The sequence below is a fragment of the Pipistrellus hanaki genome (genome assembly GCF_964339955.1).
Source record: "Pipistrellus hanaki genome assembly, chromosome: X".
In the NCBI taxonomy this organism is placed as follows: domain Eukaryota; kingdom Metazoa; phylum Chordata; class Mammalia; order Chiroptera; family Vespertilionidae; genus Pipistrellus; species Pipistrellus hanaki.
This window is the reverse complement of record NC_140524.1, coordinates 76,773,320-77,061,677: the sequence shown is the minus strand read 5'-3', so window position 1 is coordinate 77,061,677 and position 288,358 is coordinate 76,773,320. Positions and strand designations below refer to the sequence as shown.

Genomic DNA, 288,358 nt, shown 5'->3' with positions numbered 1-288,358 from the left:
TTCCCCGAGAAACGTCAGTTCACTCCTCTTCCATACCTATGATTCTATTATATTCACCAGTTAATATTGTTCATCAGGTTTTTTTAATTCCCTTGGCTTTTAGTTTCATTTGTTGATAGTTATGTATTTGTTGATCATAATTTTTATCTATATCTTCTTCCTTTTCCTAAAGAACCCTTTTCAGCAATTCATATAATTCTGGTTTGGCAGTGATGAACTCCTTTAGCTTTTTTTTATTTGTGAAGCTCTTTATCTGGCCTTCGATTCTGAGTGATAGCTTTGCTGGGTAGAGTATTTTTGGCTGTAGGTTCTTGCTATTCATCACCTTGAATATTTCTTGCCATTCCAGTCTGGCATGCATGGTTTCTGTTGAGAAAGCAGCTGACAATTGTATGGGTGTTCCTTTATAGGTAACTACCTGCTTTTCTCTTGCTGCTTTTAATATTCTCTCTTTGTCTTTTGCTCTTGGAATTTTATTTTTTTTTAAATATATATTTTATTGATTTTGTACAGAGAGAAAGGGAGAGAGATAGAGTGTTAGAAACATCGTTGAGAGAGAGTCATCGATCAGCTGCCTCTTGCACACCCCCTACCGGGGATGTGCCCGCAACCAAGGTACATGCCCTTGACCAGAATTGAACCCAGGACCCTTCAGTCCCCAAGCCGACGCTCTATCCATTGAGCCAAACCGGTTTTGGCTGCTCTTGGAATTTTAATTATGATGTGTCTTGGTGTGTTCCTCTTTGGATTCCTTTTGTTTGGGGTTCTGGACTTGTAAGTCTTTCTTTCCCCAGTTGGGGGAAGTTTTCTGTCACTATTTCTTTCAGTATGTTTTCGGTATCTTGCTCTCTCTCTTCTTCTGGGACCCCCATAATTCTGATGTTGGTTCACTTGAAGTTGTCCCAGAGGTTTCTTACACTATCTTCAACTTTCTGGATTCTCTTATCTTCTTGCTTCTGTGGAGGAGTGTCCTCTGACTCTTAGTGTTCCAAATCTTTGACTTGATTCTTGCCATCTTCCATTCTCTTTTTAGGACTCTGTATGATATTTTTTATTTCAAACAATGTATTCTTTATTTCTAGTTGATCCCTTTTCATATCCTCATAGGTCTTATTTATTTTATCGGCCTTTTCTAGGAAACTCTTGAAAAACCTTATAAGCGTGGTTTTGAACTCTATATATCCAGTCTCTTCTTTTCCTCCATTTCTTTTGTTTGTGATCTGTTTCCTTGTCTCAGCATTTTCACAGCTTCCCTAAGTTGGGAGGGTGGCTTTGTGTGTTAAGGTGTCCTATATGGTTCAGTGGGTCAGCCTCCCAGTTACCTGAGGTGGACAGTCTTGGTGTAGCCCTTTGTGGGCTGTGTTTGCAGTCTTGTTGTTAAGCCTTGCTTGTTGTTGGTATCACTGGGAAGTGTTGATCTGCAAGCCAACTGGTTATAACGATCAGAAGTGTCTCAGCTAGGAGGGCTTCCGTGCTCCACTTGGATGGGGTAGAGTCTCGGGGTGGCACAGCCAAGCTTTGGTGAATCCCGAAGATTGGTTGCAGGCGCGAGCACCTCTTTGGTATAGGCACAAACAAACTTTGGATTCCTGTCTGCCCTCCCTAGGAGATTCCTATTCGCGGCAAACGAGAACACTAGCCACTGGAAGGGCTTCTGTGTTCCGCTTGGATGGGGCGGAGTCTCGAGGTAGTTCAAATAAGCTTTATTCAGCCCCTCCCTACAAGGGTCTGGTTTCTGAGTCCCGCAGTAATGGCTGCTGGCTTCACACACCTCCGAGAGATCTCTGCCCACTGCCTGACAGTCTGGCCTCTTTCTGTCTGGGGTCGTCTATCAGAGCAATAGGGTGATTCTGTTTTCCTCCGGAACAAGAAAGCTAGCCCACATTAGCTGTCTGCCCTCTCCGCGCACAAGTAGTAAGCCAGTAGCGAACTCAGCCTGCCCTCTGTGTACTCCGCAAGCAAGCCAGCAGCGAAGTCTGGCAGCCCCCTTTTCACGCACATAGTTCTCCGCACCTTCACAGTTCCTGAGGTTCAATGTGTCTTCTCTCTCCTTACCAGATGGTAGAGCCTCCTCTCAGCCAGCCGTCTTGTGCTTCAGGATGATGTTTCCCTTGTTTTCCAGTTCTAAATTCAAATTTGTTGTGATAGGCTGCATTCAGGTGTCTACCCTATGCCTCCATCTTGGTTTCTCTTCAGGAATCATGTCTTTTCCCTCTCTAACCACTTCAAATCTAATTTATAGGGCTTATTTTTTTCCATATTTACTGTCATGAAATTATTATACCTAACAAAATTAACAGTAATTCCTTAACACCATCCAATACCCAGGCTACATTAATTTCTTCCTGATTACCTTCAAGGTGTATTTTACAACCATTTATTTTTCTTTTATCACCATACAAATAAGATCTATGTGTTATATTTGACTGTTTGTTTTATTCTATATCCTTCTGTTTCCCCTCTATTATGTATATGCATTTAATGTGTAGACAGAGGAGAACCAGAAGAGTCGCAGTGGCACTCTTTAAAACTAGCTTTAGAGCCTCCTCAAAATTTTTCAAGAAAGAAATAGGATTTAAGCAAATAACATTTAGTTTTGCCCAGCATATTTAGTTTTATCAAGACATTTGATTCATAAAAAGTAATTTGCTTTTGATAAATCCAAACTTTACTAAATTAATGTAGAATTTTTCAAATAGTTCCTGTGAGCATACTTACCAGTTCTCATTTTATATATTTATTGTAGTATTTGAAAAAATTTCAGTAATGTATCATAATTTGGGTACAGAATGCACAATGGCCTTGAAGCAGTGTGACCAGACTGTTATGAGCAGACTGTTTGAGTGACTTGAGATGAGGTGCAGAGAAAGAGGCTGATGTCAAACAATGCAAGGCTTTCTAGGGCCATAAGGATTTTGGTTTTTATCCTGAGAACAATAGAAAATCATTCAAAAGTTTTAAAGTTTTATACCTTCAACTCAGGAATGTTCTGAATACTTCTATGTTGATTAATTATCTCATATAAAAATACATGAGGAAATGCAAACTGTTTAGTTTTCATCTACCAACATGAAAGTTAAAACTGAGTAAATTATTTTGTCAAGCTTGGAAATATGCCATTATGTTTCAGTTAACATTTCTACCAACTCCTGAAGTTTATGCAGAACTAGAACTGACCTTCTATCTGACATATAAGAATTTAATGTTCAAAAGTTTATACTTGTAAAGAAAATAAATTATATTTGTGTAAAAAAAAATACCTTTTCAGCTATTACTTTATTGCCATTGATTTTTCTTTCCATTTGCCTAACTGTACGGGTGGGTTTTTTCCCTCTGTAATGAAAGCTGTAATTTCATCACTATTGGTTGGCCATATATAAAATCGTATTCTTTTTCATTTTTTGTTGATGGCTTCTTTTACTGTGCAGAAGCTTTTCAGTTTGATGTAGTCCCATTTGTTTATTTTCTCCTTAGTTTCCATTGTCCTAGGAGATACATCGGTAAACTTACCTGTCCTATGGCTTCTGGGAGCAGCTATCTCCTCTCAAGAAAAATAGCCATTTTGGTTTGGGCACTTATGAAAAAACAAATACTCCTGCCTGTTGCTTTTCCATGTCTCCCTGCAATGTTCCCACCCCAGCTTCTCCTTAAGCACCTCAAATCCAGGCCTCTCTGCCCCAAAGTCTCAGGTGAATAGCTGCAAATGAAAACTCCTGCATTCTGGTTTTAGAATAAAAAAAACAACAACAAATTGCCAATTTTTTTCCAATCAGCTCTGGGCTATAGGATCCAGCCTCCACTGCAGCCAACAGCCCTGCCACCTTTCACTGCCAGATGTTACATAGGCTGCTAGTCTTGGCTCTGGTGTTCCAGGCTCTGGGTACCAGCCTGGGTTCTGGGCCTCTATCTTCTGATGGAACAGGCCCTGGTCTCTCAAACTGCCAGCCTGCTGCCCCTCGGCCCTAGAAGTTGGGTCAGCATATCTCAAGACCTCCCCCTTTGGACAAATATCCAGGTATTTTCTCTTTCCTTTATATAAATTTCCTTCTCAGCTGGACTTCAGTTGTTAATTCCAGGTGAATATTCTTTAATTTATTTGTATTTCCAATTTGACCCTGAGATGAGTTATACGGCAGGTCTGCCTATTTGGCTGCCATTTACTTCCCCTGGTGATGGTTTCTTTTGTTGTGCAAAAGCTTTTCATTTTTATATAGTCTCATTTGTTTATTTTCTGTTTTAACATCATTAAAATGTCCATACTGCCCAAAGCAATCTACAGATTCAATGCAATCTCTATTGAAATACTAACATCATATTTCACAGATCTAAAACAAATATTTCAAAAATTTATATGGAACCAAAAATACCATGAGAAGCTGCAGCAATCTTGAGAAAGAAGAACAAAGTTAGAGGGATCATAATACCGGATATGAAGTTATACTACAAAATCACTGTAATCAAAACAGCCTCGTATTGTCATAAGAACAAGCATATAGACCAATGGAATAGAACAAAGAACCCAGAAATTGCCCCAAGCCATTACACTCAATTAATATTTGATAAAGGAAGCAAAAGCATACAATGGAGTCAAGACAGTCTCTTCAATAAATGATGTTGGGAAATTTGGACAGGTACTTGCAAAAAAAAAATGAAACTAGATCACCAACTTAACATGATACATAAGCATAAACTCAAAATGGATAAAAGACTTAAATGTAAGCCATCCTACATAATAAAAAGGTAATATGCAAATTGACCTTAATGGCAGAACAACCAGTTGCTATGATGTGCATTGATTACCAGGGAGCAGATGTTCAACGCTGTAGCTTCCCCCTGGTGGTCAGGGTACTTCCACAGGGGGAGCACCACTTAGCAGAAACTGGCTCATGGCTGGCCAACACAGTGGTGGTGGCAGGAGCCTCTCCTGACTCCATGACAGTGCTAAGGATGTCCAACAAATGGCTTAGGCCTGCCCCTATTAGTCAGACATACCCTGAGGGCTCCCAGGCTACCAGAGGGATGTCTGACTGCCAGCTTAGGCCCAATCCCCCAGGGAGCGGGCCTAAGTCATCAGTCAGACATCCCCCAAGGGGTCCAGGACTGCAAGAGGGTGCAGGCTGGGCTGAGGGATTCCTCTACACCCCATCCCCGAGTCAAATTTTCATGCACCAGGCCTCTAGTGACACTATAAAAAGCCTAGAAGAAAGCATAGGCTGCAAAATTTTAGACATCTCTCATAGCAATGTGCTTGCTGATATATCTCTTAGGACAAGGGAAACAATAAAAAAATATTTAATACACTCTTAATGATAAATTTTGGCTATTTGAGATTTATTAGCTTTTCTCAGTATCTCTCACTCATAACTAATCCATTTTATCATTGATATCTTTTTATTAATTTTTGAAATATCATTTAATTCATTATTTATGCCTGTAGTGCATCCATGTATAAATTAGGCCATTAACATTACCAGAAAAACTGATTTTACCTCATTTTGCTTTATTTTCTTAATATACTAGTACAGGGTTGGGCAAAAGTAGGTTTACAATTGTTCATGTGGAGAATAATACAATAATTAATAACTAATAATACAAGAATAAACTGTTTGATATAATCACAACTGTGAACCTACTTTTGTCCCCACCCTGTACTCAGTTTTTCTGTTATACATTTATTTTCTTACTAGAAATGTAATATAATCATAAATGACTTTCGTTTCTCAGTCCACATTATCATGGATGTAAAATAGATTTATTCCGACAAATAGTTTCTATGACCTGGATTTACTTACTTTAAAAAATGTAGTGCCTTCTCTACCTCACCTTACTCGTGGTCTTAGTGAAACACAAATAGTTTTGAGAGTCCTTAGGGTATATCTCTCAGATGCTGTGTGAATCAGTCAGTCCTTTGACTGCTACTTAATGCCTCCCATTTCCTTACTCTTTGCTGTAGTAATGCCTCATCCTTGTCCATTAAAAAAAAAAAAAAAAAAAAAAGCTATGGAATCCATTGCCTCTTAAGATACCACTCATTACGAATGGCTTTTGAAGGTTCTTGCTGCTGATGGTACTCTTGGAAAATTTTGCACTAAGGTTGCTGATACCTACTGCCTTTGCCTGAGAGGGATATGTGGACTGAGATTGCCATCTCTCATCTAATGTTGCTCACATTAATGCTCCTGATACCTCACTGTAAGGATTTAAAAATATATTATGAAAAATGGCATAGCTATAGTAAAACAGTTGTATAATTTTATATAATAGGCAAAATAGCTTGTGACATTTTTCATTCTTTTTCTGTTTGGGTACTGCTCTAGAACTGAAATGTGAATGCCTGTGAGTGACCTAAGTCAGTGACTAATCCAACTGAATGACATATACCTGTGCTGTAATTAAATCAGTGTTTCTAATAGGGCTGGCACATCTTGAATTCTGTCACTTTTTGTTCTCTGAGGATGTTATTTTCCAATAGGTTCTTTGGGCCCTCAGGTAACTAGGTTCTTGGCACTGCTTTTCCACAAGTTCTCCAAGTATATGTAGACATGTCAAAACCTAAATGGAACAAAGCTTGGGTGCATTCTGAGACTTCCTACAACAAGCAAGTCAAACTCAAAGGCTAATATGGACCCAATAAACAAGATTTAAGTTTATGTGAGCCGCAAAAAAAACAAAAGCTTTTCATAGAAATGCAGGTTTATTTCGATAGAGACACTTTTCATAGAAATGCAGGTTTATTTTGATAGAGACATGCTGAATACATAGGGCTGAAATAAATGAGTAATTGTTAACATAAAATAATAAAACATTTTAATAACAATTAATATTTTTTTTCTTGGACATTAACTTACCAGACACTGAATAATTGCACAAATCAATAAGCATAACACAAATAAACTTATTTTCTTGTTCTCTGAAAGCGAAATATTTCCTATTGCACACACAAAACAAGTCAGTCCAAGACTAATGACATGGCAATCAGCTGCTAAAATATTCACTGCTAGTATTAGTGGAGAGAAATGGTGCAACTGCACATAAGGCACGTAAGGGAAATGAATGCAACATGATTATAGTAATCAGTCATTAGCGAACTTTGTAGTTCATTATTAATAATATGTATAACAGGATATTGTAAAAATTAAATTACAAAATTTTTATTAAAACATTTCTTACATGCCATTATATTGCCTGCGCCACGAAAATACTTGTGGGCTGCATGTGGGCCACAGGATGCGAGTTTGACATGCTTGACCTACAACTTCCTCTTCCTAGTCAAAACTTTGTAGTACAAGTTACCAGTATGAATCTTTATGCAAGAATTAACAAATCTTGCAAAAAAAAAAAAAAAAGGGAAAATAAGCAATCTTTTATCTTGACACTCAAAGATTGGTTCACATGCCCAGGCTTCCACATACCAAACAACCTTGGGGTTTTTTTGTAATAATTTCCCTTGGCACAACCAGAGTGATAGAATAAAGCTGGCCTATAATCCAGATTTCAAATTACCTCCGCTGTGAATTAATACTTGAATTAATACTTTTACAAGATGAGCATTTTCCTTTCTGATTCTGATCCCTTTTCCCCTAGAGAAGTAAGGCTCCAGGCCCTTTGTGTTTTCTAGAACTTCGTGAGGCCTCTCTGAAGGAGCCTTATGTTAAAAAAAGAAAGAAAGAAAGAAAGAAAGAAAGAAAGAAAGAAAGAAAGAAAGAAAGAAAGAAAGAAAGAAAGAAAGAAAGAAAGAAAGAAAGAAAGAAAGAAAGAAAATCACCGTCCATTAGAAAGTCTATGGGTATCGATAGGCAGACTCTTTAGTTTATGATGACAACCACTCCACACTCAACCTCGCATTCACTCTCTACCTCTCTTTCTCATGGAAGTCAAACACAAACTTTTAGTTTAAGTGAACTATAAACTTTTCTTAAGCCAAGGACAGATAATTCATCTTCCTGCCTTGGTTCCCAAGTGCTGGGCATACTAATATAGGAAAAGTATATTTCCCTAATTCATATTCAGGTGATCGATAATGTTTATAGATTCCCCCTTTTTGGATCCACCCCATTTTATGCCAGCTCTTTTTACACAGGGCTCAAAATTTAATCCCACTAGATTGGGTGTAATGTTCACCTGTTATTCAATTTATACTGGACAGGGGTACCCAAAGTCTATAACAGCACTCATTGCCTAACTTTGTATCTCTGGCACCAAACTTGAGCATTAACACCATTGCTATGAGCCACAGTGATTTTCCATCTGGGAATGTCCAGTTGTTCTTCATTTTATCTAGCCACATAATAGTGCAGGCTTATTCAATTACCATTCTGAACACCCACTACAAGTTAGGGGTTTGGGAAAAGGCAGGATTCTCTATAAATATATATTTTTTAAAAAGGAAAGGCAAAGAAAGTGGCTTTTTAAAGAGTCTTTATAGTCAACAGCTAAGAATGTCATATGTCAACCCTTTTTGCTCTGTTCACACTCCCTGTTTCCTGGCAAGTTCAGCAACGTCCAATCAAATATTTTAGTTTGTGAATTTCCTTGAGAATCATGATATTGTGGTTCTGGATTTTTATGTGCCCATCACTGGACTACTTTGCATAATAGCCTAGAGCAGTGGTCATCAAATTCATTAGTCAACAGAGCCAAATATCAACAATACAATGATTGAAATTTCTTTTGAGAGCCAAATTTTTTAAACTTAAACTTCTTCTAAGGTCACTTCCTCAAAATAGACTCACCCAGGCTGTGGTCTTTTGTGGAAGAGCCACACTCAGGGGGCCAAAGAGCAGAATGTGGCTCGTGAGCCGCAATTTGCCGACCACTGGCCTAGAGAGAGAGAAAAGCATTTCTTCCACAAAACCTAAGCAACTATAATTAGATCCCTTTAATTTGGGGCATGATGGGTAAAAAATATATATATTTTCCAAGAGTTTGCTGCTCCCACAATTTTGCTATCTGGTTTAAAAACAAGATATCTTTATTCATTAACACTATGAGTTTGTCATTATGGATTGTTTCCAGAGAGGCTGCCAAATTTGGACATATTTTGCCTCGTGCAGCAGTTACATAGTGTATGTACTTAATGTCTTCAATCACTCTTGGCAAACAAAACAAATAAAAATTCAGTTCCAAACAGTTTTAGGGTCTTTTCTGTTTTAATGGCACAGTAATTGATAATAATATTATAAATATATGCTGATATCCTTTGAGGAAAACCAAATGTGTAAAATTAATCAAACATTTCTATTTCCCTTGCACATACCAGTGCAAAAGTTGGTATAATACCTGATTGACTACTTCCAAATTATGTAATTCTTAAAGTAAAATATTAGTCACCCTAGAAAAATATTTTTCAAACTGCAGATCATAGCCCATTAAGTAGTGAAGTCAAGTCAGTGGGTTGCTAACAACATTTTTATAAAGTGAATTATAATAGGACAGAGTAAGAACTAAGAATGTATGGCATTTCAAAAAAATATTTTGTGAAACTTTTATTTCTGTTAAATATTTATGTGAATCTATACATATATGTTTATAGATAGAGACATAAAATTTAATACTGTGGATAGTAGTTGGAAAAAATTGAAATGTAATCTTTTACCACATAAATTGAGACAGCTACTACAGATTTTGTCTGGAGGCAGATATAAATTATCAGACATGTTTGCTAAAAAAGAGTGCCATATACTTTGGGAATTCCAAATAGACCCAATTTCCTTCTTGGGAATAGTTTCTATTTCCTATAGGTTGAGTACCTAAAATGGCATATCTTTTCTGCTAAACCTATCCCTATAGCATAGGTTAAAGCCTTTAAATTTTAAGCTGGAAAATCCACCCCTCACATATGCCTTGTCACATCTAATTTGAAAATGTTATTCAATACCTTCTGCAATACAAGCAAGATGTCAGGGACAGTGGAGACCAAGGCATAATATGGCATCCTAGGAATTTGTTCCAGCAATAATACAGAAATGATTATTGGGATCTTGTTGCTCATGCAACTGGTTGGTTGAGGCCAAAAATGTATAAGCCTTTGCTTCAACTTACCTGAGGTTCTTTGTGTGATTCCCTCTTTAATAGTATCTTGACATAATATTTTATAGAGGTCTATTCAAATTGGCTGTAGTCAGGGGGCTTGGGACATTAAGTAGCCAACATCTGTGTCCTTTTAGTGTCCTGCTAATGGCAATGCTGTCATTTGGAACTCCCAATACTTCTAGATAGTTTATGTAATCCATTACCTTTCAATTTGGTGTTGTGAGGTGGCAAAAACTATTGTTTTTCTCTAAAGTAGCCTCTTAAACTGATCTATACTAATAAAAGAGTAAGATGCAAATTGACCATAGCTTCGCTATGCCCACCAGCCAATCAGGAGTGAGTATGAAAATTAACCAAACAAAGATGGCTGGTTAATTGCATACGCAGGTGCTGAGTGGTGGAGGCAGGGCCTCTGGGCAGCATGGGAAGGAGGAAAGGTGGTCAAAAGGTGCAGCCAGGGGAAGGAAGGCCCATTCTTGCACGAATCTTTGTGTATCAGGACTCTAGTAAAGATATATTTTCTCTGCATCAATTATTAAAATTTTATCTTTCATACAAATATAATTGAGTAATTTTATTAGCTTCCTAATAAGCCATTCTATACATCTTGTATCTTGTCATATTGCCTGTGAGTATTATAATCATGCCCATTCAAAAATGTTCAGGTTTTGTCTCATTACCACAACAGGTAAGGTGTATGTATAGAATGCATTGGTAATGAAGTTCTTTATTATGATTTCTCAGGTTATTAACCTCTAGTAAAGCAATCTTCTTAGATCAATGGCTATAAAACTGGGGCAATTTTTGCTATCCGGGTTATTTCACAACACCTGAGGACATTTTGGTTGTCAAAACTTTGGGGGAAGTGTGCTAGGCATACAGCTAAACATAACACAATGCACAAGGCAGCCCTCTCACCAGAATGCACACACAGAATTATTTGATCCAAAACGTCCATAGTGCTGATGCTGATGTTAAAAACTTCTGTCCTGACCCTGAAGTTTAACCCTAATATTTCCTTGAATCATTCAAAGATAAGTAGACCTATTCCCTTAAGCACCTATCATTTATATAGAGACTATACCATGTCCCTAACCCTGCTACTCCTTCTCAACCTCTTATTCTATGTCTCAAAACTGGACTATATCTCAAACTCAAAATTAAATTAGCTCATATCTTAAACAATGAATGTTCTAGGATTTTAACCAGGAGGAATAAATAGAGATTGAAAGTTGGTTTTGTTTTCATTTATCTCTAATTCTGGTGAACTAGTGTATATAAAGTAAGTAAAGGGAGTTATGGATATATTATCTGCCACTGGAAATAATATTTTAGGACTTAAAAAGGCTAAAATTAGGCTCAATCAATGTCATTTACACTACAGAAGGTTTGATTTAACTCATCTTAATGGGAGAAGATAATGAATTCAATTTGGAATATGATGAGATTGAGATGCCTGTAAGTAATTCAAGTGGAGTTGTAAAGCAGGTAATTGAACATATGAAATTGTTGGTAAAAATTAAAATGTGGGCATCATCAGCTATATATGGCAATTGAAGTATTGGGAGTGGATGATAACAGCTGAGAAAATAATATAGATTTAGAAGAGAAAGTAGACCACAACTGAACTCTTATGTAACTCCAACATTTTTAAAAATATATATTTTATTTATTTTTTACAGAGAGGAAGAGAGAGGGATAGAGAGTTAGAAACATCGATGAGAGAGAATCATCCATCAGCTGCCTCTTGCACACCCCCTACTGGGGATGTGCCCGCAACCAAGGTACATGCCCTTGATAGGAATCGAACCCAGGACCTTTCAGTCTGCAGGCTGATGCTCTATCCACTGAGCCAAACCGGTTTTGGCGGTAACTCCAACATTTGATGTCAAATAAAGGATCAATTCAGATTCAATATCTTTCTACTATATCAGTCTGTCTCCTAGACAGAAGGGGAATTGCATTTAATCATTCAATAAAATTTTATATTTATGACCTATTATATGCCAGAAACTATTGTAAGTACTTGGATATATTAGTAAACCAAACTGACAAAAACACCAGACCTTAGGTAAGCTTATGCATAGCAAGCTCCTTTATAATAAAACAGGGCTTTCAGAGGTGTTCCCTGTTCTAAATCCTCTGGTTTTCTGAAAACCTCAATTCCCACCTTCAATATTAAAGAGAAATTTTCATGCAATTCTATTCACCCTTTCTCCCCACTTCAGTATCTTTGTTCAATATTACATGTGACTTTATAGGTTTCTTACAAATTTGCTAGTTGCTTTAAATAAGTTACATGGATAATACAGCGATACAGAAATTAGAGAAAAGCAAAGAGAAAAAAAGTTACATAAAAAGAATGAGAGGCCTTCATAATGAAATAAATTACATTATAAATACAAGTTAAGAAATGTAGACAAAGAAATCTCAATTTCAAGTGTGAGAAAATATAACAAAGATGGGACAACATAGCTACACAGTATTGGAGGGAGTTAGGGTAAAAGGGTGGGCCTGGATTGAAAATGCATTAGGAAAAGAATATTTAGAGAAAACAGAGATAAACTCAAACAATCATCTTTCTGATTTTGTATCTTTGCTCTTGTTTATCTCAGACTGAGTTTTACTCCCGTTAAGCAACAAATGGATGAGTCAGACCACATAATGAATGCATTAAACTACAATTTTATGATAATACTTTAGACTTTCTCGGCACTTTTGAAATAGTCCTGTTATTGTAGGGGAGGGGAATCACTCACTGATAGAAAAAAAACAAAACAGTTATTATTATTTTTTTTTCATTTAAGGCTTGTATGTTTATTTGACTGTGAAATTATACTTTAGAAACACATTTATTTTATTTTATTTTATTTTATTTTGTTTTATTTTATTTTATATCACCTATCATCTCCCCTACATCCTCTTTCACATCCACCCCTCACCCCTCCTACAATCACCACACTTGTTGTCCTTGATCATGAGTTCTTCCTCTTTTTTTTTTCATTTTTGATCAATCCTTCCATCCTCCCCAATAGCTTTCCCCCTCCCCCGATCACCAGAACTGTCTTCCTGCTCTCCATGAATCTGTCTCTATTTTGCTTGTTATTTCCATTTGTTCATTAAATTCTACATATGAGTTAGATCATATGGTACTTGTATTTCTCTGACTGGCTTATTTCACTTAGCATACTGTTCTCCAGGTCCATCCATGCTGTCACAAAGGGTAAAATTTTCTTCCTTTTTCAGCCAAGTGTATTCCATTAATACCATATCTATTTTATCCACTTATCTACTGATGGACACTCACAGCCCAGTACTTAATGACAGCTTTTCTACTTCACCTTTAAATAACCTTATTACTACTGTGAGTCCCCTTTCTACTTTTGTGTACCCCTGAAATTATATATCAATGAAAGGGCCATGCTTAGAAAAATATTAAACTTCAGAGTCTTATGTTGCAACTCAAAGACACTTTTAAAATTTTTTATTGATTTCAGAGAGAGAGAGAAAAAAAGAGTGATTTGTTGTTCACCCACTTATGCATTCATTGGTTTCTTCTTGTATGTGCCTTAACTGGGTATCAAAACCAAAACCCTGGTGTAATAGGGCAATACTTTAACCAACAGAGATACCTGGCCAAGGCAACTCAAGGACACTTGTAAAATAATTTCAGTTCCTAATGATTCCCTTTGTCTTTTTCAATGCCTCCGGCTGCTGAGAAATTGACAATTGCTAATATTCCCCTGAGACCTACCCATTATCTTGTCTCAGGTCTCAGGACATAAATATTAGTGTATCAATCATAGAAGCTCAAATGGAGAAAACATAAGAATTTCCAGGGTTTAGGGGCTTTGTTGCACTACATATTTCCTCTTATTACCCCCTATAGATTATAATATATACTTCCTATCCTTATACTTAAATACCACTGTTTTAGTGAAACACTGTTACTTATGAGAATGGGATTCATTCTTTATGTGTGTTACGAGATTAGAAAGGTTAGTGGACTGACCAGTTTGATATATTTAATATATTCCACAGATATATCTCTCATACAAACTCCTAATCCAGCCAAAACCGGTTTGGCTCAGTGGATAGAGCATCAGCCTGAGGACTAAAAGGTCCCAGGTTTGATTCCTGTCAAGGGCATGTACCTTGGTTGTGGGCACATCCCCTATATTAAAAAAAAATAATAATAATCTAAGCAAAAATAAGTTTTCTGTACTATTCAGGTTAAATTTTTAAAAATGCAGGTTCAGCCTTAGTCACTTTAGCTCAGTGGATAAAGTGTAGGCCTGAGGACTGAAGGGTCCCAGGTTTGATTCCATTCAAGGGCAGATTTTTCCCCGGCCTGAGCCCTGATCTGGGCGCATGCAAGAGGCAACCAATTGATCTGTCTCTCTCACAACAATATTTCTCTCTGTCATTATCTCTCTCTTCCATTGTCTCTAAAAATCAATGGAAAAATATCCTCAGATGAGTATATATATCTTATCTAATGAAAGAGTAATATGCAAATTGACCATACCTCCGCTACACCCACAAGCCATGCCCACCAGCCAATCAGAGCAAGTATACAAATAAACTTAACCAAGATGGCTACGGCCACAGAGAGCAGGAGGGAGGCATGGGTTTCCCCGGCAACAGAGGAAGCCAAGCTTTCTGTCTGCCCTTGTAGGACTATGCCTCCACTCAATGCTCAAAGTTTCAATTATAGAAGGTAAACAAATTCAAACAGAAATGGCTGCAGCCATGGAGCAAGCAGGAGGCTTGGCTCCGCTCCAGGCTACAAAGTTTTAATTGTAGAAGATACATAAATTCTAGATACCAGGGACCTCTGCTTGGGTCAATAGGGGGTGTGGCCTGCCTGCAAACCACCACAGGCCCCTCACCCAGGCCACCCCACACCCCAAGGGAATGCCCACCCTGATCCGGGATACCCTTCAGGACAAACCAGCTGGCCCCCACCCATGCACTAGGCCTCTATCCTATCTAATAAAAGAGTAATATGCAGATTGACCATCACTCTAACACGCAAGATGGCTGCCCCCATGTGGTCAAAGATCTTGCCCCCATGTGGACACAAGATGGCTACCACAAGATGGCCAGCAGGGGAGGGCAGTTGAGAGGGACCAGGTCTGCAAAGGAGGGCAGTTGTGGGCAATCAGGCCAGCAGGGGAGAGCAGTTGGGAAGGACCAAGCCTGCAGTGGAGAACAGTTGGGGGCAATCAAGCCTGCAGGGGAGGGCAGTTAGGGGTGACCAGGCTGGCAGAGGAGGAAAGTTGGGGGTGACTGGGCCTGCAGGGAAGGGCAGTTGGGCGGGACCCCGGCCTACAGGGGAGAGCAGTTGGAGGGGGACCAGGCCTGCAGAGGATGGCAGTTAGGGGTGACCAGGCCTGTAAGGGAGGGCAGTTAGGGGCAAACAGGCCAGCAGGGGAGCAGTTAGACATCAATCAGGCTGGCATGGGAGTGGTTAGGGGGTGATCAGGCTGGCAGGCAGAAGTGGTTAGGGGCAATCAGAAAGGCAGGAAGAAGAGCAGTTGGGAGCCAGCAGTCCTGGATTGTGAGAGGGATGTCCTACTGCCTATTTAGGCCCAATCCTACCAGGATCGGGCCTAAATGGACAGTCGGACATCCCTTGAGGTGTCCCAGATTGGAGAGGGTGTAGTCTGGGCTGAGGGACACCCCCATTCCGAGCATGAATTTTGTGCACCGGGCCTAGTATATATACATACTAGAGGCCCAGTGCATGAAACAAGAAATTTGTGCATGGGCGAGGAGGATCCCCTCAGCCCAGCCTGCACCCTCTCCAATCTGGGACCCCTTGGAGGATATCCGACTGCCGGTTTAGGCCCAATCCCCAGACCACCCTCTCACAATCTTGGGTTGCTGGCTTCTAATTGCTCAGTTCCCTGCCTGCCTGGTCACCCCTACTAGCCTGGTCACCTCTTACTGCCCCCCCTCTGCCAGCCTGGTCACCCCTAACTGCCCCCCCCTACTGGCCTGATCACCCCCAACTGCCCCCCCCTGCTTGCCTGGTCATCTCCAACTGCCCTCATGCCAAACTGGTCACTCCTCACGGCTCCCCTGCCAGCCTAGTCACCCCATTCAGCTGCTGTTCAGTTGTTTGATCGTCCCTCACTAACCCCCCTGCCAGCCTGGTCGCCCCATGCAGCCTGCTTGTTTAGTCATTTGTTCATCCCTCACTAACCCCCCTGCCAGCCTGGTCATAGGCAGCCATCTTGTGAGGGTGTGAGAGTTAATTTACATATTACCTCTTTATTATGTAGGATATATATATAAAAGGGTAATATGCTAATTATACCAGATTCCTTCCAGACAAAGCAACGGTGGGCAGGGGCCAAGGCAGAGGCAGTTAAGGGTGACCAGGCCAGCAGGGGAGGGCAGTTAGGGGCCACCTGGCCAGCAGCAGAGGGTGGTTAGGGGCAATCAGGCCTGCAGGGGAGGGTAGTTAAGGGTGATCAGGCCAGCAAGGGAGCAGTTAGGGGTGATCAGGCTGGCAGGCAGTTGAGTGGTTAGGGGCCAGTGGTCCCAGATTGTGAGAGAGATGTCTAACTGCCATCCCCTGAGGAGTCCCAAATTGGAAAGGGTGCAGGCTTGGCTGAGAGACCCCCCCCCCCACCTTGCATGAATTTATATATATATATTAGAAGCCTGGTGCACAACATTGTGCACTGGGTTGGGGGGGGGGGGGGCACAGGTTCCCTTAGCCTGGCCTGCTCCTTCTCACAGTCTGAGAGCCCTTAGAAGATTTTCAACTAATGGTTTAGGCCTGCTCCCTGCCAGGCCTAAGCTATCAGTCAGACATCCTTAGTACTGCTGCAGAGGCTGGAGAGGCTCCCACCACACCACTGTGCTCACCAGCTGTGAGCCTGGCTTCTGTATGAGTGATGCTCCTCCTGTGATAGTGCAATGGCCAACAGGGGACAGCTCCTGTGTTAAACACCTACCCCCCAGTGGTCAATGAGTGTCATAGCAACTGGTCATTCTGCCGTTCAGTCTATTTGCATATTTATTATATAGGATAATGGGTTACAGCCTTTAATTATATAAAATAATGGGTTACAGTTACTTGGAAAATTTGGGGAGGGTTATTATAAGAATTTGAATCTGAGGGGAGAAACCAAGATGGCGGCATAGGTAAACGCCTAACTGCAGCCTCACACAACAATTTCAAAAAATACAACTAAAATATAAAGTGGACATCATCCAGAACTATAGGAAAGTTGACTGACTGGAAATTCTACAACTAGAAGGAAAGAGAAAACCAGAAGGAAAATAAGAGGAGCTGTAAAAGCCTAAGGTACAGAGACACGGTGCACACGTGGGGAGAGGATGGAGCCAGAGAGGAGGGGGAGGCTGAGTGCCGGCGTTCCCTAGAGGGAAGGAGATAAAAGCTCTGGACTGTGCTGAACTCCAGTTCTGACTACACTGAACCCCAGTTCTAGACCTGACCCTGGGGACCCAAGCTCATATGGAGGGAGGACGGACTGTTGACTGCGCTGCTGGATTGCCCTGGCAGGAAGTTGACAAAAGCTCCAGACTGCACTGAACCCCAGTTCCAACTGCACTGAACCCCAGTTCCGGGCTCATTGGGGAAGAGACTAGACTGTCTGGTAGTGGGCAAAACTCGAGGGCATCTTTCTTTCAGAGTATGTTGTTCATTATAATCTACAAATGAGTGAGATCATGTGATATTTATCCTTCTCTGAGGGGCTTATTTTGCTTAGCATAACACTCTCCAGGTCCATCCATGCTATTGCAAACGATAAAAGTTCTTTCTTTCTTACAGTAGTATAGCATTCCACCCTGTAGATGTACCACAGTTTTCTAACCCATTAGCTAATGGGTATTTTGCTCAATTGATATTTATAGAGTGAATATGCTTGCAAATCTTAGAAATTGTAAATTGTACTGCTATGAAAATAGGAATGCATATATATATTTTTTTCTGATTGGTGGTTCTTATTTCTTGTGATATATTCCTAAGAGTGGAATACTGGGTCAGATGGGAGTTCCATTTTTAGTTTTTTGAGGGAACTCCATACTGTTTCCCACAGAGGCTTCACCAGTCTGCATTCCCACCAGCAGTGTATGAGAGTTCCCTTTTCTTCACATCCTCACCAGCACTTGTCCTTTGTTGATTTGTTGATGATAGCCATTCTGACAGTTGTGAGATGGTATCTAATTTTTTATTTTTATTTTTTAATTTAAATATTGAAGAGAATTCACAACAAAAACAAAATCAAATTTATTAAATTAAAAATATAATAGTTTTAATTTTTCATCTGTCAGTCCAATTATAAGGTATACATGTCATATGTTTGCTAGCCTTGTCAAGTTCACATCTTATACAAGGAGGCTGACCTTTTCCACAAATCAGTGGGCTGTTCCACACCAGCTCCTGTTTCCTAAAGTGGCAACCGGTCAATATAAAATTTTCTGTTTTGTCTGTGCACAATCATATTTCTCCTCAATTCCAGCACAGTTCTTTGTGAGGGTTTACCTGTCTCTATTCAAGGCAGAGTTCTACTTTTATCTAGTGAAGCAAGAAAAAAGAAATGTTACCTATTCAGCACTGCCTGAGAAATACCAGATGCTCATTGAAATGTCTAATTATATTTAAAAAATCAGGCAGTTGCACTGAGTCCTGGGAACATTGCCAGTACCTCTAATAAAAGGATGCTTCTCAAAGTGTGAACATACAACCACAGGTGCTCCACAAGATAATTTGAGGAGGGGGGGATAAATGGATAAATTGGCAAGTGTTCTGATACATATGTATTTGTTATTATGTCTATTACAACAATAAGTAACTAGCATAAGTTGGTATTTTAACAACTATTATTTCTTTAGAATGAATAAAAGTGTCTATAATTATTTTTTACTTGAAATGCCCATTTCTCTTCTTTTGTTTTTTTATCTTCAGTAAAATCTTTCCTGACCTCCTCACTTTCAGACAGTGTTAGTTGCTCCTTACTCTGATTCCTATACTTTTTGCACATATATTGGTTACATCACATCTCAGATTTCACTGTAATTTTATTAGGCCCTCCTACCTCTGTACTAGATTATGAGTTCCTTAAAAACCAGAGTCATATATTTGTATTCTCAGTGCCTAATGCAATAGCTAGGCTACCCTGGGAAATGCTTGATAATATTTATGGGGTGAATAAATGTGAATTATAATTTTGGCAACAATAATTATATTTATAAGCATAGATCTAGTATTACAGTTGGAGGGTTGGAGGCAAGATGACATCTTGTCTGTCCAAGGAGAACTGAAAATATAAAACTGCAAGACAGGAAATCAAACATAATTCTCTAATTAATTACATTAGCACTTTCAATTTTTTTTACTTGTAATAATAGATTTTTGAACTAAAATTCAAAAGCAAAATTACTGGATAAAATAAAAACGTATTTTTATGCTCATTACATGTTGGAAGAACTGAAATGTAATTTTAAAAGTCCAGTTGCCTTATCTTACTCCCATTCTCACCTCAATCCTTTTCATGATAACATTGTGATCATTACTTTTCAAATTATGCCAAGCTCCAGTCTAAAACACAGCAGGTCTCTCTCCCTGAAGTTTCTGGTATAGATGTTCCAATATAAGGAAATAAATCATTTTTTAATTCACACTTTCCTGGTAGCAAACAGATAATTGTTTATAATTAAAAAGTTTTTTTCATTCAATTTCTACTGTGTTAGACTAAATCACAGATTGTCAAGCCAGGAAAGTACTTAATTAAACAGAGAAGGTCACAATGAATCGGTGCAATTTGCTAGAAAAGGTTGAAGTAGAAAACCTGATTTCTATTCTCAACTCGACTAATAGCTTATTTAGAAATACTAATATTAGATGAGTTGTTTCATTTCTCTAGGCCTCAACTTCACCACTTATATATGATTAGATTTATCAGAGACAACTGACTCATTCTTAGAAAAAGATTAAAGCTACATATTCTCTTGTGCCTTAAAGAAATAAAGCCCAGAGGACTTAAAAATATTTAACTATAAAAAGTAAACTATATAATTTCTAAACAGAAGTATGGATGGTTATTTTTATAATTTTTTAATATTATATTTCTTTTTAATATATTTTATTGATTTTTTTATAGAGAGGAATAGAGTTAGAAACATCGATCAGCTTTTTCCTGCACACCCCCTACTGGATATGTGCCCACACCTATGGCACATGCTCTTGACCAGAATTGAACCTGGGACCCTTCAGTCTGCAGGCCAACACTCTATCCACTAAGCCAAACCAGTTAGGGCTATTTTTATAATTTTGAAATGGGCAAATTCTTCTAAAAGAAACAGAATCAAGATATCAAAGAAAGATGACTGCGGGCAGGACGGAGGTGAAGGAGAGGGTGTGAGTGAGTGAGTGAGTGAGTGAGTGAAAGAAAGGTGTGGATGTGTGGTGTGTGTGTGAGAGAGAATGAGGGACAGTTAAATCTGGCAGGAGTAGCAGGAGCTGTCAGACCAGGCTCTCCTGGACAGGGATCATCTACCACCTCTGCGGGGACTCCCTGGGCTGTGGGGCTAGGCACAGAGTCCACGCCATCTTGAAGGGGAGAGAGGCCTTTTCTAGGAACTCATCAACACCACCACCCAGACAGGCCTTGGACACTGCCTGTGACACTGTAGCTACTCCAGCCAAAATCCTGCTGCCCCACCCGCAGACCTGCAGACCCTGGGACCTCCACCTCCAAGGGTGCATGCTCCCGCAGCAGGAAGTACAACTCCCCCTTCCCCAGCAGCTGACCTCTGGACACCACAGCCGTGCTTTTCCAGTGCCACAGTCTTGCTTTTCAAACACACAGGCCTCCTGAGCTCACCACCCCACAGGCCACTTTGGGTGCCGCCACTGGGCACGCTCCTATCCAAACAAGGTATCACTGCTCCTGTAGTAGAAATTCTGAATTCCCTCTTCCTGGATACCTGCCCACAGACACCTGGGTCACTTGGCTTCTGTGCCAGGGCCTCTCTGAATGCATGAGCTTGCCAGCACAGGGCTCCAGAGAACCCAACCAAGGGCACAAGGCCCCAGGCAGTAGAAATTCGGACTTTCCCACCTCCTGGTTACCTGCCCACAGACACCTCAGTCATTCAGCTTCAAAATGCAAGGGCCACGCTGAGTGCACCACCCTAGCAAATGGCTCCCTGGTACTCTGTGAGCCACCATTGGGCACACGCAAATCCAACCCAGGACACAAGGCCCCAGCAGCAAAAACTGAGTTTTCCCACTCCACAGCTGCCAACCTCTGAACACCGTAAGTCACACCTTTCTGGAGCGTAGACCTCCTGAGACCCACCACGCTGAGAGATGGCTCCTGGGTGCCTCCTTGAGCCCTGGCTGGGCATGCTCATATCAAAACAAGGGCACATGGCCCAGACAGTAGAAATCTGGACTTCCACCCTCCCAGCTGCCTACCCAAAGACACCACAGTCTTGTGGTTTGAGCACACAGGCCCCCAGAGGACACCACCCCAGCAGGCAACTCCCCAGTGCGTCTGTGAGCTGCCCCTAGGCTCACTCATTTCCAGCCAAGGGTGCAAGGCCCTGGCAGCAAAAACTCGGACTTCCTTGTCATCAACTGCCGAACTCCAGTCACTGCAGTCGCACTGATTCAGTGCGCAAGCCCCCTGAGCCTGCTGCCCTGGCAGGTGGCCCCTGGGTGCTTCTCTGAATTACCGCAAGGCACAACCCCGTCCACTGGCATCTAGTCACTGCTGTAGTACTGCTCTGGCACAAGAGCCCTCTAAGCCCACTGCTCCAGCAGAGGGCTTCAGGGTGCCTCTGTAAGCAGCCATTGGGCATGCATAGCCAACCAAGGGGGCACATCTTCTGAAGCAGAAACTTCTCCCTCCACAGGGCAGTGGCACACCACAATTGCTCTGATCCAGCCTGTGGGCCCTATGAGCACACACTCCATGCAGACAGCTCCTGGGCCCCTCTGTGTGCTGCCACTGGGCGTGTGCCTCTCCAACCAAGGGCTAATGGCTGCCCCAGCAGGATCTACAGCATCCTTCTCCCAGTTGCCTACCTCTGGACAGCCTGGTGAGTTACTGACGACTTGCCTCCCTGGACAAGGTCACATTGTTTCAGCCACAGACCCCGAGATTCCCACATCCCAACTGCTGGATCCTGAACACCCTCGTGATTCAGAGAAAAATCACTTTGGCCAAAGTCCCACTGCCTCAACCAAGGACTATGAGACACCCACCCCCTACTGTCATGGGCTCTGGGCACCTCATAGTGAGTTGCAGAGCATCACGAATCCAGCAGGAGTCACACCACACTGGCCAAAGTCACAGTACCTGAGCCTCAAGCGCCAAGACTCCTTCCTCCCAGACTGTAAATTCTGGGAACCCACAGTGATAACATACCAGCAAGACCTCAAACAACCTTTGCCACAAGAGCCAGAACCACAATGAAATCCAAAACAGTTTGCACAATGAAGCCGGGGATGAGTCACATTGCCAACCCGAGATGAGAATTCATCTGTGAATAAGAAACTAACATTCAAGCCAAAACCGGTTTGGCTCAATGGATAGAGCGTCGGCTTGGGGGCTGAAAGGTCCCGGGTTCGATTCCGGTCAAGGGCATGTACCTTGGTTGTGGACATATCCCCAGTAGGGGGTGTGCAAGAGGCAGCTGATCGATGACTCTCTCTCATCGATGTTTCTAACTATCTCTCTCCCTTCCTCTCTGTACAAAATCAATAAAATATTTAAAAAAAAAAAAGAAAGAAAAAAGAAACTAACATTCAAGATCCAACTACATTAAGAGAACCCAAATAGCTCAAGTAGGGAACTCCGCTGGATCACCAAGCCCAGGAGACCTGAGAGACCCCACCTCCAGCACCCCACTCCCCAAAAGAACTTGGGTAGCAAAGCAGTTGGATCTAAGAAACAGAAACAAAACTTTACAGCAAAGAATGGGAGAAAGAAAAAAAAATCCCCAAAGGATAGAAAAGGAGGAAGTAAAACAAATCCTTCTCAGACATTTCCAAAAAATTCAAGAGGAAGGCACACTTCCAAACTCTTTCTATGAAGCCAGCATAGCCCTAATCACAAAACCATATAAAGATACCACAAACAAAGAGAATATAGATGCTAAAATCCTCAAAAAAATTCTAGCAAATAAAATTCAGCATTACATTAGAAAGATCATACACCATGAAACAAGTGGGATTTTTTCCAGGAATAAAAAGGCTGGTACAATATCTGCAAATCAATAAACGTGATACATCACATAAGCAAATTGAGAGACAAAAATCACACTATCATATCAATTGATGCAGAAAAGACATTTGACAAAGTCCAACACCATTTTCTGCTAAAAACGTTCAGCAAAGTGGAAATGGAGGGATCATACTTCAACATAATAAAATTCTTTATAACAAACCTACAGCTGAAATCATACTCAATGGACAAAAATTAAGATTAATTCCCGTAAGTACAGGAACAAGACAGGGCTGCCTGCTTTTACACTGGAAGTGCTAACCACACCTATCAGACAAGAAGAAAAATTAAAAGGCATCCAAATTGGAAAAGAAGAAATAAAGTTGTGATTATCCACAGATGACATGATACTGTACATAGAAAAACCTAAAGACTCCATAAAAATTATTTGGCTTAATGAATGAATTCGGCAATGTAGCAGGATACAAAATTATCACCAAGAAATATATGGCATATTTATACACCGATAGTGAACTTAAAGAAAGAGAGATTAAAGAAACAATCCCATTTACCATTGCACCAAAAAAATTAAGATACCTAGGAATAAACTTAAGTAATGATGTAAAAGACATGTTCTCGCAAAACTATAAGACACTGAAAAAAGAGATAGAGGAAGACATAAACAAATGGATTTGTAGGATCAACATCATTAAAATGTTTATACCACCCAGAACAATCTATAGATTCAATGCACTCCCCATTAAAATACCAATGGCAAATTTCACAACCTAGAACCAACTCTCCAAAAATTCATTTGGAATAAAAAAAGACCCCGAATAGCTGCAGCGAACCTGAGAATGAGGGACAAAGTAGGAGGGATCTCAATCCAAGATATCTAGCTGTATTACAAAGCCACTGTTCTCAAAACTGCCTGGTACTGGCACAAGAACAGACATATAGACCAATGGAATAGAATAGAGAACCCAGAAATCGCCCCAAATCACCATGCACAATTATTATTTGACAAAAAAGGCAAGAGCATACAATGGAGTCAAGACAGTCTCTTCAATAAATGGTGTTGGGAAAATTGGACAGATACATGCAAAAAAATGAAACTAACACCACAAACTTACAACATACACAAAAAGAATCTCAAAATGGAAAAAGGACTTAAACATAAGATGGGAAATCATAAAAATATTAGAGGGATCCAAAGGCAGCAAAATCTCATGCATATGTCAAAACAATATCTTCACAGATACAGCTCCTAGGGCAATGGAAACTAAAGAGAAAATAAACAAATGGGACTACATCAAAATAAAAAGCTTCTGCACAGCAAAAGAAACCATCTACAAAACAACAAGAAAGCCCACTGCATGGGAGAACATATTTGCCAATGTTATCTTCGATAAGCATTTAATCTCCAACATTTACAGGGAACTCTTACAACTTAACAAAAGGAAGGTAAACAACCCAATCCAAAAAAATGGAAAAGGACTTAAATAGATACTTTTTGAAAGAGGACATAAGAAAGGTCAAGAGACCTATGAAAACATGCTCAGAGTCCCTAATCATCTAAGAGATGCAAATCAAAACAGCAATGAGGTACCATCTCACACCTTTCAGAATAGCTATCATCAACAAATCCACAAATGACAAGTGCTGGCCAGGATGTGGAGAAAAAGGAACCCTCGTACACTGCTGGTGAGAATGCAGACTGGTGGGTGCAGCCACTGTGGAGAACTATATGGAGTTTCCTCGAAAAATTAAAAATGGAACTCCCATTTGACCCAGTGATCCCAATTCTAGGAATATATCCCAAGAAATCAGAAACACCAATCAGAAAGAATGTATGCAGCCCTATGTTCATAGCAGCATAATTTACCATAGCTAATATTTGCAAACAGCCTATGTGCCTATCAGCAGATGAGTGGATTAGAAAACCGTGGTACATCTATACAATGGAATACTATGCTGCTGTGAAAAGGAGGGAACTACTACCATTTTCAACAGCATAATGGAGCATTATGCTAAGTGAAATAAGTCAGTTTGAGAAAGATAAAGATCACAAGATCTCACCCATTTGTGGATTATAATGAACAACATAAACTGATGAACAAAAACAGATCCAGAGACAGAGAAGCATATATCAGATTTTCAAACCTCAGAGGGAAGGTAGGGGAGTAAGGAGTAGAGGTCAACCAAAAGATTTGTATGCATGAATGTAAACAAAACCAATGGACATAGACACTATGGGGGAAAGGGCATTAATTGGAGAGCAGTGGGGGGTAATCAAGGGATAAAGACACATATGCAATACTTTAATCAATAAAGTAATTATCAATAAGACAAATAAAAACTTTGAAAACGTTTTTAAAAAAAAGATGTCATAAAGAGAAAATGATGAGATTACTTAAAACTTAAAACTTCTGTCTGAAAAAATATACCAGTAAAAAAAAAAAAACCTCAAAAGATGAAAGAGAACATCAAGTAGGAAAGTAAAAAATACAGTCAAATAACTAACAGGAAATAAAAGCAAAACAAAAACAAATGGCCATCATTATAAAAAGACATGAGGCCCGGTGCACGAAATTTATGCACAGGGGTGTGTGTCCCTCAGCCCAGCCTGTACCCACTTCAATCTGGGACCCCTTGAGGGATGTCCGACTGCCTGTTTAGGCTCGATCCTGGTAGGATCTGGCCTAAACGGGCAGTCGGACATCGCTCTCACAATCCAGGACTGCTGGCTCCCAACTGCTCGCCTGCCTGCCTTCCTGATGGCCCCTAACCGCTTCTGTCTGCCAACATGATCACCCCCTAACCACTCCCCTGCCAGCCTGATTACCCCTAACTGCCCTCCCTTGCAGGCCTGGTCACCGCTAACTGCCCTCCCCTGATGGCCTGATCATCTACAACTTCCCTCCTTTGCAGGCCTGGTCCCTCCCAACTGCCCTCCCCTGCTGGTTTTCTTGTGGCAGCCATCTTGTGTCCACATGGGGGCAGCCATCTTGTGTGTTGGAGTGACGGTCAATTTGCATATCACTATTTTATTAGGATATTCAACTTCACTCATAGTTAAAGACAAATCAAAAGGAGATGTTTTAACCTATCCAATAAGCAAAATTTAAAATTTTGTCATATTAATGCTGGCCAAGGTAAGCCAGTGGGCATATTTATGTGTTGGTGGGAGTTTAAAGTGATATTGCACTCCAGTGCTGATTCATTTTTTTCCTATTTTTGATTTTTTAATTAAAAACTTTTTGGTGACAATGGTTAATAAGATAATATGGGTTTCAAGTGTACAATTCTATGAGACATCTGTCTATTGCATTGTGTGCCCACCACTCAAAGTCAAATCTTCTTCCACCACCACTGCTGCACTTGTCAGATGTGAGCCCAGCTTCTGGCACAGAGGTACTCCCTCTGTGGGGATGCACTGACCACCAGGAGGCAGCTCCTGCATTGAGCATCTGCCCCCTGGTGGTCAGTGTGCATCATAGCAACTGGTCATCCATTGTTCGGTCAATTTGCATATTTTACCTTTATTATATAGGATATGAGTGAAATCATATGTTATGATTCTTAACCTTTCCTATATGACTTATTTTGCTTAACATAATATTCTTAAAGCCATCCATGTTGTAGCAAATGTCAGTATTTTTTCTTTTTCTATGTCTGAGTAGTATTCATTGCATATATGTACCACACCTTTTTAAAATATATTTTTATTGATTTAAGAAATGAAAGAAGGGTGGAAAGATAGAAACATCAATGAAGAGAGAGTCTCATTGATTGGCTGCCTCCTGCACACCCCCAACTGGGGATTGAGCCCGCAACCTGGGCATGTGCCCTGACCGGGAATTGAACCTTGACCTCCTGGTTCATAGATAGATGTTTAACCACTGAGACACATTCAATTGGAAGGGATGTACCACATATTCTTTATCCAGTCATCTATCAAAGCACACTTGGGTTGTTTCCATGTCTTGCCCACTACGAATAATGCTGCTATGAACAATGGAGTGGATATATATTTTCCAATATACATTTTCAAAATTTTGGGGTAAATCCCCAGGAGAGTGGTTGCTGGGTCATATGGTAACTCTATTCTTAATTTGTTGAGGCCTCTCCATACAGTTTTCCATAGTGGCTGTACCAGTGTACATTCCCACCAGCAGTGAATGAGGGCTCCTTTTTCTCCACAACCTCTCCAACACTAATTATTATTTGTCTTATTAATAACTAGAGGCTCAGTTCACAAATTTGTGCATGGTTGGAGTCCGGCCAGACTGGCTCCAATCGGGGCAGATCAAGGCTGGGCCTGTCAGAAGGAGGAGACAGAGGGAGGTTGGTGGCTGGCCTGCCCCATTTGGAACCAACCAGGGCTGGGCTAGCTGTGGGGAAGGGCTGTGGGCTATTGGCCAGCAGGCCCCAGCCCCAATTGGGGTAGGGAGGCCGATCAGCAACAGGGAGAGGAGCCATGGGAGGCTTGCCAGCCAGCCCCACCCCTGATTGGTGTGGGGAGGCAATTGGGGGCAGAGCTGGCTGGGGGGGCTATGGGCTGATTGGGATGTTGGGGGCCCATCAGGGATGGGGACAGTTCTGGGGAGGAGCTACAGAAGGTTGACTGGCTGACCATGCCCCCTATTGGGGTAAGGGTGTGATTAGGGGTAAGGCTAGCAGGAGGGGCTATGGACTGATCAGGATGGTGGGGGCCCATTGGAGAGGGGCTGGCCAGGGAGAGGGGCTTCAGGCAGTTGGCCGGGCAGCCCTGTCCCTGATCAGGGTGTAGGGGGGCTATCTGGGGTGGGGCCAGGTGGGGGAGAGGCTGCAGGAGGTTGGCCTGCCGGCCCTGACCCCTATTGGAATACGGGGTCAATCAGGGATGGGGCCGGCTGAGGGTAGGGGCTGCGGGACGATTGAGGTGGGGGCCCATTGCAGGTGGAGTATCTGGGGGGAGGGGTTGTGGGAGGTTGGCTGGCCGGCCCCACCCCCAGATTGGGCCAGTTTGGTGGCCTCAATGGGAGTCATAGCAATCGATCGTTCTGGTCGTTACAGCGTGCCTGTCTCTGGCTTTTTATATATATAGATAGTCATTTTAACAGGTGTAAAGTGATATGTTGTTATAGTTTTGATTTGCATTTCCCTAATAGCTAGTGAAGTTGAGGATTTTTTTCATAGATCTGTTGGCCATTCTTGAGAGAAATGTCTATTCAGATCCTCTGCTCATTTTTCAATTGAATCATTTGTTTGGTATTGAGTTGGAGGAGTTCTTTATATATTTTAGATATTAATCCCGTCAGAGTTGTTGTTTAAAATCCCAATGACATTTTCTAAAGAAATAGAACAAAAAAATCATCAGATCTGCATGGAATCTAAAAGACCCCGAATGGACAAAGCAATCCTGAATGCATGAATGAACACAGAGGCATCACATCCACACAGTTCAATTTATACTACAAAGTTATAATAATTAAAATAGCATGGTGTTGGCAGAAAAACAGACATACAGACCAATAGGACAGAAATGAGAGTCCAGAAATAAAACCACATGTATATGGGGAAATAATTTTTTATAAAGGATCCAAAAGCATACAATGGAGAAAAGGAAACCTATTTAATACATGGTGTTGGGAAAATTGGAAAGCCACATGCAAAAGAATGAAACTAGACTAATTATATATACACTAGAGGCCCGGTGCATGGATTCTTGCACTTGTGGGGGGTGGCCTACGGGGATTGACCTGCTCTGTGAGCGTTGCTCATCCCAATCAGCCAACTGGCTGTGGATCAGTCCTCTGAGTGGCTGTTGAATGAAGAAATTAGTCTGAGCTGATATTTCAGGGTAATTTCTTGGGTAAAGGCATGTTCTGTGTCCTGGAGGAACCTGTTGGAGAGCTTTTCACCCCAAAGCCGCTCGGTAAATGTCCTTGATGTGTGATGCCAGGTTGGTGTCACCATCAGGGATGTTCAGAGAGCTGTGAACAGCAGCTCCAGAATCCAGTACAGCCTCCCCATGGGGTCCACAGTCACGTCCCCTCTTGCCATACACCTATGCCAGCTCCCTACACTCTTTCTTTCTAGAACATACCTTAAAGGGCCTGCATCAGCTGTTGAGTCAGACCAGAGTATGGATTATCTTAGGTTTAGATAGGTGCAGAGACTCGACCTCACCCTGGGCCTGCTAATGGCTTCTCCTTTTGTAGGAGAAGCCACTCATCCCAATCAGCCCAGTGGCACTCCAACTATGGAAACATACTGACCACCAGAGGCCAGCTCCTCCGTTAAGCATCTGCCCCCTGGTGGTCAGTGTGCATCATAGTGACTGGTCAACTGGTTGTTCTGGTCATTTTGCTATTTGGTTTCTGGGCTTTTATATAAATGCTAGAGGCCTGATGCACATGTGCACTGGGGAGTGTCCCTCAGCCCAGCCTGTACCCTCTCCAATCTGGGAACCCTCTGGGGATCAGGCCTAAACCGGCAGTCTGACATCCCTCTCACAATCCGGGAACACTGGCTCCTAAGCACTTGCCTGCCTAATTGCCCCTAACTGCTTCTTCCTGCCAGCCTGATTGCCCCCTAACTGCTCCCCTGCAGGCCTGATTGATGCCTAACTGCTCACCTGCTGGCCCAATCACCACCAACTGCCCTCTCCTGCCAGCCTGATTGCCCCCAACTGCCCTCCCCTACTGGTCTGATCTTGCCCCCAACTGCTCTTCCCTGAGAACCTGATCTCACTTTGGCCTGGTCACCCCCAACTGTCCTCCCCTGCAGGCCTGGTTTCCCCCAACTGTCCTCCCCTGATGGACCAATCACTCCCAACTGCCCTCCCCTGCTGGCCTGTTCACCTTAAACTGCCCTCCCCTGCTGGCCATCTTGTGATGGCCATCTTGTGATTTTGTGGTAGCCAACTTGTGTCAGCCAACTTGTGATGACATGGGGGTGGCCATCTTCTGACGACATGGGTTGGCCATCTTGTGATGACGTGAGGGCATCATGCAAGGGTGCAAGGGCCACCTAGACTTTTATTAGTATAAATAGATGTGAACCTCTGAGAAATTTTAGGAAGGTTTGCAGCATGGGACAGAGCTGCCTGGCCAATTGGGAAGATTAGCTCCTGAAAGAGGTTTGGTCTTGTGTGGGTTTTGTGTGGCAGGGTTCAGAGAATTACCAGGGGTAGGTGAAAGGTGTTAGGTTGGTGGAGACTCAGATACAGTGCCCAACTGTGCCTACAGGAGGAGGGTGAAGCAAAGGAACCATGGCACCTCCTGAAGAAAGCTGCCCTGCTGCCCGCAGCCCTTGCCCTAAAGCCAGACAATGCAGTTTCTCCCAGTATGTCCTTGGTGATTTTAAGCTGATGTCCCTTTACTGGATCTTGAAGCGAATGTTTTAAGAGCCCTTTAAGATGACACCTGGGATTCCAGACTTGTGCTCTGGACTGAGGAGCCAGGTGTGTGACTGGAACCTCTCACTCCTCAGGGGGATCATCCACAGCCAATATATACTTCCTGTTTCTTAACTGCCACACGTGGGTGAAGGACCAGCAAATTCTGCTCCTTCTACTAGTTTCAATGTGGCTTCTTTTTATCCTTAGTTATAGGTCTTCTTGTTCAACTAGTCCTCAGGTGGCTCTCAAGAATAATTTTTCTATAATTCAGTTGTAATTTTGATGTGGTCATAGGAGGAGGCGAGCATAACATTTACCTACTCAACTATCTCCTAAATATGACCCTTAAGTGATAATTTATTAATGACTAGAGGCCCGGTGCATGGGGTGAGGGGGTGTCCCTCAGCCCAGCCTGCACCCTCTCCAATCTGGGACCCCTTGAGGGATGTTAAACTGCCCACTGGTATTGGGTCTAAATGGGCAGTCGGACATCCCTCTCCCTATCCAGGACTGCTGGCTCCCAACTGCTCGCCTGCCTGCCTTCCTGATTGCCCCTAACAGCTTCTGCCTGCCAGCCTGATCACCTCCTAACCACTCCCATGCCAGCTGGATTGATGTCTAACTGCTCCCCTACCAGCATGTTTGCCCCCAACTTCCCTCCTCTGCTGGCCTAGTCACCCCTAACTGCCTTCCCCTGAAGGGTTGATCACCTCCAACTGCCCTTCCTTGCAGGCCTGGTGCCTCCAACTGCCCTCCCCTGCTGGCCATCTTGTGGTGACCATCTTGTGTCCATATGGGGGCAGGATCTTGGCCACATGGGGGCAGCCATCTTGTGTGTTAGAGTGATGGTCAATCTGTATATTACTCTTTTATTAGATAGGATAGAGGCCTGGTGAATGGGTGGGGGCCAGCTGGTTTGCCCTGAAGGGTGTCCCAGATCAGGGTGGGGGTTCACTTGGGACATGGGACTGCCTGAGCAAGGGGCCTGTGATGGTTAGCAGGCCAGCCACACCCCCTGGCAACCCAAGTGGAGGCCCTGGTATCTGGAATTTATTTACCTTCTACAATTGAAACTTTGTAGCCTTGAGTGGAGCCTAGGCCGGCTAGGGCAGGCAGAAAGCTTGGCTTCTTCTGTTGCCTGGGAAACCCAAGTCTCCCTCCTGCTCTCTGTGGCTGTAGCCATCTTGGTTGGGTTTATTTGCATATTTGCTCTGACTGGCTGGTGAGCGTGGCTTGTGGGTATAGTGGAGTGATAGTTAATTTGCATATTACTCTTTTATTAGGTAGGATGATTACTTTAAGAGTAGGTAAAAATTTTCCAGTTAAAAACGTAAAATTGTATTATATTCCTTTTCCCCCTTAAAAACATACTTTCCAGATCCTTCATATCAGGGGCCACTCATTAATTCAATATTTTATTAGTCTCAGGCCCGCTATGAATAAACAGAATATGGGAGGCTTTGAGTCCCAGGGTTATATTTTTCCCAGAGTTTCAGCTAAGTGCTGTCATCAATCTAAGCAAATTCCTCAAACAAATTTTAAACAAAGCTCAAAAATAAGTACATTGATAAAAAATAATTACAAAAATAAGTACATTGATATATTTGGCTCATTATACTGAACCAGTATTGATACATTTATTTTGCCTGCTAAAACCAACAACTAACAATACAGGGTATGCAAAGTTTGAATAATTATAAAAATAGTGTTCATTAAAATACATTTCATTTTCATAATGTAATAGAACAGCTGTTGGAGTATACAACATTTTTTGGGACACTCTACATATTTAAAATACAGTATTTTAATTATATGTTAGAAGTCTTACATTATTATTTCCTAACAATAGTAAATAGATTTTTTTTATATTTTCCATTTTTTGTTAATATAATAAGGATAATAATGGTAATGAATGAGGTCAAAATTAAAGCTAATTTAATAAGGAAAAGAAAATATTTATTATTATCAATCAGTATTTTTGAGATCCCATTTCATGCAAAGTAGTTTTAAATATTAAAAACTTTTAATATGCATTATTAATATATTTTAAACTATGATTACACAGAAAATTTGAAGATCTCATTTATCTTTACTATCTAGCATCTTTTTATTAATAAACACATTTTCTTTTGGACTTTCTGTCTCAAGCATGATAATGTTAATGGTGTCTTTCCTCTATAATATTTTAAATCATCCCATGTCACTTCTCAATGGTTAGTAAAATAGACATGCTCCTATAAGTTTTCAGTGTGGAAGTAGGCATACTTAATGCCCAGTGAAAATTAGAGGGTCCTGCAGAGAAGTGTCTGGCAATGAACTTTCATAGTCATTAAAAAATATTCTAAAAAGATAAACAAGCCGACGTAATTTTAGGGAGAAAACGAACCAATAAAAAGGCTCACTTCAACAATTGTACAAAAGTAAAAAAACTTTACTAAGAAATAATTTATAAATTTTAGAAAAATAGTTTTTAAAGTTAGTGAATTCTATAGGATGTATATAGTGTGATGTACTGAGAAAATATTCAAACAAGAGAAAGTAAGTATATAAAATTTCAACTAAATGTCAAGTAGGACTGAGTTGTAGGGGAGGTAGTGGAAAATATCAAGTTTTCTTGTGTCATATGAGTGGTACAATCTAAATTCTATAGTATAACAATAAGGTAGGATCTTTTAGTGCTAAGATTATTGGAGAAGGCTTTTTTTTTCCCTCAGGGGTAATATTTGACTGGGGTCTGCACAGTTTGGTAGACATTTGATATAAGAGAATGGGACTTCAGTGGATAGTAATAATATAGCAAAAAGCAAAGAGCTTAGGGCAGGTTGAGTTGTACAAAAGACCACCTGGTTAATGGTAGAAAAGAAGAACATGGAGGGTGGAGGTCAAGAATTAAAGAAATGCTTCACACAGAAAAATTTCTTATGCATGCATGACTATTTTTGTATTCTGATAAGACATAAATCACAGTTGCAACAGGTAGACTGCATGGAAGAAAAACTGACTAAAAAAGAAAATTGCTGACAAACTTAAGAGGAATCTTGAGCTCAGTGACCTGAAACATTTTGCTTTGCCTCCAAACTGTCTTATCTCCCAAAGCTCCTCATAATCATTTGTTTCAACTCACTTTGGGCAAGGCATTCTGTTCTCCGAATAAGAACAAACTTTTCCTACCTCTGCATTTGATATAATATAACAATCTACTCAACAATTCAGAGCAAATTGTACTTACATTGCACAACTTACAAGCAACCTCAATTTATAAATATGTATGCATCTGTTTGCTCTATCCTACAAACATAAAAAGCATTGAAGAAACCACGCAATGCAAGTTTTCATGCCCCAGGGTTTTATGTTTTCTTAGACTAGCCTACAAAATCAAAATCCAACTCACAAAATAATGCTAAATACATATTTGTTGAATAAATGTGTTTCAATATTGATACTTTTTTCACTCCCTTCATGTTCTTTATATTTCTCTTTATCCTTATGAGGCAATCCTTATATTGAACCCAACTTTTATCTTTACCTTCTAGCTCTTAGAAAATAAAATGATTAAAACATAGCTAGTCTCATCCATTAATGCTTTCACCATAAAGGTAAAAAGAAGCATCTAGGGTATCTAGATATGAGCCTAATAATGATGGGCAAAGGAAAGAATTTCAAATGTCTTTCTGATTTACCTACTGGAATTAGAATGCAATATGAAGTTGGAGGAGGGAAATTGAGCTGCACTCAAATAGTGTTATACTACCTTATCTGTTTAATTACACACTGTAGGTGCTGCAGAATAATGAGTAAAAATAAAAATAATGTTTCTTTTTTTTGGTAGGCTGTATTTTATTTTATTTTTAAAATATATTTTTATTGATTTCAGAGAGGGAGAGGAAGAGAGAGAGAAACATCAATGATGAGATAGAATCATTGATTGGCTGACTCCTGCACTCCCCACAATGGGGATCAAGCCCACAACCTGGGTATAAGCCCTGACTGGGAATCAAAACATGACCTCCTGATTCATAGGTCAACTCTCAACCACTGAGCCACACTGGCTGGGCAGTTAGACTGTATTTTAATTTGAAGGGAGAGTTTGGTATTCTGTAACAGCTGTGAATATTTGTTTTTATACTCACAATTCCAATTTTATTGAATCCACCTGAATAGAATGAAATTTTTCTCTTAAATAATGTTCAAAAGGTTTATTTCCTTTAAACACACACACACACACACACACACACACACACACAGCAAAAAACAAACAAAAAAAACCTTCCAGAAAAGGGATTTGAGCTGTTATTGGAGCACTTTTAAGTCCAATTAGCTGTTACAACAACCAAAGCAAGGCGCTGTGACAAAGAGCTTCAAAGACTTGTATTCTATGTTTTACTCATAATTATATTCAAGTACCTTATTTGCCAATTCCCTCCCCCACTCCAATGACCTTTAGGTCTCAGAAAATAACTTTGAAAGGCAGATAGAAGCCTCCTTTAGAAATCCACTTAAATGGCTAGGACTAGGCAGATGAGACGAGGGCAGCCCTCTCCTTAGGCACAAACTATAAAGGGTTCCCCAAAACTCAATAATGAAGATAAATTTTAATACACTAGTTTAAAGATGTAAATTAATGTAGAGTCCATGATGGACAAAATATCAAAATTTAAAAAATGACAGGATCCTACCCTGCACTTGCATGGCTTACCTCGGTGGTCGGCAAACTGTGGCTCGCGAGCCACATGCGGCTCTTTGGCTCTTTGAGTGTGGCTCTTCCACAAAATACCACGGTCTGGGCAAGTCTATTTTGAAGAAGTGGCGTTAGGAGAAGTTTAAGTTTAAAAAAATGTGGCTCTCAAAAATAATTTCAATCGTTGTACTGTTGATATTTGGCTCTTGACTAATGAGTTTGCCGACCACTGGCATACCTCAATCACTTCACTTTCATCTCCTGCGTTTGGGGGCATCCTTAATTTTGCGCCAGAGGTGAGTGCCTTATACACTTAATCCTAGTCCAGAATTGAGTCCTAAACACTTTCATATGTGGGCCTTCCTTTGGATTCAAAATACATTGCATCAGCACTTTTCCTTTGGATAGACCTCTGTTATTACAAACCTCACGCGGGATCCTGTTGAATTCTCGGCGGACTCCCACCAAGTGGGATAATAGTACTTTTCAGGTGTCCCTGCCTTCAGGCACCTCCTGCTCTTCCAGCTCCCAGTTTTGTTGCTCCTCTCCACTGGCAGAAGATAGGCCATTTGGGCGCTTTCCTAGCATCGGGGCCACAATTCTGCTTTGGCGGAAAGTACTCACCACCAGAGAAACAACTTCACTCTTTTCTACTTTCTGAAGGAGCACTCAGTTCATCTCAGCAAAGGTAGAATACAAAGACTGGAGCCTACACTCAACCAGTTGTCAAAAGCACCTCCCAAGCCCCGCCCCCGGGAAGAAGTAAAAGTGGAGGTTTTGGAGAAGGTGGAGAAAACTGCAGTGACTTCCGCCTGTCATTACAACATAAAAGGCGGGGGGGGGGGGTATATGATCAAGGCAGCTCCAGCTTTCCCACTGGTTTTATGCTTTAGCACTTTGCGTCTTCCAAGTCCACGCGCTCCTCTCCCCCACCGGCGGGCCAAGCTGGTAGCACAGGAGTGCTCAGGGCGAGTCCGTGGACCACGCCTCCTGGGCTGGTCACCTCCCCTCATTGGCCTGACGACCTGTCACTCCAACTGGCTCCCACTCCAGCTAACCATTCAGGTAGTTCGGTTTTCGTCTTGGTGTGTTTAATGTTGCCAATAACGAGAGATTTTTTTTTTTTTTTTTTTGGAGGAGGGGGGAGGAGGGGAAGGGGGAAGGAGGCGAGGCGAGTACAGGTCGTGCTGCAATTAGTTCATTGAAAACTCAGTTGCTCTCGGAGCGGTCGAGCGGAGAGTGCTTTCAGCTTTTTTTTTCTGCCGACTGTTAAAATCTCCTGTAGAGAGCTGCAACAATGCCCAAAAGAAAGGTAAGTTAAAAGGAAAGATAGAAGGTGGATTAGCTACTAAAATACATATTTCCTAATTGGCAAATATTTTTTAAAAAAACAAACACATTCGGCTTCTAGTTCAATTTTGTGATGTACTGAATGGAAGGGGAGGGAAGGGCAGAGAATGGTCGGTGTAACGTTTAGGCTCGTCTCACCTGTAACTAGTAGTTCACTTTTGGCTTGTTTTGTTCAAGGGAAAGAATTGCTTAAGAAGTGTCTCCATGCTGAATTACAAACAGCCATAGCGCTGTGCTGTCGCTTCCTACCCCACCCCCCTTCCTCCGCTTACCCTATTGGAGAACGCTTCTCCCAACCATTCTTCCCGGCACCCGTGTCCTCCTCAGCCTCCAGTTTTTCTCAGGGAACCGTCCTGTGGGGGAGTAAGAAAGCCGTGGCTTTCTCCCATATTTGTCTTTGTTCTTCCCGTTTTCTTTTTCCATTTTTCCCCTTCCCTCCTCCACTTCTTGTCATGCCAGATGGCTATGCAATGTTAATCCTGTGCCATTAGGCGGCGCAGACTTCAAACTGTCCGAGAGGAGGGAGAGATTCGCCGCTGTAATTAGCAACTTCAGGGCTGAGAGATCTGGAGCTCTCCAAGTTCTCTCTCTCTCTCTGAAGGTAGAAAGATAAAAGAGAACTGCATCAGATAAACAGCTGTAGATGTTGAGATAGCATCGATTTGTTCACATAAGTCATGCAGGATTGATCTGAGCTACTCAAGGGCTACAGGTCTCCTGAAAACCCTCACTTCAAAATCCGTGGCTCCTCTCTTGGACAGGAAAAAAATTATGCTTGGTGTTTGTTCCTTTTAGGAGGAGGGGTCCCTTAGAAGTGAAATCGAACGCAGTTTCATGCTTGGTAAAATTGTAAAACACTGTCCTAACACAAGGCATTGTGATTTTTTAAATATTATTTCTACTTATCCATCTGCTTTCCGTTTCTATTATATAACCTAGGAATAAAATCGAAATCCCCCTGGGCTCTGGGACTGTGGTGTGAATCTTGCAATAGCTTGACAATTCCCAGGCTAGAGCGCTGCTCAGGCACAGGAAGCAATGGTTTGTAATCACCACCCCCCTTTCTGAGATCCCCGCCGCTGCACTTTCCTAGGCCTGTGCAATGGGTCTTGCTATTTTACAGAGCTGACAGCAACCTTGTCCAGCAGGTAGTGGCGGGAAGTTTTAAAAATGCGGCTGGCTCCTCAGAAAAACGCATTGACGTGGTAACAAAGAGCCCCCCCGCTCCAAAGCATTGTGGGGGTTGTAGTTCTTGTATGCAGAACTTGGAGGGGAGGATAATCCAGCCTTTCGAGAGGTTCAGATAAGTAATTATATCTCAAATATAAGGCAAAACAGGGAAATTGTATGAAGCTTCATCTTCATTCTGACTGCCCCCACACTTTTTTGGTTTTAACACTGGCTACAGCAGGTGGATATTAAAATTTAAAATATTTGTTTCTTAGGAAATAAAATATACACAAAAAGATGAAATTGATTATCATTTGTGTAAACTTAAGTCTTGTGAATGCATTCGCATCTTGGTGCACATTTGCACATTAATGCACAGAAGTATGTAGCATGTTACTAGGAAATAACATGCAGCTACTTGAGCAGAAATCCAGGAAAAAATCATAAACAGTTATGTTACAATTGTAATCCATAAGTAATGTTTTCTCATCTACATGTTTATATCGATGACCTTATTTCTGTATGGTTTTCTCCTCCCTTTAGGCTGGAGGTCAAGGTGATATGAGGCAGGAGGTAAGTTTCTTTAGTTTTGGAATCTATGAAAAAATACACTCGTTTTGAAACTTGAGGCTCATAAGCAGCTAACCAAATAGATGCTGGTTAGTATATTTTACCATAAGAGTACATATGGAATGTCAGTGAGCTCCCTCAAAAATATAATAGATATTGAAAACTCCAAACTTCTTGGGATTTACAACATTATTATGCTTGTCAATATCTGGAGGGAGCTTCTTCCTTTTAAGCAAAACAATTGCTTTGTCAGTTTACAAAAAGGGACTATATTGTCATTTCTAAATATGCTCCTTGTTACTAGTGATTGTGTTCATTTAGCCTAGCAATTGAAGTTTAGTTTGGGATTCCCCCCCCCTTAGCTATATGAAGAGTCTACAGGAGGGAGAAATCAAAACATATATATTTCTACTATCACATTTTATAATCAACTTCATAACTGCTTCTGTAATGACAATATAATTTATGTATTTTCTCTGCAATATAAATAATTCTAATTTTATGTATCCATAATTCTCTAAACTGATATTTTTTTTCACTCATAGCCAAAGAGAAGATCAGCCAGACTGTCTGCTGTAAGTAGTCTTTTTAAAAAGCTGCCCACATATTATAAAATGTAATTTTAAAATTAAGGCAATCCTGAACAATATTATATTTAATACAAGATTTATTTTTAATGTTTTAATAAAAAACTCTCACACTAAGGAATTTTCCCTGGTGCTCATTTTGAACTCTCCCATTTTTTTAAAATTAAGAAATTGGATTTTATTGTTAGTGATCATTCTTTAATTCTGATTTCTTCCATCCCGCCCCTCGCCCCAGTCCGTGACTTGTGTTTTTTGTGTTGTGTTTTTCCCCCTGCAGTTGCCTGTGCCCATTGTACCAGAGTTGAAGCCAAAAAGAACACCAACTCCAAGGGTAACTATTCAACATGCAATGTTGAGGAAAAATTGCTTTTCTTCAGAAATAAATTTTTGGAAAAGCATACAGCTGATCATTTTGTTTTCTTTGTTTTCTGCCCATTTAATAATATATTACTTTATACCCATATGGTATTTGTTCATGTTCTGTAAATGTGGTTGTCCACTGTGTTTTGGCAGTTTCATTAGGAAAAAAACAAAACAAAATTTTAGTTTGGTAGACTCATAATATGTATATGCCTTTGACTTCATATAGTTACAATTCCTTTATTCCTGGAAAAACAAAAGGTGTAAACTATAGTAACCAAAGTAATGCTTTTTTAATTGTTGTAGTAACTAATATTTGATAGTAATTTTCAGTTTTCAAAGTGCTTTCAGGTACTTTATTTTTAAATGGGCACAGTTGATTTAATATAGGCTTCTATACCCTGATGTTGTGGCTAAAGACACTGGAAAAGGAATAACCTCAATATTAAGTTCACTTTCGTCCCTTTTATTTATATTTGTTTAGCTGAAAGTGTGTGAATATAATTCAATTTTATTTATTTTGTTAACTGTTTTTATTGAGATCATTGATTAAAGATTAGTTGAATTGTTAAAGTAATATGAGAATATTAGTTATGTAATCCCATTGTTTTGTAGTTGAAGAAAGTGTGTTGTAGTCATATTTGTAAAATGCTTTGATATTGTTGATTTAAAAATATTGTTAAAACTAAAGCAAGTGAAGTTTTAATATTAATAGTGACAACAGAAGAGAAATTTTCTTTTATTTTTTTCTATTTCACATTTGAAGGTGAAATAGAAAAAAATAAATCTAATCTTACTTTATAGATTATAAAAATAGCTAACACTATATATTTCCTTTAAAAATATAAGATATTTCTAGAATAAAACAAGTTCCATTTAATCGTGGACTTTAAAATACACTTCTTGGCCCTCGATTTCAATGTTAAAATCCTGTCTATATTGTATTTTATAGTTTCTAAAACAATTTCACATACATTTTGTCATTTTCTCCTTATAACATTTCTATGAGGTGTCATGACTTTATTTTACATAGGAATGAATAAGCTCAGAAATCTATGCTTTTGCCCAAGGTCACATCAATTAAGTAGCAGATCCAGAATTTAAACAGATTTTTCTGGCCCCTTTACCCAGTGCTTTTTCTACTACATACATACTTAGGCAAAGAGCTTTCTTGGTAAAGCAATCATGATTCAAGCTATTCTAAAAACTTGTAGACACAAAAATGGAATCCACTTTGTCCCCAGATGATCTCTTTCAAATATATCTAAATTGATAATCTCACTAGTATTTCTACGTCTAACCTGATGCTGTCAGTTGGTCTTGAGTGTTCATCATTTAACTTGTTGTTTCACCTTGAAAAGAAAATTTATTTGATTTGTACCAGAAGAACATTGTGCATTTTTAATATATATAAATGGACTTATTTATTTATTTTTAATTTTAATTTTTCAGTTATAGTTGACATTCTATATTATATTAGTTTCATGTATATAGCTTAGTAGTTACACATTTATATAATTTATGAAGTGATTTCCCCCTTAAGTTTAGTACCGATCTGATGCATACATAGTAATTTTAATATTATTGACTATATTCTCTATGTTGTACTTTACATTCCCATTAATGTTTTGTACTTCTTAATCCCTTCACCTTTTTCACCCAGCCCCCCAATCCCTCTTTTTTGATACTGCATCAGTTTACAATGAAAGTGAATGTATCTAGTGATAATTATATTGATAAAAAGTTTGTATGGGTATTTTAAACATTTTTCACAAATTATTACAACAACTGATAGAATAACTTGGGCCATTTAATCAATATACCAGGTAAATTTTATATTTATTTTTAATATTGTGTGTTACTGGACAGAAAATGAAAAAAGATGATATGATGGAAAATAACGCAGATACAAGTGCCCAAACAATAGCTGAAACCAAACAAGAAGTTATTAAAGAAGAATACAAGGAAAATGCTGAAAATGGAGAAGGCAAAATTATAAAGGTATCTTACAATATTAACAGATTTGTCTGTTTAAAAGTTTAATAATTGGTATGACTGAAAGAAATCTTATTTGTGTTGTAGTTTAAAAGGAAAATTTGAGACACGTTAATTGAGTAGTGGTTCTATAGAGTCATAATCCATTCAGGTTGCTATAACAAAATACCACAAACTGGGTGATTTATAAACAACAGAAATTTGTTTTTCACTGTCTGGAAGCTGGGAAGTTCAAGATCAAGGCTACAGCATTTTTGGTGTCTGGTGAGGACCTCCTTCCTGATTTTTAGGTGGCAGTCTTTTCTCTATGTCCCGACATGATAGAAGAGATCATCAGATAGCTCTCTAGGGACTCTTTTATATAGACACTGATTCCATTCATGAGGGCTCTTCCCTTATAACCTAATCACCTCTCATAAGACCTACCTCCAATACCATCAAATGGGGAATTAGATTTTTATCATATGAATTTTGGGGGATACAAACATTCACTCTATAGCAAGTAGTATAATGGTATCTAAAGGGAAAATAAAGAAAATGAATTTAAATGTGAGATTTACAGGCATGGATAGTAGGAGCAGTGGCTTAGCATGATCATGATTCAGTAATATAACAACTCTCTTATTAAATTCAAGCTAATTTTCTATTCCTTTTGTCAGCACATGTATTATTTGTAAATCATTTTCCCAGATCAGGATTCTTTGCTCCCCTGTAGATTGCAAGACAAATTATTGTGTAAATGTTTCTAATAGCTCGTGTTGCATATTTAATGCATACCATATTTTTAGATATTAGTAAAACATTGAAAATGGAATAAAGTGCCAAATTTACAAACCAAACCTAGGCATAGAGGGAACGTATTTTTATAAGTGATCCTATGATATAAGGTAAAAAAATCTATATCTATTATAGAAACAAAACATACTATTTCTTTAAGGAATGTATTTTACTTACAGGTATGCTACTTATTGAGAACAGCTGATAAAAATATGCCATTTTTAAAATATGTATTTTTTGTTCATATTTTAATGAAATTATTTATTTGAATATTTTTTTCCCGAAGTTATATGCCAAATGTCTGTTTGTATATGTTTGTGTGGAGATATTTTAGTTAATCCTGTTTCTTAGAAAGTTTTCCTTGTGTGATATTTAGGAGGCCTTTCCTCAGGAAAATTACCTTTTTGTAAATGAAGTAATTTTTATAAAATATATATAATTTTATCTAAATATTTAGGGAAAACAATTCTAAATTTATAAATATAATCGTGATTTTTTTCTCTTACACATATAGGCACCAGCTCCTGAAAAAGAACCTGAGGAAATAAAAGAAAAAAAAATGGAAGATGTTGGAAAAGAAGGATTAGAAAAGAAAGAAGCAGTGCCATCAGAAGAAAATAAAAATGAGAAAAAAGATAAGGAAGGAGATGGAAAAGACCAAAACAAGGAAGAAGAGAAAAAAGAAGGTGGAAAAGAGGATGAAAATGGAAAAGTGGAAGAAGACCAGAAAGACAAAGGAGATGAAAAAGTGGGTGAAGATGGAAAAGGGAAAGAAAATGGCAAAGAGGAAGAAGATGAAAAAGAGGGTAAAAATGGGAAGGGGAAAGTAGAAGATGGCAAAGAATGTGAAAATGAAAAAGATAAAGGTAAAGATGAAAAACAAAAAGACAGAAAAGAGGAAGAAGATAAAAAATATGATGAAGATGAGAAAGGTGATAAAGTTGGAATAGAGGATAAAGATGGAAAAGAGGGTGAAGATGGGAATGAGGATGAAGGCGGAAATGATGAGAAAGATGGAAAAAAGAAAGGAGAAGCTGAGAAAGAGGATGGAGAAAAAGAGGAGGAAAATGGAAACGGAAATGGGAAAGATGGAAAGGAAAAGGAAAATAAGGCTGAAGTTGAAAAAGAAATAGCTGAAAAGGAAGATGTCAAAAAAGAAGCGTCTCAGAGTATTGTTTAAAGCTGCCCTATGTAGTTTCATAATTTGGTAATATGTACCTTCATGTTGTAATGTTAATAGAGATAAATATTTTTATCAAATATTTTATAAATGTGGTTTTTCTTTAGTATTTTCTGAATTTCAGAATATATTCATATTGATCATTAGCCACAAATTTCCTAACATGAAAACTTTATAAATCTTGTGATTGTAATAGGGAAATATATAAAAAAAAAAATGCTTGAAACTTTGTCAGTAAATTTCCTTTTGGGTAAGTTATATGTTAAATCTTTGAATTTTACTTCTGTATGTGATAATTTCATAAAGTGTAGAGATCTCAAAAGAAAAATGGTATGTGGTTCTCTAAGTTGCTTTTATGAAGAAGGTGACCTATTTTCATGTAATGATGAGGAGTTAGAATTATCTTTTCCCAAAGTGACTTTAGTTTTAGTTTGGGAAAAAATAAAATTGTAATTTCATTTTAAAAGAAATGAAAATGTTTCTTTCAGAGGGCAGTTCTGATTATATGTGTATACACAAAAATTTACTGGATTTATCAATAAAAACTTTTTTCAAAGATTACTGTAGTTTGTTATATATACAAAATAATAGTTAATGAAATATAATGCTTGACTTTTTTTCTATTGCTATATTCATAAAATCATTAACCTGTTAACCGGGGAGTTCCCTTTTTAATTATGCAATCTGTAACGGGCGCGTACTCTTTCACTAGGACGTATCAGTACATCACACCTGGAGGACGTATTTTCATATTATTATTATTTTTTATTTATATTAATACTTAATTAAAATAAATGAAATATATTTTTTCCATTTATTTATATATAAAGCACAAAGGAAAATATAAAATTACAAACAAATAGAAAAGAATACCAACAAAAAAAGGAGCCATTGAATTAAAAAATTATAAATTTTACAAACAATTATAAAGATTACAAAAAATATATACCGTCCCTCTCAGGGCGCAACATATATTTCAAGGACGTATGCATATGTCCTACCCGTTCCCGATATTGTTTACGTTTGACGTATTTATAGGTCCCACTCAGTTAACTGGTTAAAATTTTTTTTCACTTAGATAAAATTAACAACATAAAAGTCAACACTTTAATTTTTTCAAAGTGTACAATTCAGTGGTTTTTAGTATATTCACACTGTTGTACAACCATTACCACAACTCCACACCCACTATTCCTTGGCAACCACTAATTTATTTTCCATCTCTATAGATTTGCCTATTCTAGATATTTCATATAAATGGAATCACGTAATATATGCCAATTTGTGAATATTGTACAATCTGCATTCCTGGGATAAATCCTACTTGGTCATGGTGTATGGCCTTTCTCATGTACTACTGGATCCTCAACAAAATTGCTAGAATTTTCTTGAGGATTTCAGCATCTTGAGGAAATAGGACTGTAATTCTCTTTCACTGTGTTGTCTTTATCTGGTTTTGTTATTAGGGTGAAGCTGGCTTCATAAAAGGAGCTTGGAAGTGTTCCTTTCTCTTGAATTGTTTGGAACAGTCTGAGGAGGATAGGTTTTATTTATTCACTGAATGTTTGGTAAAGCTCCTCTGTGAAGCGGTATGGTCCTAGGCTTTTGTTTACTGGAAGCTTTTTAATGATTGCTTTCATTTTCCTCATAGTTGGCCTATTGAGCTGTTTGGATTCTTCCTGATTGAGTTTTGGAAGGTTATATTTTTCTCAGAATATATCCATTTCCTCCAGGTTGTCCAGTTTGTTGGAATAGAGTTATTCATAGTATTTTTAACAATCCTCTGTATTTTGATGAGGGCTGTTGTTATTTCACCACTTTCATTTCTGATTTTGTTTATTTGGGTCCTCTCTATTTGCTTCTCCGTGAGCCTGGCTAGAGGTTCATCAATCTTGTTTATCATTTCAAAGAACCAGCTCTTGGTTTTGTTAATTTTTTTCTATTGTTTCTTTGGTCTCTATGTTGTTTATCTCTCCTCTGATCTTTATTATTTCCTTCCTTCTGCTTACACTTGGCTTTTATTGTTGCTCTCTTTCTAACTCTTTGAATTGTAGGGATAGGTAATTTATTACCATTGTTTCTTGTTTGTTTGTTTGTTTGTTTGCATTAGGCTTGTAGAGCTATGAAATTCCCTCTCAGGACTGCTTTCGCTGTGTCCCATAGATTTTGGATTGTTGTGTTTTCATTATCATTTGTTGCCAAGATGTTTTTTATTTCTTCCTTAATCTCTCTGGTAAACCAGTCATTAGCATGCTGTTTAGTCTCCATATGTTTGATTCTTTTGGATTATTTTTATTGTACTTGATTTCCAGTTTTATACCACTGTGATCTGAGAAGATTCTTAATATGATTTCTATCTTCTTGAATTTGAAGAGACTTTGCCTATGACCCCAACATCTGGTCTATCTTTAAAAATGACCCATGTGCATTTGAGAAGTATGTATATTCTGTGGCTTTGGGGTGAAATGATATGAAGATGTCAATTAATTCCATCTGGTCTAGTGAGTCATTTAGGATTGATGTTTCTTTGCTTATTTTTTGTTTAGAGGATTTGTCCAATGATGATAGTGGGGTATTAAAGTCTCCTACTATTAAAGTCTCCTACTATGATCAATCTCTCCCTTGATATCATCCAGGTTTTTTTGTGTTTTTTTGTTTTTGTTTTTGTTTTTGTTTTATGTATTTGGGTGCTCCTATATTTGGGTGTGTATATGTTTACCATAGTTATTTCTTCTTGTTAGATTGTTCCCTTTAGTATTATGATGTGGCCTTCCTTATCTCTTATTATATCCTTCACTTTGCGATATAATTAGTCAGATGTACGTATTGCTAGCCCAGCTTTTCTTTTTCATTTCATTTCACCTGAAAAACCTTTTTCCATACTTTCATCTTCAGTCTCTGTGTGTGCTTTTTTCTGAGGTGGGTTTCTTATAGACAGCAGATATATGGGTCATGTTTTCTTATCCAATCCTATGTCTTTTGATTGCGGCATTTAATCCATTTACATTTAAAGTTATTATTGACAGGTACTTATTTGTCACCATTTTTATTCTTTACCCCTGTTTTCCTTCTTTGTTTCCTATTTCTTTTTTTCATTTTTTTACAGCAGACCCTTTAGCATTTCTTGCATTTTTGATTTGGTAGTAATAAAATCCCTTAGTCCTTTTTTGTCTGTGAAGCTCCTGATTTCACTTTCAATTCTGATTAATAGCCTTGCTGGGTACAGTATTCTTGAATTCAGATATTCCTTTGCATGACTTTGTATATTTCATTCCATTCCCTTCTGGCCTGATTAGTTTTTGTTGAGAAATCAGTTGCTAATTTGATGGGGGTTCCTTTGTATGTAACTTTCTGTCTCATTCTGGCCACTTTTAAGATTCTTACTTTGTCGTTGATGTTTGCAAATTTAATTATAATGTGCATTTGATTTGTTTTTTGGGGGTTCATTTTGCTTGGGACTCTGTGAGTTTCTTGGATTTGTGTGGTCTTTTTTTTCTTTCCTATATCAGGGAAGTTTTCTGCCATTATTTCTTCAAAGAGGATTTCTCTTCCTTCCTCAGTTTCATCTCCTTCTGGAATCCCTATTATGTGGATGTTGTTTTGTTTCGTGTTGTCCCAAAGTTCCCTTATGCTCTCCTCCTGCTTTTTAATTTTTTTCTGGAAGATGCTCTACTTGGGTATTTTTTTCTACCTTGACTTCTAGCTCACTGATGCAGTCCTCTGCTTCTTCTAGTCTATGCTTGATGCTTTCTATTGTGTTCTTTACAGCAGTGATGTCATTTTTCATTTCTTTTTAATTCTTCTTCATTTCCTCTTAGTTCTTACTCATATTGTTCAAATTTCTATTTCATTCTTTTTAGAGACCTTATGACCATTTATCTGAATTCTTTTTTTGACAGTTTTCTTGCCTCCATTTTGTTAACTTCTTTTTCTGGTTATGCCTGTTTTTCTTTCATTTATGGGCTGTTCCTTTGTCTCCCCATGTTTTCTCTTCTCCTGGTATATGGTTATGTAGTTCTTTCTCTCCTGCATTGATTTAAAGGCACAGAATACAACACAACCAAGTACAACACACAAGGCACTAAACACTAATGTATACATGATATTAATAACCCCAAATAAAAGTCATCACCAGAGAAAGCAAAATTAGGGGATAGAAGAGAAAGAAGAGAGAGAGAGGAGAAAAAGTAAGGAGTGCCAAGATGAAATTGAGAAAAAGAAAAAAAAGTAAGAGACAGCCGGGACCGGTTTGGCTCAATGGATAGAGCGTCAGCTTGGGGACTGAAGGGTCCCGGGTTCGATTCCTGTCAAGGGCACGTACCTTGGTTGTGGGCATATCTCCAGTAGGGGGTGTGCAAGAGGCAGCTGATCAATGACTCTCTCTCATCAATGTTTCTAACTCTCTATCCCTCTCCCTTCCTCTCTGTATAAAATCAATAAAAAATATATTAAAAAAAAAAAAAAGAAAAAAAAGTAAGAGACAAAGAAAGAGAATAAGAAAGAAAAGGGGAACAAATTATATATATATATATATATATATATATATATATATATATATATATGGAGAAAACTCTAATAGAACAGCCACTAATCCCAAAAAATGCCAGCATAAAGTACCTGGATATTAATATAAACTACAAACAACAACTAATATCAAGCAAGGCAAGGGAAAACAGAAGCAAAGAAACAAACAAAAACAAAGCAAACAAAAAAAAGTATAAGCAAAACAATCTCACAAAAAAAGCATAAAAATTGATATAATCAACATTCAAGCAAACAACAACAAAAGGACAGAGAGAAAAACAATTTTTTGGATAGTGAAGACAGAGAAGAAAGAGGTGTGTATGGACTTGGAGCATGGGATTGGAAATTAGATATATAAGTAGGGTAAAATTTTAACAGCGGAAAAAAAAGAAAGAATAGGGAAAATCTAAAGCAGGAAAAGAGTAAGAGAAACAGGACAACAAAATGGGGAAAATTAGGAAGAGAGTGATGGCATAAAGGTAGAATTGAGATAGAATAAAAAGATGCTAAAGAAAAGATGAAAATAGAATGTAGAACACTAATCCCCAAAGTAAAATAAAGTGAAAATAAAATGACACTTTATTTTTATAAAAAAGGTACAATAGTAGTAGTAATAATACTGATTGAAAATTAAAATGTAATAATTAAAAGGGTAAAATCAAGTGAGGAAAAAATAAAACAATTAGTTTCTTAAGAAAACAATGAAAGAAATTAAAAAATAAAGTAAAAAAATAAAATGTGCAGTAGTGAAGGTCATTCACTTCCTTTATTGTTCTGTTTGGCATGCCTGTTTCCCAGTGAGGACAGTATTGCACTTCCCTGCATTCCACTGCTCCTCAGTGTTGTAAGCCATTCCTGATTTTTAAGCAGGCATTGTGTCTTAATTTCTTATATTCCTTTATTTGTGATTACACAAGAGTCAATTTGTGATTTAATCCCCGGGTGGCAGTGTTTCTGAATTGACCTCGGGTCTATAGGTGCTCTCTAGCCTGTGCTTAGATCCTGCTTTCCCTGTGGCACTCAATACCGGTTTGTGGGAGTGGGCTGCCCCAGAGTTGGTTCTCCGATGGTCACTCCCTGTTCTGATCCCCAGGTTCCAGAAAAACAACTTTCCCCTGCAATCTCCTAAGGTGTCCCCAACTGGGTGATCCTATGTATTGGGCTTAGTAATCAGAAGCAAGGATTTGAAGAGGAAAAAGCACAAGTGTGTAAACTCTAGTGCTGCACCCAAGTTTGCACAGTCCCTTTTCCCTCTTGGGTCTATGCAGTTGGCACACTTTTAAAATTTTTAGGCTGTTCTTTTGCATAAGATCAAAATGGGTTGCTTTTTAGATATCCCTTCTGTTATCAGCTCTGAGAAACATTCACGGATCACACTAGCCCCAACAGCCATGAATTTTTCTAGGCGCATAATTCCCTCGGTCCTCCAGCTCCCACAATGTGCACGTTTGTCTCTCCTGCTGGGAGCAGAGACCTCACCTTATCCCAGGCGAAAGCTGACCTTTCCATGGTGTAGTGTAGAGCCCCTCTGAGTCTCCCTGTTTACGCCAATTGGGACCAGTGTTCTGGGGTTTGCAGATGTTTGATGAGTGCTGCAGTTGTAGATTTTCAGTCTTCCAATAACATCCACTTTCCCCTTCAAGATGGTGCAGTCTCTGCGTACAAGCCGGTGACTCTGGGAGGGATTCCAGAAGCAGTGAGGGCTGCCCAGTCAGGGGACCCCCATCAGCAGTCCTTCACATTCTCCTAGAGTATAGCTATCTCTTAACTCGCCAACAAACACTCCCCGTGCAACTCTAAGCTATTCTTTATATCTGCTCCGGGACAAGGCTTGGGACACTGTTTATTCTGCCACCATTTTTTTCTCTCCTCCCCATGCCACAATATTTTGAATTTAATTTAAAAAAAATAATTTTGCAATGAATATTATAAAAATACATATATTACAATTCAGATATTCTTGAAAATTTTTAGTTGAAAATTATCACGAAAAAATTACTTTAAAGCACCTATAGATGTTTTTGGTGTGTAAAGTGTTAAGGAAGCATCCAACTTTTGATTTATAATATGGTAAATATTAGCAGTTATATTCCTCGGAGTCCCCAATACATTTGAAAAACATAAAAATTTTGGAGACATAGACAAGACAAAAGAAACAAAAACCCTCTGAGATATACTTCTTTATAATAAAACAACTCTTGGCTTTGAGAAACAAATGGAAGCCCAAATTTCTGTTTATCTGAAGCTATTTCTCTGAAGAACAGTTTCAAAAATTTATAGTAACTATAATTTTTAACCAAAGTAATTTTTGTTTCACAAGTATAACTGAAGGGTAGTTAATTGAAATTGTCTGTCACACCAGCATTTAGCAGACTAGCAGAACTCATGAATACACATAATCAAGTGCTTACAATCATACAATCTCTCAAAGTGGCAAAAAATGAATATTTTTCCATAATCCAGAGCTATAACTTTGTAAATAAAAATCAGAAGCAGAATCCTGAGGGGCAGCAAAGGGTGGCAGAGTCTCCTGTTGTCAGAGTGCAGAATATTATTACATGACAAAAATAAAGAATGTTGGGGAAGACAAAATGGCGGTCAAATAAGCAGATGTGTTCTGAGACTCTTCCCAGAGCATATAGAATGAGCATCTAAATAGAATAACATCCACCCAAAATTGATGAGGTAGACACAGCTGGTGAGACAATTTGCAGCCCAGAAGGGCAGAGGTCACCTGGAGAATGATAGGATGGGGGATCTGAGCTGGAAAGAGTTGTGAGATCTCTGAGCCAAGACTGTCAGAAGGAAGCTGCATGGCACCAAGTCTGCCTCCCTTGGAAACAGGCATAACATCTAACTGTGGAAAGGAGGTCCACAGAGCTGCTGGCAGCAGGGGATTCTAGATCTAAGTACACAGCTGTGAGAGGCTAAACCCAGAGGGGGTGGCCTGAAGAACTGCCCAAGCCATGCAGTGCCTGGGGAAGAGAAACTCACAGGGGTGCAATTGTTTCCTCTCTTTTTGGTCTTTGTTTTATTTGTTAAACCCAGTTCATAGGATCTTAATTATACAAACACTCACCTGTGGCTGATGTGCAGGTGGAGGTTCTGACTTCTGAGTCTGGAGAGAGACTGTGGGGAAGAGCAGGTCAGGGAAAAGTGACTGGGAGTTCAGCACTGGGACATTCCTGACACTCCAGACCTAACCAGCCATTTTCTCCTAAAGAGTTAGCTCCTCCAAGCAGCTTCAAGACAACTAATAGAGCCAAACACAGACTGCACCCTGAGTGGTACAAAGAACACAAAAAATTTCAATAGCCTCCAAGAGCCCTCAGGGAGTGGGTTGAAGAGAGGTTGTGGAGTCCCAGAAAGCAATACAGCAACCTCCGTAAGTATAAGCCTGTCAGAAACAGCTGCTTGAAAGAATAAGATTGACAATGGGCAGACAGGCTAAGTGGGCAGATTGGTCCTGCCTGCTGGCATTCAAGGTGGTGAAGATAGACATAGACAGGAGCAGTGGATCACATGGAACTCAACATGGTGCTGACAGGAGACTGAGAAATGGAAGACAGTACTGAAGAGTGGGATCTTAAACCAGCCTCCATGGGGCATTAGAACTCAGCTGAAACAAACACTTCACTTTTTTATTTTATTTTTTTATCTTTTATTTAATATTTTTATTTTCTTTGTGTGTTTTTTTGTTTGTTTTTTGTTTTTGTTTTTTCACATTATTTTTTTCTTTATTCTATTTTTATTTTTTATTATTATTTTATCTTATTTTTATTTTTTAATTTTTAAATATTTTTGTCTTTATCTTTTCTTATTATCCACCCATCCTCTTCATACCTCCTCTATACTGAGCCAAGGCCTCTCCATATTCATTCAATTCCTTAACCTTATTTTCTGTCTATAAACTCTGCTGATACAGATTCTGCCCTCATGCTCCCTTCTGGGTGTTTGTTGTCCTCCCACTCTCCTCTTTTTTGTTTTGTTTTGTTTATCTGTTCTGTGATGTATTCTCCATATATATTTCTTTTTTCTTCCTTTTCATTCTTTTGATTTTCTCTCTTACCATTTTTTTCTGTCCTTGATATCATTTTTGCTCTCTTTTCTCTCTCCTAATTCTCTTTTCTATGGTGGTCACTTCTATTGGGGTTATTGGTATCATGAGTACATTTGTGTTTTGTTTTCTTTGTGCCATGCCTTATCAAGTTGTATTTGGTTCTGATTGGTCAACGTTGTAGAGGGCAAGCCACAAAACCAGACGCCCTGAAAGGAGACTCTATCTACAAATGGGGCAATAATACTCAAGACCCTACTATACCAAGAGAACACACACATCCCAAGTAGGGAGCATCCCTAGATTGCCCAGCCCAGAATACCAGAGAGATTGCACCACTGGGTCCCATAAAACATTTACTATATAACACAAACTCAAGAAATTTGGGTGGCAAATCATTTGATCTAATATGTAGACACAATCACAAATGAACAGCAAAAATGGAAAGACAAAGAAACAAACCTCATTCAAAAGAAAAGGAGGAATCACCAGAAAAGATAATAAATGAAATGGAGACAAACCATTTGTCAGGGAAGGCATTCAGAGGAATGGTTATAAGGACACTGAAAAAGATGGAAGACAAATTCAACAACATGTGTAAGAATCAAGAGGAAATGCTGGGGAGGGAGGGCATGTATGGGGCAGCAATGGTAAGATATGTACACATATAATACCTTAATAAAAAAATACCAAAAAAAAATAGGAAATGAAGAAGAGTCAAGTGGAAGGGAAAAAATGACATAGCTACAATAAAGAATACAATGAAAGTTTCAATAGTACACTAGGAGAAGCTGAGGACCACATGAGTGAGTTAGAACACAAAGTAGGAAAAAAACCAACCAAGCACAGCAGCAACTGGAAAGAAAGCATAAAAAGCATGAGGGGACCCTAAGGGAGCTTTTGGACACAGGAAACGAAGCAACATCCACATAATAGGGGTTAAAGAAGGAGAATGTGTGTAACAAGGAATAGAAAACATGTTTGAAGAAATAATGACAGAAAACTTCCCTGAAGTTGGGAAGTAAAAAGCTACACAAGACCAAGAAGCACATAGTTCCAAACAAGATGAATCCAAAAATACTGACACCAAGACATATCATAATTAAATAGGCAAATAGCAACAGCATGTAATAATCTTAAAGGCTGCCACAGAGAGACAGAAAGTTACCTAGGGAGATCAAAGATGGCACCCGACAAGATGGCAGTCAGCAAGATAGTATGAGTGAGTGAGAGAGCAAAAGGAGAGTGTGTGGATGTGTGAGGAGTGTGTGTATTTGTAACTGAGGGACAGTCATGTTCCACAGGTGTGGCAGGGACTGGCAGACCAGGCTCCCGTGGCCAGGTAGCCTTTACTACTGCTGAAATCTATCCTGGAGCAGCCGGCTCTGCCATAGAGATCACACCAACTTGAAGGGGAGAGTGGCTGTGATGGGAAGCCCAGACTTATCTTCACCTAAGGAGACCTCAGGTACCTTCTGGGACCCTATACCCACATTGCCCAAGGACCAGCTGCCTCGGATATGAACCCACAAACACCAAGACTTCAGCCTCCCCAGCCATGGGTGCCTAAAAAGTTTGTCCAGGGGGAGACAAAGTGACGGCTGAATAGATGGACCAGTCCTGTGCCTTCTCACAGAGCAGATAGAAGAAACAGCTGAATAAAATAAAATCCACCTGGAACTGGCAAATGAAACACAGATGGTGAGGCAGTCAATGGACAGAAAGGTCAGATTGCCTGGAGAGGGGTGGGATTGGGGATCTGGGCTGGAGGGAGAAATGCATACAGTGGGGACTAGAGTCTCAGAGGGAGACTGTGCTGTACCAAATCCATGGCCCTTGGGGTTAGTGTAGTCCTCAAATGTGAAAGGGGGCCAAAAGGGCTGCTGGCAGTAGGGTACTCTAGATCTAAGCCCACAGCCATGGGGGACTGCACCCAGAAAGGCAGTCTGAAGTTATATACCAGCCACTCAGTGCCGAGGGAATAAAGAAGTGAGGTGTCGTTATTGCTTTGTCTTTAAAACTTCCTTGCTTTTACTTGCCAAACCCAGTGCATAGAATCAATTAAAAACACTCACCGAGACTGCAGGGGAAGGTGGTTTTTGTGGAAACTGGGGAGCAGACTAGGGAGAGACAAGCAGGAAGCCAGCTCTGGGACAGTCTGTCCCTCCAACCCTTAACAGACTTTTTTCTCCTGAAGATGAGGCTTCTCGTAGCAGCACAGCCACAGCCAGTCTTGAGCATGGCAGGGAAAGGAAGATTCTAAATAGAAGCCCTGGGGGCCTGGCTTGAGGGTCCATTTGGTCCCAGAAACTAATACAGAAACACCACCACCTAGGGGCCATGTCAGAAATAGATGCTAATGTAAATACAACTGAAAGCAGGCTCCTACCTGCTTGAAACCAAGGTTGTGGCTCATGAGACAGAGGAGTGGTGGATTGCTGAGAACTTCAACACTGTGCTGACTACCTGACAGGAAACTGAAATGTGCCAGGCAGAACAGTGAAGGGTCTTAAACCAGCACCCATGGGTCACTGAAGCTCTGCTGAAGTGAACTAACTTCACTACATTTTTTAATTTTTTATCTTTTACTTAAGAAAATAAATTCTTTTCTCACTTTATTTTATTTATTATTATTTCTTAACCACTTTTTAAAGTTTTATTTTATTTTTATTTTTTGGATTAGTGTTCTACATTCTATTTTTATTTTTTATCATTATTTTACGCTATCTCCATTTTTCCTTTATGCCAACATTTTCTTCCCCACTTTTCCCCATTTTTATCCTATTTCTCTTCCCCTGTTCCTGCTTTAGTTTTTTCCTCTATCCTTTCTTTTTACTTCTTATTAAAAATTGATCTTACTCATATATCTAATTTCCTCTTCCCTGCTGCAAGTCCATGCACACTTTTCTTTTCTCTTTCTTCACTAGCCAAATATTTTTTTTTCTTTCTTTCTTATTGTTCTTTGTTTGTTTGTCAGGATTTTTCTAGTTTTGTTTTTTTCTTTTATACTTCTGTTTTTCCTCTCCTTGCTTGTTCTTCTTCTACTACCGTGTTTCCCCAAAAATAAGACATCCTCCAAAAATAAGACCTAGCACAACTTTGGGAGAAAAAATTAATATAAGACACTGTCTTACTTTCGGGGAAACAGGATAATAGCTTAATTCATTTCAATCACCAACTCAGGGCTTTCGGCTCTATATTCTAATTTTTTAAAAATAGATGAATATATAGGTAAATAGGTTTTTAAAGGAAATTTTCATATATATATATATATATATATATATATATATTTAAATTTTCACTTATATATATTTTAAAACTATTTTTTTTTTTAGTATTTTTGCTTTTTTTTGTATTCTTTTTATTATACACTCATTCTCCTTCTACCTCCTCTATACTTAATCATGGCCATTTGAACATTCATTCAATTCCTTGACCTTACCTTCTGGAAATAAGCACTGCCTCTTTAGAATCAGCTTCTCTACTTCTTTTCTGGGTGATTGTTGTTTGCATTTTTTTGGATTAGTTGTTGGTTTTTTGGAGTTTTCTCCAGATATACAAATATTTTTCCCTTTATTTTTTTATTTTTTGTCTTTCTATTTTTTCATTTTCTCAATATCATTTTTTTTTGCTCTTTTATCTCCCCTAATTTTCTTTTCTCTGGTGGTCACCTTTATTTGGAGTTATTGTTATTGTGAATACATTCATGTTTGGTGCCCTCTGTGTTGTTTCTTGTGGTTTCATTTTGTGCCCTTAAGTCAATGTGGTAGAGAGTGAACTACATAACCAGACACCCTGAGAGGAGCAAAAATGGGGAGACAAAAAAACTGCCCCCATTCAAAAGAAAAGGAGGAATCACCAGAAAGAAAGCAAATGAAGTGGAGGCAAGAAATTTGTCAGAAAAAGATTTCAGAGCAATGGTTATAAGGATGTTGAAAAGGATGGAAGACAAATTCAACAACATGTGTATAAACCAAGAGGAAATTAAGAACCAAGAAGAAATGAAGAATGACATAGATGCAATAAAGAACACAATAGAAAGCATCAATAGTAGACTAGAAGAAACTGAAGGCAGCATCAGTGAGCTAGAAGACAAGGTAGGAAAAATTCCCACGCAGAGCAGCTACTAGAAAAAAAACTACCCCAGCTTTCTTGTGGTGGCCATCTTGTGTCCACATGGGGGCAGGATCTTTGACCACATGGGGGCAGCCATCTTATGTGTTAGAATGATGGTCAATCTGCATATTACTCTTTTATTAGATAGGATAGAGGCCTGGTGCAAGGGTGGGGGCCAATTGGTTTGCCCTGAAGGGTGTCCTGGATCAGAGTGGGGGTTCCCTTGGGGAATGGGGCATCTTGGGCGAGGGGCTTGGTGTGGTTTGCAGACCAGCCACGCCCCCTGGAGAATCAAGCAGAGGCCCTGGTATCTAGAATTTTTTTATCTTCTACAATTGAAACTTTGTAGCCTGGAGCAGAGCCAAGCCTCCATCTCGCTCCATGAAGGCAGCCATTTCTGTTGGAATTTATGTATCTTCTATAATTGAAACTTTGTACCCTTGAGTGGAGGCCTGGGCCTGCCAGGGTATGTGGAAAGCTTGGCTTCCTCCATTGCCAGGGAAATCCAAGCCTCCCTCTGGGTCTCTGTGGCTGCAGCCATCTTGGTTGGTGTTAATTTGCATACTCACTCTGATTGGATGGTGGGCGTGGCTTGTGGGTGTAGCAGAGTGATGGTTAATTTGCATATTACTCTTTTATTAGATAGGAGATATATATATATAGAGAGAGAGAGAAAGAGAGAGAGAGAGATTTTACAGAGAGGAAGGGATAGGGATAGAGTATTAGAAACATTGATGAGAAACATCAATCAATCAACTGCCTCCTGCCATTGCTGTTTGCTCCACCCTGAGACTCCACCCCACCCAAGCTTTGCACACAGGCTTTTGCATATGAATGGCCTGGTACCTTGAATTCTAAACTTACCTATCAAACTGCAGCTGAATCAGAGAGACCCAGAACCTCCAAGAGAAGGCCCAAGGCTCCACAGTAGCTTGCATTGCTTCACACTGGGGCCTCATCTGGGCACCTCCAAAACCCATACAAAGAAAAGGAATCTGAAGATTTCTCTATAGCTTCTGCTGGGTGGCCTCAGGCAGAGGCTAAATTAGCACCTCTCTGGAGATCGAAGAGCCAGTGTACCCAGGGGTCAAATCAGGACCATCCAGATTACAACTCCTCAGATCCATAAAAGACACACTCAGGGGGCAGACTCAGTGAGCACCAGAGACCCACTGAAACAAGTCTTACATTAGGGAGTAATGAAAGGGTGTCTCCAGCACAGAAGTTCTCCCATCATAGACACAGCAGATTCTCACAGCCAATTGGCCTGGAAATCAATTCCTCCCAGTGATACCAAAAACAATAAAGACTTAACTACAACAAGACTGCACAAAGCCCACAAAGGGGTGCAGCAAAAGTTTTCACCACAGGTAAATGGGGAGGCTGAGTCGCTGGTCCCTATAGAACACCTAGTACACAAAGCCACTCTATCAACTAAGAGAAGAAGCAAAAATGCGAAGACAAAGAAACATATCACAAATGAAAGAAATGGAGGAAAGCAAATGACTGGATATAGAGTTCAAAACCACAGTTATAAGGTTTTTCAAGAATTTTCTAGAAAGGAAAGGTAAATTTAGTGAGACCCCCAAGGATATGAAAAAGGACCAACTATAAATTAAGCATACACTGACTGAAATAAAGAATAATATACAGAGTGAGAAACCAATATGGCAGGTAAACACCTAAACTGCTGCTTCACACAATTTCAAAACTACAACTAAAAGACAAAATGAACATCATCCAGAACCACAAGAAAGCAGGCTGAGTAGAAATTCTACAACTAGAAGGAAAGAGGAAAGCACACGGAGAATCAGAGGAGCTGCAAAAGCTTGAGGTACAGAGACACGTGCGTGGGTGCCTGGCTGGCGTTCTCTAGCAGGAAGGAGACAAGAGTTCCAAAATGCACTGAACCCCAGTTCTGACTGCACTGAACCCCAGTTCTGAATGAAACCCTGGGGACCATGGGTTATACAAGGTTGGGGGAAATCTGGACTGTCAGGCAGAAACTTCGTGGAGCCACAAAAGGCTGAGGTCTGGAGATCCCACAAGTGTGCGAAGAGAGGACTAACTGGAGAATGTGCTGCTGGCTTTCTCTAATGGGTGGGAAATGAAAGCTCCCACTGCACTGAACTACAGTTCTGGGCAAGAATCTGGGAATCCAGATTCATTGAGGGAGAAACTGGACTGTCTTGCAGTGGGTGAAACTTGAGGGATGCTTACTCTTAGAGGTGCTTGCAGTGATCACCAAGGGACACTGAGATCCAGGGATCTATTAAGGTAGAGCTGACAGGGAGCCTAGGTTGTCTGCTCAGCCCTTAGACTCTGCTCCATCCAACATGAGCACAGAGGCTTTTGTAATTTTGCAAGACTTGTCTCATAAGGGTGTCTCCAGCACAGAAGTTCTCCTGGTGTAGACACAGCTGATCCTCACAGCCAATTGACCTGGAGGTCAATTCCTCCCAGTGATACCAAAAAAAACCAAGACTTAACTACAACAAGACTGTACACACAGTCCACAAAGGGTGCACCAAGAGTGTCCACCTCAGGTAACTGGGGAGGCTGAGCCACTGGGGCATATAGGACACCTAGCACACAAAGCTACCCTACGAACTCAGGGAAGCAGCAAAAATTTGGAGACAAAGAAACAGATAAAAAATGGAAAAAAAAATGGAGGAAAACAAACAATTGGATATATAGTTCAAAACTACAGTTATAAGGTTTTTCAAGAATTTCCTAGGAAAGGCTGATAAATTTAGTGAGATTCTCAAGGATATGAAAAAGGACTAACTAGAAATTAAACATACACTTACTGAAATAAAAAATATTATACAGAGACCCAACAGCAGACTAGAGGACCACAAGAATCAAGTCAAAGTTTTGAAATACAAAGAAGCAAAAAACACTCAACTATAAAAGCAAAAAGAAAAGAGAATCCAAAAATTTGAAGATAGTGTAAGAAGTCTCTGGGACAATTGCAAGCGTACCAACATCAGAATAATAAGGGTGCCAGAAGAAGAGAGAGAAGGAGATACTGAAAACCTATTTGAAGATATAATGACTGAAAACTTCCCCCACTAGTGAAAGAAATAGACTTACAAGTCCAGGAAGTGCAGAGAACAACCCCCCCCCCCCAAAAAAAAAAAAAAATCCAACGAGGACCACACCAAGACATATCATAATTAAAATGCCAATAGCAAAATACAAAGAGAATATTAAAAGCAGCAAGATAAAAACAGTTAATTACCTACAAGGGAGCACTATACAATTGTCAGCTGATTTCTCAAGAGAAACTATGCAGACCAGACAGGAGTGGCAAGAAATAGTCAAAGTGATGAATACCAATAATCTACAACCAAGATTATTCTACCCAGCAAAGCTATCATTCAGAATTGAAGGGCAGATAAAGAGCTTCACAGATTAGAAAAAGCTAAAGGAGTTCATCAACACCAAACCAATATTATATGAAATGCTGAAAGAAGAGGAAGAAGAAAAAGGTAAAGATAAAAATTATGAACAACAAATACATATCTATCAACAAGTGAATATGAAAATCAAGTGAATAAAAAATTTGATGAACAGAATAATCTGGTTAATATAATAGAATCAGGGCCATAGAAAAGGAGTGGACTGACAATCCTCAGTGGGAAAGGAGTTTGGGGGGTGCGGGGAGTAAGGGCATGGGGTGGGGTGGGAACTGGGTGGAGGGGAGCTATGGGGGGAGGGTAAGTGGAACAACTGTAAAAATCTAAACAATAAAGATTTTTAAAATAGGAATTTGAATAAATAAACAAGTTTGTAAAAAAGAAAAAGAAGCCCTCCTTTACTGCTGGTGGGAATGGAGGCTGGTGCAGCCACTGTGGAAAACAATATGGAGCTTCCAAAAAAAAAAAAATAGCTTTTTAAGAAAGAAAATAGAAGAGGTAAGATGGCGGAAGAATAGATGGGCGGATTCTGAGCCCTCTCCCGAAGCAGAAAGAGAGAGCAACTGAGGGTCTTGTGCTGTGAGTGTTTATTGGCAAGCTGGGAGACAGCGAACACTAGAAGAAACTGCTGGGGGGCTGCTGACAGAGGTGCCCCTCACAGAGAAGCACCCACGCGGGCTGTGTCCCTGCCCGGAGCTACCTACCGGCTTGGACGGGGAAACCTCGCCATCTTGAGAGGAAGATTGGATCGTGTCAGAGGCCTGAATATCCACAGCCGCAGCGACCACCAAGCATCTGTGACCCCCAGAACGCGGATCCCAAGCGGCGCGAACACTTGCCCTCACAGGATTGCCCCACTGCTCAGCGAAAAGGTCAGATTTCGCGGGGAGAGGGTGGAGAGCGCTCGCGGCGAAAACAAAAAGCCTGTGCGCACAGAGCGCGCTCCCGGAAGCTGGAGGACAGGGGTGGTGATTACAAGTAGAAGCCCCCGCTGTTGGGCGGTTGTCACCCTTGAAAGTGGACGGGGCTCCTAACAGGGGAGATATCTAAAGAGCAACACATTTGGATCCGGCTCGGAGGGATATCGGAGAGTTGCGGGAGATTGCAGTTGCTCGGACCTGCCCCCTCCCCCCCTCCATAGTTCCAGCTTCAGAGAGGACGGAAAAAAAAAAAAGCTGGAGAGGCTTAAGAGTCTGGGAAGTCAACCTAGAAACACTGCCCCCAGAGGCTAAGTCACAAATTGACTCTAGTGTAATAAAAACAAAGCAAAACCTGCCTAAAAATCAGGACTGGATCATAACAATAGAGGAAGCGAATGACCTTCATTACTGCTAATTTTAATTAAATTTTTAAAATTTTATTATTATTTTTTTTTAATTTTTAAATTTTTGTTTTTTACTTTTGTTTTCATTATTTGCAACGTTTACTCAAGAAACTATTTTTTTTCTTTTTCCTCACTTGATTTTATCTTGATAATTATTACATTGTATATGTAATCAACATTATTACTACTACTAATTTACCTTTTTCATCTTATTTTCTTTTGTTTATTTTTATTATTTTTATTCCATTTGATTATATATATATATATATATATATATATATATATATATATATTTTTTTTTTTTTTAATTTCAGGATTACTGTTCTACAGTCTTTATCTATCCTTCTTTCTCCAACGCTTTATTCTATCTCAACCCTACCTTTATGCCCTCACCCTCTTTCCAATCTTTTCCTTTGATACCCTGTTTATCTTAACCCTTTCCTGCTCTAGATTTCCCCCATTCCAAAAAAAAAAAAATAAATAAAAAAATAAAAATGGAATTGCCATTTGACCCAGTAAAATCACTTCTAGGAATATATCCCATGAAAACAGACACACCTATCAGAAAGGATATATGTAACCCTATGTTCATAGTAGCACAATTTACAATAACTAAGATCTAAAAATAGCCTAAATGCCCATCAGTAGATGAGTGGATTAGAAAACTGTGGTACATCTACACAGTGGAACACTATGCTGCTATGAATAAGAAGGAATTTTTACCATTTGCAACAACATGGATGGAACTGGAGAGCATTATGCTAAGTTAAATGAGCCAGTCAATGACAGATAAATACCACATGATCTCACTCATTTGTGGAATATAAAGAACATTATAAACTTTTGAACAAAAATAGATACAGAGGCAAAGAAGCATCAAACAGACTGCCAAACTACAGCAGAAAGACAGCGAAGGGTTGGGAGAGGGTAAGAGATTAACTGGAGTACTTGTATGCATGCATATAAGCACAACCAATGGATGGAAGATACTGAGGGGAGGGGGAGAGCAAGTACTAAGAGGTAGAGGAGTCTGGAGGGGGGAGAGGGTAATGGGGGGGGAGATTTATGTACATCTCTTTGTAATACCTTAAACAATAAAATAAAAAAATATATAAAATTAAAAAAATATATCGTCCTTTAAAAAAAAATACTGTTGTTGAAAGAATTACATATGTCCCCTTTTTTTCTCCCACCAACCCCTTATAGCCCGCCCCCATCCCAGACCTCCACCACTCTATTATCTGTTTCCATGGATTATGCATATTAGTATATACATACAAGTACTTTGGTTGATCTCTTCTCACCCAACCACCCAATTACCACACTTTCCCTCCGAGATTCCATAGTCTGTTTTATGCTTCTATGTCTCTGGATCAAAACACAATTGTAGTTGGAAACCTTAATAGTTCATTGACAGCTCTTGACAGAACAACCAAAAAGAAAACCAATAAAGATATATCAGCCTTGCCGAAACCGGTTTGGCTCAGTGGATAGACGCATTGGCCTGCAGACTGAAGGGTCCCGGGTTTGATTCCAGTCAAGGGCATGTACCTTGGTTGCGGGCACATCCCCAGTAGGGGGTGTGCAAGAGGCAGCTTATCGATGATTCTCTCTCATCAATGTTTCTAACTCTCTATCCCTCTCTCTTACTCTCTAAAAAAATCAATAAAATATATATTTTTTAAAGATATATCAGCCTTAAATGAAACACTAGAACAAATGGACATAACTGACATTACAGAACCTTTTCATCCCAGAACATACAATTGTACTGGTACATTCTTCCCCAGTACACATTGTTCTGGACTGCAAACATTGTACAGCTCTTCTGTTGCCTGAAGGCAGGATGCCTTGGGACAGAGGGAGGTAGAGTAGGTCACTGAACAATGGGTTGGTTGGAGTTTAGAGGGAGATGGAGGTTCAAGCTCCAGCCAAGCGTGCCCAGGCATTGCACCTGTGCCCTGAGTTTCTTGGAAACGGCTGAAACCACTTTTGTAACCTTTGGGTTGTCATTGTAACTGTCCTAACTCCCTCTTGTGGATTCTGAGTATAAATTTGCTGTAACACCTGTGGTCTGCACTGCAGTTCGGCCTTTACCTCGGTGAAGTGCTACAACTGTAGTCGCTAGCCAGCTTAATGAAGGCCTGTAAATTTTGATCTCTGTCCCTGGTGGTCATCTCTTGCGGGTTGCCCCATAACAAAATGGAACGTTTTCAAGGATAGATAATACATTGGGTCACAAAACCAACATCAACAAATTCAAGAAGATTGAAATTATACCAAGCATATTTTCCAACCATGATGCCTTGACATTAGAAATCAAAAAGGAAGTAAAGGAAGCCACAAATACATGGAGATTAAGCAACATACTACTTTAAAATAACTGGGTCAAAGAATAAATAAAATATGAAATCAAAAGATATAGAGAGAAATGAGAATGACAATATATCAACATTTCTGAGAAGCAGCAAAAACAGTAGTAAGAGGGAAGCTTATCATCACAGGGCTATCTCAAGAAACAAGAGAAATCCCAAGTAAACTACCTAACATCACATCATAAAGTAGAAAAAAATAAGAACAAAATCAACCCAAAGTCAACAGAAGAAAGGAAACAAACAAAAAAATTAGAGCTGAATTTAATGAAATAGAGAACAAGAATACTATACAAAAAAATTAATAAGGAGAGACAAAATGGTGTCAGAATAGATGGTCGTGTCCCAAGCCTTGTCCCAGAGCAAATAGAATGAGCAGCTGAAATGAATAACATCCAACCCGAATTGGTGAAGGAAACTTAGCTGGTGAGACAGTTTGCAGTCAGAAAGGGCAGAGAACCCTCACAGCCTGCAGGGGAGCAGAGTTTGCCAGACCTCTGAGCCCAGTAGGTCAGAGGGAATCCACACAGCACCGAACCCTGTCCCTGGGGACAAACACAGTGTCTGACTGTGGAAAGAAGGTCCACAGGGCTGCTGGAGGCAGGGGATTCTAGATCTAGGTACACAGTCACGAAAAACTTAGCCCAGAGGGGGCAGCCTTAAGGGATGACCAGATCTCACAGTGCAGGCAGGAGAGGAGCTCAAAAAGGTGCAGTCTTTCCCCTCTCTATGGCCTGTGATTTTCCTCAGGGAACCTATTTCATAGGACCTTTTGGATATAGACACTTACCCATGGCTGAGGTGAGGGAGAAGGTGAGGACTTGTGGAATCTGGGGAGAGAAGGGGATTCAGGAGAAGTGGCAGTGAATCTGGTGCTGAGTCATACCTGAGGCCAGGACCTGGATAGCCATTTTGTCCTGAAAAGAGAGCCCCTCCCTTCAGTCTCCAGGCAACCAATACAGCCACACCCAAATTCCACCCTGAATGGTACAAAGGATTAAAAAACTCTGAATAGTCTTGGAGAGTCCAAAGGGACTAGCCCAACGAGAGCTCTTCAGTACCAGCAACAGAAAACTGAGAAACAGTACAGTACAGAAGACTGGGATCTTAAGCCAGCCAAAGAAATGACACTTCACTTTTTCATTTTTGTTTTTATTATTATTTTGTTATCTATTTCTTTCTTCTTTTTTCTTTGTTTCCATTTTTGTTTGTTGCTTTAATTTCTATTTCTTTTCGCATTATTTTTCCATCACTCTATTTTATTTTTATACAATTTTTAAATCAATTTTTGTAAATTTATTATTATTAATATTATTATTATTATTATTATTATTATTATTATTTTCTTATTGTTCTCTTTCTTCTTATCCACCCATCCCCTTTCTACTTCCTCTATACTGAATGGAGGTTTTCATAATATTCATCCAATTCTTAACCTTATTTTCTGTTTATAAGCTCAGCCTCTACAGATTCTGCCCCCACCCTCGTTGCTGGGTGTTTGGTGTTTGTATTTTTTATTTATTTATCTATTGGTTCTGTAGTGTTCTCCATATATATATATATATATATATATATATATATATATATATATATATATTTCTCCTGTTGATTCTTTTTTCTTTTTGTGCTCTCTTTTCTCCCCCTTAATTCTCTAATCTCAGGTGGTCACTTATATTGGGGTTATTGGTATCATAAGTACATTTGTGCTTTGTTCTTTTTGTGTTGTGTCTTGTCAAGGTGAATTTTATCCTGTCTAGACAAAGTGCTAGAGAGTGAGCCACATAACCAGATACCAGGAGAGGAAACTCCATCCAAAAATGGTCAATGACACCTCAGACCCAACTACAGAGACAGGAAGAAGGCAGAAGTGAGAGAGAGAGCATGAGTGAGGGAGGGAGCAAAAGAGGAGTGTGTGGTTGGGTGGGGTGTGTGCGTTTGTGAGTGAGGCACAGTTAGATCCCACAGGACTTTCAGGGGCAGGCTAACTGAGCTTGCCTAACTAGGCAGCCTCTGCTACTATTGCAAAGAGTTCCAGGAGGCCGGCTCTTCCTCAGAGGCCTCAACTTTTTGAAGAGGAGAGCTGCTGGAACTGGGAGCCCAGCCTCACCTACACCTCAGAGAATACCTAGGACTCTATAGCCACCCCTGTCAGGGACCTGATACCTCGGCTGTGGTCTCACAGTCAATGAGTCTCCAGCCACCCTGGGCACAGGATGCTGTGAGTTCTAAAGCACACTCCCCTCTGACCTGTCCAATACTGTAGCCCAGGGTACTGCAAACATGTAAGCAGCAGACATGTGAGCAGCAGACATGTTAGCAGCCCGCTCCTGTCCAAGGTGCAGCAGCACTGTGAGCTTCCCATGCCTAAGAGCAGCAGCCTCATGTTGCCTTCCCCCGTCCAAGGAGCAGCAGCTGTGTGAGTGGACTGCTCCTCTGTCCGAGGAACAGCAACAATGCAAGCAGCCTGCCCTGTCCAAGGAACAGCAGCCACATGAGCAGCCTGCTCACAACTGAGGAGCATCAGCCCCACGAAGCCCACCTCTGTCTGAGGAGCAGAAACTGTGCATAGCCTGCACCCTACACCTGTCCAAGCTGCAGCAGATGAGCGAGCAACCTGCCCCTATCCAAGGAGCAGCAGCTGCACAAGCATCCAGCACCCTTCTGAGAAGCAACAGCTTGCCCCTGTTCAAGGAGTAGAAGCTCTGTGAGCAGCCTTCCCCCATACAAGGAGCAGCAGCTGTTTGAACAGCCAACCCCCATACGAGAAGCAGAAGTTGTGTGAGTAGCCAGCCCCTTTCAGAGGAGGAGTACCCACACAAGCAGCCTGCCCCCATCTGAGGAGCAGCAACTGTGTGAGATGTCCACCCCCGTATAAGAAACAGTAGCGCCGTGAGCAGCCTGCTCACATTCGAGGAGCAGGAGCAGCCTGACCAACTCGGCCCAGTCTGAGGAGCAGCAGCCACACACAGTCTTCACCTGTCTAGTGAGCAGCAGCTGGGTGAGTTGCCAGACCCCATCCAAGGAACAGCAGCTGCATTTGCAGCTCACTCCCACCCAAGAAGCAGAAGTTGTGCAAGCAGCCCATTACCCATCCAAGGAGCAGCAGCTGTCCAAGCAGCCCATCCCAATCCAAGGAACAGCACCCACACAAGCAGAATGCCCATGTCTGAGAAGCAGCAGTCCTGAGCAGTCCGCACTGCTTTGAGGAGCAGCAGCCACATGCAGTCTCACCTGTCCTATGAACAACAGCTGGATGAGTGGCCCACCTCCATTCAAATAGCAGTAGCTGTGTGAGTAGCCAGCACCTATATGAGGAGCAGCAGCCCTGCAAGCAACCTGCCTCTGTCCAAGGAGTGGCAGCCTCACGAGCAGCCCACCCCATCTGAGGAACAGCAGCAGAATGCAGCCAACCCCCGACCAAAGACCAACAGCCACATGAGCACTCTGCCTCCATCTGAGGAGCAACACTCACATGAGTAGCCCGCCCTCATCCAAGGAGAAGCAGTCATACACAGCCCACCCACAACTGAGGGGCAGCAGCCTCGTGATGAGCCCACACATGTCCCAGGAACAGCAGCTGTGGAGCAGCCTTCCTCACCAGCCAGAGGAGACAGAACTGTTTCAAACAGCACCCACTAGAGGAGATGCTGCCAACCGAGGAGCAGCCATTACCATGACCAGTTGAGGAGCAACTGCAGCCCAAGGAGTCACTGCCACCCAAGGTGCATCCCATGAATGACTCAAAATCTAGATCAGTCAGTGAAACAAAAATGGGCACACTAAGATACCCCCAAAGGAAAGAAAAGGAGGAATCGCCAGAAAACCAGCCAAGTGAAACAGAGTCATGCAATATGTCAGAAAAAAAAAAAAAAAGTATAAGGGTAATATAGTTCATAAAGCAGATGGAGGAAAAAAATCAACAACTTATGTAAGAATCAAGAAGAAACAAAGAGTGATATAGTATTATAGCAATAAAAATAAAAATAAAAACATCATGGAAAGTTTCAACAGTAGACTAGGAGAAGTGGAGGACTGAATTAACAAATTAGAAGACAGGGAAGCAAAACACACCCAAATTCAACTGCAATTGGAGAAAAAACTAAAAGGCAGGATGAAAGCCTAATGGAACTATTGGACAAGATGAAATGAGGCAACATACGAACAACAGGAAGAGTAACTAGGATTAGAAAACTTATTTGAAGTAATAATGTCAGAAACTCCTTGATGTGGGGAAGAAAAAATTCACAGAAGCACAGAGAGTCCAAACAAGATGGACCTTAAAAGACCCACACCAAGACACATCATAATTACAATACAATAGCAAATGTTTAGGACAAAGAGAGAATCTTAAAGGCTACAACAGAGAGACAGAAAGTTACATACAAGGGAGCTCCCATAAGATTATCAAATGATTTCTCAACAGAAACACATCAGGCCAGAAAAGAATGGGAAAAAATTTACAAAGTGATGCAAAGCAAGGGGCTGGATCCAAGAATATTCTATCCAGCAAGGCTCTCATTCAAAATTGAAGAAGAAATAAGGAGCTTCACTGACAAAAAAGGATAAGGAAGTTTATTACTAACAAGCCAACAATAAAAGAAATGCTAAAGGGACTGATAGAAAAAGAAGAAATAAAAAGGTAAGAAAGAACACAAGAATAAAAAATAAAAATGGCTACAAATAAGTACCTTTCAATAATAAATTTAAACATAATCAGACTAAATGTTTCAATCAAAAAACATCAAGTGAGTTAATGGATAAAAAAAAGCAAACATGACCCATATACACTGAGTGGCCAGATTATTATGATCTCTGAATGCATAATAATCTAGCCCCCCCCCCTCTCTCTCCATATATATATAAAAGGATTAAAGGCCCAGTGCATGAATTTGTGCATGGGTGGATTCTGGCCAGTCTGGAAAGGAGAAGGGGACATGTGCAGTTGCCCAGCCTTCCACCTAGTCAAGGGAGAATTTACACATTAGCCTTTTATTATATAAGATATACACTGAGTGGCCACAGTATTATGCATTCAAATATCATAATAATCTGGCCACTCAGTGTATAGGCTGTCTACAAGAGACCCACTTCAGAACAAGGAACTCATATAGACTGAAAGAAAAGGGATGGAAAAATATCTTTCAGGAAAATGGAAATGAAAAAAAAAAAATCTGGGGTACCAATACATATATCTGACAAAATAGATCTCAAAGTGAAGAACATAACAAGAAATAAGAAAGGCCACTTCATAATACTAAAGGGATCAATACAACAAGAAGATATAACCATGATAAACATATATGTGCCCAATGCAGAAAGACCAAAAATACATAAAAACTCCTGGAAGAAATCAAGGGAGAGATCAACAACAATACAATCATAGTAGGGTACTTTAATACACCACTACCATCATTGGATAAATCCTCTAGGCAAAAAATCAGCAAAGAAACAGAATTCCTAAATGACTCACTGGATGAGGTGGACTTAACTGACATCTTCAGAGCATTTCAACCCAAAGCCATGGAATATAGGTTCTTCTTAAGTACAGAAGGGACATAAAAAAAAAAAAAAAAAAAAAAAAAAAAAAAAAAGAAGAAGACCACATATTGGGTCAAAGCAAAGTCTCCCCAAATTCAAGAAGATTTAAATCATATCAAGCATTTTCTCAGACCACAATTGCATAATATTATAAACAATAAAAACAATCCAAAAATATCAAATATTGGAAGCTGAATACCATGCTATCAAACAATGATTGGATAACCAAAGACATCAAAGAAGAAATTAAAAACATACTGGAATCTAATGACAATAAAAACACAACAATCCAAATGCTATGAGACACAATGAAAGCAGTCCTGAGATGGATATTTATAGCTCTACAGGCCTAACTCAAAAACCAAGAAAAAATGGTACTAAATCATCTAATTCTACAACTCAAAGAATTAGAGAGAAACAAGAAAAGCCCTGAGTGAGCAGAAGGAATGAGATAATAAAGATCAGAGCAGAAATGAATGACATAGAGAACAATAAAACAATACAGAAGATCAATGAAACTAAGAGCTGATTATTTGACAGGATAAACAAGATTGAAGAACCTCTAGCCAGGATCACCAAGGAGCAAAGAGAGAGGAACCAAATAAATAAAATAAAAAATGAAAGAGGCAAAATACCAACAGACCCCACAGATAGATAAAGGATTGGTGAAAAATACTGTGAACAAGTATATTCTAACAAACTAGACGACCTGGAGGAAATGGACATATTCGTAGAAAAACAACCTTCCAAAACTCAATAAGGAAGATTCTAAAATATCTCAATAGACTAATAACTATGGAAGAAATTGAAGTCGTCATCAAAAAGCTTCCAGCAAACAAAAGCTCAGGGCCAGATGGCTTCACAGGGGAGTTTTACTAAACATTCAAGGAATAATTAAACCTATCCTCCTCAGACTATTCTAAAAAATTAAATAGGAAGGAACACTTTCAAGCTCATTCTATGAAGTCAGCATCATCCTAATACCAAAACCTGTCAATACAAGGAAAGAGAATGACAGGCCAATATTCCGCATGAACATAGATGCCAAAATCCTCAAAAAAATTCTAGCAAATCAGATCCAGTAGTACATCTGAAAGATCATACACCATGACCAAGTAGAATTTATCCTGTGAGTTCAAGCATGCTACAATATCCACGAATCAATAAACTTGATAACATGATACATCACATAAACAAATTGAGGGATAAAAAACATAGTCATATCAATTGACACAGAAAAAGCATTTGAAAAAATCCAACATCCTTTTTTGATAAAAAAAAAGAAACAACTCTCAGCAATGTGGGAATAGAAGGATCATACCTCAACATAATAAAAGCCATATATGAAAAATCCACAGCCAACATCATACTCAATGGGCAACAACTAACACCATATTCCCTGAGAACAGGAATAAGACAAGGATGCTCACTCTCAACACTCCTGTTTGACATAGTACTGGAAGTACTAGCCATTGCAATCAGACAAGAAGAAGAAATAAAAGGTAACCCAACTGGAAAAGAAGAGGTAAAACTGTCCTTATTTGCAGATGAAATGACACTGTACATAGAAAACCCTAAAGACTCCATAAAAAAACTAATAGACTTAATAAATAAATTCGGCAATATAACAAGATACAAAATTAACACCAAGTAATCTATGGCATTTCTACTCATCAATAGTGAACTTACAGAAAGAGAGACTGAAAAAGCAATGCCATTTACCATCGCACCAAAAAATTAAGATACATAGGAATAAATTTAACTAAGGGGGTAAAAGACCTACAGTGTCCTGGAAAACTACAGGACACTGAAAAAAGAGTTAGAGGAAGACATAAACAGGTAAAATAACATACCATGTTCATGGATTGGTAGAATCAACATCATCAAAATGGCCATCCAAAACTGGTTTGGCTCAGTGGATAGAGCCTGCGGACTGAAAGGTCCCGGTTCGAGTCCAGTCAAGGGCAGATACCTTGGTTGCGGGCACATCCCCAGTAGAGGGTATGCAAGAGGCAGCTGATCGATGATGCTCTCTCATCGATGTTTCTAACTCTCTATCCCTCTCTCTTCCTCTCTGTAAAAAAATCAATAAAATGTATATTTTTAAAAATGGCCATACTATCCAAAGCAATCTATGATTCAATGCACTCCCTATTAAAATAACAATGATACATTTCACAGACCATGAATGAACTTTCCAAAAATTCATCTGGAATAAAAAAAGAACCTGAATAGCTACAGCTATCTTGAGAAAGAACAAAGTAGGTGAGATAGCAATACCAGATATCAAGCTATATTACAAAGCCAGTGTTCACAAAAGAGCCTGGTACTGGCACAAGAACAGACATATAGATCAATAGAATAGAATAGAGAACCCAGAAATTGATCCAAACCACTATGTTCAATTAATATTTGACAAAGGAGGCATGAATATACAATGGTCAGGATAGTGTCTTTAGGAGAAACCAAAATAGAGGCATTGGTAAACATCTAAACTACTGCCTCTCACAACAATTTCAAAACTACAACTAAAAGACAAAATAGACACCATCCAGAGCCACAGGAAAGCTGGCTGAGTGGAAATTTTACAACTAGAAGGAAAGAGAAAAGAACATTGAGACTCAGAATAGCTTCAAAAGGCTGAGGTACAGTGATACGTGTGTACAGACAGGACTGGTGGCTGAGTGCGTGGCTGGCTTTATCAAGCAGTAGGGAGAAAGAAGCTCCCGACTGTGCTGAACTCCAGTTATAGACAAGACCCTGTGGAACCAGACTCAATCGGGGAAAATCTGGACTGTCAGGAAAAGAAAAAAGCACACTGAGACTCAAGGGAGCTGTGGAAGGCAGAGGTCTGGAGGCACGTGGGCAGTGAGGACTGACTTCTGAGTGCAAGACTAACTTTCTCAAGTGGGAGGGAGACAAGATCCTGACTGCACTGAACTCCAGTTCTGGATAAGACTCTGGGAACTCAGACTCATTTGGGGAGCAACTGGACTGTCTCTGGCAGCACGTGAAACTCTACGGCAGCTTTCTCTCAGAGGTGCTTGCATTGAATACCAAGGGACACTGAGACCCAGGTGCCTATTAGGGTAGGGCTGATGGGAAGCCTAGGCTGTCTGCTCCGCCCTGAGACTCTGCCCCATCTAATGTGAGCACAGAGGCTTTTGCAATTTTGCAAGTCTTGTCTCATAAGGGTGTCTCCAGCACAGAAGTTCTCCCATTATAGGCACAGTGGATTCACACATCCAATTGGCCTGGATGTCAGTTCCTCCCAGTGATACCAACAACAATCAAGACTTAACTACAACAAAGCTGTGCACACAGTCCACAAAGGGGTGCACCAAGTGTGTAACTTGGGGAGGCTGAGCCACTGAACCATATAGGACACTTAGCACACAAAGCTACCCTACTAACTCAGGGAAACCGGCAAAATGTGGAGACAAAGAAACAGATCACAAATGAAAAGAATGGAGGAAAACAAAAGACTGGTTATAGTGTTCAAAACCATGGTTATAAGGTTTTTCAAGAATTTCCTAGAAAAGGCCGATAAATTTAGCAAGACTCTCAAGGATATGAAAAAGGACCAACTAGAAATTAAACATACACTTACTGAAATAAAAAATATTATAGAGACCTAACAGCAGACTAGAGGACCGCAAGAATCAAGTCAAAGATTTGAAATACAAAGAAGCAAAAAACTCTCAACCTGAAAAGTAAAAAGAAAAAAAGAATCCAAAAATGTGAAGATAGTCTAAGGAGCCTCTGGGACAACTTCAAGCATACCAACATCAGAATAATGGGGGTGCCAAAAGAAGAGACCTAGCAAGATACTGAAAAACTATTTGAAGAAATAGTGACTGAAAAGTTCCCTCCCCTGTGAAAGAAATAGACTTACAAGTCCAGGAAGCACACAGAACCCCAAACAAAAGGAATCCAAAGAGGACCTCACGAAGACACATCATAATTAAAATGCCAAGAGCAGCCGGCACCGGTTTGGCTCAGTAAATAGAGCGTCGGCCTGCAGACTGAAAGGTCCCGGGTTCGATTCCGGTCAAGGGCATGTACCTTGGTTGCAGGCACATCCCCAGTAGGGGGTGTGCAAGAGGTAACTGGTTGATGATTCTCTCTCATCGACGTTTCTAACTCTCTATCCCTCTCTCTTCCTCTCTGTGAAAAATCAATAAAATATATATTAAAAATAAAAAAAAATAAAAAAAATAAAATGCCAAGAGCAAAAGACAAAGAGAATATTAAAAGCAGCAAGAGAAAAACAGTTAATTACCTACAAGGGAGCACCCATACAATTGTCAGCTGATTTCTCAACAGAAACTATGCAGGCCAGACATGAGTGGAAAGAAATATTCAACGTGATGAACAGCAAGAACCTACAGCCAAGATTACTCTACCCAGCAAAGCTATCATTCAGAATTGAAGGGCAGATAAAGAGCTTCACAGATAAGAAAAAGCTAAAGGAGTTCATCAACACCAAACCAATATTTTATGAAATGCTGAAAGGTATTCCTCTTTAAGAAGAGGAAGAAGAAGTAAAAGGTAAAGATAAAAATTATAAACAACAAATACATATCTATCAACAAGTGAATCTAAAAATCAAGTGAATAAAAAATCTGATGAACAGAATAAACTGGTGAATATAATAGAATCAGGTGCATAGAAAGGAGTGCACTCACAATTCTCAGGGGGGAAATGGTGTTGGGTATGCTGGAAGAGACTGGACAATAATTGTACACCTACGGATGAGTATAGTGGGAGGAGTTAAGGACAGAGGGTGGGGTGAGAACCAGGTGAAGGGGAGCTATGAAGGGAAAAAGGGAACAATTGTAATAATCTGAAAGATAAAGATTTATTAAATTTTTTAAAAAGAAAGAAAGAATGAAAGAAGGAAGGAAGGAAGGAAGGAAGGAAGGAAGGAAGGAAGGAAGGAAGGAAGGAAGGAAGGGAGGGAGGAAGGAAAAAATATAGTATCTTTAATAAATGGTGTTGGAAAAATTTGACAGATACATGCAAAAAAAATGAAACTAGACCACCAATTTACACCATACACAAAAATATACTCAAAATGGATAAAGAACTTAAACGTAAGATGGGAAACCATAAAAATACTAGAGGAATCCACAGGCAGAGAAATCTCAGACATATGCATAATTTCTGATTGGTCCTTTTTCATATCCTTGAGGTTCTCACTAAATTTCTTGGAGGTTTCTAAAAGATTACTTTTAAAAAATATATATGCTAAGTGAAATAAGCCAGTCAGGGAAAGATAAATATCACATGATCTCACTCATTTATGGAATATAATGAACAACATAAACTAATGAACAAAACAGATCCACAGACAGAGAAACATTGATCAGAATGTGAAACCTCATAGGGAAGGTAGGGGAAGATGGGGGAAGGTGGACAGATCAACCAAAGGACTTGTATGCATGCATATAAGCTTAACCAATGGACACAGACAACAGAGGGATAAAGGCATGAGTGCGGGGGGTGGGGGGACAGAGAATGGTGGAAATAGGGTCATAAGGAAAACACTAAAAAATATATTGTAATAACTTTTCATGGTGACAGATGGTTACTAGACTTAGTGTGGTATGCATATAGGAAGGTATATAAATGGTGAATCACTATGCTGTATACCTCAAACTAATATTGTATGCCAACTATGTTTTAATAAAAATGTTTTAAAACAAAGTAAATAAAATTAATAAAAACCTATGAACATAAAAAAATATATTACTTGACTCCAAATGAAACCCAAGTAGGAGGACTGTTTAGTAATTTATAAATACTCTGAAAATTTCCTTATATTGCTGAAATATATGGACCTACAAGGCTGCTGAATATTACACTAGCACTGCATAAACTATGTAAACTTGAATAGAGCAGATTTGAAATGAGTAAAAAGAGCAAATATCATTGGCTTTTTAAAGAAAGTCTTACTTTTTGACAAAACAGGATACAAACTCCAAAAATCATGTTTGGAAAAATTGGATCTATTCCTCCTGGATTACATTTCTATATTGGAATCAGAGAATTTATCCACTGAAATTTTAGAGACATATCAGCACCTAACTCAGTTTCAAGTTAGTGAATAAGTAAATCAACCAATGGCAATTGAAGCTTCTAATAGCAAACTGCACACATTTTAAGGAATAAACTATCCTTGAATTTTAAGCTCAAATGGTACCCTTAGTTACTGAGAGGTAAAATAGTATTTAATAAAATTAAGTTCAAAGTTTTCTGATTTTGAAATATTTACAGTATGAATTTAACATAATCATTATCTTAAAGCTTTATTTTTCATAAGAACATTTCAACTTTTTTATTAAAATGTGCACCAGTTAAATATATTATACTAGAGGCCCAGTGCATGAAATTCGTGCACGGGGTGGGAGGGGTGAGGGGGGAGATGTGTCCTTCAGCCCAGCCTGCACTCTTTCCAATCTGGGACATCCCTCTCACAATCCAGGACTTTTGGCTCCCAACTGTTCGCCTGCCTGCCTTCCTGATTGCCCCTGACTGCTTCTGTCTGCCAGCCTGATCACCCCATAACCACTCCCCTGCCAGGCTGATTGACACCTAACTGCTCCACTGCCAGTCTTTTTGCCCCTAACTGCCCTCCTCTGCAGACCTGGATCCCCTCAACTGCTCTCCCCTGCAGGCCTGGGTCCTTCCCAAATGCCCACCCCTGCTGGCCATCTTGTGGTGGCCATCTTGTGTCCACATGGGGGCAGGATCTTGTGTCCATATGGGGGTAGCCATCTTCTGTGTTGGAGTGATGGTGAATCTGCATATTACTTTTTTTAGATAGGAGAGAGGCCTGGTGCACAGGTGGGGGCCAGCTGATTTTCTCTGAAGGATGCCCCAGATCAGGGTGGGGGTTCTCTTTGGGCATGGGGTGGCCTGGGAGAGGGCCCTGTGGTGGTTTGCAGGCCTGACACGCTTCCCAGTGACCCAAGTAGAGGCCCTCGTTTTTTTGGGTTTATTTCTCTTCTACAACTGAAACTTTGTAGCATGGAGCAGAGCCAAGCCTTCTGCTTGTTCCATGGCTGCAGCCATTTCTGTTGGGATTTATGCATCTTCTATAATTGAAACTTCGTAGCATGAAGCAAAGGCCTGGGCTGGCCAGGGTGTGTGGAAAGCTTGGCTTCTTCCATCTCTGAGGGCAACCTTAGCCTCCTGCTCTTTCCAGCTCTGTGGCTGCCGCCATTTCTGTTTGGATTTATGTATCTTTTACCATTGAAAATTTTTAGCCTTGAGTGGAGACCCAGGCAAGCAATGGCAGGTGGAAAACTTGGCTTCCTCCAGTGCTGGGGAAACCCAAGCCTCCTTCTTGCTCTCCTTCTTGCTGTCCTCCTTCTTATAGCCATCTTGGTTGGGTTTATTTGCATATTTGCTCCTGATGGTTGGACGTGGCTTGTGGGTATAGCAGAGTGATGGTTAATTTGCATATTACTCTTTTTTTTAAATTATATTTTATTGATTTTTTACAGAGAGGAAGGGAGAGGAAGAGAGAGTTAGAAACATCAATGAGAGAGAAACATCGACCAGCTGCCTCTTGCACACCCCCTACCAGGGATGTGCCCACAACCAATGTACATGCCCTTGACCAGAATCGAATCCAGGACCTTTCTGTCTGCAGGCTGACGCTCTATCCATTGAGCCAAACCGGTTTTGGCTGCGTATTACTCTTTTTTTAGATAGGATGTTTTTCATAATTTACACTCACAAATACTTTTTACTAGAGTCCAGTATACGAGTTCCCTCAGGGTGGCCTGTAGAGAGTTGGCCCCAGCTGGCTCCCAGAGCCTTGGCAGCCCCAGCTGGCACCCCCAGCCTCATAGCCCTACAGCCCTGCCTGGTACCCCACTTTGGTCTTCCACCGCCCCCTCACCTGCTCCACTATCCCACCTGTAGGATGATTGCTGTCTGCAGGGTAATCGGCAGGGTGATAGGAACCTGTCACACCCGCCTTGGCCTGTCACCACCCATTCACCTGCTCCACCATCCCACTGTGGTCCTACTCTCATCAGAGCCCATCAGGGCTGGCAGTGACTCCACTGCTGCCCACTGTCAGAGCCGCCAACACCTGACATGTTCTGCACCACCCCCTGGTGGTCACCACACATTATAGCAATTTGAATTTCCGGTCTCCAGTCAAACTCTTGGTAAAACGACTGCCTGAGGGGACAATTTGCATATTAGGCTTTTATTATATGAGATATTCTGAACATTTTTAATTTATGGATATTTTGATGGATGTATTAGTGGTTATTAACCAATTTGATAGCTTTTGAAAAATCATTTTGCATTAATTACAATGGATATTGTCAGTTATTCCTAATACAGTATGACAATTATAGGTCTAAAAACTATTCATCTGAATAAACTAAATTAAAAGTTTCTAGGTTCTTTTGATCTACTGCTCTTTAATTACATATTAGTCTTATTTTCTCCTCAAAATAAAACTTTAATTCTGTATAAAAAATTCCCATATAAATAAAATCAGAAATGAGAGAGGAAAAGTCACCAGAGAAATCACAGGCATACAAAGGATCACACTAGAATGTTATGAGGGAGTATATACCACAAAATTCAATAACCTAGAAGAAATTGATAAGTTCCTAGAAATATAACTTTCTGAGACTAAAGCATGAATAATTGGAAGGTCTAAACATAATGATACACAGTGAAGAAATTGAAACAGCCATCAAAAATCTCCCAAATAATAAAAGCCCAGGACCAGATGGCTCACCAGTGAATTCTGCCAAATGATCAAAGATTTAAACCCTATCCTTCTCAAACTCTTCCCAAACAAAAATGAATAAGAGGCAATACTTTCTACATTTCATGAGGCCAATATAACCCTGATATTAAAACCTAGCAAGAATAACACAAAAAAAGAAAACTAGAGACCAATATCTCTGATGAATACATATGCAAATATTCTAAATAAAATACTAGCAACTCAATTACAACAGTACATCCAAAAAAATAATACATCACGATCAAGTGGGGTTCATTCCAGGGGCACAAGGATGGTTCAAAGTATGCAAATCAATCAATGTAATACAGCACAAATTACATTAACAAAAGAAATGATAAAAAATATATGATCTTACCTCTACATGAAGAAAAGCATTTGATAAGATACAACATTCATTTATGATTAAAATACTCAATAAAATAGGAATGTAAGGAAAGTACCTCAACATAACAAATGCCACCTATGATAAATGCTCAGCTAATGTCATACTCAATGGTGAAAAACTGAAAGCTTTTCTTCTATGATCAGGAACAAGACAAGGATGTCCACTCTCACCACACATATTCAAAATAGTGCTGGAAGTTCTAGCAATAGCAGTAAGGCAAGAAAAATAAATAAAAGGCATCCACATAGGGAAGAGAGAAGTAATATTATCACTTTTTGCAAACAACATATTCTGTATATAGAAAAACCCTAAAGACTCCACAAAAAAAAACTATTAGTAACAATAAACAGATATAGTAAAGTTGCAGGATACAAAATCAATGTGCAAAATCCATTGCCTTCCAGTATACTAACAACAGAACTTCAGAAAAAGAAATGGGGAAAAAAAAACTTCACACAATTCTTTTTGCAATTGCAACCAAAAGAACAAAATACCTAGGAATAAACTTATCAAAGAATGTGAACGACCTATATACTGAAAACTTCAAGGGATTATGAAAAGAGATTAAAAAAGACATAACAGAATGAAAACAATATCCCCTGATCATGGTTTGGAAGAATCAAGATAGGTGAAATGGACATATTAATCAAAGCAATATATAGATTTAATGCAATCCCCATCAAAACTTCAATGTTATTTTTTAAAGAAATAGAATAAGAAATCATCCGATTTGTATGGAACCACAAAAGACCACACACTGCCAAAGAAATCCTGAGGGGGAAAAAATGAATGAAATTGGAGGTATCAGCTATCTGAGTTCAAATTATACCACAGAGCTACAATAATCAAAACAACATGGTATTGGCAGAGTAACAGACACACACTTCAATACAACAGAATAGAGAGCCTAGCTATAAAACTACATGTATACGAACAGATAATTTTTGACAAAGGAGCCAGATACACACAGTGGAGTAAAAATAGTCTCTTCAATGAATGGTGTTGGGAAAACTGGAAAGCCACATGTAAACAATTGAAACTGTATTACAATTTGTCCCCATATACAAAATTTAATTCAAAATGGATCAACGACCTAAATAAAAGACCAGAAATAATAAGTTACATAGAAGAAAATATAGGTACCAAACGTATGGACCTTGATCATAGAGTATATTTTATGAACTTGACCCCAAATCAAGGTAAATAAATACAAAAATAAATAAATGGGACTATACAAACTAAAATTCTCCTGCACAGCAAAAGAAACTGACAAGAAAGGATTAAAAATAGCAGCAGAGTAAGTGGTTGCTGCAAGAACATGTTCCCAGGAACAAACAGGTATTACAACTAAAATACAGGAAAACTTCCTGAATAATCAATGGAAAACTCCCAGGAGAGAACCCTGATACCTGAGGACCAAAAGTGGGGACTGAATAGTAGGGTAGGAGGGGCAGAGGTGAGAAAAGGCTTGCTGGGTGCCCACAGACAGCAACTGAAGTCCAGGAGAGATATCTCAGCTGCTGGGGGTGCCACTGAGAAATCTGGGATCTAATCCCCCAGCTGGGCTTCCCAGCAGAGAGCACCAAAATTTAGGAGGGTACCCACATAGTATCTGGCTGTGTAAAGCAGAAGGGTGCTGTCTGCCAGGTAGTAACAGCTGAAAATTCAGGCACCCCATTAAAGCGACAATGCACAAAATTCCCTATGGAGCCATCACCTTGTGCTCTGGCAGAAAGAGGGTGAAATGGACTGGAACTGTGAGAGCAGAAGCTAGGAATGGGACTCAGGGGATAGAGCTCAGAAGGCAGACACCCCAAGTCTCCTGGGCTGAGTCATTCCCTCACAAAGGAGGACATCTTTCCCACATAGACATTTGCCTTGCCTAGGGGGAAGACAGTTGGCACACTCTATTGGAAAACACCGTGCCCTGAGGAAACTTAAGAGATTAAAAATAACAATTAGCTTCAGGCAGAAGCAACTGCACCACTCGGTTGAAAATAACTCTCACCATACCAGAAGACAATTGCCTGGGGAGCAATTCAAGTCTGAATCTTATCAATCTGTAAGCAGAGGCAGGTCTCTGTAGGCTTTGAGTCTCTGCCTGATCTAATTTGTCATAAACAGCCTTTAACACTGTCCTGCACTAGAGATTCAGAGTTTTAGAGGATCTACCTAATACATAGTGACAAACCCAAAGAGAAAGCCCAAATGAGGAGACGAAGAAACAACCCCCAAATGAAAGAACTAGAGAATTCTCTAGAAGAAGAAGTAAATGAAGCAGAGATAAGAATTTTATCTGTAACAGAGTTCAGAGTAATGATGTTAAAGATGTTCAACAGCATTAAAAAAAGATATAGTAACTATGAAAAAAGGACAGTGTGAGATGAAGAATTATATAACACAAATAAAGAACACATTGGAAGGAATACACAATACAAAGCAGATTAGGGGAATCTGAAGGTCGAATCACTGAATTAGAAGACATAGTTGAAAATATTACTCAATCATAGAACCAAAAGAAAAAAAAAACACAATTGAAAAACAGGAGGACAGTTTAAGGGAGCTGTGGGTCAATGTGAAATGTAACAATATTAGAATATCAGGTGTGCCAGAGAAGACAGGGAGAAAGGAATAGAGAAGGTGTTTGAAGAAATAATGGTAGAAAACTTCCCTAACCCGATAAAGGAGAAAGTTGCACAAGTTCAAAAGGCACACAGAACCCCAAACAAGAAGAACCCAAACAGACACATACCCAGACATATCATAATTAAAAGGCCAAAAAATAAAGACATAGCGGGAATCTTAAAGGCAGCAAGAAAAAAGAAAACTGTTACTTACACAAGAGTTCCCATAAGGTTGACACCAGATTTCTCATCAGAAACTCTATAGGCCAGAAGGGAATGGCATGAAGTGCTAAAGGTAATAGAAAGCAAGAATCTGAGACCAAGATTACTATGTCCCTGGCTTAGTGGATAGAGCATCAGCCTGCGGACTGAAAGGTCATCGGTTCGATTCCGGTCAAGCACATGTACCTTGGTTGTGGGCACATCCCCAGTAGGGGACATGCAAGAGGCAGCTGATCGGTGACTCTCTCTCATCAATATTTCTAATTTTCTATCTCTTTCCCTTCCTCTATGTAAAAAAATCAATAGTATATATATATATATATATATATATATATATATATATATATATATATATATATATATATATATATATATATATATGAAGGAAGACAAAAAAAAAAAGAAAAGATTATTATGTCCAGCAAAAATAGACAGTCAAATAAAGAGCTTCCCAGACCAACATGTCTAAAGGAGTACATCACCACCAAACTGGCATTATAAGAAATACTAAGGGGATGTTGAAATGAGAAGAAACACAGAGCGAAACCTAGGCGTACAGAATTAAAATGGCAATCAACAAGTACCTATCCTACCTAATAAAAGAGTAATATGCAAATTAACCATCACTCCACTATACTCATAAGCTAAGACCACCAGCCACACCCTCCAGCCAATCAAAGCAAGTATGCAAATAAACTCAACCAAAATGGCTACAGCTACAGAGAGCAGGAGGGAGGCTTGGGTTTCCCAAGCAACAGGAGAAGCCAAGCTTTCCACCTGCCCTTGCTAGCTTAAGCCTCCACTGAAGGCTAAAAGTTTCAATAATAGAAGGTAAATAAATCCAAACAGAAATGGCGGCAGCCACAGAGCAAGCAGAAGGCTTGGCTCACTCCAGGCTACAAAGTTTCAATTGCAGAAGAAAAATAAACCCCAGATACCAGGGCCTCCGCTTGGGTTGCTAAGGGGCGTGGCTGGCCTGCAAACCACCATAGGCCCCTTGCCCAGGCCACCCCATGCCCCAAGGGAACTTCCACCCTGATCCAGGACACCCTTCAGGGCAAACCAGCTGGCTACCACCCATGCACCAGGCCTCTATTCTGTCTAATAAAAGAGTAATATGCAGATTGGCAATCACTCCAACACACAATATGGCTGCCCCCATGTAGTCAAAGATCCTGCCCCTATGTGGACACAAGATAGCCACCACAAGATGGCCAGCAGGGGAGGGTAGTAGGGAGCACCAGAACTGCAAGGTAGGGCAGTTGTGGGTGATCAACCCTGCAGGGGAGGGCAATTAGGGGTGACCAGGCCTGCAGAGGAGGGAAGTTGGGGGCAAACAGATTTTATAATCTCCATCAAAACTGGGTAGCAGTTAGGCATCAATCAGTCTGGCAGGGGAGTGGTTAGGGGGTGATTAGGCTGGCAGGCAGAAGCAGTTAGGGGCAATCAGGAAGGCAGGCAGGCGAGCAGTTGGGAGCCAGCAGTCCTAGATTGTGAGAGGGATGTCCAACTGCCCGTTTAGGCCTGATCCCACCGGGCAGTCAGACATCCCTCGAGGGGTCCCAGATTGGAGAGGGTGCAGGCTGGGCTGAGGGAAACCCCCATCCATGCACAAATTTCATGCACTGGGCCTCTAGTAAATAATAAAACTAAATGTAATTGATTAAATGCTCCAATCAAAAGGCGTAGGGTAGCTGAATGGATACAAAAACATGATCCAACTATACGCTGACTACAAGAGACCCATCTCAAAACAAAATACACACAGGATGATAGTGAATGAAAGGGAAATTTTTTTCCATGCAAATGGGGGGGGGGGGAGGAAAGCTGGAGTAGCAATATTCATATCTGAAAAATAGACTTTAAAATGAAGGCCATAACAAGAGACAACAAAAGCCACTATAGAATACTAAAGGGATTGATCCAACAAGAGGATATAACCATTAGAAACATATATGCATCCAATATAGAAGCACCTACATATATACAAAAACTTTTAGAGGACTAAATGAAGAGATTAAATACAGTCATAGTAGGAATTTTAACAGCCTACTGATTTCACTGAGTCCCAATTTCAATATCGAACAGTTCCTTATGTGTCCATGTCAGCAATGATATTTCAGTTCTGGATGGTGGACAAATGGTGATAACGCAGGTCTGACTCTCTCTGATTTGGTCCTGGGCAACCTGCAGTGATGCACAGCTGCTGACTGCTAGTATGGCAAGGCACCATTAGCATCTTCCATCTCTAGACTGTTTCTCTTCTGTCTTAGTAGCTGGAGCAGTCCTGTTAATTCCTCTCTGTTGCAGGAATCTGTATGGCATTGGAGTTGATTTATGAAAATATACAAACATATTCTCGACCAAAAGTTAATGAAGGAATATTTTCTATAAATTTGACTTGGGATCCTTTTTTTTGCCCAAACGATTTTCCTTTGACTTGTTTTGACACCATGTGTTTTTTTCATGGGTGTGTTGCTGTTACAAATGAAAGTTAATTTTCTAAATTTTCTAGATGTAATTTACTTACAGAATATTTTTCCTTACATGATATTCTTCTACTAACCCCCTTTTTTATTTAAATTGCATAACATGTAATGAACCTAAAGCAGTCATATTTTAGTGCAAAAAAAAAAATTTAAAAGCTATCAAGACTACATTATAAAATTTCCAAAAGCCTCCTCATAGTTAAACCAAACACAAAAACTTTCAATCCGCAGGCCAGTGCTCTATCCACTGAGCCAAACCGGCTAAGGCTTGTTTTTTATTTTTTTATTATCATTTTATTCTTTATTGATTAGTGTATTACATATGCACTTTATCTCCTCATTACTACCCCTCCCTCCCCTGACTTCCCTCTGAGATTTGACACTCTGATCATGCTTCTCTGTCTCTGGATCTGTTTTTGTTCATCAGTTTATGTTGTTCATTATCTTCCACAAATGAATGAGATCATGTAGTTTAGTTTTAAGACCTAAATAATATATATGATTTGCTTAAGATCACACCGTTAATGAAGGATTTGGAATTAGTGCAAACTTTTGGTGATGCTCACACAATTCATTCTTTTTTCTACTGCATCATACTGGAAAGAAATATTTTGAGAGAAGTAAAACTACTAGCAAATTAGTCTGAATTTCAAAGGACACACATTAAAAATATATAAAATAAAAAATAAAAATAAATAAAATGCATGTTGACCTTCCTCCCTCCCCACATCCACCCCTACAGCCATGGCCGCCATCGTTGCTGCCCTCGGTCCAGGTGCTCCCCTTGGTCCAGGTGCTCCCCTGCCCCCGGACAAATTGCTTCAGAAAGGCTATTCGGAGAAGACTGAGCATGAGCTGGAAGAGGATGACTACAACAAGCCAGATGAGACCCTCTCTGAGAGACTCTGGGGTCTGACGGAGTGTAGAGGATCAGGTCCAAGGCTGGAGCCACTTTTGATCTCTCTCTCTTTGTGATTCAAAAAAATGTACAAGTTTTCCAGGGCAGCCTTGTGGATTGGGACAACTTCCTTCATGATCCTGGTTCTTCTGTTGTCCTTGAGACTGAGAAGTTGCTAATGGAGCAACAGCAGCAACTGCAGCAGCGACAGACACTCTTAGGGCCTAACACAAGGCTGTAAGGAGGAATGCCAGGGGCTTTACCTTCATTCACTTCCTGGAAAGATCTAGACCGTTACTGTTATATTCAACCTGTCTTGGTGGAAGAAGTTTGAAAATTCAATAGTATTTGAACTGCTGATTTTTTTTTTTTCTTTTTCTTTTTGGCACCAAAAAAATCCTAGTTGGGAAAATTTCCCCTTCATTGTCTCTTGGAGAGGTTCCCAACTTGCAACTGTGCCCTCCAAGCTTTCCTGACTGATTTCTCTCCTCACTCTGACACCAGAGTGCATCCATGCAGATGGTCACTCCAACTCCAGCCATCCCACCTCTCACTAAATTATTCCTAACCAGAAGATCTCTTTAGTGTCTGATTGTGAATTAGGAACTGATGCCATTGGGGAAGGTTGTACCCCTGACCATTAATGAGTGTTTTGTTTTGACATACACACTATATGAAATACAGAATGCATTACAGCTGTAGTGTAAAAACAGCCACTGTGAACTTCTATGTATGTTGGAAAAGAGGGAGGGCCGGCAGCAGTTTTAACCACAGGATAGGTGCTGTGGAGGGCAGAGCAGGAACTCACTTCCTCTGCACATTTTGGCCATTAGACCCGTGTCTAAAAGAGAGTGAAAAAAAGTTAGTGCTCACTTTTGTAATTAAATATTTAAAATAATTTTAAAAAATGCATGCTGATGTTAGCTCAGGTGAAAAGCCAGTTTACTCACACTAAGAAATTCACATCAGTCATTTTTGCAAGGAGTTTTTGTTTGTAGCAGACTTTAAAGGAAAAGTGGATATTTTAGGACTAGGTGATTTAACTTCAGATGTACTATTTAAAAAATGTGAAACAATATACTGAATTAGAAATATGGACTTTAATACATCTAAAACTTAGTTATAGTAAAATTTTTATTTTAATCAGAGAACTGAGGGAATGAGGAATTATGGTTTATACTACCTGATTAATCCCAAAAATTTACTGTGGAAAATATTTCTTACATTAGCAAATAAGAATGCTAAAATCAACAATATTTCCTTGAAGACTACATATTCTGTAGTGGGCTCTTAGACTATTCCTGTGTTTAGTGAAATATCATTCTACAGACTCATAACATATACAGAGATTGGACTGTATATGTCCTGATCCTCAGATATTCTTTAAAATGTAAAACAAAATTTTTCTTTAACATTTTTGCTGAGTAAATGGTGATATAAATATTTTTTTTAATATAATGAAGGTTCTCAATTAGTTGGCTAGGAATGTGACTTTAGTATATCTTGTTCTATTTGTATTTGTAGACATCAAGTAATAGTTACACAATTTTAAATTTTAACTTAAGAGGGACATCCTTAAATTGTGACTATTAAATTTGTGACTGATGCTATATAATTTTTTCTAAAATAAAGGAAAAATGAGTCAAAATTCAAAAAAGAAAACATCTACTTCAGAGATGGAAAACTGGCAGTCATACACCAGATCCAGCTCTCAGATGCTGTGGGACTTTGTGTTTATTTAGTTGTTGTTTTTTTCAGTTGTCCATATGGGGTTTGTTTTTTTGTTAGTCCTCATCAAGGACTTTTTTTCCACTGATATTTAAAGAGTGGGAGGGAAAGGGAAGGAGAAAGAGAGAGAAATATGAGAGAGACACACAGATTGGTTTAGATTGGTTGGTTGCCTGAAAGTGCCCCGTGGCTAGAGATCACACCTGCAACCCAGGTACCTGCCCTTGACTAAAGATTGAAACCAGCCGAAACCGGTTTGGCTCAGTGGTACAGCATCGGTCTGCAGACTGAAAGGTCCCAGGTTTGATTCCGATCAAGGGCATGTACATTGATTGCAGGCACATCCCCGGTAGGGGGTGTGCAAGAGGCAGCTGGTTGGTGTTTCTCTCTCATCGACGTTTCTAACTCTCTCTCCCTCTCCCCTCCTCTCTGTAAAAAAATCAATAAAATATTAAAAAAAAAAAAAAGATTGAAACCATAAGTTTTGTGTGTAGGCAATGCTCTAACCACTGACCCACACCAGCCAGGGCAGCCCAAATCAGTTTTTAAAACAATTAGAATTAGTTCTGGCTGGGTGCAGGTTCTATTTCCAGTCAGGGTACCCATACCAAGGTTTTGGCTTCAATTCCCAGTTGGGGTGCATACAGGAGGCAAACAATGGATGATTCTCTCTCACATCTATGTTTCTCTCACCCCCTCTCAAAAATAAATAAATAAATAAATAAATAAATATCCTCGAATGAGGAATATATATATATATATATATATATATATATATATATATATATATATAATTAGATGGCAGCATTTAAAACCTGATATATTTAGCATAAATTTATGGCTTTTCAAAAAATTAGATCTGGCCACACTGGTTCTATAGTCCCACTTTACAACAATCAGCTGGCACTGAACTATTTCATTTGCCACAGTCCCAGCACTTTATTTGGAGTTAAAACCTCCATGCTTTTTATAATCATTTGAGTTTAGAACCCTCACAACAGACAAACCTTATTCACAAATACAGGCACAAAAATATTAATTCAACAATACATTAAAATACTAATAGGACATCTACAGATGAGGTTTAATACAAAAATGGAAGGGTTGTTTTGTATTAGGAAATCTATTAATATAATACATGATATCTATATTATTCATACAGTATCACATTCAAGGAAGTCTTTAATGTGGCTCAAAAGAATACATAAAATACAGCTGTTATTATACAAAGAGTGAGTAGTAAAAAGAGTAAAACCAGAAATATAAAATGAAATCAACATGATTATCTTAATAAGTACTAAAAAGTTATCCTATAGCCGAAACTGGTTTGGCTCAGTGGATAGAGCATACGCCTGCGAACTGAAGGGTCTCCGGTTCGATTTCGGTCAAGGGCATGTACCTGAGTTGCGGGCACAGCCCCAGTGGGGGGCGTGCAAGAGGCAGCTGATCAATGACTCTCTCTCATCGATGTTTCTAACTCTCTCTCACCCTTCTTCTCTGTAAAAAATTCAATAAAATATATTTTTTAAAAAGTTATCTGATCTAATAATCCTACCTAATAAAAGAGTAATATGCAAATTAACCATCACTCCACTATGCCCACAAGCCACGCCCACAAGCCAATCAGGAGTGAATAAGCAAATAAACCCAACCAAGATGGCTAGGCCACAGAGAGCAGGAAGGAGGCTTGGGTTTCCCCAGCAATGGAGGAAGCCAAGCTTTCTGGCTGCCCTTGCTGGCCTAGGCCTCCACTCAAGGCTACAAAGTTTCAATGATAGAAGATACATAAATCCAAACAGAAATGGCTGCAACCATGGAACAAGCAGAAGGCTTGGCTCCGCCCCAGGCTAAAAGTTTCAATTGCAGAAGAGAAATAAACCCCCCAGATACCAGGGCCTCCACTTGGGTTGCCGGGGTGGTGGTGGGGCATGGCTCACCTGAAAACCACCACAGGCCCCTCGCCCAGGCCACCCCATGCCCCAAGGGAACTCCCACCTTAATCTGGGACATCCTTCAGGGCAAACCAGCCGGCTACCACACTGCACCAAGCCTCTATCCTATCTAATAAAAGAGTAATATGCAAATTGACCATCACTCCAACACACAAGATGGCTGCCCCCATGTGGACACAAGATGGCTGCCACAGATGGCCAGCAGGGGAGGGCAGTTGGGAGGGACCAGGCCTGCAACGGAGGGATGTTGTGGGTGATCAGGCCAGCAGGAAAGGGCAGTAGGGAGGGACCAGGCCTGCAAGGGAGGGCTATTAGGGGTGACCAAGGCAGCAGAAAAGGAAGTTGGGGGCGACCAGGCCTGCAGGGAAAGGCAGTTTGGAGGGACCCAGGCCTGCAGGGGAGAGCTGTTAGGGGGGATCAGGCCTGCAGGGGAGGGCAGTTAGGGGCAAACAGGCTGGCAGGGGAGCAGTTAGGCATCAATTAGGCTGGCAGTTAGGCATCAATTAGGCTGGCAGTTAGGGAGTGATCAGGCTGGCAGTTAGGGGGTGATCAGGCTGGCAGGCAGAAGCGATTAGGGGCAATCAGGCAGGCAGGCAGGCGAGCAGTCCTGGATTTTGAGAGGGATGTCCCAAATTGGAGAGGGTGCAGGCTGAGCTGAGGGACACCCTGTGTGTGCACCAGGCCTCTAGTATAATAAAAAACGAATGAAAAACCAAAATATTTTTGTAGGAATAGCTTGGATTAAATGAACTACCTCTCATTAATGCATATTGATGGAGAGCCTCCAAGAAAATTTTTTTGTTTGGATGCCTTGAATTTACTAAGGATTGTCCTTTATCAGGATAAAATGATATCAAACCACTCTTGCCATAAAATTTAGAAGATTTTGACATAGTCCCATAAGCAAGTGAAGCCTTGACTATATATAAATATGCATGAGAAATTAACCTATAAATTTTTATTTTAAAATTACATTTTACCCTAGCCTGTCTGGCTAAGTGGATAGAGCATCAAACCTCAGACTAAATGAAGGGTCCTGGGTTTGATTCTGGTCAAGAGCATGTACCTTGACTGGTCCTGGTTGGGGTGCCTGTGGGAGGAAACCAATTGATGTTTCTACAATATCTCACAATGATGTTTCTCTCTCTCTGTCTCTCCCCCTCCCTTTCACTCTCTCTAAAAATCAATGAAAAAATATCCTAGGGTGATGATTAACAACAACAAAATTACTTTTCATGATGTCTTCTGGGTTCATTCTTATTATTGTTTAGTACAGTGGTCGGCAAACAATGGCTCAAAATCCACATGCCGCTCACGAGCCGCAATTTGCCGCTCTGTTGACTAACGAGTTTGCCGACCATTACATAAGGCATTACCCTTATCCAGAAGTTCTGACTTCAGGCTAAAGACATTAGTACATTATTAAAGTGGTTTTTAAGTGTTTTTCCCTAGCATGGTCAGAAAACTCATTAGTCAACAGAGCGGACAACCGTGGCTTACGAGCCCCATGTAGCTCATGAGCTGCAGTTTGCCAACCACTAGTTTAGCAGAACATAAGTAAACATATGTTACTGAGAGACTTAAGAATATAGTAAAGAAACAATACTGATAAAAATATCAGCAACAGCGAATGAAAACATCCTATATAATAAAAGGCTAATATGCAAATTGTTCCCTCCATCAGGAGTTTGACCAGAGGGTGGGGCTGGCCCAACAGATGCCCGGGGTCCCTCCCCCCAGCCAGCCCAGCCCCCACATCAGTGTCACCCCACCCAAATCAGGGTTGGGTCAGCAGGCCAACCACCCTCGGCCCCTCCCCTGGGCCAGCCCTGCCCCGAATTGGCCTCTACCACCCCAATTGGGAGCAGGGCTGGCCACTCAACCTCTGGCATCCTCTTCCCCTTGACTGGCCAGCTGATTGGCCCTGATTGGGGTGGGCCGGCCAGATCCCACCAGTGCACAAACTTGTGTACCAGGCCATTATTTTAAACAAAAACCTCTTGGAAAAAAGTTATTTTTTTATTGTTGACAGTATTATAGGTGTCTCCTATTGTCTCCCATTCCCGCCCCCCTCCACCCAACCCCTGCTTTCCCACCAGCAGTGTACTAGGTTTCTCTTTTCTTCACATCCTTGCCAGCACTTGTTTCTTGATTTACTGAATAGTGGCCTGCTGCACGGATTCTTGCACCAGTGGGGTCCGTCAGCCTGGCCTCTGGGAATCGGGCTGAAACCAGTGTTCCAACATCCCCCAAGGGGTCCCAGATTGTGAGAGGGTGCTTACCAGGCTGAGGGACCTCACTGGTGCAGAATCAGGGCTGGGAGAGAAGGTGGGAAGGCTCCAAGGCCTGACTGGCCTGACTAGCCCAGTCCCCATTGGCCAGTCCCCAGCAGCAAGCTAACCTACCAGTTGGAGCATCTGCCCCTTGGTGGTCAGTGTGTATCATAGCAACTTGTCAGTCAAACATGGGGACACTTAGCATATTAGGGTTTTTTGTTTGTTTGTTTGTTTCTTTGTTTTAATATATTTTATTGAATTTTTACAGAGAGGAAGGGAGAGGGATAGAGAGCTAGAAACATCAATGAGAGGAGAGAGAAACATTGACCAGCTGCCTCCTGCACACCCCCTACTGGAGATGTGCCCGCAACCAAGGTACATGCCCTTGACCTGAATCAAACCTGGGACCTTTCAGTCTGCAGGCCGATGCTCTATCCACTGAGCCAAACCGGTTTCGGCCAACACCCATTTTTCATTAAATCTCTCAGGAAAGTGGGAAGAGATGGATAATACTTCAACTTCAACATAATAAAGGTCACATATGACAATTCTACAGCTAACATTATATTCAGTGGACAAAAATTAAAACCATTTCCCATAACAACAGAAACAAGACAGTGATACTCACTTTCAGCACTCTTATTCAACATAATACTGGAAGTCTTAGCCATAGCAATCAGACAAAAACAAATAAATAAATACATAAATGGCCGCCAAACTGGAAAGGAGGATGTAAAACTGTCATTATTTGTGGATGACATGATATTGAACATAGAAAGCCCTAAGGACTCCACTACAAAACTATTAGATTTAATAAATTATTTTGGCAGGATACAAAATTAACACTGAGGAATTGATAATATTTTTATACACCAACAATGAATTCTCAGAAAGAGAAACAAAACAATTTAATATATTATTGCCACAAAAATGTTAAAATACTTAGGAATAAACTTAACACAGGAGGTAAAAGATTTGTCTCAGAAAACTTCATGTTGAAAAAAGAGATAGAGGAAGATATAAACAAGTGGAAAAATATACTGTGTTCATGGATTGATAGAAATAACATCATTAAAATGTCCATACTCCCCAAGGCAATCTATAGATTCATTGCAATCCCTGTTAAAATACCAATGGCAGCCGAAACTGGTTTGCCTCAGTGGATAGAGCATTGGTCTGCAGACTGAAAGGTCCCAGGTTCAATTCAGATTGAGGGCATGTACATTGGTTGCAGGCACATCCCCAGTAGGGGGTGTGCAGGAGGCGGCTGGTCAATGTTTCTCTCTCATCGATGTTTCTGACTTTCTATCCCTCTCCCTTCCTCTCTGTGAAAAATAAATAAAATATATCTTTAAAAAAATACCAATGGCATAGTTCACAGATTTAGAACAAATACTCTACAAATTTGTATGGAATAATAATAATAATTTTTAAAAAGCCCAAATACCCCCAGCAATCTTGAGGAAGAACAAAGCTGAGGGTATCACAATACCAGATATCAAGTTATACTGCAAAGTCACTGTAATCAAAATAGCTTGGTACTGGCATAAGAATAAGCAAGTAGATCAAGGGAACAAAATACAAAATCCAGATATTGAACTAAGACACTATGTGCAATTCATATTTGACAAAGGAGGCAATAGTACACAATGGAGTAAAGACAGTTCACTTCAATAAATGGTGTTGGGAAAATTGGACAGGTACATGCAAAAAAAAGAAACCACCCCACCAACTTACACCAGACACAAGAATAAACTCAAAAAGGATAAAAGACTTAAATGTAAGTTATGAAACCATAAAAATCATGGAATAAAATGTAGGCAGCTAAATCTCAGATATTTCTTATAGCAATACGTTTGCTGATACATATTCTAGGGCAAAGGTAACAAAGGAGAAAATAAAGGGGACTACATGAAAATAAAAAGCTTCTGCACAGCAAGAGAAACCATTGACAAAATGAAAAGGGAGTCCACTGTATGGGAGAACATATTTGCTTATGATATATCTGATAAGGGGTTAATATCCAAAGTATATAACTTAACAAAAGGAAGACAAACAATCAAATTTAAAACTGGGCAAAAACAAATAGACATTTCTCCAAAGTGGACATAGAGATGGCAAAGAGACATGTGAAAAAAAATGCTCAAGTCACTAATCATCAGAGAGATGCAACTTAAAATGACAATGAGGTATCACCCCACAGCAGCCAGAATGACTATCATCAACAATTCAAGAAATGACAATGCTGGCGAGGATGTGGAGAAAAGGGAACCCTAGTACTCTGCTGGTGTGAATATGGACTGCTGCAGCCACAGTAGAAAATAGTATGAAGTTTCATCAAAAAATTAAATATAGATCTGCCATTTGACCCAGTGATCCCCCGCCCCAGGGATATATCTTAAGAAACCCCAAACATGAATCAGAAAGAATATATGTAGCCCTACGTTGTTAGCAGCACAATTTACAATAGCTAATAACTGGCAACAGTCCAAGTGCCTATCAGTAAATGAGTGGATAAGAAAGCTGCAGTATATTTATACCATAGAATTCTATGTAGCTGTATAAAAAGAAGGATCTCTTTTTCTTTGAGATAGTATGGAGGGACCTGGAGAGTATTATGTACGTTAAGTAAAATAAGCCAAACAGAGAAAAACATGTATTACATTATCTCACTCATTATGTGGAACTGAATGAACAAAATAATCTGAAAAACAAAATAGATCTAGAGACAAAGAAGTATTGATCGGTGTGATGAATTTAAGAGGGAAGGCAGGAATGGTTGGGTGAGTGGGGAAAGATTAACCAAAGAACTTATTTGCATATATGCATAGTAGAGGCCCGGTGTACAAAATCTGTGCGTGGGTAGGTCCCTAGGCCTGGCCGGTGATCAGGGCTGATCAGGGCCTTCTGGCTGCCCACCAGGGCCTCCCTTCCCCTGTTGCCAGCTGCTGGTCAAGGCCTTATTTTGTTCTTCACAACCCCCTCACACATCATAGCAAGTGATGGAACTCAGGTCTCCTGGTCGAACTCCCAAGGGGACAATTTGAATATTAGACTTTTATATTTATACTATGATCCAGACCATAGTGTGTTGAAGGCCTGGGGTAAGGGCTGTGGGTGTGGGGGAGACAGGGTCAATAGGGAAAAAAAGGTGATATCTGTAATACTTTCAATAATAAAGATAAATTAAAAAAACAACAACAAACAAAAGAACCACACTATATTGAATTGACTACAGCTTTGAAAATAAAAGACTAGTGCTGAAGCCAGTTTGGCTCAGTGGTAGAGCATCGGTCTGCAGACTGAAAGGTCCTGGGTTCGATTCCAGTCAAGGGCATGTACATTGGTTGCGGGCACATCCTGGTGGGGGGTGTGCAGGAGGCAGCTGGTTGATGTTTCTCTCTCATCGACGTTTCTAGCTCTTTATCTCTCTCCCTGCCTCTCTGTAAAAAAATCAATAAAATATGTATTAAAATTTTTTTTAATTATATTAAAAAAGAAAATAAAAGACTAGTGACCTCAAAGTCATAGCAAAGGAAATTGTACAATGTAAAATATGGACAAAATTTAAAGAAAAAAACTGTCATGAACATCCTTCACCATATGTGGTTACAATTTTTTTCTTCTGTTAAGAACTTTTAAGATTTACTTCCTTACCAACTTGCAAATATACAGTGCAGTACAATAACTATAATAACCGTGCTATACATCACATCCCCAAGACTTATCTTGTAAGTGGAAATTTGTACCTTTTGACCCTTTTCACCCATTTTCTAGCCACCACTTCTAGAAACCCAACCATCTGTTCTCCACATTGATGAGCTCATTATTATTATTATTTTTTAGATTCCACATATAAGTGAGATCATTTTTCTGTCTGATTTCTTTACCTTAGCTTTATGTCCTTAAGGTCCATCTGTCTTGTCACAAATGAAAATATTTTATTTTTTAAAATTTATTTCAGAGAGGAAGGGAGAGGGAGAGATAGATAGAAACATCAATGATGAGAAAAAATCATTGATCAGCTGCCTCCTGCACATCCCCCCCAATGGGGACTGAATCACAACCCGAGCATGCACCCTTGACCGGAATCGAACCTGGGACCCTTCAGTCCATAGGTTGACGCTCTATCCACTGAGAAAACCAGCTAGGGCAATATTTCACATTTTCTAGCTGAACAATATACCATGGTAAAAGTATACAACACATTTTCTTTATCCATCCTTCCATTGGTGGACACTTAGTTGTTTTCATGTGTTGATTATTGTTAAGTAATGCTGCAATGAACATGGGAGTGCAAAAAGCTTTTTGAAAATATTTTTTTTAGTTTTCTTTGTGCAATATTTTTTAGTTTTTCCCTGTGCCTGGCTTCTGTGGTGCATGGTTGATGCTGGTAGTACCCAGCAGCTTCCCCTAGCACCCTTCCTCTAGTAAACTGGTGAGAAACTTAACTGTGAACATATTTCCCAGGCACCCTAGAGGGCTACTTCCAAAAGGTAGGTCTGGAAAGTTCCAGATAGCAGAGGTCTAGTACTCTTGTTTTCAAGATATCACAGCATTTTTTTAAAAAAAGATATCACAGCATCTTTCCTACCATTGAATTAATCTCAGCTGGTTCTGTCCTCTACCCCCAGGTCTAGATCTTAACCATGAGTGGGGAGTAGGGATTGAGAAAACTCTCAGTTCTACTGGTAGTGACTATTATGTCTGCTATTCCTATTATCTTTAGAATTCTATTTACTCCTTAATAGATAATCATTCATTATTCCAATATAATGTTACTAGAGGCTCAGTGCATGAAATTTGTGCATGGGGGGGGGGGAGGGCGGAGTTGTCCCTCAGCCCAGCCTACTCCCTCTTCAATCTGGGACCCCTCGAGGGATGTCCCACTGCCCATTTAGGGTAGTCGGACATCCCTCTCACAATCCAGGACTGCTGGCTCCCAACTGCTCACCTGCCTGCCTTCCTGATTGCCCCTAACCACTTCTACCTGCCAGCCTGATCACCCCCTAACCACTGCCCTGCCAGCCTGATTGATGTCTAACTGCTCCCCTACCAGCCTGTTTGCCTCCAACTTCCCTCCTCTGCCGGCCTGGTCACCCTAACTGCCCTCCCCTGCTGGCTTGATTGCCCCAACTGCCCTCGCTTGCAGGCCATCTTGTGGTGGTCATCATATGCCCACATGGAGGCAGGATCTTTGACCACATGGGGGCAGCTATCTTGATCTTGTGTGTTGGAGTGATGGTCAATCTGCATATTACTCTTTTATTAGATAGGATAGAGGCCTGATGCATGGGTGGCAGCCAGCTGGTTTGCCCTGAAGGGTGTCCCAGATCAGGATAGGGGTTCCCTTGGGGTGTGGGGTGGCCTGAGTGAGAGACCTGTGGTGGTTTGCAGGCCAGCCATGCCCCCCAGTGACCCAAGCAGAGGCCCTGGTAGCTGGGATATATTTATCTTCTACAATTAAAACTTTGTAGCCTGGAATAGAGGTTTAGGCTGGCAAGGGCAGGTGGAAAGCTTGGCTTCCTCCATCACCGGGAGAAACCATAGCATGCTCTCTCCAGCTCTGTGGCTGCCACCATTTTTCTTGGGATTTATCTTCTATAATTGAAACTTTGTGTCCTTGAGTGGAGGCCATGGCTGGCCAGGGTGTGTGGAAAGCTTGGCTTCCTCCATTGCCAGGGAAACCCAAGCCTCCCTCCTGGTCTCTGTGGCGGCAGCCATCTTGGTTGGGGTTAATTTGCATATTTGCTCTAATTGGCTGGTGGGTGTAGCGGAGTGATGGTTAATTTGCATATTACTCTTTTATTAGGTAGGATCATTAATCATTCTGTATCTTAAACTTTCTGTATTCAAAATACTGTGTGCCTTTTCTCTCTTGATTATACTCATACTGATACTGATCACTGGAATAACAATGATCTATTAAGTTTGATATATGGCACAAAAAAATTCATGACTTTTACAGCAATTCCTGTGTAGTGGACATAGCACATAGTATTACTCACATTTTATAGATGAGGAATAAAGTTTACATAATATGAGTTTTCCAAAGTCATGTAGTCATTTTTATCATTTGTAAAATGGGAATAACAATAGAACCTACCTCCTAGGTTTATTACAAAGACTGAAGGAGATAAAGTTTATAAAGTATATCATTCCGCGACCTATTAATACAGCTTCTCATTTTGTGGTGACCCCCAACCATAAAATTATTTTCATTGCTACTTCATAACTGTAATTTTGCTACATGGTCTTAGGCTCTACAGCAGTGGTTTTTAATTTTCCAATGGTCTTAGGCTCTACAGCAGCGCTTCTCAACTTGTGCATCACAACCCACAGGTTGTGAATCGCTAGCAGGGTTGCCTAAGACCATTGGAAAACACAGATATGTACATTGTGATTCATAACAGTAGCAAAATTACAGTTAGGAAGTAGGAACGAAAATAATTTTATGGTTGGGGGTCACCACAACATGAGGAACTGTATTAAAGGTAAGGTGACCAGATTTTAACATTGGTAAAGCGGGACACCATTGACCAGGGATGGGGGTTTTTTATTAAAAATTTGGTCTATATTATATTATTTTATAAATTATTATATACATATTGTGTAAAAACACAGTAAGTCAGTACATAATTACATGAACATATTTTATTGTTAGTTTATAAATTAAATTAATTTGTTATAAAGTAACTATATTTTAAAAATTATTTTAATTTTAATCCTATATTTCTTTCTAAATAATAATAATACTAACTTGTATTATTTTTCCTCTTAATTTGCCATAACATAAGTCGTAAGTGTCACTTTCAAGGCCGGCGCTAGACTTTTTGCTGCCACTATAAAATATAAATAATACAAGTACTGTCTGCTAAATTCAAGAAAATTTATGTATTTATGAAATAAATAAATTACTTACCTAAATTATCTGAATAGCTGATTTGTAATGACATCACTTGCTTAACTAGCTTACTAGCACGCATTATGATGTGTATCGTCTGAGAGATAGTTACAAAATGTTTTCGTCGTTGCCAATCCCAAAAAATGCCATTGTTCATTAAGTCCAAACAATGGTGGTCAAATTCTAACAACTGATCAACAATGCAAACTTTGATAAGCAGTTCTCGATAATCAGTTCTCAACAATTATTTGTTATTATTAAAGTTTAACATTATAAAATTAACAAAAATAATATAAAACTTATATCCTGGCTAAATAGCCACATGGCCACCAAAAACCGCATATTCCCTTCCCATTCTCCCACTGTTCCCTAGCTTGTCATGTATTCTTTCAAAAAATGGGGACTTTTTTAAAACACCGTGGGACGTGGGACAAATTGTTAAAAATCGGGACTGTCCTGTCAAAAGTGGGACGTCTGGTCACCTTAAAAGGGTCGCAGCATTAGAAAAGTTGAGAACCACAGGCTTAAAACATGGTAATGGCTTGATGTTAAGTGTACACTGAGTAGCCACATTATTATGACCACCTGACATTTGTAGGCAAATTAGCCGTACACTGCATCATATGGGATATGGAAGCCGAAGGCCTGTTCGAACACCTTTGCTGTCTGCAGTTACCAAGATAAAACATCTTTTTTTTTTTTTTTTTTAAATCAATCTTTATTGTTCATATTATTACAAAGGTTCCTCATTTCTTCCCCCCTCCACCAGGTTCCCACCCCACCCTCTGCCCCCTCCCCATCCCCCATTGTCCTCATCCATAGGTGCACAGTTTATGTTCAGTCTCTTCCTCCCTCCCTTTCCCCGATAGTAAATCCCTTTTCAGATAGTAAATCTGTTACTTAGCATTTTCTCATATCAATAATACCTCCACATGCCCAATAATACACTTCACACAAAAGACATTTTCAAATAGGTCAACCAGCCTCATCCAGGCCCCACCCAAGGCACTCACAGATCAACACCCCAGCGCTATACTAACTCAACACATCCAGATCTAAGCCTTCATCACTTGATTCAGCAGACCCTCAAGTTCCCGCAAAAGTTTCCAGCCATGTCTGAGAGGCAGCCGTGGGCAGGTACAGGCGAGGAGCGAGCTGTTTCGGGCCTGGCTGCTCCGGGCCTGGCCTCTGTTGCTCTGGTTCGTTCCACAACCAGCTGCTCCGGGTCTGGTCACTGCCGCTCCCGACCTAGTTGCTCTGGACTTGGCTGTTGCTGCTACAGGCCTGGCCGCACCAGACCCGGCTGCTCTGGGCCCGGTTGCTCCGGTCCCGGCCGCTCCGGGCTTGGCCGCTCCCAGCCTGTCAGCCGCTGCTCTGGGCCTGGCCGCACCTGACCCGGCTGCTCCGGGCATGGCCGCTCCCAGCCCGGCAGCTGCTGCTCCGGGCCTGGCCGCACCCAACCCGGCTGCTCCGGGCCTGGCCGCTCCCAGCCCGGCAGCTGCTGCTCCGGGCCTGGCCGCTCCCAGCCTGGCAGCCACTGCTCCGGGCCTGGCCTCACCAGACCCGGCTGCTCCGGGCCTGGCCGCTCCCAGCCTGGCAGCTGCTGCTCCGGGCCTAGCCGCTCCCAGCCTGGCAGCCGCTGCTCCTGGCCTGGCCGCACCAGACCCGGCTGCTCCGGGCCTGGCCGCTCCCAGCCTGGCAGCCGCTGCTCCGGGCCTGGCCGCACCAGACCCGGCTGCTCCGGGCCTGGCCGCTCCCAGCCTGGCAGCCGCTGCTCCGGGCCTGGCCGCACCAGACCCGGCTGCTCCGGGCCTGGCCGCTCCCAGCCTGGCAGCTGTTGCTCTGGGCCTGGCCGCTCCCAGCCTGGCAGCCGCTGCTCCGGGCCTGGCCACACCAGACCCGGCTGCTCCGGGCCTGGCTGCTCCCAGCCTGGCAGCTGCTGCTCCGGGCCTGGCCGCTCCTAGCCTGGCAGCCGCTGCTCCAGGCCTGGCCACACCAGACCCGGCTGCTCCGGGCCTGGCCGCTCCCAGCCTGGCAGCCGCTGCTCCGGGCCTGGCCGCACCTGACCCGGCTGCTCCGAGCCTGGCCGCTCCCAACCTGGATGCTCCGTGCTTGGCTACTGCTGTTCTGGGCCTGGCTGTTCCCAACCCGGCTGCTCTGGGCCCGGCTTCTCCGGGCCCAGCCACTCCGTGTCTGGGTGTTCCTGGACTGGCCACCCTGGGCTTGGCCGCCTCTGCCTCAGGCCTGGCTGCCACTGCCCCAGGTCTGGCTGCTCCAGTGCTGGCCGTTGATGCTCTTGTTGTGGCTGCTGCTGCTCTGGGGCCTGGCCACTGCTGCTCCGGGCCCAGCTGCCACTGCCTTGTGCCTGGCCACTCTAGGCTTGGTCGCCGCTGTTCCAACATTCTGTCCCTTTTTTCTCTTTTTTTTTTCTTTTTTTTAAAAAAACAAAAACACATTTATGTTGTAATGTTGGCTGGTGCGTTGAGTTCTGACTTAGTCTTTGATTTTTCAAGATCTTCTTTGTATTCTTTCTTAAGTAATTTTACTATCATTTGCTCTCACTTGATTTCTTCACATTGAGAACTTCTTTGGTTTCTTCCTCCTTGTCCTGGGAGCTCAGCAGGTTGGCCTGTGGCACCCCTTTGTTCTCCGCGGGCTCCCGCGCTGCTCCAGCCTGTTGCCGGGGTCGGCGCCGCCCAGGAAGCAGCCCCCGTCCTTGGCTCCGTTGCCCGCACTCAGCAGTCGAAGGCTCAGGGGCACCCCCCCCCGGGGGCCCCGTCGCCCGGCTCCTTGCTGGCGCCCGGCTGGCCGGTGTCCGGCAGGGGCTCCTGCTCCACGTCGCGTTCCTCCAGTCTGGAGCTTTCTTTCTCCCTCCCACTAGGGGAGTCCAGGATCAGAGTCAACAGACTGTCCTCTGCGCACAGTGTGCGCGACTCCGGGGGCTCGGCCTTTCACCGCGCTCCCAGGACTCCACCTCACAGCTCCGTCTCCCCCTGCCCGAGCCTGGGTCCCCAGGGACTGGCCCAGACCTGGAGTTCGGGGCAGTCTGGACTGAGGCTCAGAGCTGCCGCCGGAGGCTTTGTTTCTTCCGGCTAGGGTAATCCAGCATCAGAGTCAACATTCAGTCCTCTGCGCGCCATGTGCCGCGACTCCGGGGGCCCCGCCTTTCGCCGTCCCCCGGGATTGTCTCCCCCTGCCGGAGCCTGGGTCCCCAGGGTCTGGCCCATAACTTGGGGCTCAGCGCTGCCGGTTCGGGGGTTCAGCCCAGGCTGGGGGTTCTATTTCCTTCCTCCTAGGGAACGCCAGGCAGCACCCAGCCCTCTCCTCCTCTCCGGCTGCGACCTCTCCGCGCGCGCGTGCGTGCGAGCGCGCCGCATGTCTCCGTACCTTAGGCTCTTCTGATTTTCCTTCTGGTTTTCTCCCTCCTTCCTATTGTAGAGTTTTCAATCAGTCGACTACCTGTAGCTCTGGGCAATGTCCACTCTACATTTCAGTTGTATTCCCTTGAAATTGTTGTGAGCTGCTGCGGCTAGGTGTATACCCGAGCAGCCATCTTGGATCCTCCCTCAAGATAAAACATCTTTAGTTCACATAAGAACAAAAGGATTGGGCAGTTGAGCATTGGAAAAAAGTCAAGTAGTCCCGAGAAGAAGAGAGAAAACCAAGATGGTGGCATAGGTAAACACCTAACTGCAGTCTCACACAACAATTTCAAAAAAATACAACTAAAATACAAAATGGACATCCAGAACTATAGGAAAGTTGACTGACTGGAAATTCTACAACTAGAAGGAAAGAGAAAACCAGAAGGAAAATCAGAGGAGCTGTAAAAGCCCGACGTACGGAGACAAGGTGTGCACGGGGAAAGGAAGGAGCCAGAGAGGAGGGGGAAGCTAAGTGCCTGGCTGGCATTCCCTAGTGGGAAGGAGATAAAAGCTCTGGACTGTGCTGAACCCCAGTTCCGACAGCACTGAACCCCAGTTCTGGGCGAGACCCTGGGGACCCAGGTCCATATGGAGGGAGTCTGGGCTGTAAGGCAGAAACTCAGGGGAGCGGCAAAAGGCAGTCCCGGAGGCAAAAGGGAGTCCTGGAGGCACGCACATTACGCGCAGAGGACGGACTGTTGACTCTGTTGCTAGATTGCCCTAGCGGGAAGGAGACAAAACTTTCAGACTGTATTGAGCCCCAGTTCCGACTGCACTGAACCTCAGGTTTAGGCCAGACCCTGGGGTCCGAGGCTCATACAGAGGGAGTCTGGGCTGTAAGGCTGAAACTCAGGGGAGCGGCGAAAGGAAGTCCCGGAGGCGCGCACATTGCGTGCAGAGAACAGACTGTTGGCTGTGCTACTGGATTGCCCTAGCGGGAAGGAGACAAAAGCTCCAGACTGCTCTGAACCCCACTTCCAACTGCACTGAACCCCAGTTCTGGGCTCATTGGGGGAGAGCCTAGACTGTTTGGTAGCGGGCGATACTCGAGGGCACCTTTCTCTCAGAGGTGCTTGCAGTGAGTACCGAAGGACACTGAAGAGCACTGAGACTCAGGAACCTCATAGGGTGGGGCTGATGGGAAGCCAAGGCTGTAGGCTCCACCCGGAAACTCCATCCCATCCAAGCTGAGCACAGAGGCTTATGCAATTTTCCAAGTCTAGTTGAATAAGGCTGTCTCCCGGCATAGACACAGCTGATCCTTACAGCCAATTGGCCTGGAGGTCAGTTCCTAACAGTGATACCAACAACAAACAAGACTTAACTACAACAAGGCTGTACACACAGTCCACAAAAGAGGGCACCAAGAGTGTCCACCTCAGGCAACTGGGAGACTGACACACTGAACCATATAGGACACCTTAGCACACAAAGCCACCCTACCAACTCAGGGAAGCAGCGAAAATGCCGAGACAAAAAAACAGATCACATATGAAAGAAATGGAGGACAAAAAGCAACTGAATATAGAGTTCAAAACCACGCTTATAAGGTTTTTCAAGAATTTCCTAGAAAAGGCCGATAAAATAAATGAGACCTATGAGAATATGAAAAGGGATCAACTAGAAATAAAAAGAGATCAACTAGAAATAAAGAATACATTGTCTGAAATAAAAAATATTATACAGAGTCCTAAAAACAGAATGGAAGATTGCAAGAATCAAGTCAAAGATTTGGAACATAAAGAGCCAGAGGACACTCCTCCGCAGAAACAAGAAGACAAGAGAATCCTGAAAGTTGAAGATAATGTAAGAAACCTCTGGGACAACTTCAAGCGAACCAACATCAGAATTATGGGGGTCCCAGAAGAAGAGAGAGAGCAAGAATACTAGAAGAAATAGTGACAGAAAACTTCCCCCACCTGGGGAAAGAATTAAATTTACTAGTCCAGGAAGCACACAGAACCCCAAACAAAAGGAATCCAAAGAGGACCACACCAAGACACATCATAATTAAAATTCCAAGAGCAAAAGACAAAGAGAGAATATTAAAAGAAGCAAGAGCAAAGCAGGTAGTTACCTATAAAGGAGCACCCATACGATTGTCAGCTGATTTCTCAACAGAAACCATGCAAGCCAGACGGGAATGGCAAGAAATATTCAAGGTGATGAATAGCAAGAACCTACAGCCAAAAATACTCTACCCAGCAAAGCTATCACTCAGAATCGAAAGCCAGATAAAGAGCTTTACAAATTAAAAAAACCTAAAGGAGTTCATCACCGCCAAACCAGAATTATATAAATTGCTGAAGGGTTCTTTAGGAAGAGAAAGAAAACAAAGATAAAAATTATGAACAACAAATACATAACTATCAACAAGTGAATCTAAAAACCAAAGGTATTAAAAAACCTGATGAACAGCCGAGACCGGTTTGGCTAAATGGATAGAGTGTCGGCTTGGGGACTGAAGGGACCCGGGTTCGATTCCGGTCAAGGGCATGTACCTTGGTTGAGGGCATATCCCCAGTAGGGGGTGTGCAAGAGGCAGCTGATCGATGACTCTCTCTCATTGATGTTTCTAACTCTCTATCTCTCTCCCTTCCTCTCTGTATAAAATCAATAAAATATATTTTTTTAAAAATCTGATGAACAATATTAACTGGTGAATATAATAGAATCAGAGGTATGGAAGGGGAGTGAACTGATGATTCTCGGGGGAAAGGGGAGTGGGGGGGTGCGGGAAGAGACTGAACATAAACTGTGCACCTATGGATGAGGACAATGGGGTGTGGGGAAAGGGCAGAGGGTGGGGCGGGAACCTGGTGGAGGGGAGCAATGTAGGGGGAAAAAACAAGGAACATTTGTAATAGTATGAACAATAAAGATTTATTTAAGAAAATCAAGTAGACTGATGAATCATGTTTCCAGTTGCATCATGCAGATAGCAGAGTGAGAATTTCGTGGAAACAGCATGAAAGCATGCACCCCACATGTATGAATACAACTCTTCAAGGTGGTGGGGTCAGTGTTATGGTTTGGGGCAGGTTTTCCTGGCATGATTTGTGCCCTTTAATTCGTGTGGAACAACGTCTGACTAGCACAACATACCTAGGTATCATTGCTGATCAACTTCATCCTATCATGTTGATGGCATATCCCAATGGAGATGGCTTCTTCCAACAAGACAATGCGCCATGCCACGGTGCTCATATTGTGCAGGGGTGGTTTCAAGAACATGAGGGAGCCAAGACCGGTTTGGCTCAATGGATAGAGCGTCGGCTTGGGGACTGAAGGGACCTGGGTTCGATTCCGGTCAAGGGCATGTACCTTGGTTGCGGGCATATCCCCAGTAGGGGGTGTGCAAGAGGCAGCTGATTGATGACTCTCTCTCATCAATGTTTCTAACTCTCTATCTCTCTCCTTTCCTCTCTGTACAAAATCAATAAAATATATTTTAAAAATATATGTTTTTTTTTAAAAAAAGAACATGAGGGAGACTTTACCTTGCTTAGGTGGCCCCACAATCAACAGATCTCAATCCAATTGAGCATTTGTGGGACAGACTTAAGAGGCATCAGGCAGCTGGTTCCACAACCATCAATTCGCACAGAACTGTACAGTGCTATTCATCAGGCATGGTGTCAGAGTCCTCGCATCACCTTTCAACAACTTGTGGAGTCAATGCCAAGAAGAATTGCCACAGTATTGAAGGCAAAAGGTGGCCCAATGAAGTAATGATGGGGTGGTCATAATAATCTGGCCATTCAGTGTATATATTATGCTTAAACTATAAAAAATATTCACTCTGTTGTTTTGCTAAACTCCTTGTAATGAGGTGTCTAGAATTTTGTATCTTTCCAAGATCTATTTTTTCAGTTATTGGCATTTTAAAAACCAAATACTATAGCATAATTATCTTGGGGGTTGGTTACTTCTTTCTGAGGGTTAAAAAAGTGACTAGAGAGACAATTAATCAATCTATGTTAAGTTTATGTCAGCATAATGCAATTCTAGGTTCACTATAGTCAAATTTGAATATTTTAATGTAAATAGTGCATGCAGCTTAAACAGTATTTCTGGTCCCATCAGGTTCAGCTTCTGTTAATTACTACTTGTGTACAAAGCTTGAGGTGGGAACAGAATATTAAGGGAAAGTGGGGAAGGAGACCCAGTTCACTATGTATGTCAATTACAGTACAAATCATTTGATCACTTAAAATTTCAGTAAAACGAATATTGCAAGTTGGTGCTGTACTAAGAGTTTGGGGTTATATATTAACTAACATTGCCCTCAAACTGTAGGAAACTACCTTGCATATACTAAAATGCATTGTTAATGTAAAATGCTTTGCCAGTATTTGAAAATTATCCTAGAGGAATGGGAGGATATGGCACACGTAAAACTTTCATTAGGGGATAAAATAAAATGCTTCGTGTCTGACAACTACTCCTTCTGCAATCTTTGTCAGAATGGGGGACATTTTCAGAACTGGTCTTCCTCTGTGTGAGCCCTGCACTTGGACTGGTCAGTACAGCATTTTCATCTGGTACAGAAATCATTTTCAAGAGAAATGAGTGACGAGGACAAAGTAGGCGCTCCTTTTCCTTCCTCAGTTACAAGATAGTTTAGCGGGTAGCTAGCTTCCTTTTAGAGGGGAAAAGGCAAAACAACCACCCAATAAAAAACAAAAAAACGAAAAAAACAACACCCAAAAAACAAGCCTCATGGGAGGAAAATGAAAAAAGCAGCCGGGTCAAGTCAGCGCCTCACTTGTTTCTCACGATCAAGCCGGAGGGCTGGCTCCTCCACCAGAAAGGCTCCGACAGCCCTCACCGGAAGGGAAACCGACCATAGAGATTGTGTACGAGGACGCCACCATAGAGTTCTACAGAGGCGGCCAGAGCGTCGCCTCGTCTAGCACCTCCCCCCTTTTCCGGGAGCCGTAGCTAGGCAACCAGGGGTTCTCTGGGCGAGCAAAGACCTGGCTGCAGCCGCAGCGCCTCTGGCGGCGAGCAACGTGTAATGCAAGCTCCTCAGTTTTTACCTTCCATTTCTCCACCCCCTTTGCACCCGCCCACCCGTCGGCCCCTTGGACTCCTCCCTCTTCTTCTCTCGCTCCCTCTCCTTCCTCCTCCGCCTCCTCAGCTCTAGGGCTAGAATATCTATGGGTCGAAACGTGATGCGATGAATCCGAGAGAGACCGAAACTGGGACGACGAGTGCGGCGGAAACGGCGGGACTCCGGGGCATGGGGGCTTCACCACAATAGAGGCAGCGCCCTCACCCGCCGCCACTAGCCCCTCCGGATCGAAGCGCCCTCGTGAAAAGGATGGCGGCGGCACCTACCCAGATAGAAGCCGGTGGGTAGCTGTGTCTGGGGGCCACGGGGCTGGGGGCTGAGCGCGACCGATGTCAGTTTCCTTTGGAAAAAGCCCCCGTTTCTCTTCGTTGCCTCCCTCTCAACCTCTTTTTCACCTCTTTCTTAGAACTGTATTACCTGATCGCTAGATTCTTGCAGTCCGGACCCTGCAACAAATCCGCTCAGGTGAGAGGGAGAAGGAGGTCTGGGAACCGCGGGGACGGTACCGAAGGGGAAGTCGAGGCAGCGGAGTGCGCGGTTCCGCTGAAGGAATGGCCGGCCTTGACTAGTCCTACCTACCGTCCGCGGCTGAGGGGAGGGAGGAATGGGTTGATGGCCCGAGCTGCTTCTCATAATCTGTATTTTCCTTTTGCTCAGGTGCTAGTACAGGAGCTTGAGGAGCATCAGGTACGGAGCCCCTTCGGGGAGAGGGGGAGGGTGGGGGGGAGACGGGAGAGAGGGAGGGCCAGTCCGGGGCGAAGGGCTGGGGCCCTGTGGGAGGCTGGGATCTGGGCGCTGATAGCTGTTGTCATAGGGGTGAACCGGCTCCTTCCCTCAAAAGAGGCGGACAGCGCTGGGGTCCCCACTCACCCCTCTTTATGCCCGAGGGAGGCGGCTTTTCAGGGTTTCCCCTCCGTCGGCCTCCTCTCCTCCCGCCACCCCCTTTCACCTCCCCTCCCCACCAGTCTAGCTCTGGGGCCACAGTTACAAGGCCTGGAGAAATAAAGAAGCCCAAGGGTTGTGGACCGGGACCCGGGCTGGTTGGGGTTGACGGGGAGCCGGGGCTTGGCCTTGATCGGTGTTCCTTCCCCCCCTTTTCTCCGGCCCCTAGCTGATCCCGCGCCGCTTAGACTGGGAGGGGAAGGAGCATCGAAGAAGCTTTGAGGATCTGGTGAGTAAAGTTTTCATTTCAACTTACCCCAACTCTCTCACGGCTCCCTCCCCACCCCGTTCCCCCAGCCCGCCTCCGGGGGACCCCCCAGCCTACGAGGTTCCCGAGCTCGGCGTTGAGCCGGAGAACGGCTGCCCCTTCCCCCCGCCTCCCGAGCCGGAGAAGGGCTGTCCTGCCCTCCCCTCGGCCACCCGCAAACTTTGAAGAACGTGAGCTGGTTATCGGAGATGCGTATTGTGGGTGATGAATGTGTTACAGACGTCGGGAGAGACCCATTGTAGGGGGGAAAGGGAGAGAAACCAGAGGGTTATCTTGGGGCACGTACCGCGGACTGACGCCGGCCAATGGCAGCCCCGGTAACAGCGCGGAGTTCCGGATCAGGGGAAGAAAAGCGGCTCCTGGTTGGTCCTGGCTGGAAACACGGGAACTGAGGCCAGACTCAGTCTTTTTGGGGGGTGGGGGACGAGGGAGGGGGCTCCGGAGGGGAGTTGGCGGACCCGGATTGAGAAAAACGACAATTAAAAATAGGGAGCATCGAGCGCATTCCAAAATTTCGAGCCCCGAATAAAAGCACAGTCGTGCAGCTCGGGTTTGAGAAAAGAGCTAATCCAGTCATTACTCAATCGAATTTGTGCACATTACTACGGAACAACTATGGATTATGACCTTTTTGAGAACTGAAACACGGTTTGGGGGTTTACAAGTAGACAACAATGGCCATATTCTAAAATAGAATATACTTTCGTAAAGGACCCAAGGCATTATTGACCGCCGTTTCTCCTACAAATGTAATTCATGGTATAAATGTACCTTCTGTTTAGCTCTGATACACACAAAAAGGTGACCCTTTTTATTTTGGGGAGACTGCTCCCTTGTATTAGCCACTGGGCACAGTGAATTGGAAGGAAATGAAAAAAAAAAAGAAAGAAAGAAAGAAAGAAAGGGCGATGTTACTAAAATCTAAATTGAGCCATCTTTGACATAAAATCCAAATGGAGAAAAATGGGACAAAGTTTAAGAAAGTTGGAGGGGTATGGTAGACTCTAAATAGAAATAAGATGATTTAAAAATTGTTTGCAATAAGACAATATTTAAATTGCTTTGATGTTCATTTGATATTTCTCTTTGTATTAAATTACAATAAGGCCACATTAATTATTACTAAGTCTACTATTTTTCTTATTTTTTGCAAATCACAGAAAATGGTTTAAGGATTGTGATAAGGATAACCACCATCTGTATTGTTAATGGTAAAGAATTAGCAGGTGGATAAAAATCATTTTTTGGAAAACTGCATCTATTTATTTAATTAGTAGTCAGACATTTTGGTGCACTTTAAGTCCTGCCAAAAGGAGGACAGAATAACAATGCCTACCAATATATGTTTTAACACTTTATGACTAATATGCTTTTGAATATAGTTTTTTACCGAGGCATATTTAAAATATTTTCTTTTACTTTTGTCTTTAAGTGGGACCATTTTAGTAGAAAAGAATTAAAAGGAAAAAGCTGTTTAAACATTAACTTGACAGTAATGCAAAGTAAATGAACACCAAAATAATTAAAAATACAGGTCCTTTAACTGCACACACACAAAACAGCCTACCAGACTTCCTTTTCTTATATTGTAAAGGCATATTTTTAAGTAGTTGTAATTGATGTCCATATTATGCTTTATATTTTCTTACTGAAAACTTACACATATGCTTATCTGTATTTGACTACTCATTATTATTTTAATGCCAAGAAAAGATTCAGTTGTATTTGATCTCTTATGATTAGAACTTAGCTTCCAGTAAAGCACTTTAGTTACTTCCAGTTTTTCACTGATATCTTTGCATAGTTAAGTAATCTTTTTGCTGTTTTCTTTTTGAGTTCTTTTCCTGGGCTATATTCCTAAAGTGGAGTTATCAGGTCAGAGGATCTCATTAGTTTTTATGTATTGTAAAATTGCTTTTCAGAAAACTGTACTAATTTATAGTGCCACCATCTAGGTACTTAGAGTGAGTTTAAAAAAATTTTTTTTACATCTTTTGATGGATTTAAATGATGAAAGTATTTCCTAGTTGAATTAACTAGCTTTTTTTCCATTGTTACTGAAGCTTAAACTTTAACCAGTTAATTTTTAATTGTTAATCCATATGTATATTCCTACATATATTTGAGTTTCACATTTATCCTTTTAATTTGTTTTTACATTTTTATCTATATATTTATTTTTATATACACAGAATTTCTATTGTTTGAACATTATATAATGTTTAGATAGTCTGTCTTTTTTGTTTTTAATTTAATTTTTATATTTTACACTTAGGTTTTTACTTTTCCAGACTGGGATCCAGTTTTTCTAGGGATATTACATTTTGATAGTATGGTCTTATTTCAATTCAAATGTCTGCTCTCTACTTATAGATTTCTTTGTAAGGGAAGAGGAGACAAGGCTGAGTGAGACTGAACAGGAGGAAAAGAAGTGTAGTGGCTGAGAACTGAGTGGGCAGTGTTAGACTGATTCTAGCTTCAGCAGTTGTATTGTTTATTAAAATTATTATACATTTCATCTCTGATTTTGAATAGCTTCATTGTGGAAGAGATGGATTTTTTTTCCCCTTAAGGTAGGGTTTTGTTTTTTTTGGAGAATTTTTATGAGTTTATTTGAGCCAATCTAACGACATATGCTGGGAAGCAAGATCTCAAATGCTCCTTGGGATAGGTATTTTTTAAAGTACTATTAGAACAATGGATTTTGATCTTTGATTTTGCTACATGTTTTGGATTGGAATTTAAGGCAAAGTCTTAATTAGTTGTAAAACCTTATGTACTTATAGTATTAAGTAGTATAATCTGATATGTTAATTCTATAACAATACTTCAAATTAAGATGTACTGGGGTATAGGAAGGAAAGAATACAAATGCATAATGAAGAGGTAAAATATAAACAAAGATATCAAAATACTGAATAGGAGTTGCATATCCATATATATACTATATATTAGAAAAAAATCCTGCCTTTCTGTCCATATGTATACTTTTGCTTATATTGTACTGCTTAACTTGATTTATCCAGAAGAATATTAAGATAATAAGTTGATTACTACTGTTCCTATTGAATATTCTAGAAATTCCCCCTTTTTATTTTTTAAATCTAATTTAATGTTTTAATTCAAGTTTGGAACATAAGAGAAGGTGCTTTTTTTTTTTTTTTTAAAGCTGCTGATAGGCAAGTATTGACATAACCAGATCTGAAGTGTCTTAAAAAAATGTCTGTACATGAAATGTTTGTCAGTTCAAAAATAAAACATTCTAAATTAGTTTTTAGAATGTTAAGTAACAAGAGGGAGAATTTTGAAGTCATGATGATTGTTTCTGAAGTTTAATCTGTGCCTTATTTATATATGCTTGACTTATTTACAACATCATACAATTAGACTTGCTTCTTATAGTTCATTTTAAGGTAGGTAATTTAAATAATTACAGATGTTCTTTCATTTGTGGTGACCCTATTGAAATGTTGGCTATTTTATTGCTTCCTCCATGGAGCTTTATTGAGGATGAGGAACAAAGTAATGAGGGCGACATGTGTGTTTACCTGAATAGTTTTTGTTAATCTTCCTTCACATTTATATATTGAGATGGTGACTTAAAAAACTTTTCAAAGGCAATTTTAAGAATTTTGAATCATGTTAAGGGGACTCATATGATAATACTGAACCAAAGGCACAATTATCTTTAGGGTGTGATATATATTTTTACATTTATTCAGTATTTTTATTCATAGAATTGAGAGTACCAATTAATGTTTACATTTGGAGTTACGTCGGTTGTATGCCTTCTTTTTTTTTTAATTTACTGATTTTAGAAAGAGAAACATTGATTTGTTGTTCCACTTATTTATGCATTCATTGGTTGATTCTTGTATGTGCCCTGACCCAGGATCAAACCTGCAACCTTGGCTTATTGGAATGAAGCTCTAACCAACTGAACTATTCACCCCGGGTTCTATTACCTTCATTTTTTAAAAAATGTTTTAATATGTTTTTATTGATTTCAGAGAGATGAAGGGAGAGGGAGAGAGAGACAGAAACACCAATGATGAGAGGGAATCATTAATTAGTTGCCTCTTGCACTCCCCCAAATGGGGATCGAGCCCTGACTGGGAATCAAACCCCTGACCTCTTGGTTCATGAGTGGACACTCAACCACTGAGCCACACCAGGCGGTTATTACCTTCATTTTACATACAAAAGACTTGTAGCAATTTTATGCTCTTAAAAAACTTTTTATCAAGATTGTATGTTCACTATCTTTAAAAATAATACATCTACCAGTATTTCTGATGATATGTCATTATAAGAACTTACACCTGCATATAACATATTAAAGTTTAAAAGTGTTTTCACATCTCATTTGATTCTCACCAACTACTTTAAAAGACTATTTGAATTCCAGACATACCTGTATTTTTTTCTTACCTTACCCAGCTCTTTTTCTCTAATTATTAGTAATAGCTTAAATTGTCTGTTAGAACAGTATCTTTGAGTGCAGGCAGCATCCCTCAGTGTGGAAGCAATTTATAAGCATGTGTGATTTATTAACTGCTGTGTAGATACAGACATGCAGCCATAGTTAGGAAGAACAGAATGCATCTTGGGAAACCAGAAAGCATGTTCTGCTCAACCCTAGTGGATATAATGCTAACTCCCAGGTATGATGGCAGAGAGCAATGAATGTCTGAAAACTAGTATACTTCACTACTGATTTGCTTGAGCCATGTGTTCGTTTTTGCAATATGTTAGCTTTAGCTATTTCTGTAATATGTTAGCTTTAGCTATTTGTCTGGATTCATCTTTGGCTTTTTTTTCACATGTGGCCTCTGGTAATATACTTTGGATGATTAAATCCTTTTGGAGATTTATCATTAGTTCTAGGAAAACTGGTATCTCACTACAAATGAGATGGTATTGAGAAAGTGATGAGAATTGCTGTTAGGGTGAATGTTCCCTTATAAAATTTGGTCCTTAAATCACTTTTGCCAAATTTGAAATTAATATAGTTTCTGTGTTTTCTTGTTTTACTGATGTTGATTAACTGATTGGTTAATACATATATTTTTGGTAGAGAGCAAAAGAGTAACTTAAAGGCAGTTTAGTGTTTGTGTCATTTTTATTTCTTGTTTGTTTCATATTTTTGAGATCCCCTTGTTTGACATTTCTGACATAACATTTTGTGTATAGTATGAAAAGATCATAAGATTTAGTCTGGAAGATAGGCTTTACTTGCTGAGTGACCCTGGGAAAGTGATTTAACTTCTTAGGGATTCAGTTTTCTTATTTATAAAATAAAAACCTCTACTTGTTTTACATGGTTGTTGTGTGAACCAAAAGAGTTAAATATGAAAAGCAATGTATTTTATTATTTGAGAACACTGTGCAGATCAATTGGTTACTACATTTAAAAAATAGGACAGAGAGGTTGAATTGCTAGTGCAGCAATCTGGAAAACTGTGACTGCAGAATTTATATTTTTTAGCTAGGTAATTATTACCATCTAATTTCCCTAATTATTTTTATAAGGTGAAAGGCATATAAAACATGCTATTAATAGTATTTAAAAAATGAGTGTCAGAATTGAACTCCAAATGTGTATTTGCAGATGCATCTGTGTTAAACAGTAAATCATTAGTTCAAAAGATACTTAGTGCTATTTGTATTTTTATGAATTACAGAAAAGTAATTCAGTATGATATTGGTGGTGTATTCACTCTTTTAAGAATATGTCTTTCCATTCTCTTTTTGTAGTGATTCGAAGTCCTTCTGATCTTTTTATCCTGTTATTTTCCATACATTATTGATAATTAATTTCGTGTATTTTGAATTACATTTTGAAGTTTTTTTTCATGCCCTTTAGTATCTACCATGGTGCTTTATATGATTTGCTGGCCCTCTGTTATTATTTGATCAGTTTTCTTTACTGTTTTAAGAAGTATTTCATTATCCTATATAATGAAGATGTAATATGCAAATGGTCATTACACGGTGAAGCGCAATGACCAACAATGTAACGATCAGCTCACAGATCAGCAGGAGGGTGGGGCAGTGAGCTACAAGCCGGCACTGGAGGGGGCAGAACAGCAAACTATGTGGGGGAGTGGGGGGCAGAGGGAGCTATAGGAGGGCAGGGCACCGGGTGGAGAGCTACAGGAGGGTGGCAGCGAGCTACTGGCTATAAGCAAGCGTTGGAGACCTACAGGTGGGGGTGGGGCAGCAAACTGGCAGGGGGTGGGGGGAGCTATAGGAGGGCAGAGCAGCGGGCGGAGAGCTACTGGAGGGCGGCAGCGAGCTATTGGTGAGCTACAGGTGCACAGATTTGTGCGCAGGGCTACTAATATATACATGTACTAGAGTTCTGGTGCATGAAAATTCATGCACTGGAGGGGAGTCCCTCAGCCCAGCCTGCCCCCTTGCACAGTCCTGGAGCCCTCAGGGGTGGGAGTTGACTTGGCGATCAGAGGAAAACAGCGCTCCCATCACACCTCTGCTGCTGCCACTGTCAGCAGCGCAAGCCTCTGATGGCCCTGGTTATCTGAACCTCGGGCAGCCCTGGGTGGCTGGGAAGCCACCATTCGAGGCTTGTATGTGCTTTGGGTGTCAGTTGGGCAGTCGACATCTGAGGTTTGCCTGCACCTTGGGTAGGCCCTGGGCGGCTGGGGGGCTGGGGGGACTGGGGGACTCTGAAGATAGGCGTGTGAAGTAGCCGGACCCGCCTGCAGGTGGGCCCGGCTGTGTTGCATGCCTGCTGCCCTGGCAGGGCTGAGGGGACTGGGTGCTGTCATCTTTGAGGGCGTGACAGTCAATTAGCATATGCCCTCCTTATTGGCTATGGACACTACCATCTTTGTGAAGGTGTAATGGTCAATTAGCATATCCCCCCTTTATTAGATAGGATATACATATGTATGTATTTTAAGGCTTTTCTAGTCTGCTAGGTGTTTCTGAATTCTTTTATTGGACCTTGCTTTACTGAGAAACTTCTAAAATGTGGGTTGATCCCTTATCTTTATCTTGATACTAGAGGCCTGATGCATGAAATTCGTGCGTGGGGGTTTGGCAGGGGTTGTCCCTCAGCCTGATCTTGGCCTGCAAAGACGCCAGCATCCCTCACCTGGCCTCTAGCCAGAGGTTCCTCTCCTCCTTCCGCACAGCCTCTGGGAAGATGCTTGTCCTGGTGCCTCCTCAGGGTCCCGGCCCATGATACCCTGCAGCTCGGGTACTTGGGTGCTTCCTTGCCTGACTGTGCATCAGCTGCCATGGGAGCCTTGCCTCAGGAGTCACCCCCTTGGACCATACTACTTGCAAGTGTGTGGAGGGGCGGCTTCAGCAGCAGTGATTTGATGTCTGTAGCGTGCCCGCCTGACACCACCCTACCCCTCGCTGCAGTGCGATGCTGGTCCTATCTGGACTGTTGGCAGGGGGCTTCCAGTCTGCGACTGGGGCTGCTGGGCTGCGACTGGGGGCTGCAGGTGGAGGACCCTGGAGCTCATAGGGCTCTGTCAGCATCGCAACCCCACAGGTTCCTTCCCTCCCTCCTAATGGCTGGCTGGGGTGTGGACGCTGGGCTCATGGCCCCACAGGTCCCCAGAGGTCCCTTCCCTCCTGCCGCACAGCCTTGGCACTGGCGCTGGGCTCAAGGCCCCACAGGCTTCTTCATTCCCGTAGTATGGCAGGCCAGGGCGTGGACTCTGGGCACGTGAACTCTGGGCTCAGGACCCCACAGACTTCTTCCTTCCCTTAGCAAGCCTGGCAGGCCGGGGCACGACCTCTGGGCTCATGGCCCCAGAGGTCCCTTCCCTCCCGTAGCACAGCCATGGCTCAGATGCTGATGCGAGCTCAGTGTCCAGCTCCCAGTTCTCTGGCCAGAGACCCCTTCCCTCCCTCCACGGCCAAGGAGCAGATACTGAGCTCCTGTTGCCTGGGCGATGCCTTCAGCATCTGCTATGGGCGCTGCCATTTTTGTCACGGAGTGATGGCTAATTTACATATTACTCTTTTATTATATAGGATTATATACTTTCAAGGTTATCGTACCTGTAGTGCTTTTTTGAGGCAGTGTAACCCAGGGAATACTTGAGCCTAGGTGGATGGATCTGGTGGTCTCATTCCTGAGGCTATCTTAAAACTAATAAAAAGAAATGCTGTGCTGATCGATGTTTCTCTCTCATCGAAGTTTCTAACTCTCTATCCCTTTCCCTACCTCTCTGTGAAAAAATGAACAATATCTATATTATTCAAACAGAGAGAGAGAGAGAGAGAGAGAGAGAGAGAGAGAGAGAGAGAGAGAGAGAGAGAGAAATGCTGTGGGTGATGGTTAGCATTTTCAAAGGAAAGTGATAGGAAATCGTAACACTTTGTATTCCACCCTGCCAACCAGTGGTATCACTACAATCCAAAGGCCTTTATTTCCCCTTTTACATATTTCCCCCCCTCTCCTTCAAATTCAGCAAACAATAAAACTCAACACATTATAAAGCTATAATATCAGATTATTACAGATATTTCTATTTTACTGAAAAGTACCAAGAAGAAAATATTATTATTTTTAATGTTTTCTTCCAGTCTTTTATTTTTTTGTACATGTATTATTAAAAGTTTTTTTTTTTTAATATATTTTTTATTGATTTCAGAGAGGAAAGGAAAGAGAGAGATAGAAATGTCAATGATGAGAGAGAATCATTGGTTGGCTGCCTCCTACATGCCCTCAACTGGGGTTCGAGCCTGCAACCCGCTTGTGCCCTGACCAGGAATCTAACCGTGACCTCTTGGTTCGTAGGTTGATGCTCAACCACTAGAGTTATGCTGGCCAGGCTAAATTAATTTTTTTTCATTGATTTTAGAGAGTGTGGAAGGGAGAAGGATAGGAAGAAAAAAAATATTGATTTATTGTTTTCACTTATTTATGCCTTCATTGGTTGCTTTTTGTATGTACCCTGACCAGGGATCCAACCTACAACCTTGACATAACCAACTGAGCTACCCGATCAGGGCCCTCATTTTTTCTTTTTTAACTTAATCTTTAAGGAGCATCTAAAATTTTGAGATAGTGTGTGCTAGTCACCATCCAGTGAGTTTACTGGATGGGGGTGTATTTTTCTCTGCCTGGAATGCCCTCTCTTTCCTTTGTCTGTCTTGTGGACATTTTCTTAGCCTTCAAGTGTGAAAGTAGACATGAACTAAGTCCTACTTCCAGGCCCAAATTAGTACTGTGCTCCTTTGCTTCCTTAGCTCTAGGTGCTAACTTCTGGGCATGTAGCTTTGGTTTGTTTCTATTTGTTTCCCCCACTGGGACTGTGGGTCCCCTTAATTCAGGAGTTTAATCTTTCATTGCATGCCTATACTTTATGACAGAATAAATGAGTACCTGAGTAAATGATTATGTTTTCATTTTTATCAAATCATATGAGGTGGTTATTATTACTCCCTGTTTTACAGATGAGGAAGCTTAGGCTCAGAGACTGAGTAATGTTACAGACCACATATATAGGAAATGGGGATGCTGTAATAATTCACAAAGTCCTTCCTACTGTACCGCACTACTAGAAGGCATCACAGCTAGTAAATTTTAGAACCTAAATAATCTAGGTTCTCAGACTTCAAAGCACCATGCTAGTGTACTTTCATTGATATATTTAAATTTCTGTGTTTTTCCAAAATCTGTTTTGTTTTCTGTCCCTAAATGTAAAAAAAAAAAAAAAAAAAAAAAAAGCGCGCATGTGACTAATTTGTTACATCTTCTATTCCCTCCCCTACTCCACAGCTAAATAACAATCTCAGATAAATGTTGCATTTCATTTCCTGAGCATATGATCCCAATTTGATTTTTCTTTTTACTTGTGTAGTCATGATCTTAGTTCGAAAATAAAACACACAAACAGTTCTGTTTTATTTGTTTTTTAGAGTTGCTGGTCTGATCCTATTATTTCTAAAAGCCAATGTAAAATATCATTCACAATTGAAAATTAGTATTTCAAATGCAGCATTTGATGCAGATATTAGGTAGGTACCATTTGCATTTTATTCAGTGCCCAGTTGGATTCCTGTTAACTAAGTATGATGAGTAGGATCATCTCAGTGCATTCTGTGATCCTCTCAGTTGTCATAATGATTTTGAAAGGTGGTGATTCAGTTGTTGGATTTGCTCTTTAGGTCAGGCAATCTTCCTATTTCGAAGGTTTATAATTTAGGCTTCATTTAATTTTCAGTTTATTGAAATTTATAGTTTTATTGATTTATTTTATTTTTTAATTTTTAAATTTTTAATTTTTTTATTGATATTTTACAGAGAGGAGGAAGGGAGAGAGAGAACCAGAAATGTCGATGAGAGAGAAACATCGACCAGCTGCCTCTTGCACACCCCCTACCGGAGATGTGCCTGCAACCAATGTACATGCCCTTGACCGGAATCGAACCTGGGACCCCTCAGTCCGCAGACCAATGCTCTACCACTGAGCCAAACCCGTTTTGGCTATAGTTTTATTTTTTTACAGCCTTCATGTTCATAATTTTTTAAATGACTCAATAGGACAGTAGAAAGAGCAGTAGACAGAGAGACTAGAGTTCTGATCACTCGTTGAGACCATTGGACTTCACTTCTCTGGGTCTGTTTTTCCTACCGTAAGATGTGGAGTTAGTTTGATTATGTATAAGGAAAAGTCCAGTTCAAAGATTCTATAATTTAACTCCTTGGAGCTGTTTTATAGAATAATATAGAAGTTTGTATTATACTTTTGAAATTTGCTTTTAGAGAATTCTTCAGATCTCAAAATGCTTGTTGTGTTACCTGTTGGCCATTATATTCCAGAGAGGAATGTGGTTACATAATGAAATTAGAATATTTGAACTTCCATAGAAAAAAGTTGCTTAATTTATATTAAGCCATAAATTTCATAGAATATTTTAGTCCATATTTTAATATATTTTATTTTATATTACATTATATCTCTAATTCTAATGACGGTAATTAAGTGTTCTTATGCCTTAAAAGATCATCTTTAAAACATTCCAGTTTTAATTAAAACAAATGAATTAAAGTTAACATTAACTACCACTTATAAGTCCTGAAGTTTGATTTAGAAGAAACTATTATTATAAGAACTGTGTTGATATAGTTTGGAAGCTTACTATTATTTTTTTAAAGGAGAAACAAGTTCGAAATCAAAAGTATTGTTTTTGTCATTGATTATAGAATCTATATTTTTATAGTACTGTTTTATAATCAAATTTTTATTGATATTAGAGGAATATACTTAAAATGGGACTACTTAGAAATTGATCAGTTTTCTGTTGTATAGGGTGAAAATCAAACTTGTGAAATTTATTTAATGGTTTATAATACAAATCTTCAAGGATGAGAATTTCGTTGTAGAAAAACCTTGTTTTGCTTAACTAATGTTTATGTGTTTTTAAATTATTGCAGAGGAATTAATAAAAAATTTATATAATTAACAGTAAATCAAACATCATTGTTTCTGTAAAGTGAAGAAATCAGTACTTAAGATGTCAGTTTGATATAATTCTGACAGGTTTTTATTTAATAAGAGGTAATTCTAAAAATTCCTATTAGAGAATTTCCATTTTCTGGATTACATATTTCTAGATATATTGTAATTTCTAGAGTACTTAGTTAGATTTTTATAACCTTAGTAACTTGAGATGGGATAAGTAAAAGAGAATTTGTAAAACATAAAATGCCATTAAAGCCCTAATTCAGGGTATGGCAAAAGTAGGTTTACAGTTGTTCATATGGAAAATAATACAATAATTAATAAATAATAATATAAGAATTAACTGTGTTTCACATACTCACAATTGTAAACTTACTTTTGCCCCACACTCTATAGCAGTTACTTGATGGAAAAGTAATCTCTGATATTAGAAATCCAGTTTATTCAAGGTAGTATTGGGTCGGGGAGAAAAGCATAAGCTATTATAGATGTTAATATTCAGTATTTTAAGGCATCTATATAATAAAAGCCTAAGCAACAATTAAGGTGGAATGACCAGAATGACTGGTCACTGTAATGTGCAATGACCACCAGGGGACAGACACTCAACACAGGAGCTTCCCCCCTGGTGGTAAGTGCACTCCCACAGGGGGAGCAGTGAGTTGAGCAGTAAGGAGCAGTGAGTAGGTGAGTGGTAAGGAGCGAAGGATCCTGGACTGGGAGAGGGATGTCCAACAGCCAGCTTAGGCCTACTCCCCACGGGGATTCCTGGACTGCGAGAGGGTGCAAGCCGGGTTGAGGATACCCCCAGTGCACTGATTTTGTGCACTGGGCCTCTAGTATACACACACACACACACACACACACACACACGCACACACACATATTTATATACCTTTAAAATATATGTGTGTGTGTGTGTGTGTGTGTGTGTGTATTTTTTAAGGGTGCTAACTATGTTTGCATGTAGGCATATTTAGGGAATCCCCTAATATTGAAGGAATGAATTACAAATTAGTATTTTAGGACATCTGTGTCTATAAATAACAAGAAATTGTTTTTAGCTGCTCTTACTTTATTACCTATATGTTTTACTGATAGTCCTATATAGTTTTTGCTTAGGAAACAACCAGAGATGTGAGAAATTAATGATAGATTTTTTTTCCCCTTAATCCTCACCTGAGGATATTTTTCCATTGATTTTTTTTGTGTGTGTATGTGTTTTATTTATTTATTTTATATAATCTTTATTGTTCAGATTATTACAGGTGTTCTTCTTTTTTTCCCACCCATAGCTGCCCTCCACCTGATTCCCCACCCCATCCCATGTCCTTACCCCCTGCCACTGTCTTCATCCATAGGTGTAAGATTTTTATCCGATCTCTTCTCACACCCCTCAGACTCTCTTCCCCCTCAGAATTATCAGTCCACTCCCTTTCTATGCTCCTGATTCTATTATATTCACCAGTCCTTTCTGTCCTTCAGATTTTTTATTCACTTGATTTTTAGATTCATTTGTTGGTAGGTATGAATTTGATGTCTTTTTGTTGTTCATAGTTTTTACCTTTACCATTTTCTTCTTCTTCCTCTTTATAAAGAATACCCTTCAGCATTTCATATAATACTGGTTTGGCAGTGATGAACTCCTTTAACTTTTTCTTGTCTGTGAAGCTCTTTATCTGATCTTCAATTCTGAATGATAGCTTTGCTGGGTAGAGTAATCTTGGTTGTAGGTTCTTATTGTTCATCACTTTGAATATTTCTTGCCACTCCCTTCTGACCTTCATAGTTTCTGTTGAGAAACTATGGGTACTCCCTTGTAGGTAACTAACTGTTTTTCTCTTGCTGCTTGTAAGACTCTCTCTGTCTTTTGCCCTTGGCATTTTAATTATGATGTGTCTTGGTGTGGTCCTCTTTGGATTTCTCTTGTTTGGGGTTCTGTGCATTTCCTGGACTTGTAAGTCTATTTCTTTCACCACGTAGGAAAAGTTTTCTGTCATTATTTTTTTCAATAGGCCTTCAATATCCTGCTCTCTCTCTTCTTCTGGCACCCCAAAAATCTGGATATTGTTATGCTTAAAGCCATCCCAGAGGCTCCTTACACTATCCTCACACTTTTGGATTCTTCTTTCTTTCTGCCTCTCTGGTTGGGTGTTTTTTGTTTCCTCATTAAGATCTTTGGTTTGACTCTTGGGGTACTTTGATCTACAGTTGAGTTTCTCTATATTCTTTATTTCAGACATTGTATCCTTAATCTCTGACTGGTCCTTTTCTATTTTTTTTGGTATTCTCATTAAGGTTCTTGGAGGTCTCATCAAGTTTCTCAAAGGTTTTTAGAAGATTCTTGAGTAACCTTATAAATGTGATTCTGAACTCTGTGTGATCCAGTAGGTTACTTTCCTCCATCTCTCCCATTTGTGATATGCTTCTGTGTCTCCGCATTTTGGTTGCTACCCTGTGTTGATGGAGTGGCTTTGTGTGGTAGGTGACCTATAGGGGCCAGTAGCTCAGCTTCCCCTATCACCGAGGTGGTTGCTCTTGGTACACCCCTTTGTGGGTTGAGTGCAAAGTCTTGGTGTAGTTAAGCCTTGATTGCTGTTGGTACACTGGGAGGAATTGACCTCCAGGCCAATTAGCTGTGAGGACCCGCTGTGTCTATAATGGAAGAACTGCTGCGCTAGAGACATGCTTATGGTGCAGGCCTTATTTCAGTGGGACTTTGGTGCTTACTGAGTCCGCCTCCTGAATGTGTCACTTATGGATGTGAGGAGTTGAAGTCTGGTGTCTCATACTGACCATTAGGTACACTGGCTTCTGGTTCTCCAATGGGGTGCAGTGCAGCTACTGTCTGAGGCCACCGTGCAGGAGCTACAGTGAGAACCACAGTCCTCTCCTCCCTGCTTGGAGCTTGGAGGCTTTGGAGCTGTCTGTACCAGGTTGCAAGTTTGCTCAGTTAAACTGCTATAGAGAAGGCCATTCATATGCAAAAGCCGCTGCTTGGAGCTTGGGTGTGTTTATAGATTGTGCAGGGCGGAGTCTCAGGGCGTCACGCAGGGGTCTTCAAACTACGGCCCGTGGGCCACATGCGGCCCACAGAGGAGTCTGATGCTGCCCGCCAGGTTTTTTGGGCAGTGAGCGCAGCCGAGGTGTTACAGTAGGAATTAGTAGTTCATATAGTCCGGCCCTCCAGCTCTCTGAGGGACCGTGATCTGGCCCCCACTTTAAAAAGTTTGAGGACCCCTGGTAGGGCATGGCAAACTGCAATGGCTGCCAGTCAGCCATCTCTGCCTCTCTGACTGCTTCCCTGCATCTTGCGCCCCAGCACAGCAAACAATTATTCTTGAGCGCAGCTCTGCAAGCAAGCCACCTTCACTTTCTGACCCGATGGCAGGCAGTCCAGCTTCTTTCCAGAAACTAGATTTCAGAGAGATTGGGGGCTTGTCTCTCTTTGGGTTGAAGAAAGCAACGCCCTCTGCCCGCCGGGATCCACCACCAACCCGTATCGCGTGCTTACGCTCGTACCTCAGTTTTTCAGCGCTTGTGCCCTGATTGCTTTTTTCTCTTTCAGTCTAGTTGTAGAGCTTCCACTCAGCCAGCTTTCCCGTGGTTCTGGGTGATAGACGTTTTGTCTTTTAGTTGTAGTTTTGAAATTGTTGTGCATGGCAGCAGTTTAGGTGTGTTTACCTAAGCCACCATCTTGGATATTAATTAAAGAATTTGCTTGATACTTTGCTCCATCTAGAAATTAAACCTTGTAAATTCACATCTATCTATAATAATCTATAATAATAAAAGTGTAATATGCTAACTAGACCGGATATCCTTCCGTCATTCTGGACAAAACCGGGGCTGTGAGGGAAGCCTGGGGTCCTGGGTGCCAGAGGGAAGCTGGTGCTGGCAGCTGGTGGAAGGTACTTGCAAGAATTTTGTACATCAGGCCTCTAGTTTAAAATAATCAGGTTAAGTAGCCATTCTTTTCTAAGAATCATGACCTATAGCCCAAGCCCCAATTATTTTGGTAGATTAAAATTGGTTTTTGAAGGTACTTACAAAGATAATGGTCAGGAAATAATTTTTAAAAATCACAACAGAATCATTTATTCCAAGAGTTCTGAATACATGTTGGATTGTACGTCTTTGGCCTGTTTTTTAAGAAAAGAAAAAGGCACCCTAATATAAGAACCTGTGGTTTTTCTTTTATGAATTCATATGATATTGCTTAAAGATATACTTTGGCAGACATTACTTTGGTTTTTATTCATTTATTGATTCACTGAGCAAATATTGCTCAAACATACATAATCTCTTGCCTCATGGTGATCATTAGTGATGATTTACAAAATTATTTTTTTATCTTGTGGTGGTAATATGTCAATGTGTGTACTATGTAATGGTAGACATGTACATTTTTATTTACATTTATACTAGAGGCCTGGTGCATGAAATTCATGCATGGCGGGGGCGGGGTCCCTCAACCCGGCCTGCACCCTCTCCATTCTGGGACCCCTCAGGGGATGTCCAACTGCACATTTAGGCCTGATCACTCCATCCGGAACCACTGGCTCTTAATCACTCACCTGCCTTTTGCCTGATTGCCCCTAACCACTCTGCCTGTCTGCCAGGTCACTCCTAACCTCTCTGCCTCCGGGATCAGGCCTAAACCAGCAATTGGACATACTTCTCGCAATCCGGGACTGCTGGCTCCTAATCGCTGCCTGCCTGCCTGATTGCCTCTAACTGCTCTTCCCTGCCATCCTGATTGCCCTTAACTGCTCCTCTGCCAGCCTGATCACCCCTAACCATCTCTGTCTCAGCTTCTGCCACCATGGTTTGTCCAGAAGGATGACCAGAAGATGTACCGTTGACCCAGTGTAATTAGCATATTATGCTTTTATTAGTATAGTCAGCTCAGACAGCAATAATAAAAATATCAAAAATTTGTGTGCTTTAAACAACAGAAATATATTTTTCTCACAGTTCTGGAGGGTGTAATTTGGGATCAGGGTACCAGCATAGCATCGTCCCATATACCAGAAAGTGGTGGATTTATTGCCAGTTAGGGCACATATCCAGGTTGCAGATTCAATACTCAGTCTAGTGAGTGCAGGAAACAATGGAACAGTGTTTCTCCCTTCTTTTCTCTGAGATCAATTAAAATGAATGATAAATAAATAATGTTCTCTAATTATGGTTTTAACAGGAAAGATATTAGTGATCCATGGGGTGAAAAATTCATTACAACACATATATACAGCATGACCCCATTAAAAAATATTTATTGATTTCAGAGGAAGGGAAAAGGATAGAAACATCAATGATGAGAATCATTGATTAGCTGCCTTCTGCATACCCCTCCTGAGGATCAAGCCTGAAATTTGACCAGGAATCATATCATGACCTCCTGGTTCATAGATTGATGCCCAATCACTGAGCCCCACCAGCTGAGCCCCATTTTTATCCATAACAGGCACATGAGGTACATTGGCAAGATCTCACTCCTAGATGAAAGTCTGAAATTGCCCAAACTCCTTTGCAGCTAGGTTTCTGGATATGAATTCGTTTCTGCCAATCAGATGTGCTTGCACAGTATTTTGAAGGCAGAAGTGGGGCAGAGGCATCTTCCCGCAGTTTGGGCTGTTTGCTGCTGGTGATCATGTTTGCAGAGATGTGGAGGTTTTCTGCAGCGGAATCCAGGCTGTGCACAGACAGTTGTGTCAGAGGCAGTGCCCAGTGACCTGTTTTGTGGGAGCTGGAGGGCACTTGCAGGGGCAGTAGTTTCCTGATCCCGGGTCACAGCTATTCCAGAGTGTCCCTAGAATTCAGTTGTGGCTGAGGGGGCAACTTCTCCCACTGGGCAAGGAATCTTTCCTGGGGGCCCAGCCTATTACCCTCTCCTCCAGCTTTCTGATGATTTCCCAAGCACCAATTCCCAGTGCTAAATTCTTTCCTGCCTAAAATAACAAAGATCTAAAAACATTTTGGATCTTCTTCTTTCAACGCAAACAATGCTGCACAGGGTCAGGTCTGAGAAGTGGGTGGCAGAAGGCTCCCTTCTTTGAGTCTCAGTTTCCTCTTTTGTAGGACTGAGACCAAAGATTATCTGTTCACTGGAGGCCCTGGAGGTGGGGTCTCTCAGCCCATCCTGCCCTCTCTCACAGTCCAGGAGCTCTCAGGGGCGGGAGGCGACATGGCAATCAGGGGAAGGCAACGCCCCCATTACACCTCTGCTGCTTCCACTTCTGGCAGCACCAGCCTTGACCAGCCCTGGTTGCCTGAGTCTCAGGCCGCCCTGGGTGGCTGGGCATCTGCCATCTGAGGCTTGCCTGCATCTCAGACATTGGCTGGGCAGCTGCCATCTGAGGTTTGCCTGCGCCCCGGGCCAGTCCTGGGTGGCTGGGGAGCTGAGGGGGGGACTGGGTAGGGGACTCTGGAGGGAGGCACGCAGAGTGGCTGGACCTGCCTCGGGGTGAGCCTGGCCTTGCCACACACCTGCCACCCTGTTGGGGCTGAGGGGACTGGGTACCACGATCTTGTGACTATGGGCACTGCCATCTTTGAGAGCATGGCAGTCAATTAGCATATTCCCTCCTTATTGTCTATGGGCACCACCATCTTTGCAATGGCATGAGGGTCAATTAGCATATTCCCTCTTTATTAGATATGATAGTTACTAAAGACCATGGCAGCTGTGTTTCCTGAAGATGGCCACAACATTTCCTATCCCTTCTGTGGCCTTGCCACTTTCTGCCACTCCTCTCTCTTGAAGTAGTGCTGAACTCTGAATTCCAAGGCCAAGGTTGAAAAGGCACAAGGTTGCAGCCCTGCCCACCCCACCAGGATTTCCAGCTCTGGCCCTGCCCACGCTGCTTGGGGCTCTGTCTGGCGTGGGGCCTTACCCTCCTGGTTCACTTCCCCTCCTGTTGGTGGCTCAGCACCTTGCTGCACATCATGGCTCACCTACTGGTGCTGCTGTAAGAACCCACATCTGGCCTTGCACCTCCTGGGTTCTGTGCCACTGTCCCCTGTGCCCCACGGTCCCTATTCATTGTCTCTTTTATGGCCTTCATGTTGAAGTTTCTTTGTCAGATTTGAATATTGCTACCCGTTTTTTTGTTTTGTTTGTTTGTTTTTCATTTCCATTTGCCTAGAATTTTTTTTTTTCATCCTTTCCCTTTCATTCTCTGTGAGTCTTTTTTACTGAGATGGGTCTCTTGTAGATAGCATATATATGATTAATGTTTTCTTATCCATTCAGCTACCTGATGTCTTTGGATGGAAGTATTTAAGCCATTTGCATTTAAGGTTATATTTTTAAAATATATTTTATTGATTTTTTTTACAGAGAGGAAAGGAGAGGGATAGAAAGTTAGAAACATCACTGAGAGAGAAACATCGATCAGCTGCCTCCTGCACACTCCCCACTGGGGATGTTCCCACAACCAAGGTACATGCCCTTGACCGGAATTGAATCTGGGACACTTAAGTTCGCAGCCGATGCTCTATCCACTGAGCCAAATCAGTCAGGGTTGAGGTTATTATCCCCCGCTCCAAGGTTATTTTGGATAGGTACTTAATTGTTGTTATTTTTATTCTGTATGCCTGTGTTCCTCCCTCTTCTCTCTACTTCTTCTTACAATAGTCCTTTTTGCACTGCTGGTTTGGTCTAATAAAGTCATTTAGTTTTTTGTTTTTGTCTGTGAACCTCATTATTTCACCTTTAATTTTGAATGATATCCTTGCTAAATAGAGTAGTCTTGGCCTCAGTCCCTTGCTTTTCATTATTTTGTATATGTACTGCCACTTCCTGGTTGTCTAATGTGTTTATATTGAAGAATCAGTTGACAATCTAATGGGAACTACTTTCTATCTCTCTTACAGCCTTTAAGATTCTTTCTCCTTAACGTTTGCATTTAATTATAATGTGTCTTGTGGTGTGCCTTTTGGGGTTCATCTTGTTTGGGACTCTGTGTTTCCTGTGCTTGTATGACGGGTCATGTTTTCTGTCATCATTTCTTCAAACAAGTTCTCTATCCTTACTCAGACTCTTCTCCTTCTGGCATCCTTATGATGTGGATGTCATGAGGGTTCATGTTATACCATGGCTCCCTTAAACTTTCCTGCTTGCTAATCCCACCCCTCCCCCCCCATTTGCTGTTCTGAATGGGTGTTTTTTCTTACCTTGTCTTCTAAAATGTTGATTCAGTTCTTAGCTTCTTCTTGTCTACTGTTGAATCCTTCCAGTGTATTTTTTATTTCAGCTCTGTCATTCTTCATTTCTTTTTAAAAAAATATATATTTTATTGATTTTTTTACAGAGAAAAAGGGAGAGAGATAGAGTTACGAACATCGATGAGAGAGAAACATTGATCAGCTGCCTTCTGCACACCCTCCACTGGGGATGTGCCCGCAACCAAGGTACATACCCTTGACCAGAATCGAACCTGGGACCTTTCAGTCCGCAGGGTGACGCTCTATCCACTGAGCCAAACCAGTTTCAGCTCTTCATTTCTAATTGATTGTGATTCAGGGTTTCAACATCATTTTTCATGCTTTTTTTTTTTTTTTTTTTAACTTCTTTATAGATCTCATTAATTTCCTTGTAGTTATCTCTAAGTTGTTTGAGCATCCTAATTAACATTACTTTGATTATTTATCTCACAAATTGCTTATATCAATTTCATTTAGTTCCTTTTGTGGGATCCCTGGTCACCAAGGAGGAGGGGTCATGTGTCTTGGCGGGGAGGGTCCAGTCATGGCTTCTGGCTGGTTGCCAAATGGCAGTGCCATTTATCCAGAGGCACTGGGCCAGGCACAATGTTTAGTGGTGGTAGGCCTGTGCATCTTGGGGGGTTGGGTCCCAATGGCAGAACTGGTTGCATTACCTTAAGGCACCAGTCATTCAGGGCATGCTGGGTCAGTGGCAATTCCCCTCATCCCATTTCTGCCCTCTGCCATGTTGGTTTTCCTTAAAAGTAATACCTTTTGTTTTCATTCTTATCATTTAAATAGAATCTATATCCTCTGATTATTGAACAGTTCATTACTACTGAATAAAACAAGTACTAGAGTGCCGTGTCCTTTAAATTATACTGTTTAAAATTTTGTGGCTGTTTCTTATATTTTGTTGACATCTTAAATATTCAAAATATTATTCTTAAAATTTAATGTACTTAAAATTGGACTTTGTTTTATGATAGAACAGTTTGGTAATGGAATTGATTAATGTTTTGTTTTCCTGTATTTTATTTATGGTTTTTAGGTGGCAGCCAATGCACACATTCCTCCAGACTACCTCCTTAAAATTTGTGAGCGGATTGGTCCCATACTAGATAAGGAGATCCCTCAGAGTGTTCCTGGGGTACAGACATTGCTCGGTGTTGGTCGGCAGTCTCTGTTACGGGATGCCAAAGGTAAGATTTTCTGTTTTCTGAGTTGTGAGTGGAGAATAGCATATTTTTAAGTTAAGTAAATGTTTGCATGCTTTTCTGAGCACCAAATTTTTTTAGTACAAGTAAGTGTTTAGAGACCTAAAAGGAGTCCTTTTTTGTAAAGCACTAGAGGTAAAGGATATAAAATCTCTGGAATAGAGATATTAAAAGATTGCTGCTCTGATTAGTATAGTATAAACTACACTTCAATGTTTTTAATATTTATGAGTCTTGATATCATCCTAATCACATAGAATATTTTATAACAAGTCAATGAAAATTATATTATGTAAAATTATAATTAAAATATTTATTTTTAAAAATTATTATTTTTAAAGTATTTTTAAAATTTACTTTTTGAGAGAGAAAAAACAAATACTGCTGTGAGAGGGAATCATCGATCTGCTGCCTCCTGCACACCCCCTTCTGGGGACTGAGTCTGCAACCCGGTCATTTACTATGACCGGAAATCAAACTGGTAACCTTTCACTGCATGGGTCAATGCCCATCCATCTGAGCAACACCAACCAGGGCAATTTTTAAAATTACTTTTTAATTTTAGCAGTTCCTTTCTGTAGGTCCATTGTTTTATTAATTGTTTATTTTTTTCATATTATTTGGCCATTTCTGGAATTAACTTTTTATTTTCTGAGTTGATAAATATATACTTCAAACACATTACTATTATTGATTTTTAGAAAGAGAGTAGGTAGGGAGAGAGAAATAAATAAATTTGTTGTTTCAAATATTTACATAATTATTGGTTGATTTGGACCCCAGATCAAACCCACAACCTTGGCATATCAGGACAATACTCTAACCAACTGATCTACAGGGCCATAGGTTGTTAATTGTTTAAATAATCAAAAAGTGCTAGAGGGCTTAAGGGGTTTTATTCCTTAGCTTTATTGAGGTATAAAAATTGACAAATAATATTGTATATTTAAAAAATACAGTTAAGCATATCAATTTATCAGTACCTGTTCAATACAGTTTCTCTCCCACTTTTTCCCCCCAGTCTTTTACATATTTTTCCTAAATTTTTACATGAAACCCTAATATATAAAATATATAAAATAGTGTTTTATGAACATAGACATATGAAATTACATGTTAAGGATACCTCTTAGTGTGATAAATACTTCAGGTCTAGCAACCAATTTATTTCTGTTTTGTATTATTAGCATAATTTTTTTAAGATCCTAATATACAAGTATAAATAGTTGCATAAATTATACCAGTGTTTAAACATCTTATTTTATAATTTAAGGAAATTCTTCAATAAAGTTAGTAATTTGAGGCTTTTAAGAGAGTAGCAGAATATTTTGTTTCAAAGTTGAATTAGAAATATTTAGTATGTGCTTTGGTCTTTTGATATAAGCATAAAGGGCAGACAGAAAGCACAACTATTTATAATCAATTATCATGTGATATGCATTTACCTATTATGGCACAAATGGAAGACACTGCATAACATGAGCATTCACTGAGAACAAATGTTTCCGAATTTAATCTGGCATACGTGTATGTAGTTTTATCCTTACTTATATTGTTTTGTATAAGTAGGTATGTATAAACTTAAAGGCAAGAAGGACCAATGTAAACTTAAAACCTTATTAATCTCATGATATTTACATGAGATTCAAATATATGTGTAATAAAAACTTCAGCTCTAGATCTGCACAGAATAAAATATCCTGATGATATATTAAGGTACTTGTATTCACTAGTCATAATGTATATGGTTTAAAACATAATTAAATACATGCATTATATGTTTATTTCGGCTTTAGCAATTACAAAGTCTATTTTCCAAAATCTATCTTTATTGTTGAAAGTATTACAGATGTTCCCTTTTTCCCCCATTGACCCCCTTCACCTTAGGAAGAAATATATTTTAACAAATTAAATTGAAGTTAGACATTTGCCTCAGAAGTGCAGTTAAAACAAAAAAACAACACTGTTCTACTCCGTGACTAACCTTTGAATCTTTTTGTATAGACTGTAAGAGTACACTATGGAATGGGTCCGCTTTTGCAGCTCTACATAGAGGCAGACCTCCAGAACTACCTGTAAATTATATGAAACCTCCAAATGTGGGTAAGTAATGTCCATGTGAGTTATAAATATATTTTTTATTTGTTCCTTCCTGAACTTATTATAAAGCCAATAATAGGTATGAGGATTAAATTTGAAGTATAAACAAACTATTTACATTCTCGATTTTCATGGTGGTTCCACATTTTTAAAATCATTTTTACCTAAAGCAAATTTAATCATAGTTTTGTAAAAGGTTAGCTCATGTTTTCCATTCTTTCTTGCCTTCCTTCCTTTCTTACTTCCCTCCTTCCCTCCCTCCCTCCTCTCTCTCTCTCTCTCTCTCTCTCTCTCTCTCTCTCCTTCCTCCCTTCCTTCCTTTTTTCCTTCCTCTCTTCCCTCTATCCCCACCCCCTTTCCCCGTTCCTCCCTCCTTTATATCCTCCTTCCTAGCAGAAGCATTTTTATATCTTTAGGTGTTTTTAACCATGTGGATGACTATTTACATATCTATCTGTTGAACTCAACAATTTTACCGGGATCTATGTAAATTTAGCTTTCAGAAGGTAATAAAAGTTTCCTGAAAGTCACATGTCCTATTTAGAATATTTCTGAGTTTTCTCTGGTAACTACTATGAATAAATATTAGTAGTGGTTCCCAAGGTAGTCTAGCTATAGAACCATTTATAATAAAGTTAAATTTTAAAGAATGTGTAAAACAAAGCAGCTGGGTGAGTAACTGTCACTCTTTTTCCCTATTTTCTCTCTTCAAAAAAATTATTTCATACAGTGCCTAGAGAATAGTTCTTAAATTCAAGTTGAAAAATAAGAATATTTTTTAAAAGCTATACTAGCTTTTAGAACTTATTTACCCTAAGAGATTAAATAAATTTAGGCTAGAGATAATTTTAAAATATATTTAGACAAATCATTGATAAAGATTCATAAGGTTTATTAAAGTAAATTGGATACTTTGATATATATTGCTTTTACCCTCCAGTGTTTCCCAGTATTCACTTTTATTCATAATTAAGTTATTAAATTTAATTGGAATATATTTTATTATTCATTTATTTTTGTTCAAAAGTTATATTTTAATCACAATATCAACATTTTTAGTCATCACATGTGAAGCACTAAAGTGTAACGTCTTTCTTTCCTTTCCTTTTTAAGAATTCTTTAAAAATAATTTTTTCTTTGTTGATTAAGGTGTTACATATGTGTCCTTATCGCCCTGTTGCTCCCCTCCCCACTCATGCCCTCACACCCCTGTTGTCTGTGTCCATTGGTTACGCTTATGTGTATGCATACAAGTCCTTTGGTTGATCTCTCCTCCTTACCCCCACCCTCCCCTACCTTCTCTCTGAAGTTTGATGGTATGATCGATGCTTCTCTGTCTTTGGATCTGTTTTTGTTCATCACTTTATATTGTTCATTATATTCCACAAATGAGTGAGATCATGTCCTATTTATCTTTCCCTGACTGGCTTATTTCATTTAGCATAATGCTCTGCAGTTCCATCCATGCTGTTGCAAATGGTAAGAATTCCTTCTTTTTTACTGCAGCATAGTATTCCATTGTGTGGATGTACCACAGTTTTTTGATCCAATCATTTGCTGATGGGCACCTAGGCTGTTTCCAGATTCTAGCTATTGTAGATTGTGCTGCTATGAACATAGGAGTGCATATATCCTTTCTGATTGGTGTTTCTAGTTTCTTGGGATATATTCCTAGGAGTGGGATTACTGGGTCAAATGGGAGTTCCATTTTCAGTTTTTTGAGGAAACTCCACACTGTTCTCCACAGTGGTTGCACCAGTCTGCATTCCCACCAGCAGTGCACGAGGGTTCCTTTTTCTTCACATCCTGGCCAACACTTGTCATTTTTGTTCGTTGATAGCCATTCTGACAGGTGTGAGATGGTACTACATTGTCTTTTTGATTTGCATCTCTCAGATGATTAGTGACTTTGAGCATGTTTTCTTATGTCTCTTGGCTTTTCTTAAGTCCTCTTTCAAAAGTGTCTATTTAAGTCCATTTTTTGATTGGGTTGTTTATCTTCCTTTTGTTAAGTTGTATGAGTTCCCTGTAAATATTGGTGATTAAACCCTTATCAGTGATAACATTGGCAAAAATGTTCTCCAATGCAGTGGGCTTTCTTATTGTTTTATTGATGATGTGCAAAAGCTTTTTATTTTCATGTTGTCCCACTTGTTTATTTTCTCTTTAGTTTCCATTGCCCTAGGAGTGGAATCATTGAAGAAATTGCTTTGGCATATGTCTGAGATTTTGTTGGCTGTGGATTCCTCTAGTATTTTTATGGTTTCCTGTCTTATGTTTAAGTCCTTTATCCATTTTGTTAAGAATTCTATTAACTACTCATATGCCGGGGTTCTTTTCCCAGCCTTATAAAGGGTTCAGCATTCTGGAGGAAGGGGTTGATGTGTAGATAGATTAGAGTCCAGAGATGAAAGATAATTTTGAAAGGCATTGGGGGTTAGAGGAGCTTCAGCTGAAGGAACTAAAAGACTCTTACCTTGACCAGGGACCTTTGCTTTTATTCTAACACAATTTGTCTTAAGGCAAGGTGGAAATATACATTTCAAAGGGTAAGGTATCAAAGGATAGGGTACAGAAGCATTATCAGTTTGGGGAATAGCCTGCAGCTGTTCAGGTGTTTGGCCAACAGGAGGCAATAAAATGCCCGAGCTGTCTGGCAGCTAACTATCCTATACAGGTTTGGGGAAAGTGCCTTTTAGTCTTCCTGCTGTTTTTCTGTTGAATTCTTATATGGATATATGGAATACTCAGTGCCAGCAGGAAGTAGATCATCACCCTTACTGTTATCAGCAAAGGGGTTGAAAGAGTGGAGGTTCTGGATCATGGACATACATAGGATTCCTTTTTCTGGGCAGAAGCAGCCTGCAGAAAGAAGGCTGAGGCTCAGAACATCAAGCTAGGGAGGCTTATGGGAGGCTGCTGATCCTCAGTGGCAGACCAGTGACTGGGGTCTAAATTTTTTTCTTTTTATTAAATTTATTGGGGTGAGACTGGATAATAAGGTTGTACTATTGACGTGCTAGTGCCTCAAGTACAATGGTGATTTGAAGTGGTGAGACTGGACATGTTTGCCTTGTTCTTGATCTTTGGGGTAAAGCAGATAATCTTTCACCATTCATTATGATTAGATGTCCTTTATTAGTTTGAGGATGTGTCCTTTTATTCCTACTTAGCATCCATATTTTAAAACATAAATAGATATGTCTCATTTATTTTATCCAGTATATTTGGAATTATATGTTATTTCTTGGGGCTCATTTTAACTGTATTTTATGTAGAATAGTGCTACCCACTAGAACTTTGTGATAATGGAAATGTTCTATTCTATAACATGGTATCCAAAACAGTAGTCTCTAGCCACATGTGGCTGTGGTATCTGAGGAATTAAAATTTTTAATTTTTGGAAGTTTGAGTAATTTAGTATGCAATAACCACATATGGCTAATGGTTACTGTATTGGATAGTGTAGATCCAGAATACAGGAACCAGTAAGCAGCTCTCTGGATAGAAGTATAATTGGGTAATAATCTATTGACTAATGATTCATTTTATAAATTTAACTTAGACTGTTTCCAATTTTTGTACTTAGACACTACATTTACATTTTTCTATTTTGATTTTGTAACTTACTTTAAAAATCACATTGTGATGCTTCCTTCCAATGAAAGTTTTACAATTGTCTTTCATCAAAAACAATATAATTCTAAGCTTGTCTGGACTCTCCACTATATTAGACTATTTATTCAAATGTTGCCATTCTTTATGCATTTAATCAGCAATGCTTTTTAGTCATTAAATGAAATGGAGGTGAGGGAGCATGGGGATGAAATTTGGGAGTTCAGTCCTAGATTCCATTCTCTAGACTAACTACCGTAATACTTTAAATATATGTATACTTAAGTTTTCCAAGGTTGAATTTCCAAGTTCCTATAGGGTAAGAGCAAAGATGTCTATTAACATCATTACAGGTCTAAGCTCCAGTCATGCCATTTCATTAGCTGTTTGCTTGACTAAGCACATTGATTTTTTTTTTTTTTTTAATTTTTATTTATTTTTTAAAATATATTTTATTGATTTTTTACAGAGAGGAAGGGAGAGAGATAGAGAGCCTGAAACATCGATGAGAAAGAAACATCGACCAGCTGCCTCTTGCACACCCCCTACCGGGGATGTGCCCGCAACCAAGGAATCGAACCCGGGACCTTTCAGTCTACCACTGAGCCAAACCGGTTTTGGCTAAGCACATTGATTTTGCACTGTGCCAAAATTAAATCAAGAAGAAAATGAACCACATTCTAAATAATATTAATATGTAATGCCACTCAAAAGAAATTCCGGAGCATATGTAATTAATATTTGTAGTATTGTTTGAGATCTTGGACTACAATCACTAAATACTGTTATTTTGTTAATCCCTTTAAATATTAGTATTTGTTTTGGAAACCTTGTAGTAGTTACTAAAATTTCACACAGACACAACTCTTCTCCTGAGCTAGTTTAGTACCCTGTTTCCCCGAAAATAAGAGTGTCTTATATTAATTTTTTCTCCCAAAGTTGCGCTAGGTCTTATTTTCAGGGGATGTCTTATCTTTCCATGTGCTAGGTCTTATTTTCAGAGGATGTCTTATTTTCGGGGAAACACGGTAGCTTGTTAGTATAGAAGTAATTTTAAAACTGTTTCATATTTGTTTGAAATGAATATTTGCAAGAACTGGTATAATAGTTCTTATCCAACATGATAGAAGTATCCTAATTCTAAATACTTTTCATGAAATTATCCAAAGGAATGGCATCACAATGGCTTATTCATTTTAGTTTGGGACTGACATTATACCCAAGGAAGAAATATTCATTCTTATTTTTTCTAAGCTGAGTCAAGGGCCTAATGTGATAAGACTGTTTTTAAAGCTTTTTTCCCTTTATCTTTAGGATATTTGACATATAGCAACATCTTGTAGTTTATATTTTAGGTCTATAATTGACACTGCATACAGCTCAGGAGGCTTGCATTACCTCTGTAGCCAAATTAATATTTTTGTGTTCCCATAAACTTCTACTTAGCATTGATTGGCTCTTGATTTATTGCCCATTGTATGGTTATATGTTATACTTAAATCCAGAATTCACTTGGAGGGGGGAAACTTGCCTCTTGATGGTATGTAAATATAAATTGAAATAATGTAATTTAATTTAAACTTTTATTTGGTTGAGGTGACTGGGTTTTTGCCAGGAATACTTGTCACCCTCCCTCTTTCATTTTATCTAGTTCTTATCTTTCGCTCGGGGTTCGCTTTGTATTGCCTGCTTCCCTTTACTTACCACCTCCCTCCTTTTTGTATTCACATAATTGTCATGAAACAAGCTGCATCTAAAGCCTTTACTTTTATGTATTTGTAGAGGAACAAGGGATTCTTATCAAACCTGCAAGTAATTAAACCTGGAATATAAACTGAATCTTTTGTCTGTGCTACATTAATGAGAGCTCACTAAATATTAAATGAATGTAAGTGCTATAATTGCTGCCAGATCCCTTTTAAAGGCATTTATTATGGTTTTATACAGCTCATGAATTTCTAGCCCCTTTTATCCATTTCTAGAATCAGTATTGTATTAATATCCTATATAATAAAAGCCTAATATGCAAATTATCCCCTCAGGCAGTCCTTTGACCTGGAGTTTGACTGCTCACTAAGACATGCACTGACCACCAGGGGGTTGGTGTGGAACGTGGTGGGCATCAGCAGTGTGCCTCGACCTCTTGCTGGCTACCTGGGAGTGGGGGTGGCAGGGGCAGAGGTGTGAGAATGCAGGGTGTCCACTGAGCTTGCTCTCACTCCCCCTGCTACCCTCCCCTAGGATGCCAGGGCTAGCGCGCAAGGGAAGCCCCTGCACTCAGGTGCCGGACACCCACAAAGAACCCGTCCCACACCTGCGTGGCCTCTTCTGAGTGAGCCCGGCTGTAGCCACCAGAACCACAAAGAGCTGCTGGGAGAGAGTGTGTTGCCTGCCCGGCTTCTGTGTGGTGCTGCTGGGTGGCCTAGAGCCCCACACTGCACCCCGGCCCTCAGCATCTGGCCACACTCATCACATCTCCGTGTGGGGACTCAGGCGCCATGGCTCAGGCAGTGGGGGACACGCGAAGGTCTGGGGGCCCAGGTGCTGCCCAGGGCCCAGAGGTTAGCTGGGTCCTGCCCTTCAACGCCGGACACTTGTGCTTTGATCGCCAGCGAGGCCCAGGGACTGCACTTGTGCACAAATTTTGTCAGGGCCTGTAGTTAGGATTAATAATTTTAGTTGATCAATTTGAAATAAAACAGATTTTATAATGAATCTTAGTATCATCGGGAAACCTTTTTTCTAGCAAGGGCCATTGGATATTTATAACATCATTCACTGGCCATACAAAATTATTAATTTAAAAATTAGTCTTCTCTATTAGGCCAAACACTCAACTCATCCCTAGTGTCTTGGCAGTGCCAGACCAAATGATGTCGTGGGCTGTATGTGGCCCATGGGACAGACATCCCCTTCTCCTGCACTGTGAAATATAATATAATGAAGAATTTCTGTTTAGCCCTATTATGAACATTATTTCCCCTTTCCTCATTATTCATTTTTTAAAATTTTTTATTGTTTAAAGCATTGCATATAATATTCCATATGCCTCCTTTTTCACCCATTGACTTCTCCCCGGACACCTCCACCCCAGCACATGCCCTCACTCCGCTAGTGCCTGTGTCCATTGCTTATGCTTATATGCATGCATTCAAATCCTTTGGTTGATCTCTTACCCCCCCTCCCACCTTCCCCTGCATTCCCTCTGAAGTTAGATGGTCTGTTTGATGCTTCTAGTCTCTGGCTCTATTTTTGGTCACCAGTATATGTTCATTAAATTCCACAAATGAGTGAGATCATGGGATATTTATCTTTCTCCAACTGGCATATTTTGCTTAGCATAATGCTCTCCCGGTCCATCCATGCTGTTGCAAATGCTAAGAGTTCTTTTTTACAGCAGCTTAGTATTCCATTGTTGACATAGTATTTTCTTAGTCTATTATTGTCCTTTATTTATAGGACAACTGCATTTTAACCGATCAGAAGGTTGCATACTAGAATATGCTATTATTCTATTTTCTGATTAAAAACATAAAATTGTAAATGTTGACAAAATGACTTTTTTTTTTATAAAAAAGACTAATCCAACATTATTTTAGCCTTTTTAAATATAGCTTTTTTTCCCCTGAAAAACTTTGTATTTGAAGATGATATTGATGATTATGGGTGTGGTGTGAGAAACCTGATCTGTGAACAATGGTCTTTTCTGCCTTATGTGTACACTGAGTGGCCAGATTATGATGATCTCTGAATTCATAATAATCTGGCCACTCAATGTATGTCCTATAATAAAAGGCTAATATACAAATTGTCCCCTCGACCAGTTCAACCAGTGGGCAGGCCAGCCAACTGCCAATGTCTCCTCCCCCTGGCCAGGCTGGCCGGAACCCACCCATGCACGAATTCATGCACCAGGCCTCTAATATATATATATATATACTGAGTGGCCAGATTATTAGGTATGCATTCAGAGATCATAATAATCTGGTGACTCAGTGTATAAAGCCTTAAGACTGTTATTTTGTTAGCAGTGATTGGCTCAGCCTGGTATGTTTCTGATTCAATCTTAAGCTTCTGCTGAAAGCACCCCTGCTTCATTCTTCATCCTACCCCCACATTCCGAAGTTTATCTTTTTTTTTTTTTTTTTTAAATATATTTTATTGATTTTTTACAGAGAGGAAGAGAGAGGAATAGAGAGTTGGAAACATCGATGAGAGAGAATCATCGATCAGCTGCCTCTTGCACACCCCCTACTGGGGATGTGCCCGCAACCAAGGTACATGCCCTTGACCGGAATCGAACCCGGGACCTTTCAGTCCGCAGACCGATGCTCTACCACTGAGCCAAACCGGTTTCGGCCGAAGTTTATCTTTGAGGTAGGGGTTTAGCTACTGGTTCTTAGAAGTTGATAACTTTGCTTTATTGTTTTGAAGTTGTTTAGTGGATTTTTAAAAAATATATTTTATTGATTTTTTACAGAGAGGAAGGGAGAGAGATAGAGAGCTAGAAACGTCGATGAGCGAGAAACATCGACCAGCTGCCTCTTGCACGCCCCCTACTGGGGATGTGCCCACAACCAACGTACATGCCCCTGTCCGAAATCGAACCTGGGACCTTTCAGTCCGCAGACGGACGCTCTACCACTGAGCCAAACTGGTTTCAGCATGTTTAGTGGATTTGAAAACATTTCATATTGGCCCGATAGGCATCATATTGGAACATGATTTTAGTAATAATGTCTTTTGTCTTTCATTACCTTTACTAGGCAGGTCTAGAAAAGTTGTGTTGAATTATCCTTTAAAATAGCTGGACCTGCTATTTTCCAAAGTTTATTGGTAATGAGGCACTTTTAAATTCTCTAGGTTGCTTAATGGCCTCTATGAATATGAAGTTAGTTTGATCTATGGTTAAAACAATTCATTTTATCTTTCAATGCCATTTACAGAAGAATTGGAGCTATTCTACTTTTACATAATCTATATTAAAGTTTAAAAATTAAAAGTTAGAAAATCATACAAGGATTTGTGAACACTATGTATAGCATATTATTAGAATATGGGTGATAGATAAAATTGCTCGAGTTATGTGACTCATTTTTTTTAAAAATCAGATAATTTGTATACTTTTGGTTTCATCTGTAGTTTGATGCCAAGTTGATGATATGCTCTTTGTCTCAGCAAATATGGTAGTTATCTGGCTTTGGTTAAATACTATATCTTTTAGCATCATTGATCAGATGTTTTCTGTGATATATTCATCAGAATTCTGTGAGTTTTATGTTTCTTAGCAGTGAAAATCTCTTGTGTTTAGTGATTTTATGGTTTAGGCTAAGAAGTTGTTTCTTTTTTGGAGAAGTAAGAGGGGCATTTGTCAGTCTTAAATTGCTGGGTCGGTAGGGTAGTTTAGTTTCCTTGTTAAAGCTTCATCAACCAGAGACCACCAGGAATAAGCCTGTCATCTGACAAAATAAGATTTATTGATTCATAGTGAGGGATTATACTCCTGAGGAAACTTGGAAGTGCCTTCTTTTTTAAATGATAACTTCTTTTTAAAGAATATATAATATATATATATATATATTTTTTTATTGATTTTTTACAGAGAGAAAGGGAGAGGGATAAAGAGCTAGAAACATCGATGAGAGAGAAACATCAACCAGCTGCCTCCTGCACACCCCCCACCAGGGATGTGCCCGCAACCAAGGTACATGCCCTTGGCCGGAATCCAACCCGGGACCTTTCAGTCCGCAGACCGACGCTCTATCCACTGAGCCACACCGGTTTCGGCAATGATTACTTCTTATTTATTGAAAGACATCTAGTTGAGAAATAGAGAAATAATTGTTAGCATTTATGACAAATGGTTAGGATTAAGTTTCACTAATTCATATTTCTGAATTATACTTTCTGCTAATTCTAGAGCATTATATTCATGCAGCAGTGGTAGAAAAGTATTTAAATGCCCATCCTCTTGATAAAGCAATGCAAATTTGGCTCCCCAATGAAGAATTCTGAGGAGGATTTGAAGGAAGCCTGGATTAGTTTTGAATTGGTTGCTTCTGAAGCAGATTGAGAGAAGTGGGGATTAACTAGGGGTTGGGTGCAGCATTATGTAAGGCGGTTTAGGAATTGAGTATCTTTCTCCAGTAATAAATGAAAACAATAAAGCAAGCTGGAGGGTATTATTGGTAACAAAGCAGTAATCACTGGAAGACAGTGTAGTTATGATGTTTTACAACTACTCCATGACCTTGGGAAAAACAGTTTCCTGTTAACTTTAGAACCAGCTTTATCTTGTCTGCCCTCAGGCTTGATTAATTGCAAGGCTGCTTTTTTTTCTTTTTCAGTCCTGGCTGGTATTCACTATTTCAATCCAGGAGAGATTTTGATTCTTTTGACAAGTTGTTTTATAAATTTTTTAAAAGCACGTGGCTAACATACAGCAATTTGTTATTAAGGGCTTTTCTGGATGTTCTTAGTCTGTTTTGTTTTAGCTTAGAAACATTTTCTGACATCAGTTCAAAGTTCCATATAGAGTAAAATACTTTTAATACAAACATGTTTTTCCACTGTAAATAGAGAATGCATGGAGTAGACTAGTTGTCTACTAACAATTCAGGTGTGGCCGTTTTAGAATACTCTTTAAATCTTTGTAAACTTTGCAGTAAAACCCAATTTAGTAAAACCCAGTGTCCCTAACTGACTTTGTTCAGTGTCTTGTAGGTAGAGGAAAGACTGAGGGTTATATGTTGCTTTTTATTTTTATTTATTTTTAAAATATATTTTATTGATTTTTTTACAGAGAGGAAGGGAGAGAGATAGAGAATTAGAAACATCCATGAGAGAGAAACATCGATCAGCTGCCTCTTGCACACCCCCCACTGGGGATGTGCCTGCAACCAAGGTACATGCCCTTGACCGGAATCGAACCCGGGAGCCTTAAGTCCACAGGCCGACGCTCCATCAGCTGAGCCAAACTGGTTTCGGCTGCTTTTTATTTTTAAAATTATTTACTATTTCAGATTTATAGCAGATTTTCTGTAATGTCATTAGACAGCATTGAAAAGTGGGAAAACTATTGAACTATTGTATAATAAGGAGACCTGGATTCAATCTATGCTCTGCCATTTATTGGCTCTGTAATGTTAGGCAAGACATGTAGTTTCTTTGGGCTTTAATTTACTCGTTTACAAATTGAAGTAAATACTCGCCTTCAGATCTCACAAGATTTCTGTGAACTCATATGAGAAGTCTGCAGAATTACTTTATAAGCTTTAAGTGTTACATAAATATAATTTATAATTATAATCTTGGGTCATTGATACAGATAATAATGACTCATAGATTAGAGATCTAGTATTTGAGTTAACTTCTTGAAAAGATTATATAACTCACATGCAACCCTTGTAGTTGCATATCTGAACTTAAGTCTCAGACCTATCATTTGGCTTCAAATCCAGTGCGCCTCCCACAAAATTCCTAGCAAACTGAATAATATGTATTTCCTACTTTCCATAATAGAACGTCTTGTTGACCATTCTATGTGCTCTGAGATATTTATAAGGCTCATTTGCTATTACTTTCCAAAATAGTTTCTAGAGTCTGGTTTATGTTTAGAATCAGTTTTCACATTTGTTGTGTGTGTTTTAAATAAGACATTTGATAATAATGTGGGAATTGGTAAATACTATAATTTTATTCAATATACTTTGAGATCCAATTTATCAAGTACAGCCTCTTGAAAAATTAATAGTGGCTTTATTCAGAAGATAATTGTCTGTTTGCTATATTATAAAAGCCTAGAGTTTGTGTTGGGAAATGAGATTGGAAAAAAAAGATATGGACCAATTATTTTGAACCCTCCATGCTAAGAGTATGGATTTTTTGGATAAAGGGTTAGATAGTAAAGGTTTTTGGCTTTCTGGGTCATTTGGTCTCTGTTGCAACTACTCATCTCTGTGGTAGTGTGAAAGCAGCCAGTAATGGGTGCATGATGCAGTGTACAGATGATATTTTGTTAAATTATACACATAAAATCTGTATGTTTTTATGAACCAATGTTACCCCAATAAACTCAATTAAAAAAAAGCATTCACAGGTTATCCTATATAATAAGAGGTAGTATGCAAATTGACCCTCACACCCTCATGTCACAAGATGGCTGCCCCCATATCATCACAAGATGACCACTCCATGTTGTCACAGATGGCCAACCCTATGTTATCACCAGATGGCTGCGACAAGATAGTCTCTCCCACTTTGTCACAAGATGGCTGCCACAAGATGGCCACCCCCATGTCATCACAAGATGGTGGCCTCAAGATGGCCACCCCCACATCATTACAAGATGGCCACCACAAGATGGCTGTGCCCATGTCTGACTGATGGCTTAGGCCTGCAAGCCGTCAGTTGGACATCCTACAAGGGCTCCCTGACTGCAAGAGGGTGCAGGCTGGGCTGAGGAACCCCTCTGAGAGCATAAATGTTGTGCACTGGGCCTCTAGTAAGTATATAACTAAGCATGCTGTTTTCCAGTAAAAATATATTTACAAAAATATGTGATGGGCTGAATTTGGCCCATGGACTTCATTTTGCCAATCCCTGTTCTGTACCATACTAATGAGTGTAGTATGAACCAATGGATACTCTTTTGTTGTTAATCCTCACTGGAGGATGTTTTAGAGATGGTAGAAGGAGGGCGGGGGGGGGGGGACGCGGAGAGAGAAACAATGATGTGAGAGAACCACATCAATCAGTTGCCTCAAACATGCACCCCAACAGAAGCAGGGAACCTGCAACCCTTGTCTGTACTTGTCTTTGACCAGAATCAAACTTGGGACCCTTTGGTTCATGTGCCAGTGCTCTAACCACAGAGCCGTGCCAGTCAGGGCTGTTGTATACTTTTGAATAGAAAAATTATATGATCAGATTTTTATTTTGAAAAGATAACTCAAGTTGCAAACTGTAGGATAAATAAATTGGAGAGGAGAAAGACTGGAAGAGATTCAGAGAAATCAGAGAGAACGCTATTACTGTAGATGTAGACAGGAGATGAAGAGTGTGAGGGAAAGGTAAAAGGTTAGAGATAAAGATTGGCAATATTTCATATGGGAGTAGGTAAGATTGCAGTGATAGGGTGAAGACAAACAAGAGAGCACTAGATAGAATTTGAATGAATTATCAGTATTTCATCAAGGGTAAATCAGAGTAGAAAAAATAATATACTGGTAAACAAAAAACAAAAAAAAAACCAAAACAAGACATCAAGGTTTAGAAAGGCCAGGAGGAGCATAGAGGATTTTTAGGGGAATGAAACTACACTACCTATGGATGTCTCATTGCTTCAGCAACATATGTTGAAATGACTATTCTTCCTCTATAGAATTTGATTTGTAGTTTTTTTTCAAATATTATTTAAAAATATTTATGTAGAATGTCTGATTGGTGTGGCTCAATGGTTGAGCATGGACCTATGAACCAGGAGGTCATGGTCGATTCCCAGTCAGGGCATATGCCTGAGTTGTGGGCTCAGTCCCCAGTGGTGGTGGTGGGGGGGGCATGCAAGAAGTGGCCTGTCAGTGAATTTCTCTCATCATTGATGTTTCTATCTCTCTCCCTTCCCCTCTGAAATCAATAAAAATATATTTTAAAATATTTATGTGGATCTGTTTCTTGGTCCTTTCTTCTCTTTAATTGATGTATGTGTTTTATCTCACCAGTAGCATTTTGTTTTGATTACTGTAGCTACATAGTAAGCTTAACATTGGAAAGAGCAATCCCTCCCATTCTCTTCTTTGTCAAGATTTTTCAATATTCTAGGGCCAGTTCCATATCTCTCTCTCTTTCTCTCTCTCTCTCCCTCCCCCCCCTCTCTCTCTCTCTCTCTCTCTCTCTCTCTCTCTCTCTATATATATATATATATATATATATATATATATATATATATATATATACACACACATATATATATATATATATATATATATATATATATATATATATATATATAAATAAAGCTAAGTTACCGACCGTACGTCTGTCTGACAGTCTGACCGACTAACCAGTCGGTACATATGAAGCACACTGGCAATTTAAAAATAAACGTTGACTCACACATGCACAATACATATAAAGCTCTCGCTGGCACCAATCACACGCATGTGTTTTGATCTGTCATTGTTGATCATGAATTTGGTTGGCACTTCTATTATAGAAAAAGGGCGAATAGCGATATTAAAATATTTCTTCTAATTAATTTCCTTTCAATGTGCATGAATCCATGCACTGGGCCATGAGGTTTAAAATAAGCTTGTCAGTGTTTGCAAAAGCTTTTTGAAAGGAATTTCAATGAGCCTATACATCAATTTGGGAGAATTGACTTGCTTACTAACATTAAGCATTCTAATCCATGAACATGGTATGTTAACATTTATTGAGGTATTTGATTTCTTTCATTAGCATTTTGTGATTAATATTGTATGTGTTAAGTGTATATGTAAGAATTCAGTTTTTGTTAATATATTTTTATTGATTTCAGAGAGGAAAGGAGGAGAGGGAGAGGAAGAGATATAAACATCAATGATGAGAGAGGATCATTGATTGGCTGCCTCCTGCATGCTCCCTTTATATTATAGTTTTGTAATTGAATGATTTGGCAGCATTAATTATGTTCTGGGTTGGTTTGGGCTAGATTTATAGATTGGGGTAAAACCTGTTGTAGTGACTAGAGCATAATTTACATATTAAGACATTATAATTTTGTTTCATTTTTTATTTATTGATTTTATAGATAGAGGGGGAGGGAGAAAGAGAAACATTGATTTGTTGTTCTACTTATTTATATATTCATTGATTGCTTCTTTTTTTTAAAAATAAATCTTTATTCATATTATTACAAATGTTCCTCATTTTCCCCCCCTCCATTGCTCCCCTCCACCAGGTTCCCACCCCACCCTCTGCCCTTTCCCCACCCCTCATTGTCCTCATCCATAGGTGCACAGTTTATGTTCAGTCTCTTCCCACTCCCCCCACTCCCCTTTTCCCCAAGAATCGTCAGTTCACTCCCCTTCCATACCTCTGATTCTATTATATTCACCAGTTAATATTGTTCATCAGAATTTTTAATTCCCTTGGTTTTTAGTTTCAGTTGTTGATAGTTACGCATTTGTTGTTCATAATTTTTATCTTTATCTTCTTCCTCTTCCTAAAGAACCCCTTTCAGCAATTCATATAATTCTGGTTTGGCGGTGATGAATTCTTTTAGCTTTTTTTTTTTATTAGTGAAGCTCTTTATCTGGCCTTTGATTCTGAGTGATAGCTTTGCTGGGTAGATTATTTTTGGCTGTAGGTTCTTGCTATTTATCACCTTGAATATTTTTTGCCATTCCCGTCTGGCCTGCATGGTTTCTGTTGAGAAACAGCTGACAATCGTATGGATGTTCCTTTATAGGTAACTACCTGCTTTGCTCTTGCTGCTTTTAATATTCTCTCTTTGTCTTTTGCTCTTGGAATTTTAATTATGATGTGTCTTGGTGTGGTCCTCTTTGGATTCCTTTTGTTTGGGGTTCTGTGTGCTTCCTGGACTTGTAAGTTTAATTCTTTCCCCAGGTGGGGGAAGTTTTCTGTCACTATTTCTTCTAGTATTCTTTTGGTATCTTGCTCTCTCTCTTCTTCTGGGACCCCCATAATTCTGATGTTGGTTCGCTTGAAATTGTCCCAGAGGTTTCTTACACTATCTTCAACTTTCTGGATTCTCTTATCTTGTTGCTTCTGTGGAGGAGTGTCCTCTGGCTCTTTGTGTTCCAAATCTTTGACTTGATTCTTGCGATCTTCCATTCTGTTTTTAGGACTTTGTATAATATTTTTTATTCAGACAATGTATTCTTTATTTCTAGTTGATCCCTTTTCATATCCTCATAGATCTCGTTTATTTTATCAGCCTTTTCTAGGAAATTCTTGAAAAACCTTATAAGCGTGGTTTTGAACTCTATATCCAGTCTCTTCTTTTCCTCCATTTCCTTGTCTTGGCATTTTCACAGTTTCCCTGAGTTGGTAGGGTGGCTTTGTGTGCTTAGGTGTCCAATATGGTTCAGTGAATCAGCCTCCCAGTTACCTGAGGTGGACAGACTTGGTGTAGCCCTTTGTGGACTGTGTGTGCAGTATTGTTGTTAAGCCTTGCTTGTTGTTGCTATCCCTGGGAAGTGTTGATCTCCAAGCCAATTGGCTATGAGGATAGAAGTGTCTCAGCTAGGAGGGTTTCTGTATTCCACTTGGATGGGGCGGAGTCTCGGGGTGGCACAGACAAGCTTTGTTGAATCCCGCACAATTGGTTGCAGGCGCACGCACCTCTTTGGTATAGGCGCAGACAAGCTTTAGATTCCTGTCTGTCACTTCCTAGGAGAGTCCCATTCACTAGGAACGAGAAAGCTAACCACTGGAAAGGCTTCTGTGCTCTGCTTGGGTGGGGCGGAGTCTCAGTTGTGCAGACAAGCTTTATTCAGCCCCTCCCTACAAGGGTCTGGTTTCTGAGTCCCTCAGTAATGGCCGCTGGCTTCACACACCTCCGAGAGATCTCTGTCCACTGCCTGACAGTCTGGCCTCTTTCTGTTTGGGGCCATCTATCAGCACAATAGGGTGGTTCTGTTTTCCTCCAGAACAAAAAAGCCAGCCGCGCATTAGCTGTCCGCCCTCTCCATTTGTTGGGAGTAAGCCAGCAGCGAACTCAGCCTGCCCTCTCCTTGCTCCACAAGCAGCAAACTCGGGCGGCCACCTTTTCGCGCGCACAGTTCTCTGTACCTTCACAGTTCCTGAGGTTCAGCGTGCCTTCTCTCTCCTTCCCAGATGGTAGAGCCTCCTCTCAGCCCACCGTCAGCCGCTTCAGGGAGATGTTTCCCCTGTTTTTCAGTTCTAAATTCAAATTTGTTGTGGTAGGCTGCATTCGGGTGTCTACCCTATGCCGCCATCTTGGTTTCTCTCTATCGATTGCTTCTTATATGTGCCTTGATCCTTGATCGAACTCACAGCCTTGGTGTATTGGGACAGTGCTCTATAATTTTTATTTTTCTCTCATTTTGAGAAATGCTATTATGGAATATTGGTTAAGAGATCAGCCTCTGAAGCCAGATTGCTTGGCTTGAATATTGGCTCCGCCACTTAGTAGTTTGGGGTCTTGTATAAATTGTTTAACCCCTCTATGCCTCAGTTTGCATGTCTCTGAAAGGAGGATATTAATAGTATTGACTTCATATGGTTAAATAAATTAAACATGAAGTGATTAGCACAGTGCCTGGCACAAAAAGAGTGTTTATCATATAACAGATTTTTTTGTCAAGTCTAGTCAGCAAAGTATGTAATATTCACTTATGCTTAATCATTTTCTTTAATATAGATATCAGTACCATCAGAGTCCAATTTAATATGAAACTTCTCCCATTTCCCGCCCACCCCATCTATTTTGGAATGTAAGAACATTGAGATCCCAGAGAGGAGAGGGAAGGGGAGAGGAATAGGACTATTTCACAGGAACTAAGCCTACTGTGCTATAGTATGTTCTACAAAATTGACCTTACTTAATTGTGAAGATAAGAGGTATTATGCCTATGTTATAGATTTTATAGATGATGAAAAAGCTAGGCCATTTTTTTCCTCATGCTATATTGCCTTTTACTATCATTTTGTCAAACTGGGGGGGGGGGGGGGGAGATTGGTAAAACCAGAGCCAACTCTTCTAATACCTGTTGAGCTTTTTGCCTGGCTCTTTGATTTTCCCACAGGGTTACTATGTATTATGTCTTTTGTCCCCACTCCCTCCACCAAAACACATGTCCGCATGATTTACCCTTTTGTATCAAATAACAACTTGGTACCCACAAAAACAAGGGGGAAAATTCACAGCATTAGACCCATCAATATCTTTTATTTGGTATACAGTATGTGTCTCTTTCTATATAGTACCAGACTGTTTTTATTATTATAGTTTTATAGCTTAAAATCAGGAAGTGTGTTGACGTCAGGTTTTGTTCTTTCTCAGGATTGTTTTGCTTATTTAGTGTCTTTTCCTATTTAGTGCTTTTTTCTATTTCTGTGAATTATTGGAATTTTAATCATTGGAATTTTGATAGGGATTGTATTGAATGTATAAACTATTGGTAAAAATAACATTGTAATTTTGAATTATAATTTTCTAATTTTCTCTGTTTTCACCTTTACCACACTGTTGTGTGCTTTCTTATGTTTTAGCTTATTGGTGTCTTTTGAATTCAGCTTCAAGAATTCACAGTAGTTTTTACAAGGCAGCTTTTTTAAACACAAACTTTTTTAAAATCAGGAAGTGTGATAACGTTAGGTTTTGTTCTTTCTCAGGATTGTTTTGCTTAGTGTCTTTTCTTATTTAGTGCTTTTTGTATTTCTGTGAATTATTGGAATTTTAATCATTGGAATTTTGATAGGGATTGTGTTCAATGCATAGACTATTGGTAAAAATACCATTCTAATATTGAATTATAATTTTCTAATTTTGTCTGTTTTCACCTTTACCACACTATTGTGTGCTTTCTTATATTTTCCTGTAGCTTATTGGTGTCTTTTGAATTCAGCTTCAAGAATTTACAGTATTTTTTGCAAGGCAGCTTTTTTAAACACAAACTTTTTTAAAATCAGGAAGTGTGATAACGTCAGATTTTGTTCTTTCTCAGGATTGTTTTGCTTATTTAGTGTCTTTTCTTATTTAGTGCTTTTTCTATTTCTGTGAATTATTGGAATTTTAATCATTGGAATTTTGATAGGAATTGTGTTGAATGTATAGACTATTGGTAAAAATACCATTTTAATATTGAATTATAATTTTCTAATTTTGTCTGTTTTCACCTTTACCACTCTCTAGTGTGCTTTCTTATGTTTTCCTGTAGCTTATTGGTGTTTTTTGAATTCAGCTTCAAGAACTCACAGTTTTTTTTTTACAAGGCAGCTTTTGTTTGTCTGGGATAGCCTTATTTTTTTTTGTATTTGGTGAATAAAGTATTCCTAGTTGGCAGTTTTTTAAAATCTTTCAATACTTTCTCCTTTTTTGGTGAATGCATGTATGTATTTATATAAGTCATATAGTCTCATTTACATTTTATATAATATCTTTGGCTTATCTCTTCTCATCCATTCAACCCCATATCCAGGTATGTCAGTCTGTTCCATGCCTCCATATTTTAGGTCTTATTTTATTTCAGTGACTTAGATCACATGTGTCAAACACAAGGCCCACGGGCCAAATCCAGCCCGCCAGGCCTTGCAATGTGGCCCGCACTGCGCTGTCATCACTGCACTCCGCTGTCAGTTTATGACATTGTCAGTTTATGACTGTTCAGTAAACCATTTGGCCCGTGATTTAGGCTGGATTTTAGATTTTGGCCCCTTCTCTGATTGAGTTCGACACCCCTAACTTAGATTATTATTTGTATTTCCTATATTGTGACTTATTTGTTAATTTCCTTAACCCATTAATTTATCAGAGCTTGATGGTGTTCTTATGGGTGCTTAGTTTTATGTGTTTTAAAAAATTAAGACTTTGTCATATTTGTTGTAAATGTTTTCATTTTTTTTTCTTTTAAAGTAGTTATTATTTTTCTCTGTAAAGGAGTTTTAAAAAGTGAAATGTTTTTTCTCCTTATTTTTTCCATTATCATTTATTCCCTGTAGACTCTTCTAAGTGAAATAAGCTAGTTAGAGAAAGAAAACTAATATGATTTCACACATATGTGGAATTTTTTGAATAGACTGCAATCTTAATTTTTGTATACTATAAAGATACATAAAAATTTTAGTAACTTTCTGAATTAACAGTTTGGGCTTGAGGTACTAACTCTTTTGGGGTGCAGTATATTTTGTTCTTATGATTGTGTTCCTTTGGCTATCTAGAAACGCAGTATTTGCTGGACGAATGACTGCATTTCTGATAGGTATTTATCTCTCCTCTTTCACTGGTTTTCTTTCTATCTCCAGTCCTCTTCTCAAAATTTTTTTTAAATTTATTTTTTCTTTCTGTTGAAGTTGTTTTTATTTTTATGCTTCAAGCAGTGGTTTTCAACCAGAGACAGTTTCCTCTCCTCCCTAGGAGTAATTTGGCGATGCCTGGAGATATATTTGCTTTGTCACAACTTGGTGGTGGTGGGGTGTTACTAACAACTAGTGGGTAGAGGCCAGCGATGCTGCTGAACACTCTGAAATATAGATATAGTCTTCAATCATGAAAAATCATATGCCCAAGGTGTCAGTAGTAATGAAGTAATTGAGAAACTCTGCTTTAAAGTAACATGTCTTTTCCTCTAAATACTTGCAAAATATGTATAGAAAAAAGCAAAGCAGAAGTAATTAATGCTTGATTGTTTCAAAGAACTCCAAGCAGTAAAGAATGTTTGTTTGATTAAAGAAGGAAGTTTACTGGAGTCCCAAAGTTATGGTGCATGCTCTTCCAAATGTAGAATTGCAGAAATTTTTAGAGCTTGGGAGCTGTCAAAAAACAATTCTTTAGAGCTGCAAAAAAATAAATAAATAAATAAATAAATAAATAAATAAATATTCTCTTATCTGTTACAAATGCTTATGGCTTTTCTACCATTATTTATTCAGCATCTCTTAATGTTACATAAATACTCAGTTCTCTGTCTTATAATATACATGCAAAATTTTGTTTATTTTGCTATTTATCATTCATTTTTTTGTCATTTCATCAGTTTAAAATGGCCAATGGATCTACCTTTCCCTGAAAAAAGACTTCTTTGCTCTTAAGATTGAGACATTGAAAGGTTTCATGTTTTTTATTATGGCATGGTTCTGGTTGTACTAATCCTGCTACAACTCAGTTCTTGCCTTTTGTCTTGCTTTAACATAAAGCTATTATCATTTGTCCTGTATTATTTATACACTATGGCAAAATGTCACCTCGCTTCAAGGTAACTTTGAGCTTATAGGGATCTTATATTTTGATTAAAATATAATGTGTGAGATTTTAAATATTTTCAGTCTATAATGGAAGATTTGAGGAATCAGAGCAAGTGAGTGCTTGTAAATCCTTATATAGGGATCAAGACATTTGAGGGAAGTGAAAAGAATACAGGCAGCATGTGAAAGAGAATTGTGCAGACATGTGTTTCCTTCTGGCTCCTTTTAAATAAAATTAACTACAGGGCAAAAAACAAATAAACAAGCCAACAAAATGGAGATAGGATCTAAGATGAGCTCATAGGAGAGGAAGCCTCAAAGTTCATTGGTAACTAGAGAGAGACCCTACAGTTTCAGAAACCAAAAAGACGAGAACCTATATACAAGCCTAAAAAGAATTGTTACTGAGAACCTATGTGGTGTCATGGCTTCCTTTATCTTTTCACTATATAAATCCTCTTATATTACTATTGAAGTTTTAGGGACAGCTATAGATGGGGTGGATGGGTGTGAGGACAGGAAAAATTATAAATTATATAATTTTTAAGATGTATTATATTTAACAAAAAATAATACTTTTATTCTAAAACTAGAGACCCGGTGCACAAAATCCATGTGTTGGGGGTGGGTTCCTCAGCTTGGCCTGAACCCTCTCGCAATCTGGTACCGCTGGCTCCTAACTGCTCACCTTCCTGCCTGATCACCCCTAACCACTTTGCATGCCTGTCTCATTGCCCTTAACCACTCACCTGCCGACCTCATCACCCCTAACCGGTCACCTGCCTGCCTGATTGCCCCTAACCGCCTTTATCTGTCTGCCTCGGCCCCCACCGTCATGGCTTTGTCTGAAATGACGTACGGAAGGTTGTTTGGCTATCCTGTCTAATTAGCATATTATGCCTTTATTATTATAGATACCTTCATTTTATAGAAAGATTTACATATATTTTTAAAGTAACAGTCTCCTTGACTATTGTGTACAAAGAAAGGCAAAATGGGAATGTACTTGAGAAACAATGTAAAGCAAACAAAAGTCAGACTTCTGGGATTTAAAAGAATGAGTGTTCTTAATGCTTTGCAGTAGTGAACTTGAGTTCATAAAATCGTGAAATGTATAATTAAATTTAGACTTCTCGCAGGGTAGAATTGCTGTGGTATGTGTACCCTGTTTTATCTCATCTTAATATTAATGATTTAACTTCCTAAAATAGGTTTCACTTGTAGGTTTTAAGAAGTGAATCTTCTATTTTATATTTTCCAGTGAATATCACCTCTGCCAGGCAATTAACAGGATGCAGTCGCTTCAGCCATATTTTTCCTTCATCTGCTTACCAGCACATTAAGATGCATAAGAGAATTCTGGGGCACTTGTCATCTGTCTACTGTGTAGCATTTGACCGAAGTGGGAGAAGAATTTTTACAGTGAGTTTAAAATTTGTAATACTGTACCATATTAGAAATTAACAACAATTGAAGCTAGGCTTATGGGATTGAATTATGTTTTTTGCAGTTTCTTTTTAGATACATGAATGTAAGGAAAGATGAATGGAAATTGAAAATCTTTTTCTCATTCCATATAAGTAAATTAATATGAACTATAATGTCCTCTACCTTTCAGAAGGCATTATAGTCTAGAGGTGGTTAATTTATATGAAACAAATTTTGTCTACTCAATTTTATTTACATTTTAGCAAATATTTATTTAATATGCATTTTCCATCTGTCATTTAGTGTAACTGTTGCCAGTTCTGCTTAATTAATGATGACATTATCCTTATGGCTGAATAGTTGAACTATATTACACAGTTAGTAATGAAGATTACAGTTGTGCATATCTTTCTTTGATTTTAGTATTGGTTATATTTAAAGTTGGGTTTTCATTAACCAGAGTATACTGTGTGATTTTGAGCACAATATTGTAGCACACTAATATTCCCAAGAAAAGGCTTATTAGCCTCATTACTTTAGTACTAAGTTAACACAAAACTGTAGGTAATGGCCTAATTTTATTTATTTATTTTTTGTTTTGTTAATTTTTACCTGAGGATATTCTCCCCACCCACCCCATTGATTTTTAGAGAGTGGAAGGGAGGGAGGAAGGAGAGAGAAGCGGGGAGAGAGAGGAATATTAATTGGTTGCCTCCAGAGGTCAGGGATCCAACCTGCAACCTAGATATGCACCCTTGATGGGAATTGAAACCATCACCATATGGTATGCAGGTGATGGTCTGACCACTGAGCCAGACCAGTGAGGGCTGGCCTAATTTTCTTTTTAAATTTCTATGTGACAGCTAAGGAAGTGGTTTGTATTTTGATAAGGTGTAATTCCTTGGAGTTCATTACAAAGTCTTTCTTTTTTAAAAAAATATATTTTATTGATTTTACACAGAGAGGAATTGAGAGGGACAGAGAGTTAGAAATGTCGATGAGAGAAACATCGACCAGCCGCCTCTTGCACACCCCCCACAGGGGATGTGCCCGCAACCAAGGTACATGCCCTTGACTGGAATCGAACCCAGGACCTTTCAGTCCGCAGACCGACGCTCTATCCACTGTGCCAAACCGGTCCTGGCTCATTACAAAGTCTTTCATGGATATTTGTTTGACTCCAAATGCATCATATAAGTATTTGCTTATTAATGATTACAATGAGGATGATGACTGCCATCTTGCTATAAATAGATAATTATTAAATAACTTATAATAATAAAAGCATAATATGCTAATTAGACCGGAAGTCCTTCTGGACAAAGCCTGGGCTGCAAGGGAAGCCAGGTTCCCAGGTGCCTGTCAGTTCCCAGGTGCCTGTCGGCAGCCAGAGAGAAGCCTGGGTCCTGAGTCCGGAGTGCTAGAGAGAAGCCAGTGCTGGCAGCCAGGGGAAGGAAGGCCTACACTTGCATGAATTTCATGCATCGGGCCTCTATTTTCCATAATGGGGTAGAATTGCTTTTTACTATTTTTAAAGCTCTTTAGAAATTATCAATAAGAAATTAAAAATGCTTTCACCATTTATTATCAAGAAAAAGCCTCATGTTTACTGAGAAATGCATGTAGACTTTGGGTTAAATTTTTAAGTATTTGTAGAATAAATATTCAAGCAATTAAGAAAAAAAAAAAAAAAGGCTGTCAGGCCTAAGGAAAGAAAGAATGACAGAGATCCTTAATCCTAAAATTTTTTGAGTTGTCAGGGATTGATAGTAGTCTTGAGGAGCTCTCACAAATACCATTGTCAGTTTGGACAATGCTTTGTCAGTGCTATCATTTGAACATCATTTTATATTTGCTACTGGATCCATATTAGCTGGAGAGAAGAGACTAAAATGTAAATGCTTAGAAGTGACTTAATAAAATCTTCCCTTTGTTTCTCCTGCTTTTTGGGGAAAGGGAAATACCTGCTTCCTTGTAAATATTCTGTTCTTTCTTGTCACCATAGGGTTCAGATGACTGTTTGGTGAAAATTTGGGCAACAGATGATGGACGCCTCCTTGCTACACTTCGAGGACACTCTGCAGAAATATCTGACATGGCTGTAAACTATGAAAACACTCTTATTGCTGCAGGCAGCTGTGATAAGGTTGTAAGAGTGTGGTGTCTTCGAACTTGTGCACCGGTAGCAGTCCTTCAGGGGCATTCAGCTTCTATTACTTCCATACAGGTGAGAAAATGGAAAGATGACTTCTAACATGTGTAATAAGGATGATAATTCTTTTGTTTTTGTTATATTGTCTTGATAATATTATAAAGAATGGCCAACAGAAAAATGTTGACCTCTTAAGAGCTTTGTTCCTACCCTGTAGACATGTATTTTTTAAAGTTCTTGCTTCATATAAATCCATTCCCTTTAGAAATCAGTAAAAAGGGAACTGAACTGAAAAGGTTTTTTAAATATAGTATGAGGCATCTTATTTGCCTTGCTCATATTTATAAAGAAGGGAGAAGCTTGTAAATGCTTTGAGGAGTAATACTAATAATACCTGTTAGTCAGGATCTAAACAGGTTCTAACTTGAATATTGGCACACTTTGTGTTAACATTTAATCCAAGATGCTTTTCAGTCAGATTTAGAAAGAGAAGTTTCATGTTAGAAAAAACTTTATTCTTAGTTTCAGCTTGATATTTCACATATAGTACATTGGCTTCTTTTAAATACTTGATCATATAATGTTTTTACCAGATGTTAGTAGTGGAAGTTTTGGATACCCCCTAAAGAACTTTTATTTAATTAAACTAAGCTGAACTGTTGTCCTCTTTGTGTTAAGAGCAAAATAGAGCACTCTTTCTGAAAAGGTCTTTTATTCTTTGGTCAAGGAGATCACCTTTGTGGATGAGATAATTACTCCAATTTACTTATTCGTTAGTTGCTAATAAGTATGACGGTCATTTTGTGTGTGTCATTTAAATAATGTATTATCTCTTTATGAGGAGCTAGCAATGATTGGGTTCAATATAGCATATTGAATTTGAAAAACTATGTCAAATTTTTGATCAGTTGGAATTATTTCATGGATTTTGTTTTGAGAGATTTTCAGGTACTTTTGTTCCCACCATTCTATCTGACAGTATTATTTCTGGAATTTGGAGGTACTCTTCTATAACATAAAAAATGACTTTACTTATACTGAAAAAAAGTTTGATACTGCTTGATTCCTTCATAATTTCATTTGCTAGTTTCTATCTCATTTTGTTTACTTGTGGCAGTTCCCTAGAGATCCATGGGACCTCTTCTCTATCACATCTTTTTCAGAGTTTTGAATTTCATCTTTAGGCTGATGACTCTCAAATTTATATTTCCATCTTGGGACCTATCATTTAGCTCCATACTTGTATATTCAACTGCTCATGTATGAATGTCTCCTACACATCTCAAAATCAATATATTTACATTGAACCCCTGTCTTCCTTCCTTAGATCTGATCCTCACAAAGCTTTCCACATCTAAACAAATGGCAGTTTAATCCTTCCAATTGCTCGGAGTAGTCATCCCAGACCTTTTCTTTATCTTATATCCCATGTCTAACTTGTTAGCAAATTATGTTGGCTCTACCCTCAGAATGTGTATATAATCTGACAAATTCCCATGACCTCTGTCAAGCTACCCTATTTCAATTATCTCTGATGAGATTGAAATAGACTTCTAACTGATCTTCTTATTTCTTCTCTTCCCTCTCTCTTATCCCAGTGTAGACTCTGCATAACAGACTAAGTGATTTTGAAATGGAAGTTAAATCATGTAACTGCTACTCAGAACCTTCAATAGTTTTCAGACTCAGAGTTAAAGCCAACAAAAGTCTGTTTTTTAAATCATTTTTCAATTATAGTTAATATACAATATTATATTAGTTTTAGGTATGCCCTCCAGTGATTAGACATTATATAACTTACCAAGTGAGCATGCTGATATATATCATACTCACCTAACATCATACATAGTTATTAAAATATTATTGACTATATTCCTTATGCTGTACTTTACATCTCCCTGATTATTCTGTAATACCAATTTATACTGCTTAATCCCTTCATCTTTTTTACCCATCCCTTCAACCCCCTCCCATCTGGCAACTGTCAAAATGTTCTCTGTATCAATGAGTCTCTTTCTGTTCCACTTGTTTATTTTGTTTTTAGATGCAATTATCCCATATAATAAAATCCTAATATGCAAATAGACCTAACTGCAGAACCACTGGTTGCTATGACACTCACTAACCACCAGGGGCAGATGCTCAATGCAGAAGCTGCCCCCCAGAGGGAGACGATTGGTGGTGGCGATTGGGGGGGGCAGGGATGGCCAGCAGGCAGTACCAGGCCACCAACCAAGACGGGTGCTAGTGGGAGGTGCCCCCCCATCACCCCGCCTGCCAGCCACCCTGCAGAAGTAGGTGACCAATGGGGTGGAGGGGCAGAAAGTGGGTGGCGCCAGACCACCAGCCAAGGTGGGTGCCAGCAGAAGCCCCCTAATCACCCTGCCTGCCAGTCGCCCCCACAGATTGGCTCTGATCACTGGCCAGGCCTAGGGACCCTCCCCTATATATTGGGAACAGTCTCTTAGATTTAAAAACCAAAACCTTGCCGAAACCGGTTTGGCTCAGTGGATAGAGCGTTTGTCAGTGGACTGAAAGGTCCCAGGTTCGATTCCGACCAAGGGCATGTACATTGGTTGCGGGCACATCCCTGATGGGGGGTGTGCAAGAGGCAACTGGTCAATCTATCTCTCTCATTGATGTTTCTAATTCTCTATCCCTCTCCCTTCCTCTCTGCGAAAAATCAATAAAATATATTTTAAAAAAAAAAACACACACACAAAAAAACAAACCTGGCAAGACTACTCTAACATTGAAAAAAACAAAACAAAACAGGATGATACAACAATGATATGATGGACTCTGACTTACACATTTTGTGGTCAGCCCTGATTCTGACACTAATAGCTGTGTGACAAAGCCAGTTACTTAACTTCTCTCTGCTTCAGTTTTTCCACTCATAGGATGAGGAAAATGATACTACTGCCTCAAAAGGATCATGTTATGTACTACTTTTTATAATCAGGGCAAAAAATGTAGCTGCCCATACAACCGCAAGATGCCTTTCACCTGTATGAAAAGTATGGCCACTGGTACATGAAGCATCCCAGATTGCAAGAGGGATGTCCAACTGCCAGTTTAGGCCCAACATTCCCCCAAGGAGTCTCATTACGAGAGAATGCAGGCTGAATTCCATGCACTGGACCTCTAGTAGATAGATATGTATTAACTGCCATTTTATTGTTCATATTTTTTTAAATTTTTTTTTTTTTAAATCCTCACCTGAGGATATTTATTCCATTGCTTTTTAGAGAGAGTGAAAAGGAGGTGGGGGGGAACAGAGAGAGAGAAACATCAATGTGAGAGAGACACATCAATTGGTTGCCTCCTGTACACAAGGGATTAAGCCTGAAATCGAGGTACATGCCCTTGACTGGAACTTGGGACTCTTCAGTCCAAGGACCAATACTCTTATCCTCCAAGCCAAAGCAGCTAAGGCTATTATTGGCTAGAGCTATTGTTCATATTTTGATCTTTTTATTTTCCTCTTAAACAAAGACCCTTTAACATTTCATATAATACTTGTTTGGTGGTGATGAGCTTCTTTAGCTATTTCTTACCTGGGGAGATCTTGTTATGTCCTTCAATTTGAAAATGATACTTTGTTGAGTAGAATAATTTGGTTGTAGGTCTTTGCTTTTCACTACTTTGAATATCTCTTGCCAGTCTTTTCTTATGCTGTGTCTAAGATTATCTCCCTGTCTATAAACTTTTGCATTTTAATTATGATGTGTCTTGGTGTGGGCCTTTTTGGGTTTATCTTGTTTGGGACTCTTTGAGCTTCCTGGACTTGTATGTCTATTTGCTTCAAAAGGTTAGGGAAGTTTTCTATCATTATTCTTTCAAATAGGTTTTCATTTCATTGCTTTCTTTCTTCTTCAGGAAGCCCCATGATGTGAATGTTGGTATGCCTGAAGTTGTACCAGAGGCTCCTTATACTATCCTCATTTTTTAAAATTCATTTTTCTTTTCTTTAAATTTATTTTTAAATGGCCTCTGCCAGAATCATAAATTGGCTGCCTCCTGCATGCCCTCTATTGGGGATCGAGCCCACAACCTGGGCATGTGCTCTGATGGGGAATCAAACTATGACCTTTTTCATAGGTTGATGCTCAACCACCGAGCCATGCCAGTTGGGCTAATTGCTTTTGTTTTTCTGTTCTTATTGTCTTTTGCTTTCTTATATTCCAAATTGCTAATTTGATCCTTAGCTTCATCTTCTCTACTGTTGATTCCCTGTAAATTTTCCTTCAGTACAATTAGTTTATCCTTTATTTCTGGCTGGTTCTTTTTTATGGTTTCCATGTCCAATTTTTATGCTGTTAAAATTCTCACTAAGTCCATCTACTCTTCTACTAAGCATAGTAGAAGAGCATCCTTAAACCAGTGTTTTGAACTCTGAATCTATTAGATTGCGTATCTTATTCTTTTTCTAGAGTTTTGTTCTGTTCTTTTATTTGGGACATGTTTCTTTATCTCCTCATTTTGGCAGCCTTCCTGTGTTTGTTTCCATATATTAGGTAGAGCTGTTATGTCCCCCAGCTTGGTAAAGTGGCTTTATGTAGTAGGTCTTATAGGGTATAGGGACACAGCCTCCCCATTCACCCGAGCTGGGTACTCCAGGCATAATCTCCACCCCGCACCCTTGCTGTGTGGGCTGTGTGTACCCTCCTGTTGTAGTTGAGCCTTGATTGCTATTGGCATGTCAATGGGAGAGATCTACCATAAGGGCGATTGGCTACAAGGACTGGCCACAACCAACTTGAAAGATTAATTGTCAAGGGTCCCACCCCATGGAGTAGGACTTACAACAGCAGTGTTCTCGTGCCCACTAAGTCTGCTTCTTGAGGTTTTCTCTTATGGAGGAGGTTGGGTGGTGCTTCAACATGCTCTAAAACTGTCTATCTTGGAACACTGGCTCTCAGGATCCTGGCAAGAACAGGCCAAGATCAGCTGCCAACTGTGCTATATTCAGGGCTTCTCAACATGAGCTATAGATGGCTGCTACTATGCTGGGCTTGGTGGTACCCACCTGAGGCCAAGCTTAAAACTAAGGTTGGCTGTTGCTTGTGAAGGGACTAGGGTTATAGAGGAAGAAGTGTGGGGCATGCCAAGGCCAAATGATACCTGTTTGAGAGAATTTTGGAAAGTCTGAATCTTGAACCAAGACAGTCCATTCTTATGGAAAACTAGAAACATCTTGGGTGGGCCCACAAGTTGGGTGGGGCAGGATATCAGGGAATCACCAGAATGGAACAAATAGTGATAGCCAGGTTGATGGAGACTCAGAAATGGTGCCCATCTGCAGGCTCTGTGGGGGGCTCAGAAAAGGAACAATGGCCTCTGCCAGCACTTCTGTCTAGTAGAAGGATGCCAGGGAGAAAGCTGTCCCCTTTCCGTAGCTCTGGTCCTGATGCCCGACATTTTAGTTCCTCCTTGTATGTCCTGGGTACCTTTTCAAGCTGCTGCTTGTACCCCCAGCAGCCTTTTATTACACTCAATCACAATTCTTGTAGTTTTAGCCGAAACCAGTTTGGCTCATTGGTAGAGCGTCGGTCTGCGGACTGAAAGGTCCCAGGTTCGATTCCGGTCAGGGGCTTGTACATTGGTTGCAGGCACATCCCCGGTAGGGGGTGTGCAAGAGACAGCTGGTCGGTGTTTCTCTCTCATCGACGTTTCTAGCTCTCTATCTCTCTCCCTTCCTCTCTGTAAAAAATCAATAAAATATATTTTTTAAAAAATCCTTGTGGTTTTATTGTTTGTTTTAATTTCTTTTTATTGAATTAAAGGGTTGTTATCATATATAATAAAGAGCTAATATGCTAATTAGACCAAAAGACGGAATGACCATCCAGACGACCTTTTTCAAATATTAATTGAGCTTAGTGGTTTTGGTCGATATTGGTATTATGTATTCTATTTTTTTAAAAAATATTTTTTATTGATTTTTCCACAGAGAGGAAGGGAGAGGATAGAGAGCTAGAAACGTTGATGAGAGAGAAACATTTACCAGTTGCCTCTTGCACACCCTCTACTGGGGATGTGCCCGCAACCAAGGTACATGCCCTTGACCGGAATCAACCTGGGACCTTTTAGTCCGCAGACCGACGCTCTATCCATGGAGCCAAACCGGTTTCGGCGGTATTATGTATTCTATTCCATTGGTCTATATGTCTGTTCTTGTGCCAGTACCAGGCTGTTTTAAGAACTTTGTAATACAGTTTGATATCTGGTATTGAGATCCCACCTACTTTATTCTTCTTTCTCAGGATTGCTGTGGCGATTCAGGGTATTTTTCTTTTTTTTTATAGATGAATTTTTGGAGAGTTCTTTTTAGGTTTGTGAAATATGCTGTTGGTATTTTAATGGGGAGTGCATTGAATCTATAGATTGCTTTGGGTAATATGGACATTTTAATGATGTTCATTCTACCAATCCCTGAACGTGGTATATTTTTCCGTTTGTCTTCCTCTATTTCTTTTTTCAGTGTTATGTAGTTTTCCGCATATAAGTCTTTTACCTACTTAGTTAAGTTTATTCCTAGGTATCTTAATTTTTTTGGTGTGATGGTAAATGAGATTGCTTTTTTAATCTCCCTTTCTCTAAGTTCACTATTGGTGTGTAGAAATGCGATAGATTGCTTGGTGTTAATTATATCCTGCTGCATTGCCAAATTCATTTGTTAAGTCTAATAGTTTTTTTGATTGAGTCTTTAGGCTGTTTTTATGTACAATATAATGTCATGTGCAAATAAAGACAGCTTTACTTCTTTTCCAATTTGGATGCCTTCTATTTCTTCTTGTTGTCTAATTGCAATGGCTAATACTTCTAGTAGTATGTTGAATATCAGTGGTGAAAGCAGGCATCCCTGTCTTGTTCCTGTTCTTAGGGGAAATGGTTTTAGTTTTTGCCCATTGAGTATGATGTTAGCTGTGGGTTTATCATATATAGCTTTTATGATGTTGAGGTATGATCCTTCTATTCCCACCTTGTTGAGAGTTTTTATCAAGAAAGGCTTTTGGATTTTGTCAGATGCTTTTTCTGCATCAATTGATACGACTATGTGATTTTTATCTCAGTTTGTTTATGTGATTATCATGTTTATTGATTTGTGAATATTGTACCATCTTTGCATTCCTGGGATAAATCCTAACTGGTCATGGTGTATGATCTTTCTGATGTACTGCTGGATCCTATTTGCTAGAATTTTGACATCTATGTTGATGAGGGATATTGGCCTGTAATTCTCTTTCATTGTGTTGTCTTTATCTGGTTTTGGTGTTAGGGTATGCTGGCTTCATAGAAGGAGCTTGGAAGTGTTCCTTCCTCTTGAATTTTTTGGAATAGTCTGAGGAAGATAGGTTTGATTTCTTCCTTGAATGTTTGTTAAAACTCCCTGTGAAGCTGTCTGGCCCCAGGCTTTTGTTTGCTGGAAGCTTTTTTGATGTCTGTTTCAATTTCTTCCATAGTTATTGGCCTATTGAGATGTTTAGATTCTTCCTGATTGGGTTTTGGAATGTTATTTTTTTCTAGTAATATATCAATTTCCTCCAGGTTGTCCTGTTTGTTGAAATAGAGTTGTTCGTAGTATTTTTTTTTTTTTTTTTTTTAGCAATCCTTTGTATTTTGGTGGGGTCACGTCTTTCATTTCTGATTTTGTTTATTTGGGTCCTCTGTATTTGCTTCTTGGTAAGCCTGGCTAGAGATTCTTCAATATTTTTTTTATCCTTTCAAAGAACCAGCTCTTGGTTTTGTTGATCTTTACAAAAGTGCCTTTGGTCTCTATGTCGTTTATCTCTGCTCTGATCTTTATTATTTCCTTCCTTATGCTTACACTGGGCTTTTCCTGTTGCTCTCTTTCAAACTCTTTGAGTTGTAGGGGTAGGTAATTTATTACCATTGTTTCTTGTTTTTTGCAGGAGGCTTGTAGAGCTTTGAACTTCCCTCTCAAGACTTCTTTTACTGTGTCTCATAGATTTTAGACTGTTGTGATTTCATTGTCATTTGTTTCCATTATGTTTTTTATTTCTTCCTTGATCTCTGTGGTAACTCAGTCATTGTTTAATAGCATGCTGTTTAGTCTCCATGTATTTGATTTTTGGGGGGATTGTTTTTATTGTAGTTGATTTCCAGTTTTATGCCACTGTGATCTGGGAATTTGCTTGATATGATTTCTATCTTCTTGAATTTGAAGAGACTTTGCCTGTGACCTAACATATGGTCTATCTTTGAAAATGACCCATGTGCATTTGAGAAGAATGTATATTCTGTGACTTTGGGGTGAGATGTTCTGAAGATGTCAATTAATTCCATCTGGTCTAGAGAGTCATTTAGGGTTGTTGTTTCTTTGCTGATTCTTTGTTTAGAGAATTTGTCCAATGGTGATAGTGGGGTATTAAAGTCTCCTATTGTGATTTGTGATTGTATTGCTGTCCTTCTCTCCCTTGATATTCTCTATGAGGTTTTTTGTTTGTTTGTTTGTTTGTTTGTTTGTTTTTTATATATTTGGGTGCTCCTGTATTGGGTGCATATATGTTCACCAGAGTTATTTCTTCTTGTTGGATTTCTCCCTTTAGTATTACAAAGTCACCTTCCTTATCACTTGTTATGTCCTTCACTTTGATATCTAATTTCTCAGATATAAGTATTGCTACCCCAGCTTATTATTCATCCCATTTGCTTGAAAAACCTTTTCCATCCCTTCACCCTTATTCTGTGTGCGTCTTTTTTTCTGAGGTGGGTTTCTTGTAGACAGAAGATATATGGGTGTTGTTTTCTTATGCAGTCCGTTACCATGTGTCTTTTGATTGGGGCATTTAATCAATTTATATTTAAAGTTATTATTGATAGGTACTTATTTGTCGCCATTTTTATTCTTTACGCCTGTGTTCCTTCTTTGCTTACTATTTCTTCCCCCCCCCCCCCTCCCTTTTTTTTTTCTTCAGCAAACCCTTTAGCATTTCTTGCATTGCAGGTTTGGTGGTAATAAATTTATTTAGTCCTTTTTAGTTTATGAAGCTCCTGACTTCACCTTCAATTTTTATTGATAGCCTTGCTGGTTGCAGTGTTCTTGGATTCAGACCCTTTCTTTTCATGACTTTGTATATTTCATTCCATTTCCTCTGGCCTGATGATTTACTGTTGAGAAACCAGTCGCTATTCTTATGGAGGTTCCGTTGTATGTAACTTTCTGTCTCTGGCCACTTTTAAGATTTTTACTTTGTTGTTGTTGTTTGCCAATTTAATTATAATGTGCCTTGGTGTCGGTCTCTTGGGGTCCATTTTACTTGGGACTCTGTTAGCTTGGATTTGTGTGGGGTTTTTCTTCCCTTTTTCAGGGAAGTTTTCTGCTATTATTTCTTCAAACAGGTTTTCTATTCCTTGCTCAGTTTCCTCTCCTTCTGGAACCCCTATTATGCAGTTATTGTTTTGTTTTGTGTTGTTCCCACAGTTCCTTTAGGCTTTCCTCCTGCTTTTTAATTTTCTTTCTAGAAGCTGCTCTACTTGGGCATTTTTTCCCCACCTTGTCTTCTAGCTCACCTGGAAAAAGCAAATTGGGGGATAGGAGAGAAAGAAGAAAAGGGGAAAAAAGGAGTGCCAAAATGAAACTGGGAAAAGGAAAAAAAAAAAAAAAAGATAAGAAAGAAAAGAAAGAGAATAAGAAAGAAAAGGGGAACAAACTATATATATGGGAGAAAACTCCAAGAGAAGAGCCACTAATCCCAGCGAATGCCAGCAACAAGTACCTGGAGATTAATACAAACTACAAACAACAACTATTATTAAGCTAGGTGAGGGAAAACAGAAGCAAAAAGGAAATCATACAAAAAACCAAACCAAACCAAACAAAAAGAAGTAGCAAAACAATCTCACATAAAAGCATAAAAATAGATATAATCAACATTCTAGCAAACAGCAACAAAATGACAGACAAAAACAATATTTTTTATAGTTAAGACAGAAGAGAGAGGTGTGTATGGACTTGGAGCAGGGTATTGTAAACTAGATATATAAGTGGGGTGAAATTTTAACAGGGAGTAAAAAGAAAGAATAGGGAAAATGTAAAGCAGAAAAAGGGTTAGAGAAACAGCACACCAAAAGGGGAAAAGTTAGGAAGAGAATGATGGCACAAAGGTAGAGTTGAGATAGAGTAAAAAGATGTTAAAGGAAAGATGAAAATAGAATGTAGGACACTAATCCCAAAGTAAAATAAAGAGAAAATAAAATGACACTTAAAGAAAAAAGAAAGGTAAAATGGTGGAAGTAATAATACTGATTGAATATAAAAATGTAACAATTAAAAAGATAAAATCAAGTGAGGAACCAAAAAAAAAATTATTTTCTTAAGTAAAAGATGAAAAATATAAAAATCCTGTTTCCCACTCAGGACAGTATTTTTTTTTTTTTAAACCACACTTCAATTTATTGGCATTGTCAATCTATGAACAGGACAGGTATGTTCCCCCACTCATGAAGTGAGATCATTATCTCCCCTCCCACCCCCCCTCCCTTTCTTCCTTCTTTCTTTTTAAATAAGCAGAACTCTGTTGGGGCTTTGGAGAGTTTACAATTTTCTCCTCTTTTTTGAATGTATGGGGGTGACACTGGTTAACAAACTAGTATAGGTTTCAGGTGCACAATTCCACAACACGTCATCTGTACACCGTATTGTGTATTCCCCACCTCAGGTCTCAAGTCAAGTCTCCATCCACCACCATTTATGCCTCCTATATCCTGCTCCACCTCCCTCTACATCCCCACCCCCACGATCACCAACTGTTGTCCATTTCCTTGAGGTTTTTTTTTCTTCATCTTTTTGCTCAACCTCTCTATCACCCCCATCCAGCCCACCGCCCACCTCCACCCAGCTGTCAGCCTCCTCTCTGAGTCTGTCACTATTTTGCTATTTTCTTGTTAGTTAATTTTGCTCATTAGACCCCACATATGAATGAAATCATATAGTACTTGTCTTTCTTTGACTGGCTTATTTCACTTAGCATAGTGCTCTCCAGGTCCATCCATGCTGTCACAAAGGGTAAGATTTCCTTCTTTTTCACAGCCAAGTTGTATTTCATTATGTAAATGTGCCACATCTTTTTTATCCATTCACCCACTGATGGGCACTTGGGTCGTTTTCAATCTGCCATAATATGTGTTCACACATCTTTTTTTTTTTTTTTAATCTAATTATTATTTATTTATTTCTTTATTTATTTACTTTTTAAAAAATTAAATTATTATCTGTGTACATATTTTAACATTGCCCCCCCATTCATACCCTCCCTCCCCAGAGTTTTGTGTCCATTGGTTGTACTTATATGCATGTATACAAGTCCTTCAGTTGATCTCTTATCTCCCCCAGGTATCCCTACCCTCCCTGCTGTAATTTGACAGTCGGCTTGTTGCTTTACTGTCTCTATATCTATCTTTTGGTTCATCAGTTTATAATGTTCTTTATTATCCATAAATGAGTGAGGTCATGTGGTATTTCTCTTTCATCGACTGGCTTATTTCACTCAGCATGTTGCTCTCCAATTCTATCCAGGTTGCTGCAAATGATGAGAATTCCTTCTTTTTTATGGCAGCATAGTATTCCATTGTGTAGATGTACCATGGTTTTTGGATCCAATCATCTGCTGACGGGCACCTAGGCTGTTTCCAAATTCTGGCTATTGTAGATTGTGCTGCTATGAACATAGGGGTGCATATATCCTTTGTGATTGGTGTTTCTAGTTTCTTGGGATATATTCCTAGGAGTGGGATTACTGGGTCAAATGGGAGTTCCATTTTCAGTTTTTTGAGGAAACTCCATACTGTTCTCCACAGTGGTTGCACCAGTCTGCATTCCTGCCAGCAGTGCACGAGGGTTCCTTTTTCTCCACAACCTCGCCAACACTTGTCGTTTGTTGATTTGTTGATTTTGGCTATTTTGACAGGTGTGAGATGGTACTGCATTGTTGTTTTGATTTGAATCTCTCTCAGGACAGTAATGTAGTTCTCTGCTTTTCACTGCTTCTCAGTGTTGTAAGCCAGTCCTGATTTTTAAGCAGGGAGTGTCTTAATTTCTTGTATTCCCTTATTTGTGATTATACAAGAGTCAACTTGTGACTGAGCCCCTGTGTGGTAGTGTTTTTGGCTTGACCTCTGGGTCTATAGGTCCTCTCTAGTCTGTACTTAAATCCTGCTTTCCCTGTGGCACTCAGTACTGGTTTGTGGGAGTGGGCTGCCCCAGAGCTCGTTCTCTGATGGTCACTCCCTGCTCTGAACCCCAGGTTCCAGAAAAGCAACTTTCCCCTGAAGTCTCCCAGAGTGTCCCCAACTGGGTGATCCTATGTATTGGGCTTAGTAATCAGAAGCAAGGATTTGAAGAGGAAAAAGCCCAAATGTGCGAAGAAAGGGTCTGCACGCTAGTCTGCACAGTCTCATTTTCCCCTTGGGACTAAGAGCTGGCACACTTAAAATTTTTAGGCAATCCTTTTGCAGCAGATCAAAATGGGTTGATTTTTAGAGATCCCTTTTGTTAGCAGCTGTGAGGACCCCCTTTCACATTCACCGACCACGCCAGCCCCAACAGCCGCAGATTGTTCTATGTGCAGACTTCCCCCGGTCCTCCAGCTCCTGCAATGCATGCATTTCTGTTTCCTGCCGGTGCCAGAGACATCACCTTATCCCAGGCGAAATCTGACCTTTCTGTGGTGGAGTGTAGAGCTCCTCTGCATCCGCGTGTTTGCGCCAATTGGGGCCGGTGTCCTGTTTGCGCCAATTGGGGCCAGTTTGCAGCTGTTCGGTAGGTGCCGAAGTTGTAGATTTTCAGGCTTCCGATAACATCCACTTTCCCTTTCAAGATGGCATGGTCTCCACCTCTGAACCGGTGGCTCTGGGAGGGAACCCCATGCCAGTGGGGGCTGCCCTGGTCAGGGCAATGCCATCCAGCAGTCCCCCACCTTCTCCTGGAGTATAGCTGTCCCTTAACTCGCCAACAAACACTCCCTGTGCAACCCTCAGCTGTTCTTTCTTTCTGCTCCGGGTCAATGCTCAGGACATGTCTGTCTATTCTGCCACCATTCCCCCCCCCCCATATGATTGATTTCAGAGTGGGGAGAGGGAGGGAGAGAGGGAGAGAAAGAGAGAGAGAGAGGGAGTAAGAGAGGGAGGGAGGGAGGGAGAGAAAGAGAGAGAGAGAGAGAGAGACATCTATGATGAGGGTGTATCAATGATAGACTCCCTGCCTCCTACAGGCCCTCTACTGGGGATTGAGCCTGACACATGGGCATGTGCCCTGACCAGGAATTGAACCATGACCTTCTGGTTCATAGTTCGATGCTCAATCACTGAGCCATGCCAGCTGGGCAAAGCCAAAGTCTTTATAGTCACCCACAACACCTTACTTACATTCTTAGCTCCTTGCTATTTGACCTACTTCACCTCTTTTCTGCTTGTTTCCTCTTTTCATTCTGCTTTATCTGCTACCCTCTCTGCTTTTTTTTTCTTTCCTCACCTGAGGATATTTTCCCAATGATTTTTAGAGAGAGTAGAAGAGGGAGGGAAAGACAGAGAAATATCGATGTGTTCACATCGATTTGGCTGCCCCCTGCACATTCCCTAACCAAGGCCTTGGCCGGAGAGGCGACTGCACCCAAGGTACGTACCCTTGACTGGAATCAAACCTGGGACCCCTTGTCCTTAGTCCGATGCTTTATCTACTGAGCCAAACCAGCTAGGGCTCCTCTCTGCTTTTTAGACTTCCCTAGCTACGCTCCTGCCTTTGTTTTACTCTTCATGGCTTTGGAATAGTCTTGAATGAATATTCAAACATGGCTTGTTCCTTCAATATGTAAGCTCTTTGTGCAAATGTTATGTTAGAGAGATCTTCTCTGACCACCTTACTACTCTGAAATTTTAAATTGTCACCTCCCCATTGTGTATCACCACATAGTTTCATTTTTGTCCATACTAATGATCAACATTTAGCATGCATTCTATATGCTTTATTGATTCTTTTCTAATTGTCTCTGTTAACATTATGCTGTATTATCCTTCCAGTTTCTTTTTCTAAAAAATATAAATACCTAAAATGGTATGATGTTAGTAGTGGTTGTTTCTAGGTGATGGGATTATAATTAGCTTTTATTCTGTTTTTCTATATTTCCCAAATTTTCATCTATCACTATGTATTTGTATTCAGAAACAAACATATAAGTGTCTTATTTGTATAATCTCTAACATGATTTCTCATTTAAAAACAATCCAGTTAAGGTACATTAATGGACTATATCACCCTTTGTGTTTGATGAAGCAGTTTAAATATAATGGGAATAATAAATTTTTTAGTGTTTCTTGAAACTTAATAAAATTATACTTTTTCATACTTAATTGTTTCTTACCTATATATCAGAGATCAGCAAATTTATTGTCAATTAATAAATATTTTAGGCTTTGCAGGGCATATTATCTCTGTTGCAATTAAATTGTTGTTGGGGTGAAAAAACAGCCATAGACACTGTAAGTTGATGTATTCCAATAAAACTTTATTTACAGAAACAGACATCAATTTTAATTTGGTGTGTTGGCTGTAATTTATAGATTCCTGTTAAACACTGTGGATTAAGTGTTGGGAGGCAATGGTAAGATATGTACACATATAATACCTTAATTAAAAAAATAAAAACAAAAAACAAACAAGCAAAATAAACACTGTGGATTAAGCTTTCTAATAGAAGCTTTTCTATCTCAGAAGTGAAGATATAAACATGCTACTTCTGTATTGGTTTCTTTAACGGTGCATCAACTGTTAATGGATAATGTTAATTGGTAATTTTTATTTGGTTTAAACTCTAGTCATTTGAAGTTCTATGCTTCCAAAAGAGAAAACTAAAGAAATGATTTCTAATATCTATAATGATCATTTTTTAATATTTGAATTCAGGATTTATTTAAACTCTATGCATGTTGATCCTTAGTTGTCATTTCAGTGTAAGGTGTATATTTATATCTGTTTGGGATTTTAAAAACTCACAGGCATTGTAGAGATTGCAGTTTGATTTTTTAACTTTTATCCTGTGTTCCAGACATCATAAAACTGGTGGCGCTTCTCTTTGTGATTTTTTTTTTTGAGGTTATGTAAAATATTGAGAATTAGAGCTTGAGAATTCTACATGATAAATGGTCCACCTAGGGTAGAAGCCATACTTTAAATAGGCAACTTAAATATATTGTTTAATCTATTTCCCCCACAGTGATATGAACACAAATTTCATCTAGTTTACATTATCCATAAAAAAATAGAAATGATTTAAATTTAAAAAGGACTAAATTGACATTGTACTTCATTGAAGTAAATGTTTAAACTATTAAAAAAAAAACTCAAATATTTGGATGTTAGCTACCTAATCATTGATTATAGATTTACTTCTGATGCCCTATTCATATGGAACTAAAAGTTTCATAATTATTGCTCTATAAGCATATATTTAGCAGATTTGTAATGGTTTAACTAGTAATGACTTTTGAGTTTTTTTCTCCAATGAAAGTATTGAAGTAGCCCTAACTGGGTGGCTCAGTTTGTTGGAGCATCATGCCATACACCATAAGGCGTTTCGATTCCTTGTCAGGGCACATACCAAGGTTCCAGTTTAGATTCCAGGTTGAGGAAAGGGTGGGAGGCAATATCTCTCTCTCTCTCTCTCTCTCTCTCTCTCTCTCTCTCTCTCTGTCTCTCCCCCCCCCACCTTGTCTCACCCTCTCCCTCCCCTCTCTCTCCCTCTCTTTCCCGGTCTCTCCCTCTCTTTCCCCCTTTTCCTCTAAAATCAGTTTAACAAAAAATATATCTTCGGGTGAGAATTTTAAAAAAGTATTGAAGTAATAAACTTAAAGAGTGATGTTGAATAATTTTTAAATAATTATTTTTAGATCTAAAATTATCCTAAATTCAGTGACTGATTTTTTTCTTCAACTTTTTTTTTTTTTGCATTTTTGTAAGGTATGCATTCATGTATGATATTTAAATAATTTATTGAAACTGAAATTCTCGTGAATTTATTTAAAGTAATTTGTTAAAGTAGTTACAATTTTAGAACATACTGTGTTTAAAAAAAAAGTTTGAAGATGAAAGCTTTAATTGAATTAAAATTTGTTTTTTTTAGTTTTGTCCATCAACTAAAGGCACAACTAGATACCTCACTTCTACTGGTGCTGATGGAACAATCTGTTTCTGGCAATGGCATGTAAAAACAATGAAATTTAGGTAAGTTCACATTTGGGTTACAAATTTGGTAAAAAGTCAAGTGCTTTCATTTTTATTACCTTGAAAGATTCTTAGTAGTTCATCTATTTAAGTATATAAATATATGCGTGAATGTGTGTGTATACACATTCACACTTACTTCAGGTGGATGTTAGAAATTTTAGAATAAAATTCTTATGAATTCAATATTGAGGAGACTATACATAAAATTTTGGTAATGACTTTCATTTCTTATTCGGGTAAGAAGAGTTTGAAATTGTAATTGTAATGGTAATAGTAAGTAATACGGTAATATATTTGTAAAGCTATGATAGTAATACTGGTATCATAAAGTGTATTTATAAGGTTAAATGCATTTTTAACCTGAATGACTAGTACTTATCAACTACTTCTATTTTGTGGTTTCAATAATATTAATGCTAAATCTGTCAGTATCCAATGTGCTAAGATTCTTGTACATTAAATGAACATGATGAAAAACAAAACAAAAACATCTTTCTTTTCTCTTAGAGATCGCCCAGTTAAATTTACTGAGAGATCCAGACCTGGAGTTCAGATATCTTGTTCATCTTTCAGTTCTGGTATGCATGAAAATTGAATGTTTTAAGTACCCAAAATATTAAATGATTCACTTAGGAAAGATATATTTTTCAATTTTGTTCAGAAAAAAATGCATGTGTTTGAGTGTTAATATAGTCACGCCAAAAATGTGAACCATATTTCTTAATAGGTGGACCCTTATGGACTCTTAACATGTGATACCTTTGGAGTTTTTTTTCTTAGTTGTAAGTGATAAGTTTTTATATAATGCAGAACTTAGTTGGTAAAAACAAACCCTTTTTACCCCCAAATTCATACTAAAATCCTGCCCAGACTTTTCAGAAAACATATACTGTAGCTCCATATAAAAGACATTTTTACAGTCTATAGACAGTGCTTATCTACTGCTAAGAATTGTAAGCTAGTTAACCTTTTTCTCATTGTGATAAAATATAATGTAAAATTTACCAATTTAATACCCATTATACAGTTCTATGGCATTAAGTATACTCACATTATATTGTATGCATGACCACCATCATCTATCTCCAGAAGTTTTTCACCATCTGAAAATTGAGTTTTTGTACTCGACACCACTGTGGCCTCTATACTATAAAGAGAATTGTAGATACTATAGTATCTAATGAATACTTTTATGTTTATGTTAAATATAAAGAATTCTTTGAGGCTGTGACCTTTTATGTTTATGATCCAAAGTCCTTTATTTAGTATACAGTTGGTGGATTTAAAAAAAAAATGTTCTGCCTTAGTGGGTTTGGTTCAGTGGCTAGAGCATTGCCCTAGTTCCTAGGTCGATTCCGGTCAAGTGCATATGCCCGGGTTTCGGGCTCTATCCCCAGTAGGGGGCAACCAATCAATGATTCTCTCTCATCATTGATGTTTCTATCTCTCTCTCCCCCCGCTCCTCTCTGAAATTAATTAAAATATATATGTTCTTATTGATTTCAGAGAGGGGGAGAGGGAGAGAGAGATAGAAACATCAATGATCAGAATAATTGGTAGGCTGCCTCCTGCACACAGTGTAGTGTGGTTTGAGCTTGCAACCATGCATGTGCCATGAGCAGGAATAGAACCGTGACCTCCTGGTTCATAGGTTGATGCTCAATTGCTGAGCCGGCTGGGCAAGTTGGTAGATTTTTTAATTTAGTTAATGGTATAGTTGTATTTTAAATATTTCTCTGTTTTTTGAATTTTATTTATTTTTCTCTGAAACATTACTATATCTTTAACCATTAGGAGATAACCTTATGTTGAAGCCATTTCATTATTGTAAATTAGCATATAAATAAGAAAGCAATCAGAGGGTTTTTTAAGTTCTTTGGTATAATATTTGTTTTTTAATCCTCCAGGTGGTATGTTCATTACAACAGGTAGTACTGACCATGTGATCAGAATATATTATTTGGGTTCTGAGATTCCTGAGAAAATTGCTGAGTTAGAGTCACATACGGTAAGAAAACAATGAAAAACTATGTTGCTTTCTTTTTTAGCAACCCTAGAAAGTTGGTTTTATTTCTTTTCTGGTCTGTACTCTAATTTAATATAGATTGGTGCTTAAATCTATATGGTAAGATGTCCCTTCAATAATGAAGATCAATGTGAAAATTTGGATTTAGTATGGTTATAATATTTAATATAATTTTTATTTGACTATAAGAAAAAAGAAAAAATATATATTGCAGTGATAATTTATGAAAACACTCATTTCACCTGCTGTGTTTTATTAACTATAAGCTGTTTGTTACTTTAATGTCTACATACTTACTAAAAGACATTAAATATTACTTAGAAAAAATACTTTTTAGTGATTTTAGCTTCTTGATTGTTTTCCAAATGCTAGAAAGAGGTAGTAAATGAATCGGGGTTTGGGGAAGAGAAGAAGAAAAATTATTTTTGCAGGGACCCAGCTCAGAAAAAAAGTTAGAAAACATAAAGCATTCTCTGTTGAAATTAGTGGTGGCTGTTAGTCATTGGAAAAAAAGATGTCTTTCTTTTCAAAACATCTAAGGTTAATTATTGCAGCTGGTAGTGATAATCCAGAATCTGAGAGATAAATACTACAGTGAAGTCATGGAACAGTGTGAATCACAGATACCTCTGAACATAGAAAGACAATTTAATAATTTTTAAAAATAATGAAATATAAAGGTATTTACTATCTGAACTTTTTAACAATTTAGTTCGAATGAATGGTTTTTGAAAATGTGTACAATATTTGAGGGTACATTTTAGCTTTATCATCAAGGAATAAAGAGACGGAAAACAAATGGTTTGGTTTATACTTTAATCTTCTCATCTCAATACACATTATATTCAAAGAAGATTCAAATAGCAATATGTGAACTATAATACCTAAAGACTGTCATGCAACTCCATTGTAAAATAATTAAACTGTGTGAGAAATAGGAAATGACTGATATGTTTTCTGAAACTTAAGAAAGAGTTAAGTGGGAAATTTCATTCAACTACTATTATATTAGTTACTTTAAGGTGGTATTTTCAATTAGTGTGCTGTTTTATTATGGGGGGCATAATAAACTTAATACCTAGTCAGAACTATCTGTCTCTTGAGATTATTGTTTAGAAACATATTTGCATATGTCTGGTTTGTCTCAAATTACTACTCTGTAGTTAATGCATTGTTTCAGCCTTTTAAGTAAAATTTGAGTTAAGAAAATTATAGCATTAAAAAATCTACTCCCTGATGTTTTTGATTGTGAATTTGAAGGGAAGAGTGTTTTATGCATGTTATAAATAAATTAGTTCTAATAGAAATTTGTTTTTTGGGTTTTTTTTGTATCTTAGGACAAAGTTGTTGCTGTTCAATTCTGTAACAATGGAGACAGGTAACTATCTTTGTAAACAGTTGTTTGATATATTTTGTCTCCATTCACTCAGAATTAGCTACTTCAACTTCTTATTTCTGTACTTTATTTCTGTCCAGTCACTTAGGCTGAAAGCCTTTGTCTATCTCTGATGACATCCTTATCCCATCTCTTCTAAACTCCTATTCAAGTAGTCAAATAGGCTATCATTGCTTTCTTTCTGAATTATTTATCTTTGTTTATTTCTCTTTTTCCATTTGTGTTTTCCCCTGCCTTAGTCAGGATTTCATTATTTGATCTTTTCCCATCGGTTTTCTTCTCCCTTCTAAATACATCCTGTCCATTTCTGCCAGATGAGCATTGATGTTCTCAGAAAATTTTAGTGTTACTTCTTGGTCTGTAAAATAGAGTTCAGTGTCTTAGCCTGGCATTCAGAACTCTCTACAACTGCACTTAGACCTACATTCTTAATTCATCTCTTATTCTAACTAGTAAAGAGGAAATATTCTAATTGACCCTCATACCATCGCAAAGATAGTGGCACCCACAGCCATAAGACGGAGGCACCCAGTCCCCTCAGCCCTGTCGGGGCAGCAGGTGCATGGCAAGCCTCTGGAATCCCCCAGCTCCCCAGCTGCCCAGGGCCGGCCCGAGGTGCAGGCAAGCCTCAGATGGTGACTACCCAGCTGTCCAGGGCCGGCCGAGGCTTTCGCTGCAGGTAGTGGCAGCAGCAGAGGTGTGATGGGGCATCTCCTTCTCCTGATCGCTGGGTTGCTTCCTGCCCTGAGGGCTCCCACACCTTGAGAGAGGGTAGGCCAGGCTGAGGGAATCCCTCTCCAGTACATGAATTTACATGCACTGGACCTCTAATTCCCATATAAGTTTTTAAATCCCCTTAATTGATTTAATCATTGTTCTTATTATATCCCACATATATTTCATCATCCATTGTTTCTTTATATTTTACCTCACACCATTCTTATCCAGAATTATCATTTACCTGCACTTCACTTCTACCCTCCTACATCCATCCTCTCCCTTCCATTCTCCTTACCTCTTTTTTCCCCTCTCTCTCCTGTTTCTTCTTTAAGTTTTGTTTTCCTTTTAAGATTCATGCCCTACCTGAAACCTTTCTTGACTTCTCCAGATTTTAACTCCCTCATGTCCTGCTGAATATATGTGTCACTAATTGTATCTACTATTCATATGTTAAATATTTTCTGTCTTTAAACTCAGAAATTATGTACAGGTATTTGTGTACCCTTTCAAATGTCTGATCCTGAAAAGGTGATAATCTTCCCTGGACTAAAAATTGACTGACAATAGATTAAAAAATATAGTCACTTAACATAACTTGTATCCCTATATTTCTCTAAGGACATTTTGTGGATCACCATGTTTTATTTTTAACTGTTTTTGGACAGTAGGTGATTATTATTATCTTGAAAATTGTTAAATGTAAGAGTAAATAATGATGGTCTACAAAGAAGGACACCTATAGAGTATTAGCAATGAAAAAAACATTCAAATGATTTCTTAGGTTGGTTTAGCGCACTATATTTAGTTATACACTTGAAGAATTGTTTTATTATAACTTTTTCATGCTAAAAGAATCTGAATTTTTAAATTCCTTGCATTTTATCTTAAAGGAGAAACTCTCTTTTTTTAAATTTCTTTATTGATTAAGGTATTACATATGTGTCCTCATCTCCCCTATTGACACCCCCCCACCTCCCCACTCATGCCCTCACCCCCCCCCCCCTGTTGTCGGTGTACATTGCTTAGGCTTATATGCATGCATACAAGTCCTTTGGTTGACCTCTCCCCCTTACCTCACCCTCTCCTACCTTCCCCCTGAGGTTTGAGCATCTGATCATTGCTTCTCTGAATCTAGAATCTGCTTTTGTTCATCGGTTTATGTTGTTCATTATACTATCTAATAAAAGAGCAATATGCAAATTAGCCATTGCTCTGCTACACCCACAACCCACACCCATTAGCCAATCAGGAGCGAGTATGCAAATTAACCCAACCAAGATGGCTGCAGTCATGAAGAGAGCAGGAGGGTGGCTTGGGTTTCCCTGGCGATGGAGGAAACCAAACTTTCCGCATACCCTGGCCAACCCAGGCCTCCACTTAAGGCTACAAAGTTATAATTATAGAAGATAAATAATTCCCAACAGAAATTGCTGCAGACACAGAGCAAGCAGAAGGCTTGGCTCTGCTCCAGGCTACAGAGTTTCAATTATAGAAGATAAATAAATCCTAGATACCAGGGCCTCTTCTTAGGTCACCAGGGGGTGTGGTTGGCCTGCAAACCATCACAGGACCCTCGCCAAGGCCACCCCACACTCCAAAGGAACCCCCCACCCTGATCCAGTACACCCTTCAAGGCAAACAGGCTGGCCCCCGCCCATGCACCAGGCCTCTATCCTATCTAATAAAAGACTTATATGCAAATTAACCATCTTTCCAATACACAAGATGGCTGCCCCCATGTGGTCAAAGATGGCTGACCCCAGGTGGACACAAGATGGCCACAAGATGGCCAACAGGGGAAGGCAGTTGGGAGGGACCAGGCCTGCAAGGGAAGACAGTTGTAGGTGATCAGGCCAGCAGGAGAGAGCAGTTGGGAGGGACCAGGCCTTCAATGAAGGGGAGTTGAGGGCGATCTCAGAATGGCTACATGTCAGAATGGCTATCATTGACCAATGACTAGTGCTGGGGAAGATGTGGAGAAAAAGGAACCCTTGCTCACTGCTGGTGGGAATGCAGACTGGTGCAGTCACTGTGGAAAACAGTATGGAGATGGAGTTTCCTCAAAAAACTAAAAATGGAACTCCCAGTTGACCAAGTGATCCCACTTCTAGGAATATATCCCAAGAAAGTAGAAATACCAATCAGAAAGGATATAAGCACCCCTAAGTTCATAGCAGCACAATTTACAATAGCTAAGATTTGAAAACAGCCTAAGTGCCCATCAGCAGATGAGTAGATTAAAAAACTGTGGTACATCTACACAATCGAATGCTATGCTGCATTAAAAAAAGAAGGAATTCTTACCATTTACAACAGCATGGATGGAACTAGAGAGCATTATGCTAAGCGAAATAAGGCAGTCAGGGAAAGATAAATAGGACATGATCTCGCTCATTTATGTAGTACTAGAGGCCCAGTGAAGGTCCTTCAGCCCAGCCTGCACCCTCTCCAATTTGGAATCTCCCTCTCACAATCCAGGACTGTTGGCTCCTAACTTCTCGCCTGCCTGCCTTCCTGATTGCTCCTAACCACTTCTGCCTGCCAGTTTGATCACCCCCTAACCACTCCCCTGCCAGCCTTATTGATGCCTAACTGCTCCCCTGCCAGCCTGTTTGCCCCTAACTGCCCTCCCCTGCAGGTCTGGGTCCCCCCCAACTGCCCTCCCCTATAGGCCTGGTCACCCCTAACTGCCCTCCCCTGCAGGCTTGATCCACCTAACAAAGTTCAATGGTTTTTAGTATATTCATAGAATTGTGCAGCAGTCAACATAATCAATTTTAGAACATTTTGCCTCAAAAAGAAGTCTCAGAACTTTTAGCTCTCAATCTACAATCCTTTTACACCCCCACTCTCAGCTCTGGTCAACCATTATTTACTTTTTGTCTCTAGATTTGCCCATTCTGGACATTTCATAAGTGGAATATTGTGTGACTGACTTCTTTCACTTAGCATAATGTTTTCAATATTCATCCATGTTGCAGCATTTATCATTATTTCTTTCCTTTTTATTGATGAATATTATTTGAATGTATGGATATACCACAATTGATCCATTTATCAGTTGATGGACATTTGGGTTGGTGCCACTTCTTGGCCTGTTATGAATAATGCCACAAATATTTGTGGGCTGTTTTCATTTCCTTTGGATATATACCTGGGGGTAGACTTGCTAGTTCATGCAGTAACTTGTTTATCCTTTTGAGGAACTACCAACTTGTTTTTTTAAAGTACACCATTTTTGTTCTCCCCAGTAGTATATGTGGATGAAAGTATTACTTTTATGATTAGCAAAAAAAGTGATTTCCTTTTTGCAGGGAAGTAATAATGGTATTTTTACTGTTTCTTTGCAGTTTAAGATTTGTTAGTGGTAGCAGAGATGGAACAGCAAGAATTTGGCAATATCAGCAACAAGAATGGAAGAGTATAGTGCTAGATATGGCTACTAAAATGACTGGGTAAGTTTGGATGTGAGATATTACATTAGTTTTCAGAAGGCATAATATCTTACATTATTGAATTATACTTAATAATGAAAGTAAAATATCTTTTTAGATTAGTAAATAGTTTAGAGTTATTTGGTAGGTGTGAAATTTACATCTATACTTTGTTTCTAAATAAATTGCCTTTGGCTTTTGATTAACATACTGGATGATAGAAATATTGCTAACTCGTTTAAAATTCTGAACTCTTGTGATCACTATGACCTGCTAATGCCCATGGAGTTATTCTTTGCCTTAGTTTTCTATACGTCATATACAGGGTGTCCCCCAAAAAATGTGTGTTGAAGGCAGTCTTTATAAAAATACATTTCATTTTCAAAATGTAAGTGAATCTACAGCTATCAGCTGTTAAAGTATGTATACAATTTGAGGTTATCCCTATTGTATGTCATCATATATTTATTTCCTTAACTTACTAAGGATACCTTTAGAATTTTTCTTATTGTTAGCATTCCTACTCAACATTATAATTACACTTAATCAGCATCTTTTTCCTTATATTCACTATTGATTGAAAGATATATTTACCTCTGTAGTATATGACTGAAATTATATTTTCCATTTATAACAGTATAGAACTGACTGTATATAGTTATAGCCAGCTACTGATAATGTCATATTCAATTAAACCAAAAATTCCAAAATCTCTTTCTGCTCTTGTATATGATCTATTAGTTTCACAAAATTTAATATTTAAGGGAATAAAGTGTCCATATATGTTTTCTTGTAGATTTCTTTTTAATTTCACTTTTTTGTTGTTATGTAACTACATGCAAAATTTTTGCCACTTGTGTCCTTTTTTCCTCCCTAAAATAAGCTATTGATATTGGCCTATGTAGGTATTTTTATTTTATTTCATCAGTACTTAAATGTATGTTTTATAATTTATATCCAAAAATTTGCATACTCCTGAAGATATTTTTTGATATATTTACTATGTTAGTTGCACTTTTGTTAAAAATTTACAATGTTTGAATACTGCAAATTATTTTGTTTAGGAATAACTTGCCTTCTGGGGAAGACAAGGTCACTAAACTTAAGGTGACTATGGTAGCCTGGGATCGCTATGACACAACAATTATTACTGCAGTGAACAATTTCCTTTTGAAAGTATGGAATTCTTTCACAGGGCAACTTCTTCATACATTATCCGTAAGTATTCTATTTTTAGAATAATTAAAATGGTCAAAAAGGGCATTCTAGAAGACAGGAAATTTATGTTCCAGTTTACTTTTCTATGACTTACTATCCATTAGAGAAGTAATTATGTGAGGTACCTATGTTTACATATCTGCAAAATAGTGATGACATATTTTATAGCTGTTCAAAGCAGTTATGAAAATTTTCAAGATCCTTTCCAAGTCTGGTATTTATTTATCTGTTATGTTATTGTAGGCAGCCAAGGATATATAAGTTATTTTGTTTCTGGCATGAGTTGGGACTTTTTGTTGTTACTATCTTAGGGGTAGAACTAACTTTATTTTGACAAGGATATCTTATATATTCTACCTTCATGGATTAGTTTATGTAAGAAATGGAAGTAAGAGGAAGTTGGAGAAAAATGTGTCTTTTCCTCTTTTTTTTTTCTTTGTTAATCCTTATCCAAAGATATTTTTTCCCATTGAATTTGAGAGAGAGTGGAAGGGAAAGGGAGACGAGAGATAGAAACATCTATTTTAGAGAGACACTTCAATTGGTTGCCTCCTGCACGGGGCCCTGACCTGGGCAAAGACTGAACCTGCAACCAAGCTTTGTGCTCTTGACTGGAGTCGAACCCACAGGCTGACTGAGCCAATTGGCTAGGGCTTCTTTTTCTTTAAAAAGAAAAAAAATGTATTTGTCATAGTAAAAGGCTGTATGTAATACTTGTATTTTGAAAATTGATAAGATTAATAACGGAAATTACATGAGTGTGCTTGATGCTTGATAGGTCAAGTTGACATCAAGTTAAATTCAATTATTGATTCATAAGTATTTTAAGAGGAAGGGCCAAGTGTTTGTCCTATGGTTTATATCAGCGACTTTCAACCTGTGTGCTGCAGTACGTTGGTGTGCCACAAGAATTTTCAAAGCCTGATTTTTTAGTCCGGGTCACTGACCTCTTTTCCCTTAGATTGTCAAATTAAAAAATGACAACACAACAATAGCCACAGTGTGAATGAATCAAAGTTATATCTATTTTTTGTTAGATGAGCAAAAAATATGTCTTTTTTGGTGTGCCTTATTGAATCCTTTTTTTTATTTTTTAAAATATATTTTATTGATTTTTTTATAGAGAGGAAGAGAGAGGGATAGAGAGTTAGAAACATCGATGAGAGAGAAACATTAATCAGCTGTCTCTTGCACACCCCCTACTGGGAATGTGCCCGCAACCAAGGTACATGCCCTTGACCGGAATCGAATCTGGGACCTTTCAGTCTGCAGGCCGATGCTCTATCCACTGAGCCAAACCAGTTTCGGCTGAATCCTTTTTGAGATAATCTTATCTAATGCCTATTAGCTTTCCAAAGATTTGTTTAATTTTGGGTAGATTTCCAGTTTATCTTTTATATACCTCCCAAGTTCTCTTTCCTAAATAAAACCTTAACACTATTTAGTGGAATTTCTTCCTTGTATCTATAAGCCAATGCTTATCTCATTCTGGCATTCTCTGTTCCCTAAGTTTCTATTAATATGTATGGAAAATCTTTTACTGTTTGCTTGATTATTTTTTAAATATGTTTTTTGTTAATTTCAGAGAGAGGAAGGGAGGGAGAGAGGGATAGAAAAATCAGTGATAAGAGAGAACCATTGATCAGCTGCCTCCTGAATGCCAGGGATCAAGCCGGCAACCCAGGCAGATGTCCTGACCAGGAATTGAACTGTGACCTCATGGTTCATGAGTTGATGCTCAACTACTGAGCTACATCAGCCAGGATGCTTGCTTGATTCTTTATTAGGAAATGTTTGTCTATGTTGGCACACTCTAATAGAAATATAATGAGCCACATATGTAATATTAATTTTTCTAGCAGCCCACAATAAAAAGAAAAAATGTAGCAGGTGAAATTAATTTTAATAATATACTAGAGGCCCACTGCACAAAATTTGTGTAGATGCGGGGGGGATCCCTCAGCCTGACCTGCGCCCTCTCACAGTCCCAGAGTCCTTGCGGGATGTCCGACTGATGGCTTAGCACTGCTTCAGAGGCAGGAGAAACTCCCACCACCACCGGCTCAGGGCTTCTGGCTGAGCAGTGCTCTCCCTGTGGGAGCGCACTGACCACCAGGGAACAGTTCCTGTGTTGAGCATCTATCCCATGATGGTCAGTGCACATCATAGAGACTGGTCATTCCACTGTTAGGTCGATTTGCATATTAGCCTTTTATTATATAGGATTTTATTTAACCTAGTATATCCAAACTACCGTGTTTCCCTGAAAATAAGACATCATCTGAAAATAAGACCTACTTACAGGTTTCCTTCTGAGTGAAATATAAGGCATCCCCCGAAAATAAGTCCCCCCCCCCTAGAGTAAACATGAGAGATTTGGTCCACTGATTCTGAAAGAAATGGAGTCACAAGAAATTCACTAGGAAATTCAGGAATTGGATTGTTATGATGATGTTCCAGAAGATGATGACATGATTGTCATTGAATAAATGAGTAAATTCTTGATACTGTAGGATTCACAGTTTGTCTGGTTTGTGTTGACAACTACCGTACTACTGTACTGTATACAGGTAATAAATTTCCTTTATTTTCATTTAACAATAAATGTGTACCGTATTCTTCTTCATGGAAAAATAAGACATCCCCTGAAAATAAGACCTAGCGCATCTTTGGGAGCAAAAATTAATATAAGACACTGTCTTATTTTCAGGGAAACAGGATAGTAGCATTTCAACATATAAGTAATATAAAATTATTAATGAAATATATATTTTTAAATATATTTTTATTGTGTTCAGATTGGAAGAGAAAGGGAGAGATAGAAACATCAATAATGAGAATCATTGATTAGCTGCCTCCTGCACACCCCATACTAAGGATCAAGTCTTCAACCCTGGTATGTGCCCCGAACCAGGAATCGAACCGTGACCTCCTGGGTCATAGGTCAGCACTAACCATTGAACCACTCCAGCTGGGCTTAATAAAATATTTTGCATTCTTTTTTTCACACTAAATCTTTGAATTAACTGTGTGGTTTTACACTTAGAGAATATCTCAATTTAGACTAGCCATATTGCAAATGCTTAATAGCCATATGTGACTAAAACTACATTATTAGACAGCACAAGTCTATATCTCTAAATTTCAAAGGCCATGTTAAAGCCATTGATTTTATACATCCATGTAAAATTCTGACTTGATAAGTACCTTAATTTAGAGTTCTGTTTAGTTGTACTCTTACCATGGGCTGACTCAGGTTATCTGTTTTCTGTGAATTTTACTAAAGAAATTTTAGAACAGATTACTTTCAGTCCTTATAACAGTCAAATTTAGTTTTTGTAAAGAGCTTTATTTTCTGTGTTAACAGTTTTTAATCAGTGTCTTAGTGGAGTATAAAGTTCTTCCATTCAGCAAATACTGAGCAACTCCTATGTGCCAACCACTGAGTTAGGTGTTAGTAATAAATGAGTTTATAGTCTGAGAAAAAAATTAATCAAATAAATGCTAAAAATGAGAGGTGCAAAATAAAAGGCAAGTTTCTAATAAGTTGACAGAACCTGATCTGGGAGGTTAAGAGCAAGTTTCCTGAGGAAGTGAAGCTTGAGTTAAGATTTGAAAGGTAGATAGAAATTACCCAGGTCTTAGCCTAAGTGTCACCTCCTTGACAAGGCCTTCCCTGATCTAACAATCTGGATTGGCCTCTGCTTACTTTATTTTAATCATAGTGTTTATCACTATCTGATATTTATCTTGTTTACTTTCTTTCTCAACATGGTAAGAGATCAATAAATACTTGATAAATTACATATGGGAAGAGGTTCGAGGTCCTTACAGAGGAGGAAAAAGCATGTACAAATGTCCTGAGGTAGAAAGGAGTTGAAAGAAAGCCAATTTTTGACTGGAGCACAGAAAACATAAATAGAATGTCACTAGATAGAAATTAAGAAATGGACAGGGGTCAAACCATTCAAGGTCTTGTGAGATCGCCCCAAAGACTATTATAAGCATTAAATAATTTAAAAGCAAAAGTATTAATATGAATTATTACTTTTGAAAAATATCATAGAAGTCTGGTTTCAGAATAGATTGGATTGGAGATAAGAATGACTTTGGGTATACTGTAGGAGTCAATGAAGAACAATGAAGGTTTGTCCGTTATCACTGTGGCATAACTGAGTATTGACAAATGATTCTGTTTGTTACATTTATTATGGCCTTTTAAATAACAGAGTCCTAGAAATACTAATTCCACTTCAGGGCCCTGGTTAATGAGCTGTAACTGTTTTGAACTATATATTAAATACTTTTTCAGTTATTTTGTCTATTGAATACCTTATGAAATCAGTACTAAAACGTATAAGGAAATCTTACCTAAGTATTCATTGTAGTGTCCATGTAGTAAATGCTGCTAAATTGATGGGGATAAATTAATCTGAATCAGATTGATAGCATACTCTGGAGATCTTTTGACCAAATAAACCAGACGCTTAGGGTTGCTGTTCATATTTAATATTGATTTTATCACAGGGACACGATGATGAAGTATTTGTTTTAGAAGCACATCCATTTGATCAAAGGATCATACTTTCAGCGGGCCATGATGGGAATATTTTCATTTGGGACCTTGACCGGGGGACCAAAATTCGGAATTATTTTAACATGGTAAGAAAAAATTGTGCTTATTTCATATTACAACAGGTTTCTCTTTTATGACAACTTGGTAATTAAAGTATATTTAGTACCAAAGAACCTCATGTGACCTGTTTTAAATCCACAGAAAATCATTCAAGACCTAAGTGTAAGGCCAATAGAGAATTATACCTTTCAGGGTGACTCTGTTTTCATGGTGACCAGAATTTTACCAAATTCTGGTCCCCAGCCCTAAACTCTTGAAACTCAAATATAATGATTTTTTGGAGCTGACACTAACCAAACTCACAAAAAGGTTAATGCTTAAGCTATAATCCTAATTTACTAATCACAACAGTTGACTATATTTTATATGCTTCTGTTGAACCCCATATGGCTTAGGTAGTATTCAGGGAGTTGTTTGGCAAATGTAGCATTGGAGATATGAATTCTCTTAATATATATATTTTGCACAAATCTTGTTAAAATCTGGTGAGCTATCTCTTCTCCCAATAGAATCAACACCTATGGGACTACTCATATCCTACATATTCAGTGCCCTTCTCTGAAGAAGCATTGTGCTTAAACATTTCTGAATTGTTACCCTTTGAGCTCCCTTTTATAGGCTTTAAACAAATCCAGGGCATTGATAATAGCATGTCTTTTATTAATAAAACTAGTGGCCCGGACATCCCTCTCACAATCCGGGACTGCTGGTTCCAGCTGCTCACCTCCCTGCCTGTCTGATTGCCCCTAACCACTCTGCCTGCCCCTAACCAACTGCCCCCCGCTGCCCGCCTGCTTCACCCCCCTCTCAGCCTGCTCATCCCCCAACTGCCCCCCTGCTGGCCTGCTCACTCCAACCCCCCCACACACTATCCTGATCACCTCCAACTGACCCCCACTGACAGCCTGCTCACCCCCAACTGGCCCCCCTGCTGGTCTGCTTACCCCCAATGGCCCCTGCCATCCCATCCTGGCCTGATCACACCCCAGCAACCTGAGGTCCCAGCCCCTCCTTTTTTTTCCTTCAGCGCCTCCTTGAGTAGAGGCCAGGGCCGGCCGGAAGCAAGGATCTAGGATTTATTTATCTTCCTTAATTGAAACTTTTTAGCCTTGAGTGGAGGCCAGAGTGGGTGAAAAGCTTGGCTTCCTCTCTCACCAGGGGCAACCCAAGCCTCCTGTTCAGCTCCAGCTCTGTGGCTGCTGCCATTTTTGTAGAGATTTATTTATCTTCTGTAATTGAAACTTTGTAGCCTTAAGCAGAGGCCAGGGTAGGCTGGAAGCTTGGCTTTCTCAATTGCCAGGACAACCCAAGCCTTCTACTTGCTCCAGCTCCGTGGCCAGCTGCCATCTTTGGTTGGGTTAATTTGCATAATCATTCCTGATTGGCTGGTGGGTGTGGCTTGTGGGTGTAGTGGAGTGATGGTCAATTTGTATGTTTCTCTTTTAATAGTGTAGATTGATTTGTGTGCTTTAATTTTAGGATGGTTATTTTAAGACTTGCATTACAATTTAAGATGTAAAGGTAATATTTTAACTTTGCTGAGATATTACCTTTGTCAATGTGGTTGTGTTTAGATGCTTTTAGTCCCCTCAGTCACTCATTTAGTACTATTTGAAATATGGCATTGCTAATCATATTTGATACCACACACTGTATTTTTATTCTCCCTAATTTCCTTTAGAGCTTACTGTTTCCATTAGGATTCTGGCTACAGAAGCCAGAAAGTACATTGTAATGTTGATGCATCACAGAATTCAATATAGTAGCAAGCAAAAGCTATTGCCTACTTATTATTTGAAAATTACCTCTTAAGATGATTTAAAATTATTCCTCTAAATTTCAGATTGAAGGCCAAGGCCATGGTGCAGTGTTTGATTGTAAATTTTCACCAGATGGAAACCATTTTGCCTGCACAGATTCTCATGGGCATTTGCTGCTTTTTGGTTTTGGATGCAGTAAATACTACGAAAAGGTTAGTATATTTGAGTTTTGTTAAAGACTTCAGTTTTAGCTTGTATCATTTATAAATTTTCTTTGAAGTCTTCATTTAATAAGCATCATTGTGTGTTAATAGATATAAAATAACTAAGTTACCTTTCTTGGTAAAATATAAGACTTAATAGTGATTAAGATATAGTATACAGGGTGATGAAGATATAAAAATTCATTAGAAAATCCTTTTACTTAAAACATATTCTCTGTACTACCTTTCAGGTGAGGACAACTGTATAAGATTGCATCCTGTATTTATCATAAATTGGGGATAAACAGCTGGTGATAAAACATTTATTTTCTTGCTTGACTACTTTATTATTGATCTTGTTAAAATACTTTAGAAACTGACTTTATCAGTTCCTTATATTTTATTAGCTGTGAATTTGAAATAGATTTTAGAATCTTGGAGTTGGAAGATAAATCAGAATCACTGAGTTCAGCTCAACACTTGTATCACATTTTAGTGTCTTTAGGAAATTGATATCTACTGCCTCACTGTTTATATTGCACTTCATCCTTATTTGAATAAAAATAAGAAAAATAGTCATAAAGGTTAATATGTTTTTTACAACTTAAGTAAAAATACCTAATTTTATATACTGTGATTTTGCTTTACTTCTTTTTATCCTAATAAGAGAAATATGATATAAGCCCAGAAAGTAATACAGATTGCAGGATTTTGTGGAGAAAATATGGGATTACAATCTAGTTGAATCACTTCTACCTATAGGAAACATATGGCAATAAAAGAATATACAAGTAAGAGAATGCAAAAATTGTCTGATTTGAAAAATGCATGTGCTCTAGGAGTGAAAATAAGTGCTTATATCTGTAAACTTCCTGTGCACATAAATACTAAGCATCTGTTATAAAGATTCCAGACCAGATGTTCTTCCACACGGATTATCGACCTCTTATCCGCGATGCCAACAACTATGTATTAGATGAACAAACCCAGCAAGCTCCTCACCTCATGCCTCCCCCATTCTTGGTGGATGTTGATGGAAATCCTCATCCTACAAAATTCCAAAGGCTGGTACCAGGACGAGAAAATTGTAAAGATGAACAACTTATACCACAGCTGGGATATGTGGCTAATGGTATGTTATCTCTAAAATTAAATTTAAAACATTTTGCAAAATGTTATACTTGCTGCTGTTCTCTCTATAATATATGCATCCTGTGAAACTCTGTGGCAGATTATAATATATGAGAGGCCTGATGCATGAAAATTCATGCACTAGAGGGGGTGTCCCTCAGCCTGGCCTGCCCCCTCTCAGGAGGTGGAGGCCCTCAGAGGTGGAAGGGGGCCGGGCAATCAGGGGAAGGCGACATCCCCATTACTCCTCTGTTGCTGCCACTGCTGACATCGCAAGCCTCAGCTAGGCCTGGTTACCTGAACCTTGGGCGGCCCTGGGCAGCTGGGCGGGCGCCATCCGAGGCTTGCCTGCACCTGGGGCCGGCCCTGGGTGGCTTGGGTGGCTGAGGGAACTGGGAGACTCTGAAGGCCTTGCCACGTGCCTGCCACCCCAGTGGGGCTGAGGGGACTAGGCACCACCATCTTGTGGCTGTGGGCACCACCATCTTTGTGAGGGTCAGTTAGCATATTCCCTCCTTATTAGATAGGACTAGAGGCCTGGTGCATGAAATTTATGTACGGGGGTGTCCCTCAGCCCGGCCTGTACCCTCTCCAAGCCAGGATCCGTCGAGTGATGTCTGACTGCCTCTCAAAATCTGGGACCACTGGCTCCTAACCATTCACCTGTCTGGTCACCCCTAATCCCTCTGCCTGCCTTCCTGATCACCCCTAACCACTTTTGCCTACATGCCTGATCGCCTCTGACTACTCCCCTGCTGACCTGATCACCTCCAACCACCTCTGTCTCGCTCTGCACCAGGGACCCAGGATTCCCTCCTCCGGCTGGTCACAGGCATCCAGGACCCAGGTGTCCCTCCCTCTGGCTGGCTGCAGGCACCCAGTAACCGGGACGGCTTTACCTGGGCCAGCTGCAACTGGAGGGGACCATGGGTGGGCAGCTTTGCCCGGGCTGCAGCTGCAGGCGCTGGCACCTGGTACTGTGGGGCGGGTGGCTTGTCCATTTTCTAGGACACAGCCACAGCTGCAGGCGCTGGCACCCGGGACCTTGGAGCAGGTGTCTGGGACCATGGGGCAGGCAGCTTGTCCATCTGTCCCTCTCCCGGGTCGCAGGTTCAGGTGCAGCCATTGGCTCCCAGGACCGCGGGGCATGCGGCTTTTTCATCTCCTGGGCCGCAGGCGCAGGCGCAGCTGCTGGCACCCAGGACCATGGGGCGGGAGGCTTGTTCCTCTACCAGACTGCAGCCCCAGCTGCGGCCCTGGCACCTTGTCTCAGCAGGCGGCTTGTCCCGCTCCTAGGCCACAGGTGCTGATGCCTGGGACCACGGGGCAGGCAGCTTTTCCCTCTCCTGGGCCACAGGCACAGCCACTGGTGCCTGGGACTGCAGGGAGAATGTCTTGTCCTGCTCCTGAGCCATAAGCGCTGGTGCCTGGGACCTTGGGGCGGGCAGCTTGTCCCTCTCCTGGGCCTCAGTCCAAGCCACTGGTGCCCGGGCTACAGGCACAGGCACAGCCGCTGGTGCCCAGGATCATGGGGAGGGCAGCTTGTCCCTCTCCTGGGCTACAGCCCCAGCCACTGGCACCCAGCACCATGGGGCATGCAGCTTGTCCCTCTCCTGGGCCACTGCGTGGCTGTCCCTATGCCTCTCTCACGAGCTCATTTTTGCCTGGCTGGTCCCCATTCCTCTCTCACAAGCTCATTTGTGCCTGGCTGGTCATCATTTCTCTCTCCCCAGGGTTGAGTATCTGAGCAGTTACTTTGTGATGGGGTGACAGCCATTTGAATATTAGCTCTTTATTATATAGGATTTTAGCTTTAGTAAGTTTCAGTTGCATAGTACTTTTTATCTTGCTCCAGAGTACTTTTACATTGCTTATTTCACCTGGACTCAGTTAAATGAATTAGGGCAAGAATATACTCAAGCAGAGAATGACCTGCTTTCTTAATGTCCTGAACATATGTGTGATCTTGTTGTTTATATCATTAACTTCTAGTAATGATTGCCTGTGCTAACTTTAATGTCTCAAGCTTTTATAATAGATGAAATTCCACTGCTCATAGTATTGGTATTTTAATTTGAGAGTCCATAGTTAATGGACCTACGAAGAGTAAATTTCAAAACCAAAAGCTGGGAAGTGGCTATTTACCTATCCTCATGTTTGAAAAGACAGAAAGTATTGTTTGGGAAGAGGGGATTGTAAGTGCTTAAATAATAAACAATCTTGGAGGATATTGAAACAGTGGTGATGCATAATGGGAGCATAGTAGAATAAGACATTGAAATAACCTTTTCTCTATCAAAGCAGCTCTTCTAGTTAGCATATTTCCCTTGTGTGTACTGCCTCTTCCACACCACCCCCACACCTGAATGCTTTCATATCTTTGTTATATGGAGGAATGACCTAGTGAGTTATTGACTTGCAAATAACTTTTTACTAGGAAATTTAGACTTGACCTTTATAGAGTGAAATGTTGCACATTTTTTATGATCTTTCTTGTAAAAATTTATAAAGCAATGAAAAGGTGTTACCCAGTATTGATGATTACTTTGATTATATACAATTTTTAAACAAAGGTTTGAAAAGCATGAATATTAAGTAGGAAATAAAATTAAAACATCTGAATTAAAAAATTTGTAATTCATCACACATGATTTCCTGATCACTTGGCTACTCTATTAGATACCATTTAATTTGAATAGAGGATAAGATGAAAAACTGGTCAAAGATGTAGTTGAGAAAGAAAAAGGTCATAGAAATAAAGTTTTTATTCAGAAGTAATAATTGAATTTCAGTGTATCATAAGAATGTTTTTCCTAATCATCAATATATTGAGTTATTATCAAAAGAGAACATTTAAAAGTGGCATGGTAAGCATCATTTGGTTTCTTTCAGAAAGGAAATTCTCATGAAAGTAAAATGCAAAATATTTTCATTATCTGTGTTTTAACTTGTTAAAACCTTACTCAAACCTCTACTTTCAACTTTTAGGGCATGTAAGAAAGAATTCATCTTTAAATTAATAAATTTAATAATTTTTTTAAGATAAGAAAGCCCTCATAATGTTTCATTTTGGGATATTGGTTAAGTCAAGCTGACATGCCAAAAAAAATTTTTAAATTCTTTTAAAAGTATATTGTTTGATATATGCTTTGTTTTCATTTTCATTCTTTTTTTTTAAAAATCTAGAAATGTATTAAGTTTTTTTTTACTCTCTTTAGGGAATACTAAAACATAATTAACTTAGTGGCCTTTTATCTTTGGTCTCATTAAGGTGATGGTGAGGTGGTAGAACAGGTAATTGGGCAACAAACCAATGACCAAGATGAGAGCATTCTTGATGGAATAATCAGGGAGCTACAGAGAGAACAAGATCTGAGACTAATTAACGAAGGAGATGTTCCACATTTTCCAGTTAATAGATCATATTCTGCTAATGGTGGTAAGTGTGTGTGTGTATAAAAGGTATGATAAATGTGTTTTAATTATTTTACTTACATACAGTAATTGCATGTGAGAAACATTTTAGGTTATAAATAAAAACAACATTTGGGTTGGGGTTGGGGTTTTTTTATTTTTTGTACCAGATTTTTAATTTTTTTAAATGTGCTTTTATTATTGATCTTTTGAGAGAGAGAGAGAGAGAGAGAGAGAGAGAGAGAGAGAGAGAGAGAGGTGTGAGTGACAAACATTGATTGGTTGCTTCCTGTATATGAGAGAGAGAGAGAGAGAGAGAGAGAGAGAGAGAGAGAGGTGTGAGTGACAAACATTGATTGGTTGCTTCCTGTATATGCCCCAACCAGGTATCAAACCTGCTACCTGGGTATGTGACCTCATTTCCCACCCCCTCCTTATCTGCATAGGATAGGTTTCAAGATCCCCAGTGGATGCCTGAAACTGCAGATAGTACCAAACCCTATATGTACTACCTGTGATAAATTTTATTTTTATTTTTTATTATTTTTTTAATAAACCTTTATTGTTCATATTATTACAAAAGTTCCTCATTTTTTTCCCCCTCAACAAGGTTCCTACCCCACCCTCTGCCTTTTCCCCACCCCCCATTGTCCTCATCCATAGGTGCACAGTTTATGTTCAGTCTCTTCCCACACCCCCCACTCCTCTTTTCCCTGAGAATCATCAGTCCACTCCCCTTCCATACCTATGATTCTATTATATTCAATAGTTAATATTGTTCATCAGGTTTTTTAATTCCCTTTGTTTTTAGATTCACTTGTTGATAGTTATGTATTTGTTGTTCATAATTTTTATCTTTATTTTCTTTCTCTTCCGAAAGAACCCTCTTCAGCAATTCATATAATTCTGGTTTGGCGGTGATGAACTCCTTTAGCTTTTTTTTTTATTAGTGAAGCTCTTTATCTGGCCTTCGATTCTGAGTGATAGCTTTGCTGGGTAGAGTATTTTTGGCTGTAGGTTCTTGCTATTCATCACCTTGAATATTTCTTGCCATTCCCGTCTGGCCTGCATGGTTTCTGTTGAGAAATCTGCTGACAATCGTATGGGTGCTCCTTTATAGGTAACTACCCTTTTCTCTCATGCTGCTTTTAATATTTTCTCTTTGTCTTTTGCTCTTGGAATTTTAATTATGATGTCTTGGTGTAGTCCTCTTCGGATTCCTTTTATTTGGGGTTCTGTGCACTTCCTGGACTTGTAGGTCTAATTCTTTCACCAGGTGGGGGAAGTTTTCTGTCACTATTTCTTTCAGTATGTTTTCAATATCTTGCTCTCTCTCATCTTCTGGGACCCCCATAATTCTGATGTTGGTTCGCTTGAAGTTGTCCCAGAGGTTTCTTACATTATCATCAACTTTCTGGATTCTCTTGTCTTCTTGCTTCTGCGGAGGAGTGTCTTCTGGCTCTTTATGTTCCAAATCTTTGACTTGATTCTTGCGATCTTCCATTCTGTTTTTAGGACTCTGTATAATATTTTTTATTTCAGATAATGTATTCTTTATTTCTTGTTGATCCCTTATTATTTCTTGTTGATCCCTTATTATTTCTAGTTGATACCTTTTCTTATCCTCATAGGTCTTATCGACCTTTACTAGGAAATTCTTGAAAAACCTTATAAGTGTGGTTTTGAACTCTATATCCATTCGCTTTTTGTCCTCCATTTCTTTCTTTTGTGATCTGTTTCCTTGTCTCCACATTTTCACAGCTTCCCTGTCTTCAACTTGGATGGCGCGGAGTTTCAGGGTGGAGCCTACAGCTTTGGCTTCCGTCAGCCACGCCCTATGAGGCTCCTGAGTCTCAGTATTCCTCAGGGTCCTTCAGTACTTGTTGCAAGCACCTCTGAGAGAAAGGTGCCTTCGAATTTCACCTGCTACCAAACAGTCTAGGCTCTCCCCCAATGAGCTCAGAACTGGGGTTCAGTTCTGTTGGAAGTGGGGTTCAGAGCAGTCTGGAGCTTTTGTCTCCTTCCCACTAGGGCAATCCAGCGGCACAGTCAACAGTTCATTCTCTGCGCACAATGTGCGCGCCTCTGGGACTTCCTTTCGCAGCTCCCCTGGGTTTCCGCCTTACAGCTCAGGCTCCCTCTGTTTGAGCCTGGGTCCCTAGGGTCTGGCCTAGAACTGGGGTTCAGTGCAGTCGGAACTGGGGCTCAGCACAGTCCAGAGCTTTTGTCTCCTTCCAACTAGGGCAGTCTAGCAGCATAGTCAACGGTCCATCCTCTGCACATAATGTGGGCACCTCCGGGGGCACTGCCTTTCGCCGCTCCCCTGAGATTCCGCCTAACAGCCCAGGCTCCCTCTGTATGAGCCTGGGTGCACAGGGTCTGGCCTAGAACTGGGGTTCAGTGCTGTCAGAACTGTGGTTCAGCACAGTCCAGAGCTTTTATCTCCTTCCCGCTAGGTAATGCCAGCCAGGCACTCAGCCACCTGTCCTCTCCGGCTCTGTCCTCTCCGCGCGAACATCGTATCTCCGTATCTAGGGCTTTTACAGCTCCTCTGATTTTCCTTCTGGTTTTCTCTTTCCTTCTCGTTGTAGAATTTCCAGTCAGTCAACTTTCCTGTAGTTCTGGGTAATGTCCATTTTGTATTTTAGTTGTATTTTATTGAAATTGTTGTGTGAGGCTGCAGTTAGGTGTTACCTATGCCGCCATCTTGGATTCTCCCATATATGATGATGTGATAAATTTTAATTCATAAATTAGGCACAATAAGATATTAATAACAATAGCTAATAATAAAATAGAATAATTATAACAATATAGCATAATAAAAGTAACATGATTGTGATCTCTCTCACTCTCTCTGATAAGTGATCTCTCTCTGATAACTAAGCTCCCTCATAACTGAAAAGTAAGTGACTGGTGGGAGCATATACAGTATGGTACTTTGGACAAAGTGAGGATTCCTCTCCCACGAGGACAGAGTGGGACAGTTCAAAATTTTACCACACTGCAGAATGGAGTTCATTTCAAAACTTATGAGTTATTTATTTCTGGAATTTTCTATTTAGTATTTTCAGGCCTCAGTTAACCCTAGGTAACTAAAACTGATAATGAGGGAAAGTGTATTAGGTTTCTTTTAACAGATTTAAAATGTCATTAGTCAAAGGGATCCTGTCTAGTTCTATTTGTAATGTTCCTTTGTTTTGAGTATTCTCTGGTGCTTATTTTAAGTTGACTTTCAGTTTTCATTTTTTGGTTTATTTGCAAATATGACAAAAATAAATTAATAGGGACCTTTCTAGAGGATTAAAAATAAAAATATAATTTTTACTACTTTTTCCCTTTTTTATTTCTTATCAAAATTTTTAAAAATATATTTTATTGATTTTTTACAGAGAGGAAGAGAAATGGATAGAGAGTTAGAAACATTGATGAGAGAGAATCATTGATCAGCTGCCTCTTGCACACCTCCTCCTGGGGATGTGCCCGCAACCAAGGTACATGCCCTTGACTGGAATCGAACCTGGGACCTTTCAGTCTGCATGCTGATGCTCTATCCACTGAGCCAAACTGGTTTTGGCTGCTTATCAATTTTGAAAATAAAATTTTGAATATTAAATTCTTTTCTAATTTATACTTTTTTTCTTACTAATTTTGAAAGCCTTGTTGAAGCTTTATTCAGAGTCCTCTTGATAGTCTAAATACAGATAGAATTTAAATTTAAAAAGCTGCTTTCTGAGCTAGTACTAAAAGACATTTGTGAATCTACTGAGTCATGCTATAAATATACTTTTTTTGTATTTACTGAGCAGTTAGTAGATGAGAGATATAAAAGTGTTTTGAAAAAAATTGAAAGGGCTATGGAAACTTTAAACATTTACTTAGTTTTGGCTTCGTTCATAATACTAATAAAAGCCATCAAGGGGATGTATTGAAAATGTAGAACCAAGGGATATTGATGTTGTCCAATACTATTACTTTGAATTTCCTATTTTATTTAGAACTCTGATCTGGAAAAGTTTGGTGCCTTTGCTCAGAAAGGGGTATCTTTCTTTGTTTTTGTTTTAGCTCTAAGAAGTCCAAATATGGACATATCTTCTCCAAATATTGGGCTCCGACGTAATGGTCAAATTGAAGGTGTCCGACAAATGCATAATAATGCTCTTCGTAGCCAAATGGCCACTGAACGAGATCTCATGGCATGGAGCAGAAGAGTGGTGGTAAATGAACTAAGTCATGGGGTTAGTAGGTGAGTCAATAAGGTAACATTTATAAGAAAACTGAGTGAGTTGTCAAATGTTCTCTGTTAGTCTAATAACAAGTATTTTTTAAATCCACTAATTTGTGCATTAGTTTTTTTTTCCACTTTATTTCAGTTACATCATTCCATAACAGTTTAATGATTATCTTCAATTTTCTTAGCTTTGTGTTAAATATTTAAAAATGAAAATTAAGATCTTTCTCCTCCATATGTTTTTAGTTTAGATTAGAAGATAAGAATACAGATAATATAAAGTAAAAACATGAGACTATGTGGATAAATACTAGTTGTAGTGATTAATAATGCGGATTTTTTTCAATAAATGTAGTTTACCCATATGTTTATATATAAGATTTCATTCTTTTGTAAAGCTGAGTAACATTCCATTGTGTAATTGTACCACAGTTTTTTATCCACTCATCTGCTGATGGGCACTTGGGCTGTTTCCAAATCTTAGTTATTGTAAATTATGCTGCTATGAACATAGAGGTTCAAATATTCTTTCTGATTGGTGTTTCAGGCTTCTTAGGGTATAGTCCTAAAAGTAGGAACCCTGGGTCAAAGGCAGTTGTATTTATTTATTTATTTGAGGAAACTTCACACCGTTTTCTGCAATGGCTTCACCAATTTGCAAAAAAAAAAAAAAAAAATTTAAATATATTTTTACTGATTTCAGAGAGGAAGGGTGAGGAAGAGAGAAACATCAATGATGATAATCATGGATTGGCTGCCTCCTTCATTCCCCCTACTAGGGATCGAACCCGCAACAAGGGCATGTGCCCTGACTGGGAATCAAACCATGACTTCCTGGTGGCTCAACCTCTGATCCATACCAGCTGGGCTGCATAAAAATTTTTCAAAAAAGTATCTCTATCCTTTATGTCAGGGATGGGGAACTCTTTTTCTGCCAACAGTCATTTGGATATTTATAACATCATTCAAGGGCCATACAAAATTATCCACTTAAAAATTAGTCTAGCCAAAGCCGGTTTGGTTCAGTGGATAGAGTGTCAGCCTGCGGACCAAAGGGTCCCGGGTTCGATTCCGGTCAAGGGCATGTACTTTGGTTGCAGGCACATCCCCGGTGGGGTGTGTGCAGGAGGCAGCTAATCGATGTTTCTCTCTCGTTGATGTTTCTAACTCTCTATCCCTATCTCTTCTTCTCTGAAAAAAATCAATTTAAAAAAATTAGTCTAATTTTGGTCGAATATTTTAGTTAGCTCACCCCAAAATTCCTTTTGTAGACCAAATGATTTTGGGGGCAAGACATTCCCTACCCCTGCTTTATGTGAACCCTAATATTTGCTATAATATCAACTCCAAATATTCCACAGCAACTGGAAATAGATTTATAAAAGAGAAAGGACAATGATAGAGAACATATAAAATTTATTTTAATCATGTTAGCTCCCTAATCAAGCCTTTCAGCAGCTTAGCCAACAAGTGGGAAAATTAAATTGATACTGCCTTTTCTTTCTTCAGTAGTAATAAGAAAAAAAGGAGACATAGCTAATTTATGAACTGAATGCCACTCTCTGGCAATAGAGCAGTTTGAAATATTCTTTGCTCAAAATGTTAAAATAGGAATTGAAATCAAGGCCTGAAATAGATACCATATGCCAGTGTTCTTAGCAGCATTTATTCCCAATAACTGAACAGTAGAAATAACTCAAATGTCTATTAACAGATGAATAGGTAAGCAAAATATAATACATACACACAGTGGAATATTATTCATCCATAAAAAAGAAATGGAGTTCTAATAGCCCACTACAACATTAAAGACATGAAGCTAAGTGAAATAAGCCAGACATAAGAGGACAAATGTCATATTCAACTTATATGAAATACCTAAAATAGGCAAATTCGTATATACATGAAGAACATTAGAGTATAATAGGCATTTGAAAGGAGAAATAGAGAGTTAAAGTTTAGATTTGGAGTGATGAAAAAGATTTGGAAATAGTGGTGATGATTACAGAACATTGTAAATTTTGTTAATACCACTGAATTGTACATGTAAAAATGGTTAAAATAGCAAAATTAACATCTTGAAGTATTTTTATCTGACTTTAAAACATCGGTTTGCTTTTTGATGATTTTCTGTTATTTTGACCTTTGACTTTTTTTTTTTTTTTTTTTTTTTTTTTTAATCAGGGTTCAGGAAGACTGTAGAACTGCGAAAGGTGACATAGAAATCAGTCTCTATACAGTTGAAAAGAAGAAAAAACCATCTTATGCTACCCAAAGTGTGAGTTTAGTTTGACAATACTTTGGGACACACTATTTGCAGATACCAGGTTTTTGAAAGATGCAGTTATGTATTAAGGGACTGTTTTGATAGGTGTCTGTACTTAAAGAACCTAATTTTTGAACCCCAAATTGAGATATATGGTTATTAATAAGGATAAAGTTATACAAAGTCAAGACCATGCCCCAAAATCTAGGACATATAATCATTGTAGGTATAGACTATTTGTATTAAAATACCATTTTTGTATGGTATTTAGTCCATGGGCTAAATCTGCCTTACTGCCTATTCTTGTTAAAGTTTTATTAGAACCCAGCCAGTTATTCTTTTATACTGTATATTGTCTATAGCCGTTTTCACACTATACAAATTCTAGTAGTTGCAACAGAAATCATATGACCTGCAAAGCCAAAAATATTACATTCTGGGCCTTTACAAAAACGTTTGCTAACTCCTGCCCTATGCATACTCGGGCTACCTAATCACACAGTAGTAAAATGATTTATATATTGGGAAAATTCATATTCTCAGTAAAAACTGCAAAACAGGGAATAGGATTCCTGAACTCTATTAGGTAAATGGTAAGCTCCTTACTAGAACTCTGAAGTGAACAAACTAGTGACATAAAGAACAGTTTCCTTCTTGGATGTAACCATAAATTTTAAAGTATTATAGCTTCTGGAAGTCTAGGATTATTCTAATTTTATTAAAGAAATCTAATCAGTGTACAGTGAATTTTAAATGTGTTATTTTTTCTGTATTGATAAAGACTGTTTTAATTAACTATTATAAGGTTATCTCTAGCTCTGGCTCAGTTGGTTGAGCATCATCCCATGCACCTGGGGGTCACTGGTTTGATTCCTGGTTGGGGCTTGATCTCCAATAGGGGGCATGCAGGCAGTAGCCAATTGATGTTTCTCTCTCCCTCTCCCTTTCTCTCTCAATCTAAAATCAATAAAAACATTTTTTAAAAATATATATTTTATTGATTTTCCACAGAGAGGAAGGGAGAGGGATAGAGAGCTAGAAATGTCGATGAGAGAGAAACATCGACCAGCTGCCTCCTGCACACTCCCCACTGGGGATGCGCCCACAACCAATGTACATGCCCTTGACCGGAATCGAACCTGGGACCCTTCAGTCCGAAGACCAACGCTCCATCCACTGAGCCAAACCAGTTTCCGCAATAAAAACATTTTTTAAAAGAATATCTCTAGTCTTAGATCATCTTGCTGTGCTATTTCTTCATTTCTGTTGAGATTTTGTTAGCTTATTTGATGTTCTCTGATAAGATTATTTTATTAGAGATTTGGAAGGAATCATATCTATGATTTATATTCTTTGTTCTTACTAAGCTGATTTGTCAAACATCAGACTTGCCTAATAGTGTAGTTGGGACTAAAATAAATTTTTATTTATAGAAAATGAGAAATACTTAAATGTAAGAAACTGGCCCTTTTATACTGATAAGACTTTTAAACTTATTTACTCCTGATGACAGTAGGGTTGTAGCTTTGACATGACATATCAGTAATCCACACTAATAAAATAGAAATATGCAAATTGACCATACCTCCATGACACTAGTCAATCAAAAGTGTGTATGCAAATCAACTGAACAACAATGGTGGGTTAATTTGCATATGCAGGCAAGGAGCAAAGACTGAAGGCTCTGGCCCAAACAAAGACTGAAGACTGAAGAGGCTTGGCCTCTCCGCTGCAGATGGAGCGGAGAAACCTTGAGGCTTGGCTTCTCCACTGTGGATATAACCATAAATTTTAGAGTATTGTAGCTTCTGGTATAATAAAATTGAATCATCTGGGTCCTGGGTGCCAGAGGAAAACCAGTGCTGGAAGCCAGGGGATGGAAAGCCTATTGCACTAATATTCGTGTAATGGGCCTCTAGAATTTTATATTTGTAAAGGCTAGAATAAAATAGGTTTCACTTTACATTTTGGCTGTTAAAAATTAATTCTTTATTTTGAACTGTTTACTAAATGTAGTTTTTATAGAACTAAAGCAGTACATATTATATTAAAACATATATACACTACAGGCCCGGTGCACGAAATTCGTGCATGGGGGTGTGTGTGTGTGTGTGTCCCTCAGCCCAGTCTGGACCCTCTCCAATCTGGGACCGCTCTAGGGATATCAGACTGCTCGTTTAGGCCTGATCCTACTGGGACCAGGCCTAAACGGGCAGTCTGACATCCCTCTCACAATCCAGGACTGCTGGCTCCCAGCTGCTCACCTGATTGCCTTTCTAATTGCCCCTAACCACTTCTGCCTGCCAGCCTGATTACCCCCTAACCACTCCCATGCCAGCCTCATTGATGCTTAACTGCTCCCCTGCCAGCCAGACTGTCCCTAAATGTGCTCCCCTGCCAGCCCAATTGCCCCTAACTGCTCTTCCCTGCTGGCTTGATCCCTCCCCAACTTCCCTCTCCTGCTTGCCTGGTCCCCCTCCCAACTTCCCTTTCATGTAGGTGTGGTCCCCCTCAACTGCTCTCCCCTATAGGCCTGGGTCCTCCCCAGCTGCCCTTCCCTAGAGGCCCAGTTGCCTCCATCATCCCTCCTCGGCTGGCCTGGTCACCCCCATCTTCCCTCTCCTACAGGCCAGGTCCCCTCCAACTTCCCTCCCCTGCAGGCCTGGTCCCTCCCAACTTCCCTTCCCTACAGCCTGGTTGACCCCAACTTCCCACTCTGTCGTCCTGGTCATCCCTAACTGCCTCTCTTGCATGCTTGATCACCACCAACTACCCTTCCTTGCAAGACTGGTCTCTCCTAACTGCCCTCCCCTGCTGGCCATCTTGTGGTGGCCATCTTGTGTCCCCATGGGGGGAGCCATCTTTGACCACATGGGAGCAGCCATCTTGTGTGTTGGAGTGATAGCCAATTTGCATATTACTCTTTTATTACATAGGACAAGAGGTCTGGTGCATGAAATTCGTGTACGGAAGGGGGGTGTCCCTCAGCCCAACCTGCACCCTCTACAATCTGGGATTTCTCAAAGGATGTCCGACTGCCCATTTAGGCCTAATCCCAGTAGGATCTGGCCTAAACGGGCAGGTGAACATCCCTCTCACAGTCCAGGTCTGCTGGCTCCCAACTGCTTGCCTGCCTGCCTTCCTGAATGCCCCTAACTGCTTCTACCTGCCAGCCTAATCACCCCCTAACCACTCCCCTGCCAGCCTCATTGATGCTCCCCTGCCAGCCTCTTTGCCCCTAACTGCTTTCCCCTGCAGACTTGATCGCCCCCAACTTCCCTCCCCTGCTGGCCATCTTGTGGTTTCTATCTCCACTTAGACCTCTACATGGGTTCCGGGGGGTCATGGCCGGGGACAATGGGGGCAGGATATTTGACCACATGGGGGCAGCCATCTAGTGTATTGGAGTGATGGTCAATCTGAATATTACTCTTTTATTAGATAGGATAGAGGCCTGGTGCATGGGTAGGGGACAGCTGGTTTGCCCTGAAGAGTGTCCTGGATCAGGGTGGAGGTTCCCTTGGGGTGTGGGGCAGCCTGGGCAAGGGGCCTGTTGGTTTGCAGGCTGGCCACATCCCCCAGTGACCCAAGTGGAGATGCTGGTATCTGGGATTTATTTATCTTTTACAGTTGAAGCTTTGTAGCCTGGAGTGGAGACAAGCCTCCTGCTTGGTATGTTGGGATTTACGTGTCTTCTATAATTGAAACTTTAGCCTGAAGCGAAGGCCAAGGCAGTCAGGGCTTTGGAAGCTTGGCTTCCTTCATTGCCGGGGGAAACCCTAGCCTCTTGCTCTTTCCAGCTCCATGGCTGCTGCCATTTCTGTTTGGGTTCATTTATCAGCTATCATTGAAACTTTGTAGCCTTGAGTGGAGGCCTAGGCCCGCAAGTAGAGGCAGAAAGCTTGGCTTCCTCCATTGCCTTGGAAACCCAAGCCTCCCTCCTGCTCTCTGTGGCCACAGACATCTTGGTTTGGTTTATTTGCATATTCACTTCTGTTTGGCTTGTAGGTGTAGTGGAGGTATGGTCAATTTGCATATTACTCTTTTATTAGGTAGTATAGAGGCCTGGTCCATGGGTGGGGTCCAGCTGGTTTGCCCTGAAGGGTTTCCTGGATCAGGGTGGGGGTTCCTTTGGAGCATGGTGCAGTCTGGGCAGGCCAGTCATGCTCTTTCCCCCAACCCCCTGGGATCCAAGCAGAGGCCAGGACTGGCTGAAAGCAGGTATCTGGGATTGATTTGTCTTCTATAATTAAAACTGTAGCCTTGATTGGAGGCCAGGGCCCGCCAGGGCAGGCAGGAAGCTTTGCTTCCTCCATTGCTGGGGGCAACCCAAACCTCCTGCTTGCTCCAGCTCCGTGGCCACTGCCATCTTTGTTGGGATTTATTTATCTTCTGTAATTGAAACTTTGTAAACCTTGAGTAGAGTCCAGGGCCGGCCAGGGCAAGCGGAAAGCTTGGCTTCCTCCATTGCCGGGGGTAACCCAAATCTGCTTGCTCCAGCTCCATGGCTGCTCCATCTTAGTTGGGTTAATTTGCATACTCGCTCTGATTGGCTGGTGGGCATAGCAGAGTGATGGTCATTTTGCATGTTTCTCAAAGTTTTCAAAATAGGAAAGCAATTAATATTAATGGAAGGTGGATTATATATATAGGTAGGTCTTAGATTTTCTTTTAGGGGATTTATTTCTATCCCTTACCTTTATTCTCACCTCACCCCCACCCAATTTATTTGTGTTTTATATGTCTTTTAATATATATTCACTGAGACTTTCATTTTTAAAAAGTGTGTTTTACTTCTGTTTTACAGAATGACTACCAGCCTAGTTGTGGAAGGTCTCTAAGAAGGACACAACGTAAGCGTCAGCATACTTACCAAACACGGTCCAACATTGAGCATAATTCACAAGCACTGTGTCAAAGTTCAGGTGTACAGGAAGATTCAGACAGCTCCTCAGAGGTTAGATATCTGATATTACTTATTCAATGTAATTTTTTTTTCAGTTAGTATCATCACTTTGCCTTTACTTTGAAAGGTTACTTCTTTAACACAAAATTATTTTAATGATTTTCATATAAGAGAATTATTAATAAGGCATTTAATAGCGAATTTGAGGATTATCTTAAATTTAGCTATCTCTTCTTTTAGCTATCTCTTCTGACTTGTACCTAAGATACTGTCTTGGTTGAGGGTATTAAACATGCAAGCAAAAGTTTGGGGTTGGGAAAATGAGAAAAAGGTGACATGAAATCTGCCTAGAAATGGAAAGAAATGGAATATAAACAGTGAATACTAGTTATACAGTCCCAGAACTGGTTGACTCTACAATCAGCTGAATGTACACATATTCTCTTATTTTTGACTTCACTTACTATGAACATTAGTGAGTGATGATTTTTCTCCAACCTACCTTATTCATGGAATAAAGAGTATAATATCGATAATCCTTGTCTTGATACTGTTCTCTTCTCCTGTCCTTTCCTTTTTGTGCTCTCTACTGTAGTTATTAAGGAAATAATGAAGGTTTAATTATGCATTGACAATGTATGGAACCTCATCTCTCACTACTTATAACTTGTTCATTCTTATCAGTGATGTCCTTCTTGTCCCCACCCATGAAAATCATGATCTGAAAAGATGACCAAGTATAAAGTAATTGATGTTACCTTTTAATGCTATAATAGTATTGTGCTTCTGTTTTTAAAAAGAATCCCCCTATCTTTTTTAAAAATATATTTTATTGATTTTTTTACAGAGAAGAAGGGAGAGGGACAGAGAGCTAGAAACATCGATGAGAGAGAAACATCAATCAGCTGCCTCCTGCACACCTCCCACTGGGGATGTGCCCGCAACCAAGGTACATGCCCTTGACCGGAATCAAACTTGGGACATTTCAGTCCACAGGCTGACGCTCTATTCACTGAGCCAAACCAATTAGGGCAAAGAATCCCTAGCTTAATATATATTTATAGTTAAAATGCTTTTTTGGTCCAGATTCAGTTTAAAATAATTTCTGGGATATGACACAGTTGTTGAGGATATAGATATGCAGTGAGTAATTATCTAAACTGGAGATTGTATACATGGGTTATCTATTCCCTTTACTTTGGTTATGTCCGTTTTAACTAGAACATTTTGGGGGATACAGAAATAGTTATAAAACAAATAGTGTGTGCTAATTAACAATATGCTATGTAAAAACCTTATATCTCAATTGCTGGCTCTTTTGTTTCAGGAGGATGAAACAGTTGGTACAAGTGATGCTTCTGTAGAGGATCCTGTCATTGAATGGCAAAGTGAAAGTTCTTCCAGGTAGTTTTAATGGTTTTCATTTGGTCAAAATTATTTGATGATTTCAATGTGTAATTATGTTCTTATAGGAATTTGGTAAGACGAGTTAAAATGTCATTTTATAGTAGAAGGAATGCAGTACTGGCCTGGAAGGCAAGAGATCTGCTATTTTATTCTGGCTCTGCCGATATCTTTTTGAGCTTTGATTCCCTCATTTGAAAAATAAGGCCCTTTATAAATCCAAGATTCTACATCTTGGCAGGCTCTGTGTATTTATTTCAGTTTTAAAGTAACTATTTTAAACTATTTTTAGCAAAAAGAAGCATCTTTAATTAAAGCAGTTTTTGTGACTTGGACTTTAATTTTCAATTCTGTTATGGGAAACTAAGAGCCAGCAATTGAGATATAAGGTTTTTACATAGCATATTGTTAATTAGCACACACTATTTGTTTTATAACTATTTCTGTATACATGTTTTATAACTATTTCTGTATACATTTATAACTATACTTTATACATGTAGCATTTCACTAAAATCTCTTGGGTACTATCAAAATTCTATATTAATATGCTTCCTTTTTTTTCTCTTCGTTTATGATAGAATAAAATCAAACTATGCTATTTATAATGCTGTTTGATTATAAAATGATTATCTTTCAATTCTGAGGCAAACCTGTTTTTTTTTTCTAAGCTTAATCATAATTTTGATTTACTTACAGTGATTCATCAAGTGAATATTCTGACTGGACAGCAGATGCCGGAATAAATTTGCAACCTCCAAAAAGACAAACTAGACAGGCAACACGGAAAATATGCAGCAGCTCTGAGGAGGAGAATTCTAAGTCACTAGAAGAGAGGCAAAGGAAACCTAAACAGACTAGAAAGAAGGTTTGTAAGTTTACAGGGGTTTATTGTGTGTGTTTTTTTACCTTTAGTATTGAACTATTTAACATTAACACTTGACTTTCTGTAAAGAAAATATTCCACCTGACAAACTAAGGAAAATGATTTTAAATAAGTTTAAAATAGAAAGAATTTTTGAAATTTTTCTGTTATCAATAGTAGAGGCCTAAAATATTCTCATTATTATTTTAATTGTTATTAAATTAAAGCATTCACAATTGTTTGTTAAAATGTAATAAAGCTTTAAATAATAAGCCCCTATAGTTTAAAGGTGTTATTCTTTTTTTAAATATATTTTTAATGATTTCTGAGAGGAAGGGAGAGGGAAAGAGAGATAGAAACATCATGATAAGAGGGAATCATTGATACACTGCCTCCTGCACACCCCACACTGGGTATTGACCCACAACCCAAGCATGTGCCCTGATCAGGAATCAAACCATGACCTCCTGGCTCACAGGTCAACACCCAATCACTGAGCCACACTGGCTGAGCTAAAGGTGTTATTCTTGCCATGACACCAGGCATTGTTTTTTCTATACATTTTTGACTTGTGAAATGAAAAGGTATGATAAGCTTTAGAGGGTTCTTCAATTTTTTAAAGACTTTTAATTGATTCTTAGAGAGAGAGGAAGGGAAAAGGAGAGAGAGAGAAACATCCATCAGCTGCTTCCTATATTCTCTACAAGGGATTGAAGCTGCAACCCAGAAATGGGCCCTTACCAGGAATCAACTGGCACAGAATGACACCCAACCAACTGAGCTACACTGGCCAGAGCTCTTCAATTGTTTAATATAGTTTTACGCAAGGCCTGGTGCATGAAATTTGTGCACTGGGGGGGGTGGGGGGGGTAGGGTCCCTCAGCTGGGCCTGTGCCCTCTCACACTCTGGGAAGCCCTTGGGTGATGTCAGACTACAGCGGAGGCGGGGGGAGGGGGGGGGGGCTCCTTCCACTGCCGCTGCACTTGCCAGCTGTGAGCCTGGCTTGTGGCTGAGCAGTGCTCCCCCTGTGGGAGCACACTGACTACCAGTGGGAAGCTCCTGCTTTGAACATTTGCCCCCTGGTGGTCAGTGCTCATCATAGTGATCAGTTGTTCCTCTATTCAGTCAATTTGCATATTAGCTTTTTATTATATAGGAAGGATTTTACCTCAATGATGGTTTCTCTTTCCCATTATCATTTCATTTGGATGATATGTAAACTTAATCCATGTAGTTCTTTTAACATTAATTTAAAACATATACATTTTATAGCCTGTTCCTTTAGTAGACAGAATTAACTTCTTTATTTTAACCATTTTATTGGTAAAAAGTTATTGTGACTTATATTTGAATTCATGTGATATTCTAGAGACTTGTAAAATTTGGTTTTTAGATACTATATAGTCTCATTTTTTTAAAAAATATATATTTTATTGATTTTTTTACAGAGAGGAAGGGAGAGAGAGAGTTAGAAATATCGATGAGAGAGAAACATCAATCAGCTGCCTCCTGCACAACCCCTACTGGGGATGTGCCCGCAACCAAGGTACATGACCTTGACTGGAATCAAACCTGGGACCTTTCAGTTGCAGGCTGATACTATATCCACTGAGCCAAGCCGGTTTTGGTTAGTGTCTCATTTTTTTCCAGACAAAATTTAGCAACATATTAAAAACTCAATTATTTTATAGGCATACAAGTTGTTCATGATTAATTAGTAAAGGAAAATGTTTAAAATTTGTATATTTTAGTTTTTGTTGTCAACTAATGTTTTTAACATTCTCTACTTGTAATCTTTATGCTGCTGTTCTACATTTATTGCTTATATATTTGTGAACTATATTTTAGAGAGGAGGGCTGGTTTCTATGGCAGGAGAGCCCAATGAAGAATGGTTTGCCCCTCAGTGGATCTTGGATACTATTCCACGAAGATCTCCATTTGTCCCACAAATGGGAGATGAGGTAATTGTTACCTGTTCGAACCCTTTTCTTTTAGAACCTCTAGATCACTCACTTTAATCAGTCTTATGGCATTTATATTTTCAATTCTATCATAGTTATGTATACACTGTCTTAGTTGCTCTGTTCAATTATACATTTCTTGTGGACAGTGACTGAATCTTAATCTTTGTATAATCTTTGTATCCTTTGTAGGACCTGTGAACATTAAGAAAAATTGATTGTGACATCATGAAAATAATTGTCTTTATTTTTATCTTAATTGCCACTTAGCATAATTATAGTGGAATGTTTAGTCCTAATTCAAATTCTAATATTGTGGGTTTTTGTTTTTTTTTTTTAAAGAAGTCCATGCTCTAACTGATAGAAATTATAGGAGAGAATAATTAACTCCATTTTGATGACTAGTGGGATGTCATTTCACAAACAAGGCCTTCTTGCCAAGCCTATGATTGAATAATATAGCCATAGTTATGGTTTGGTCATCAAAAATTGAGTTAAATTCTATTATGATGAAAATGTGGTTTCTTTTCATTTTCTTAGGAAAATTATGGTAACATTGTAATATATGAGCTCTAGTTGTAAGTGACGTAGGTTTTTATAGTCTGATATTGACTAATCACTTTTGAGTGATTAAATGCTTACACACAGTTTTCAATTTAAGACTAATATTAGGAAGTGATGTTTTCATTGTAATAAAAGAAACAAAACCTTACATATGTTTCTAAAAGTCTTTCGACCAATAAAAATTTCACTAAATCTTCCTATGATTGACTATTATTTATATGTGTAGAGATAGCTATCAAATAGTTTTATGAATAAGATAGCTATCAAATAGTTTTATGAATAAGCAATTGCTTGCTGATTATCTTGATATTATTAAAATGTATTTTTCATAAGTATATCTTATAACTTAGATTTTTGAGCAATGCTTGCCTGTATGGTTATTTTAGTAGAATATACTTTGTTGAATGCGGCATTAAAAAAAACAAAAACAAACAAACGCATTTCCAGAGTCATGATTTCTTATATTTATTGCCTGCCTTATGGAGGCTTAAAAGGGATAATTTAGAAGACTTTATAGAACAAGATAAGGATCTGTACACACTATAATCTTATGAGACTACTGCTATTTGTTGAGTATAGGAATAAATACATAATAAAGGATATCTGGAAAATGTACTTAATATTGACTTTTTACTCCTATTTTTAACCTTAATAGTTATCTTTATATACTAATATTTAAATCTTTTTCATTCTCTACTTATATTTTTAGGTGTTAGAAATTCTGACTTAAACATTTTTGATTGGTAGAGTGTGTCAGTGTAGTTTAGAAAAATCATAGTATGATTTTTTTATATTCTATTTTACCACCTCCTTAAAATTACTATGGGAAAAAAACTTACTTAATGAATCAGAATATCATAGTGAATCCTGTCTTAGGATGTGAAGGGTCTTACCAAGAACTTGGATTCATTTTCCTTCCATAAAATGCCAGTTCTGATGTTGATTCTTGTAAAATAAAATTGAAAAAAATTTCTGGAAATTGCTATTTAGTAGCTCATCTCTCTCTCTCTCTCTCTCTCTCTCTCTCTCTCTCTCTCTCTCTCTCATAGGCTGACTATTAAAATGTTGAAACTTAGACTATCACAATTTGAAGTACAGCATAATACTTTAAAATATTAAATAAAATATGAATAAATATTAAATATTTAAAAATAAGATAGGGGCTTTATGTACATTTGTCAAATCTGTTTCCTCAGAAATTTATGAAGCTGCTGAGGGATAGGGACTGTGTGTGCAGTTTTATTATGCAGTACTTGGGCTGTACATGGGCATGAGTACTCAGTGAACATTATTTGATGGTGATAGGTACATTTATTGTACATATTTTTCAAAATTATAATTATGTTTGTATAAACAGAAGAGGACATTTGTAGGAATATATGTTGTAATATATAGTATTGTTAAATTGGACTGCTGTTTAATATGTCATGTTCTTTGTTTTAGCTTATCTATTTTAGGCAAGGACATGAAGCTTATGTGCGAGCTGTAAGGAAATCAAAAATATATAGCGTTAATTTACAAAAACAACCATGGAATAAAATGGATCTCAGGGTAAGTTTGCCAAATTCATTAGCTATGAAATTAAAGTAGCTTTGGAATTGAAGTACAGTAGGTCCTTGGGTTACGTAGGAGATCCGTTCCTATGGCGTGACATAACATGATTTCTGCTGTAAGTTGGAACCCACCTACATAAGCACCTACGTCACTCACATGGAGCACATACACAGCAGTAATGAAGTGAAACAGTTAAAAAAAAATCAAAAGGAAGGTCAATTCCTGACCTCTACTTGTAAATAAATAATAAAAAAACACATATGTACATTCGTCAAAATAACGGAGCTTTTTTTTTTTTTTTTTACAATTAAATGGGAGATGGTGACATAACCATGAAACAATGACGTAACCCAAGGACTGCCTTACTTGGCTGTAGGCTTTTTCTCAATTTTATGCATATCTCACTGTTGATTGTGTGTCTGAGAAAAGATAATTACCAACCTATATAATAAAAAACTAATATGCAAACTAACTGTCACCTCTCACACAAGATGACCACCCCCATGTGGTTAAAAGATGGTCGCCACAAGATGGCCAACAGGGGAGGGTTGATCAGGCCAGTGGGGGAGGGAATTTGTGGGTGACTAGGTCAGCAGGGGAGGGCAGTTGTGGGAAACCAGGACTGCATGGGAGGGCAGTTGTGGGGACCAGGCTGGCAGGGGAGGGCAGTTAGGGGCAACCAGGCCAGCAGGGGAGGGAAGTTGGGGGCAGCCAGGCCTGCAGGGGAGGGCAATTAGGGCAACCAGACCTGCAGGAGAGTGGTTAGAGGGTGATCAGGTTGGCAGGCAGAAGCAGTTAGGGGCAATCAGGCAGGCAGGCAGACAAGCGGTTGGGAGCCAGCAGTCCCAGATTGTGAGAGGGAAGTTCGACTGCCTGTGGGTTGGGTCTAAACTGGCTGTCGGACATTCCCCCAGGGGTCCCAGATTGGAGAGGGTGCAAGCTGGGCTGAGAGACACCCCCCCAAGTGCACGAATTTCGTGCACCAGGCCTTTATTCCTATATAAGTCTAATATGCTAAGTGTCCAGTCATTCAGTCAGCTGCTCAACCAATCAAAGCATAATATGTAAATGATATGCTAAGGCGGCTCAACTGCTCACTATGATGTGCACTGCCCACCAGGAGGCAGACAGTTGACCGGTCAACCAGTTAGTATGATATGTACTAACCATCACGGGGTAGACGCTTCGACTGGTACGTTAGTTTGCTTTTGGGGTCAGGCCAGTTGGGACTGAGCGAGATGGGCCAGACATGCCATGGAGCCCTCCCACAGTCCTTCCCGAGCTGGCCAACCTCCCCTGTCCCTCCCCGGCCTCAATTGTGCACCAGTGGGTCCCTCAGCCTGGCCTGCACCCTCTCGCAATCCAGGTCCCCTCGGGGGGATGTTGGAGAGCCTGTTTCCGCCTGATGGATGAACGACTGCTCACTGTGACACCCACTGGCCACCCAGGAGCTGACCCTGGTGGTGGGAGCACGGCTTAGCCAGAAGCCAGGGTCACAGCTAGCAAGCACAGTGGCCCATGGGGAGTGAGCCTATGCTGACTGTCAGACTTCCCCTGAGGGCTCCTGGACTGCGAGAATGTGCAGGCTGGTCTGAGGCACCGTTGCCCCCCGAACCCCCAAAATGCACGGATTTTGTTCACTGGACCTCTAGTACTCTTATAAAGCTGAGTGTCATGGTTTAGATTTTGTTTCCCAGAATTTGTATGCCACCTATTATCTTGATTATTTGACCTAATTTCCTTCAAGTTTAGGTCCTACGGTATATGCTATTCTATAATAAGAGCAAAGCAGTAGTTCCCTCGTGTGAATATTTTCCTCAAAATTTTGTATATTCTGGAGGCTCTATAAACTGACTATGTGTGTGGACTACAAACACCCTGGAAGTTCTGGTGGCTTTAGGATATAGTAAATATCACAAATCCTAAGAAGCTCAGAACTTTGTGGTGCTTTATGGATTATTTCATAGTACCTATGTAGCTTCATTGTATTGAGTAAAATAGGTATGTATTTTTTTAGAGAAGGGTTTTCTAACTATAAGTACATGTTCATTTATTTATTTATACATACATACATACATACACACAAATAGGCATAGTGATATATACACCATCATTTCTGCATATGTTTATATACATGTGTTTTGTTATTTTGTGGGGGTTTTTTTACTTGAAAAAGAAGTTAAAAGAGCAATTTTACAATGTTTTTCCAGGTAAGTGAAGAATTTATGTGTGAGGATGCTTAGCAGGAAGGATACAAATGTGTATATTTACTGAAGTGAAGATTTAAATACTTGTAAAAACTGTATTAAGTTTGTGAGATGCTAAAGTATCTTATCAAGTAAGCTTTACATAATCATCTCCTGGGAGATAGGGATGCTACTATCTATTCTGAATCAGATTAAAGTTGAGTTTTTGTTTGGTTGTTTTAGAATCAGGGGAATGAATAAAACTGATTTCCTATTTTAGATTCTAACCCTGTGGTTTTAGGAAATTATAGGAGTTAGCATATGTGTGGTGCAAAAGCCTAGGCTTTGGAATAAGACCCGAATTTCAGTCCTAGCTCTGCTGTTTAATAATGTAGAACTGGCAAGCAAATCACTGTACCCATGAGGCTCAGCTTTGTCAATTTTTTAGAGTGACTGATAACCAATCTATAAGAGTGGTACTGTAAAATAATATTATAGGTGCTAAGAAGTGTATCTCATTTCCCAGACGTACACGTACATGTCCACGTGCATTATTTACATACTGTATTTCTGCCAGATGAGTGATTCTAAGTAGGCAGAGTATCATAGTTCCCTGAGAATTTATTTTCTTTAAATATATATGACTGAGTTGTACCCTAGACCTACTGAATTATTCTATTCTATAGGAATAGAATTTAGGAACAGGAATTTTAAAGTTTCCCAAGGGAATTCTCTTGCTTATCCTTGGTTTAGAGTCATGTACTAAACTACAACCTGTTAATAAGGGTCAAGAGTATTTGTTGGTTATTCAGATAATTTTTAAATTGTTCTAATGATAAAATAATATGTAAATGTTAGAAAGGTATTTATATTTAAAGTAATAGTTTATTGGTATTCTCATAAATAGGAACAAGAGTTTGTTAAGATTGTAGGAATCAAATATGAGGTTGGACCACCTACACTATGCTGCTTGAAGCTTGCATTTCTGGACCCCATTTCAGGCAAAATGACCGGAGAGTCTTTTTCCATTAAGTGAGTAGCTCTGTGTATTTGTGTGTGTGTGTTGTGTTTGTGGATCCCTATTTTGTATTCTGCAAAGTACAAGACTTGATATGAGAGAAAACACTACAGTATTACAGGCTTGGAGTTTTAAAGAACAAGGTTTAATGTTTAATTCTTGGTTTATGTTTTTACTTAAACAGCTATATATATATGGTTATTAAAGAGTGTATATATATATATATATATATATATATATATATATCTTTATGAGTAAGCTACTTCTCTGAATTCATGCCTTTCTTTATAAAATGGAAATGTTAATATCTTCCTTAGGATATTTGAGCGGAATAAAGGAAAAATCTTTTATAAGTACCTAGCAGTATACTTGGAACACCCTAGTTGCTTTTATTTCTGTTAAAAATAGGAATAATTAGTCAATGGCACATTTCTTAAAGTTAATTATGAAATCTAAGGAGACAAAATAACATGAATTCATATTTTTGTGTTATGTTAATCCTCACTCAAGTATATTTTTCCATTGATTTTTAGAGAGAGTGGAAGGGAGGGAGGTGGGGAGAGAAACATTAGTATGAGAGAGACACAATGATTAGTTATCTCCCACCGAACCTGAAACCCTTTAGTGTGCAGGCTGACATTCTGCAGAGCCACCCTGGCCACGGCCAGACTTTTCTTAAAAAGCCCTTAGTAGCCGAAACCGGCTTGGCTCAGTGGAAAGAGCGTTGACCTGCGGACTGAAAGGTCCCAGGTTCGATTCCAGTCAAGGGCATGTACATTGGTTGCGGGCATATCCCCAGTGGGGGGGTGTGCAAGAGGCAGCTGATGATTGATGTTTCTCTCCCATTGATGTTTCTATTGTAACTTTCTATCCCTCTCTCTTCCTCTCTGTAAAAAATCAATAAAATATATTTTTTAAAAAGCCCTTAGTAAAAATAACTTATATGAAACTTTAATAACCTTCTTTGACATCTTCATATCATTGAAGTGATATAGCAATAGGCAGGGTGCTCGCAAACAAAGCAAAACAGATGGAGATTATGTAAAGACTTTTGTAGGAACCTTGAGGTTTACAACATTTTGCTTAGTGGCTACACTTTAAACATATATCCTTGGATAGTTAGTAAGTAGCATGTACTATTATATCTGTATATTAGTTCATAGGTGCTTTAATTTTTGTACAGGTATCATGATATGCCAGATGTCATTGACTTCCTTGTGCTACATCAGTTTTATAATGAAGCCAAAGAAAGGAACTGGCAGATTGGTAAGTATAGAATTCTCACTTAATGACTATTAAGTTTGAGATAAAGTAAGTTTAATTCCGATTTAACAGAAAGAAACTAGTTTAACCTGTAAGCTGGAGAAACCTGTTAGCCAAATTAGGAAAATTAAATTAAAGATATTTTCTCAATTATGTTTAGTGATTTTATGTACATTGCATATCTATAAATAATAAAAGCACAGTATGTTAATTAAACCCAATGACCTTCCGGATGAAGCCAAGGCTGTGAGGGAAGCCTGGGCCCTGGGTACCAGAGGGCAGCTGATGCTAGCAACTGGGGGAAGGAAGCCTACTCTTGGATGAGTTTCGTGCATCGGGCCTCTAGTATCATACAACCTCTAAACCTTCTGCAGTTTTCCAATCTGTTAGAATACAAATCTGAATTTAAAAGAAAATTATCAAATGTTAGTTGTCCTAAAATAGAGTACTTAATATTTGGGCTCTTAAACAGAACATTACTGATTGTGGTTTTCTTTCTTTCTCTCTTCCACCACAGCTTGCTCCTTCCATCTCTCTTTCAACTCCTCCCTTCTTTTCTCCCTCCCATGTCTTCTCCTACTTCTTTCCCTCCCCCTCATTAGCTTTTGATCTTGGGCAAGTTTTTAACCTCTCTGTGCCTGACTTCCATTATCTTTAAAATAGGAATCACATGACACCACACTATAAGATTGATGTGAGCAATAAATTAGTTAATATATAGAAAGCAATTGAAATGGTACCAGACGCAGAGTAAACACTATGCAAATGTTTGCTGTTAGTACATTTAAGTTATCTTTTATTTGGAAGGAACTTTTTTTTTTCTACAATGATTTGGTTTTGTAATCCTTAGCCATTTAGAACAGAATATTAGTATGAAGTGATTTTAAAGGCAAAAAGCAAAAAAGAGAAGAAACAAATGGTATAACATAGGTACAGTACAAGAAGTAGAGTGCCTAATGATTTCAGGTGATTGATAAAAGTTAAATTATATGTGGTGGCATTTATTTGAAACAACATGGAAATATGTGATTGATTTATTTTAAAAAGATAGCTAGTACCTGGAAATCAAAATCCTTGAAGAAAGTAAAATGTAAAATTCACTTATTTGCAAAACTCAGATTGAAACCTTAAACAACGGTAGTTACGATGCTATTTCTGGGTTCAACAAAATATCACAATTTAGCCAGTGTGGCCCAGTTGGTTAGAGTGTCCTCCTGTGCACCAAATGGTGGCAGGTTTGATTTCCCATTAGGGTACATACCCAGGTTATGGGTTTGATCCCTGGTCAGGGCACTTACAGGAGGCAACCAATTGATGTTTCTTCTCTCTCTCTCTCTCTCTCTCTCTCTCTCTCTCTCTCTCTCCCCCCACCTCCCCTCCGCCCCCAACTTCTAAAATCAATTTAAAAAATCTTTGGGTGAGGGTTTTAATTAAAAATGTAAATTTAGAGTGGGAACAGAGCTTTATTCTCAAGAGCACCATTGTAAGAATTTCTAAAAACATTGCAGGTGATAGATTCCGCAGTATAATAGATGATGCCTGGTGGTTTGGGACTGTGGAGAGTCAGCAGCCTTTTCAACCAGAGTATCCTGATAGTTCTTTCCAGTGTTACAGTGTTCAGTAAGTACAGTTATGGTCTTTTATGGCCGATATAATACTGAAGTACTATATAGATTTTTCTATAAACCTTACCAGGAATAATGTCATTTTACCTTACTAAACTAATCTTACAAGACCTATAACTGTAAGAAAATAATAACAATGCCTATGATAAAGCAGGTAAACGTTACTGCTAAAACAAAGCAGAAACTGAAGGCTTACCTCTATCTCCCTTATGTCCAGATTTTCTTGTAAGTAATTGTATTTTAGACAGGACTTACTATTATTTCGTGAAGAGTACTGAAATTAATTCAGTGTTTAAAATAATTGTTGCAGCTGGAATATAGCAATGAATATTAGTACCTAGACTTTTATTTGATAGTGTGAATTCTAGGCAGAAATGACTGTATTATGTTTGGATGTGGTTTTTGTCTACAACATTTACTTTAGTTCTTCATGATACATCCCTAATTATAATATTCCTAATAAAGTTTTTTGTCAAATATGATAGAACATGTTTATTCTGTGAATATTAATCTTTCTCTCCATATTGTATATCAAAGGGGAATAATAAAATTTTGGAGATGTTATAATATTTAAGCTGTTATGATCATGTAGATTTATCTCACAGAAATTAGTGATTTATTGAATCACCTTTTCAACATGAAAGGAATTTTCCAGGGAAATATTTTTATTCTGAATGCTGGATTAACATTGAATATGTAATTGATTGGAATAAAAAGGAAAGCCAAGTAAAACTAAGAATAAACTTACTGCTTTCTAAGTTTCATATTGGTAGATCATGTTTTCTCTATTAGAGGTTTATTATTTATATGTAAGCAAAATTGTACTTGAAGGAAAATTGTATTGCCCTTATCCAAATCTCATCCCAAATAAGTCATAGAAATTATGCTAGTATATAAAAGAATCATGTAAAATTGAATTGTGTCTTGTTATTTTTTAATAGCTGGGACAATAATGAAAGAGAAAAGATGAGCCCCTGGGATATGGAGCCAATTCCAGAAGGAAGTAAATATGCTTTTTTTTAATTATTGTTTGAAATATTACAAATAGTAGTACATATGTCTCCTTTTTTATCCCATTGACCTCCCCCCAGCCTCCCCTACCTCCCAGTACATGCCCTCATCTGTCCCCCCACCCCCGCAGTGTCTTGTATCCATTGGTTATGCTTATATGCATGCATACAAGTCCTTCGGTTGATCTCTTACAGCCCCCTCCCCCCAACCTTCCCTGCCTTCCCGCTGTAGTTTGACCATCTGTTCAATGCTTCTTTGCCTCTGTATCTATTCCCCCACACACACATTTCTTTCCTTTAAAAAAATCTTGCCTCTGCAGACTAGAAATAATCATATAATAACAAAAAATGTTTGAGTCCCAATTTCATTGTCCAACAGTTCTGTGTCCCCGTTTCAATGTCAAATAGTTCCTTATGTGTACATGTCAGCAATGATATCTGGATGGTGGGCACATGGTGGCAATGCAGGTCCGACCCTCTCTGGTTTGGACCTGGACAACCTGCAGTGAAGCACAGCTGCTGACTGCTAGCATGGCTAGGCGTCCTCAGCGTCTTTCATCTTTGGACTGTTTCTCCTCTTGTCTTGGTGGTTGGAGCAGACCTGTCAATTCCTCTCTGTTGCAGGCATCCACATGGTCTTGGGGTTGTTTTCTGAAAATATACAAACGTATTCTCGACCAAAAGTTAATAAAGGAATCTTTTCTATATAATTGATTTGGAATCCTTTTTATTTTTGCCCAAACAATTTTCCTTTGTCTTATTTAGACACCATGTGTGTTTTTCACGGGCGTCTTGCTGTTAGCATTACAAATGAAAATTAATCTTGTAAAGTAAAAATTTTCTAAATGTAATTTACTTATAGGATATTTTCCCTTACATGATATTACCCTACTCTCCCCCTTTTTTTGATTGATGGAGGCTTTTTGTAAATTTTATAATGCAGTCTTGATAACTTTAAATTTTAATTTTTTGCACAAAAATATGACTGCTTTAGGTTCATTGCATGTTCAGGAATTTTACCATGAGATGAACTACCAATAGAAATTTTAGTTACTACTTTAGGAACAGCTTTTTGTCCAGTACAATTAAATTTTCTTAAATATTCACTTATTTCAATTAACCTATTTAAATTAATCTGAAAACTTGATTACTATTTTATTGTCAAATTTAATACTCTACCAACAATCTTAGTTTACCATGTAAATATTAGTGGAAAGGATTATTTGCATTCTTGAGTAGGCCCTGAAAATTCCTGGTGCTAGGCTGGATTTAGATATAGGGCAGCTGCTGTTGGCCAAGTCTCTGTTACCTGGGTCCCGATCTGAGCTGGGTGTGGGAAGCAAAGCAGCAATGGGGGCAGGAGACCTCCCTCAGAAGGGGTGAGGGTTCAGGCCTCTGCAAGGTTGGGGGGGTGAGGGTCTGTGCCCCACCTCTGTTGACCCCCAAGATGCTTTTAAAAATGAATTATAATTCTTCTAAAAGAAAAATGACAATGCCATGATACTGGATACTAATCATTTCTGTTTTTTCCTTTATACATAGCTGCCTTTCCAGATGAAGTTGGTGCTGGTGTTCCTGTGTCCCAGGAGGAACTGACTGCTTTGCTATACAAACCACAGGAAGGAGAGTGGGGAGCTCATTCCAGAGATGAGGAATGTGAACGGGTTATTCAGGGCATCAACCACCTTCTTTCTCTAGGTATGATGAATCTGAAAGAATATTAGGAGGATGTGAAGAAACAAGGAAAACCAGCAGAATTTTACCTTTTGCTCAAGGACATGCATTTTTTTCACTAGACACTTTTTTTTTTAATATATTTTATTGATTTTTTTACAGAGAGGAAGGGAGATAGATAGAGAGCTAGAAACATCGATGAGAGAGAAACATCGACCAGCTGCCTCTTGCACACCCCCTACAGGGGATGTGCCCGCAACCAACGTACACGCCCCTGACCGGAATCGAACCTGGGACCTTTCAGTCCGAAGACCAACGCTCTACCGCTTAGCCAAACCGGTTTTGGCCACTAGACACTTTTTAAAATATATATATATATATATATATATATATATTATTGATTTTTTACAGAGAGGAAGAGAGAGGGATAGAGAGTTAGAAACATCGATGAGAGAGAATCATTGATCAGCTTGCCTCTTGCACACACCCCCACTGGGGATATGCCCACAACCAAGGTACATGCCCTTGACTGGAATCAAACCTGGGACCTTTCAGTCCGCAGGACAACGCTCTATCCACTGAGCCAAACCGGTTTTGGCTTCACTAGACACTTTTAACTCAAGAGGCATAGTGGTTCTAGTTTTAATAACATTTTTATATGTTTTTCCCACTTATTTTTTATGTAATGACAAACTTTCAGTTTTCTGATGGCTTATAATAGTGAAGGCAGGTAAAAGGTGTCTTTTACAATATTTTCAAGAGTCATTTTGGTTCTCTAGCTATTACATGAGCCTGACTTTGGGTTCTTTGATAAAGATAATGTGTGAGTAATATATTTTACTGGCGTAACTAGTTATATTTTCTAAAACATATCACTTGAAACACTTGGCATTTTTCCAGAAAAACGTGAAATTAATCGCAGTCCTTTAATTTTGTCTCATTTCGACTGATTTCAACTGCTCTATTATGCATGAGTCTTAGATACTATGCCCAAATAAAAATAATAACATCATAACAGTATTTGCCTAGTATTTGCATAATTGAATCATCATCATTTTATTATGTGGTGTATTGCTCCCCTTCTTATTTATGTGGGCTTTGTTTGTTAACATGAAATGTTAATGTTCTTTATAACTACCTTTCTTGATTTGGATAATATTGTAGATTTTGCCAGCCCTTTTGCCGTTCCAGTGGATCTCAGTGCCTATCCCTTGTATTGTACTGTAGTTGCATATCCAACTGACCTCAACACCATCAGGCGGAGACTTGAAAATCGTTTTTACAGGTCTGTTTAGTTTTATCATAATTACTATAAATGTCATAGCTTTATGTATTTTGCCTTTCTTTTTGTGTAATGATGCACCAAGATCTGTGTTTTTTGTTGTATAAATAATCATTCAAAAGAACCACTGCAAAATTTCTTCTAAAAATTTAGAGTACTAATTTTCCTTTATTCCGTAGATTCTCAGTCATCCAGTGTAAAAAGGGGTTTGCAGGGAATAAGTACAGGGAGAAAATTATAATTAATACAAATCACATGTGAAATAAAAATTAGTTAACTTTAGTTTATTTAAGGCAGATTAAGTGGTTTGTAGAATCATCATAATTAAGGTGCTACAGAGACTTTGAACATGTGTGTAAATCCCCTGTTGAGGAATTAAACAGCAGTTAATTAGGTTTAATTATTACCCTGAAATGTGTACAGAAAAAGAGCCAGGTGTTTTTTGTGGGTTTTTTTTTTTCCCCTCTTTGGTTTTAGTTCGGAGTGGAGTGATTATGGGAAAGCAGGTGAGGACCAATTTTGGCACAGCTCTCACCTGAGACTCCTGTGTCTTAACCACCATTATTCCATGAACTGGTTATAACCAGTTGGGTGTATTTTATAATATTACATTTAATTTCATTCAATAATATATATTATAAAAATAGCTAGATAAAAATCTGTTCTTTTCTTTTATCTTCTCTTCCCCTGAAAACTAAACATCATTTTAACTTTATCTCAACAGTTTGTTTTTATTTATTTGTATTTGTTCAAATCACTATCAATTATGACTTGGGTCAGTTCTTTTCCAAGTTTTAATATGCAGTCCAATAGTTCTAAATTATTACTTGTGCTTCAAATACTGTAATTATATACATTTACTAGTGCACATTGATCATACTTATGAGTTACATACATACAGGGTGTCTCCAAAAAAATGTATATATACTTTAACAGCTAATAGCTCACTTTTAGAAATGAAATGTTTTTTAGTAAACACTGCCTTTATAACTCTTCAGAGTATATGTATATATTTTTTGGAACACCCTATATATTGTAACACCTTTGACATATAATGATTAGTTACCTAGTTGTTCTATGCTGTATATTCCTAGAATAACTGAAGGTATTTTTTAAATTAAAAAAAAATTCAATTACAGTTTTCACTCAGTATTATTTTAGGTGTCATAGAAGGTATTTTTTTTATTTCATAGGAGAATATCAGCATTAATGTGGGAGGTTCGCTACATTGAACATAATGCCAGGACTTTCAATGAGCCAGACAGTCCTATAGTAAAAGCCGCCAAAATTGTAACTGATGTCTTACTTCGATTTATTGGGTAAGAAGTAGCTTTATTTCCATAGGAACTGACTTCTAATTTTGTAAAATGTATTGAAATATATTTTGACTTATCATATTTCTTAGGGACCAGAGCTGTACTGATATACTGGATACTTATAATAAAGTTAAAGCAGAAGAACTAAACAGTACTGATGCAGAGGAGGTAAGAATTGCAGCATTAGTGGAAATGTATTTTATGTTATTTGAAGTACAGTAAGTATTATATATAGGTATTATAAGCAATGAAGCTAATTTCTACAAGTTGGCTAAACACATATCTTTTTATATTAAACTATTTAATCTGTATTTAGATGGCATATACCAAAAATGTAGAACTATTACAGTATTCAGTCAGAGACAAGTAAGTGTCCAGTCATCCTATTGACTCAGTGGGTTTCAGTATGAGAAATCAAGACTTCATATTAAAGTCCTTTAAAACAGGACAAAGCACTAAATATTTTATTTTATTTTATTTTTTAAATATATTTTATTGATTTTATACAGAGAGGAAGAGAGAGGGATAGAGAGTTAGAAACATTGATGAGAGAGAAACATCCATCAGCTGCCTCTTGCACACCCCCTACTGGGGATGTGCCTGAAACCAAGGTACATGCCCTTGACCAGAATCGAACCCAGGACTTTTCAGTCTGCAGGTCGACGCTCTATCCACTGAGCCAAACCGGTTTCGGCAAAGCACTAAATATTTTAAATGAATGATTAATTGAGGGAAATTTTAATAGGGATTCATTTTCTACACATGTAAAATATTAACATATTTAGAATTTTTTATTGTAAAAAATCTACATTTTTCGTAGTTTCATGAAATTGCTAGTTGATTTCTTTTATAGAAATTTGCTAACAAACCAGTTTTTCTTAATTAAATAAAATTACTATTGCCAGCAAACCCTCACTTCTGATTTCCCCAGCCAGCCTTATCCCTAATGTACATAAAGACATTTGTGACTGGAGACTATGATAAAGAGAAACAAAAACTAAGATAAGAGTGAAACAGTAATGGAGAGTGATAATTCAAAAATCTTTAGTGGAAGACAATCCATCCCATGAATGAGTGACTCAAATTTTCTAAATTCTGTTGAGTGGCTATTATACAGAGATATATCACCTGTTTATAGTGTCTCTACTCTTAATCTTCACAATGGTAAATTGGCATTGTTTTTAAATCTTTAATGAAAATGTATCTGACTCTAAAATATTGTATTATTAGAGTTAAATGTTATTTACAGAATAGAAACTTAAATATGTGAATTAGGTGTTATCCTCCTAAAACTAATGAAAAATTTACCATTCTAAGTCCTGATATTTTCTCTGCCCTTTCACATAAGTACATTTTTATTACTATTATTATTTTTTATTAAATGTATTGGGGTGACATTGGTCAACATGAACAAATAGGTTTCAGGCATGGGTTTCTATGTTATAAGATTTGTATATTGTACCCTGTGCCCTCCACCTGAAGTCCAATATTCTGTCACCATATATTAAGACCCCCTTTTTGCAGGCAACATGAGTCTAAATATGTAAATCCTAAAAACTCCACCAAAAACTATTAGAAACAATATACAAATACAGTAAAGTTGCAGTATACAAAATTAATGTAGAAAAATCCATTGCCTTCCTGTATATTAACAGGAAAAGAAATGAAAAAATTATTTGCAATTGTGACCAAAAGAATAAAATAACTAGAATGAACTTTTAATGAAGAATGTAAAAGACCTGCAAACTGAAAATTAAAAGCATTATTAAAAGAGATTGGAAAAGATAGGAAAAATATCTCGTGTTCATGGATTAGAAGAATTAACAGAACTCAAATGGCCATATTATCCAAACAATAAACAGATTTAATACAATCCTCATCAGAATCCCAATGTCATTTTTTAAAGAAATAAAGTGAGAAATTATCAAATTTGTATGGAACCACAAAAGACCTCAAATAATCAAAGCAATCCCGAGAAAAAGAATTAAGGTGGAGGTAGAATGCTATCTGACTTCACATTATACATAAGTACATTTTGACTCAGGGTTTCATGTAGCAAGAATTTCTCCACAGAGTAATCGCTACTTGATTAAAATAGAAAATAAAAGTAGAATATAAATCAACAACTTTATCTTTTTTGATGAGAACATTTAAGTTCTACTTTCTTAGCAAATTTTAATTATACAATGCAGGGTTATTAAGATAGACACCATGTTTTTTTTAGATCCTTAGACCTTATTCATCTTATAGCTGTAAGTTTGTACCCTTTTACCAACCTCTTCCTGTTTCCCCTACTATCCAATCCTTGGCACTATTTGTCTTTCTCTGTCATGCTTACTTTACTTAGCATAATGCCCTCGGGGTCCATTCACTTTGTCACAAATGGCAAGATTACCTTTTATCTCAACGCTGAATTATATTCCATTTGGTGTGTGTGCATAACATATCAATCACACTTTCTTTTTTTAAGTTTGCATTCTTTTATTTTTCTGTCATAAACAATAGAACGCAGACTACAGTGATGCTTTTATTGTTGTTTTATCTTTATTTTTAATTTATCTTTATTGTAAAAGTATTGTGGCTGTCCCTTTGTTTCCCCTACATTGACCCTATCCACCCTGCTCCCTTCCCCTTTCCAGGCATTCCCCACACTCTTGTCAGTCCATGGGATATGCATATTAGTTCATCAGTTAACCTCTTCTCAAATCTTGTCCTTCCCTCTGAAATACAACACTTTGTTGCATACTTCAATGTCTCTGGATCTTTTTTGTTCATCAATTCATTTTGCTCATTAGATTCCACATATAAGTGAGATCATGTGATACTTGTCTTTCCCTGACTGGCTTATTACACTTAGCATAATACTCTCAAGGTCCTTCAATGCTGTCACAAAGAATAAAAGACCCTTTCTTTTTATCGCTGCATAGTATTCCATGGTGTAAATGTACCACTTCTTTTTTTATCCAGTCTTCTACTGATGAGCACTTGAGTTGTTTCCAGATCTTAGCTATTGCAAATTGTGCTGCTATGAACATAGGGGTGCATATAATATTTCTGATTTGTGATTTGGATTTCTTAGGATATATTCCTAGAAGTGGGATCACTAGGTCATATGGCAGTTCCACTTTTAAGTGTTTGAGGAAACTCCATAATCTTTTCCACGGTGGCTGCACCAATCTCCATTCCCACCAACAACACGCTAGGGTTCCATTTTTTCCACATCCTCAACAGTTCTTATTGCTTGTTGATTCATTGATGGTAGCCACTCTGACATGGGTGAGTTGTGGTCGTAATTTGCATCTCTCTGATGATTAGTGAAGTTGAACATATTTTCATAATGTCTCTTGGCTATCAGTGTGTCCTCTTAGGAGAACTGTCTATTTAGGTCCTTTGCCCATTTTAGATTGGACCCTTATCAGATATATCATTGTCAATATACGTTCCCATTCAGTGGGTTCCTTTTTCTTTTTGTTGGTGGTTGTTGTTGTGTTGGGTGTTTTTTTTTTTTGTTTTGCTTTGTGAAAGCTTTTCATTTTGATGTAGTCCCATTTGTTGTGATTTTCCTTTGTTTTCCTTGTCCAAGGAGATATATTGGCAAAGATATTGGTATGAGAGATGTATGAGATTTTATTGCCTATGCTTCCTTCAAGGATTTTTATAGTTTTTTGGACTTACATTTAAGTGTTTTATGTGTTTGAGTTTATTCTTGTGTGTGGTGTAAGTTGGTGGTCCAGTTTCATTTTTTTCACATGTATCTGTCCAATTTTCTCAACACCATTATTGAAGAGACTGCTTTTGTCCCTTACGTGTTCTTATCTCCTTTGTTGACCATAAAGACATGAATTTATTTCTACGCTCTCTATTATGTTCCAGATCTGTATGCCTGTTCTTGTGCCAGTACGAGGCTGTTTTAACTATTATAGCCTTGTAATATATTTTGATAATAGGTAGTATAATACCTCAAACTTTGTTTTTCGTTCTCAACGTTGCTGAGGCTATTTGGGTCTTTTTTGGTTCCCTATAAATTTCTGGAATGTTTGTTGTTCATTATGTTCCAAATATGAGTGAGATCATGTGACATTTATCTTTCTCTACTTCACTTAGCATAATACTCTCCAGCTCCATCTATGCTGTTGCAAATGGTAGGAGTTCCTTCCTTTTTATTGTAGCATAGCATTCCATTTCATAGATGTACCATAGTTTTTTAATCCCCTCATCTGCTGATGAACACTTAGGCTGATTCTAAATCTTAACTATTGTGAATTGTGCTGCTATGAACATAGGGGTGCATATATCCTTTCTGATTGGTGTTTCTGGTTTCTTGAGATATATTTCTAGAAGTGGGACCACTGAGTCAAATGGGAGTTCCATTTTTAATTTTTTGAGGAAACTCCATACTGTTCTCCACAGTGGCTGCACCAGTCTGCATTCCCACCAGCAGTGCAGCAGTGTTCCTTTTTCTCCACATCCTCGCCAGCACTTCACATTTTTTGATTTGTTGATGATTGCCATTCTTACAGGTGTGAGGTGGTATATCATTGCTGTTTTGATTCGCATATCTCAGATAGTCACTTTGAGCATATTTTTATATGTCTCTTGGCCTTCTGTATGTCCTCTTTCGGAAAGTGTCTATTTAGGTCCTTTGTCCATTTTTTGATTGGATAGTTTTATCTTCCTTTTGTTAAGTTGTATGTGTTCCCTGTAAATTTTGGAGATTAAATCCTTATTGGAGATAACATTGGCAAATATGTCTCCCATGTACTAGGCTCTCTTGTTGTTTTGTTGATGGTTTCTTTTGCTGTGCAGAAGCTTTTTATTTTGATGTAGTCCCATTTGTTTATTTTCTCCTTAGTTTCCATTGCCGTGGGAGCTGTATTGGTAAAGATTTTGCTACAACGTATTTCTGATGTTTTGCTACCTATGGATTCCTCTAAAATTTTTATTGTTTCCCATCTTATGTTTAAGTCCTTTATCCATTTTGAGTTTATTTTTGTGTATGGTGTAAGTTGGTGGTCTAGCTTCATTTTTGGCATGTATCTGTCTGATTTTCCCAGCACCATTTATTGAAGAGACTATTTTGACACCACTGTATGCTCTTGCCTCCTTTTAAATATTAATTGAGCATAATGGCTTGGGTCGACTTTTGGGTTTTCTGTTCCATTGGTCTATATGTCTGCTCTTATGCCAGTACCCGTCAGTTTTGAGAACAGTGGCTTTATAATATAGCTTGATATCTGATATTGTGATCCCTTTAACTTTGTTCTTCTTTCTCAGGATTGCTGTGACTATTCAGAATATTTTTTTATTCCAGATGAATTTTTGGGGAGTTTGTTCTAGGTCTGTGAAATATTTTTTTGGTATCTGAATGGGGATTGCATTGAATCTATAGATTGCTTTGGGTAGTGTGGACATTTTAATGATGTTGATTTACCTATCCATGAACATAGTTTATTCTTCCATTTGTTTATGTCTTCCTCTATCTCTTTTCAATATCCTGTAATTTTCCCAGTATAGGTCTTCTGCCTCCTTAGTTAAGTTTTTTTGTTCCAGTGGTAAATGGGAATTGCTGGGTTTTTTTGTTTGTTTGTTTGTTTTTTGTTTTTGTTGTTGTTCACTTTTGTTTTTGTTTTACTTCCTCTTTCTGGGAGTTCATTACTGGTAGATATAAAAACCATAGATTTCTGGGTATTAATTTTGTATCCTACAACATTGCCAGATTCATTTATTAAGTCTAGTAGTTTTTTGATGGAGCCTTTGGGGTTTTCTATGTATAATACCATGTTATCTGCAAATAATGACAGTTTTACTTCTTTTCCAGTTTGGATGCCTTTTATTTCTTCTTCTTGTCTAATCGCTATGGCCAGTACTTCCAGTACAAGGGTGGTAAAAGTGGGCATTCCTTTCTTATTCCTGTTCTTAGGGGAAATGGTTTTAGTTTTTGCCTGTTGAGTATGATGTTGGCTGTAGGTTGTTATACATGGCCTTTATCATGTTGAGATATGTTCCCTCTTTTCCCACTTTGCTGAGAGTTTTTATCAAAAATGCATGTTGTGTTTTGTTGAATGCTTTTTCAGTGTCTATTAATATAATCATCAGTTTTGTCTTTTCAATTTGTTTATGTCATGTGTATTGATTTGTGAATATTGTACCAGCCTTGCATCGCTGAAAAAAATCCCACTTGATCATGGTATATGATCTTTTTAATATATTACCAGATACGATTTGCTAATATTTTGTTGAAGATTTTAGCATCTGTGTTCATCAGTGATGTTGGACTGTAATTCTCTTCCTTTATTGGTTTTTTGAATTAGGATAATGCTGGCCTCATAAAAAGAGTTTGAAAGTGTTCCTTCCTCTGGGATTTTCTGAAATACTTTGAGGAGTAGTTGTTAGTTTTTCTTTGAATTTGTGGTACAACTTCCTGTGAAGCTGTCCAGACCTGGGCTTTTGTTTGGTGGGAGTTTACTGCTTCTATTTCATCAGTTGTTATTGGCCTATTCAGGTTTTTTATTCTTCCTTATTCAGTTTTGGGAGATTTTATTTTTCTAGGAATTTGTCTATTTCATCCACATTGTTCATCTTGTTGGCATATAATTGTTCATAGTATTTTCTTATAATCCAACCATTTCAGCATCTCCAACCTTACCAGCCTCTAGATGGCTTCTCTTATAAATGCTTGGTTATTATATTTAAGTTCAACCAGTCTTCAGTTGGTCATTCAGGTTGATTGCTCTATTTAGTTGTAAATGCAGTTTGACACTAGGAGCAGGTGAGTGTATCTTCCACCTATTCTGCAGCCATGTTGAAAACGCTTTATTTTATTGATGGTTTCTTTTGCTGTGTAGAAAAGCTTTTTAGTTTGATTTTGCCCCACCTGTTTATTTTTGCTTTGGTTGCCTTTTTCTTACTTTGCCATGGTTGCCTTTTAATTTTTTGTCAAATACTAAAAATAATTTCTAAGATCTTTGTCAAGGAGCTTACTATGTGCGTTTTTAGGAGTTTTATGTCTTACATTAAAGTTTTTATTTTATTTTGAGCTGAGATTTATGTATGGTGTAAGAGAGGGTCTAATTTCTTTCTTTTTTTTGCATATGGATATCTCATTTTCTGAGCATAATTTATTGAAAAAATATTCTTTCCCCGTTGTATATTCTTTCTCCCTTTGTTGTAAGCTAATTCACTATATTTGCATGGGCTTATTTCTGTGCTTTCTCTTCTATGTATCTATTTTTCTTTTGCCAGTACCATACTGTTTTGATTACTATAGCTTTGCAATATACTTTGAAATTAGGGAGTATGATGCCTACATCTTTTTTTTTTTTTTTTTTTTGTCTCCAGATTGCTTTAGCTATTAGGAGTCTTTTATTGTGATTCATATATATTTTAGAAGTGGTTTCTTTTTCCTATTTCTGTGAAAAATGTCATTATAATTTGATAAGGTTGCATTGGATCTATAGATTATTTTTGGGTAGCATGGACATTTTAACAGTATTATTTCATATAATCTATGAGCAAAGTACCTTTCCATTTACTTGTGTATTCTTCAATTTCTTTTATCATTATTTTATACATTTCAGTATACAATAGATGTTTCAATGTTTTTAGGTATTTTATTGTTTTTCATGAAATTTTAGATGGGATTATTTTTTTAATTTCACTATTGTCCAGAAATACAACTTTGTATTATTTTGTATCCTGCAACTTAACTAATTTTGTTTTTAGTTCTAATGATTTCTTGGTATAGTCTTTAGGGCTTATATATGTAACTAGAGGCCCAATGCACGAAATTTGTGCAAGGGGCTTGGGCCTTGGAGCCCCAGTTGCCTCGACCCTCATAGCCTCACTTTGTCTGGAAGGTCATCCAGACGGTCACCCGGAAGGTTGTTCTGCTACTTGGTCTAATTAGAATATTAGCTCTTTATTATATAGGATATGTTATCTGCTAATAGAGATAGTTTTACTTTGACTTTCTGATTTAGATGCCTTTGCTTTTTTGGCCTACTCACCCTAGCTAGGACTTTCAGTACTATCTTTATATATACTAGAAAAAACGACCGAATGACCAGTTGCTATGACATGCACTGATCACCAGGGGGCAGACACTCGATGCAAGAGCTGCCCTCTAGTGGTCAGTGCACTCCCACAGGCAATCTCCCACATCCGGCTGGCCCCAATAGTGCAGAAATTCATGCACCGGACCTCTAGTGTTAAATAAAAGTGGCTAGAGTGGGCATCTTTATCATGTTTCTGATCTTCGAGGAAAAGCTTTTAGCTTTTCACTGTTGACCATGAGGTTAGCTGATGGCTTGTCATATATGGCCTTTATTATATTGAGGCTAGTTTCCTCCTCTATACCTATTTTTTTGAGAGGGTGTTTTTTTTTTTATGGATGAATATTGCTCCTGAGAGTGATACTCCTTGGATTATGATAGAAAATTAAAGGTAACATGTAATTCAGCAACTTTATTTATTAGACTAGAGGGCCGGTACATGAAATTCATACATGTCCCTCAGCCTAGTCTGTACCCTCTCCAATCTGGGATCCCTCTCACAATCCAGGACTGCTGGCTCCCAACTGCTCGCCTATCTCCCTGCCTGATTGCCTCTAACCACTTCTGCCTGCCAGCCTGATCACCCCTTAAACACTCCCCTGCAAACCTGATCAATGCCTAACTGCTACCCTGCCAGCCCAATTGCTCCTAACTGCCTTCCCCTGCCAGCCTGGTCACCCCTAACTGTCCTCCCCTGCAGATCTGGTTGCCTCCAACTGCCCTCCCAAGCTGGCCCAGTCACCCCTAACTGCCCTCCCTTGTCAGCCTGGTCGCCCCTATCTGCCCTCCCCTGCAGGCCTGGTCCCTCCCAACTGCCCTTCCCGGCTGGCCTGCTTGCCTACAACTGTGCTCTCCTGCCAGTCATCTTGTGGCAGCCATATTGTGTCCACATGGGGGCAGCCATCTTGTGTGTTCAAGTGATGATCAATTTGCATATTACCTCTTTATTATATAGGATGAGAGTACCAGTAGCTCATTAGCTATTTTTTTTTCCTCCTAGGCATTACCTATGTGGTTTAACATCACAAGGTGGTGTGTGGGCCTTGCCTCTGTGTACTAAAAAATTACCCCTCAGAAGGATACTTAACTGAATCTTAGGTTTTAATGCACATTCATATTTTCCCTGTAGGTAACAGATATATTTCTTGACATATCAAAAGACTAATCATGAGTAATTTATTGTTATAGTATATTAATTTAGCATTTCATATAGAGTAAGTTTTGTTTAGATACTAACATTTAGGTACAAGTTCAGATACCAATCACCATATTTTTTTCCCTTATTTCATATTCTGATTTAAAGAAAAACCCTGCTTACTCTTCTACTGTATTTTTCAGCTTATATACAGCACATAGTCAGTATTTGGAGTCAATGTTCCTCCAGCCTTTGTTCTGCTGCCTGCTATAATGAGGGAGTTAATGATGATTGTATTTATTTCTTTGTAAGTGTTCATCTAATTTATAATATTTTGAATGTAACTTAGCATCTCTCTCTCTTCCTTTTTAATTTTAGGATACAGAAATGGTTGATTTAGATTCAGATGGCCCTGGTACTTCATCTGGCAGAAGGGTGAGTGAATAAATGATAAGAAATTTTTATGTTTCTTGTGTGAGGGATCCCTAAGGCCAATTCCAAATGTTTGAAAACTTTCTAGAAACACTCAAAGTACTCAGTGTGTGTGTGTGTGTGTGTGTGTGTGTGTGTGTGTGTGTGTGTGTGTTAGAAACCCGGTCCGGCCAGCCTGGCCAGGGGGAAGGGATATGGGTGGTTGGCCAGCATTCCTGCTGGTTGAACTCCTGGTCTGGGGACAATTTGCATATTTGCCTTTTATTATAGGATATACACTGAATGGCCAGATTATTATATGTTCAGAGATCATAATAATCTGGCCACTTGGTGTATAGTTGTTACTCATTGCTGAGTTTTATTGCCGTGACTCATTAAGGATAGATAGCTGGATCACAGGGGAAAAGACATAGGCAAAGTCAGAAAAACCCATGGGCAGGGTTTTTTGTGCTCTCTTCCTCATTTAAGGGGCCACACAGAGCATAATCTTTCCCTAGCAATGAAAATGTAGCAGTGTGTGTCTGATTAAATAATCAGTCCATAAAGAATTTATTGAGAGCTGGTTGTTTAGGCACCATCTGACTAGTATGTGCCAAGATTCCAGAATTCCAGAAACCAAGAAAAGTTTCAGAAACCAGGTGTTCAACACAGATCACATTGTATAATGTAGATAGAGCAGACCACATTTATTATTTTGAAAACAGTTCAAGTGCCAAGTTCCCAGATGTCAGTCATGGGCCAAACTTGTAAGCAAGCCATACTAATGATAGCAGCTTCAGGTCTGTTCTGTTAACTCTGTACTGCATACTTTTTCTCTATAATAATTAAATATTTGTTCTACATGAGGGGGAAATTTTCTTTGAAATACTAAAAAAGATCATATAAAGAAGGCATCAAATGGTAAAGGCTAGCATTTATCATGACCATAAATTATGTGTGTGTGTGTGTTATTTTGAGAAGATTATGGGATTATGATGCCATAGTCAGGTACACTTAACAGCAAATATTAAAATTTTTTGGCCTTGTGGAAGAAAAATAATATGTTCCCCTGTGTTTATTTGAGATACTGATTTTCTTAAAATAAAAATTCACAATAATATAATTCTTGCTATTTTCATGAATATAATATCTACTTTTTATTTGTTTATATTTTTCCAGTGAAAATTATGTCTAATTTAAACTTAAACTTACTTGTTATCAAAGATATAAGCAAGAGAACTTCAATTAATTTTAAGTAGTTTAGCTGTTCTATGTTACATTGACATATTAACATTAGAAAAACAGGAGAAAATTAATGAAGAGTGAAGAAATGAGCTTTTAATTATTATTCTGTTAAAATCTACAGGTCAAATGCCGAGGCAGAAAACAGTCCTTAAAATCTAATCCGGATGCTTGGAGAAAACAATGCAAAGAACTTTTGAGCCTCATTTATGAACGTGAAGACTCAGAGCCATTTCGACAGCCAGCTGATCATCTTTCTCTCCCAGTAAGTGTGCAGTTTAAATAGTTGCCAATATGTAATTTCCCATAAATGTCTGCTAAGATCTAGTTAAGAGCCACTTTTCACCTTCCTTCCTACCATCTTTCTCCCACCTTGCTTGCTTCCCTTCCTTTTTTACTTTTTTTATTCCTTCCTCCTTCCCTCTCTCCCTCCCTCTTTCCTTCCTTCTCTCCCTTCTTCCTTCCTTCCTTCTCTCCCTCTCTTCCTTCCCTCCCTTCCTCCCTCCCTCCCTCCCTCCCTCCCTTCCTTCCTTCCTTCCTTCCTTCCTTCCTTCCTTCCTTCCTTCCTTCCTTCCTTCCGCTTCCTTCTTTGTATATCTTTGAATTGTGAATGTGGGTGGTGTGATTAGTCATGACTTGTTAAAATATCTGTCATATACTTTATATGTAAACTAAGGGCATAGTGCATGAATTCATGCACCTTGAAAGGAACTGTGGGCCATGAGGCTACAGTGGGTACAGGGGTGGGTCTTGCCACATCCTCCACACCCCCGCCCTGTTCCTCCCACCGCAGCCCCTAGTCCCCTCTCAGCTGACTGCGCTAGCCCTGCTTGTATTATACCTGCTGACTGTATGGAGTAATTGGGGCCAGCGCCAGCAGTGGGTATGAGCGGGGCCAGCCCAATTGCTTGGCGCTATCAACAGGTGTGAGTGGCGGCTAATGCCCCAATCACCCCTCCAGAGCAGGGGGAGGTGGAAAAGCCCACAAGGGCAATGGCACTGGTGCCAGGCACTGGCAGTTGGTGTGAGCAATGGCTCCATCATCAGCTGCAGGTGCTAGTGGGGCCAGGATTGGGTGCTAGTGGGGCCAGAGCTGGCAGTGGGGGCCAGTGGGGGCTCTGTCTCCAGTAGTGGGTGCGAGTGGGGCTGGCACCAGCAGCAGGTGCAAACGCAGGGTGGGACCACGGTGCATGGGAGCAAAGAATTTTTGGTAACCACCAGAGGCTCACCCTGATGACAGCGACCAGTTCCCCACCTTGGTCTGGTGCCCCTGCTCACCTGCTCTATTTTCCTGCCATGGCCGACACCTGCCATGTTCTGTGCTCTCCTGCCTGCCATGTTCCACATACACCTCCTGGTGGTCAGTGCATGTCTTAGCCAACAGTTGTTCTGTTGTTTCATTGTTCTGCCATTTTGTCTACTTGCATATTAGTGTTTTATATAGAGAGATTATACATTTGTAAATCCAATTTTAATCTAAATATCTTTGCCAGTAATATGTTATAGAATTTTACACTTGACACATATAACCAATGTCACCTCAATAAATTTAAGTTAAAAAATAAAAAATATCTTTGCAATATCCTGCTTTTATTTTGGATATTTGTTTAATATGTTTTACTAACTTATAATACACTTCTACATACTGCAGACCTTTGGTTACATGTGTCAGCCTTAAGTGTTAATAATATATGTTATTTTACACTTAATTTATGTTAATAATTTAAATATGTTATCCAATATTTCACTTAGGTAACCAACATACCATATTACTTCTCATCAAAGATCTAAGCACAAGAACTTTAATTGTAGGATTTCTTTTCTAATAGTGTTATCTATTTATATATTGAATAACCTTTTAGTATTAATAGTAAATCTTATTTTAACATATTCAGAGAAAAGGTATAGCACTATTTCAGAAATACATCAGACCATCCTCTGAAATTAGTAAACATCAATAGTTTCTACTATACAGATTTAAATTGGGAAAAATATTATTCCAATAGTAAACAAGATTATGTTTCATAAAGCTTTTTTGTTCTTTTGTATGGAGTTTGGGTAGAATAAATTAGTCTTGTGTTTTCATAGTAGAGGAACGTGATGAATGTAAACTTCCTTCATCTTAAAGTACAATCAGTAAAAACATTCTTCCTTTTTATGGATCTTTGAACTTTAAATAATAATTGTATTCCAATTCTTAATATTTTGTTGTGGTGGTCTAGAAACACAATATATGTTCTTTACCCTTATAGGGCCATCAAGAGCAAGAGGGAGAGCCCTCAGGGTCAAATGCTCTGGAAAGACAACAAGATCCATCTCTCTCTGAGGTAGGCCTAGTAATCTCTTTAAAGACACATACTACTTATTTTTATGTAGTTTTACTTCTTAAAATCTCCATACTACAAATAAAACTTTTATAATTTGCAAAGTTGTTTTCCAACTCTGCCCACTCCCTTTTTATCCTTGATATTTTTAGTAGTTTATTTTTCTTTTAAATCAGCACATGTTCTCAGGAGGGATCTTTGTATACCATCTGTATATGTGGTAGACGTTTACTTGTTTCTGTAGATCTAAAGCTACCGTAGCATAGTAGAAATCATCAACTGTACAATATAGTTGTGTCTGTATTGCAGCTGATTATTCCCACTGGGATTCATCATACTACACAAAGTTCCAATCTTTTTATTCTATTAAAATCTTTATATCTATAAGCCCTGCTGTGTTGTAGTACTTTTGATTTTTATGATTTAAGCAAACATTTTTAAAAAGACATATTAAGAGCAATTGTGGTTTCTCATACTTTGAAAAATATTTTTCATTTTATATCTTTCCTCTGTCCCTTCTTCTGATTCTCTGGTTATTTCTTCAAGAGAAATGTGGTGATTTAATTCTTAATGTTTCTAAATAGTATGAGGGATCTAATACAAACATTTCTTTTACTCCAAAATATATTCTTTTATTAATGGTTGTGATCTATTAGGTATATTATGTACATTGCAAGTGCACTTCCATAGGATAACTCTAGAAAGATCTTAACTGGACTTGAGAGATATAGGTTAAAATAAAATCTTTTCCCTACTCTAAATAAAAATCAAACTAATTTTTAATATATGAAAATGAAGTTCTTAGATTAAGCAAAATCATCACATTTATTGAAATCAGAATGATAAAAGAGAGAATCACAGGCATGGCCAATTTAACTTTCACTTTCAACTAATGACATCTTAGAATGCCCTCATAGCTGAGAATGTCTTAGAAATATGTACTAACTAATTGGTGACATGGAACTGTTTAATTATATGAGAATTATCCCATCTTCTACTTTCATTGAGCAGTTTGCCAGGGAAGTGGGGTTATTTCAGCCAAGAAATAAAATTTTATATTGTGGACTCTGTATGTAAACTTCCTTCATCCAGGGATGAAGCTAGTGGCTATGGATTTTCTTTTCTGGTTCTAGAGAGAGTCATATGGTTATGGATTGCAGAGGGAGTGCTAAGACCCTCCCATACCCCCTACTGTTTTTGTGAGCCAACAGAAGAGTTGTTGAGGGTTGGCAGCAGGTTGAAAAACAGTCTATTTCATAGTGACTTGGTGATGCAAATCTTAGTCCCATTGTATTACATAGTATTGTTACTCAGCCTTTGTATTTAATAACACATTCTTTGTAGGATTATCAAGGTGTTATAGACAATCCTATGGACTTCAGCACTGTGAAAGAAACTCTGGAAGCAGGAAACTATGGTAGTCCTCTGGAATTTTATAAGGATGTTCGCCAAATATTCAGCAACTCCAAAACTTATACCTCTAATAAAAAATCAAGGGTATGTAAAACCTCTATTAGGTGGATTGATTCTCTAAGCATCTAGTTATATATAGCAAACAGCCTTTTCTTTCACCAGTTTTAAAATTGCTAAAAAAGTATATACCACAATTCTGACATCGCTACTAAAGTTTAATTCTCAGTGTTTCCTGACAGTTTATTAGGCATGCATAAAGATACATTTAGCAGTCATTCTGGAATTAAGCACCTCTTTTTTTTTTTTTTCTCCTACCTGCCTCATCTTTGTTTTTTATTAATATTTTATACCTTCCAGAGAGAGGTCAAGGGATGGAGAGCTAGTAATTAAGTACCCTTTAATATGTCCAATAAATAAGTTTATAAATAAGAGGGGTTAACAGTTTTAATTTATATATTTGGATTAGTTCCAAATATTTATATTCTTTTTATTATAACAAACTAGAGGCCCAGTGCAGAAAATTCTGTAGGATCAGGCCTAAACGGGCAGTTGGACATCCCTCTCACAATCCAGGACTGCTGGCTCCCAACTGCTAACCTGCCTGCCTTCCTAATTGCTCCTAACCTCTTCTGCCTGCCAGCCTGATCACTCCCTAACCACTCCCCTGCCAGCCTGATCAATGCCTAACTGCCCTCCCTTGTAGGCCTGGTCACCATTAACTGCCCTCCCCTGCATACCTGGTCCCCCCAACTGCTCTCCCCTGCAGGCCTGGGTTCCCCCAACTGCCCTTCCCTGCAGGCCCAATCACCCCCAACTTCCCTCCTCTGCCAGCCTGGTCACCCCTAACTGCCCTCCCCTTTAGGCTTGATTGCCCCAACTACCCTCCCTTGCAGGCCTGGTCCCTCCCAAATGCCCTCCTCTGCTGGCCATCTTGTGGCAGCCATCTTGTGACCACATGGGGGCAGCCATCTTGTGTGTTGGAATGATGGTCAATTTGCATATTACTCTTATTTGATAGGATGACCACTTGGGGCAGCCATCTTGTGTGTTGGGGTGATGGTCAATTTGCATATTACTCTTTTATTTGATATGATAGTGAACCAAATTGGGAAGTTACAACTCTGTATTTGTACTCACATTTAGTACTTCTATGTTTTTTCAGAAATTAAATATTTTGAGAACAAAACAGTACTGCTAATAATTTTTGTGTTTTGTAATCACTGGTATATTATTAACTTGTAAATAAGTTCCACAATAGGTATATAACTTGCCTACTTTCAACTCATAAAATGAATTTTCATCAATTTCTGTAGGCATAATTTTTTCACATTTGATTTTATTTCCTACACTTATTATATTTGCATATGCTTATATATTTAAAACAGATTTTATACTTTGAAACTTTTAAAAACATATATTATGAACCTTTTCCCATGTCATTATTATTCTTTAAAAACAGAAGTTTTAATGTCTCCATGGTATTTTATTATACAGTGGTTTTATGTTATTTTGCAAGCAACATAGTGCTAGAGATTTAGGTTGTTTCTAGTTTTTGATTTTACATGAATAAAGTTGTGGATAACATATTTAACATACTTTAACATAATTATTTTGTATGTGTAATTCTCAGATATTTTATTAAAATAGATTCCCAGAAGTGAAGTTATTAGCCAAAAAATGTGTATATTTTTAAAGATTTTTTTAATACCTATTACAAATTGTCCTTCAGAATTGTTCCTGTTAATAAAAATCCACTGGCAATGTATAGGAATCTTTTTTCTACCCTTCCCAACATTGGATGTTATCTTTTAAAAACCTTTATTAATTTTTGGTTAAAAATGGTATCTTGTTTTAATTCTTCAGGAAGAATTTTTTCAAGTGTATGGAAAAATTTTGTACGAAAGAATGATGTTGATAATGGCCCAGGCATGTTTATACATTCTACTTTTTATATAATTGAAGTAGTTAATAAAACAAGACTAATTTCTACTTTTTCAGATCTATAGCATGACACTGAGGTTATCTGCCTTATTTGAAAGTCATATTAAAAATATCATCTCTGAATATAAATCAACAATCCAGAGTCAGAAGAGGAGAAGGCCACGGTACAGAAAACGTCTGAGAAGCAGCAGCAGTTCATTATCAAGTAGCAGAGCTCCTAGGTATATTGCAGTGATGTAGTATTATATTTTACGTTTTCAAAGCATTTTGTGTATATTACCTCATTTCTTAAAGTTTATTGAATAGTTTGTGGGGATCCCAAGATCCAAGAGATTTTTTTAAAGAAATCTTGTACCTGTATAAACATGGAGTTGGTAACCCAAAGCTATGTTCGTATGGATTTTGTTATACCAAAACCTTTTTGTTTTTTTAATGCTTTAAATTTAACTTCGTTATATTACCAGTTTGAAGCATTTAACTTAAATTATTGGTCATTTTGTATTATACTGTCTTATCATAATATGATGCTAATAGAAATTTTTTTCACTGTTATATATTTTTACTTGTAGTCCAAAAGGGAAACAGAAACAAATGAAGTTGCAGCCTAAAAATGACCAGAATACCTCAGTGTCTTATGCAAGGACCAGCTCTCCTTTCTCGTCTCCTGGTAAGTGCCTTTAGTGTTGGTGTTATATATTTCAGTTTAATACTGATATTAATGACATAGAAAAGGCAGCATGATTTATACCAGTAGTACAAAGAGCAATGAATTTTTGTATGGAAAAGTTGTGTTTTATTTCCAATTCTTTTCTCTAGCTGTGTAATCTTAGGTTAGATATTAGGCCATAAGAGGAAGTGTCTTCATATTTTAAATGAAGGTGTTAAGACTAGATGAATTTTTAAGTTTCTTAGCTTTAAAGGTCTGTAATTTTATGATTTTTTTTCTATATATTTTATTGATTTTTTTACAGAGAGGAAGAGAGAGGGATAGAGAGTTAGAAACATCGATGAGAGAGAAACATTGATCAGCTGCCTCTTGCACACCTCCTACTGGGGATGTGCCCCCAACCAAGGTACATGCCCTTGACCAGAATCGAACCCGGACCTTTCAGTCCGCAGGCCAACGCTCCATCCACTGAGCCAAACTGGTTTTGGCTGTAATTTTATGATTTTTAACATCTATTATATCTCAGAGTACTGTCTACAATATATTTGCCAATGTAAGAATTGAGGATTCATTATGTAAGGAAGTGTTTTCCTTAGACAACATCTTTAACAGCTTGAACTAAATATTTTGTGTGTGCAATTCTCTGATACTTTTTCCTTGGACAAGTTTTTCTGTTATTCCATCCTTGAAAGCATAATGATGTGATAAAACATTTGTTCTCAAAATAGTCATATTTTCTCCAAACAATGCACAAGTTATTAGAGTAACCGAGTGAGATAAAGTTTTAAAAACAGCCTTTTTTTATAACTTTATTGAAAACATGGTAATTATGTTAACATTACAATCTTTTTAAATGTAAGTTTCAGATACTGCTGAAGGGCTTTCACTATATTTACTTGATGATGAGATGGATGGACCATTTTCTTCGTCGAGCTTCAGTGGATATAGCCGAAGTGGAAATAGCCATGAACCAGGGAAAGCCAAATCATTTCGGAATCGAGTTTTGCCAATTAAACAAGGTAGGAAATAATGATGGACATAGTATTTATTCTTTGTTCCTTTATAATAGCAGATGAATAGTTTAAAAGCTGTTTTATTTAGGTTGTAAAAATTAGCTTGTCCTTATAGTTAGTATTTTAATATTGTCAAATTTGACTCAGACAGGGTTTCATATCCACAACCAGGAAAAGCCTCTTAGCAGATTTCCAAAACGTCCAAACATGTTTTAGTCTTTTAAAATAAAATATAAAATTAATAGGGAGGAACAACTGAATGAAGAGCTCCTTCTTCAATCACATAAAAACCAGAATGTTAGACACATTAAGGATTATTTGTATATTAAACCATATTAATAAAAATGGCAAAAACATCCAAAACCACCTTAAAATAAGTCTCATTTTTTAAAAGCCTACCCCAGTTTTTAAAAAAAGGATTTTGTTGACCAATGAGCCTTCTTTTAGTTAACATCTACATCTACCACCTTATTCTGGTTTTCTAGTTACATATAACTAAGATATTCTCTCCCCTCAGAACCTGTTGTCTCAATAATTCAGTGGTTTTCAGACTGTTTTGCCTATTTTTTTCAGTAATCCACAGAGCTACTTCAGGAATTTTCAGAATAGCCTTCTCCGTTCAACCAGGGCTCCTTATTATTATTCATGTAATGAGCTTCCATATAACTTTTATTTGTAGAAAAAAATTCACCAATTAAAAAGAAATCACTGACCCAATAATTCATTATCATGTACAATTTTTTTGTACCATGTCAGGTGACATCATTTATAAACAGCTGAAGGTTATTGTTACGTAGACTTTCTTCTTATACTTAGCCCTATGTTATGGACCTTGAACATGTTCAATGAAACTTCTAATGTGTTCATCTATTTGAATTTTGTGAAGAATATTTGCTATGTTTTTAGAAATATCTTTATAAGATGATGCTCCAACCAATTGAGTCACACTGGTCAGGGCCCACAGCACTCTTTTTAAAGTATAAATCAGATCTTGTCATTTTTCAACTATAAAACTCTTCACTGGCAGTAATCTACTAATCTTTTTTTTCTCTTCCACTCTAGTTATACTGAGTTTCTATATCCTCTGATGTAGTGTTCTTTCCCAGATCTAACTTCACTCAGTTCTTTTTTTAAAAAATATATTTTATTGATATTTTACAGAGAGGAAGGGAGAGAGATAGAAACGTCGATGAGAGAGAAACATCGACCAGCTGCCTCTTGCACACCCCCTACCGGGGATGTGCCCACAACCAATGTACATGCCCTTGACCGGAATCGAACCTGGGACCTTTCAGTCCGCAGACTGAGGCTCTACCTCTGAGCCAAACCGGTTTCCGCCATTCAGTTATTTTCATAGATACTACCTCTGCAGAAAAGTCTTTCCTATATAAAATATCCCTCAAACATTACATTCACAGTCTATTTTTACCTTCTTTTATTTATAACATGTATTATTAATAAAAATTTTGTTATTTTAATTGTTCATTTCATTGTCTAGCAAGTTTTCCCTACTAAAATAAAAATTCAAAGAGCAAGGACTTTGTCTCATAATTGTCACATTTTAAGCTCCAAGCAATGCCTGAACCATAGTAGATAATCAGTAAATATTTATTCAGTGAATGAATGAAATTATTCTGATACACGTTTCCAGATAATTCTTTTTAGAGTTCAAGCCCTTAAAATTTCTGCCTAGCTACTTTATCCTTCCACATCTCCCCACCCTCCTCAGTAAAAGCAATCAGACAAAATCAGAACTTTATCATCTTCATTTCTAACAAATTTAAATTCATACTCCATCACTTCTATGCTTTTACCTCATCCATCTTTTGGTATAAATATTTTTTATAGATTGCTTATGTTACTTTTGAACCTAAATAACCATCTTACTAATGTCAAAGCTTAACTTTAAATAATCATTCATCTTCATTTAGATCACTCCCCTGACAGACCCGTTACAAATGGTGATGGCAGAGAGCCCCGGGCAGGAATGAAGAGAAAACTACTTAGTGCATCGGAAGAAGATGAAAGCATGGGAAGAGAAGACAAAGAGAAGAAAGAATCAAAAGAGAAATCACATTTATCCTCCTCAGAGAGTGGGGAGTTAGGATCCAGTTCGAGTTCTGAAAGTACCTGCGGTTCTGATTCTGATTCTGAATCAACTTCCAGAACAGATCAAGATTATGTAGATGGAGACCATGACTATAGCAAGTTTGTACAAACCAGGCCTAAAAGAAAACTCAGAAAGCAATATGCCAATGGAAAAAGAAACTGGAAAACAAGAGGCACAGGAGGAAGGGGCAGATGGGGGAGATGGGGGAGATGGAGCAGAGGAGGCAGGGGACGAGGGGGCAGGGGACGAGGGGGGCGAGGAAGAGGGGGAGGTAGTACCAGAGGGAGAGGGAGAGGCAGAGGAGGGAGAGGGGCTTCTAGAGGAGCCACCAGAGCCAAACGTGCACGTATTGCTGATGACGAATTTGATACCATGTTTTCAGGACGTTTCAGTAGACTGCCTCGAATTAAAACAAGAAACCAAGGCAGGAGGACTGTTTTATATAATGATGATTCTGATAATGACAATTTTGTGTCCACTGAAGATCCTCTGAATCTTGGTACATCCAGATCAGGCAGAGTGCGTAAAATGACAGAAAAAGCCAGGGTTAGCCATCTCATGGGATGGAATTATTAACAGTTAAGGAATTTAGAATAATTTAAAAAATTCAATGGCCTTCTACTGCAGGGAATTTACCAGGATATCTACAAAGCAAGTTGTGTGGGGACTTATGCTTCCTTTCACATTGGTGCTTTTCCATTATGCCAGTACACATTTGTTTCAAGACTTTTGATCTCCACACCTAATTTGTTCAAACAAGCCTTATTCATTAGGCCTTAAAATTTAAAAAAAATTATGCACACATACACACACACACACACACACACACACACACACACCACAGACACACTACAGATTTACTACATTAAAGGAGCGTTCTGCTTCTTAAGAGTAGCATGACATTTTTATCTCAGTAGAATATCCCTCTTTTGCTTTTGTATCACAGAAGTATAGCAGCTTCTTACAGAGTTTTATATAGTTTGTTTTTGCCATTTTGATTCCTGTACCCAGTAATAATAACTTTTGCACAATACACCAATCCTAAAGGCAGCTATTAAATGTTTACAGTTTCTATATTGTAAGAACGATCTGGATTATTTTACTCTTCCCAGGCCAAACTTTCAATAATTGTACTGAACTGAAGTATATATTTATACTACAGTTTTTTTGGGGGGGTGGGGGGATCTTGATATGCTTTTCATTGATTTGCTTAATTCGTGTTAAAGGTGAGAAAGGGTTGGTGCCTTGTAAATATGTAGCAAATCTTTGTGGTGTGTTCTGATGTGTGCATTAACTTTATTAAAAAAGAATACTTGAGGTATCAATCTAGACAAGGTGCCAAATGCAAAAGTTTCTTGCATCCATTTTCTTTTTACTATTATATTTTGTTGCATTAATAGAACTTGTGTAGTTTAAAGGATACCTTAAACATTTGAACAATCCTCATCCACAAAAAAATAACTTCTTTGAATAGTAGCTCAGCTACCTCTATTAACTACAACTACTGGAAACAATAAGGAAAAATAGATACAATTATTCATTGACTAAGGAGAAATAGAACAAGCTTGATGAAAATAAATATTCATAAGTTATAAGCTGAGAGGTTGTTAATCATATCGGCTCTCAAATTAATGGTTGTAATTAACAAACTTGTATAAGTATAGTATGCTCTATATTAGACTTTTCTTAGAACATATTTATGAAAGTAGACTTGGGCGACTGCATATATATATATATATATATATATATATATATATATATATATATATTTGCTGCCACTTATTATTTAACACCTGTGAGAGAATGGTTTTCATTTGAATTTCAAAATGTAACAAAACACCTAGTTTGAGTTGGAATGTTTTGGCTAATATTTTGAATCAATATACATAGGTTCTGCTCATACCATTCCAAAAGGTTCTTTTGTTATAATCTTCCAGAAAAGAACCTCATTGCACTGCATACTGATATTCTGAGTTTAGAGGTGAAAAATTTTTTTCAACCCTTTGGTTTTGTTTACAGCAGTAGAGTGCATAGTTCCATAAGTGAGTTTGAGTTCCAAGGTCATTTTTATTCCGTAAATTTGAGAGTTTGCAAATTTATTAGATACTTAGATTTTTGAGGTGGAAGGGAATATATTGATCTCTCTTCTTTTTTTTTCTTTTTTTTTCTTTTTTTTTTTTTTTTTTTTTTTTTTTTTTTTGTAACAGCAGATTTGTTGCACTTAGAACAGATTTGTGGGTTAAAAGAAACTTCTTAATGTACGCCTAGTAATCCCAGGATATTTAAGCTAATGTATTTGTTTTATGCTTTCAATCATTTCATGCATCTGAAAAATCCTTAAGTGCAAAGGAAGGAGTACACACATAACTTTGCTTTTTTGGTTGGGTCAGGTGGGGGTTATTCTTGGACTAACATCTTTAAGCAATTTTCACTTGCAGTAGAATTGTTTAGGCTTTAAGAAAGTATTCTTGTGAATTGTTAATGGCACTAAATTCTGTTACTGGAGAGCAGATCAAGCTTATTTATTTTTTTGTAGTCATTTTTTTTTCACTAAACCAAAACTACTCTGGTTGTAATTCAACTGCCACTTTTAACCATAGTATAGATTAAAAAATGTTCATATTTGAAACTCTACATTTGATTTTTGCTAAGACATGTTTTTTTAGTTTTTCATCTCTTGGGCATTTAGGCTAAATTTGTGCCTGTGTTTTCCTGGAATCAATAATACTTTGGCCTACCCTAATCAAAGTAACAGTTACTTAAATTCATGGGTATACCCAAATGAGTATCATGTGTATCGTTTTAGTGTGAAATCCTTTGTTAACATTCTTCTATGAAGAGCTTACCTCTTGAAATGTAGAAGAATGCCATCTATGATTTTAGCTCTCTGAAGCTTTATTTATAATTTATTTTGAAAAATAAAAATGCCACATTAATCCCCAAATATCAAGATTTTCTAGGTTTAGGTACTTAGAAAAACAAGGCTAAAGACATTTTAAGCATATTTTATATGTAGTGAAATACTGTGAAAATACTAGTGACAGCATTTTGCTGTAATGTTGGTTTCAGTTATAAAGATTTAAAGAGTTAGTCACCAGGGTGTGTTAGATGAGTATAATCATTTATTACAAAACAAACAGATCATTTCTGTTTGCATGCAAATTATTTTAATAATTGTGAAAATAAAAGTTTGGAATATGTATTTTTACTTTTATATCTGGACACCCCCCCCCCCAATTTATACTTTGCTTATTTTGTAGCACTGCCTCCTGTGAATGTGATGTAATTTTTATCACATTGACTATATTATTGCTTTAATTTTTTAGAGGCCCTTTAAACCAATTAAGATCTGAGTTCAGTCATAGCAAAGCAAGTAGGAAATGAGCTAAGAAGGTTGAAGAAAAGCCTAAATCTTAAATGCATTGCTAAGAAAAATAAAACCACTGTAATATTTAGGTTCATGAGAGCATACAGATAGATATATAAGCCTAATCTTATGCTAGGTATTAGTAGTCAGTGAACTGTAATATTTCTCATGAATGCTAATAATGTTAATTCCCAGCTTTAAGATCTTAGCATGGTATATGTTTATAAAGACCGAATTGTGTGTGCTTTCTATGGCTTGCTGTGTGAATCTCTTCTAGATTCGGATGCTCTCTAAAATATTCACTAGCCTGTTAGCCTAGTGACTAAATTTGTTCATGTGTGTGTGTATGTGTGTGTACGCGCGCATGTGTGCGCACGTGTATGTATGTAGATTTTGTCCAACTTGGCACAATTTATCTCAGACATAAAAAATATCACTGTCTACCAGTTCTTTGCCTGTTGTAAAGCGCTTAGCTTGTGTGTGTGTTTGTGTGTGTATACATATATATACATATATGTATATGTGTGTATGTATGTATATATATGTATACTACATGATCACTCATTTCGTTATACCTTCTAGATAAACAATCTAGGTTTTGTTCTATACATGTGTCCTATATTTTCTTTTAATTTGCCCTTTCATTTGTTTCTTGTTTGTTGGTTTCTCTTACCAGAGATCAGGCTTGTACTAGAATTATCCCATATAGCACATTGTTTCTCCCATAGTAAAATTCATAAATCTCATTCCCACGACCATGTGCTCAGATAGTTAACTCAGCTTCCCAATAATTTGAAATAAATATGAGTGATTAATCTTTTTTGCTGTATTTTTTTTTTAATCCTATAGGTTGTCATCAGACAATAACAGTGATTTAAAGAGAAAGATGTGAATGCCACTTCTCACTTTCTGATTAAAAAAAAAAAACTTTTTTGAGCATTTTTCAAAATTTGTATGTTTATGGTAGTGATAAATTAAACATCTTATATTAAACACACATGTATATTGGAAATTATTTTATGCACATTTACCAACTGGTACTTATCTTTAAAGTTCGAATTTTCACATTCACAAAAAGGAGACTTAAATCCTGTGTAATTTTTAGTATATTTTGATGTCCAGTCTTTTAGTTCTGGGGGAAAGGAACAAAACTTGACATTTTAAAGTTCATTTTTTTAAATATTATCCCTATCCTCAACATTTTTCTGGTACATGAGGCTAAGTGAATCTTCTGTTGAAAATAGAATATTCTAAGATCACTTTTAAGGCTTGTTTTAAAATTAGTATGAAAATATTTTCATGCTTGTTTGCTTTTCACCTCTTAGTGAAGTTTCTTTACCAGATTTTAATTACCAAGTTTACCAAGTTGTGATTAAATTCTAATATAAATTTTAATTTTTTTCAATGTGCTTTATTTTGTGGAATGCGGATTGCCTTCAATTTCTTGTAGCCTTACCCTTGATTATTTCCTTTTTCACCATTCCTCTCTTGCTTACTTTTATCCTCATTTCTCTTTCTGCATTGAAGATTTTACTTAATTTAGCACACTTCAAAAAGACTGGTAATTTATGATTCATTGGTGGGAGAAATACAGTAGAAAGGCCCTACAATTTAGACTTATGGTGTGTTTGTTTATTTATATGTATACCCACTTATTATTCTTACCTTAATTAAGTCTAGAGTATCAGACTTTGACGTATAAAAGCATGATAAGTATTTTCTAAAAAATAAAACTATTGATACATATTAAAGTCGCCATTGGTAATTGACTGTTAAGTTCACATACAAAAAAATATTCAGAAACCCAGTTGGGAAATGTGTTTTTTACATATGTCACCGGATACACGTTAGGCAGTACTACAAATGTTCTTTAAACAATACTGTGGTGATGGCAATCAGTAATTTATTTCTTTGTCCTGTAACTTATCATCCTTGTCTTTTGTAATCCTTTACAAAGTATTAACAAAGCTGTACCTTATGTTTGTTCTTAGTATGCATAAGTTTTAAGATGGAAAATCATTCAGTTAATAGTTGATGTGATGTATGTGGGCAAAATGTCCATTAAATGAAATTCAGTAAAGAAAGGTAAACTAGCCTGGCTTGGTTTATAAGAGATGTTTTGTTTGGCAGTTGTAAGTCATTATAAGCAATTATCTTCAAAGACAAAAAAATACTGAACTAATTTGTTGCCATTCTTTATGGGATGTTTACAATAAAATTCCAAGTTGTTTGGAATCATTTGCAGTCTTGCTGCTTTGTGCCTTAGGTACTAGAGATAAATTAACAAGAAGAAAGAAATGTGGAGTTCCTTTTCATTATCCAACTCCAGAGATTATACCATGTAGCTCTAAGTGATGAGGCCTTAGGAAGAGGGTTGGGAGGAGGCAAAGCCACATCAGTTGAAGCATTTTCAGACATAAGCTCTGTGCCCACCAGCCATGTGAACACACGTGAGCCTCTCTCAGATTTTCCATCTGTCAGAGATGGTCCTGGGTACCAAGAAGCTCATTAGTAGAAAGGACAAGCATGGTTCCGAAGCTGAGGGAGTGGGAGTGGAAAGGATTGCAGAGTGACCAGTGGTTTGCAGTGATGTATGGATGGAAGTCACCTCTGCACACTGGCTTCCCCAGTTGCTCTTGCTGAATCTTCCTCTGGTTTACTCTCTGCCTTTTCTTTAAATCCTCAAAGGAGGATATTTTGTTTCTATGAATTTTAAAGAATTAAAAGAGAGAGAGAGAGAGAGAGAGAGAGATGATTTGTTGTCCTCAGCACATGCCCCAAACCCGGGCGGGTCATTGAACCATCAATTGAGATCTGTTCACTTGACCATGAATCAAACCTGAGACCCTTGGGTCCAAAGCAAAATTTTATCCACTGAGTCAAACAGGCTAGGGCCACTTGAGTTCCATATGAATTAGAATCTCGTGTGGTCAAAATGTCTGGTGCCTGGAGCTAAGCAGTGGACAGAAGGGAGCCTGAGTTGACAGGATGGTTGGTTTTGTCTCCCAATCATAAGCTGCAGGAATGCCCACTTTGACCTAGACACATCAGGCTCTCTGAACAGGTTCCTGGGGTTTCCCTTCTGTCCAAGCACCCTCCAGAGTGCAGTGCTCTGCTTGGCAGCTGAGGAAAGGAAGCTCTGGAGAAGTGATGAACTTGACCCAGCCTAAAAGGAGACTGGGCTTCCTGGGCGTTTCCCTTCATAAATTTGTCAGGACAATCCTGGTCTTGGACAAATCAGTCTTGTCCCACATGGAGGCCCCCTCTACCTGCCCCCTGCCCTGTCCACAGGAACTAACCATTCTGTGTCTCCCCAGGTGCCTGCAGACCCCCTTGGAAAAACTTACCATAACGTATTGCCAGAGCCTGACCCATTCAGACCTGACACACCTGTTCCAGTGCCTGAACCTCAGGCAGCTGAAGTCCCTGCGTCTGTATTGTGCCAGCCTTGCTGAATTTAGTCCTGAGCCCCTCCGAGCTCTGCTGGAGGCAGTGGCACCCACCCTCCAGGACCTGGGCCTCGATAAGTGTGCCATGGTAGACTCCCAAGTCGAGGCCATCCTGCCTGTCCTGAGGCGCTGTCACCAGCTCATTTCCCTCACCATCTCTGAGAACCGCCTCTCCTTGGCCACCGTGGGGAAGCTGCTGCGCCACACAGCCGGGCTGCGCAGCTTAGAGCTGGAGCTGTACCCCGTCCCCCTGGAGTGTTACACCACCCAGGACACTGTCAGCCAGGACAGACTTGCCCTGGTCCGGGCTGAGCTGACGGAGATACTGAGGAAGTTAGGACAGCCCAGGACCATCCTGCTTGCCACCAAGCACAGTGGCCACAGGGAGTTTTATGACATGGCATTTTCCTGACTGGGACCCCGTGCTGTGCCCCTGTAATGACCCTGCTCAGTGGGTGCACTTGAGCTTCTTTCTGGGCCTTTGGAAGCTGAAACCTCGGGCCGGGGTGCATTATACAGGGGCCACCAGTGTGTCAGGTTCATGCTCAGTGTGAATGGGGAAAGGGAGGGACACAGCCAGGCTACAGGATTGCAGGGCAAAGGATGGGGAGTTCATGGGACCTCAAAGGCAAAGTGTCCTACACTCAGAAACATGAATCTCATTTGCTTGGGGAGGGGGCAGAATTTGGGCTTGAGCTTCTTGTGTGGGAATGAATCTTGGGGGGGATGATTGTAAAGGAATGATCAGAAATAAAGACAATTTCAAAGGCAACCTTCTGGTCCTCTTACATATATTCACCTGTTTCTCCAGTTGGCACCTCAGGACCCTGCAGTTACTGATAAAAAATAAAATAAAAAATTTAAAAAAGGTGGGAAGGGCTCAGGATCAGAACCTGAAACTGCTGGGATGTGGTTCAGTTGCAGGGCTCAGCACTATTTTATCCCTCCCTCCAGGTCTTCTCTTCTCTCTGGGCATCACTGACCTCCTTGTGGCTGCTCAGTGGGTGGATGCAATGGGACATATTAAGTGGTCCACAAATCCCTGAAGTGAAGGGTTCCTGCCTGCTGGCTGTGTCTCTGGACGCAAGTGTTCCTTACAGTCCTCCAGGTGGACTTGTACCATGAGGGGTTCAGAAACTAAGCAGGGTCCCCAGTTCTAGAAGGGCTCATCCACACTAAAGAGGAACTGAGCCCCTGGGCCTCCCAGCCCATGCAGATCCTAATCCTGCTTCACCCAAACAGCTATAGCGATCAGCATGGAGGTGGGGAAGTTGAGAGGGATGGGCAGGGGTGGGGTTATAGTGAAAAGATTGGTTATATCCCTAGTGATTATCAGGAAAAATGTCCAGGCCTCGGGATTCATATGCCACCTACTGTCAGCCTAGTGCAGAGGAAGTAATCTCTTTGTGGCCAGGAATATCACCCAAATTCCTTTGAGCAAAATACTGAAATTATTCAGGGGCATAACACTTTTTCTTGTTATTTCTACACCACATACAATAGAACCCAGGAACAAAGATGGCAGCGTAGGTAAGCACACCTAATCTGCTGCTGTGCACAACAATTTCAAAAATAAAACTATAAAATAAAACGTCTATCACCCTGAACCCAAGGGAAAGCTGGATGAAAGAAAGCCCTACAACTAGACTGAAAGAGAAAGAGAAGAATTCAGGGCACAAGGTCTGATAAACTGAGGTAGGGGGGTGTGGACTCGACGGGTTGGCGGAGGATCCCAGCTGGCGGAGGGCGTTGCTTTCTTCAACCCGAAGAGAGACAAGCTTCCAATCTCTCTGAAATCCAGTTTCTGGGGAGAGGCTAGACTGTCTGCCATCAGGTTGGAAAGTGAGGGTGACTTGCTTGTAGAGCTTTGTACAAGAATATTTGTTTGCCGTGCTGTGGTGAGAGATGTGGGGAGACGCGGAAAGACGCGCAGAGAAGCAGAGATGCGGGGACACGGATCTGAGAGGTGGCTGACGGGCAGCCATGGATGTTGGCCACGCCCCAGCCTAGTGACGCCCTGAGATTCCACCTTGACACTCAGCTCCTCACAACCAATAAACAAACCCAAGCTCCAAGCAGTGGCTTTTGCATTTGAACGGCCCTCTCAGTTGCAGTTTAACCTAGCAAAGGAGGAGAGGACTGTGGTTCTTACTGTAGTTCCTTCAGGGTGGCCACAGACAGTAGCTCGTTGGGGGGTAGGGGTGTCAATCGGGAAAAACAGAGATATGTAATACTTTAAATAATAAAAATAAATAAAACATATACACTCACAAAAATAAGTTACACACTGGGAAAGCATTTTGGAAAATCATATATATAAAGACATGTCTAGAATATAGAAAGAATTCCTAATGTCAAGAGTAACAATACAGAGCAGTGAGTCCACATCTTGAGAGGCTGTGCAGTAGAGGCACTATGTTCCTTTCAGAAGAAGCTGAGGGAGAGAAACCAAGATGGCGGCATAGGTAAACAACTGGTCTGTCGCCTCTCACAACAATTTTAAAAATTAAAACTAACATAAAAGACATCTATCAACCACCCAAAACCACCGGAAGGCTGGCTGAAAGAGAAAGAAGCACAAGCACTGAAAACATGAGCCTAGGTACGGAGGCACGTGAATTGGGCTGGTGGGGGGCAACAGAGCACGCGGCTTTTTTTTCAACCCGAAGGGAAACAAGCTCCCTATCACTTCGAAATCCAGTTTCTGAGGTCACATGGGGGACCCAGACGCCTACGGGGAGAAGCTGATCTGTTGGCCATCGGGTCTGAAAGTGAGGGTGACTCTCTTGCAGAGGTGTGCTGGATCGCAGAGAAGTGGGGACTTGGAAACTTGGAAGGGCAGGGACTGCAGATGGCAGCCATCGCTGTTAGCCATGCCCCAACCTAGAGATGTCCTGAGACCCCGCCCCACCCTGAGGCCCTGTCCCGCCCTGAGGCCCTGCCCTGAGGCCCCGCCCACACATTCTACAGACCCGCCCAGGCACCTCACAGCTGCTTTTGCATATAAATGGTCTGTATAGTGGCAGCTTAAAGATATAAACTGCAGCTCCAGCAACAAAACCTCCAAGTCCCAAGCAAACAGGAGAAAACTGTAGTTCTTGTGGTAACTCCTGCAGGGTGGCCTCAGACAGTAACTGAACTGCATCCCATTGGAGATCCAGAAGCCAGTGTTCAAATTGGTCAATTTCAACCACTCACACCCATAAGCGACATATTCGGGATACAGACTCAGTGAGCACCAAAGCCCCACTGAAACAAAGTGTGTCTCAGCTCAGCAGTTCTTCCTTTATAGACACAGCAGGTCCTCACAGATAATTGGCCTGGAAATAAATTCCTCCCAGTGTACCATCAGCAATCAAGGCTTAATTACACCAAGACTTTGCACTCAGCCCACAAAGGGATATACCAAAAGGGACCATATCAGGTGATTGGGAAAGCTGAACTATTGGCCCCTATAGGTCACCTACCACACAAAGTTACTCCATCAACACAGGGAGGCAGCCAAAATGAGGAGACACAGAAACATGTCACAAATGGGAGAGATAGAGGAAAGCAAACTACTGGATGACAGAGTTCAGAATCACATTTATAAGATTACTCAAGAATCTTCTAAATACCTTGGAGAAACTTGATGAGACCCCCAAGAAGCTTTTTGAGACCTTCAAGGACCTTAATGAGAATATCAAAAAAATGGGAAACGACCAGTCAGAAATTAAGCATACACTGTCTGAAATAAAGAATATACAGAAACTCAACTATAGATCAACATGACCCAAGAATCAAACCAAAGATCTGAAATATAAGGAAGAAAAAATCACCCAACCAGAGAGGCAGAAAGCAAGAAGAATCCAAAAGTGTGAAGATAGTGTAAGGAGCCTCCGGGATGGCTTAAAGTGTACTAACATCTGGATTTTTGGGGTGCCAGAAGAGAGAGAGCAGGATATTGAAGGCCTATTGAAAGAAATAATGACAGAAAGCTTTCCCTACCTGGTAAAAGAAATAGACTTACAAATTCAGAAAGTGCACAGAACCCCAAACAAGTGGAATCCAAAGAGGACCACACCAAGATACATCATAATTAAAATGCCAAGGGCAAAAGACAAAGAGAGAATCTTACAAGCAGCAAGAGAAAAACAGCTAGTTACCTACAAGGGAGTACCCATCCGACTGTCAGCTGATTTCTCAACAGAAGCTATGCAGGCCAGAAGGGAGTGGCAAGAAATATTCAAAATGATGAACAACAAGAATCTACAACCAAGATTACTCTACCCAGCAAAGATATCATTCAGAATTTAAGGTCAGATAAAGAGCTTCACAGACAAGAAAAAGTTAAAGGAATTCATCAACACCATACCAGGATTACATGAAATGCTGAAGGGTATTCTTTTAAAAGAGGAAGAAGAAGAAAAAGGTAAAGGTAAAAATTATGAACAATAAAAAGACATCAAATACATACCTACCAACAAGTGAATCTAAAATTCAAGTGAATAAAAAATCTGAAGAACAGAATGGACTGGTGAAAATCTTACACCTATGGATAAAGAAGACAGGGGAGGGGGTAAGGGCACAGGTTGGAGTTGGGAATCAGGTAGAGGGGAGCAATGGGGAAGGAGGAGGGAAAAAGGAACACCTGTTAATCTGAACAATAAAGATTTATTTTAAAATAGAATAACAATACAAATGATTAAAAACTGGGGAAAAGATCTTAATCAGGCATTCATTCAAAAAAGAGATATAAGTATACAGGGCCAATAATGATAAGATTTTTAACCTTAACCAGGGAAATGCTGATTAAACTAATATTAATATATTGGTATTCTCAATATTTTCTTAATATAATCTAACTGTATTCTTGATATATACATGGTATATTTGTCTCAGGATTATTGTTATATTTGAACATTATTATATCTAAAGATACCAATTCACACACTAGCATGGATATAATTAAAAAAAAACAGTTAATAACGTGTTGGTGAGGATATTAATAAACTGGAACCTTCAAACATCACTGGTGGAAATGTATAATACTGCAGCTGTGGGAAAATCTAGCAGTTCCTCAAAAGGTTAAGCATAGAGTTGCCATATGATCCAACAATTCCACTTCTAGGAACATATTCAAGAATATTAAAAATAGGTGTTAACAAAATTTGTACATGAATGTTCATAAGAACATAATTCATTTTAGTACAAAATTGGAAACAACCCAAATGTCTATCAACTTATGAATAAATAAAATGTGGTCATATATAATATGATATGATATAAATAGACAATAAAAAGAGATAAAGTACTGCTGCTTGCCTACAGCATGAAAGCATCTTGAAAACATTGTTAGTGAAAGAAGTCAGAAACAAAATTTCACATTTTATATTATTTCATTTATCCAAGATGTCCAGAATTAGAAACTCTATAGATATAGAAATTTATCTTGTCTGGTAAGGTTTCATTAGGGTGGGTTGGGATGAAATAGTGAGTGACTGCCAATGCTGGATTCCTTTGGAAAATGATGAAAATATTCTAAAATCGATTGTGGTGATAGTTACACAATTGTGTGAATATACTAAAAACATTGAACTGTACACTTTAAGTAGGTATATTGTACAGTACATAAATTATATTTCAATGCATATCTTAAAAAGGTTAAAATAATAATTACGTCTCAATAGAGCTATTACTTTTTATTTATTTATTTTATTTATTTTTTATTTTTTTTTATGTTTCTCATTGCCTTCGATCATAGAGCTATTACTTTTTAAATGGATTAACATGGTCTTCAGAAAAACAATCTTCAGATGTAAACAATAATCCTGAGACAAAATTTACCATGAATGTTCCAATGAAATTTTAGTCAGCTTTGTTTATGGTAAATAAAATTAACTTTCCATGAACTCTCTCTCTACTACAACTTTCTATTTCCACCCAGTTTTTGTCCTATAGTTTGCTTTGTTTCATTCTGGTAAAAATATTTTAATTTAGGACACACTACACTTCTTATACCTTGACCAAAGCACATCTGAGGTAACTTGCATATAAAATTGAACCTCTCTGCCACTGTTGCTTTCAGTAGAGTCTTATTTATTTATACTGATTTTAACTTTTTAAAAATATATTTTTATTGATCTCAGAGAGGAAGGGAGAGGGAGAGAGTTAGAAACATCAATGATGAGAGGGAATTATTGATTGGCTGCCTCCAACATGCCCCCTCCTGGGGATCTGCCCACAACCCAGGCATGTGCCCTGTCTAACCAGAATCAAACCATGACCTCCTGGTTCATAGGTCAACGCTCAACCACTGAGCCACAGCAACCAGGCCTGATTTTAACTTTTAACTAAAAAATGTCTATTTTGTGGAGAAAACTAGGAGGTTGATAATTGTGAACTGTCACACACTAGCATCTTTTTGTGGCAGATTAACAGAGCTCATGGATACATACAACATAGCTTTATACAGCAACATATAACCTTTATACAACTTCTCAAAGAGGCTACAATAAACACATTTATTAACGGACCTAAATATCTAGCTTCTCTATGGTATATAAAAATAAGAACCAAAGTATACAAACTTACCGTAACTTGTGCTTAGTAATCTATTTTTCAGTATTCTTCATACTTACAAACGATGTGAAAATCCAATCACTATATATTAATTAAGTTGACATTAGTAAAGTTTTTAAGTTACCTAAAGATCTTAGAAATTATCTTTGCCAACACTATAAAACTTAATTATGGTTGAAATAAAGTTTGTCAGAATAATAATTCAACTAGGTTAAACATAAATTTAAATTTTCATACTCTTAAGCATTTAGCAGACTTAATGTTAGCTTATTCAATCAACAAACCTGTATAAATTTAAGAAAAATATAATCCAAGCAGAATAAAAATCTAAACATATATTATACTTAACACTGATTACCAGAGAAGACATAGCTGTTTCTATTAAACCAAAAATATTAAACTAACCTCATTTTCCAAAGATTTACCTAAATTATGTGAATCTTAATTCTAAAAACATTTCTGAGTTTGTTTCTGTAAGTTTACTTTTTATTTTTTAACACATTGAAAGTATTGGAAGTTCAATGTCCTTATTTTCTGGAAATTTTAGGAATATTACTTTTATATAAGCACTTAACTTATCTCTAAGCCAATCAGAATAGATCTTCAAGATTGCTTACAACCCAATTTGGTAATAACATCTGGAGATAGGAAACTATTACAAACACAAAGAGAGATAAAAGCCTTTCCAAATTACAGACAGAAACAATCACACACAGAGAAAAACCATACAGTTTCAATTCCATTTTAGCTCTGAGTCAAGAGTAAACACATCACAAAACTTATCTATCTCATCAAAAGCTATTCTCTTCTCAATGGGTAAGAGTCTGTGATTGATTAGAGCTCAAAATAAATAAATAGTTCTGGCTCATGTGGGTCCTTTGGTTGAGTGTCCTCCCCTGCACCAAAGGATCATGGTTTCTATTGCCAGTCTGGGCGTTACCCAGGATGCAAATTCAATCCCAGGTCAAGATGTGTGCAGGATGCAGTTGGATGTTTTTCTCTCTCCTTCTCTTCCTCTCTCTCTAGAAAATCAATAAAAACACATTTTAAAAATAGATATACAATCCCCTCCTTTTTTTTGATTGATGGAGGCTTTTGTAAATTTTATAATGCAGTCTTGATAACTTTAAATTTTAATTTTTTTGCACAAAAATATGACTGTTTTAGGTTCATTGCATGTTTAGGAATTTTACCATGAGATGAACTACCAATAGAAATTTTAGTTACTACTTTAGGAACAGCTTTTTGTCCAGTACAATTAAATTTTCTTGAATATTTACTTATTTATATTAGCATATTTAAATTAATCTGAAAACGTGGTTACTTTTTTACTGTCAAATTTAATACTCTACCAACAATCTTAGTTTACCATGTAAATATTAGTGGAAAGGATTATTTGCATTCTTGAGTAGGCCCTGAGCATTCCTGGTGCTAGGCTGGATTTAGATATAGGGCAGCTGCTGTCGGCCAAGTCTCTGTCTATTACCTGTGTCCTGATCTGAGCTGGGCCAAGTTTCTGTCACTTGTGTCCCGATCTGAGCTGGGCATAATAGGGTAATATCATGTAAGGAAAAATATCCTATAAGTAAATTACATTTAGAAAATTTTTACTTTACAAAATTAATTTTCATTTGTAATGCTAACAGCAAGACACCCATGAAAAACACACATGGTGTCTAAATAAGACAAAGGAAAATCGTTTGGGCAAAAATAAAAAGGATTCCAAATCAATTATATAGAAAAGATTCCTTTATTAACTTTTGGTCGAGAATACGTTTGTATATTTTCAGAAAACAACCCCAAGACCATGTGGATGCCTGCAACAGAGAGGAATTGACAGGACTGCTCCAACCACCAAGACAAGAGGAGAAACACTCCAAAGATGAAAGACGCTGACTACGCCTAGCCATGCTAGCAGTCAGCAGCTGTGCTTCACTGCAGGTTGTCCAGGTCCAAACCAGAGAGGGTCGGACCTGCATTGCCACCATGTGCCCACCATCCAGATATCATTGCTGACATGTACACATAAGGAACTGTTTGACATTGAAATGGGGACACAGAACTGTTGGACATTGAAATTGGGACTCAAACATTTTTTGTTATTATATGATTATATGATTATTTCTAGTCTGCAGAGGCAAGATTTTTTAAAGGAAAGAAATGTGTGTGTGGGGGGATAGATACAGAGGCAAAGAAGCATTGAACAGATGGTCAAACTATAGCGGGAAGGCAGGGGAGTTCGGGGGGCGAGGCTGTAGATAGGGGTGTCGAACTCAATCAGAGAAGGGGCCAAAATCTAAAATCCAGCCTAAATCGCGGGCCGAATGTTTTACTGAACAGTCATAAACTGACAATGTCATAAACTGACAGTGGAGTGCAGTGATGACAGCGCGGTGCGGGCCACATTGCAAGGCCTGGCGGGCTGGATTTGGCCCGCGGGCCTTGTGTTTGACACCTGTGCTGTAGGAGATCAACCGAAGGACTTGTAGGCATGTATATAAGCATAACCAATGGATACAAGACACTGCGGGGGGGGGGGGGGGAGGGTAGGTGAGGGCATGTACTAGGAGGTAGGGGAGGTTGGGGGGAGGTCAATGGGGAAATAAAAGGAGACATATGTACTACTATTTATAATACTTCAAACAATAATAAATAGATAGATGATAGATAGATAGATAGATAGATAGATGATAGATATCAATAGATATAGATAGATAAACAAACAGAAAAGATTAACAAAACAGATCATCTGCCATCTTTCACTCAACAGAAACAAAATCACCATGTAACATTAATCCATTTCCAGAGATCACTGAATGGTCAGACAAATAAAACCAAAATAGCTGGCATCAAAAATCAAGCAAGTATTGAGAAACAACCACATTTTTACTCAGTTATCAGTGGAGAAGAATCTGGAACACAGGACCAAGAACCAGCTTTACCATTTGATATCTCAATCACCAGTCAGGAACAGAGCACAAAAAGGGCTCTGAGATGCCCGGTTACCAGGGCTGGAATAAACAGGGATCCCATCTGAGTCATTGCACCAAACTGTCAAAGACACTATGCACTGGACAATTAAGGACATAATATTATTCGGGCTATTGCAACACGGAGAACATCTCAAAGAAAAGAAAGAGCAGGCTAAGATTTACAGAGGCGGTTAGACAAAGGAGTCATGAAGAGACTGGACAGTGAGCCTTATCTGAAGGATGGAGGCAGTTCTCAAAAAGTACCAGGGCAGAGTGGTCCTTTATGGTTAGTTGTTTGGAACACAAATGGGTGGGAATATTTTTCAACTGACCATACTTTCTGGAAGCACAGAGCTCAGATAAAGTTCAACATTGCCACATGACATGTAATATTTTTCATTTTTATTTTTTTATTTTAATTTTTGTGTGTAATACAGTACTCTTTACTTTGAAATATGTACAAAATTATGAAACTGTCAAGAGATAGTTAATATCTTTTCTCTTTCATAATAAAACTCTAACAAAGTACTTTCTATACCCGTTCATTCTTCATAATAATCACTATTATAAATGACAATAATAAGAAATGAAAATACTTGAACTTTTAAAAAATACAGAGCCCTTCTTGATTAACAGAATTTGTTTTAATGAAATTTTATCTATAATATCTTATATCTTAGACAAATAACCATTAAAGAAGTCAATGCAGAGTATTCATATAACTATATTACAGATCTCAGGAAACAGACATTCAAAAAGGATAGCCTCTTATAAAACCCAACAAACCTTACCATTGTAATTTGATTTAAAAGGGGCCAAAATATTAGTTTCTGTTGAGCCAAGAATACGAAAATCTTCCACTGCTGTCACTATGATGTTCTTAGTTTTTCAAGCAAATAGTCAGCTGTGATGAACCAACAGGAATTCGGTCTATAAATCAATTTTGATATGAAGCCAAACGAGTGACTGGTGCTATGACATGAAGGTGCAAGTGGGAAATGGAGCAGAATGGTGGCATATGAAAACCCATTCTCACATTTGTGAAGTCAGTGAAATTATTCTTTTTAAGAATGGTTTTTCCAACAGTAACCATGCTCTCAACAAATCCTATTTGCTCTTTCTTTAGCTCTGTGCAGTTTCCAATATGCTGCTTTGGCACCACAAGATAATGATGAGATGCTGCTGGTTTGATATCTTTAAAGCAAACTCGATTTTCATCCTCACAGTACAGGAACTCGGTGTCCTCCTCCACCACGATCCGGCAGAACACGCACTGGCTGTTGGAGCGCGGTGGCTTTGAGGCAGACCCCCTAGGTCTTTGGGCGGTCTTACCGCCGGTCACTCCGCCGGAGCCACTGGGGGAGCCACTGGGCGCGTCGGCCATCGCGCCTGCCCCCCCCCCTCCCCCCCCCGCCTCCGCGGACCAGCGCCTCGCCTTCTCCGGGACCACGGAAAAACCACGGGGCCTCAACGGAGCCCGCCTCCGGCACCGGCTCGGTTTCACCTCCAGGCGTCGCTGGGGGCCTGGCGCTGGGCGGACGCCAGTGGGAGGGCGGCCTGGTACGGGGGGCCTTGCAGTCAGCGCCCCTATTTTTCCTTTTTAAAGTGAGGAGGGAAGGGGAGTTCAATCTCACAATGTATGAGAGAGAAAGGAGAGAGGAGAGGGGAGAGGGGAGAGGGGAGGGGGGAGGGGGGAGGGGGGAGGGGGGAGGGGAGAGAAGAGAGATTAAAACGAAACTATTTATATATCCAAAAATGACAGGGAAACAGCCAGAACTCTTTTAATTTTTTTCCAAAATGTGTAATTAATATTTCTTTCCCCAGCAACTCCTAGAATTACCTCATAATTTGGAGTGAATGTAAATTTAACTGAAGAATGAAACTTGACAACCATTTTTTTCACTCTTGCCTTCTCATTTTTCTAGAGAATTGACTAGTAAGTCCATATCATTTAACTAAACACATGAATTTCATTATATTTCCCTCAATTAAACCTAACAAACTATGTTCTCTCAAACAACCAATATGTCATACAACCTCAAAGAATGTGATTAGCCCCAAAGAAAAATGAAGTTTTCACTTGATTGAAAAATTGTCAATCACACTTCTCAGCTCTGTGCATATGTTCATGCTATCCTGCCATCAAATATTGTGATAACTGGACACCTTACATTTTCCACATATCTGTAGGTTATTAAGTTTATTGAAACAAAATATATAAAAATTTAAGCATTTTCACCTGGCAGGAAGAAATCCCATAGCATATGACAGGGGAATGTGGACATATAAGTAATTAAACAGATATAATCATTACTCTGGCTTTAAATTATTTTAAAAAGTTTTATTTTCATCTCAAATTTGAAATATCATAAAACAGCTCCTAAATGAGTGGAAAACATTCAGTCACATGGTTGTATGTATTGAATTATGTTGTGTGTTTTTTGGTAACAACAAAAAACAGAAAAGGAGCAGGGTGCTTTCATAAAGAATACCATTCTATAAACAAAAGCCATATGTAGTCTTTGAGACATATCAAACTCTGTTTATTAAAATGTCTACCTTGTACAGTGGCTAGGACAATGTATATACTGTTCTGTAGCTCACTTGTCTTTGCCCCACTGGTGCCATTGCCCTCTACCAGAGTGACCTTTCCTAGATAAGGTCGTTTTACAGAGACTTCAGAAGGAAACAAGAGCCCAGAATCTCAGGTCCAGAAATCCTAACCCAGCTGTGATAAAAATTTGCCTGACCTTGCCAGATCCTTTACATAGCTCTGAGCTGGGTTTAGAATCAAAGACCTTACTAGGTACAGAAGGAGCATCCTTTTTTTTTTTTTTTTTTTTTAAGTGTATTTGTCGACAGAAGCCAAATGGTTATAGAAAATAAGTCTGTACTATGCCTTGAAAATTACTACATTCGGCTCAGAAAATGGTGGTTGAATAGGCAAACTTTTCTTGAACCATCTCCCAGAGTCAAATTGCAAAGAAAACTGGACTTCTTCAGTTGAAGTCCAGCTGAAGAGGAGGAACATCAAGGAAGGACAGAAAACATCTAGAGACTGGTAGGAAGGGTGAGGTTGCAAGAGGGGCTGACCTATTCGTGAATGAGGAGGAATCACTATGGGAGGGTGTTTTACTTAAGATAGAGACCCAGAACCCAGAACACAGCTGGGAGCACCAGAGCCAAGACCAGTGACCTACTTAACACCCATCCATGAAAGGTGGCAGGGCTGCTGGCTGCTGTGGAGTCTGGAGCTGGTAGACCAGGAGACAGTCAGATAGAAAGCCTCAGTTTTATATATATATATATATATATATATATATATATATATATATATATATACACACACACACACACACACACACACACACACACACACCATGTTTCCCCGAAAATAAGACATCCTCGGAAATAAGACCTAGCGCATGGAAAGATAAGACATCCCCTGAAAATAAGACCTAGTGCAACTTTGGGAGAAAAAATTAATATAAGACACTGTCTTATTTTCGGGGAAATAGGAGATATATATATATATATAGTTTGTGTGTGTTTTACTCTAGAACACAGATTTCATTTGCAGCTACTCACCAGAGGCTTTTGATGTAGAGAGTGTGGTGCAAACTCCAGGTGCCTAAAGAAAGGCTATGTTGGGAAAAGTGGGGAGTGGGGGATGGGGAAGAGCTAGCCACTCCAAGTAGCCTCAGCACAGCAAAAGAAAAAAAAATATCCTAGGTGATACAGCCTGCACCACTATTAGGATCCCTGCCTGCCACACACTGCATCTTGACATTTGCAAAGGAGATAGCGAAAGGGGCCAAGCCTACAATTTGAAAAGTTTCAGGGAGCATCTGTCTCTGGGTGGGTTGGGGGTGGGACCATCCAACCCACTATCCTGGGAACCTGTCTGGTGCTTTCCTCACAAGGGAGAGCTGATAAAAACTCCGGGTTTCTGGCTGACCCCACTGGATTGCATATGGGGATCTCTGCCCAGCTGTGGGCAGAGTGATATTCTGAGCTATTCCTTTGCTGGAATAATTCTCAGAAAGGGAAACACCGATCACTTTCCCTGAAATCTTGTCCCGACCCGCGGGGCAACAACGGGGGCACGCAGGAACCACCTAAGAGAATGAAACAAACAAGGAACGCGAAAGAACAGAGGCAAGACAAGGTTCTGATCAAGCCTCAAAATTTTATTCAAGAACAATGGTTTATAAGCTCTCAGGCTGGGAGGGGAGGGGTAGGAAAGGGGGGGTTGTCACAAGGTGATTGGCTGGGCGGTGGGTACCTGTTCTTGGCTGGTTGACTATTCCAATGTGGGAAGGATAACAGTTTTGGCGAGCTTTTTGGCCTCTTGCTCAACCAGGAAGTGGAACTGACCAGGAAGTGAGACTGGACTTTTTCCTTATGGCTCCCAGCAAAATCTGAACAACATCTCTCCCTGATGGGAGACCCAGAGGTCTAGACTCCTGATTTCTTTGTCTGGAACACCACCACCCAGCTGACAGTGGAGAGCTGCATAGGAGAAGCCATTGCTCTGTCAGGCATCTGCTGACTGAGACACTGTTTGCTCCTTTGCTCCTCGCCCTGCTGGACTGCCATCCCCCTCAGCTCCGTACTCCCCTTGCAGCTCTCTGTTCCTCCTGGCCCAAGAAAGCGCCTGCTGCTGCCAGGTTTCTCCCCACTCCCAGCCAGCCGGACTGCAAGCTCTGGGCTGCAGGATCTGTGCTTTTCTCCCTTCTTCTCTCCCTGTTTATTCCAGGTTGCTCACCTTTAGATGTTTCAGTGTGTGAGGCTCTCGGGCCTCGATCTGTGTAGAGCAGGGATTTCTTTGTTAAATTATAGTTGGTTAACTTGTTGAAATTTCAAGGTGACAGAATAAGGAGCACTGTCACTCCACCATTTCTCTGATGTCCCCTCTCCCCGCCCCCTTTAATAATAGTTGGTAATGTGTCCCAGTGTTTGATTCCCATCTCTTGAATTCCTAGAAAATTATAAATTTAAACTAAATATTTTTCTATAACCTATTGCCATTCTCATTTGTATCAGTTTTCAGCCACCCTTATTACCAGGAGAGGTGATATTCCTCCATAACATGTATATTAATACGTGCTACCTTTGTGTATCATTGTATGTGTGAATGTGGGGGAAAGGAGTCTCTAAAACAGAGTTGAAAGAAACGTGGTGCCCATTCAACAGAATGAATATATATATATATATATATATATATATATATATATATATATATATATATATATTCTAAAAGAGATCCATTTTTTTTGTTAGAACTTTTATTCTTTAGTTTTTTTAGTTATTTTTATTAAAATTATTGGGGTGACATTGGTTAATAAGATTATACAAGTTTCAAGTTTATATGTCTATGATATATGATCTGTATATTGCATTGTGTGCCCATTAATCAAAGTCAAATCATCTTCTGTCACCAAATACTTGACATCTTTTACCTTTTCTACCTCCCCCATCCTCCTTCCCTCTGGTAACCACCATACTGTTTCCTGTGTCTATGAGTTTTTGTTTGTCTAATTTGCTTTTTCATCACACTATTCAAATTATAATTTAAATGTAATTTTTTCCATGGCAACTAATTGTGACTTTAGAAATGGAGATTAAGGAACAACACAGGATATGAGATGAATATAAAGTCAGCTGGGCCCTCGCTGGTTTGACTCAGTGGATAGAGCATTGGCCTATGGACAGAAGGGTCCTGGATTCGATTCTGGTCAAGGGCATGTGCCTTGGTTGCAGGCTTCTCCCAGGCCTGGGCCTGGTCGGGGTATGTGCAGGAGGCAACCAATCAATGTGCTTCTCTCACATTGACATTTCTCTCTGTCTTTCCTTCTCTCTTTCACTTTCTCTAAAAAACCAATGGAAAAATAGCCTCGTGTGAGGATTAGAAAGAGAAAAAGAAGACAGCTGGGGAGGACAATATATAATGTAAGCAAGGATCAGAAATAGAATACTACTCATCACCTTTTTGTGTTCACAAATTTCTTTTTAAATGTGATAATATCGTTAACATTTTGAGAATAAATAAAGTATACCTTTGAAGAAAACATGCAAGTAGGTAATTATAGGTATTTTTTAAAAAAATATATTTTATTGATTTTTCTTACAGAGAGGAAGGGAGAGAGATAGAGAGCTAGAAACGTCGATGAGAGAGAAACATCGACCAGCTGCCTCTTGCACACCCCCTGCCGGGGATGTGCGGGCAACAAATGTACATGCCCTTGACCGGAATTGAACCTGGGACCTTTTAGTCCGCAGACTGATGCTCTACCACTGAGGCAAACCGGTTTTGGCAATTTTAGGTATTCTTACCAGACCTGATTTAGACATGAATAAGAGCACATAGAACAATAATATGTCTCCACTTTATTTTAACATTGGCAATAATATGCGGGGAAGAGAAGCACTTCAATCACTAAATCTAATCAAAATTTTTATAATATGCCGGTAACTTAATGGCATCATTTTCAGAGATCCCAAAGTAAATGAATCTTATTTCTATTAATACTCAATAATGAAATTATGTTACATTGCTTGATAAAATATATGAATATAATGGTGTCCTTTGAAAAATATCACCCATGATTTAACTGGTACATTGCAAGGAAAACATTATGAGATGAATATTTTTAGTTTACTTTTTTAATTTACCATGTGTCAATTTTAAAGTTGATTATTCTCTTTTTTAAATATATATTTTATTGACTTCAGAGAAGAAGGGAGAGGGAGAGAGAGATAGAAACATCAATGATGAGAGAGAAGCATTGATGATTGGTTGCCTTCTGCAGCTCCTTACTGGGGATTAAGCCCACAACCCAGGCATGTGCCCTTGATTGAAATTGAACCCAGGACCCTTCAGTCCGCAGGCCAACGCTCTAGCCGCTGAGCCAAATCAACGAGGACAAGTTATTCTTATTCTAGAGGCCCAGTGCATGAATTCGTGCATGGGTGGGGTCCCTCTGGGCAGCCTGCAGGGATCGGGCCAAAACCTGCAGTCCAATGTCACCTGCAGCTCCTACCTGCTTCTCCTGCTCATCCCAGACCCACTGTGCCTGCTGTGGGCTCATGCCCAGTCCAATCAGGAAAGGCTCATGTTGCTGCAGCACAGTGCTTGCCAGCCATGAGCCATGCATCTGGTGCCCTCCCAAGGGGAGTGGCCTGTGGGATTGGGCCAGAGGGGACCGAAGGAGGCCTCCAGGACATGTCTGGCCCATCTCGCTCAGTCCTGATTGCAGGACCCCAGCAGTAAGCTAAGCTACCAGTAGGAGCATCTGTACCCTTGTGGTCAGTGCATGTCATAGAAACTGGTTGACCAGTCAACTATCTGCCCACTGGTGGTCAGTGCATGTCATAGTGAGTTGTTAAACAGCCTTAGCATATCATTAGCATATTATGCTTTGATTGGTTGTTTGGTTGTTCTGCCATTTGGTCTATTTGCATATTATCCTTTTATTATATAGGATCAATGGATATCTATGTTTTCTGTTCAAGTTTAAACTACCAGACATGGCACAATTTATTCTTGCATATTATAGGATTAAAAAACTGTCTTAATTGCATTGGTGGTTCATTTTTTTTAATTGTAATAATCTATTCTACTTTAAGCTTTTGTAATCTGATAATTTACATTATGTAGAGAAAATATACCATCTTTAACATAGGGTATTTACTGATATATTTTATGCACATAAGATACTTAATCCTTTACAGAGTTGCTAGGGGGTTGTTAAAGCTATAAAAACTTCAAGCAAACCAAATCTTTTGATGTTTTACTGTCCTGATCACTTTTTCCATGGTTCTTTGTTCTTATATTAAACTAGTGGCCCAATGCATGAAATTTGTGCACAGAGGGGGGGTCCCCTCAGCCCAGCCTGCACCCTCTCCAATTGAGGACCCCTTAGGGGACATCATTCTCACAATCTGCTGGCTCCTAACCACTCACCTACCTGCTTACCTGATCACCCCTAACTGCTTCTGTTTGCCTGCCTGATCACCCCTAACTGCCCTCCCCTGCATGGCTGGTTGCCCCCAACTGTCCTCCCCTGCTTGCCTGATCTTGCTCCCAACTGCCCTCCCCTGCTAGCCTGATCTCACCTCCAACTGCCCTCCCCTGCAGGCCTTGTTGCCCCCAACTGCCCTCCCCTGCCAGCTTAGTTGCTCCCAACTTCCCTCCCCTGCCAGCCTGATCTCACCCCCAATGGCCCTCCCCTGCCAGCCTGATCTTGCCCCCAACTTACCTCCTCTGCTGGCCAATTTGGTTATGATTTGTTGGTTTTTATACCAGTCAGCATCAAAAGCTCTGTCTTGTAAGCAGCCATTGGCTCCTCAGAGTTGATCCAGATTTGTTTTTATTTACTTTAATTTTTTTAATAATATATTTTATTGATATTTTTACAGAGAGGAAGGGAGAGGAATAGAGAGTTAGAAACATTGATGGGAGAGAAACATCAATCAGCTGCCTTCTGCACACCTCCAACTGGGGATGTGCATGCAACCAAGGTATATGTCCTTGACTGGAATCGAACCATTCAGTCCATAGGCTGACACTCTATCCACTGAGAAAAACCAGTTAGGGATTGACCCAGATTTGGTTCTGATTGATACCAGTCAGTGTCAAAAGTTCTGCCTCCTAAGCAGCCTTTGGCTCCTCACAGTTGACCCAGTTTGGTTCTGATTGGTCAGTTTCTATGCCAGTCAACATCAAAAGCTCCACCTCCTAGGCAGCCATTGGTTCCTCACACTTCACCCAGATTTTGTTTTAATTGGTCGGTTTCTATGCCAGTCAGCTTCTCTGGGCCTATCAGTGGCAGCCTGATCTGAAAGGGAGGCCTGATCAGCAGCCCCAGTGGAGGCCTGAAGAGAAATGGAGGCATGGCTGCTAGCCAGACTGGGAGAGAAAGAGAGAGGCAAGTGCTGATTAAAAACTGCCACAAAGGCAATGGATCAGCCCCTGCTTCTCTCTTCAGGACTCTCTCTGGCCCTGATTCACAGCCCCCCTCAGCCACAGCAACTCAGCACTGACTGCAGGACTGACTTCTGGTTGGTCGAGCCTCAGTCATTACTGGTTGTTATGACCCAGGGTTTTTATATATTAGGATGCTGTATTCTGATCTACTTTTCCATTTCACAGAGTGATCACTTAATATTATTGTTTGCAGATATGATCAGAATACACATACCTAAGTAGAAATGTTATTTGGCTCTGCTAAATATATGGTGCAGTTGGTGTGTGTATGTGTGTGTGTGTGTGTGTGTGTGTGTGTGTGTGTGTGTGTGTGTGTATTCAGGGATTCAGTACAATGTCATATCATTTTGACTCATTTGATTCACTTAAAATACTGCCATTTTATTTATTTCCCCACCAATTATGTTCTTACCCAATGTATTGTAGGCACCATTTATTTGAGAGGGAGGAGAAGATAAGTAAATTTTACCAATGTAAAATTAAGTGAAGTTTGGTTAGCCCTAACCGGTTTGGCTCAGTGGATAGAGCATCAGCCTGTGGACTTGTGGAATGAAGAGTCCCAACTTCGATTCCGGTCATGGGAATGTACCTTGGTTGTAGGCACATCCCCAGTAGGGGGTGTGCAGGAGGCAGCTGATCAATGTTTCTCTCTCATCGATGTTTCTAACTCTCTATCCCTCTCCCTTCCTCTCTGTAAAAAAATTGATAAGAAAACAAAAATGAAGTTTGGTTAATGAATGAATACAAACCATTTATATAATTCGGCTATGCAAATGGGGTTATCTGTTGGTTAACCCTACCTAATAAAAGAGTAATATGCAAATTGACCATCACTCCAACACAGAAGATAGCTCTCCCCATGTGGTCAAAGATAGCTGCCCCCATGTGGACACAAGATTGCCGCCACAAGATGGCCAGCAGGGGAGGGCAGTTGGGAGGGACCAGGCCTGCAAGGGAGGGCAGTTGGCAATCAGGCCAGCAGGAGAGGACAGTTGGAGAGGGACCAGGCCTGCAAGGGATGGCAGTTGGGGGCAATCAAGCCTGCAGGGGAGGGCAGTTAGGGGTGACCAGGTTGGCAGAGGAGGGAAGTTGGGGTTAACTGGGCCTGCAGGAAAGAGCAGTTGAGGGGAGGGACTCAGGCCTGCAGGGGAGATCAGTTAGGGGCAAACAGGCTGGCTGAGGAGCATTTAGGCATCAATTAGGCTGGCAGGGGAATGGTTAGGTGTGATCAGGCTGGCAGGAAGAAGTGGTTAGGGGTAATCAGGAAGGAAGGCAGGCGAGCAATTGTGAGCCAGCAGTCCTGGATTGTGAGAGGGATGTCTGACTGCCAGTTTAGGCCGAATCCTACTGGGATTGGGCCTAAATGGGCAGTTGGACATCCCTTGAGGGGTCCCAGATTAGAGAGGGTGCAGGCAGGGCCTCTAGTCTATTATAATTGGTGAAAGTCAATTATATAAAGCCATATTATATAGAAGGTCAGTCCCTTCAATGTAATGGGGCTCTGTACAAATCTAGGGTATTGCAAACAATGAATTTCATAGTATTTGAAATATTAGTCATTTACTCATTTTCCAGTTGGCACAATGCTGTATGTTTCACAGTGATTTTATTTCAAAATTGTATTTAATAACAGAATGTCTGTAATGCTTTTTCCACACAGTGCACAACAGCATGAGAGAAAACAAATGAAACAGATATAAGAGCTATTGGACAAACTCTAAGAGTACAATTATTTTCCATTTAAAAATAGTTTCTACCAAAAGACCCTGTACTATTCATGTAAACATTTTTGTCAACAATAAAATACATTTTCCAAAATAGTACATACATGTCTCAGAATTATATAATGAACAATGACATGGGTAAAAATCTGGTTTCCCATACAGTCAATATTAAGGCAAAGATATACATTCAATTCAACTCTGGACATTTCAGTCATCTCTTAGATACTCCATTAATACTCTTTATTTACAGACACACAATAAATTCTTAAGAATATTTCAAAAAATTTTCTTTAAGACATTAAAACTGGTGATGTGAACTAAAAGGCTAATAATGCAACTAAAACATTTATGAAGTTATAGTAATATTCACAGATTTCCTAAAGTGCTGAATTGTTTAATGTTAACATGTAGATCTGTCTACCTGACTTAGTGTAGGAAATCATATCAGAAATTTTACTGAATGCTGGGCAACTATTTTAGATGTTTCTATTTCATTTCCCACTCAGTGACTATAACTTTTTACTGATATTTTCTTTAATGCTAACCAACTGAATTTGAATTAACTAAAACTTGAAATACATATTTAAGATAAAAAACTTTTGGTTTTAATTTGTTTTCTACGCACTGAATTCAGATTGTCAAACTAAATTTATTTTTATTGAACTGTTTCACATCTAGTGAAATGGTATTGTAGGACTTTTCTCATATCCAATAGTTATATTTTATCTGGTCAGTGACTTGGACAATAAATAATTTAGGTTTACTTTTCCTTGTTCATTACTTAGTAACATGTTCCTGGCTGGAATTATTAGAAGAATTGCCTTAATTCTTTGCTTCACAGGTTGAGACTTTCACTTAACATACAGAAGAATTTTAAATTAAGAACTTTGTTTAATGCTTTTTAAACTAGAAGGGAAGTTATAAATAGTAATTTCATTCAATATAAACAGAGACTATGTGAGATGAAATAATTAACCACAGCTGTCAAAGTGAATTTTATTTTCCAATTAAATTTAGTAACAGCATTTGGATATAAAGTAGATGTATTGTTCAGATATATGGTATTTGTTTTAAAACATCAGAATATCTTTACTTAAAGATTAAGAGTTTGCTATGTCACATCATGTTTCATCATTAGTCATCTGTAAATAGGGAACTTAAAGACAAATTGAAAAAAATAGCCATAGGACAATATCATGTAATCAGAATGGATTGAGATCTAAAAAAAAAATTCAGATAATCCATCAGGTTATTTAAAATGAAATACCTGAAATTTTTCAATAAATGTGATACTGCATTATAACTAATGAAGGCAAATAATCTATTAGTAGTTTTTTATTGTAATATTAATGAAATTTAATTTATATTGCAAATATAAGGTAATATTATTTCTATAGAAATTAAAATATTTGTAAGTTTGTATACTTTGACATATAATTTTATGTATTAAATATAAAATGATATGTAGCTCTTGTCGTTTAAAACAGTTCGATTGGTTTGACTAATTGAAATTTAAATGCAACTTATCTGAGTTTTAAAATTTTCCAATAATTATAACATAACAATGCTTAAAAATGATTGACTATTTCTTACTAAAACAAGTTAGCTTATAATTTATACTAGTTTGAATTCTGAGTGATACAGTAAGCCATGTAAGTAATTTCACATTTAGTTGACTAGAATTTCAGGGTTCTTAAAAAACTGAAAAGTTAATAGGTATCTCCAGAATTATGGCCTTTGAATTAAAATGTTGTTGATGTACCCTAGTTAAGAGAAACCTTGAAAACATCAGAGATCCTAAAATTGGATTATCTACAATGCATACATGAAAGATTTATTCTCTAGAATGGTGAAATCTATTATCACAATTCTATATGAGTCAATAATTCTGATATTTCCAGACTCTACCTTCACTAGAAACTAAACTTGGAAAAGTGTCATTTTATCTTTTGGTAATATAATCCACAGTAACTTTGTCTCTAGAATTCATTTCTTTCTTGCCTCTGATCACTGTGAGCAGAGAGGTATCATTTTAGCATACAAGAAAAAGGTAGAAGAAATAAATGAGGGAATAAAAACTTGCTTTTCAGAAAAATTAATTACCTGCCTCCTTTTTGTAAACTGTTAGGATTACAATTTGGATGTCCCTTTTACAGAGGTACACTTCTTGACTTAGTAAACAGGCACTGAATTTCATATGCTGTCAAGAGATATAAATGAAATATGGTCCTCTACATTTCTAAAGCAGACATATAGCATATACTCCTTCAGTTTTAGGTACATGCACTCTCACAAACTGAACACTTGGGGCAGGAAGATGACTCTTTTTTAACTAATACATTATGTCAATAGATTACAGAATTTTCTCTTTAATAAAGCATTTATTAATTCTTTGTTTGTCCCAAGCAAAGAGATGAACCCATGTTTTACAGCCTCAGCATTGTGTGACTAATATATGTATATATTTATATATGTATATACATACATTTTAAAATATGACTTTTTAAAGATATATTGATACCCAGTGGTGCCATGGTACAAAACACTTGAAAAAGATCAGTTATTTGAAAATGCCATATTTGGGGTACTTCTTGTATCCAATACAGTAATATAGAGAAGACAGATTAAGCACAGTCTATAAGTGGCAAACTCAGAATATGCCTGCTGTATCATGCTGTGATGGAAAAACTTGGAATGGTTAATGAAAAGTGACATGGAAATTCATAAAAAATCAGAAGTAAAAATATTGAATTTTTCTGATGGCCTTATCTATATTCATTCAGGACAGCTCCCAATATGTCCTAGCAAATAATATTTGTCATTTTCTTCCTTATACAAAGAAAACACTGTTTTACTACCACTGGTAGATTTGTTAGCAGTATATTTGATGTATTGAGTTGATATTTAGATACTGGATAGATATATGCAATTGTTGAGTAAATTAGTGTTATGGAAAAATTCACAGAGGAGGCACTTGACTGGCATTAACTGATCTTTGGTAAAAGCAAAATAAAACAAAAATGCTTATTTAGTTATATTTAAAAATATTTTTACTTGTTAACACTGAATGTCTCCAGATATATTAACATATCCTTCAGTTAGATAATAAAAATGATAAATGTCATAACTAAACACCTCTGCTTATTTTTTTTTTTGCTGTTAGCTATTTGAAGTGTCTTGTTAATAGATAATGATAAACTTTCATGTTCAGAGTTGGTAATTCTAATTCTTTTCAACTTATTTGGGAGAAAAATGAAGAAATCTATATATCTGGTCATATTATTGGTGGTACAGCCAGATGATATTATTCTGCAAATCTACAAATTAAGTTAACCTAGTTGATAAATTAATAATGCCCAGTATTTTCCAGTATCATATTTTTCAGTGTTCCTTCAAACTATAGTAAGAATTTGTATCTAACCCAATGTAATTGAAAAATAAAATAAATGTTTGCAAAGTCTAGGGTTTCAATATTTTATATGTCCATTGTCTTTGAACTGAGTCATTTGTTAAGTATTGAAAAATTCATTGACAGTATCCAATTAGAAAAAAATGAAGCAAACATAGGAATTGACTAAATGTTGGCATTTGTCTTATCTCTGGATTGAAATTATGAGTCTGTTCTTTTATACTTTAATCAGAATGCAGGCATCTCTAATGTATTTCTCACAGCAAATCTGAAAGTCTTAAGTGGTAAGATTTGAAAATCATTTTAAGTGGTCTACAACATTTGAAAGGTATTATAGCTAATAATCTCTGAAAATCGTTTGAAGTGGTCAGTTCACAGATGATATTTTATTTACTATGATATAATAACCAATGAAAAATAGTTGGTAACTCCATACAAACAATAATAATCTTAAATTTTATGGAATTTGTAAACTTGCTTTTAAGAGGTGTTTAATTAAAGCAAGTTTTTGTTGTATTTTTTTTTTTTTTTTAGACCATACCATTTGGCACATTAGGGTACCCTGGTAGGAATGGCCTAAAGAAAATAGGTGGTCGTTTTCCAGATACTGTATAAAAATTAGGATACCCTCTCTCAGGAACAAAGTATGGAGCAGGTTGATAAAAGCAAGTTACATTATTTGTATTGGGTAGAATGTTGTGTTCTCCTAGTACTTTTAAAGCCATATAGGTAATCATATCGATTGTCTGTCTTCTTTCATGACGCATGAGGCAAACGGTGCTTTCATCTACAACTCCACGCAAAATCATAAGGTAGTCATACTTGCTTTTGTCTTCACCCGTGAAATGGTTGCGGAGGTATGATTCAATCTTCCTTTGCTGCTCTACTACATCAGGAAAATCAATGAAAAATCTAGAGCACATGTAACGTTCAAGGGTCTTGATTTCTGCTTCACAAACAGGCTTAAAATCTCGAACCAGCAAGTTGCTGTACTTCAGAAGGCCACCACCTCTAATCTCCTCAGGTTTTCTGGTAGATATAAGCTTGCATTGCAAATGCATCATTGCTTCTTGAAAGTTTCCATATAGGCTTTCAGCTACCACAACAGGATATGACTCTTGGGTTAACTTAGCATTTTCGTCATTGTAGAATTCTAACATGTCATCCAAATGGATTTGAAAAGAATCTACACTAAATTCAAACTGCCGTTTGAGTGAATTCACAAATTTTAGCTCTACATTCTTCCCAGTGTTGTTTGAAAGAGAGATGAGACTCCACTGATCGTGCTTATTGCAAACTTTGACCATCTTCTGCACATATGCCTCCTTCATGATATTTGGGGTAATCTTTTCTTTTTTCACACCTTTTGGTAAAAAATCAAGTAGACAACCTAAAACTACATCCTTAACAATCTGAAATTCTTGATCAGTTGGTAGATCAACACGAAAAATAACATCCAGATCCTTATAGACGATTCCACTGTGGCTTGCAAGTATGTAACTTGCAATGGAACCATTTAATCTGGTATCTTTAACAATAATTCCTTGCTTTATCAGTTGATCTTTGACAACGTTTATGATATGTTTTAGTTTTACCTCCATTGTGGGGAAATGTCCCCTTCCATGAATTGGAATTACTTCATCTAACACTTGATCCAGTATTATAACTTGATCCCAAGTCAGATTACTGAATCCAACTTCAGACATTTTGAAGTCAGTAGGTCAACTAGAAAGCAAGCAAAATATTGAGAAGAAATGTTAGCATTTTAAAAGCAGTGTTATACCCGAAGTGTATGAAAAAGTTAAGAATAGACTTGTCCTCAAAATAAATAACATTAAAACTAGGAAGTAAATGATCAATGTATCTAATTTATAAGGGAAATAAAGCTATTTTGATTATGCCAAGATTGTTAGAACCATTACTGCATGCAAACAGGCACTCTCAGGGATTTGTTAGAATTATAATTATTTTTATGTAAAATGATGGCCTTCCTCATTATTTATTTATGTAAATATTATGATTGTGTTTGGTGTTATAAATTTTGTTCATAAGATAATCATAATACATCACTGAGGTTAACTGTCATGAATTTAAAGTGAGATCAAAACAGCATATCTGATGGAATAGCATGATGATGACATTATGTTCAAAAGCAATATATGGCATCTTTAAGCCAAAAGCATTGGAGAATTCATCATATATATTGCACAGAAAATGAAAATTAGAATAAAAAAAACTTATAAAAAATGATGATGAAAATAAGTGGGATACACACATTATTACCTACTTGAGGCCAGGTGCATAAAATTTGTGCACAGGGGAGGGTGTGTCCCTTAGCCCAGCCTGCACCCTTTCCAAACTGGGACCCCTTGAGAGAGGTCTGATTGCCCATTTAGGCCCAATCCCACTGCGGGGAGGGGTGGGGGGAGACACACACACACACGGACTTGAGTTGGGAGGGACCAGTTGTGTGTGTGCAGGAGGCAGCTGATCAATGGATTAACCAACTCACATCCAGGACTGCTGGCTCCCAACCATTCGCCTGCCGGCCTGCCTGATTGCCCCTAACCACTTCTGTCTGCCAGCCTGATCACTCCCTAACCACTCTTCTGCCAGCCAGATTGATGCCTACCTGCTCCCCTGCCGGCCAAATTGCCACTAACTGCCCTCCCCTGCAGGCCAGGTCACCCCCAATTGCCCAACCCTGCAGGCATGATCCCCCCCAACTGCCTCCCCTACAGGCCTGGATCCCCCCCTCCCAACTGTCCTCTCCTGCAGGCTCAGTCACTCACAACTGCCATCCCCTGAAGGCCTTGTGTCCCCAATTGCCCTCCTCTGCTGGCCTGGTCACCCCCAACTGTCCTCCTCTGTTGGCCCAGTCACCCCCAGCTGCCCTCCCCTGCTTGCCTGATCGCCCACAACTGCCCTCCCCTGCAAGTCATCTTGTGGTGGCTATCTTGTGTCCACATGGGGGCAAGATCTTTGACCACATGGGGGCAGTTATCTTGTGTGTTGGAGTGATGGTCAATTTGCATATTACTCTTTTATTAGATAGGATGATAGAATGGAGCTATGAATTTTGGCCCCCACTTTGCTGAGACTAGCTATGCAGAGAAATCTGAGTCCTGCAAGGGACTGACTTTGTAACACCTGCTGCTTGGACCTGTGGCATGAGAGTTCTGGTTCCATGCAGAGCTGTGATTTTTTAGACTGCATCTTCCAGGAAGGATCCCATCAGGGAGACAGATTAGTGAGTGCTCGGCTTTGTGACTGCATGGTGGGGAGGTTGACCCAAATTCCCTGTGAGTTCAGCCAGGTAACAAAGGAGAGGTAGAACCAGCTGGGCCAGTGTATCTCAGTAGTTGAGTATGACCTATGAACCAAGAGGAGGTCATGGTTTGATTCTCAGTCAGGGCACATGTTTGAGTTGTGGACTCAATTCCTCATGGGGGTTAAGCAGGAGGCAACTGATCAATAATTCTCTCCTATCACTGATGTTTCTCTCTCTCTCTCTCTCTCTCTCTCTCTCTCTCTCTCTCTCTCTCTCTTCCTCTATGAAATCGATAAAAATGTTTTGTTTTTTTTTAAAGGAGAGGTAAAACCAGCCTCTTCTTTCTGCAGGCTGGGAACACCATCCCCAACAGGAGACTTTTCAGTTCAGCTTTGTGAAGTCCTGGATACCCCTGCTGGTTGCAGTTCTGTGAGAGGTGGGAGAGGGGCTCAGAGAAGACATTCCAAGTGTGAGACCATCAGAGGCTACTATCTGGGACAAGGAGGAAGTGATTAGCTCCATCTTGTGGACTGGACCTGCAACATTCTCAACTGGAGACTTTTTTAAAGGCTGCCAGAGAGAGACAGAAAGTTACCTACAAGGGATCTCCTATTAGAATTTCAATTGATTTCTCAACAGAAACACACAAGGCCAGAAGGGAATGGAATGAAATATACAAAGTGATGCAAAGCATGGGACTGAATTCAAGAATACTATACCAAGCAAGGCTACTATTCAAAATTAAAGGTGGAATCAGGAGATTCACAGACAAAACAGGGCTAAGAGAGTTTGTCTCTACCAAGCCAGCAATGCAGAAATGTTAAAGGGGCTTCTGTAAAAAGAAGAAACAGAAAGGCAAGAAGAAACACAAACATTAAGAATAAAAGTGAGAACAAAGAATTAGTTATCAATAATAACATTAGCCGAAACCGGTTTGGCTCAATGGATAGAGCATCGGCTTGGAGACTGAAGGGTTCCGGGTTCGATTCCGGTCAAGGGCATGTACCTTGGTTGCGGGCATATCCCCAGTAGGGGGTGTGCAAGAGGCAGCTGATCGATGACTCTCTCTCATCGATGTTTCTAATTATCTCTCTCCCTTCCTCTCTGTACAAAATCAATAAAATATATTTAAAAAATAATAATAACATTAAAGATAAATGGATTAAATGCACCAATCAAAAGACATAGGGTAGCTGAATGGTTAAGAAAATATGACCCATATATTTTCTGTCTGCAAGAGACCCACCTCAGAACAAAGGATTTACACAGAATGAGAGTGAAGGGATGGGAAAACATTTTTCAGGCAAATGGAAATGAGAAAAAAGCTGGGATTGCAATACTTGTATATGACAAAATAGACCTCAAAGTAAAGGCCATAACAAGAGATAAGGATGGTCACGACATAATACTAAATGGAGCAATTCAACAAGAAGATATAACTCTGGTAAACATATATGCACCCAATACAGGAGCACCCAAATACATAAAACAATTTCTGGAAGATATCAAGAGAGAGAGAGCAATAGCAATACAGTCATAGTAGGGGACTTTAATATCCCACTGACACCACTGGATAAATTCTCTAAACAAAAAAATCAGCTAAGAAACAGCAATCATAAATGACTCACTAGATCAGAAGGACTTAATTGACATCTTCAGAATGTTTCACCACAAAGCTACAGAATATATATTCTTCTCCAGTGCACACAGGACATTTTCAAAAATAGATTATATATTAGGACACAAGGTCTCTTCAAATTCAAGAGGATAGAAATAATAAAAAGCACCTTCTCAGATTACAATGGCATAAAACTAGAAATCAACTACAATAAAAACAATGGGAAAAAATCAAACACTTGGAGGCTAAATAGCATGCCATTAAGCAATGATTGGGTTACTAAAGAGATCAAAGAAGAAATTAAAAGCATCCTGGAAACAAATGACAATGAAAACACAACAATCTAAAATCTATGGGACACAATGAAAGCAGTCCTAAGAGGGAAGTTCATAGCTCTACAGGCCTATCTCAAAAAACAAGAGAATCTGGTAATAAAGTATATAACCTTGCAACTTAAAGAATTATAAAAAGAGCAACAAGAAAAACCCACAGTATCCAGAAGGAAGGAAATAATAAAGATTAGATGAGAAATAAATGACATATTGTAGATACCAAACAAACTTAAACAATACAAAAGACCAATGAAACCAAGAGCTGATTCTTTGAAAGGATAAACAATATTGATGAACATCTCAACAGGCTCACAAAGAAACAAAGAGAGAGGACCCAAACAAACAAAATCAGAAATGAAAGAGGTGAAGTAACAACTGACCCTATTGATATACAAAGGATTGTAAAAAATAGTACAAACAACTCTACTAAAAAAAACAATAGGAGCCGAAACCGGTTTGGCTCAGTGGTAGAGCGTTGGTCCCGGGTTCGATTCCGGTCAAGGGCATGTACCTTGGTTGCGGGCACATCCCCGGTAGGAAGTGTGCAAGAGGCAGCTGGTCGATGTTTCTCTCTCATGGACGTTTTTAGCTCTCTATCTCTCTCCCTTCCTCTCTGTGAAAAATCAATAAAATATATTTTTAAAAAAACTAAAAAAAAAAACAAACCACACACACAAAAAAAAATAGGAAAACCTCAACAAAATGGACACATTCTTAGCAAAATGCCAGCTTCCAAAACTGAATCAGGAAAAAACAAACAAACAAAAAAACAAAAAAACATGAATAGGCCGATAACTCTGGTGAAATTGAAACAGTAATAAAAAACTTCCAGCAAACAAAAGCCCTGGACCAGATGCCTTCACAGGGGAGTTTTACCAAACATTCAAAAAGAACCAATTCTCTCAGACTATCCAAAAACCAATTCTCTCAGACTATCCAAAAATTCAAGCGGTAGGCACATTTCCAAGCTCTTTCTATGAAGCCAGCATTACCCTAATCCCCAAACCAGATAAAGACATCACAAAGAAACATAATTACAGGCCAATATTCCTGATGAACATAGATGCTAAAATCGTAACAAAATTCTAGCAAACTGGAACCAGCATTACATTAGAAAAATACACCTTGACCAAGTGGGATTTATTTCAGGGATTCAAGGATGGTACAATATCCACAAATCGATAAATGTGATACATCACATAAACAAATTGAGAGACAAAAATCACATAATCATATAAATTGATACAGAAAAGGCATTGTCCAACACCCTTTTCAGAGAAAAACGCTCAGCAAAGTGGGAATAGAAGGTTCATACCTCAACATAATAAAAGCCTTATATGATAAACCTACAGCCAAAATCATACTCAATGGATGAAAACTAAAACCATTTCCCTTAAGAAAAGGAACAAGACAGGGAAATCCACTTTCACACTCCTGTTTGACACAGTACTAGAAGTGCTAGCCATAGCAATCAGACAAGAAGAAATAAAAGGCATCCACATTGGAAAAGAAGAATTAAAATTGTCATTATTATGACAGATGATATGATACTGTACATAGAAAATTCTAAAGACTCTATAAAAATTATTAGACTTAATAAATGATTTTGGCAATGTAGCAGGATAAAAAATTAACACCAAAAAATTTATGGCATTTTTATACATCAATAGCGAACTTACAGAAAGATAATTTTTTAAATATATTTTATTGATTTTTGTACAGCGAGGAAGGGAAAGAGATAGAGAGTTAGAAACATCAATGAGAGAGTCATCGATCAGCTGCCTCTTGCACACCCCCTACTGGGGATATGCCCGCAATCAAGGTACATGCCCTTGACCGGAATCAAACCCGGGGCCCTTCAGTCCCCAAGCCGACGCTCTATCCATTGAGCCAAACCGGTCCCGGCGAAAGATAAATTTTTAAAAAATCTCATTTACCATTGCACAAAAAAAAATTTAAGACACCTAGGAATAAATTTAACTAAGGAGGTAAAAAACCTCTATTCAGAAAACTACAGGACATTGAAAAAAAGAGATAGAGGAAGACATAAACAGATGTAAGAACATACCGTGTTCATGGATTGGTAGAATCAACATAATTAAAAGGTCCATACTACCCAAAGCAATCTTTAGATTCAATGCACTCCCCATTAAAATACTAATGGCATATATCACAGATCTAGGAAGAACCCTTAAAAATTCATTTTGAATAAAAAATATCTACCAAATAGTTGCAGTGAAACTGAGAAAGAAGAACAAAGTAGGAGGGATCTCAATACCAGATATCAAGAAGTATTACAAAGCCACTGTTCTCAAAACTGTCTTGTTACTGGAACAAGAACAGACATATAGACTCGTGAAATAGAATAGAGAACCCAGAAATTGACACAAACCACTATGCTCAATTAATATTTGACAAAGGAGGCAAGAACATACAATGGAGTCAAGACAGTCTCTTCAGTAAACAGTGCTAGAAAATTTGGTCAGACACATGCAAAAAAAAAAAAAATGAAAGTAGACCACCAACTTACACCATACACAAAATAAACTCAAAATCAATAAATGACTTAAATGTAAGACGGGAAACCATAAGAATATTAGAGGAATCCACAGGCAGCAAGATCTCAGATATATGTCAAAGCAATATCTTCACTGACCCAGTTCCTAGGGCAATGGAAACTAAAGGAAAAATAAACAAATGAGACTACATCAAAATAAAAAGCTTCTGCACATCAAAATAAACCATCAACAAAACAAGGAAACCCATTGCATGGGAGAATATATTTGCCAATGATATCTCCACCAAGGGCCTAATCTCCAACATACAAGGAACTCATGCAACTTAACCAAAGGAAGACAAACAACCCAATCAAAAATGGGCAAAGGACCTAAATAGATAATTTTTGAAAGAAGACCAAGAGACATATGAAAATATGCTCAAAGTCACTAATTATCGGAGAGATGCATATCAAAACAACAATGTGGTACCATCTCACACCTATCAGAATGGCTATCAACAAATCAACAAATGACAAATGCTCAGGAGGATTCGGAGAAAAAGGAACCCTCGTGCACTGCTGGTGGGAATGCAGACTGGTGCAACCACTATGGAGAACAGTATAGAGTTTCCTCAAAAAACTAAAAATGGAACTTCCATTTGACCCAGTGATCCCACTTCTAGGAATATATCCCAAGAAACCAGAAACACCAATCTGAAAGGATATATGCACCCCTCTGTGCATAGCAGAACAATTTACAATAGCTAAGATTTGGAATCAGCCTAAGCGCCCATCAAAAGATGAGTGGATTAAAAAACAACAACTTTGGCACATCTACGCAATGGAGTACTATGCCACAGTAAAAAAAGAAGGAACTCCTACCGTTTGCAGCAGCATGGATGGAGCTGGGGAGCATTATGCTAAGTGAAATAAGTCAGTCTGAGAAAGATAAATATCATATGATCTCACTCATTTGTGGATTATTATGAACAACATAAACCGATGAACAAAAACAGATCTAGAGACAGAGAAGCATTGATCAGATGCTCAAACCTCAGAGGGAAGGTAAGAGAGGATGGGGGTAGTAAGGAGGAGAGATCAACCAAAGGACTTTTATGCATGCATATAAGCATAAGCAATGGATGCAGATCACAGGGGGTGAGGGTGAGGGCAGGACTGGGGGGATGAGGGGACAATGGGGGGATAAAGACACATTTGTAATACCTTAAGGTATAAAAAATAGTGGAAATTATAAAAGAAAAGCTGTGGTACATGTTCACAATGGAATACTAATTGGCTGTAAAAAAGAAGGATCTCTTACCTTATGAGTCAGCATGGAGTGAACTGAAGAGTATTAAGTAAAATAAGCGAGTTAGAGAAAGACAAACATCACATGATTTTAGTATATGTGGAATCTCATAAACACAATAAACTGACTAAATAGATTCAGAGACATGGAAGCATGTAACAGACTCAGAAATCTCAGAGGGAAGTGGAAGCAGGAAGAAATTAACTCCATATATGCATAACCTATGGACACAACAATAGTGTGGTGAAAGCCTGGGGAGGGGAGCGGGAGCAGGGTGTAGGTGATCAATAGGAGAAAAAAATGACATCTGTAATACATTTAAAAAATAAAGTTTAATTTAAAAAATAAAATATGTACACATATATTAAAAATAATAAAAAGAAGTAATTATTATGGAATACCCCCAAACAAAAACAACAGTCAGGAACACAAAGGAAATGAACCAATGGAGGCACAGAGCTACCAGAAAATAAAGGCTAAGCCCGCCCCCCGGAAGCGCCCGCAGGCTGGGTCGCTGGGGCATCTGAACGCCGGGGGAAAAAAAATAAAAAAATAAATAAATAAATAAATAAATAAATAAATAAATAAATAAAGGCTAAAATAGCTTTAAGAACTCCTCATACATCAATAATTACCCTAAATGTAAATGGACTGAACTTATTAGTAAGGAGGCACAGAGCCCAGCTGGCATGGCTCAGTGGTTGAGCATCTACCAATGAATCAGGAAGTCAGGTTCAATTCCTGGTTAGGGCACATAGGCGGGTTGTGGGCTTGACTCCCAGTGTGGGGCATGCAGGAGACAGCTGATCAATGATTCTCTCTAATCACTGATGCTTCTATCTTTCTCTCCCTCTCCCCTTTTTCTGAAATCACTAAAAATATATTTTAAAAAAAGAGGTACAGAGTAGCAGAGTCTATGAAAATAAAAAACTCAACCATATGTTGCCTTCAAGAAACACATCTAAGCTGCAAAACAAGGTAGATTCAAAGTGAAAGGGTGGAAAATGATTCTCTAAGCAAATAACATCTAGAGAAAGCAGGTGTAGCCATACTTATATCTGACAAAATAGATTTCAAGAAAACAAAAGTAACAAGAGACAAAGAGGAACATTTTATAATGATAAATGGTACACTACATCAAGAAAACATAAAACTTCTTAATAAATATATCTTCAATCAGGGAGCACTGAAACATATTAAAATATGTTTTTAAATTAATTTTTAGAGAGAGAGGAAGGGGAAGGAATAGAGAGAAACATCAATGAGAGGAAAAACATGATTGATCAGCTGCCTCCTGCATGCCTCCCACTGAGGATTGAGCCTGTATCCTGGGAATGTGCCCTGACAGCGAATCAAACCAGTGACCTCTTGGTTTATGGGTCTAATCCCAACCACTGAGTTACAATGGCTTGGCAAAATATATAAAACAACTCCTTACAGAACCAAAAGGAGAAACAAAACAAAACATAATCATAGTTGGTAACCTTAATACTCCACTGACAGCTCTGGATAAATAATCCAAACATAAAACCAATTAAAAAAAAAAACAGCCTTAAATGGCATACTAGACCAAATGGATATAATTGAAATTGACAGAAACTTTCATTTCAGAACATTAGGTTATACATTCTTCTGCAGTGCACATGGAACATACTCAAGGATAGATGATATGTTAGGTTACAAAACTAGCATCAACAAATTCAAGAAGATTGAAAATATACCAAGCATATTCTCTCACCACAATGTCTTGAAGTTACTATTCATCTGCAAAAAGGGAGTAAGAGACCCACAAATATGTGGATATTAAACAACACGCCACACTAAAAAAATGACTGGACCAAAGAAGAAATGGAAGGTGAGATCAATGGACATACCAGTATAGAGACCAATGAGAATGACCATACAATATATCAAAACTTCTGGGATGCAGTGAAAGCAGTAATAAGGGGATGCTTATGTCATTACAAGCCTATCTCAAGAAATAAAATTCCAAGTATATAACTTAGAGTTGCATCTTAAAGTACTAGAAAAATAAGAACAAAAGCAAGCTAAAGTCAGCAGAAGCTAGGAAACAATGAATTAGAGCAGAATTAAATGAAATAGAAAATAAAAAGACTAGATAAAAATTAATACAACAAAGAGCTGGTTCTTTGAAAAGACTAATAAAATTGACAAACCCTTGACTAGACTCACTGAGGAAAAAAGAGAAAAGTCCCGTGTAAACAAAATCAGAAATGAAAAAGAAGTTACCACAGAGATCACATATATACAAAGGATCATACTAAAATTCTTTGAAAGACTATATGCCACCAGTCAGCATTCCCACCAGCAGTGAATGAGTGTTCCTTTTCTCCACATCCTCGCCAGCACTTGTCATTGTTGATGACAGCCATTCTGACAGGTGTGAAGTGGTACCTCATTTTGATTTTGACTTGCATCTCTTAAATGATTAGTGATTCTGAGCATTTTTTCAGATGCCTCTTGCCCTTTTGTATGTCCACTTTCAAAAAGTGTCTATTTAGGTCCTTTGCCCATTTTTTAATTGGATTGTTTATCTTCCTTTTGTTAAGTTATATGAGTTCCCTATAAATTTTGGAGATTAAACCCTTATTGGATATAACATTGGCAAATATGTTCTCTCATGCAGTGGGTTCTCTTATTGTTTTGTTGATGCTTTCTTTTGTTGTGCAGAAGCTTTTTATTTTGATGTAGTCCCATTTGTTTATTTTCTCCTTAGTTTCCATTGTCCTGGGAATATATAACCTTTCTAGACTAAGTCATGAAGAATTGGGAAATAAATTGAAATATCCATCAAAAACCTCCCAACAAATAAAATTCCAGGGCCAGATGGCTTCACCAGTGAATATTATCAAATTTTCAAAGAAGATTTTTAAAACATATCTTTCTCAAAGTCTTCCAAAAAAACTGAAAAAGAGAAAATACTTCCTAACACATTTTATGAGGCCAATATAACCCTGATACCAAACCTGGCAAGAATTAACACAAAAAAGAAAGCTACAGGCCATTATCTCTGAGAAATATAGATGCAAAAATCCTAAACAAAATACTAGCAAATTGGATACATAAAAAAATACAACATGATCAGGTGAGATTCATTACAGAGGCATAAAAATGGTTCCATATGCAAATTAATGAATTAATATTTCATATTACCAAAAGAAGGGAAAAGATCATATGTTATTATCAATAGATGCAGAAAACCCATTTGATAAGATATACATTTAAAATTAAAACAAAATAAAATGGATATAGAAGTAAATAAACATATAATAAATAAATAATAAATACCATATATAACAAACCCTCAGTCAATATCATACTCAATGTTTAAAAACTGAAAGCTCTTTCTTTTAGATAAGGAAGAAGACAAGAATATCCATTCTCACCACTCATTTACCCAACCTAGTCAGAGTGATATGCCAGAGAAATACTAAATAAAAGGCAGCCAAGTTGGTAATGAAGAAGTAAAAGTGTCAGTTTATGACATGTTTCTATTTATAGAAAAGCCTAAGAGCTCCACTAAAAAAATATTAGAAACAGTAAACAAATACAGTGAAGTTGCAGGATATAAATTTAATGTACAAAAACCCATTGCCATCCTGTATACTAACAACAAAACTTCAGAAAAAGAAATGATGAAAATAATTCCTTTTGTAAATGCAAACAAAAGAATAGAATACTTAGAAATAAACTTAACAAAAGATGTGAAACACCTATATATTGCAAAGCATTAAAAAAAAAAGGGGGGGATTGAAAAAGACACACACAACAAAATGGAAAAAATGTTCCATGTTCATGGATTGAAAGAATCAGGATTATATTAAGAATCATTAATATAATGTTCATGGATTGAAAGAATATATAATTTCTTTCAATCCATGAACATTATATTCAGGATTATAACATTATAATCAGGATTATATTAAGAACATTGTATAATTGCCTAAGCCAGTTTGGCTCAGTGGATAGAGTGTCGGTCTGCGGACTGAGGGGTCTCAGGTTCGATTCCGGTCAAGGGCATGTGCATTGGTTGCGGGCGCATCCCCGGTGGGGGGTGTGCAGGAGGAAGCTGGTCAATATTTCTCTCTCACTGATGTTTCTGGTTCTCTATTCCTCTCCCTTCCTCTCTGTAAAAAATCAATAAAGTATACTTTTAAAAAAAGAACATTATATAATGTTCATGGATTGAAAGAATCAGAATTATATTAAATTTTAATATGGTCATATTACCCAAAGCAATATACAGATTTAATATAATCCCAATAAAAATCCCAACGTAGGTTTTAAAAGAAATAGAATGAGAAATCATCTGATTTATATGGTATCACAACAAACCCCGAATAGCCAAAGCAATCCTGAGAAAAAAGAACAAAGCTGGAGGTATCATGCTATCTGACTTCAAATTATACTACAGGGCTACAATGATCGAAACAGCATGGTATTGGCAGAGTAACAGACACACAGATCAATGGAAGAGAATATAGAGCCCAGCTCGGACATAATTTTCGACAAAAAGGCAGAAACACACAATGGAGTAAACATAAGGCTCTTCAGTAAGTGGTGTTGGGAAATCTGGAAAGCCACATGCAAGTGAACGAAACTGGATTAAAGTTTGTGCCAAAATTAATTCAAAATGGACCAAAAACCTATCCAGAAACAATGTTATATAGAAGAAAACATAGGTATCAAATGTATGGACCTTGGTCATAGAAAATATTTTTTGAATTTGACTCCAAAGGCAAGAGAAGTAAAGGCAAATGGGACTATATCAAACTTAGACTGGTACAGCCCTATAGACAACAATCTGAGAGACCACAAAAAAAAATGAATAAAATAAGAATAGCCTGGCTGGTGTTGCTCAGTGGTTGAGCATTGACCCATGAACACATATACCTACATATAGAAAAACAAAAATATTTTTATCACAATGTATTTTTCTAGTCCAAGGAATTATAAATGCTATTTACCTATTGGAAAGAGGTACTAGATATATTTTTAAATATATTTTATTGATTTTTTTTGCAGAGAAGAAGGGAGAGGGATAGAGAGCCAGAAACATCGATGAGAGAGAAACATCAATTAGCTGCCTCCTGTACACCTTCCACTGGGGATGTGCCCACAACCAAGGTATATGCCCTTGACCAGAATCAAACCTGTGACCCTTCAGTCTGCAGGCTGATGCTCTATCCATTGAGCCAGACCAGTTAGAGCGGTACTGGATATTTTATTTGGTATACTGCATTTCTTTCCAATAGAATGTTAATGTCTACGAGATGTGGTTTAAGCACATAAAAAATTATTCCTTTGAAAATACAGATAATCACTTTGTAGAGGGCCAAATGGGAAGACACCTGGACATTCTGTAGATTGTTGCTGACTGGGCCTAGGATATTGGCAGAATCATGTCAGTTGCACTCCCGCCCTGGGAGTGCGGAGATGTTCTTAGTTCCTGACTAATGTGTTTGTTCAGGAGGAAGGAGTGGGTGGAACCTGGGCTCTCCCAGGCTCCTTGTTTTCCTGTGAAACCCCTTGTTGGATTGGAGTGTAAATAGATGTGCTGCCTGGCTCAGGAGGTTGTCAGTCTGTCTCTCCAGCGGAGGAGGTCAGCGGCCCTCCCAGCTCCCAGTTTGAAATCTATTTCCATGTCTTCTCTCTTTATTTCTAATATTTCTCAATCCCTGGGCACCTCCACTTAGAACCGGTTCATTCATCTCTCTTTCCATGTGGGACATGGAAAAGGGAGATCCCTGCAGCTTCAGGCCCCCACATTCTGGCACCCCCAACGTGGGGCCATGGGCCGAAAGAGGCAACAAGAGATAAGGCAAGGGAGCGCTCACTAGAATTGTGCGCACCACAGATTTAAGGAACTGTAAGGTAGAGAGAGTGTATTGTTATGAAAGTGAATTAGCTGGGAGTAAAACATGGGTAATCCTTATAAATGCTTTAAACTACGCTCATGGCTCAAAGAGATTCTGTTAAGAGTAGTCATATTCTTTATTTCTTTCTTAAGGTTTGTTGATGAAACCTGGGAAAAGGTTAGTGAAATATGGTAGCAATCATACTTGGGTAAAAACTACTGTTTGAATTTTAACCCTACTATTCTGACTTCGACCTTCACTTACTTGCTTTGTTCATCACGCAATGGGCTTAGGGAGGATGAGTTCAAGTTCTGGGCAAGGTTACAGGCAGAACTTTCTTTTTCATTAAAGAGCCAGCCCTATGTACACTTAGTGGTTATCTCGATGCTGGCCTCGAAAACAATGCTGTTCTGTTCAATTTAAAAAAAATGCACCTGGCATGGTATTGAGACTGTGGGTATATCTGGTCTCTGGCCTGCAAGGTCAGACAGCTAAGTTTATCTTCATCATTCTTCAAATGGGCTAAAGCAAAGTATTGTAGAAAGCAACATTTTATCTAGGAAGAACAGCAGAAAATTCCAAACAACAGTTTGTTGTAGAATGGAGGTTTTCCTTCTCAGAACCTTTAAAAATAACTACCTGCCCCTAAAAGCCTCTCAGTCGTGTAGGGTCTGCCTACGTGTGGTACTCTTGTGGCTGCCCCAGCCAGTCAATAAATTCTTGTTTGCTTTTTTAAATAAATTATCAGCCTCCGGTGGTCTTATTTTGAACCCAGGGTTCGACCCCACAACAGTCCAGAGAAAATTCCTATTCCTACTTTATTTTTTGATTCAGCACAGGAGAGTTTGAGAATGTTTACGTGGGGTGCAGCCACAACCTTACAGCCTGGAGTGGAAGGGTGCGAATCTTTAAGAATACCATCTGCAACTCCTCCGCCTCTACGTGTAAACTACTTGTAACCAAGTAAAAAAAGATTATAAAGGAATTTCTTAGCAACTGCCAATAATTCTTTATCTTAAAATCTTTTTCTTTCCTTAAAAATAAAAATAAATAAAAATTGAAAAAGTAATAAAATACAAAAACAATAGATAAACGACGCCATTCCCCCAAAAAGCCACTTTAAGAGGCCTCATATTCACCATCTTTTTTTTCCCCAGCTAATGACTTAAAGCTTTTACGAATTCATAAATGCATTGGGGATTTCTGTGCACATGTAAAGGGGGAAAATCAGTTTAAAAGGAGTGCGCATAGTTTTTGAGCTGGACTCAACTCTTTGCTGGGTACAGAATAAAAACCCGAGAGTGGTGGAGATGAATGCAGGCTAGTTTCCCAAGGCATTTAAAGCAGCACTTGAGATTCCTTCCCTAAGGCAAGTAAACACCAGAAAGGAGATAGCAAGTTTACTGTGAATGGCTGAGAGTTTATCTCTTGACTTCCTCAGCAGAAAAATTGTGACCATTTTGAAAATCAAAGGCTGGGCCAGGCCTACTGGCTGGAAATTTAAAAGAATTTGGAAGTTACTAAATCAAATGATAAAAACTTAAATCTAAATTTATTGAATTGTTATAATACTGAAATGTTGATCTAAGTATGCTTTGCATGAAGTCTAGAGAATTGAAGTTAGTCTATTAATTAAATATGCCTTATATTTTATTTGAAATGTATCTTTAAAAATGTAAAAGTATTATTGATTTGAGAAATGCTAAGTATTTGATTTTGCTACCTGAAAAAAAAAATTTAAAGTTCTGAAAGTTTAAAGTGTCTTTTTTTTTTTTTCCATGATGCCTGAAACAAATCAGTTTCACTAAAAAAGAGATGTTGACAGGAAGCCAGAAAGGCTGGTCAGCAACCTTAATTGTGCTAACCACTGTCCCAGTAAGCTAAGGAAGGTGGTAATTTGCATTGAATGGCTACAAACTTCCTCCAAACTCCTATGACAAAAAAAAAATTGTTTTGGAAATTGGCTCTTAATTATATAAATAAAAAGTAAAGTTTAAATTTGCCTCATCAAAAAATCTAGAGGACAGAAATAAAGCACTTAATTATGTCTTGTATTTTTCTTAGAAATGTAAAGTGTTATTAATCTAGGACATGCAAAATATATTTGACTTGCCAGCTTTAAAAGTTCAAAATGCAAATTATTATTATTATTATTATTATTATTTTTTTAAGTTTTTATTTTTCATATTATTACAAATGTTCCTTCCCCCCCCCCCCCCACCATTGCTCTCCTCCACCAGGTTCCCACCCCACCCTCTGCCCTTTCCCCACTCCCCATTGTCCTCATCCATAGGTGCACAGTTTATGTTGAGTCTCTTCCCACGCCCCCCTCTCCCCTTTTCCCCAAGAATCGTCAGTTCACTCCCCTTCCATACCTCTGATTCTATTATATTCAACAGTTAATATTGTTCATCAGATTTTTTTAATTTCCTTGGTTTTTAGATTCACTTGTTGATAATTACGTATTTGTTGTTCATAATTTTTATCTTTGTTTACTTTCTCTTCTGAAAGAACCCCCTTCAGCAATTCATATAATTCTGGTTTGGTGGTGATGAACTCCTTTAGCTTTTTTTTATTAGTGAAGCTCTTTATCTGACCTTCGAATCTGAGTGATAGCTTTGCTGGGTAGCTTATTTTTGGCTGTAGGTTCTTGCTATTCATCACCTTGAATATTTCTTGCCATTCCCTTCTGGCCTGCATGGTTTCTGTTGAGAAGTCAGCTGACAATCGTATAGGTGCTCCTTTATAAGTTACTACCTTCTTTGCTCTTGCTTCTTTTAATATTCTCTCTTTATCTTTTGCTCTTGGAATTTTAATAATGATGTGTCTCGGTGTGGTCCTCTTTGGATTCCTTTTGTTTGGAGTTCTGTGCACTTCCTGGACTTGTAAGTCAAATTCTTTCACCAGGTGGGGGAAGTTTTCTGTCACTATTTCTTTCAGTATGTTTTCGATATCTTGCTCTCTCTCATCTTCTGGAACCCCCATAATTCTGATGTTGGTTCGCTTGAAGTTGTCCCAGAGGTTTCTTACATTATCTTCAATTTTCTGGATTCTCTTGCCTTCTAGCTTCTGTGGAGGAGTGTCTTCTGGCTCTTTATGTTCCAAATCTTTGACTTGATTCTTGCGATCTTCCCTTCTGTTTTTAGGACTCTGTAGAATATTTTTTATTTCAGACAATGTATTCTTTATTTCTTGTTGATCCCTTATCATTTCTTGTTGACTCCTTATTAATTCTAGTTGATCTCTTTTCATATCCTCATAGGCCTTATCCATCTTTTCTAGGAAATTCTTGAAAAACCTTATAAGCGTAGATTTGAACTCTATATCCAGACGCTTTTTGTCCTCCATTTCTTTCGTTTGTGATCTATTTTGTTGTCGCATTTCGCAGTTACAGACGGGACGGGGTTTCAGGGTGGAGCCTGCAGCTTTGGCTTCCGTCAGCCCCGCCCTATGTGGGTCCTTCAGTGCTCGCTGCCGGCGCCTCTGAGAGAAAGGTGCCCTCGATTTTCGCCTGCTGCCAAACAGTCTATGCTCTCCCACAATGAGCCCGGTATTGGGGTTCAGTTCAGTTGGAAGTGGAGTTGGAGGTGGCGTTCACAGCAGTCTGGAGCCCCAGTCTCCTTCCCG

The 288,358-nt window shown here is 39.0% G+C and overlaps 4 protein-coding genes and 1 long non-coding RNA gene across 5 annotated transcripts; 2 read left to right on the top strand and 3 right to left on the bottom strand.

Annotated features, from left to right (window-relative positions):
* The first annotated feature begins 36,447 nt into the window (after nucleotides 1-36,447).
* On the top strand, nucleotides 36,448-43,862 carry HMGN5 (high mobility group nucleosome binding domain 5). Its single transcript, XM_084870797.1, has 6 exons — nucleotides 36,448-36,626; nucleotides 38,378-38,407; nucleotides 38,950-38,979; nucleotides 39,269-39,322; nucleotides 41,221-41,352; nucleotides 42,638-43,862. Exons 1-6 carry the CDS (start codon nucleotides 36,612-36,614, stop codon nucleotides 43,301-43,303), a joined length of 927 nt encoding a protein of 308 aa, XP_084726923.1. The 5' UTR covers nucleotides 36,448-36,611; the 3' UTR covers nucleotides 43,304-43,862.
* Nucleotides 36,937-64,039, bottom strand: LOC311615360. Its single transcript, XR_014793771.1, has 4 exons — nucleotides 63,909-64,039; nucleotides 50,907-50,956; nucleotides 49,307-49,502; nucleotides 36,937-37,259 (listed from the first exon to the last, which is right to left on the bottom strand). It is a non-coding gene; the product is annotated as an uncharacterized lncRNA (long non-coding RNA).
* A 41,410-nt stretch (nucleotides 64,040-105,449) lies between these two features.
* BRWD3 (bromodomain and WD repeat domain containing 3) lies at nucleotides 105,450-241,520 on the top strand. Its single transcript, XM_084869408.1, has 41 exons — nucleotides 105,450-105,701; nucleotides 105,828-105,886; nucleotides 106,079-106,108; nucleotides 106,533-106,592; nucleotides 127,347-127,497; nucleotides 129,517-129,615; nucleotides 151,418-151,578; nucleotides 153,590-153,811; nucleotides 169,879-169,979; nucleotides 170,490-170,560; nucleotides 171,890-171,990; nucleotides 173,346-173,386; nucleotides 177,475-177,579; nucleotides 178,623-178,776; nucleotides 183,304-183,438; nucleotides 185,256-185,384; nucleotides 186,282-186,507; nucleotides 189,778-189,945; nucleotides 193,986-194,166; nucleotides 196,336-196,429; nucleotides 201,225-201,374; nucleotides 202,651-202,727; nucleotides 203,427-203,595; nucleotides 205,442-205,555; nucleotides 207,563-207,670; nucleotides 210,767-210,891; nucleotides 212,061-212,143; nucleotides 213,649-213,760; nucleotides 214,707-214,768; nucleotides 216,318-216,473; nucleotides 217,614-217,734; nucleotides 218,925-219,050; nucleotides 219,137-219,215; nucleotides 228,612-228,668; nucleotides 230,011-230,151; nucleotides 232,139-232,213; nucleotides 233,555-233,707; nucleotides 235,622-235,785; nucleotides 236,134-236,231; nucleotides 237,092-237,250; nucleotides 239,176-241,520. The coding sequence occupies exons 1-41, from the start codon at nucleotides 105,671-105,673 to the stop codon at nucleotides 239,928-239,930; spliced, it is 5,403 nt and encodes a 1,800-aa protein (XP_084725534.1). The 5' UTR covers nucleotides 105,450-105,670; the 3' UTR covers nucleotides 239,931-241,520.
* A 15,120-nt stretch (nucleotides 241,521-256,640) lies between these two features.
* Nucleotides 256,641-257,087, bottom strand: LOC311614862 (adenosine 5'-monophosphoramidase HINT3-like; the record flags this gene model as incomplete). Its single annotated transcript, XM_084869967.1, has 1 exon — nucleotides 256,641-257,087. One exon carries the CDS (start codon nucleotides 257,085-257,087, stop codon nucleotides 256,641-256,643), a length of 447 nt encoding a protein of 148 aa, XP_084726093.1.
* A 13,268-nt stretch (nucleotides 257,088-270,355) lies between these two features.
* TENT5D (terminal nucleotidyltransferase 5D) lies at nucleotides 270,356-271,531 on the bottom strand (the record flags this gene model as incomplete). The annotated part of the gene is made up of 1 exon (XM_084870667.1): nucleotides 270,356-271,531. The coding sequence occupies one exon, from the start codon at nucleotides 271,529-271,531 to the stop codon at nucleotides 270,356-270,358; it is 1,176 nt and encodes a 391-aa protein (XP_084726793.1).
* Between the last annotated feature and the right edge of the window lie 16,827 nt (nucleotides 271,532-288,358).

Bases quoted from the DNA above. Each gene is read 5' to 3' on its own strand.
- HMGN5 (XM_084870797.1), top strand. The intron at 38,408-38,949 runs GTAAGTTTCTTT...TTTCACTCATAG, and splicing joins AAGGTGATATGAGGCAGGAG to CCAAAGAGAAGATCAGCCAG. The intron at 38,980-39,268 runs GTAAGTAGTCTT...TTCCCCCTGCAG, and splicing joins GATCAGCCAGACTGTCTGCT to TTGCCTGTGCCCATTGTACC.
- BRWD3 (XM_084869408.1), top strand. From the start codon at position 105,671: ATGGCGGCGGCACCTACCCAGATAGAAGCCG. The intron at 207,671-210,766 runs GTAAGTTTGCCA...TCTCATAAATAG, and splicing joins GGAATAAAATGGATCTCAGG to GAACAAGAGTTTGTTAAGAT. The intron at 210,892-212,060 runs GTGAGTAGCTCT...ATTTTTGTACAG, and splicing joins GGAGAGTCTTTTTCCATTAA to GTATCATGATATGCCAGATG.